A 243,793-nucleotide genomic window follows, 5' to 3' on the forward strand; every position below is an offset into this window, starting at 1 on the left:
ATCAGGCCTTCAGTTATCCCTGGCATGAGACTCTGTTTCCCTCCCCCTCTTCCTGCCTTTATTTTCTGCGGTCTATAAGATAATCTGCTAAAAATATTACAATGTGCTGTTTATTCTGGCTGCCTCTTCACCTCCTCCCCACCCCGCTCTGCGGGAATTTCACAAATCACTGCGGGTTACATTCACCTAATGTGGGGACATGCATCACCTCAATACCCTTTTCACAAACAGCCTTTCACCTCAAGGACAATAAGATGCTCCTGCTGGCTGGTCCGCTTCTTGCCTCGCAGAGGATGAGTGAGGAAAACTCCAGACACAGCAGTATATTGATCTAAATTAAACACGCACACACAATCTAATTGAACTGACAGGAAACTGGTGTTTAAAGGCAGAAAATTAAAGCTGTTAATATAATAATGAACAGTTGTGCTTACTGTCTGTGCCTCTGACATTTCATATTGTCATCCCACCAGCTAATCACCGCCTCTCCCCCTTTTGTGGGAGTTAATATGTTTTCATCCATTCGCCCAACAAGGTAGCTCTCCAATTGTTTGACAGTTACTAATATATCCTACCTGCTAATGAGCCACCGAGCTGGAGCTGCACAGGTGATGGAATAATAACCACCCACCGCCCTGCAGTAACCCTGGTCAGGCCAGGCACGGCACACGTCATGCCCACTTGCTGCTCGCCTCGGCCCTTCAGATGAGGGCAGCCCCTGGGTAGCCCCACTTGCCCCCTCGGTGCTGAGGGGGGACAGACATCAGGAGCGATTCCATCCCAGCAGTGATGCTACGCTGCTGCAGGAGGAGGGGAGAGCCACAGCTGCTGCCTTTGCCCAGGGAGGTTCCTCCCCAGCTCAGGGCTGGGATGTTGGACCCTGGCCATGGATGTGGACCCCAGCCCAAACTGCTGCACTGCCCATGGCTTTGCAGGGCACCCATCAGGTCTGCCCATGCAGCTGTTCCCAGAACAAGCCCTGGAGGTGATGGAGCCACTGCGCTAGACACTGGTCCTGGCTTTTACAGGAATACAACTCCTCTAGCCTCCAGCCGAGAGCTGTAAAGGCTTCAGCCTGCAGCCAGCCAGCCTTCCGGGCTGGGCCATTTCAAGTGGTCTCTGCGATTTTGCTGGCCAGCTGCCACCTGCCTGCTTCATCCAGAATCAGGGGCATGAGCACTGGTGGCTCAATGGCTTATTTCACCTGGGGAACTGCGCTCACTGGTGAGCAAATATCTCTGCTGTGCAGATGGGGAGACCGAGGAGAGGACAGGCTTGCTTGCAAGTCAGCAGCAAGACTGGGAAATGGACCCTTGCCCCGCCCCCAGTATTGCTGGTTTCCATCACCAACAGCAGAGGAGGGAAAAGGAGAATGAGGCTCATGCGCCTTTCAAGATGACCTGCAAGCTGATTTCCTCCACTGATTTTCCAATAAACTTGACACCATCGCTTGAGTGGATTCTTGACAGCCTCAGTGTAACAGAAAGGGCACTGCTCTCCCCTACGGTAGCCCCCACCAGGGCTGCACAGACTCAAAGCCTGTGAAATAAATGTTACATTACCCAGGCCAAATCCTGCTTTGCACTGCCCAGCAGTCATGTCCTAGGTGATGCCTTGTTAATGGTAGAAGGATGAGCTCGGAGTTGCCAAAGTGATCGCACCTATGGCTATTCATCATCATGACTGGGTTCCACTTGCACAACCAGTGTGTGCAGAGTCCCCCGTCCAGCTGGGAAAGAAGAAATTCAGAGGAAGGTAGGAAGAAAAAGCTACCATTCTCTGGATCTGTCACCATGGGCTCTGGAGACTCTCACACTGCATGAATCATGAATCCGGGGGATGAGCGGGACCTTGAACAGGTGCTGTGGTCATGTCCTTACCGAAACTTCCAGAGGACAATGAAAAAAACTCTGCAGCATAAATTTATAAAAGCATGTGTCCCTCGGGGAAGCTCCCTGCACCACCCATCTCATAGAAACTGTCTTCTTACTATGAAGCCTGAGGATTAATAGTTCATCTTACAAAATTAAGGGTATTTCCATAATCCATATTCATCCCTAATTTTTTATTTTGGTCCCATTCTGTTTTTTGGACACAATAATTTCTGACAGGCGAGGACTTCCATGGACCTGGAGCTATGTATTACACAAAAATAATTTTCTGGCTTTTTATGTGCAGTTTTTCAATGTAATGACTCATCTGAGAAAGAAAATAATTAGAAGCATCCAGTATACCTTCTCTAACCCATCTATTGTTTTACCCCTGTCTGCCACATCCCTTGTTATGTATCTCCTCTGTCTGATAAAAAGATCCAGTATTTTTCACCCCTTTCCCAATTTTTTTCTGTCTGATTGCCAATTCCTTTTACTTCTCTGCCACCTTCCACCTTTTCTGGACAGATGTCCAGGGCTGCTTACAGTATTGTAGGTCAAAGCAAGCCATCTAGCAATATCATGGCATTGCCACATAGTTGATCTCCTATTACATTTCCAGCTGTTCTTTGCTTTGCTTCACCACCTTCCCACATGCTGGAAGGGTTTCTTGGAGCGCTCTGTACCCGAAAGCTCACTTTTTTCCTTCTCTTAAGTGAAGACACAGCAATGTCACTGAATGGTTTAAATTCTTGCTCCCTCCTCCTCCTCCCTGCTCCTTGCCCATGATGGCACCACTTCAGGAAACAGATTATTGGCTTTGTTCAGGTTAGCAATTTCCCATCCTCTGCATCTCTGTCCCCCATCCCATTCTCTATTGACTGTCTCTGTTTATGGGCTGCATGAATTGCCCTCCAGTCCCCGACTCAGCCCCCCACACACAGACCCACACCAGCCACTGCAAGCAGCGCTGGATGGAGGTGGATGGAGAGCTCTTCCCCTGCACTTTGCCCTAAACCCTCCACTGAGGAGCTACAGGAAATCAGTCTCCAAGACCAGACTTCCCACTATCAGAGATGTGAAGTAGAAAATAAATCTTCATTCCCCCAAGAGGGGAGCAGTACTCCTAGGTGACATTCAGGTTCCTGCAGGGAACAGCAAGGCTGTCAGATAGCCCCCGCTGCTGTGCAGCTTTCTTGGGTTTGCTTCAGTGCTTGGGTTGATAAAATACATAGGACAGTCAGCAAAGGTTGCGGAACAAGCAGGGACAGCAGAAATCCCGTTTCAGAGGGAGAGAGAGGAGAGCAAGGCCAAGCGTCGGGGGTCTGTCCTGTGGAGCAGAGCCGGCCCCACAGCCTGGCACCACCATCCCGCACAGAATCAGTGCGCTAGTCCCTGAGGATCGCTGCCAGTGAGGGGGATGCGTGGTGGAGATGCCTCACTTCTGGGCAGCTGCGGCCGCTGGCACCACGTACCACATGGTAGTCAGCAGGGATGGGAGGTGGGGATGGGGGCGATCAGAAAAGCCAAGGTGTCATGAGTTGTAGCAGTGAGTCAGCTCTTTCCCTGGCCTGGTCTGTCCTTGCCCACATGGAACAGCTGGCGGACACAGGGTATGAATGACAGCTACTGCACCTTGCCTTTCCCATCGGCACTGAGCCCAGTAACATCCCCCTACAGATGGATCCCATCCTCTGACAGGTAGGTAGCATCCAGGCTTGCCCTGCAATTTGCTACTCAGAGGTGTCTTTTGGAGCGCTTTGCTCCTTACCTGGCCGACAGCACAACCAAGAGGAATGGAGGGAAAGATATAATTTCCCATTGCCCAGACAATAAAAGTATCTTTCCTGGTTTTATAGACACCTGCTGACAGGCTTTAAAAATAGGGGACCCAATTTCCATTTTCATGGTGTTCCCTTATATAATATAAAGGAGCTTTATATTGGAGTGATCTATATTCATCTCATGGTTTCTTTCCACTGCCAAAGTGCTGTAAAATCTGTTGTAGTGTAAATGAGAACCAGGTCCAAAATGTTCCTCTATAGCACAGAACAGCCCTGGCCCCTTCACGGTTTTGAGCAAGGTACCTGGGAAGGGGGAGAGAAGGAGAAATGCCATGGTCAAGGAGGGAGGGAAGTAGGAGGGCAGGGAGGGAAATGTGACCTTGACAGGTACATTTGAGAAATACCCCTCTACCAGCTCAGGGCTGGGGATAGCTCTCAGGGATGTGAATGCTCAAAGAGGTTGTGAGTGGGTGAATTAATGCAGGTTTAGGCTTGTGAGAAAAATAGGCACCGTGCAGGTAACACCTTCAGTGACACTGTGTATATGTATATATCTCTATGTGTATAAACATCGATATGCCTGTGTTCTGGCAAATCTTTTCAAATTTGTTTTGAGTACCACCAAGATCCAGTGGATTACTGATAATTTAGAGTTATCCTTCCTGTACAAGGTAACCAGTTTCATACGCAATGTAAGCAAATGTCAAGCAATTTCTTGGTTCACCAGTCTGTAGCTGCCAGTCATGCTAAGATTTATGTATTAACTGTGTTGGATCAAATGTCAGCTCAAATGTTGGATAATTTGGGGAGGGAGGCCAGTGTTTTTCCAACGGAAAAGAGAATGTGCTGTAAGATGAACAGGACTGTGAGCAATGGTATAGTTTTACTTTTTTAACCCCTGACAAATGCCACAGGCAGCAGGACTGATCACCTTCCCTTGTTAAAACTGGGAAATTGACTGTGGTTTTGGTGGATACCCAGCTTACCTGGAGGTAGCCACCGCCACGAGCAGTGCTGTCCTCTGGCCTCCTAAGCTATACCTATGGGTGCAGAGCCATAGTTGCAGCTCCTGGGCGAGGAGGAGGAGGAGGATGTAGCACAGCTGTCTAGAGTCAGAGAACAGCAACTGCTCAGCACCAGGTTTCCCTAACAACTGTCAGCCCCCACAAAAAAACATCTTTGTCTGTCAGGGTGCCTATGCAGCCTCTCCTTTTGCTGCTGACGGATAGGCCAGCACATCTAGGAGGCATTTTGGTTTTATGACCAAGATCCACAAAGGCTCCCAAGACACTCTATGCATTTATCCTCCAAAGAAATTGGTATGGATAGAGGAGGGTAGCAGTGTCCCATCCCTTAGACCCATACTGGGCTTCTGAGAAACTACCTAGCCTGAAGAAATTGTGCCGAATGAAACCCTGGGACCTGCACCAGACCGGCGGCTGAGTGGTGACATGTCCCAAGGATCCCCACAGAGGTACTTTGAGGACTGAAGAAGGGTAACCTCTCTGACCCCTGTGCCTTTGCTCTGGCTGTGTACCTCCTGCCCATCTAATTCCCTGTGGGTCTCTGAAACTGCTGGGAAAACCAGTAGATGGGCAAAGGGGAATCAGCTTTCACCTGACAGCGTCTCATCTGGAGCATCATGAAAAAGTCAGGTATGAGTTTCTGGGGTGTTGAAAGTCAGAAGAGGGAAGAAGGGACTTTCCCAATCCAGTAAGGGTGAAAGGACGTGAAGTTTGTAGAAGGCAGCTTCCAGCCAAAAAGGAGGCTTTGCCTGAGGTCTCTGGTTTATTACAGAGATGTGCAAAGCGCAAACACACTGGCCAATGCTTTGCACTAATGTCCTCTCACCACGGAGTTACTGTCACTGGGTGACAGAACGTTTAGGATGAAAGGCAGGACCATGTGAATGCCATCTACGGTGTGGGTAACAGAGCAGGAGACCCCATTAACTCTCTCCTCTCACGGACATCCGCTTCTGACAGTTGGATTCAGGCTCCCCCTACAGAAAGCAGCTTCCTGGTGTCCAACTGGTGGTCTTCTCGTTCTGCAAACATCCATTGCTCCTCACCATCACAAAATTCTCTTCAAACAGAGAGGTCAGAACAGTTCAACAGCTATTTGAGCACTGCACATTTTCCAGCCAGAAAATGTGAAACAGCTAAATGAAGTGAGTGGGTTTGAGTTGGTCCAGGATGCTGGTACTCTGTCCCAGGGAAAAAAGCTGTGGCATTTGCCAGGGATTAAAGATATCACTAGCTGTACAGCTCCTTCAGGTCTTGCTGACTCTTTTGTTGGGCATGGATTCAAAGGGCAGAGAGCAGCTGTTTCCTGCAAACACAGACACACCGAAATACCAGTGTCATTTTCCGAAGCAGCTAGGTTTCCCATAGCGGGGTACTAACGTAGATTAGTGCTGCTTACTTTGTAGGTCAGGCCAGAAGCAGAGCCCTGAATGATGCCATGTGCTTGTCTTCTTTCTGTAACTTCCTCTTGCTCAGACTGGTCACATCTTCCTCTGGCCACCTCGGCCATCATATCCCGAGCAGAGAGATTGCCGTCACCTTCTGAGGTAGACCTGACAAAAACCCAAACCCAAACCAAAAGAACCACAGCACTCGGTTCTTCTAGAGCACGACCTGCCCACAGCAAGCCAAAGGATGAGCAGGAGTCAAGAGTGACTCTTCTCAAGCTCCCAGGCAAGGACCTGCTCGTGCCAAATTGTGTTTCCCAGGAGACTTCTCTGGTTGGGATCGTTCCTCCAAGGCTTGGTTTGATTTTGCTATTTCCTAGCTCATATTTGACTAGCTAAAAGTTTTATCAGCCAGGGCCATAAATTACCATGACAGCTTCCAGGGAAACTCAGCCCTTTCGTCTCCTGCTCATTTCCTCTCTGTCCCTCGCCATTGATCAAACCAAAGAGTTTTAGACTTTTCAAAAGCAGAAACAAAGAGAACTCCAACCCTGTCTAATTGAGACGTGGGTAAAGTTGAAAAGCAGCCGCCACGCATGTATTTGCTTCAATTAAATTGCCTCCTTGATATTTCTTATAATTCCTTTTTCTTGTTTCCTTTTTTTTCTAATAGCAGCTTTATGATTAATGGCCACTGTGATGTGCTGACATTTCAGCTTTTCATGTATCCCACACCCCTGCTAAATGGCAGGGGCTCGAGCTCCTATTTGCAAGGAGCAAGAGGACCGCAAGTTGTACTATTAATCAATGGGGTAATTCAGCCAGGGTGTGGAGGGAGAGCTCAGAGCCTGGCCCCTGGCAAACACGATACCTCCCGGGAACCTCGAAAATGTTTGTATCCAATGCACTCTGCACCTGAGAGCAAAGTGGCTCGGTTGAGTAGAGGGCTCGAGGCGGTATCACTGCACTGCTTGAAGGTCATTAATTTGTGTCTGATGAGGAAGAAAAAAAAGCAATGAAAGCCAATGCTTTTCCAATGTGTGGATTGAGGGCTCTAACAGGCCCTGAAGAGCTGATGCTGGAGAGCAGGAGTTGTGTTTCAACCCATTAAGCCCTGGCCTGACTTCCAATGTCAAAAAGGAGACGGATGATGGTGCTGAGAGCGCAGTTTCTTCACGCAGGAGTTTGGAGGCCATACAGTAGACTCTGTACTGGAGGGAGTGTGAGGAATATGAGGCTTTGCTGGGGGCTGCCTCTATAATAACAAGAATTTCAGTCATTGTAAATATCTCTGATCCTAAAGGGACCTCAACAAACCCAGGTACAGGAATGGGTCATTGTGCTGAAAAGGGAAGGGCTTCTGGTCCTGGCGAGAAAGAGTCACAGCGGTGTAAGGCAGCACCGCATGCCAGGAAGGGGGGACTGATCCTTGCATTTAAAGGGAGTGTCACCAGTCCAAAAGCAATGATCTCAGTAATGTTTAACCATGCCCCTAAAAGCACATCCTAAGTTGCTTAAGCACTACAGTTGCTTGCCAAAAAGCCTAAAATTTCCATAGTCAGGTTTCTTGGTCAGGTCTCTGCTCGGTCAGTCGTTCTGCAGCTGGGGAGATGGGGTAAGGTCGTAGACCGTGGTGAACAACGAGCTTCATGCACACACAAGCAAGGGAAAGCATAGCTGAGGGATGGGAGATGAGGATTCTCTCCTTCTGCCCCTGGCACAGCATTTCTCAACAGCGGTGCCAGCCCAGCGTTTAGCATCTGAAGAAGAATCAAAGCACTGAACATCCTTTCATCTGAACAGAAGCAAAACTGACTCCCTTGCTGTTGAAGGGGTAGTTACACAATACGGTGTGTTCAGCAACAAACAAAAAGACACAGGTTAAAAATAATCCTTCCAGAAAAGGGCTGGAGAAGCTAACCTTGATCTTCTTATCAATGCACAGCACAGCCCTGCAATCAGTGGTATCAGGACAACTGAGTGGGCTGCAAAACATGGTAGGAGAGCAGGAATTTCTTAAGTCAGCTTTGTGAGCAAAGGAAACTTATGATGTAATTACACCCTGCCAGCAAGCACAGCAGCAGCAGGCCTCTGCTGTCTCTGGATTTCTGTTCCTCCCCAGATGGGTGTAGTTATAGTAAAAGTAATCCAGGCAATCCAAGCTACCCACATAAAGTAACAGCAGTGAAAACAACAGCTGAAAGCTTCGTCAGCCGTGGCTGTAGCAGGCTTGTAGATGACCCCAGACCTAGGAACAGGAAAGGCTTCTCTAGGTGATCAGGACACCTATAATGACCATGTTGCCTAACTAGTCTGGAGATGGAAGAAGTCGTGCTTACTCTTTGGGAAGACTCATAAAGCAACAGCCCTCAGAGAAAGCAGCAGTGCTGGTAATTAGCTATTGCAGAGAACACTCTGGTTCAACACCACAACAGTAATTATCTCACACTGGCTGGGAGGGGAGCAAAAAGCAGCAAAGCAAAGAGGAGAAACCCCTGGTCTGTTCCACATGACTGCCTCTCTTTCTGAAGCACCAGCAGAGACACAGAAGAAGAGATGCAAGAGCCCCTTCTTGGGCAAGTGCTGTCCCACCCCCCTGCCTTTCCTGCTGCCCTGCCAAACCCAGTTCTGAGAAGAACTGAACAAATAGCCTTCAACATAACTGGAGCAAGGGATGAGCAGCGAGTGTTTTCCCTGAATGGGAGCAGCTCCCAAAACAGGGTTTGGGAGGCTCAGGTGGTCCAACAGAGGAGGATTTAAGAAGGCTTTGATGTGGGGCTCAGGGCCACACACCTCAGAAGAGGAAACACTGGGGGATGTGTTGGTACAATCTACCTGGAGTGGGGAGTTTCTGGTGTGGGTAGGTGTCTGCCGGCAGAGACTCAGCTGTAATTAACCCTGCTGGGGTAGGAAAATGGACCAGCAGATCTTGTAAGGTTGTTTTTACTCCTATTTTCTGCAGCTGCTAGGAAAGGGGCCTCTTTGTAAATAAAATAAATCATTGTCTTAATTCTTCCACAACCAGAAAACAGGCTTAAGCAGAGCAAATAGGTTTACATATAAACCTCAAGGGACAGGCAGCTCCATCGGAGGCCATAGCTTTATCCAGTAACCCCAGCCACATCCTCCCTCCCCTGCTGAATAATTCAAAGATTCATTTTCTTATCTTCTCTAATCTGGGTTTGTACAAACCAGCTCTGCTGTTAAGTAACGCAAGTGAGATAAAGAACAACAAGACATCTTTGTGCAGAGGGAGCCTCAGTAGGCAACATACACCTCCTCTTTGTGCTGCCACGCTCTGTGAGAGAGGAACTGGCATCTTTCCTCCACTCTGGCACGTTCATTTCACTCCATTTTCTCTCCATGCTGCTTTCTGCACAAGGATTCGGTATGTGCCTAGGCTGGCCTCTACCTGGAGCAGGGAAAGTCAAGCAGCACTGGGGGGAAAAAAGGAAAAAAAAAAAGAGCCCCAAGCTCTGTAATAGACTTTTCATGACATTTACTAAATCTTTTAGAAGTTTTCCTTCTTTCTGCACTAAATATCGGTTGCTTAAGATAATCTGTGAACCTGTAGAATGACCATTAGGAGCTCCCTGGTGACTAGGTTAATTCACAGTAAATTACAGTCACTGCCAAGGAGATTGCAGGGAGGTTAGGAGGAGATTGGAAGCGGCAGGCAGCAAAGCACTGTAGCATTTACCAAAAAAAGAAAATAGAACAATAATCAAAACTCTCCCTTGTAAGGAACAAGGAGGCCAGGTATTGAATGCATGTTGGAATATGGTCATTTCCAAACTCTGACTGATGCTGGTAAACAGTGGGCAAGTTTTCTGAGTGTCAGGCCAGCAGTAGCAAGTGTTGGCATACCTAGGAAGCATGAGGAAGAGCCACAGAGAGACTACCCTTCTCCTGACTCTTTCTTGAGGGTAGAACCCAGGAGTGCCAGGCAAGAACCAAAACCTTGGCTGCACCAGGGTGGGAGGATGTTCTTCAGGCAAATAACAACCTTTTCCACTTTCCTTTCCCCCTTCCCTTTCTCCTCACCATCCTTCCATCCCCTCCCATTTTGCTTTAATGTGATGGCACTGAACTTGTCACCAGCCCCATCACTGGTGTTGCTGGGAGCACCTGGGCTCTTCAATAGCCCAAATGTTTGCTAGTGCACTGGGTACACCACGGCTCAGGGGCAGGCATTCTAGGTGTAGTCCTGGTGATGACCAGGTAATTTTGAGCATAAAATGGGGGACAAGTTCCCTGTGCAAGTCACACCTCACAGAGCACGCTTTGCCTCCTTTCTTCTGGCTCAGTTCAGAGCTTGAATCCCTCCCCTCTGTCCGGCCCCTCTGACGCTGAGAATAAGCGCATCTCCATAATCACACTTGAGAGGGGAAAAGGGGGAAAATGCCACGATCCAGGCAACCCCCATATTACTGAACAAGAATCTAAGTCACATGCAATGTCTAAGCTCTGTGAAAAAATTGTGCCTGGAGAGCTTTTTGGAAATGGCCAGAGAGCAGTGTCTACTGTAGGACTGTCCCTAGCTAACTGGGGACAGAGCTGCCCCACTGCAAACCTTCTCAGGGCTCCTAGAACAATTGCTTGCATAAAAAAACTGTGTGGATTTTTTCACCCCAGCTGCTAGACACAAAAGACTCCCTCGGCACTTTTGTACAGTGTCTGCATTGCTTCAAGAGACCAATGCAGTGAGGACCAACCTGGCCCACAACAGCAGGGTGGCCAAAAAGAAGACACGTGGCAAGTGTCACCATCCTGGTGTGGCTTCTCTCCAGCCTCCCACTCAAGACACGTTTCCTTTCTCTTGACATTTCCAAGGTCTCTTGCTCCAGCCGCTGCTCTGGCTACCAGCCAATATTCACGTCCCTCTGATATTCTGGCTGTGGCTTCTAAGTGTACAGAAGCCTGGTACTCAGCAGAGTCCCAGTAAGCTGGTAGCAGACCGTCCTGCAAAGTGCTGGGGTTTCTTGCACAGGTCAGCTCAATTCATTCTCCCACCTTTCTTTGAAATGGGTAACAGGCAACAAGGTATAGAAACCCCTGGAAATTCAGATATCACCTCATCCTCCCCTCCCTTCCTTTCCCTCCCTCCTTTCTCAGCAGCCTCTGGACTGCCAGTTCTTTTAATATGAACTTTAATTTCTGCCGCTAGTAAAATTTAACTGTACCAAAAAAAAAAATAATCTGTGCCTTTTTGTTTTCTTCCTGAAAATATACATATTAACCTGTCGGAGAGGCTCCCTTTCTTCTGCCAACCGGTATCAACAGTCAATCAGAATCTGTCAACATAGCAATTTTGTCATCTCTGGCTTGGGTAGCAATGCAGTTGTCATGGGAACTAAAATAGTAACTATGGTGTAGCTGCCTTAGTAACAACAACAACAAAAAATGTGTTGGCATAAAATTGCATTTGTAGTAAATTTCAGTTAACACTTGAGAAATTAAACAGTCGCTGTGTGAATCCTGGAGTTTGTAAATCCAAGGGCCCTCTCCAAGGAAACAGCGCCTTTTAAAGTTCCCTGAGATCTAACCTTGTTGCTGGCCCCTTACGCTACAAGTTGAAAGAGAAGGAACAGAGGGAAACACGTCTTTTTTTTTTTTTTTTTTGTATGGGCACCTGTGTAAGATGAGATTGAGGATGCAGCATCGTTATCCTGCTTGAAGAGGCAACCTGTGTGCCTTATGTATAGAGTAAAAATTGTGATGCTGGAGAGAACTACTAACTACAGAGACTTTAAAGGCAACTTGCTTTAGTCCATGTGAGGATCCAAAAGAACATAACCATGGGCAAACAGCAGGAAGGGAAACACAGAAACTGCTGTACCAGAACAGACCTGTGGCCCAGTACTCTGGGGCATATCCACATTTCAAAGGAAAATGCATATTCTCAAAACGCTTTTGGTCACATATGCACAGATATTCAGCTTTGCAGGATAGTGGGTCATTCCCTTAATCCATTTGATGCTTACACTATATTCCCAAAAGCAAGAGAACAGAAAGTCAGGCTACGTTTAAGAAGAGCGCTTGCTGGGTTTTTCTTTTCAGAGGGCAGGTTTAATACACTCAGTGCTTTTATCCCCTCCAGACCTCTGGGTTCTGTCCTGTAACACCTTCAGAAATGGAAAAAGTCAATCCTAGCTTTACTTTGTGCGTGACCTCTAAAGATTCTGCCAGATCTCCTTGCATTGCATAGATGAACATGACTCTCTTAACAGCAAAGATGAATAGCTAATTTCTAGGCCCGCTTTTTTTAATTTTCTGTCAAGAAGGTGACCTACTCAGCTGAGCACCAACACTACCCCCAGAAGCAGGTTCAAATCCCAGCACTGTCTTCTCTGCCCTGTGTCTGCTTATGGAAGATAAATCGTGTTCTCTACCATTGAAGTCAACAGGACACTCTGGACAGTTGAGAAGCGGGTTGTAAGAGTCCCCAAAAGAGTAATGAAGTCCCTTCTGAAATGCCTTAGGGCTCTTTTTGCAGTGACAGCACTATTTATTGCAGTTTGCCAACACTAACAAATATATAGAGACCTCATCTGGCACTAAAAAGGTTAAGCCACAGGAGCCACTAGCTGCTTACACTGATCTTATATTTTATATCTTATATTTTTCCTGAAAGGTCCATTTTTTGGCTCCTGACAGAGAAAAGATGCTGTGCTGTACAGATCTTTGACAGGCACAGTTTGGGTATTTTAATACTCTTCCATACACATGCCCAGTTTTTTATTGGCCAACATCCAAGGAATAGTTTTATTTAATCAGTGCTGTATTAAAATTGTGAAACCATTCTGATAAAAAAGGGCTGCATAGGTAGTTAATGTTTGTCTTTCTAGAGTAAGAGTGTCGTGGCTTAACCCCAGCCGGTAACCACGACCCATGCAGCCGCTTGCTCGCTCCCCCCGGGTAGGATGGGGGAGGCAATCAGAAAAGTAAAAGTGAGAAAACTCATGGATTGATAAAAAGACAGTTTAATAGGTAAAATAAAAGCAAAGCAAAACAAGGAATTCATTTACCACTTCCCATGGGCAGGCAGGTGCTCAGCTGTCCCAGGAAAGCAGGGCTCCAGCACGCGTAGCAGTGACTTGGGAAGACTAACTCCCTAATGCCAAATGTCCCCCCTTCCTTCCCCTTCCACTAGTCCATATATACTCAACATGATGTCACATGGTATGGAATATCCCTTTGGCCAGTTCGGGTCAGCTGTTCTGGCCGCATCCCTTCCCGATTTCCCATGCCCCTCCAGCCCTCTCACTGGCAGGGCTCAAAAACCTGAAAAGTCCTTGACTTTGTATAGACATCACCCAGCAGCAACCAAAGCCATCAGTGTGCTACCAACATTGTTCTCACACCAAATCCAAAACACAGCACTGCACCAGCTGCTAAGAGGAAAATTAACACTATCCCAGCTGAAACCAGGACAAAGAGGTAGTTTAAAAATTAGTGTAATTGCTGTGTCACAGGATCACGATCCATTCAGTTTAGCACCAAGACACCCTTTCTTGGAAACAAAGCCATTGACACTGCCAATTTGCCACAAAGACCAGTGACCTAACCTTCAACCTCCTGCTCCAGTGGATGATTTCCCCAAGTAAAACACAATCATTTAGAATAGTATAAGTGGTGCACACAACTAAGTGACCTATCCTTCAACCTCCTGCTCCAGTGGATGATTTCCCCAAGTAAAACACAATCATTTAGAATAGTATAAGTGGTGCACACAACTAAGTGACCTTTTATCCAGATGAGTTTGTCCTAGTGCCTAGTTACCTAGAAAGCGTGTGGTCAGAAAGGTCAAGAAAGCTTTCCACTCTTCCCCATTGTGAAATCTCTTTGTAAGAAGTGAGGATGCCTTGAGATGCTCCAGAGAAATCAATAGGAAAATTCTGCTTGAGTGGTAACAAAATCTGTGTCATGTAAAGTGAATTTAGACTTCAGGTTTAATGTCATTATCTTAAAAGGACATCTCTCTACATTCTTCCCAGCACTCTGACAATACAGTGGAGAATGACCAGTAAAGGTGTTTCTCAAGAGGAGATGTGAGCAGTGGAGGGTTTGGAGGATTAACCTTTCAGTTTTGGAGACCAGGGCTCAAACATAGAGTTTGGCATTAGAGCAGTGGCTATGCGCCAGGGAGGGCTGCAACGCTATCAGCAAGAGCAGAGCTGACAAGGTTACAAAACGGTCTGTGTGATTAGCCAGGAGCCACAGCTGAATCAGGGGCAGAAGTGAAAACAGATTAGAAATTGTGCAGCTTTGAAGACAGGAACCAGGACACTGGCTAGAGAACAAGGGTGGTTTGCTCAGAGGTGTTCCTGTGCTAATAAACAGGGGCAGGGGACTGGGGGGCACGGGGCTGTGAAGCTGATCCAGGGAGCAGAACGGCAGGTGGGAGAAGGACTGGCCTTGGAGGTGGTTGAGGGTGGCCCATGCACAAGGTTGGACACCCCACACTTTTACCAGTCTCTCTCTCTATCACTTGCCCCTTCTTTTCATCCTGACATATGCAACCACTTTTCCAGGCAAAGGTGGGGGTGAGATGAGAAACCTTTGCAGCTGTATTGCCGGGGGGAGCGGAGCACTAGCCAGGGTGTTCAGGCGAAGTCATAAAGGACTAATCAGCTTCAGTGACCATTCGCCAACTTCTGGTGCTTTCCCATGTCTGTGAACCACACCCCTTCAGCCTCTGGAAGATGATTGCTACCCTTCTAATTTCTATAACATACACAAGTGAATTACGACTCCTTTTTGCATCGGGGAGTTACAGGTTGACCCCAGCATTAACGATGCCGGGCTACTGCCTATAACATTCTCCTCTAAACCTCAAAAGGTTTCTGTATCCCACATACGCTACAATTCAAATTTTTTAGAGAGATTTAACCCCCAGAAGAAAGAAGCAGGAATATTCCATAAATCCGCTAAAATCTACTGGCATAAGGAAGATTTCAGGAAGGGCAAAGGGAGAAGATTAAGCTATTTCAAAAGACAAATGGGGTAAATCATGGCATGTGCATGAGAGCCAGTTTGTCACTGTCCCTCGGTGCCACCTCTGGCTCAGGAGGTGCCATAGCTGCAGACCACAGGCAGCTGAGGGGAGCGCAACAAGGAAGCCTAATGGTTTACTGCTGGTGCTCTTCTCTAGGCAGCAGCCGCTGCCAGAGACTGCGTCCTGCCTGATGCGGCTCTTGGGTCTCACCCAGAGCAGTTGTTTTGGATGGCTGTATCCCGCGTTCCTGGAAGGAGGCTCTGACTGCGTGAGCTGGAAAGGGAAGATCTCAGTCCAGGATGAAACAGTTCACAGCGGCTGTGCTCTAAAAGCATGTGTTTACCTTTGACACTTCCAAGAAGACGTTGCTGAAATCAGGTCTGCAACTACTGACCTATTTTTGCGGTTATAGAGTATATGATTTTTGAGGAAAAAAATGACCAAATGATGCCAGTTTTCCTTTATCTCAGAAAAAGGAGCCAAATGGGGAAGGTACCTCCAGGCCATAGTCCTGCATGGCTGTGAGCGATGCTCCTTGTAACGCCGCAGCACTCGGGTGGGGCGGAGGGGGGTGAAGCCCTGTCTCAGCCACACTCAGACCCCAGCAAAGGGAGAGAGCTCAGCTCCCCTCGGGTGAGAAGCTGTCGGAATGCCACAGCGAGAGGATACCCAGGCCTGCAACGGTCTCCCTGCCCAGCTTTGTGCAGCGCCATACTTATCATTTAATGCAATTATGTCATTAACTAATTTGCAAATTTGCATAGAACCATGAATTTAATCTTTAAATAAATAGTATGGATTTAGTGCTGGTGAAAGCACTGCAGATTAACTATTTGGTGAATGAAGCCATCCGCTTATCTGTGAGACAGCAGCAGGACAAGCTCTATCCACATGCTGACCTGCCAGCATGCTGCAGCCTCGATTGGACAGATAAGCGCAGTGCTTCGTCTGAGGCATCCAAGGAAGGAGCTCAGCTCCCTGGCTTGGCACATCTCTCCTGGGCCATTTAGTGCACACCAGGACAGAAAGTTGTTACAGAGGGAGCTGGCACTGAGACTCACCACAGTTCCTGTGCTTGAATCTCAGCATCCTTGGAACCAAAGTGACTAACGAGTTGTCACGGGGTGCCAGAAATGGCCCCTTTACAAAATGAGCGCTACACAGCTGTGAGCAGCTGCAGCAGGATAACACTTTCACACATTCTCCCGCTGTCTTATTGTCCTATGCACCCCCCTCGCTTCAGCTATATATACCGTGCTCTACGCAAGATGCTCACACCTCCTTAGAGACAGGGAAGACAGACAAGGCGTCTGATAGTAGCGTTATGACAGCTCAACTGATTGGATTACCTTGGCTGCTTGGAAGCTGCCCCCGCAACCGCTGCTCTCTTGCAAGTTGCAGAGAGAGGCGGCAGCTGGGTTGAGGAAGGGCAGAAGATCCTTACGTACCTGCTCGGTGGTGGATGGAGCTGGATTCCCTCATCTGCCTGTCACAGCTGGGTGGACTGACAGCTAACAGCCTTTCTCTCTTCAGCTGGAAAAAGCACCGGGCCTGCACCACTAGAGGAGGAGGAGGAGGATCCAGGCTCTTGCTCTTCTGCCTTTGTGAAATCCCAGGACCTCGACATAACCATGACAACTGCCGCTCTGCAATCATGGGAGTGAGTACTGAAAGGCAGTGGTGGCCAGCCATGAGGAATGGCAGGCAAAAGTCTGAGGTAGAAAATTACCAGGAAGGGGGTGGCTTGGCAGTGCGCGATGTGAAGCCAGACCCTGCCATGGTACCACTGCCAGGGAGGCAGGCTCAGCGCCGGGCACACCTGGACCAGCCAGTTGGCTCTCGGCTGCTCTTGTTATTCTCTGCAACTCTTCAGCATGACTCTTGACAGAAAAATTACCAAATGCACTGCACTTGTGACTTAGTTAATTTGCACCTGTATCTAATTTCAGACTTGCTAGAATAACAGAGAAGTTCTGTAATCAAAACAGGAGGGAAAAAAACCCAAGAAAAAAAGCCAGATCTGCCAGTCATGGGCTGCTGCAGGGGAAACTGGCCCCACTTCACACAAGGACCCTGTGCAAGGGCTTCCCACGAAGGCCGCAGGCAGGATGCAGAGGTTTCCCTGAGAAGGGACACAGCGTGACTCCACACGCGGGACTCGGAGCAAGCCTGCGGCAGTTCGCAGTGGCAGCTGGCAGCACCGTGCCTGTCCCTGCTTTCCCAGGCAGGAATTGCTTCAGTCTCCTAAATGCCTCTGTGTTTTCATTCTGGGAGATTGTTCTGAGAGTTTACAATTGTCTGCTCATGGCTAATAGCCATGACTTTCTGGATGCCAGAGGGTGCCACATTTCATCATCAGAGAAAGCACTAATGAGACAAAGTTCCTCTGGCCCACGGTTGTGGCTCATTAGGGTACTAGTCATGATGCCTCAGTTTCCCTTGCAGGCTCTGGGGAGCCACAGCAGAGTTCATGTGTCATTTTTAATCCTCTCCTCCAGTGTCTGCAAGGATCTAGGTCCTTTGGGGTATTGAAATCCCAAAACAAGTGATTTAAGAACGTTAAAAACACTTCGCTTTTAGCAAGTCTCCCAGGACCCTGACACCCCCCAGTGCCAGGGTGCTCAGGCTGGCCTGCTCAGCAGCTGGCCACTGTGCCATGTGGCCCACTGGCCCACAGACCTCATCTGGGCTGCCCCGTGTGACCTTGGGCTGGCCAGCAACCATGGACAGCAGCCAGCTCTCCATTGCCTGGCACAGAGCTGTGATGGGGAAAACGTTCTTTCTGAAGGAAACCAACAAGGAAGGCCTTTGGTTTTCTCCTTGGCCAACTTCTTTGTCCAGCCCTCCCCAAAGCGCTCCAATCAATCTGCCTCGCTGCTGTCCTCTCCCTGCATGGATCCCATTAGAGCATCTCCAGATACCCCTTGCATCCCGATATCCCTTCACCCATGTGCAACTCTACCCTGTCACATGAACCCCTGTTGCACTAAACCCTCTCAAGCCATACCCAGCCTTCCTCCTACACCTTCCCTCGATGGAGTCTGTGGCTCCTGTAGTACAGTCACCCAGCTCCTTCCCTGATTAAAGCAGTGACTAACCCCAGCCATCTCCTCCCTGAGGGGAGCTGGAGGCAATACAGACACATGTACAGCACAGAGCAGCCTGCACTTTTCCCCTTTGAAAGACCATCAGCCTACAGCAGAGCTGCACAGAGAAAGCAAATCGGGACATAAAACATTTTGAGATCTTCAGATGGAAAGGTGTTAGTACGTCATTAACATCAATTTCTTTGGCTGCAACACATGTTAAGCACAGGACTGGGAATATGTAAGCCTGATGTTTTAACCTTGGCTGTCTTAGTGACCCCACGTCTCTAACCCTAGTCATGCATTTTAATGCTTTTGCCTCAACGTCTTGCCTAAAAGGAGACTGATCCTAACTGCTCTGACCTGCCAGGCTGCTGCGGTTCTGTAGTTAGGTACAGCCTGCAGATCTTTGTACATGTAAAGAGCAGTATGTAAGCATTATCTATTTATAATAGCCTCAAAACTCAGCGTCTGAAGGTGGCAGGTGTACCACAGCAACGTTCTTGCTGAGGAAATTGGTCCTGCCACCTCACAGCCTTGCTTCCCTCCACGTGAAAGTGCTCTCCTGGGCAGCCTGTGCAGGGGACAGCCACCCACCACAGCTGAAGCTGAAGGTTGAATCAAGAGGAAGGAATTTCAGATGCTGTCTCAGGATGTCCTCACACCACAAAGGCACTTACCATGCTGTTATCCAAAAGGCCTGCTCTGCACTACAATACAATCCCAGGAGGTGGTTGCTCACTCACCAAGGGAGAACGGTGCAAAGTGCATCCATTAATCCATGCTGATCATCCCATCACTGCTGAGATTTCCTCCCAGTGATGCCCTGCGGCAACGGAGCCTGAGGGAAAGTCTGGGTGAAGGGTAATCCTCCTGTCTTCAAAGGGACAGCTGAAGCCACCGTTCCTGGCCTGCTACAGGACTACAAAGGCCATGAGCAGACCATGCCAGGATTCACTCCAGAACTACAAGAGAGAAAGACTACGGGGAGTGAGACAAACCTGATCAGGGTACTGGGTGGTGTTGGGGGCTTTCTTCATAATATAATTGGCTCCAGCAAACCCTCTGCTGAAGAACTGTTCCACTTTCACGGGGCAGAAATTCTTTCTTTTTGTCATTTCTATGCCAAATAGCCTTTGTGTGATACACTTTTCATATGCTTGGAACAAACAATTAGCACAGAGAACCCGGAGTCTTCTCAAGCCACTGTAACTCACGAGTAGGTAATTACTTACAGCCCTGCTCCTGCGAGGCAAGCACCTCCTTGTCGGCCAGCACTGATCAGTCCTCTCACTTCCATCCTAGCAGGGAAGCCAAGCCTGGAATACACCACGGAAGCCAAACATCTAATCCCTAGAGGCGGCACGGTTGAAGGTGTATTAGCGATACAGTGTGGGAGAGCTTTAGTTTATCTCAGGATCCAGAGCCATCAATCCAGTGCTGCAGTGGGGAGATGCAAAATCTTTAATTAACTTTTGCGCGCTTGCTCCCAGCCCTGGTGGAGGTGGGCGGCTGTGACTGTCGCTCAAGGGAGGATTCTTCCCTCCCCCTACTTTTGAATTCCCAGGTAATTAATGCTCTGTATAGCGCAACACAAATAGAGTTCCTCAAACCTGGAGGGGTTTGGTTTGGTTTTGTTTGGGATGGGTTTGCCCTCCTACCTGTTCTATCAAATATCGAGGAATTTATGGACTGCTTTGCATATGTTTGCACACACTTTTTGAATCTTAACTGACAACCTACACACTTTTTTTAATTAAAACCTTATTGGCTTTTCCATAAGTGATATACCTACTGTAAGTGAGCACAGTTCAGTACAGATAACGTGTGGTTTGTTTAGCTATCTTGCAGGAGATTATTTCTGTTATCGTTGTAAGTTGATTATTGTAATTATTGAAAGGGAGAGGGCTGAGAGAGAGAGAGCAGGCAGAAGGAAAATGGGGGGGGGGAATTAAAAGATAATAATAAAAGATAATAACAGTCTCCTTTGTTCTTATTTCTTTCTCTTGACAACCTACTGTACATGCTAAATTCCAGTTTCATGTTAGAGTCAATCCCTCCTGTTGCTAACACACCCCCATCAATAACACAAAGTCTTTAAACCCTAGATGCCTGCAATTAACTCCAGTACCAAAGAAAGCCAAGAATTGTCTCTCTTGTTAGTACTACCAGCCCTGTGAGTATCTCAGAATGCTTCTTTTCACCTCTTTATTCTGAATTCATTTGACATTCTTAACCCTCTTTAGAAAGTGTATGGCTTAAACATACGCAAAATTAAAGATAAGTATTATGTATGTGGGGGATGTGCATGTACATGAGCATAAAAAGACTGGGGAAAGAGAGATTATACGCTGCACTGCTAACCATGCTGTCCTGCCATCACCTTGAGGCTAACGTGTGGGACGGGAAGGTGGAAACCCCTGAAGGCTGGTCCCGATGCTGTTGGTGAAACACTGTGCTGCCTTGCCCTAGTCAGGAGGGACATACGCTCCAGAGGCAGCGAACGTTCCCTGCTCCTGTGAAGTACGAGGCAATCATGGATGCTGGGCATCTCTGTAAGGAAAGGGCTAACTGTCCCAGCTGAGGAGATTTTGTTTCACACTTCAGAGGGACAGTGACCAATGCTTAAAACAACTGGAGGAGCTATCAGAGAGCCACATCGTCCCCATCTCATTTTTGCTGCAGCGGGAAATAGCAAGGCTCTGTAATTCAAGTGGTGCTGATAAGGTGACATCTTTAGATACTTTGATGCAGGCTACTAAGGCTTTCAAGGACTGAGCTTTTGAACTTGACTACATATTCTCTTAAAATGTGAAAGGAGGGAATGGCACAACCAGCTTGAGCTCTTGAAATGTTCTGGGCTGCAACAATGTCTCCCATACCCTGATGACTTTGTGCTCAAGTGGGCCAGCAACAAAAGGGAAAAGCATAGGTCCCCGTGGGAGAGCACCACATCCAAGCATTAGCAGCAGAGGCGTATGTTCACATCTCTGCTAACTGGGTATGTCTCACTGAACCATTCCCAGCAGACTGCAACCCCCCTCCTCAGCAGGGGCCAGCAGGGTTTTGTGGTCAACAGAGTCAAACACTACAGAGAGATACAGCGGGAAATCTGTCCTCTGGCCATCAGAAGCAAGTGACACAAAAGCAGTTGCATCTAATGTCCTGGCCTGACTCCATCCAGAGCCCCTGTGTCATTCCAGGAATACTGTGAGCAGCAAACCTCCCTTGGGTCAGGGGGTCAGTGCTGAAGCTAGCCAGCTATCAGCTATTCAGACACTTCTCAGAAAGTCCTCCCAACAGACCGCCCTGAAAAATTAAAACCGAGAAATCAATGCTGTGCTCTTTACAGTTTCTTTGTGGTAAATAAATACTGCATTACCTACACTGTGCTCACATTAAAGGATTTTCTTCACTATGGGTAGTTCAGCATATTCGGCACTTGCTTCCCCTCTTTGCCAGAGGACCTGATTTGTGACGTCGCATGAAACTTCCCGATGAAGTGCAGCTCTCCCCTCCCTCTCATGGCAGAGGAGACCACCAAGCTGCACACCCCTGCCCACCCCTCCCAGGGAGGGAGAGCTACAACCTGCGCTAGTGCTTTACAATGACAAGTATTTATGGTTGCAAAAGTTCTTGCCAGGGTTCCTCTAGTGCAGAGGAGAAAGGCGAGAGTTAAGACTTTGAAGGTCAAAACAAAATGGACCAAGAAAGTTGTTTTTTTTTTGCTGGGGAGGAGGGGAAACAGGGAGAATAAGCCCTTTTGAGATCATCTGTGAACATAAAAAAGCAGTAGGAATCAAAACAGATGATTTTCATATGAGGGGTAGAAATCTGGAGATCAGACTGGAAATATATTAAAGAATAATCAGTTTTGCCATGCCTTCATTATACAGGAGTGCCCACCCTGACCTGCATGTGGGAAGCAAAGGAATGAAAGAAACTGGAAGGCAAATATTTTTAAATTAACCCAGCTTTCTCAAACCACCGCAAATAAGCAAACAAACAAATAAAAAACCTGAACCATCACTCACTTCTTGGATGCAAGCTCACGTCAACTTTTATTTTTCGGAATTGATTTGCTTGTTTGTATTGCTTGCCATTTTATATTTTTTTTTGTGTCCCTGAAAATATTGTAAAAAACAACTAATAGGGGTACAAAATTGTAAGTTTTATGTACATTGCAAAAACTTGTATATGATGCAGTTTGTTAAGATCTCTGCCATTCCCCCAGCAGCGTGTCAGCTTTGTCTAACACCTGGCCCTTGAGTTACAGTTTTATGGTGCCGATTTATAGTGTTATAATTTTAATATAGTGGTGCATTGTAAAAGGGCTTTTTTTCCCTTAATTAATATTTTAGACCCCAGGAAAGCACCACAAGGGCACACGGCGGGAGCAGGGGTGTAATTTACAGAGTGCCTGGAGCACAGCCTGGAAAATCGGTTCCTAGTGATGGACTGGGAAGAGCCCCAGGGCTCGGTGCGGCTCGGTTCGGCTCGGCGCGGCTCGGCGGTGTGCGGGGCTGCCCGGGGCAGTGCTGCCCCCTGCCGGCACGGCGCGGCGCCTGCAGGCGCGGCCGCGGGCATTGCCTCCAGCGCCCGCTGCCCCCCCGGCCCCGCCGCCGCCCCCCGGGGCAGCCGCCGGCCCCCCGCGGCCGGGAGCTGCCCGCCACAGGCCCAGGGCCCGCGGCAAATACACGTTGGGTGGGGGCTGGAGGGTCGTGGGGGGGTGTAACAGCGGCTTCAGTGAGTTTTAACTGAGCAAGCACCGTTAAAGAATAATAACGAGTACTGGTTAAAAAAACCCCCGACAACCACACCCAAGAATATGGCAACCACAAAATAACCAAAAATGAACAGACACAACCACTTAGTTCCCTTTCATTGCTAATGTTGGCATCAAACTGTAAATAAGTGGGACAAAAGTCAAAACGCGCCAGCCTTGTGCACTGGAAGTCAAACGTCAGCCATAGCCTCAAGATCTTGCTCCTGCACTTGTCTGATCCTTCTGGAAAGACCTTGCTGCAGCTGGGATCGCGCCACCTGCCTGGGCCTTCGCCTCCCTGGAGCTCAACTCCAGCCTGACAGGTCTCTGAGGTCCTTGGGGATGTCCGGGCAGCTCCAGGAAAGGCAGCAGCACTGCTGCTACTTTTTAAGCTGTTCTCCAGTTGTTTCCCCACAGACCAGTGGGATCTTGTAATCCCACCTGCGAAACCCAGCCATATGGTCTTACACCGGAGGTGGTGTGGCAGAAGCAAGCTGCAAAGTGAAGAAGCTTCAGGGACAGAGGAAAGAAGAGATGCTTCGCCTTTTGCTGCAGGTCCTTTTCCATTAAGCCCCCTTACTCCAAACAGCCACTTGCCATCACCCCTGTCCAGTGCTCAGGTCAGCTCCTGCTTTAGTCCCTGCTCCGCTCTGCCACTCTGCTCTCCTTCTCTAGAACACCAAGTTGTCTGAGTGTTTGCAATTAACTGCTGATTATTGTGCACAGAAGTCCAAAGAGGATAATTAAAAACAGCTCAGGCAGGAGCAGCAGGGAGAGCCTGCTGCTGGCGAGGAGGGAAGGGCGCACAGTGAGCATCCCTGCTTGCAGCAGGGCGACATGAGCTGGTGAGGACCAGCGCTGCCGTGTGTGTGGGCAGGGCAGGGCTGCTGGCGGTCTCAGGGAGCTGGGGCGAAGCTCTGCAGCTTGCTGCCCGTCTCCCAGGCACCCTCACACTGCAATAAGCACCCAGCGAGCCCTGGAAGATGGGTTTTCCTGGAAGATGGGAAGAGGGAAGAAGATCCATCCCGTTAACCAACGGGACCAGGAGCCCTGCAAACACAACGTGCATTAGGTCCATGGCAGCAGCCTCAAAGCCTTGGGTGATTTTCCTCATCCTTGGGGGATGTATTGAACAAACCCAGCTTTCTGCCTTCTCCAGCTCCATCTCTTTTTAGACGAATTGTGGGTGGAAAACCCTTCAAGAAATCACCTTGCTCTGAAATACGTTTTTGTTGCTTGAAATAGAGGACACGGGCAAATGCTGGAGCTGATATTACAAAGTGCCCACTCAGTCCTGTGTCAACACAGATCATTTTTGTACACAGCAATTGACAACACGGAGTGTTGAGGAGAAGCCTGAGCGGAAACAAAGTACACACGATAAATTTAAACCTGGGAGGACAAGGTGCAGGAAGCAGAGTTTTATTGAGGTAGAGGGGTTTGGCCTCCCCAGTTATACACAAAAAAGACTCACAGGTGGATTAGAATGAAGAGGAACCTGCCCAGCTGTATGTGCCAAGCTGGCTCTAAATGCAGACCTCAGAGCCTCTCTCAGATGCCACCTGCCAACAGCAACAGCCTGTGGCTGTGCAGAGGGATGTAGGGTGGATGAGAGAAGAGGGCCTGGAGGGAGGGAAGCTGTTTGTCTCTCATAGCATGTCAGAAATGCAGCAAATAGCTTTTCCACTTAAAAAATGAACCACATATCCAGAAGGGGCTACCGAACTTGCTCCCCATAGGTGAAACCAAGTCTTGGTCCATAGTCAGCTGAGGCAACCACCTGTTTCTCCTGAAAGGAAGGGACCTTCTTCCTTGCCCCGTCGCCTTTACCTCCCCACTTCTCCTGGTCCTGTAGGCCTGTCTTTTCCCTTGAGCCAATTCTTGTTGCTCACCAAACCCTGCAGTGATGTATGTGAATTGTTAGCCTGGCAGGAACAATCCTATTTTCTGGGGTGGTTTTCTGCTATCTTAGTGAGCTAAAGCCACTCAGGATATGAGACACGCAAGGCAAGAAGAGGACAGATGCTGATGGAAGAAATAATAAATCTTTCTTCAAAGGGAAACAGCAGGATGACAAAGCCTGGTGAAATCTTTCAACATTTTGTAAGAAATAAACCTCGAGTAAATCCTAACCTTGACCTGTATTTGGGTGAGTGTCTTGTACCCCAGATACAACCAGAAATGCAGAAATGGGTAAAAATTAAGAATAAAAAGAATAATTGACTAGCTTTGATTTTCAAAGAGAGGTTCAGGACAGCCCAACTGTGAATATAATGAGCATCTTTTGTTTCCTCTGTAGGAAATCTGTAGGGATACAGTTCCTATAAAGATATGGGCTCAGCAAACTGATAAGACATGATTACAAGAACTGTGCCATGCTGCTACAACAAAGTATACTTTAAGACACATATATAATATTTTCTCTGAAAAAGGTGGAGCTAACTGCAAATTCTCTTGGTTTCACTGAAATCTGCTTCTTGGCTTCATTTCATGAAGTCTGAGCCAAAGAAATGTGAACAGCTGGGATACCAGAGGCAGAAGGGAAGGAGCAGGAATTCCATGCAGTAGAAAATGCAAAAATCCAAACTGAATGGGGCTCAATACATCAGGGATGAACTCTCCTGTGACTTTTTTTTAATAATATCCCACAGCCTAAAGACCTGATGCTAGATGCTGTAAGAAAATACCTCTCCTCTGAAGCCTGATGCTTCAAAAGAATCAAGGCTTAAAATCCCATTATATGTTTGTTTAAGGACTAATACACTTAGCAGCTGTAAAACCTAACTATAATGTCCTACTGTTTGCCCACTAAATCACATTACACTCTAGCAGTGGGACGTATACTCTGGTTTGCTGTCCTGCCTGTCCCCAAAAGTAGGGTTTCCTCAGTGAGTGTGCCACTAGCATTGTATGGTTCCTGTTCTAGACCTTGTATTCAGGGCTGGTCAAGAGGGATGTGAGAAACACCTTTGAAAGATGCCAGGCAGCTTAGGAGCAAAATAGGCAAGACTTGAGCCGAGGTAAAAAAAAAGGAACAGCTTTTCTTTTGTAAGAATTCAAGAAGCAAAGGGTAACTCCTGAAACAGAGAGCTGTGGGACACCCATTGATTCCAGCGACACAGTGTCTTCCCCACAGGTTACTGCTGTCTGCACCATGCAGTGATGGACAGGTCTGAAGGAATGAGGGTTCCTTCATGGCAGGCACTGCCCTGAAACAAAGCAGGCTGCCCATGTTTCATTTACAATTTCAGCAGGAGCTTTGCTCTCTTGAACCCAGTCTGCTTTGGTCTGTGGATCCTTTCCAGTGAAGACTAATGCACGTTTCACTGATGCTCGGCTACTCAGGGAATCTGTGATGGGTGGACAGCTAAGTCCCAGCCTCCTGGCATTCGGGCTGCTAAAATGCAACACCCTGAAGCCTCAGATCTTCAGGTCAAGCTTCTCATTTATACCAGTCACTGATAGACTTCCATCCCGTTCAGAAAAGCTCCTCTCAGTGCTTAGAAAGTCATCCTTGCAGCCCAGTCTAGCTTCTCTGCCGGGCCTCACAGCCTGTTGACAATTTTATAGCTCTGTCCCCTGCTGTGGATGTGCCAGGTCCAGAACTGACAATCCTCAGTACTCAAATCAATAAATGGTGCCCCCAAGTCATGAGTTTTGTCCAAAAGCTGTAAGCTCAAATAGATCACTTAGGGAAAATTTCCCTTAGTCCATATTTCCCTTGGCTGGTGATTTGGGTTTTTAAGAAAGCAGGAGTGAACAAAGGCATTAATTCCTTGTAATCACCCAGCTGCAGGAGACAGACCTGCAAGACATCAGAGATCCAGTAAATCCTGAGCTGGCAACATCCCAGCAGCCCAGGGGCCTCTAAAGAGCTGCTGGGTGAAACCAGGCATCATAGCTCATCAGCACAGAGCAAATACAAACTTTATTGTGTAATCATTGTCGCTGGAAGAATTATCTATCCTTTATCTCTGTGAGAGCCGGAGAGATTAAGTCTGGAAGCCTATTAGCCACCACTGAAATGCCATTGTTATCATTCACCGTTAATCATCATGCCCGGCTCTAATGCACTTAATCAGAGCAGCTGACACTTGAGCTCCAAATGAAAGTCAGCCAAGCGGGAGAGAGCAGGAAAATGCCCATGGCTGTTGCACCTTCTGCTCATGGCAGCTTTTGAGTCAAATAAAGATCCCAGCAGCAGGGTGGGAAATCCTGGCAGATTTTTCCAGATTCCCTAACTGATTACAGCTGGTCTTGGCAGTACATTTAAGTGGCATGGGGAAGTGAGCAGAAAGGCTGTCTGTCAGGACACATCCAACACGGGACCGACAGACACGCTGAGGAAGCCAGCCCCTGGCCAGGGAAAATGCTTCTTGGGGTCTTTTTGGAAAGTCCTGCCTGCCAGCTGTTAATGGATGGGGCTGAACTGCAGTCTGCATGTTAATGAGCCTATTATGAACAGCACTTCATCTTGTGACAAAGGTGGATTTAATGGAGTTGAAAGGTTTCCCAGAGTAAATTTCAAAATGTCCTAATAATGCAATGAAGACTCCATTAGTGTATTTATTAATTACAATGCAGCCATGTTTCAGCAAGATTGTTTCGGCAACCCAGGGTGTGAATCTCCCAGCAGAGGAAGCTCATATGGATGTGTCCTGCAACCTGCACACCAGAACCTGTGGGTCCACGTCACAGCCCAAAGGATTTCCTCATGGTTCTGGGCTTTGTGGGTGGACTGCTATAGCAAAAGATAACCTCCAGTTTAGCCTGAAACGTTTTGCTAGAGCAGAGCAAACCAGAGGGTGGGAAAGCCTGCTCTATCCTGCACAGGCATGTGGAATGCCGAGCCAGAAGAGACCACTAAGTAGTGCAGTCTGACCTTGTAGAAGCCCTTAACATGATGTTCCTTATCTCATCTTGCACCTTTACTTCCACCCCACTTTATTTTGTGATAATTCTGGCTTTGATGTCTATCAGGAGCACCTGGTGCTTATCATCCAAATGCTTCAAAACACCTCCTCAGCTGATCTGTCACTGATACAGTTCTGGAGCAGGATGAGGCCTCATCTCATGCAGATTTGTAGGTTAGGGCCATATCTCACACCTCCCTAGGCATATCCCATAGCTTCTCAGAGCTATTTTGATGAGGCCTTTGCCTCTACCATGAATCCTCCAGCAAAAGTGACAGTCATGTCAGCTTCTACAGTGCCTGCTTTTACAGCCTACTGTGACATGCACCAATTCTTATTCTTGGCATGCCTGGGCTCAGATCCTTTAAAGTTCAGGTCATTCTCCAGACTAAGATGAATCCTTTTGTCTCAGGATTGATGCTCTCCTTTTGACCCTGCTCGATAGAGGCCTCTTCTATTCTGGATGCTCTTGCCAGGTTTCCATGAAGTTTGTCCAGAGGAGGTAGGGACCGTGATCACTGTTTTACAGCACTGTCAGATAGAGGATGTCTGCCTTTGTCTTTCAGTTTATGGTTTGGGTTGATAGTTAAAGGTGAATGACTGCAGACTTTCTGTGGGTCTGCTGGAGTCAAGATTTTGAACTCTTTCCTCTCCTAGGAACTAGCAAACTTGGAGGTGAGGAAAACAAGATGTGCAATTAACATAAAATTCTGGCACAATATCGTGATTCACAGTACCACCTGGGTTTTCTTTTCTGTGCTCATCACCTCTGTCTCTTACTGAACGCCCTCTGTGCACAGAATACCTATGATGCCAAGCTGTAATCCACATCACATTCAGCAACCGTACACATGGTTAAAAAACCCACGAAAACAACAGTTCACAACATTTCACTGACAAGGAGAATGTGATCTTTCCTACCTCCACCAAAACCTCCCGTTGAACAACTTGCTGTGAAAGGAGCTGCACAGGTCTATAGGAGGTGCTCTCCTTCGTGCCACTTGGCTCGTTAGTCATTTCAAAGTAAGGGTTGAAAAGTATGTTTCAGTTGGAAAAAAGGGACTAAACAGTCTCCTTCAACCTAGTTTCACTCCAAGCTCTCAGCTGCATTGTAGTTACCTTTACTATCTCCAGCAATCAAAGAGCATCTTCAGGCAAAATAAGCATTAATACTTCTATACTACTGTCTATCCAAACCCACTAATATCCCCGAATTATTATCATATCATCATACTGCCTACTGCCTTCCTTTTGCTGTTGGAAGAGCTGACTCAAGGCACTGTGAAGCAGCTTATCTCCACTGACAACAGTGGTGGGACACACAGACTCTGTCTCGCTGGCCCTGACTCATGTTCCTACACATTCGGGCTGTCTCGTTTGAAGGCACCATGAAAGGTGCCACACTGCATGAGCCCTGTTCAGTGGCAAGCATGTCTTGCTCAGTAATTCTGGATTTCATCAGAGGTCTAACAAGTATTAATGCTGTATCCAGAAGAAAAATGCCTGCATTTTGGTCATCTAACAGGAAGAAAGGTAGGATCATTCCATCCTTTCTTTACAGCAAAGAAATTGCTCTGAACATGGAAAGAGCCCTGTTCAGATCATTCGGACCACCCCCTGACTCAAATGCTGTCGTGCAGTCATATAACCATGAACTTCAACATCATTACAGAAGGCTATCATTAGAGAAAGAGGTCCCGGTTAGCACAGGTATCCACACACCTCTGAGAAACAAAAGGACTGTGGCAGATCTGGGAATCTCTCTTCTACACACTGCTCCAGGGGTAAATCGCAGGAGTCTTGGCAGGCATCATGAGGGAAACTATCAGCTTCCTGATGTTTGTTGTAAGTGACCAGAGAAGCTCAAAAACCCACAAATAAATTAATTTGTACTGCTAAATCAGTCCTGCACATGGTGTTTTTTCTAGAAAATACAAATAATAGAAATTAATTTGTCAGTCTGTATTTAGGCCCCAGCCTGTTCCACAACAAAATGTTGAGGAAAACTGGTTGAAATAATTATTCACAACTTATGCAATCATTCTTTTTACTCCTGAAGGCTAATGGAGTGAAAACACACTTTCCAGACCTTTGCTAATGACAAAGTCAGAAATAATGATCGGGGACCCTTATGTTCCTCTTATAATGAGGAAAGCAACACAAAATGATAGGGATGTGAGTCCTCAACAATCACTTGTTCTTTATTTAAAAGGCAAATGGAGCATTCAGATGAGTTCTTTAAGTTAATGGAGCCACAAATAAGGTTCTGGGGCAAGGGGTTTTCACAGATAATGAAACAACGGGCAATACCTTCTCTGGCGGACAGAAATATTTACAGATGTTGGGATTTCACTGACAGAGAGGCAATCTAAAACCCAGCTCTGTGAGGGTAAGCCAAATCCATCCTTTATTCCTCATCCCTGCCAAGCCTGCAGACACAGTCCCCCCGGGGTGCAGAGGCATCCGTGCCCAGCCTGGGTTTCAGGTGCTGGAGCGGTGCAGGAAGGTCACAGGCACTGTGAGCCCCAAACCAGATTCAGAGAAAGGGCCACAGTGCATTTGAAAATTAATCCTCACATGCCTGTCACCCAAAACTCATGTCCCCCCGCTGTGCACTTCCCTGCCCTTGACTCCATACCCTTGCCTGAAGCACAGATGCTGGCACCAAACCAGCTGCACAAGACACCCAGCAAGATGAAGTGACCCAGTGACTCCTGCTCAACTGCTCTTTGCTGGGGCTCGTGAGGTTGGACACACCGAGCCCAGGAGGTCCATCAGAGGAGCCCCAGGCAGCAGCTTGGATAGTTTTACTCCAAGGCTAGGAGAAGTCCGAGGGTGTCATCCACAAGATGCCCAGCTTGAGAGGGAAGTGGCAGAGTATGAGAAGTCCACCAGGCTCTTTGCTGATGGTCAGATGCTATTTCTTTGACATCTGGAAGAAGTGAGAGCCTAGAAAGACTTCTGCCCTGCAAGGTCCTTCTTGCTGAAGGAGACTTGTACCTGTTGCTTTCTCACAGGCTGGTGAAGGCAACAGCAGAGTGGAGACCCCATAACCTTGGGACAGCACTTCAGTTCCAGGTCTCTGGAGGGATCTATTTTTTCACCACATCACCACATGAAGCAGGTTCACATTTCCCTCCTGGTTCTTGTCGTACTCATCAGTTCTCCTGTAAATAGACCTGACACAACAGCCGTAGGCTGAGGACTTTTAGAAGGAGAGACTTTAACTCCTTGGTCGCTAGCACCACATACATTAATTTTACACTACTGCTTTTACCTCTACTGCAGCAAAAGGACAGCCAGGCTTAGGTGCGATCTCTGTCATACAGTCTTGAGTCACCGCTCTCTCTGTAGAAACACAGGAGGGGATACAAAGTCCCTCCTTCACTCTTAGCAAAGCCTACCCTGCAAAGGGAGGATCCTCAGTCCTTCTCAGGCTGCTGATTCAGATGGTTAAAAAAATCCAAATGCAGGTATATGCCCACATAACTGATTACTCAGAAGTAGGAGGCAGTACATAATTCACCAAATAAGTTCTGAAAGATGCATAATTAGTAGAATTACAGTCTCTTGTTCCTTTCAAAATGAGATCATCACTGGGGAAAAAATTCTGTAACAACCACCATGATATTTATAACTCGGTATGTATCATGAAGCAGTCTCCCAGAAAGAAAGAGATAATAGTTCACAGATATGTTGGGTTTTTATCAAAGCCTGCTCAGCATTTACACATTACAACATTAGAAAAAGAAATTTAAACCCACTGATCTCTCAGGGTTAATGACAAGAGAAACAAATTTTAGAAACTGGTTCAATTCTCAAGTCCCTATTTTAATAAAGCTAACTGTTTTCCTAAGCTATGATCTGATCAGCTCTCACAACAAAACACTTCGTGGCAGAAGCTTTGTGAGCGTGTTCAGTGGAAGCCCATGAGCTTGTGGAGAAGCACCCTGAAGTGATGGAGGACAGCTGCCTGGTCCTGCAGGTCAGGACTTGAGCCCAGCACCCTGGCTGACATCTGCCTGGTGTAGTCATCTGTGAAAACAGATGTGAAGACAATGTACTCAAAATATGTGACCATAAAAGACTGCACAGAATTTTGTGGGTTTACATTAAGGTTAGTGATGTTTGGTTTTGAGGGGCAAAAAAGCTACTAAAATAGAGCATCTGTCAATTATTCCATCTTTATATGTGCAACTTCTCCTTTAAGTTTTTGACTTTCACTTGAGATCCTGGATGGAATCAAGATTTTCTTAATATTTAATTGGAAATAGACTCTCCCTTTACTATCTTTACATCTTTCCATAGAAATATGAGTCTTTGACACTGCAGAGCAAACACCAGGTAGAGAAATTCTACTACAACTTTCTCTCCCTACTCTGACCAACACAGTATGAGATGCTAATCACCCTTCAAACCTTTCAGCATGAAGACTGACTCTTGAGACTCTATTAATGAAGACCCAGCTGCAGTAAGCTGGGCTCGTGGTTTGAACAGATGGTACAAGAATGCCCAAATAATGAACTGGGAAGGGCAGGTGTCCAAAAAAGTACTTCAAGTAACTTTAAATGCACATTAGACTGGGTGCAATTTGTCAGCCAATACATGAATCTTTAGTCACAAGCATAGCACCGAGCTCAGGGAAGACACAACCTGCTTTAATCAGCTTGCCCCTGAGCAGGAAAAGCATAGTAGCAGTGACACTTGCTGAGTGTAGATAGGTCTCAACAGTTACCTGTGCATCCACCGCATCTGATTCACTCATTGCTGGCACCACACTGTCACACTCACCTGTAAGAGACTAACTCTAACATACGCAACCAGCTAAAAACAGTCTGTGCTGGCAAGAACCATTGGCAAAACAGTCAGTGATAAGATCCAAACGCATTACCCTCATGTAACAGATATTTCAAGAGTTAAAAAAAATAAAATAAAAATCCTGTGTTAGGGCTGCCATGAATAAGAGTCGACCGGATCAAAAGAGTTCCTTGTTCCTGCAATCCAGATGAATGACTTGGCATTTGGCAACATTAAACCCCATTTTATTGAAACGGGCACTGCAGGCTGCACCATCCTATCTCTCTGTGTAACCACTCTGTCCCCATCATTATTGGCTACTCCGTCAGTTTGTGTGTCATCCTCAGATTCTATCAGCAGCAATTTTATATTTATTTCCAGATCACCGATAGAGAAATTGAAATAACACCGGACACAGACTATTATAAAAACCTCACTCCCATCAGTCAGCATTCCCTGCTTTTTTTTGACTCTAGTCAAAATATTGCGCTGGGCCATGTTGAACACATTACAAAAGCATATTATCTCTCTGCAGTCACTCTCAACAACTGAATTTGCAATCACGTAGAAAAATGAAAGTTGTTCTGCTTAGCAGGCTCTACCTCCTTGAAAGCTATGTTGCCTGATATTAATTATATTTCTAGTTAGCAATTGAATCTCATATTTCCCTGTGTGCTATTTTACCAGATATTGACTTCAGGTTGGTCAGTCTGTAATTACCTTCTCCACTCCTCACCACCCTCTAAAGTACTGGCAAAACCTAAGAACTTTGCAGTCATTTGTAACATTGCCAGCACTCCCAGGTTTATTAAAACCAGACGTTTCCTGAGCCAACTCTCTCAAGACTCCTAGGTATATGTTATCCTAACAAATGATGTTTAGCAGACTCTTCGGTTACTTCTTCTTGGAAGTAATCACCCTTATCTAAGCCCATATGCTGTGGCTTTTAAAATACAGAGTGGAAATCATGACATAATGCCTTTGACTCCCTGACTTCATTATCATCTCATTAATTATCTCTGCCTGATAATGCCAGCATTCCGCCTGTTCCCAAACCTGCAGAAGGTCCTCATAGCCTCTACCCCCTCTCGCTCATGTGGTGTGTTTAGCTGTCCCCTGCTCCAGTAACCCCTTTTCTGCTGCCCCTTTCTCCTCTCCAACACTGAAGGGGTGTTGTGGACAAGGAACAGCAAGCAAGTCCTGGAGGAAGGTCAGGAAGGATTCCCAATAACTGCCTAGGGATTCAGAGGCTTACTGCAATTCACCTAAAGGTTAATAGGGCCAAAAGCCCTGCCTGCAATTAGGGGAAAATTGCACAAGGAGAAAAATTTGCTCCTATCCTCAGAGTCACCATGCTGTTGTACAGGGCTTCTCTCCATCCAAAAAAGGTCAGGAAAGTAAGTTAACAGTTGGCACAGAGCCCATAACAAAGACAGGGACAGAAGTCACGGCTCTAAACTATTAATTTTGTGTCTTTTTCCCATTCCACTCCATCTTTTTTCCAAATTACCTGCTCTATCTTGTCTTCACTGCCACATGCACAACTGAACTAAAAGCTCTGCACTCAGAATAAATATCTACTACAAGGAGAAGCTTGTTATAGTAATAACACATTCACTGCACACACACTGCATTCTAATAACTATGGTCATGTAGAGAAATCCTCTTAGATCAAAGAAATACCGCAACGAATAATGAGAATGTTCAACAAAACTCTCTGAAGCAAACAGGGAAATGGAAAGATTGTTTGACCTTTTAATACTGTAAATACATCTGTAGTGCCCAAGGAATGGCTGCATCCCACAGCCTCCTGAAAAAACACCTGATGCCTCTAATAACACTGTCTTCCTGCATGTCTCTGTAACAGCTGCATGGCTCCTCTTAGTAGCAGGACAAGACAGCTAGGATTATGTGGAGCAGCATTTCCCAGGTATTTTAGGGTCTGGGTTAGGGTTTTTTCTTCCAGGAACTGTGTCCACTGAATAGGCTAGGTCATCAAATGCAGCATCCATTCCTTCTCAATAGTTAGGCAGTAGCAGAATATCGGGGATCTGTGGCTGCAGCCAACCAAGGGTTAATTTGTTAGTCATGACAGCCGCATGAAGAACCAGCTGCAACAACACACATGTCCCACTGGACAAGCCACACTTCACTGGGAGAAGGGCGAACAGCCTGATCTTAGAGGTCTCATAGTCCTGAAGAAGCTGTGAGGAGCAGAAGGGGGGTTTGACGAGTGCCCAAGGCAATGGCACCCGCACCTCCTCAGTATCTCCTCTGAGTGACGAAGGAAGCTGCCTCCATAATATCTCGGTTCACCCCATGCAGAAGTGTCTGCAGGAAGAAGGCTCTTCGGTGCCTGAGGTTGGGAGCGAGCCTGTACACTCGGCAAAGCACTTTCTGTGAGTGGCAGTGACGGGCACAAAGCATAAACTGGTCTGCTCCATGCACCTGTGCACAGGGCAAAGACCATCAAGTTAATTCTACTCTAATTATCTCCCAGACTGGGAGAAGAATAGCTGTGAAGCTGCTTTGCCTTACAGCAGGGCTGATGTGCTGGGCACTGAAAGGTCTGCTGGATCTCTGGAAGCCAAGCTGTTGTCTGCACAGAGCCACACTGTGCCGTTGGACTCAACAATCTTAAAGGTCTTTTCCAACCTAAATGATTCCATGATTCTATGAAGATTCACCAGCTTGTTAAGAGGTACCAAGGCACAGCCCTGGGTCAGGTCTCCGAAAGAGTTCAGTTTCCATTCTGTTAGGTCTGTGAAACTCCAGTCCCAGGGATGAGTACTGATCTGTTTGCAAAATCAGCCCTAAGCTCTTGAAATCCGCCCTTTCTTATGTTCTTCCAGTTACTACTGATCTCCTCATTTAAAAGCCTGTTAGTGCTGACGGGTGGTGTGATCTGCACGCTAATAGAAACAGGATTTTGGAGTCTGCAGAGCTACTTTTGGTTTGAATGTTTTAGCCACTCTTCCTTGAAAGTAGCATTAGAAAATAGTAACAGGGTGTTTAATATTACACTTAGAGAAAGCAGAACTGTTTCACTTATCTCTCACAATTCTCTGGTCATGTCAAAGGAAAGCCATGACTTACTCAGACTGCCAAAATACTTTTGAGCAAACATCACACACAAAAAAGAGAAACTGTAGGAATTAGACAGCATAGGGGAAGGGGGTAAAATATTATTTGGATGGAACTGTAACAAAGAGAAAAGTGATGAATCAACTGTCCTATTTTCACCCTGGCAAACACCATATGCCTCAAGGCTTCACCCTGGATCCCTCACTGTGTAATTTGCTTGTGTTTATGAACGATCTAGAAAGGGATGGAACTGAAATAGCAAAAATGCACTAGCCACAAATTTTTAGGTGGGTCAGTAGTAGGGAAAATTATGATGACATTCAGGAAGACCTTAGAGAAGCAACAGGCCCAAGTAAGAAAATTCCAGTGCTGAAACACCAAAGACCTGTAACATCGGAAAGGGGGAAAAGATTGCTTGCACAATTTAAAATCTAAATGGAGGTGGGCAACTTTTTCTTTAGTGAGAAAAAAAAAATTCTTTACACCCATCCCATGACCTGTACCCCAGAACTGCTGAGGCCCCTCGGTGCTGCACAGTGCATCCCCCCAGCAGGCGCGTGCCCAGCACCTCGGGCACAGAATGCCACTGCGACTGAGCAGTAATTGCCCCTGTCCCACCACAGGAGGGGACACGTCCCACAGCAGGGCAGCACCTCCCCTCCTGTCCCCCTCCCCCAGCTCACAGCATGGCAGGTCCTCCTCTGCCTCCTCCTGTCACACAAACATACGCCTGGGTCCCTCAGGTGCCCCTTAGCCACTGTCTCAGTGAGGAGCACTAAGCAGGAGAGCAAAGAGGGACAGAGGATGCAGCGGGAAAGAGAAAGAGGCTGTGGTGTTATAAGGTGGTGGAGCAGAAAAGACAGAGATAGAGCAGGGAGGAGGAATGGTCAAGAGAAGGGGCTAGGGAGAGGATGCTGCACTGTAGGTGGTACAAAAACATAATGAAGGTGACAAAATGAAGTAGCCCAATGCACCACTGTAGATATATTCATGTAGATTCCACATGTGCACAAATGCCAGCAGAGACCCAAAGTTAATTTGGAATGTAACACTTAAAAATGTTTGAGCAATTCTACATAAGCACTGCAGACCCAGCTGAAATCCTACACATAGCATCTCTTCCTAGGCTCTAAAAAGTTCCTTGGAGATACTGCACTGGTTAAATGGGGTCATGAGGTGCAACAGGGAGGAAAAAAATACAAAAATTCCTGTTAAAGCAAGATTTTAAGAAGACATCCTAGGGAAAGAGCAGAAGAAGGGGCTAATGGCTAGGGTTAGGGTTGAAAATTACAACAATATAAGATCTGCAGATGGAGCAAGGGGGAAAAGGGACACCAAAGGGACAGGGAGGCCGCAAAAGCATTCTGCGCTGACAGCTCTTCCACCTCCAGCGTGCCTGAGGGTCTTGGATAAGGCTGTGCTGATGAAAGGGCAAGTGAAAACATTAGGGTTAGCGTTGGGAGAGAGACAAAAACCACTACTCCAGCTGGAGTCGGGCAGGAAAGCGGCTGCCAAGGGATAGATTGTCTGCAAAAATAGCGCTCCTACGAGAGCTTGCACATCCTAGCCATGACTGGGGAAGCTGGGACAAAAGTCAGCCAAGGTCAACAATTTGGACTAAGGTGGGGATTGGGGTTTGTGTTGGTACAAAACCTCTCTATTTTTGAGGGGGGGGGGGGGGGGGCTGGAAACATGCTGCTAAACCAATGCTTAAGCTGCTGAAAGAATTGATCCCCTGAGAGCTTTTGTACAATAATGTGATGAAGGAATGTGTAATCTTTAGGGTATGCTCACTTTATCCCTACTTCTTACTTCATAATTTCAGGAAGAGACATGCAGTGAAAAAAATCACAGGGAAATCACCACAGGTAAAAAAAAAAATTAAATACTTTTTGCAAACAGGTGTTTAAGCCTATGTACTTGTTGCTATAGTAGACCAAGGACACGGGATGATTCAAAATGAAAATGTATTTGTCTATGGATGATATTAGTTTCCAGACTCATGGGAGTTAATGACAACAACAATTTTTAGAGTATATTAAATGCCATTCTTCAAAGCTTAATCCAACTATTTAGGGATAAGGATGAGACCTAATGGGGCTTGAGAACAAGGTTGAAAGGATTGATTATCCTGCATTTGCCTGCTGTGAGGCTCTTACATCTTCCTCTGAAGGAAGCATGTGGTGCTGGCCAGGGTCAGAGGCAGGATGCTGGATGGGAAGGCACCCTGGATTAGCTTGTTTGTGCTCCCTCTGCTCTGCCTTGGCTGCAAGCTATGCAAGGTTTTATGATTGTAATCCACAGCTCTCCTTGAGGAGCTCAGAGGGCCTCTGAAATGCTAAACAATCCAGGGAAAGAAGCTTACCTGAAGCCATGAGTAAACCCAGCAGTCAAACCTCTGGCATAGATTTTGGCTTCTTCCTCTTCTAAATGGCTCAAGGTTTGGATATCTTTGTTTTCAGCCCTGTATCAGAAAGATAAAGGAATTAGCAGGATTTCTTTAATCTTTGTGTTCTCCCAGATAAGTGTATTAGTGGAATTTTGTAGGTTATGGAAATATTTATTTTGAATTAAAATTAAAGCTGCACAATGCTGTGTGTTATTGTATCTTCGTGTAGGGCACAGCTGAGCCATGCAGTCTGCAGTACCTGACTAATGAAACATCATTCCTTTTGCCCAGACCTGGGCAAATGAAACAATGATGCTCTCTTTTCAGCAGAAGCCAGTTTACACCTGTTGTGACACAGAACACATGGAGTCCAAAAAGTCTCCTTAAATATTTTCGAAATTTAATAGGGAATTTGATTTTGGCTTTCAAACAGCAAAGACCTGGAAGTGTAACCTAGGGCACTATCGAGTCAGTGTTCCCAGTTATTGATGCAGGAGACCAATAATTGTATTTCTGCATAAACTTCTTTTAGTGAATATAAGAATATCTTGACTGGCTTTACCTGAGCTCTTTCCAGACAGTTTCCTCTGTTTTAACCAGAGGGAAGGTTGATGCTACTAAGATAAAGAAGAAACAGAAAAAGTGGTAGACAATTAACAGGCAGACGTGCTTCCTTACTGTGAGCAGAGTTGTTGCTGGTGTCCACAAAATTTCCTCTCCACCACCAAAGGAAATATGCCTTTCAGAAAAGATCAAGCCCAGAAAATACTAAAACTCTCAGTCAAAGATCTGTGAACATATATCTGGGGTGCCGTGCTCCTCTACCAAGACAGAGGGATATAGGGGAAAGTAGGAAGCACAATATGAACCCTTCCCATCTCAGCAGCTGTGGGTCCCTCTGACTCCTCCTCATGACCACATGGAGCCCTCCCTGAACACCACAGCCCACCAAGCAGCATAGCTCCAGCACAAGCTGAACTTTCTTACCTACCTCCTCGCAACCCTATCATAGTCTTCAGCTGGTCTCCTTCACGCTTAGCCCTGGCCCAGGCAACACGTGGGGAAATGCAGTTTCATTAACCCTTTCTTACAAGGACTGCATTCAAGTACATCATCCAGGTAAGTACTAATGTTGGCTCAGCTCCTATTGCCTCAGTTTCTCCTGCCACTCTTTTTTTCCCCCTTCTGCCTTCAGTAAGCTCTTTAGATTCAAGCACTATCCTCAGGCCAATTTTTTATTTCAAAGCTGGATTACTGCCTTAACTCCCTCTCCCCATTTTTCTACCACTTATCTCAATGCTCTCTGACTGTGAGGAAGTAACACAGCAACAAAGAACTAGGAAAAAGACAAGGGATTAAAGTATAAATGGATCTAAATACTTAATAGCTGGAAGGAAGACAAGTGTGACCTACATTAATCAGAGGTAAAATACTGACAATAGGCTTCAGCTGGCTGTATACCTATTTTTTTATTTATTTATTTTTAAGATACCAGGTAGCAAGAAAACATGCTTGAAAAGGTTTCATTCAAATGCAGCTTCAGACATGATTTGGAAGTTTTTTACACTTTGGAAACAATCAGACGTCTTTTGAGGGGAAAAAAATAGAACTCACCTTTATGAGGACTGGCACTCCAGACAAGAGACAGTCAGGAGTTGCAGATTGAGCCCTCCTGTGTGTAAATTACTAAGAATTTTGTTTTATTTCACCATGAGGATCTTTGTTGCCAGTACCTGAAACTCATTCACATGCCTTTCAAACTGCAGGTTGAAGCTCCAGGCCCTGAAGTCAAGAGATAATATGAGAGTCTTGGCTTCCATCACAAATAAAATTGAGGACTAACTTATGATTGTGAAGATAATGTTGAATAGCAACTAGTTTCAGATACCAAGAAAAAAAGAAAACAAACCCCTAACCCTCTTTGGCTGAAGATTTTTAAAGGCAAACTCATAAGCATGGTGTACCAACTTGACTTCTGAACGGCTGGACTGAGCAGTGCCGTAGACATGGAGCCGTTGTAAGTACGCAGATCCCTCAAGGCTGTTGGCTGCATCCTTCTTTTCTCACGCCAGCTGCAACTGGGAGAAAAGACAGAAGATGCAAACAGCCACATGTCCTTGTTTCAGCTGGGATAGAGTTAATTTTCTTCTCAGTAGCTAGTACAATGCTGTGTTTTGGATTTAGTATGAGAATAATGCTGAGAACACACTCTTTTTTTCAGTTGCTACTAAGTAATGCTTATACCAAGTCAAGGACTTTTCAGTTATATAGGAACTGCCAGTGAAAAAGCTGGAGAGGCACGAGAAACTGGGAGGCAACACAGCCAGGATGGCTGACCCGAACTAGCCAAAGGGATATTCCATACCATGGAACACCACGGTGAGTGTCTGTCAGCTGGGGGAGTTGGCCAGGGCCTGGAGATCGCTGCTGGGGGACTGGCTGGGCATCGCTCAGTGGGTGGTGAGCAACTGTACTGTGCATCACTTGGGGTTTTTTCCTCTTGGATTTTATTCCTCTTTCCCTCTCTCTCCTCATTACAACTGTTGTTGTTGTTATTATTATTATTATTTTATTTTAATTATTAAATTGTTCTTATCTCAATCCATGAGCTTTACCTGTTTCCCAAATCTCCCTCTCATCCCTCTGGTAGGGTGGGGGGAATGAGTGAGCGGCTGCCTGGTACTCAGCTGCCGCCTGGGGTTAAACCATGACACCAGTGCAAACAGCTAGGTTTGTGCCATCTGCTGCCCTGTGGGAAGTCTGGGAAGAAGGCTTGCTCTGCTGAGGCTCCTTGGACTGCCCAAACCAGGGTATGTCTTTGGGGTTCCCGATCCTGAAGCAATGAGCACCTGAGAGTGATGCATTCATTGCTTCAACCTATACCTTGTCCGCTACCCTTCTTTGAAACACTATAGCTTGACTTGTTGACTGTACTCTCGTCTCAGTAGCCTCTCGAGCTCTGAGCTGGATTAGGTTTCCTTAAACAAATCACCCTCCTAGCCCCCATTTTAACATTAATTGATTGGAGATGCTTTTAACTGTTCCTTCTGGGTGTATTAATTTTTTACAGATTGAATTTTGTCTGATGAGGCAGGAAACCTGAAACTATTCCTGGCATCTCCCGCATACTCAGAATAACCGCTCTAATGCATGCTGAGCAGCACACAGCAGCAGGGTGGTAACAGAGCAGTGCTGGGGAGGGGGAGGCAGAAGAAAGAGGATAGGGGGAGCATAGGCAGTCACCTCTCCAAAAGACATCAGTAAGTGATTGCTTACCTGTGTCATCTTTTATATTAAACATTTTTTCCAAGCAATGCAGGTATTTTGATCAGGCTGGGGCTGCTGACATTAACAGATATTAAATACACTCAGGAGAAATATGATCAAATGTTTGAAGTGTCTAGTAAATGTGCTGTTAGCCGCCCTCCCAGGGAGGCTTAGTGCAAGCTATTGTGTTTTGCTGAGTGAGAGAAAGGTTGGAATATTAGACAAGGAATCCAAAGGCAATTTTATCAGCAGTGTTATGCAGCTCTGGAACACATTGCTAAAGGATTGGAAGCTTTTCTATTACAGCCATCAAATTACTCGCTATTCTTAAACATTGAAATGCCATTTTGCATTTTAAACTCTCTGAGTTGGCACCTGTAAAGGATTGCTACACTCAGCAACAACACCTTATTCTGACACTGTGGCAAGGCTCTGGGCATGGCTGGGCTTTGACACCCTGCTAAACCACGCAAAGGTTTCCTCCTTCCTGCTCACACAGACAAGAGCGGGAGATGCACTTGGCCAAGCTCCTCTTTCACGTAACCCTGCTCAGCTCAGCACGTTTAACCCATAGATGAGGTTGACTGATTCCACTCCTAGTGAGATGCTCCGGATGATCAAATATGCCTTTTCCATCCCAGAGAGTGTTCATTTCTTCCTCCAACAAGATTTGCTATCTTTTTTACTTCCAAAGATGTAGTACCAGCAAACCCCATCATTACAGCTCAACTACTCTGCTCCTGCAGCAGAGGAAATAACAGATGAGAAGACAATTGGCAGAAGAGGAAGGGGTTCAGCCACACTGAAAGTTATGTGAAAGAACATCGTATCTCTGGAATTTCAGATGCCAGGAAAAGCATATCTCTGCACAGTGGCTATTTTTCCTTTGGTTTTCAGCTTTTGGTTTCATGAGAAGGAGCTTGAGGCTGCTTCTTCCTCTTGGCACATCTGGGATACTGTGCCTGAGCCTGTGAGACCTGTTAGGCTGGGCAATGTAAACACTCCCTCGCAGAGGTTTCCCCATCCTTAAAACGGGCTCTTAATCCTGCAGGACTCTTCCACAGAGTTATAAAAAAAGGAACCAACCGAAAATAAATGCTACTTTCTTTGGTAAAAGGCCAGGTCTCTCCCAGGGAAAAATGGTTGCAGATTACAGTAGACATCCCATTTATTGCTAAGAAATAAATTACATAGTTTAGTGATATGCATAGTATTTTTCTATCCTGGAAAGCATCCTCATTCCTTTAAAACTTCCCAATATAGCCAAATAATACAGCCATATCTGAACTAGATACAGCCCCTCAAAATACTCCTTTCCAGCCAAAAGTTCAGTTCAGTCAAACTGAAGGACTAGCTCTCTTTTTTATTAAAGAAATTAAATGTCATGTGTCTGGTGTACATCCACACCTTATCTGAGGTGGTCAGTCCAAGGGGCAGCCTGAAGCCTTGGACACTCCTGAGACCCAGAGCTATAGTTCCAAAGCACCCTTGTAAAGTACTTGAATTTAGTCTGAATTCAGTCCTGCCAGTCCTGCCCACCTTTCCAACAGGTATATTAGTGCCCTGCTAGGAAGGACCTGGACTGTCTCATCTGTCCAGTCAATTATGTGATGTGGCCACAGGGCAAATAAGATACATGAGGACAGCAAGGCATGCGTCACACTCTGGGGTCTCCAGGCACGTTCACCCTTTCCCACCTGTACAGCACAGTGTGCCCTTTGTCACTCCTCCCTATAACCCCGGGGTGAACAGCTGGGTTAACCCAGCAGTACCCCAAGGCAGTGATTCAACAGGCTAGACAGTCAGTGTGGTGAGCTCCATCCAAGGTGTCCTGGTTTAACCCCAGCTGGTAGCTCAACCCCCCACAGCCGCTCGCTCACCGCCCCCCCGGTGGGATAGGGGAGAGGGTCAGAACAGTGTAAGTGAGAAAACTTGGGGGTTAAGATAAAGACAATGTAATAGGTAAAGCAAAAGCCGTGCATGCAAGCAAAGCAAACCGAGGAATTCATTCACCATCTCCCATCGCAGGCAGGTGTTCGGCCATCCCCAGGAAAGCCGGGCTCCATCACCCGTAACGGTGACTCGGGAAGACAAATGCCATAACACCAAACGTGCCCCTCCTTCCTTCTTCCCCCAGCTTATATATAGTCAGTGTGATGTTCCATGGTATGGAATATCCCTTTGGCCAGTTCGAGTCAGCTGTCCTGCCTATGTCCTCTCCCTAATTCCCGTGCCCCTCCAGCCCTCTCGCTGGCAGGGCCCAAGAAACTGAAAAGTCCTTGACTTAGTATAAACATCACCTAGCAAAACCTACAAACAGTGTGTTATCAACATTGTTCTTACACCAAATCCAAAACACAGTGCTGCAGCAGCTACTAAGAAAAATATTAATTGTATTCCAGCTGAAACCAAGACAGAAAGCTTTGATACTTGTAATTAATCAATCATCGTGGTCAAAAACTAATTGGCCAATGCACTGCAGAGGACTTTAACCCACTGCTGAGGCTCTGGGTACCAACAGACATTGGCTTTGGTAAACCAGTGGTCTCCAGGCAAAGCAAGCCCTAGGCCCTCCTGTTTGCTAAAGTAGTATGCTTATTTTAAATTCAAACCTGCTGTCTTTTTCTACTCTTCTTTTTCTATTGCTAAAAATGGTTTTATGACAGATCTTGATGGATATGAATTGTCTGCCATATGTTGTTTCCTTTCCTGACTGTTATCTCCATATGTCAAATGTACTTGGATCTGATGATCTCTGTACAAACTATAACAAAACAAACAGACAAGGAGAGGCCAGACTACAGGGGAAAGAATCCCAATCAGACAACTGAAATACCAGCAGGCAGCCTTTCTACTGGAGACTGTACAATTTACGTGCTGTCACTCAGAAACGGTGACTAGTTACTCCTTCCAGGCACTCTCACACATTAGTTGCTCTCTGACTGCTAAGAAAGGATGTGTTCGAGGGGAAATTCCCTGGGGATCCACCACCCTGTTTAGAATGTACAGTCTAGCAAGAGACCTTGTGAGTAAAGGTTGTTTTGCCTCCAGCATAACCAGTGCCAAGCTTTTTATAACTTGTTTCTGCCTGGTAAATTGGGTAAATTATCAGAAGTGTCTCAAATGACTTAAATTTACAAGGGATTTGATCCCCGAAGTCCCTTAGACACTTATGAAAGTTGGGTCCCTTCTCTTTGCAGTTTTGCCTTTCATTTTCTTCTTATTGCATTGTGATTTTTTTTCTTTGAGACTTCTCCCACTCTCCAAGAGATCCAGCAGCAAGGAGTATTTAAAAAACAGAGGGTCATAAATACCTGATAATCCAAGGTCATATAAGGTGGAAATATTACTACATTGTCCCTAATCATGTTTTCCCTGTTGGTTCCAGTTTTGATTTCCTAAACCAGGTATGGGAATTACTGCTCGTCCTTCAGGCTGCTTCCTCTGCCACGAGCATCTGTGAACATGGGAGCACTCAGCTTGGCCAAAGTCTCTTTTTCACGTCTGTTGCAAAGAGGACAGGCCATTCCCAGGGAGCCAGTGACAGTGAGGACAGGTGAAGTCCCATGCCACAGCACTCTGATCTCTGGTGGGAGCTTTTTCTCTTAGGCGACACAGATCCAGAGTCACATTGCGCAGCCCCTGCAACCCCATTGCATCCCTGGAAAGGAATCATCATCTTTCCAATGAGAAGAAGATCTGCAGCCCTGCCCCCTTGCTTCTCTGCCCAATCTTTCCTCATGGAGACCAAGGCACAGTGCCTTTTTTCCTGGGTGAATCCAACAGGAATGCAATTCTTCCTTACAGGCCAAGGTAAATCTATGCAGCTCCTGAGAAAGAGCTCACCAGCAAGGCAGAAGTTAAAAAACACATTTTAGGTGTAGTAGTTTCTGGCTTCCTCGAGTTCTGCTTCTCTGAATCCTTCTTTTCTTCCTGCTCCTCACAGTTATTGCCCTGCTGAGCTGCTCAAGAAGGGAAGTGTCAGAACAGACATCTTTGCAAGGTTAAAGAAGACAGCTTTCGCTTTAACAAACGGCGATCTCCACCTGTTTAGCATCCCTCTCATGTGTCTGTAACAGATACAGGCAGAATTGATTATCTTTACTTCAGGCCTGCTAATTAAAGCCCTCCTCTGATGTAATGGTACCACTAAAATTTCCACCTGGGTCATCTGTGTTTTTCTGTGGATCCTATCTTTTTTTTCAAGACAGAGAAGATAATATTTAAGGGGGTACTTTTTTTAAGGGAGACCAGACAGAAGAAATGAAAGGAGCTGATTAGTCAAAACAATCAATGCAAAGGAGTTCTAAGATCTAGAATAATTCAGATGGGAAGGGATTTCAGGAGTCCATGTAATCCAAGCACAAGCTCAAAGTCAACTTCAAAGTAGATCAGGTTGCTGAAGGCCTTGCCCAGAAGTTGTGAAAATCTCCAGGGATGGTGATGCCACAGCCTCTCTGGAGGCTTGTTGCAGCACTTGACCGCTCACCTTGCAGGGTAAACCAGGAACCTAGCCAAGGGCCTTATGGCTGGTGTCTGTTTGAGCTATCCTTCCAAGGCAAAACACGGAAAGCAAGGCTGGCTGTGGCCAGGATTTGTTTGGGATTCAGCATCTACCCAAAAGAACTCTAACATCCCCAAGAGGAGCTGGTGAATTGGTGTTTCAAGCCATTGTTCAACTGTAAAACACATCAAGGATGCTGGTTCCTAGGGAAGCATAGGTCAGCCTGTACAGTCATTTGGTGAACACTGCAGTGAGAGAAAGGTCTGTAACAAAATTCGCCTTGAAGAGATGGTGGTCCCCTGGCCCTTTCCCGGTGAAGGAAAGGAGAGGGGCACGCAGACCTTTGAATGCCCAGGGAAAACTGAGGTGTTTCTAAGAAGCTGCGATACACATGTAGTTTATTTGTCAATATACTAATGCCTGAGATAATAAAAAGCTTGCTGCTTCTCTAATGAAATAAAATTTTAGTGGCTGGCTCAGGCCAATACTATAGCAGACTGGTTGGGTTGCCTCTGTGTTCTACATGGTGGTTGTTATTAAATGTGTATTTAGAATATTTTAAAAAATGAATGTGATTTTCACATGCTAAGACAGCTGAAACAGTAAGTTGATCCAGACAGTGAAGACAGTACAACATGCTTGCACACACGGGGGTCCTTCTTTGTTTGAGTAATTCTAGCACCAACCAAGCCTAAGATTTCAGTTTTTAGCAGTAAAGGTCACAATTGTTAATATTCAAATCTTCTAGGTCACTTGCTCATTAGCCACAAAAGTGCTCTGCTTGGAAGTGCAATATAAATAAAGAAAGGATAATGTATGTAATTCAATTTCAGTTCCAGAAAAAAAGAACCTGAAGAGTTTTTCTTAAAGTCATTCAGCTTTCCAGGACTCTGGTTTTCTGACTGTGCTTTAACAACTGCTGTTAAAGAAACAAGCAGTTTAGGGAGAGGCAGTGGGATATGGGAAGGGTTGAGGACCAGGAAGGGAGCACTTTGGGTGGACCACCCCAGCACTAGCACTGAAAGAAAGCAACTATTTCAGACCCTTCTCCACCACAGCTCATTACCAGAAGTCTGTCTGTAAGGATTTACGTAGTAAATAACTCCTAGTTTTGGCTTTTGTACATCTCTGACCGTCAAGTACCAGTGTTACTGCCCTTGGGGAGCATATCATGTCTCCATCTATTTTAATTTCATATCATTTTGCTCTGGTTCTTTAGAAATGTAATTGCTTGCATTGCTTTGTTTCAGTCAATACCACCTAGACAGCTTGAAGTCGGAACACAAACTCCTTAAAGGTAATAATGCCCTGATATGAAAAGAAAATATTTGACTGCTTCATGCACTTGAATAAGAAGGAATTGAAAGGACCAGTACCAACATCAGACAAGCTCACCATTTAATTTCATATTTCAAGAGCCTAATTATGTTTTGTTGTCAAACTCTTGCAGTTCAATTCAGTACAGTTTTTACCAACATACAGAGCACTTCAAAGCTGCTAGTGCAATTGTTTCTATTTAGGTGGTGCCCTTTAATCAACATAAGATCTAGCGTTGCAGACAGCATATATGTAGAACCAAATCAGAACTCATAAACCTTCACAAGCTCAGAAAAACAGGCCGGTCTATGACTGGAAAATAATAGAAATCATAAAGCTTCCCTAATTAGTGCATTCAGTTTTGGTGCCATCTAAAGACTGAAGCACGTAAGTCTCCATGCTTAAAATTAATTCTACAAGACAGAGAGGAATCACCATAGTGCACAAGCAGAGCCAGGAAAGGTGAGAGAGGAAGAACCGCAACAACAAAACGATCACGGCACTAATGATCATGGCTAATGACAAGATGTTGCAAGAGCTAAATCATCCAGAGCAAGTGAATAAGCGAGAGTATGTGTGTGTGTATGCATGGGGCTGGAATCAAAAGGGTGAACAGCTAAAACTCAGTGGAGTTGAGCAAATTATTTAATATAAATAACTTACTGAATGAAGTTTATCTTACAGTCTATTTACTTTGTACGAAGTGGCTGTTCACAGGTTTGAGATTTTTTCTGAAATTAATTCATCATTTGAAATTGTATCTGGAAAGCTGTTAATTAATTCAAATGATCTACAGCTCATTCGCAAACTGTTTGTTGCAAATATTCAGTAGCTGAAATTGTGCTGGTTTTGTCTCAGTTTCTAGAGGAGTTAATATACTTCTCTGTCCCTAACTGCTGCCCTTCATTAATTGCTTATACTGGTTTTCAAAAGCGGATTCTATTAAAGATTCAAAATCCACTGTCTGAAAAAAAAAATATCACACACCAGTTAATATTCCCAGTAAACTGCAAGCAAGGAAATTCTTCCTTTTTACAAAATGTCTGTGCGCATGTGCGCTCCTGAGACGTCTGGCCTCCAGCTCCCCTTTGGAGAATGTGGCAGGGATAACAACCAAGTCCCATAACGAGAGAGGGCTTGCAAACGTCACACCAAGGGACTGTGTGTCGACATGAAGGGTACGCTTGTGGGGAGAGCAGCAGTTTGACCTTACATCTCTTGACGTGGGAGGAATTGCAGATAGATGTTTTGGATAAGCTGAAGAGACATTCTAAGCAAGGACAATCCCAGCAAATGCATTTAAAACCACAAATATTGATAGCAAGTTGATTGAAGAGATCCCTTAAATGGTTGATACTGCTACAGTGTTAATGACTGCGGATATCTTGATGTTTTAGATGTTACATTTCTTTGTACAGAAGGATGTTCAGGTCCCATCCTGCTGAAGCAGTAAATCTCTACATGCCACCGTATTTGGGATAATGGCAACAATGCAGATATTGCAGCAAGTGGCTGCAGCTCTGCTGATGTTGAATTTTGTTAAGTGACATCAAAGGAGGACAAAATAACTTCCTGCACATAATTGAAGATCATACATAGCAGAGTGGAAAAAGGCCAGTGTAAATGGTGTCTAAATATAACAACATGTCTGTATTGTGCTAAGCTGAATAAAGCAGTGAATCCAGCTGTGACATAGTGAGGACTCGGGCATGCCATACATTTTAACTGCATTACAGGCGAGTTCCCTGATTCAGCTGCTTAGATGGGCTGTAAAAATAAACTACTAAAATCTTACAGAGGATATCTAATGTTGAGGTATCATGAAAAAAAGAGCTGGTGATAATGGGATCTGCCAAGCCAAGGGACACAATTGCAAAAGAAGGGGTAGGAGCCACATTTTTGAGACACAGACATTCAATTTGATAGCTGCTCTGCACAGAGGCAGCTAGAGGGATGCTGAGTTAGTATTTTCCACACATAGCTATGATTTTCTAGCAGTGAGTGCTAGGAAAAAAAGAAACTTCTGTTTTCCTGAGGGTAAAACAATCTACCATTTCGAATTCCCCTTCTATGGCAGCATTTATGACTCCCAGAGAATGGGGTGGCATGTTCCCCACTCCTCTTACTCCCTTCCACAGGCAACCTTTCCCATGCTCAGCACCTCTTTTTGGTAATTATTGCTCCCTTGTCAATGATAAACCTACATCCATGGCTGCAGCTGTAGGTTATGGCATCAGGTTGGACTTCTAAACCTATGGAGGCAGGACTGACAACAGGCAAAAATTTAAATTAATCAAGATTTCCCTTCTCATTTGGAAACAACTCAGGGAAAACAAAAACCTTGTCATATCTGAAGGACGGCTTAATACTAGGCTCCTAAATGAGACATGACTGAATCTTAATCCCTCTGAGTGAAACTTGACTAGTTCATATTAATACTTTATTATCATTATCTCTGATAGTTCCCCCCCTCCAAATCCTTTGTGCATCATTTACATGGGATTTTTAAATGGCAGAGCAAAATCCACTTGGAGAGACATTTTCCCATTTTAATAACATTTTTACACACATCAGCTAAGTCAGTCACTGTTGCAAGCTCAGCCTCCCTTTTCTGCAGTGATCAAAATTAAATGCCAGCTGATCTCCGGGGAGGCTGTAGACTGAGCCAAGCACAGCAAGCTCCTGTGGTAGATACTGATGCTCTCAGTGAATCCCATCACTACTTATTCATGTGTTTAGCAGCAATTCAACACCACTATTTTTGCTAAGGGACTTTCTCTATACCCTGAGTTTCATCTCCAAGCTGCCTCACTCCAGCCTCTCCATTTCTCAGTGCCAAGATAGAACCTGTCTCCGCATTTGATCAGGTGAAGAAGCAGCCCTGAAGTTAGCACAGGACCTTAGAGCTAAAGATGGGGGGCTCTTTCAGGTCAGGAACCTAAGAAGCAGGTGTCAGATTCAGCCTTTGCTGTTGTGTGAACAAACTCAATTATAAATCTTTTGTTTTTCAGGAAGGAGCAGAATATAACTCCCTTTATTTCTCCATCTCCCAGAAGGGGTGTCTGTCTCTGCTGTGAGGAGATGAAAGGAGAATTAGAAACACCAATGTGCAACCTCCCTAACAGTCATGTCCAGCACTGCTTGGGGTAGCCACAGCTGGCCAGGGTTCATCCAAAAAAAAAAAATGCTGGGAACTCTTAGCCCCAGCCATGCCTTTTTACAGGTAAGATCCTTCTTCCTAAATGCTGCGTTCACATAGATCACACTTTTTTCCTAGGGATAATAGCCCACAACACCAAACAATTCAAGAACCTGTGCCATCAAGACCTCCAGGTTTGGATGGGCAGACAGCATATACACGTCCTTCTGAGGACACCAGAGGGGGCAACCTCCCTTGCAGAAGCAGGAGACACACAGTTCAGGGGTTCTTCCACAACTGCTACCTCCTCCCGTGCCCCCCAGATATCTCTCTTCTTAATAACCTGAGCCCCAGCCCCTATGCTGCTATAACAAAGCAATCCATAAGGGAGGGCACGCTGCCGTTGGCACTACCTTTACCCAGAATATTTTGCAGGACTATAAAACATTTGGAAACCACCCCCACCACCCCACCACCCCAAATGTACAGGATCACTGTAAAATAGAACATCTTTCATTCTGTTTGAGGTATGAAATGGATCTGAGGTAGCAGGTGTTTTAATTGTAAATGTATACAGAATCCTTTGCCGTTCCTTCTGTGCTGCAGTTAAAGCTGATCGTAGGATATCTGAAAGTAATTGAGGGTACAAACCGGCAATGTTATCATTCCTATACAGGCTCAGAAAAATAAAATTTTAGTTGCAAATGAACAAGGCCATGGGAAGTGGTGTTTTATAACTAGTAGCTTTCTAAATTTATGGCAGGTTTGTAGGGTGAGGATTGTGCTCTGTCTCAGCAATCCTGTTTTCAGACAAACAGGCAGAAGAACTAAGGAAATGTGCTACCATGTTTTAGCATTTTCTAGTAACATTCTGTGATTTGGATTATTGTAGCATCTGAGCTAGTCTTGCTTTGCACCTTGCACAGGCATTCATGTCTGGACAAAGAACATACAAAATGCTACTCTTCGGATTTGGCAGCATGTTATAAGTGTTTGGCACAACCATACATTTCAGTGTAAAGTGCAAGGCAACAAAGAATCCAATCTCATTCACTTCACAAAGAAAAGAGAGGAAAAAAGAAGAAGAGTATTTTGCACTTACCTAATGGCAGAATTTGCCAGGTCTGAAGAGGTTTCTTTTTCTTTTTTTTTTTTAATGTTCCTATCAGCCTTGCTTTTAAAACAGAAAGAATGGTAGTTGAGGGCAACTAATAGCTTACAGGGTCAATCTCAGCATTAGGATTTGAATGAAGAGATGAAAGAGGTCTAAAGGGAATAAAATCCCTGGACACAGAGCTATGATCCTTTTGGGAATCGTTCCCATGGGGCCACTTAGCAACAGGCCACCATCCAAGCACAACACCCCTGAGAGCAGAAGAAAAACTTTCTTTATTGTATTTTGCCCTCTCTGTTGAAAATACTGTTTTCAGCTTATTCCCTGGGGAGTCAGTGCCTCATCAGGAAGAAATAAAGCTGGCCAGTCTGAGAATGATTGTCTCTCATGCTCTCCAAAGGCACACATTTCTCTTATCCCCAGGAAGAAAATTGCCTCATTTTATATTCAGAATCAAATGTACTGAAATTATAAGCAGTGGAATAATTACATTCAACATGACACACTAGATCTGACCTTAATAAGACAGCCTGGTGGCCTTAACTGTTACGGGACCGGCTCCTTCCATTTGTAGACCTGTGGATCATTTCCACATTCTCCCTCCAGTAAAAATAAGTTATATGTGTCTTGCATCATGTCCATGTGCTCTGTGTGATCCTGGGGGCTAAAGCAATAACTCATTCAGTTCTGCTGAATCTGAGCGCTGACTTGGCCAGTGCTACTAACATGGGAACAAAGAAAGTAAACATTTACTTAGAGAGACAAATAGACACAGCTGTGAAGTTATTTTTAACCTTTAATTGTTTGATATTGAATTTTAGCCATTCTAGAAGAAACTGTGGCTCCTCTGACACAATGAATTTGTGCTAAGTGCTGATGGCTTCGATGGAGTTAGAACGTACCTCTTTGATGAAGGTATTTGGTATCAAAAGCTGTCACACACCAGAATCTGCCGGCTTCTTCGTTTCTGACCTCCCGGTCACATTGGTATTCCAGTGCCACCCACACACATCTCTGCCAATGCTGCTCAGTCATGACCTACACCCACTACTATTACAGCACTGAGCACCCCATGCGATGTAGACCACACATTTTTCTGATGGGTAAGTATAACACAAAACCATCACACAAGTTGGAACTGTTTGCCTTTGTTCTGAAACCTCCCTGCACTTAAAGGATGGAAAGCTGCAGGATGGGAGGGAGGGGGAGGAACAGATCTGTCCAGAGATATCCTTTGGATCCTGCAGATGTGGGGTTTAGTCCCTCTTTTGCTTGGGGATCAGTTAATCAAAAGCAAGTAAGAGATGAAAATCAAGATCCCACCTTTCTGCTGACTAACAGCAGCAGCTGAGAAATGTGTGCATATAATTGAGATCTAACAACTACGTGCAAATTCTACTCTCCAGAGAAGTGCAAACATGAATTTGCTCCCTCCTCCCCCCCCCCCCCCCCGGCCCCGGCAGATTAAGTATTAAGGTTTCTGCAACTAAATGTCAAAAAACAGGTTATTGCAGTGCTTCCTTCTGAACTTTATGCCACCATTACTTATTACCAGTTCAGCTTTCTATATAATCTTGGATTTCTCCAAACCAAAGACATGAGACTTTAGACCCCCTGCATTGCTATTCCTTAGGTGTGGAAGAGACGCTCTAGTATTTCCTTTATAGGGATGCCGAAAGGATAATACTGCAAATGCTTGGGAAGTGTTCAGGGGCTGTGGTGTAGATGTTGTACATTATAAAGACATCAAAAAGAACTGACTCGTGTCTTTATCAAGAAATTGCATGTGTAGGGGTTAGACCAAGAGACTCGTAGAAAGGATATCTGCTGTTTTCTCAGGTCTGTCCTTGGTCTTTTAGCTGATGCTGGAAAAAGCACTGTTCTTCTCAGTACATCCATTTCCCCAGCCATAGTGCAGCAACAGTACTACTAACCTTGCAACTCACGAGATCAGGAAAGCTGAATTCACTCACCTGCAGAATACTTCATGATTTGCATTACAGGTTGTGGATGAGAATTATCAGCGTCATCATCCTGGTGCAACCTCAATGCAGATGATTTTGAGCCTCTCATATTCTAGTGCTAAAGCAAGGAAAGCAAAAGTCATTCTTGCTTTAACCAGCCTTGAGCAACCCCTGCCTGCACTTTCTGATACGCATCTTGGAAAACAACGACATGGCACGTTGTAGCCCATGTGTCAAGGAGAACTGCACAACATGCCTCTGCAACAGTGACAAGCCATAGCACCTCTTGCATGAAGCCCCATCCCTGTTCGATGAGCTCTGCGAAACAAACCATAAGCAAAACCAAAGGCTGCAAGAGAACCCCAAACCTCCATTTTACCTTTGTCCTCCAGAGATTCCCTAGCTTCTCTGGCAGAAGTCCCTCAGTGCCTATGATCTGCCTCGGAGAGCCTGGCAGAGCAGCAGAACACCTCGTGGCAGTTTGTCACTCAGCATCGCAGGCCAGGGGCTTGTGTTCCCTCGCCTGTAGAAAGTCTCTGGCAGGAACGTTTCAAGCTTCAGTGTATCCTTTGTCTCTGAGGAAGATCCATAATCTGAAGTCAGAGAGGGCCTCCTACACGACAGGAACTGGTCAATGCCCTGCTGCTTCCCAGTGACAGGGGTTTTGCTCCTTGTCATATTTTGCATGGCCTCAGCATTTATGGTCTGTAGCCTTCTATACACCCTGCTCTTTGCAGTGCCACCACATAAATGTATGTATAAACGTCAATTTGAATAGCCATTATAGTCCCAGTAGCAGCAATCTGCATTCAGTACCTCGGAGCCTGTTAATCTGTAGTAGTCATGAGGCTACTTATCTCCTGCTCCTTTCAAATGCCTCCGCAGTGGATACAAAAGGGAAATGGCAGGAGCTGTTCCTTTCTGGATTCTGAAAGGGTTTTTTTTCTCTTTTTCTTTCTATTTTTTATTTTATGCTGTACTGTTGCTACATTACCAAATGTCACATTCAAAACCGATGGCAATGTTTTCAAGAGAGGTAAGAGATGACAATCTCCCAAGTTTCTGCTTTTGTAAGACTCTTGGCCCAGGAAAGCAGTTAGTTGCAGGATGATATTCCAAGGGCCCAGAGTACTTAGGTATCTGTTAGCTAATTAAAGCACCATGATCTGAAAGCTTTGAAAGATATAGTTCAGATCTTCCTTGGGGTCATTTTTAGCTCTACTATCTATTTGCTGATGAATCCTCAGCTCCAGCCTACAGGTGTTGAGCTACAAAAGGATGTTTGGAGAGGTGCTTGTACGCCACGGATAGAGGTGGTGTTTAAAGATAAAGAGAGATGTGGCTCCAGAGAGACTTCCAGTGAGGGTAACGAGCTTAAAATGTGCAAAGGAAATAAATTATGAAAGAAAATTATAATTTGGATTGGATCTGGGCTGCTGCCTCTAGGGCTTTTATGGTGAAAAATTCAGGATGCTGATTCACTTAACCTCTACCACTGCTGACATCCGAAAGCTGAAGCCATTTCAGCAGCCAGACCCTGGACAAGAGCTCTCCCTGAGAGCCAGCCCTCATCCCTTTTTACCTCCCCAAGTGGAGTGTTGCTGAGCAATCGGCCACACTGCCCAGCCCTGGGAGGTCTCATTGTGTGGCCAAGTGTGACTAAAGCAAGGCCACAAAAAGAGCAGAGGCACAAGCTCCATGATTAACCAGCTAGGTAAGCTGGACACACTGTTTAATGAGGGACTGAAAAAAATTCGCTGTTGTGGGGTGAAGGGTCCCAGACAAGAACAGCGGTCTGCCAGATGCCAGCTAGGAAAATCCAGCTGTGGGGGCAGGTTTACAAAAACAAGGGGAGGAGCTGGACTTACATGTTCAAGCACTGCTGAGCAGAGCTGGGTCCTGCAAACGGGCAATGACTGTAACAACTAAGGCAGGACACAGAGTATTGCAGATGTGAGGGAATGAAGAAGATGCTTAGCAAAGAGGCCCAGAAGATGGGGGTGATCAGGTTCTTGTGAGGAGACACTAACCATAGAACTTTATTTTCTACATATAACAAACAAGATACTTAACAGTTCTTCCAGTTCAATTTAATTACTTTGTAAGCAAAAGACCTTCAGTCAAGATGTAAAAGGCAAAGAATGAAATCTTCATATTTACTGTCCATCACCCAGTCTTTGCTCTGCTTTTCTGGCTTATTTATCATCAGGTCTTGGTGAAAACAGCTGGCTCACTGGCCAACGGGAAAAGGTTCAGGGTCATGTGCCATGAACACCAGTACAAACAGGGATGTTTGCGATTTCCTGCTTGGATCTGCAGGAATGTTTCAGAACTGGCAGGCTACCTTCAAACTTCTTCTGCTCCTCCACCTTAGAAATAAACCCTTAGGTCTTTCTCTACCCACATGTTTTTTTCTAATCATCATGAAGGTAAATGTATATCCTATCACCACCAGCTAAGGAGATCAACCACTCATAGAGATGGGACTGGAAATCTCCTGGATCTAGAGGCTTGGAAGAGCTAATTTACTGAGGCAGAGGAAAATAAGGGGCCAGGGACAGTCATTTTGTAGTACAACAGTAGCCATCCTTCCTACACTGCCTGATATGAACAATGCTCCTGTTTTCTCTTGCTGTCACACCTTTACACATCCCTGAAAAACTTTCTTATTCTGGAACTTTCGCTGGAAGGTTCAGTCTTAGAAACAAAACCTAGATTATTGACAGCAGCCCTGAGGAGAAAGACTTGTGTGTGTCAGTGGAAAAGAAGCCCAACATGGCCCAACAATGTGCATTTCCAGCCCAGAAAGCCAACCATATCCTGGGCTGCATCAAAAGAAGCGCGACCAGCAGGTCGAGGGAGGTGATTTACCCTGAAGCATCCACCACTGCCACTCAGGCAGACTGCCGGGCTGAATGGGCTCTTGAACCAGTGCAGTGTGACTGTTCCCTTGGTTCCTCTTTATAGAAGTGGTCAATAGGTAAATTTATGTTTTAAGAGTTAATAGCTTGAAATTTCATTCAGACTTGCCTTGCTGAGGCAGCTAACGATAAACTTAGCTTTTAAGGAGAACAAGCTTGTGAGCCTCTCCTAACTAGAGGGAGCTTAAGGCACATTGTTGCTTCCAACTAATCCAGTCTGCAAATCTAAACAAAAACTCTGTCTTTTGTAAGTAGGAGTCCATATAGACCAATATATTCATAGAGCTTCACTCATCTTTAGTTTGTTAAAACCGTCCTTCACTGCTGCAACTTCTGCAGCTCTACCAACGGCAGAACAGTGGAGGGCTAGGACAGGCAGAGCGGCAGTGCTGCCTCTGTCATGTTATCACATCATTTGGGCCCTCAAAAACCAATTTTAGGTGATATTGCAGTGTAAATGTCAGCAGCCAGGGCTGTACTGTTGCAAAACAGTTGTGGTCTCTGCTCAGTCAGGCTGGCATTTTACACTAGAGATAAGGAACAAGGGGATAGCACAAGATTTTTCTCTTTTTCTGCTGCCTAGGGTCCAAGAAAATTCAGTAAAGGACAACAGTGAGCTCCTTGGAAGGGACCTTTAATTCCTATTGGATTTCTGCAGGCACAGCCATATATAACAATAATCAAGACAAGACAAAATAAAAGCAAAGAGCAAGGCCTTGCAACCTAAGATAAACTGAGCTCCTTTTGCTATTGATCACCTCAACTCCGTGCTTTTGTTCCTAGTCAAATCCAATCAAAACACTGGAGAGAGAAACAACTCAAGGATTCCTGAGAAAACAGGCCAAAAGCTGTATACCTTAAAAAAAAAAATAAATCTATGTGAAAAGCCATGGGCCAGAAGCAAAGAAATGAAGTCGAATTAAAATCTGGCTTTCTTCCCTCCGCACTTACCCCTCTTCCACTGCCCCACCGAGCTAATAAGCTTCTACCATCATCTGCTTGTGCAAAGGCTTCAGGCACCCTCCTTCTGCTGTGCCAGCACCATCGTAGTTACGTGAGCAACCACCGGTGTAGTAAAGGAGTCTTCTATTCTCTCCAGCGAGTCTGCCTGTTTGTCCAACCTGGATCGGTGTCTTTCCTTGTGCATCCAAATACACGGCCCACTGTGGCTTGGCTGTTATTTGCTTTTCTTGCCTCACGGCGATAGATATTCAGGAGGAAGAAAGTAAATGAGAGAGAGCCCAAGGTGCCTCACAACATGATTTGGTTTGCCTCCTGAATTATTGCTGCCAGAAGCTAATGAGCGTTTCTCCCCAGACTTTCTCTCACAAGGACAGAAAGCTCGCTTGGTTTAACAAGATTTTCCACATGCCTGTTGTTGTGGGTACAGGCTATGCAAGCCAGAAATGAGAAATATTTTCTTGGTTTGAGGCAGCCACACAAAAGCGAGAGAAGCTTTTATAGAAATCAGGAGATGCAATGAATGAGCTCAGATTTGCATTCAAACTAAACCTCAAATCCTGAAAAGCAGAGAAATTTGTGGTGATCTTTTGAGCAAGTTTCCTTGATGTCTGCTGCAGGTTCAAGTGCAGGAATACAATTTTTTGGTGTATGTACGGGTGTGCATCTACCTGCTGATTATTTATGTGAACTCTGGCATATGTATTTATACATATATTCAGAGCTTGCTCCAATGCATTTGGCAATACCAGTAAACCTATTTTCCAGCGTTTACCTAAACAAAGTCATAATCCAGTTGTACTCACAGCACTTTGCAGCCAGGACACTTGGGGCACTGCAGAACAACAATAGAAGCATTTTAGAACACAATACAAACACAGTATTAAAATCACCTTATAATTCAAACAAAACCTGCTGAGTTCCTGAGAGGTAGAGCAATGGAGATGTTAGAAAGGAATAAATATGTGGTTACAATGCTTTTGTTTCAGAGCATACTGTGAGAAAATGTGGTTTAGATGGATTTAGCAGGGAAGCGGCGGTGGGGTGAGTTCCTAGCGCTGGAGCCCTCTCTGACAAAGACTTACTGTAAAAGCTGAGCTGTGTCTGGCACTGACATACAGTCAAATTAAGCTTGAAGGAAGCAAGCCCGGGGTATGGCAAGGATCAGCACCGTAAAGGGCTTTCAGCCAGCAGTATCAGCGTGTGGCTGTCAGCCTGCCCCAGGGGAGGCAGCCCTCACACTGAACACAGGGCTTACGAACAGTAACCGGGGCTGTTTTCACCCACTAGTGGGGACTGAGGGAGTGACCTGCTAACCCATGCGGGAGCCATGCGAAGGGATGGGGAATGACGCCTGTGACCTCAAAAGTAAGTGTCGTGCCAGCAAAGAGCAAAACCTGTGTTTTGTACCTGTGGCCCATCCCAGGTACAAAACAGACATTCCCACCCTCCTCCTTTATTACACTTGGCCTTTACCTTCCCATAGATTAACCCAGAGAAACACAGATCAGCACACTGGGAGCACCAGCTCCCCAGCTTGCCTGTTCAGCCGTCGAGGGGCCCTGGCAAATGCTGTCGGAGCCGTTGTTATTTCCCCCACGCAATTCCCCTGAGCACAGCACAGAGATATAACGCCAGCAGTAGCCTCACAGACAAGATCCTCGTGATTTGTTGAGAGCCTTCTCCAAGGCTAGCACTACTTAAGGGGAGCTGCATCTGGTGATAAGCATGTAGCTCCAAGGCTACGGAAAGCTAAATAAACCGATGTTTATTTGTTGTGCAGCAAGCAGAACTCTAAGCTGGTTGTTCCCCGGTGCCTTCCCCATGTAAATCGGGGAGTTCCTGCTCAGATGCCAAATGTTAGAGCTGCCTTTGAGCGCCTGACATTGATTTCAATGGGACGCAATTGCTGGAGCTTGGTTCTCACTGAACAAAATGAAAGACCTTAAGCAAAGTCATGCCTGGTGGAGCTGAGTTTGGTATAGCAAGAGGAAGGCTGAACACTGCCCTCTGCCTTTTCAGCTCTATGCAATAGGCAACAGACTCCTGTAGTATTCCAGGAAAAATGCCAGGGAGCTTTCAAGAAGGAGTTTGGGGTCAGGGCTGAGCTCTGATGGTGGTGTGCACAGTGAACTAGAAATACTGGTGGGAGGGAAAAGTACTGGAGAGGGGAAAAGCAGTAACCAGAAAAGCACCAACGCTGCACTGGAACAAAATTGTTCAGTATCAGCTTGCTCGGGGAGGTACAAGGAGCCCATGGATTGCTCTGGCTGTCCTGTAGGAATCCTAGTGCCATTGCAGCAAAAGTCCCCACAGCAACCCAGCCTCTCTGATGGTCTTGACAACTGTGTGTCAGAGTCCCACAGTGTGTGAGACCCAATGCAGTGTAAAAATAAACCCAATACTTCAGTATAATCCCACTGACATAAAGACAATCACGAATTTCACATGCCAATTCAATCATGAATGTGATATCCATATTTTTTCTCTAATTTAAAGAACATCAGATGATCTTGGTCCAAACTTTAATTTAATATAACCAGGTAGGGAAAGAGCCTTCAGTCTATAAACAAAATTACTTGTTTGGTTTATCAGAATAGTATAGAATACAAATTAGTTGCCAATATTTGTACAGCACTTAGACAGTGACAGAGTGCTTGGGTTTTTGGAGTATTCTCTCAAGAAAAGGAGTCAAAAGACACTGTTCCACCATCTTTGCATTCCCTCCAGCAGCTGTCTCTGTGTGATGGGTAGGACGTGGGTCTGGATGGCAGGGGGTGTACTGAAATGTCTTCTCTTCCACATAAATGACTAATTGTTACATGAAGATGCAGGGTGCTGTATATCTTAGGTACAGCACTCAGGATCAGTACTCCCAGTGAACTCATCAGTGGGTCAGAGGATGACAGCTTAAGGTAGTATTGAATCAAGAACCAGAATACCTTAACAATTATACTATCAGAGTCATTACTGATCTTCTGCAGTCCATGCCTTAGCTGGAGAAGCTCCTGTGGCAATAAAGACACATCCCTGCAAGACTCCACCAGAGGCTGAGGCTCCAAGCTGACCCACCCTAGTCTTGATTTATTAGGCAGGACCATGCAAGAAGAGCTAAAGCAGCTCTGCCATTTCAAGGTTAAATGTTTGAAATGATCTAATATATCAAAGAAGGCGAAACATTAGGATATATTGGGCCAATTGGTGTAATTAACCCCTATAGGAGGACTGATTTCCACCTGTCCAGAATCCCTTAAGTGCTGCCTTTCTTTCCAAAGACCTCCCATTATGCTGCCTCAGGTATTATTAGTGACATTAGACCTATATCTATGGCCTCTCTCCCTGTCATAACCCCTCCACATCACACACTGACATTGTCCTTTCCTCCCAGCTTTCATAAGGAATGACACTTTTGACATCACCCTATGAGCAAGAAGTAAAGCAGCAGCAAAGCTGCAAGCTATTCCAGGATGAAAATGCACAGATCCACCTAGTTAGCGATCTGAGAGTTTTGCAGGCAGGTGATGTCTCCTGTAGGTTTCTTCCTCAGATGGAAGGAAAAAGGATACATGGAAGACAGAATGTCTCACAGCCCAGGACACCTGGTGAGAAAGCAACCGAGAGTGTTCAGAAACTTCCAAAGTTCGTTTCATTCTTTTAGGGCACACTTATACTTTTTGGGTATTTGAATTAAACGACCTCCTGGGGCTTCCTTGCTCATTTTGAGAAAAACCTTTCTTATGTGAATCACTTCCCCTGGGCATTTGGGCATGAGGAAGTGTAGAAAATGTGCAGCCTGGGAGAGAAGCCTGGAAAGGCCAGCTATTCTAGGAAGAGGTTTGAAGACACTGAAAGACTGCTTATGTCTCACTGTGGACATTTCTGCCTTCCTATTCTTTTACTCTCCTTTTTCCCCTCCATTTTTCCTGAAAAGAGCTTAAGGTTAATAATCAGCAGTAACACAAATAGCAGAAAATGGTGGATACCTAGAAACTAATAAAGGAGATGCTCTTCTGGGGCTGGTCTGGAGTCCATAACAGTGCTGGAAATCACTGCAGAGCCTGACTGCCACATTGCTCCAATCTCTCCATGTCAGTTTCTCACTATTTTTCCTTGGTGTCAGCACTATATCCATATGTCAGTCATATGTAAAGGAAGAAAAGAAGGACTCAATCTTTCCTCAAGCTCCTTCTGGAGAAAGAGCTGAATCATACTTAAATAAGGGATATGTAAATAGGAAACGGATAAATAAGTATGAAATGTTTCTCCTGGAATTTTGTTCATTCTTCAGCCCTCCATTTAGGTACAAACAGGTGAAAGAATGGGTACAAATATGTTCCAGACTAGACAAAGTAAAATTGATGGATACTACAGATGCCAGAGCAAATGAGATCTCTGAGGGCTTAGAAAGAAGCTCACTGACATACCCACTCAATATTCATCGAAATGAGCCCAGGGAACTTTGCTCAATCAAAGCCTGGTGGCAGGGGAAAGCAGATCCAAGCTGAACTCAGAAGTGGTTTTCTGGACCCATGAGATCCAGGTCAAAAGAGACATAATTGGCCAAGGGATCCCGTATGTTATAATGACATCTTCCAGAACTGGTGCTCTGGAGCGCTCTGGCTTACTGATGCTCATCTCTCACAGTTCTACCAGCGATGCATGTTAACGCCTCTATAGCTAGCTTAGTAGCATAGCTATAACTATAAATGCAGGCTCCTGCAAACAAAGGGGACTTTTGACCCTACTAGTCAGTGAATAACGATTAGGACAGATTCTGGTCCTAGTGATGGTAAACGCGCTGAATTCATTCAAACTTTGGCAGATTTACAGTAGAATAGACTGTTTTCACATATTCAGCTGTGGTATTGCAAACTTACATTGTGTCCATTTCATATGGAGAGGGGAAACTACAGACAACCAGGGTCAGTATCCCTCGTCACCTCCCCAGACTCCCTGTAAAAGCCCCCGAACAGACTTGACTTTACCAGTGAAGGTTAAGCAAACCTGCACTGCCATTCTAAACAATGCCTGGTGCTGAGCCATATCGATGCAGTCAACTGCAATAACATCTTACATTTCTGTAGTCATCCCAAAGGAGCCAGAGAGGCATCCAGTTCAGAGGTTTCAGTAGAATGCTTTGACTCTCCTTTGCCACATGAGAGCTTATTAATTAAAGATATTTTCAAAATCAGCACTTGCAGCCTTGTTCTGGCTTTCCTAGAGCCTGCGCAGCTCAGGCTGAAGCTCTGGACAACAGCATCGCCCGCTGACTGCCCAGCAAACACCTACAACTGAGGCTGTGAATGAATGTGGAAGGCTGTCAGAGAAAAGCAGCACTTTGCAGGTGAAGATCAGACCAATCTCATCGCTCGTGCTGTGCTGTGATGCATAAGGTGGGTCATGAGTCTCAAAGCAATGGATAAATGGCCTGACCTATCGAATATGAAATCGGAAGAAGCACATGCAGAAGGCCCAGCCTAAGAGAGAATCTAGGTCCGATGGCAGCCAGGCAGAAGCGGTGCATTTTCAGCATGTTGCATTCTCAGACTACACCATAAATATCTAACAGGGAGAAGAAAATCTTCTGTGTAGGAATCTCACTCTTCTCTGCCTCCACTTTTACTAATAGCTCTCATGACACAGAAAGCAGAATATAATTCAAGTGAATTTGATAACTAACTCTGGCAATAAGAGAATTAGAGCCATTAGTAAATCTTTTCACCCTAGAACCCAGACAAACAGGATCAAATTGCTATCTGGTGTGATCTAATTGAATTCCATGGATTTACAACCACAGATTTTAGCCATTAAAGAGAAGAATATAAATGTTTTATTCTGACATTTTTGACATCATAAAGTTAATATAGCTGTGCAATGAAGGGAAGATTTCTGAGCACATTTGTCTAATTTAACTCTCATTTATAATGGAAAGTAATTAAATACGTTCCGTGAAATTGCAGAAAGCAGAAGAGAATGCTGAAGAATGTCACTTCATTCATGGGACAGAGATGTACTTTGTTGTTTCCTGCTGTTTATCTTTTGCTCTGCAAGCAGGAGTTCCCATTTATGTTCAGCTATCATCTGCCAACCTAGAGCCCACTGGAAGATGCATGTCATTTCCAGAAGGATCTTAATAAACACCACCAGTGGAGAGACATTTCACACTTGGCAGTTCATCTGTCAGAGCAAGAGATAACTTCAAATTATTTCCATGACCGTTCTGCAACTATTTGTGGAAGGAGGCTAACACTAGGAAGGTAATATTTAGGGAAGATGCACATTAGGGAGGACTCACCGGATTCACTGGGGGAGAGCACAGTCCAGCAAGCTCAGGGGTGACATTTGTCTTACCATTGATTTGTTACACCAAGGTCATCAGGCCAGTTGAAGAAAATGGAAACAAAACTTCCTTGCAATGAATGCACAGTGCTATCAACAGCATCCCATGGCTCTGGAGTGCCACTGCCAAACATTTTCTAACCATGTCATGTGGGGAAGAGCATCTGCAGGGGGACATAGGACCAAGGCAAGCACTTGCATTGCACAAAGAAGTTAAGAGGGCATCCTTCAGCCTCCATAGGATCCTGCCTCTATAGGGGGGACAAGAGTTATAGTCTTCTGTTTCTCTCAGAAGCTCTGGAAGTTCTTGAAGATGCTGCAGCTTAAGAATAAGGCCATAAGGTTCATACATGAACCAAGTGGGGAAATGTGGTAGCACTCACCCAAGTGCTGCCCATGCCCCTTTGGACTGTGCTCCCACTGCCTTGTTTATCTGGCAGTGTTTGTCTCTCCTCATTTTCCCATCTCTCCACCACCTTCCTCCACTTCTTGGATAAAAGAGAGAAAGGGATGATAGTGAACTGGTAAAACAGGATGCCTGACTCACAAGCAGGAGGCAGAAACTGAGGTAAGTGCGTGTGTCTTGCAGTCCCTTTGGAGACGCAAAGGAACAAGGAAAGGCATGCACACACAGAGACTCAGGAAAGGTGTGTGTATAAGCAGTGTATCTAAGGAAAGGCGTGACCGAGAGGTTCTTTCTCCTGAAGCCATCTGGCAGAAGCTCCTGGCAGCTTTCCCTGCAGCATAGTACTCCTTCAGCAGCTTTCCCTGCAGCACGGCACTGCAACCTGCGCTGGGTCAGGCATGGCAGTAAGGCAGCCGCCTTCACTTGGCATCCTGCGCGGCAGCCCTAGGCAGAGGCTCTGAATTTTTGGTTCTGGTGCTGAGGAGTAGAGATGAGAGCAGGGAGAGGAGCAGAGCACTGGCTCAGCTTGGATCCTCTCCTGGAGTGGGTTTATTCCTGGCTTGTGTTCCTTGTATTTGGGGTTGTTTGCACGTGGAGCCTGGCGGTGCTGAGCAGAGTGTCAATGCATCTAATATTTTTACCCTGGTTTTAGCTAAACCAAATAAGCAGTCCTCTGTGCCAAGGGTTTGCCTTGATTTATGAAGGACTTAATGTTGAAAATGGGAGAAAGGAGTCCACTTTGATGCCCTGAGGCCACTTAATTTTGGTTTAGGAAGTAGGGTGGCTGGGATTTTTTTTCACACTTTATTCTTTGCTCACAGCCCTTGCCAGTGTAACTGCTCCAAGCACACCATGTCCACTCATCCAGCTTTCTCCTCAGTGCCTCCGCAGCACTGCAAGGCTGTAGCAGTTCTTTTGAAATAGGAGCTCCGTAATTCCGGACACGTATCTGGAAGGTTTATTGCTTCTCTGCTTGTGGTTGTGGATATCACTACATCATTACATTGCAAGTCCACCTCTCCCAGCTACTACCAGCAGGTAACTGCCTAGTAGGGGGTTACACACACACATACACACACACACTGAGAAATGTAGCTCTTCTCACTCCAGACACTTTGACAGCAAGGATGTTGTCACTTCTTTCTGTTCTAAGAAAACAAACTGCCCATCAGCTTCCCCAGCTCATGCAACTTTTTCCTGGGCACTTCTGTAAGACCTGCTTCATTCCACCAAGACTTAATGTGGAATGTGTAAGAAATATATATTTGGAAGTCTGACAAAGGTATGGCAAAGCTGGAGGTTACTGAGCAAAATCTGCCTGTGTGAAATGTGAACCTACTGTATATTTTTGCCCCATAGCTGAACGTAGCCCTGAGCCTCACTGGCTGGTAGAAAGGTGAAGTACAGGGTCTTTGTTAAGGTCAGCAGATGGCAACAAGTTATGGCTCAAGGGTGAGGGTGATTTTGCATTCCTTCTTTAAACCTAGGTGCTAACCATACTGAAATGCAACTTTATTATGCAGCTTGGCAAGATTTCAGCGATTTTATTGAAAGGGCATTTTGTTATGTTTATTAGATTTGTCAAAAAGGCATTTTATGGTGTTTATGAGATAGCATATAAATTTATGAAACATTAACATTTTTGTCAAAAATAGCCTTTACTGAAAATCAAATAATGCAAGTAGTAAAAACTCCCATCAGACAAATCCAGGCAAAATTTTCCATCAGGCAAGGGACAGACACATCCGCAGAACAATCTGTGAAATACGGTCAATGAAACCCGTGCCGTAAGGCAGTGGGAGAGCTGGTGAGGCTGCAGTGCTCCCGGCTGGGTATGGATGTGGCACTTCAGTCCGATGTCCTCACCCGACTACAAGTGTGGGAGTTGCAGGGCATCTGCTGGTTTTGTTGCCCTAGCTTTTGCAGTGGGAAGGAAAAAGCTTCTGGCTTGTGTTTCAGCAAGTGTATTGCTGTCCGTAATGAGCACTTGTCCCTCTGGGCTCCAGAGCACCACTGGCTGGGGTTGACATACTGTGCAGGAATGAGCCACAAACACATCCTCCACCAGCTCTCTGTTTCTGTCCCCACTCCAGAAGCCCCTTTTGCAGTTTTTTTTTTCTTTGCTGCTGTTGCTTTTCATTTTCTGCTGTTCATTTCTGTCTCCCCCTGCCCCTGCTTCAAGTAAAAAACTGCCCTGTATTTCTGCTCAGAGAGCTCCTTTCTGCTCCTCATTTTTTTCCCTTTGTTCATCCTCCACAATACCATCAAGGTGATGTGAAACACTTGATCTCTTCCCTTTTCTTTCTTACTTAGGAGGTCAATGTGGCACTCTGCAATTGATACTCTCCCCTTTCTTGGAGACTGTGATGTGGCAGCAAGACAGGCTGAGGAACTAAGTCATTACTGTGTCAGCTGGGATCTCTGTAGCAGCCATGACAACATTTCCAAAATGATGATTTTGGAATGCCATTCCCAAGTCTCTTCCCCAGGCAGGGGAAGGTTTAGTGACAATATAATGCTTCCTACACTGCTTCCCCTTTGCAAAGAAGCCCAAAAGTTGCAGAGGTGGTGGGGATGAGAGGCATTGGAAGGTTAGGCAGGACAAATCCACACAGCGAAGAGCTGGAGGAGCAGGAACTGGGAGGGAAAGCAGTCAGCCCTGCCTGTGTGTGGAGGCAGGCTGTCCTGCCGGAGGAGTTCACCCTCCAGGGCATGAATAAGGCCCTGAAGGGCAGAGGAGGGAGCTACTTGAAAAGCAGAGGACAAACAAGGGAGATGTGGTCATTTCATGTGGCAGAGCAGTCCCCTCACAGCTGTAGCATTGCTTCACCCACAACCTTTCTGGACCTGCTTTGTCTTGCACTCTTGGTGGGACACTGCAGCACTGCCTTTGCTTGCCATTCTCCCCGATTTCACTGGGGGACACATTCAAAGCACAATGCCGAGCAGGGTCCTGCAACAACCTGACCAGACCTAAACTCTGACACACACAAGAGTGTGACTGTAACTATGACCAGCCAAAGGGTATTTAATCTCCTTCCATTTCCACACATCTTGTTTTAGGAAATGTACCTTATAAAACACCACGGCAGCCGAGAGCCAATTGTGTCCGTCAAATAGCAAAGTGCCTTGTTTATTGTCCAAACTATCCCTAGCTGAAGTATCAGCAGACTTGGACGCCTCTCTTTACCTATCATTTATCTATCTGAAAGTGCTTCAGTGTCATTAGTTTGATTGGGGTGGAGGCATGTGCTGCAGTGATTGGCCTAGACAGTACGCAAAAAAAAAAGGTTGGGAGAATGGGATGGTGAGGAGGTGATGCTGTGCAATTACCATGTAAATTTTAGGGGAATAATCATCACCAAACAGAACTTCTCTGGTACGGATGCTGCTTTCAGCAAACATAGCATCAAAACAGAACTTAAAAGCCAAACAGATTGGAGAAACGGCCTGACACTTGCTGGCCCGAAAAACGTCAACTGCTGGGCTTGCAGAATACATATGTGTGCCTTCCCTCAGCCCTCTCTCTATAATCCCAAGATACACTTGAACATAAAGTCTGCTACCACTATCTTGAGAACCCTCTTACTGCAGTGGTACAGCAAGTTTATGCTGTCTTTAGAGAGTGTCTTTGTCTAGGTCTGCCCTGGCTTTTTGCACAGGGAAAACATACTGGATTTACAGGAATTTTCCATCCTCATAGCCCTGGCTAAGTTAGGACAAGTCTCCTCTGTGCCACCAGCACAGGCCACACCTGTACACCTCCTTCTGCACCAAATATCGGACCCAAAGCCTTGGAGAAGAAATAGGTACATGGAACACTGCCAGAGACCTTGTTTACATCCTTGGGGGTTCCCTCTCCCCCCCCCCCCATTTTTGCCAGAGTTTCATTCCTTCCTTGTTGCCATAAGCAATATCCTAAGCAGACCCTTCTCCATTCATTAATTTTAGTATATACTCCTCTATCTCCAGGTCACTCCATGCAAGTCTGAACAGCCTGCTTTCCTTGGGTGTAGGATGACCTATGACTTCTGGATGATCCCTCATGTATGCTGGGCAAGGAGGTGGTATATGAGATTTAGAGAGTATATATTCACAGGCTGTTTTGGGGTACACACACCATTAGCTGAATATCATTAACTTGACCCTTGATCCAGTGAGAGCCTACAGGTAAGCAGATTAATCAACACTGGCATGAAGCAATATCGTACGGGACATCAGCAAGAGGTCAGGCAGAAGAGTTCAAAGCATAGATGTGTCCACAAAAAATGTAATACACTGTGGCTCATCCAAAGATTTTCACACAAGCCATTTTTTAAATGAATCCAGTCTATGAAAAGTGAACACCAACTTGTGTTAGTTCACTGTGTGAATTCAGAGTGTTTCAGGTTTGTAAGAAGGGAGTAGTACAAAGCACAAATAGAATAAGCTGGCCATTAGGTAGCGTTTGTCATGTGGCTGTGATAACCAATGAAAGCATATGAGCAGCTCCTAAGAGAGAGCCACAAAAGAAAGGAGGATCAGAAGGGATGACAGAGCTTTTTCCTCTTCAGAATTTATTTAACCCACTGACCGCTTGTTTGTTTGATTCAAAATAAAAGATTATCAAAAAGCCTCCATGGTTCTCGGATGATATACTGAGGATACGTTAACTCAGCACTTTGGGCTGGTACCCTGTGGACTGAAGGTGGTCTTATGCTTGTCCCAGCACAGTCCCAGCGCCTTCCACCAAGGTTCACCCCATTACCACAACACTGATTCTGCCCTCTCTGGTTGAGGCCACGTAACCGTGCTTGGCAGTTACGAAAGCAATGTGTGAAATAGGTATGACTGCAGTTTCATTAATTTTACTCCAGTCTGAATGAACTTGGAAAGCTTTCTAGGCAAGGTTTTGAAGTGAGGCAATATTAAGCCACCAATTTTTAAAATCTTTCAGCACTGACCCTGATGTAGTATTTTCCGTATCGCTTCGAACACCAGGATTCATAGTCAATCCGACAGTACCTTCAGAGGAGGCTGTCTGAACACTTTGAGGTCACAGAGGTCTTGGAAACCAGATGTCCTTAATATCTAAATGTTGATAACAGTTCAGAAGAGTTTTTTGTCCACTGGCAACTTCACTTTGTCTGTGGTAACCTGACAGCTATTACCTTAGCAGAGAGAATTTGCTTCCGACACAGAGGTGGCTCTTGCCATAACTGGTGAAGACCTGAGATCCACCAACGTCTGAAGCTTTGTTTACTGTGTGAACAACTCTACTGCACTGTGCTTTAGGGCCTTTAGAGACTAATCAGCGGGGGGTGGTGATAAAGAAAGGCTCTGAGGGGGTTGGTCAGCCCTCCCCAGTGCAGCTTGCACGCTTTCTGATGGGATGGGATCTGTTGGCTCAGTCCCACTTTCCCCTTCCTTCCACCTGCGCTGCCCCAGGTACTTTTGCATCTTTCCCTGAATCTGTTGAACCCTCTGCTGCGTACTGTGAATCTCTTGATGCTCCTGTAAAACATGCGGAATGAGTATGTGAGAGACTGGATGGGGTCCTAACGACTCAGTGGGCCAGCAGCTCGAAGCAGAGCAGCTTGTAGCTGGACAGATGGCAGCATTCAAAATACCTGGGCTCCCCGGAGCCAGGGGCTTGAGTCCCAGCAGGGCCAGTTCAGCTAGCTATTCCCAGTTGCTTAGCTGCAGTCCACGTATCTTCCTGCCTCTAACGCTCTAGCTGAGACCTGTGCATCCTGAGGCTGTGCCTGGCTAGTACGCCTGCAGTATGTTTCGTAGCGCTCTAAGTGAAAACTGGGTTTCCCCCAGCAGTTTTGGGTAATGTTTGCACCAGGAATGATCCAAATATCTAACTGGCAGGATTCCTAGACCTTCTGCAGAGTAGATTTCTGCCATTAATATATCAATATTTACTATTCTTAGGACCAAGTTTGGAGTATCTTACTGAATAATTGAAAGAACTCACATATATGACAGTGCTAAGCAAGCGCTTTGGGCCTTGACCCTAACTTATAATGTGCTTTGGGATTAAAAGCACCCTATAAATATAAGATCATTATTAATATCAATATCATTGCATGTCCCAAAACAGCCAGCTAGGAACAGATACAGGGTATTCTGCATGTTTGTTAAATCAAACATAACCACTACAGGAGACTGAGTTATTCCTGCCTTTTATTAGAACGAAGCAGAGAAGTAGTATGAACAAATATGATTAAAAAGATCCTCTGGATTAAATGTACCCCTGATTGCTCTTGCAAGCCAAATATCAAATTTTGTGCTGTTTTTCTAGAGGTTGATTTTTACTCTACAGTCTTCATCTGATTTTACAGTCAGCATTATTTCAAGCTTATTACATTTGTAACAGGATACCAATACAGCACCATTAATTTAATTTTATTTACATTTCAGAGTTATTCAGCTGGAATAAATTGAAAACAATTTGATTGAAACTGTCCTGCAGGACTGACTTTAAGCGCATTAAACAAGAGTGCTTTATAAATAATGGCAGCATTTAGTACACAAAAGACACCCTCTTGGACTGGAGGATTTGCAGGAGTCATTAGTAGATAAGGGAAAAGCGACATTGCCAAGAACAGAGCTAGACTGAACACTTCTGCTCTGGAGCCCACTTTTCAGGGCACACACCTTCAGAACACACCCCAGCTGCAGAGCATTGATGACCTTCCATGTATATCTCCTACGGAAAGCAGTTACTAACAGGTGTTTCGCTAGCACACAAGCATCAGGACTCAGGTAAAGCATTAAGTGAACCTTGACAGGAAAGGAATGAGGAATATCCACATTTGTTTTGCAGTGGCCCTTAGAAATCCTAGTCAATGATGGAGAAACTGTTGTAAAGACACTTTGCAGAACCAAAAGATCATTCCTACCTTCAAGATCTGAGTATTTAAAAGGCAGTGGATGTATCTGGGCAGACAGGGCAGTGGATAGGATGAATGAACTCCCGTTTGTCAGTAGGAGCCAAGCTCTTCATAGGCAGCATAGGAAGAGAGGGTTTTCAGCAGGTTTGGAAAGATAATGAAGGCCTTTCACTGCTCTTTACCAAGATTCCTCCCAATAACTGCAAAGAAAAAAGCACAGAAGTGTTTCTATAAAAATGTTAACAAGTGAGAAATAGAGACTGACAGAATGATGAGAAGGGAAACGACATTGTCATAGCAAAGGAGAGCTCTTTGGCAGAGGGGGAAGGGCCTTGACAGGAAAGATAAATAGCTCGTGTTTGATGGAGTAAAGAAGAGGAATGTAGTAGAGAGGAGCAAAGAATGTGTAAAATCCTCAGACTGATGGATTAGGATGATCTTTACAGCAGTATTTTGTAGGGATGTGCACAGACTGAAATTACACTTGGCAAGACCAAAGATAAGGGTGTTTGAGTAATCAAAATGCAAGACAATTGAATTTTAGCTAGGTTAGATAAGGCCTTCTGATGCTTTTAAATGGGAAGGCTAGGCTACTAGCAGCATCTTTCCTATCTTGCCTGGAAGTGAAAGGAAGAGTTCTGAAGCAATTTTCCCTTCTGATTGTGATTGTTTCATTTTCGCCTGAACGTGTTTTGTTCCAGCTTTTGTCAGCCTGCAGCATCCGTGAGGCAATCCCATCCACATGTGTGAGAGAAGGACATGCTCTCAAAAGCTGTGGGTTGTGGGGTCTTTGGTGTCTTGCCACCCCTCCAACTGAATCTCATGTAAGCCCTGAAGGAGAGTTTGAAGGTGTCACTGCTAGGACAGGTAAGTGAGATTCGTTAGTGCTCATTTGGTGGTGCCTAATAGGTGGCTGCTCCAGGTCAACCCCCTTATGGAGCTAGCAGAAGAAAAAAGGGATTCTGTTTCAGACTGCTGGGATTTTTGTGATCTGTCACAGTGAGATGTCTGATTATTAAGAAGCAGAATTTCCATGCTGTACCAAACAAATGGACCATATAGTTTAATAATCCTGCTGTGATACTGCCCGGTGAAATGCTTTAGATTAAGTATAGGGAACCTAGCAGTAGACAAGTAGAGAAAGACTTGCCAACAGGGGAAGTTTCTTTTTAATTCTTATCAGTTAGCAACTAGCCTAGGCCCTGAAGAAATAGGGTTTATATCCTTTCATAACAAAAGAAAATATGTGTTCTATTTCATGAGAACATTCCCAATTACATTATCCATATAAATGTCTAATCCTTTTTTTAAATCCTACTAATCTCTTAGGCTTAATGTTATCTTATGGGAATGAGCTAATTAGGCATTGTATAATACGTATTTCCTTTTAACAGTTTTATATTTGGTGCCTTTTATTTCCATTGAACATCCCTTTGTCCTTGTATTCCAACAGGGTGAAGAACATCTATTTTTCCTCCTTCCTACCACCCACATTTTCCCCATCCCAGTCAGGGACCTCCTCCCTGATGTACAACTTTCAGTGTTTCCAGACCTTCCCCATTTGAACACCATATTCACATCATTTCGCAACTTCTGCCGCTTGTATCCGAGAGCCTTATTCAGTATTCTTACCAAAAGAGGAACATGGAGCAGGGCAAAAAGACTGTGCCATTGACTTAACCAAGGGCATTACCATGACTGCAGGCTGGTTTGCCCCATACTCTAGCTAGACTGACGTTATTTACATGTTTGATCACCCCGCTATGCCTTGAGCAAGAGAACCCACCGTGCAGTTCTTTGCAGCATCCCGGCTCCCTTCCCGAGGTGTTACAGCTCAAGTGAAGCCCATCAGGGTGCTGGTTGCTCCATCACCCCTTCTGGAGGTGCTGCCCTGCACCTGCGCCTGCCCCTGCCGGAGCGGGACCCCCACTGCTGCCTGCTCCCACCGGTTGCCTCTGCCATTGCTCCCGATGCGAGGAGACTCCGTGGCAGTGGCAGATCCCCCTCTTAGACCTTACTTTCCCTTTTCCGAACAGTTAAAGAGTGGCCATAGCAGGGATTAAGGAAGCACCTTGCTGCCAATCTTTATCAGTCTAAAACCTGATTGCTTATTCCTATGTTTTGTTTCCAGCCCCCACTCCAGAGGCTCCTCCTCTCACCTTTTACCCACGTTGTCTTTTTAACAGTATCTTGTTAGGGGGGTTGGATACGTGTTTTTAAATGACCAAATAAAATTTGACAATTTGTTCACATTCTATACAACCCTGCAATGGTACCGGGGTCATGATAGTAAAGCTTATTTCTTGCTAGAATATAAAGAACCTATATGGAGCAGAATATAGAAATTGTGATTTCTATATTCTGGATTCAGTACAGCATTTCTTCTGGCTCCCATCCAAGCTTCTCCACATTGATTTTTTTTTTTTCAGAGCTTATACAGGAGGCCAAACAACCTTTCCATTGGACGCAGAAGTAAACTGATCACAAGCCAAAGATGAGTCTTCTCTCTGCAGCTACCTGAACTATTACAGCAGCATTTGTTGATTGTGCCTTTATTTTTCTGGTTTTAATCTGCTGTGTACTGACAGCCCCAGACAGATTTTTCTTAATGGATTTTAATAGCAATGCAGCACTAAACTTATATAGCACCTGCCACACCAAGGCATCCCACTAGACTTCCCAAATAATAGAATTTAAAGCTTCTGCTTTCACAAACCAAAGGCAGGGCTCAAGAGAGCAAAATTAAGTTTTGGATTTAAAATATTGACAAGCTTGACATTATTAATTTCAAGAGGTGAATTCATCACTGCTGGAATGGGTTGCAGGGGAGAAGCCAGGGGAGGATCAGCAGAGACAGCACTGATCACCTTACAACCACACACCTGGATGGGAACCCAGGAACAAAATCTTTTTCTCAACATTCAACAATTGCATGTTTACAGCTGCTTAACCCACTGTAATTAAAATAAGTCATCCAGAAAAGCAACAGCAAGTCTGAAGTCGGGCTTGCTGTATGTAATTTTGAGCTTTCATGCGGTACCTTCTATACAATGGTCTCAAAGCATTCCACAGCTGTTAACAGGTTACACCTCCCTGGTAGCAAAAGCATTTATAGCTATTGCAAACCAAGACACATAAAGATCAAATGATCTGTGCAAATGAATTCGTAGTAGTACTAACAGCAGAAACCCAGGAGCTCTGGTTCTCAGATTCCTCATCTACCCCTTAGACAATGAAGGTTTCTGCAACTCCAAGAGGCCAATGTGTCACATGCACAACTTTCTCTTCTTTGGGCCTAATCGTAAGAATGATTATATATGTGCTATTAAGGACACTATAACATTAATAGTTGTAGCCTTTAACTGGTGTAAAGCAGATGTCACTTCCTTTCATTAATAGGATTTCATGCTTTTGAAGCCAAGGAAGCAGAAGAACCAAACCTTGTATTTCCTGAGCTGTCCAGTCTTTCAGCAATCAATTAAACAAGTTGGAAACACCCTGCAGACCACCGGAAACAAGAATACAAGGAAATGCTGAAATATTTAGAACATTTATGAACACAGTTGAACAGATCCTGGTAAGGGATTTTACCTTTGTTCACTGGAATAGGAAACTTATTTCTTAGCTATCCGTGCGAGATGAAAGCTGCTTCTGAGCTGTGGCTGTGGAGTTCAAGACAGGTCACACTTTCCAATATGAAACAGGGCACGTGCTTTCTGAACATTACAACCAATATACACTTTTTGGTTCTGTATTTTAAAAGTTAAATGCATCTTCAAATGATTACAGCTATCTTGTTATTCTCAAGTTACTTATCCCATGTCTAATAAATCTGTGAGCACCAATCAGTGCATCAAGATACAACTTCCCATTTGAAACTCCTAAAATATTTTTTTTATAATGGCAATAAATGATTTTGATTCAGACAGCATAAGTAACTGCAGCTTATAGATGATATGCAGAACTGAGCTTGGAAATAAGGCATTTTTATTTCTCTGCTGTAAGATTGCCCTCCTTGATTTTCAAACCATTCTCAGACATTTTGCTGCCAGGCAAAAGGTGACATGTAAAATAAGCTGTTAGAGGGAAAGGGTATGACTGAGCAAAAAGTATGAACAAAAAAGGCAAAAGACCCTCTCTTTGAAAGAGAAAGTTTATAACCAAAATCAAGCCATGGAAAAAAACCCCCTGGTCTGGAGATCAAAACTGTTATCATCCAATATATGAACTCCACCCTCCCCCAAGGTCATTCTCGCCTTCTGCCTGCTAAGAAGCCCATTTACAAACCTTTTTTGAGTGACTTTTGAAGGTGTGAGGAGGGATATAGCTCTGGACTGAGCTCAGTCTGCCTAGGAGCCTATTAGGGCCCTGCACCTAATCCAGATTTGCAGGATGACTTCTTTTCACCTACAGACAGACTCTGGAAACCAAAATGTTGAACCAGTGTCCTTGGGCTCTCAAAAAGTTTTTTGGTGTCAGAAGAATCAAGCTGGGTAAATCAGATAGCAGATATCAAAGGCCCAGTTCTGCACTTTAAGAAGAGGTAGGACCACTGTCAGTGCTATCAAATGAAGGTGGTACTTATTTGGGTTGAAGAGACCCAGCACATGAAGAATTAGTGCTAGTTCCTTCCAGCATTCATATGGGAAAATGATGAAGAGATGCATTATTGTAAATGCCCAAGCACCACAGAGGCACAGCATAAAACATGAGCACACTGCATGGCAGAGCTCCCCTCACCTTGTGCATCAGCCAGCCTGCGTGAGCTGGGAAATGGGCAGTAAAAAAAAGCCGCAGGATGTCTTTTCTGTCATCACGTCCAAAGCTGGGGCAAACAGTCATCAAGAAGAAGCTGATGCTGGTACTCAATAATGAAGGAAATCAGTCTAGGATGGGTCATGGACAGTCAAAAGGATCAGGCAGAAGAAGGGACACAGAAAACTCAGTATTTTACAGGACTGACGTGTCTAATTGGGTGGCCCTTCCTGAGAGAAGGTTTTGCCACCTGGACAGAGGTTTTGGTGGGGAACTGAGAAGCAGCTTTGGCACCTTGCAGCTTGTGCGAGGAGAATGGATGCTCACAGATTCCCTGGGAGAGAGCTAAGCTTTTTGTTAGGTTTTATCCAGGGTTGCCCAATCATGGGAGGGCAAGAGAGGGTAGAGGGAGTTTAATCAGTCAGTACTTTAGCCTGGTTTTTTTAGTGGGTTTATATGTGTAAAGGATTTCATGTGTTTCATTCTGGAGCCCAGTACTGCTGGGCACTGTCAAAACACAAACTACCACAGCAGTTCTGCCTTGATAAAGTTACCAGCCAGGAACAGGGAGCACAGGAGAGATCAATATATTATGTGGGAGTCATCGGCAAACCACCTGCTTAACCACCGTCTAACAGCCTGCCTCCAGAAATAGACTACATAAGACAAACACGGCTGTAAGGGATTCTGCGGTAAATAATTAAGGATTAAGCTACAGCTAACTATGGATAGTTTGTCTCTTATCCATTTTTGTACTGCCTCGCCTATGGCTGAAGTCTTCATGCATTTTACTTCGAATTTTATTTTCATCCTCCTGAAAAAAGCTACCCACAGACCTCTTGCAGGGGTATAAATTAGAGCCTAGGTTTCAGTGTAAGCTGAACCCAAACTGGACACAGCTGAAACCTAGAGAGCAGAGTTTAATTTTAGTAGTCCTTCAATGCCACTGCGCCTCCTAAGCCTGCATTTCCCAGCCTCTCGATCGCCCCTCCCTTTCCTCCAGCTTACTAGAAGCCACCTGCTTGTTTCTAGCAAAGCTGAAACCCAAAATATCACAACATGCTCCATTTCTTCACCGCTCAGCTCTTTTCAATGGCCCAAAAAGATACTGAGCGGGCTGCTTGCTGGGCTGGGTGCTCAGCCCTGGGTGCTCACTGGTGAGAGAAGGGCAAAGAACGTGGTCTGGGAGACACACTGACACCTGCATAAAAACAGCCACGGGAGGCTGGCAAACGAAAGGCTCAGGCAGATGGATGTCCTGCATCGGGACAGATTAAATTCCATTTGACCATCTCACTGTCTGCTTTACAAGACAAAGTGCTGCAACAGCAAGAGAGGCCGCGAGGTCGTCCCACAGCAGCGTGGCTGCCGGGGCACACGGTCAAGTGCTGATACAGAGTCAAAGAGAAGAGAGAACGGAGTCCTTGGGTGAGACCTTGGCGACAGGAGGACCAGAGAAGCAGGAACAGACCTTGGGACAGATTGTGTGATTAAATGGAGCTGGAGATAATTGTGTTTTAAAGATCTCCCTGGGAATAGGCTCAGAATAGATGCAGCAGCAGGGCTGGGTATTTAGCTATGTAGATAGCTATCACCGCACTGTCATCATGGAGAAGGAAATGAAGAACCGTGGTCTACGTGGGTAAATTTATTTTCAGTAGGTCAGTGCACTGTTAGAGAGATGTGCCAATACTAGTGGTGTAACACTGTCCTGCACAGGCTGTTGTAGGTCTCAGGGCTACACTAAATGAAACCTTTGACAGGAATACTGGTCTCCAGGCGTTATTTGTTCACGGCCTGATGTTTGGGAATAATGCAGGAAGCTGTAGAAGAGATGATTTTTTAACCATCTTCTGGTATCTCAGTTCAGCGCCACCTGGACATTCGCCCCAGTGGTTCCTTATTCCTGACTGGATGCTTCCCATTTATTTACAGAGGAGAGAGTTGCTGAAGGCTGTGATATTCAGAAGCAGGACAAATGTCCAACAGCTGCCAGCTAGCTCTCTGTATTAATACATATGATGATCAGTCAACAGGTGCTGAAATCTCCCTTCTGAATAAGTAGATGGGTTTCTATCAAAAGTCCAAGAAAAGTTACCTGCTCTCTTATTTAGAGGTCTCCAGGAAAATGCCTTGCCAGTTTTCCCTAGGCTGGAGAAGCAGTAGAGCAACCATGGCAATGGGCCCTACATCTGATTCCCTTAATGTTTCAAGCTACTCCCCTTGCCTTTTATTTCCTAGATTTGTTTACCTAAACTATTTGAAACCATGACAATAGTATAGGTGTGGCTGCTGCTGGTAACCAGGCTACTAAAATCCTTTGAACAGCCTAAGCAATTAACTGTAGGCATGCCTAGTAAGCAGAAATAGTAACTTGTGGCCATGCCATGCTGTAGGACCCAAAATAGGATTTTCTTTCTCTGCACAAAAAACAACATACCCTTTCACTGTTTTGATAGCACTTGTCACCTCTGCCTGGCTAAGGCAGACATTCTGACCTTTCTGCAAGAGATTTTTGGTGCAGGAAGAGCTGTGCAAATGAACTCAGAGGGAACAGAAGTGCAAGCAAAGTCCAGTGGCTTTGTACATGTGCCTGAGTACCGGGAGGGTGAGAGGCAAAGAGAGAGGGGATGGACAGGAGCAGGGAGTAGGTACAGGGAGAGAGGAGACAGGAGCAGGGCATGTAGGGCCAAGGAGGTACACAGTCCATGCGGTGTACTTAAAGAGAACAGGACAGCAGGAGCTTGAGTGGCTCATCGTTTAAATGGCCATCAGGTGAAAACCCCAGCTACAGCACTCGTCACAGTACCGACTCCCACTGTAGCAACCGAGCACATCCTGTGAAGTGCCTGTGAGTGGGTGATGCTGGTGGTGAATTCCCTTCCAACAGGCAAAAGTCCCTGTTCACTGCCCTGTCCCCTCTGTCACCGCAGGAGCAGACCAGGCATTATGCAGCCCCAGTGAAACACCTCTTGGTGTCTGTCGTGGGTCTGGCTGAGCCCCATAGCGCTGTGCTTGTATTGGTGGGCAGAAAGCTGGTGATAACACACCAGTGTTTTGGCTGCTGCTGAGCAGTGCTCACACAGCATCAAGGCTGCCTCTCCAACATTCCCCCCTCTGCCACCACTAGGCTGGGGGTGGGCAAGGTCCTGGGAGGGGACATAGTCAGGACAGCTGACCCAAAGTGACCAAAGGGATATACCATACCATATGCTGTCTGATCAGATATAAAAGCTAAGAGAAAGGAGGAGGAAGGGGAGGCATTGGCAATTTATGACGTTTGTTTTCTGAAGCAACCACTACGTGTACTGAAGCCCTGCTTCCTGGGAAGTGGCCAAATGTTGCCTGCTGATGGGAAGTAGAGAACAACATCCTTTGTTTTCCTTCGCTTCTGTGCATGCAACTTTTGCTATTGCTTCATTAAATTGCCTTTACCTTGACCCACAAGGGTTTTTTTCCATCTTGTTTCCCCCCCCATTCTGCTGAGGAGGGCAGTGATAGAGCAGCTTGGTGGGCATCTGGCATCCAGCCAGGGTCAACCCACAACAGTGTCACAGGTCCTTTCGCACCAGACGCACTTCTGTGCTTCATTCTTGGCATACTTGGCATACTGCTTACTGGCAGCTGTAAAGATTTTCAGTATCACATTTGTTATTTTAAAACTTCATTATGCCTAGATAAATTGCTTAGATTGGACAGTAGATCCATACATAAACACTGGAGAAAGATGCAAAAATAAGGAAGTTGTATCCAAAGCTTGTAATGAAACATCCAGCTCTTTTGTAAGTATAAAAAGAAGGATAATGTCTTCCTCTACTCTTGACAGCTGTATGCAGCCTCACATCCCCCTACCACAGCAACACAGAAGCCACCCTGAGATGTTGATCTTGAGAACACAGGTCACCACTTTGACACTTTGGTCCAGCCACAGCACGGATGTGCGCCTTTGCTGCTTGCCCATGCACACGTGCAAACTAGCAAGGCTTTGAACCCCTTGCTGGAGAACTCTCCTGACCTTCTCACAGATGTTGTGCAGATGCCCTGCTGCAGTAAAGATGAGCTGCATCCAGCAGGCTTTGCAGGCAGTGTGACCACGCCTTCAATGCACTAGATGCGTGCACTAGCACCAGCTCAGTGTGCATAAGCCGGCTGCTCCCAAGTGCTTTGATTTCAGCATTTAACTTCTTGAATCAGAGCAGTGCAGTCTGCTTTTCCTTAAAAAGGGATACTCAGCTTGCAGTATATGCAGTGCAGGGTCCCTTGCCTAGTTGCTGTTGCCTCTTTTCTCAATGCAGCTAAGAGCCAGGTGAAAGACCCTGGGTGTGAGAGTAGCTGTCTCCCTCTCTGCAATAAATCAGCATGGCCAGAAAGCACTGGGGTAGAAGTGAGAGGGTCACAGTGTGTGGCCTTCCCTTGGGACCCAAAGTAGGGAGGTGATGTGCCCATCCCAGAACTGCAGTGAGGCATGGCTGAGAATGAGAAATGGCTGTACGGAACACCTGCTCCCCATCATGCTGTCTGGAGGACTTGTGTCACCTCCTGATCACACATGTGAATGAGCTCGTGGTAAGAAGACCCTCCAACTAATTGCAGGTAGCAACAGTACTTCGCTAATAAGCACAGTCAGCTCACCTCAAAGCTGTTATCTATAAATTGCCTTCAAAAGCTGCTAGAAATTCCTGGATAGGCTTTTTAAAGCTTTTCTTTGAAACCAAGAAAGCAGAAATCTTTCTTCCCTGGAGAACTGATTAGAAATAGGCCTACACTGACATGGTCTTATTCCAGCCTTGACTATGAATAACAGAATAGGAAAACAAAGCAGTTTGTTACAGATCCCATTTCCAGGTGTTAAAGAGAAACTGTCACATTGCTTCAGAAATAGATGCTATTACAGAAAAAGCCACTGTGCCAGCTTTTCCCTTGGCATCCTTAAACCTCTCGTGTCCCTGTTAACCACTGCTGGAGAGGGTTAATAAAGGAATGAGTAAACTCAGCAGGCAACACAGTCCCAGCAACGCTGACCAGCCTCAGGAGGCTAATTGCAACAGTAAGGGCTTGAGGATCCCTGTTCAAAAGTCTTTTTTTGCACTGCTTTCCAAGAGCTTGCTTATGCCTTCCCTTTTCCTATCCTGTTACACTTTTCTCCAGTGCTATGGTTTCCACTTGTGGTATTTCACTGAATTATTTTTACCACTCCTCTTGCCTCCTCCTGTCAGCAGCCTTCAAGATGTACCCTGTAACCTGTTCCTCTGTTGAAAAGTTTTCTGTAAAATGTAATAATCATCCTGAAACCCATTTGCAAACCCAAATAGTGACCCATCCTCTCCTACAGGGGACAGGAGTGGTTAGACATACATGATTATCCAGTGTTTCATTCTTGTGCCAGCACTCAGCTCCAAACCTGAGCGTGGATATTCACACCGGTCTTCTGGCCAAACTCTCAGTCCACCCACATTCTCATTTGTCTTCTGAATCCCCACATTCATAGCCCATAGAGGCCAGACTCACTGCTGAAGTCAAGGATGAGGTTGGGAGGCTGGAGGGGTGAGTGCGCCTTCAGAAAGTGAAGTTAAGGAGCTGCAATGAGTCTGTTCCCATCTCCCCGCCCCACTCCGGGAGCTTCACATCCCTCACCCATACACAAACACTGATAGCCCCTTTCCCCTCCCACCAGCTCATAAGAAGTCCTTCCTCTCGCAGCAGCTGACTGTGACTCCTGGACCATCTATGTACATGGGGTGTGTCCTACACGCCATTCAATCTGGGATGCAGAATCCCAAAGGCTGAGACAAGGCTTGCCATGCCTGCTGCTGCAGGAAGAAAAAGGAGGGCTGCTCTTTGTGCTGTGGGGCGATAGCATCGCCCCAGCAGTGGCCCCACGCCGTACAACCTGCCCCTGGTAGTATCAACAGAGCTGTGCAGGAGCAAAGTGAAGATTGGCAGCTAGAGCCGCACTGCTGGCACTGAGGACTGTGGCCACGTAGCTCAGGCGCTGCAGCTTCTCCGATCCCATCTGCTCTCTGCTTCATGTCTCATCTACAACTACAACGCTGTTGTGCAGCACAATGTCTTTCTCTTGCAGCTGAGCCAAGGTGTCTCCCCATGGCTAGTATCTTGTCAGAAGCATCTCCCTAAGCACTGCCTCACTTCCAGCTTCCCCATTCTAACTCTCCCAGTACCCTGGAAACCATTCTTTCACAGTTTGCTGCTCTTGTTTCTTATCTGCTTCTTTGCTCTCTAGGTTCTTGTCAAGTTTCCTGCCTGACTCTGAAACAAGATGGAGTATCCTGGCTTCAGCAGTAGCCTGTTAAAGTAAAATGCTTTGCAGCTTGCCAGAGGAAGGTACAGAGATCCCCTGCTGTGTTTCTAAGGAAAATTCAAAACCTCAGCATTCTCCTTACTCATCTTTGAAGAGCACCATCTCCTCACCCTCTGGCACATACCCCAGCTCCTCCAAATTGGAGTTGCAGTTCTCTCCTCAGGGTGAAAGACACCTTTGAATCTCAACTTTTTCAGCCCGGGGAGAGGAGAGCAGAGCACACCGCAGCAGGTGTGTTAGTGCAGGAGGCAGGATGGGACCCTCCAGCCGCCGCTCACACACCCGCCCCTTCTGCCTCCCACCCCAGCCTCTGTCCAAGGCTGGTGGCTGCTGCCCTGACCTGGGAAGGACCAAACTGCTCAGGGCCACTACCTCCTCCAGCCTTTCCTGCTTGTATTCTGCCATCACCATGATGAAACAGTCAGCGTGGGTAACACCGGGGTTCTCTGGCAAGCTGGAGGTGTGACTCCCAGCCTGGAGTCAGAAGGAGGCATGGATGGGGAAGTAGGTTTGAGGACCACCACAAGCACTGGTCAGCCCAGCAGATGTTCCTGCGTGGTGTGACAGCTGTGGCTGACTGCACAGCATCCCTGCCTGCCAGCCTGCAAGGCCACCTGGAGTCTGCCCAGCCATTTGCAGCCAGCGGCTGGGGAAGTGCTTCTCAGAGAAGTTTATCTGAAAGGCAAAGGGACTGAGCAGAAGTGCGGCAGTTTGGTCGTACAGCATAAAGGAAAGCCGCCAGCACGCACACAGCAGAGGAAACTGTGCCATGGGTACAACTGTTAACACTTTAAACTTGTTTTATAACAGCGTCAGACAAATTTGAAACAGCTGCTCTGTATGCTCTTCATTTCCAGTGGCAATGTCTTTTTTTTTGTTTTACTTGCTGTAAAAGAAATTGGTGCTGCTGCTGTTTACAAAATTACCCAAGCTGCACTTGTGACTTCTAACTTCAGATCTTGCTGTGATCACATGGATACCATAAACAGCAACATCAAGGTTTGCTCTGCTAATATTGGTGCCACAGCCCTGAAAAAGCTACACGTCGGATATGTTATGGGGGGGAGCAGGCAGGGGCAGCAAGGGATAACTGCCGGCTCCCATTTCACATTCCATAAGACCTTTTGTCATTGAACTACTGAACACTTTCTCTTGCCACTGAGCAATTAAGCCTCCCTGATGCTGCCGTGCTTATGAGGGAATTACTGCTCGTCTCAGCCGTGCTCAGAAACACCAGGTCAGAAGTCAGAGAACTATTAAACCTATTGAGGTGCCTGGAAATATGTTCAGTGGCCGAGTTCCCAGTCTGACATCTTCAGAGCAGCAGAGGAAAGAACAGAAATAGCCTATATTTAAGCAGATTGTCAGGGGCAGGCACCTTCCAGTCTAATGAAGGCTGGACTATTTTATATTTATACAAGATGAGAGTCTTATTATGTTTGTTTATCTGTGCCACAGTAGGACCCAGAAGACCTAGATGCAGACAAGATCCCTGCATGCTAGGCTTTATGAAAATACCAAAGAGAAGCCAGGTAACGAAAACAGAAGAAATATATAAATATCACTGATCTTTTACCTTTCCATTCAACCATATACTTTTGGCCTAAGCTCCTTTTTCAAATGGAAGAACATGTATAGTGCTTTATTTATTTTTATCCGTTTCATTTATAAACCAAGGAGTTGTGGCAAAGATGATTTGGGACAACACTGTTAAGTGAACCTGGACCCTGGGGCAGAGGAGACAGGTCTTGAGGGTTGCTAAAGGAGCACCCAAGGCACAAGCTCTGCAAGCAGGCACAGACTCTGCATCGGTTACTATACTGGGAGTTGAACAACTTGAATGCTGTTACCAGATCTGCAGGTGCCTTCCTGTGTGACCCTGGGCAGCTTGTTTCACTTTCCAAGGCTGCTTTCTGCCTGGTAAAATTGCTGTAACAATGCTTACCTTTTTAAAAAAAGTGCTGGAGATCATTTGCTAAAAAAAGCTTTCAAAGGCTAAGAATTGTCTTTGCTGAGTCTGCTATCCAGCATCAGGAAATGCCTAGCACAATGTGATCATCATTACACATTCATAAGTCTCATGGTTTATAATAATAATAATAATTAAAGTGTCAGCTTATATAGAACACAGAATCATAGAATCATTTAGGTTGGAAAAGATCTTTAAGGTCATTGAGTCCAACCGTAAACCTAGCACTGCCAAGTCCACCGCTAAATCCTGTCCCTAAGTGCCACATCTACGTGTCTTTTAACATCTGCAGGTTTATTTTCCAGTGAGTGATTTCAGTATTAGTCACTGTCACATCTGTGTGGGATCACTACCCACTTTTGTTTTCTAGGCATCCTCTCTCCTTTTATTATATCATGCCTAATGTTTTGATTGTTTTAAAAAATATTTTATCTGGCATTTTTAGACTAGCCTAGAATGTTTGTTTGATTGCACTCCATTTTTTGCATTTGTGTTTTTCTCAAAGTGTCCTGGATTACGTGAGGACCAGGAAGGGGAAGTAATGCATGTGTGAAATAAATAAAAGTATTATTAATAATAATTGCCTCTGCGTTAGTCATATCCATGCAAATTGCAGCTGGCTGTGTTAAGGAGTTTTCTCTTTCAGCTTGGACCCTCCATCCAGCCATTAGTTGCAAAGAAATGGCACCCTCAGTCACAGTAATAATAACAGCAGCAATTCCTCATTTCTAAAAATGCCATCCAATAAAGATTCATTTGCTAGACCACCCATGAGATTATTATTGTTTCCATTTTAGAAAATGAAACTGAGGCAGACAGACTTAAAATAACCAGAAGAATGTCAAAGTCCTGACTCCAAGTCCTGTGCTGTAACTACTTAAACTTGTCCTTTAGTTTTCAAACATGTTTTATGTTTTAAAAAGACACAGCTATGAAAACCTTCTAATCTGCGTGACTCATAAGATGATAATTCACAGCTGATTACTTTTTTTTTTTTTTTGCTTTCAACACAGCCAGGTTGAGAGTTAAGATGAACTCAGCTTGCCTTCTTTAATCTGGAGACTTCCTTCAAGCAGTAAAGAAAAGCGGAGTCAGATTTTTTGAGGCCCAAGCCAGAGGCTAAGGTGCAGGCACTTCTCTCTTCAGACTGTTTGCACTGACACCTAGCTTAAAGCTAAATGAACAAGCAAATCTTGAGCCATTCAGTTGGATCACACCCTGCTATACCAGATGCATACAAAAACCAAGATACGCTTTTCAAATGTAGAAAATGAGAGGAGCTATGCATTGAAGAGCAGGCATTTGAAAGCCTGGCAGCTTTTGTCCTGATTCAGCCAGCCTTTGGCACAGTTTGGTCACCTTTTCTGGGGTCACATCTGCATGCTGACTTGCTGCAGGTTAATGTCTTCATGGTCTGTAGCCTATGCCCTGGGCTCTAGAGAATCATCAAAACTGTTCAACTTTATTGTTAGCTATGACTATAGCTCAGACATATCCTATCCACTGCCCTTTCCCACATGCTCATTTTATTTTTCAGCCTCAATACAGGGTTTAACAAGAATGGTCTTCCAAAAGAAAAGATTTCACTAAGAATATCTGTCTACTGGAGAGGAATAAAAAGTGGTGATTATTTCAATCAGTTCAAGAGTCTCTCTAACAGATTGGCACCACATGAGTCACTTTTATAATTTTATGGTAATTTAGATCTCAAGATGAGAAGAAGGATGTACAATACTTGTGACGTTCTCCACCTGCTCCACTTCACGGTTGTGCACATGTATCTCCATCGGGCAATCATGTTTATACTAAAATAAACAACCCCAAAATGTTCTGATTATATACAGGTACAACCTTTTCTAGTATATCTGAAAAGAAGTGCACTTGAGAAACAACGGTATTTAATTGTTGCTTCTAAATCTGGTGGAGTTTTTCCTCCTGATCCTGTGAGGTCTGTTACCTCATCTAATCCTGCAATGGAGCACCACTGAGAAGGAGCCAGAAGCACCTCAGTAAGAGGTAAAAATCAGACCTCACCATAAGAATATTTCTTGTGTATGTCCTAAGCATTTCTCCCCTCAAAGACATCTCTTTTACATCTTTTACTAAACTCCATGTGTCCTGCTGGCTAATACCTTCTATTTTTGTTTGTAATTTTAGATAAGAATGTATGGTTATGATCTCTCCCCAAATGCAATTGTTACCAGGCCAAATGGCAAACAGATTTTTCAAGTATTTCAGTGTCTGCAGGCTGTATTTTGGTTGCTCTTCTCTGCATTCTCTGATTCGTCTGCAAAAAAGATGCCTCGAGAAGAGCTGCAGGGCCACTAGTCTCATTAAGAAGGATTACCACCTTCCCCATCTCTTTCATACATTTGGATATGCAGAACTAAAATGACATCAGCTGTTTCTGTTGTCTTGTAGTTAAACTGTTGCTTGCTACTCTTCTGGCATCACTGTTCTTCAAGTTACTTTCCCATCACTAAATAGGTTTCCCCTCCCTCACCTGATACGTGTTTACAATGCGTATTTGCTTCCCAAAGTTGAAACACACTTTGCTCTATCTGGACCATATGATGAGTTTCTGCATATGAATATTCCCAGCCCTATCCAACTAATGTGCTGCATATCCCTGCAAATGCTTCCAAAGTGCTTTTTATCCATTTTTCTCTGAATGTGTGTACATTAGTTGAGAAAGCATCCAGGGCTTGGACTCTATGGATGAAAAAAAGCTGGTTAGCACTGAAACTCTTCAGGAAGCCCGAGGTCTGGCTCTACAAGAGATCTGTCCGAGGAAGAGCCCACAGCACTGAATGGAGGTTGCGATGCCTTGTTCATGACCAAGTTCATTTTAGATCAGCTGAACCAGTTTTCTCCCTGCCAGCCTCTGAAGAAGCATCGCACACCAGTACTTCCCCTTGCTGCTGCGTTGCACTGCAAAACCACACTTTCTGGTGGTTGCAAATGGATGGATATGATTAGTAGAAACGTGACACAAATCAAAACATTAAAGGGTTTAGAAAAGCAGGTACAGATTAACACACTAAATTTTCAGGAAACAATGCCAAATGGATACATCAGTAATTTAAATTTTGTGTTGTTTAAACAAAGTAGGAAATACCACAATTACACAAAACCAGTGTGGCAAAGTTGTACATAAAAAACCCAACAAAGACTAAATATATCATAAACATATGGCATGACAGCATCAAAGCACACATGCTCCCTCTTCTCTGTCCTATAGTATTTAACTGTACTATAATCCTACAGTTTTTGTCCCGCCACAATTATTGCTCCTTAGAGAATTAGTAGTGGACAGAGTTAGAGTTGTTCAGGTGTCTGCATTGTCATCATGCTTAATATGTGTTTTGTGCAATAACATTATCCCAAAACTCATGTTTTTCTTGTGTTTAACTCTGGAGGGAATTACCACACCACTGTAGGGTTTTTAAAAATCTGAGCTGCTTGGAAAACTAGAATTTTGATGTTACCCCAACACAACTTTACAAAATCAAGAAAGGTTTATTTGAAGTGACGCAAGACTACCAAGCAGAGAGAATGCTTCTCATTGACATTTGTAATACTTGAAAGTTAACCCAACATGAGCTCCCTTAAATAGCAAATAAGGACATACAAACTAACTATCAAATAATCTTTCAAAAGCCCACATGTAGTCCTTAACTGAGGGGAATGTACAGACTCTGGTAGTAGTACAGGTAGGCTGCACGTAAGAGACAATTTAAATTTTTCTGTTGACTTATTGGCATAAAGGGCTGCGTTAATGAGGCCAGGGCTATTTTGTTCAAGTACTCGCTTCTCTTGGTGCACTCAGCAGGTGCTGCCTCAGCAGCTAGGCTCCTTGGAAGGCTGTGCCAAGAGGAAGGTCTCATGCCTCGGTGCATGGGGTGGTTATGCAGCCACAGACACTTTAGAGAAGGCCAGCAGCTGGACCAGTTAACGTGTCAATGAAAACTCTCAACACACGTCCCATCTCCATCGTACCGCACTGGTCTCACACTCAAGTTAATGTTACTGCATTCAAAGCCTCTGCTGAGAAAGAGCAGCAACTGGTTGAGCTACCGAAGCATTAACAACCTGCTTGGTGCATCAACAGGAGTCAGGTAAGCCCAGACTCAATGGTTACATAAAACAACCTTTACTAGTAAACTCTGTCACAAACCAGTCTCTTCAAAAGGACTTTGTTTACATGACTTCAATTAAATTACAACTTTTTATTAAAAAGTTTTAAGCATGTATGTATTTAATTACCATTTTTCTCTGTCATGAATTAATTTGACATAAAATTCTTTAAGAAAGTTAATATTAAAGTCAAAAGGTCATTGGCAGAATTAATTAGCTCTTCACAAAGACCTACATACTCCAGACTTTGTTAAGGATGTTTATCATTTTCAATGTTAAGTTACCTTGGTTTTAAGTGCAAAGCAGAAATCAAAGTATAAGATGGGGAGCAGCACCTCAGAAATAGATCAAACTTCCACCTTCATTATTGCCACACCAGTATTTTTCCACATAGCACTTTCCACTTGGATCAAAAGGCAGTTTCTAGCACAGGGTCAGCAATATTTCCACTTCACAGCCAAAAAAACCAAGGCATGGTGAGTGCATGACTGTAACTTGCTCAAGGCCATTTGCTAAACCCATACCAGAAGTACAATCCCCATTACTCAGCCGTCAAATCCAGATGCTGGAAATTCCCGTTTCCTTTCCTGTCCATCAAAGGGCGGCAGCCGGTAATCACCTATGCACCGTGCCCGCTGTAACTTCGCTGCTTGCCATAGCTTACCTCTTGCAGGTCCCTGTCTCTGGGGCCAGAACACGAGGGCCAAAGTGGCCTGCCTTCCGCCGGCTTCAGCCAGCCCTCAGCTTAGCATCCTCAGGCAGTCAGTGTTGTTTACCACAGGCAAAAAAACCAGCAACCCACGTACGTCAGACACCGAACCAACCGATTTTATTTCGTACTGATGGAAACCCGAGGACGAACATCTACAGAGTGAGCCGGAACGAAAAGACAAGGCGTCACCACCTGGGCCTTCCCCGGCCTCCAGGCCTCCTGCCCAGCTCGAAGCAGAGCGGCCTGGCGGGAAAGCAAACGGAGCTCGTGGAGACCAAGGCCCGCTCCACCTCCCCCCGTACCGGGGTCCCTCAGAGGCGGCCACCGCCAGGAAGAGACCCAAGTGCGCACAGGCCGCTCGCCCCCCTGCACACCGGGCTGGCAACGACTAGCCCCTCTCGGGGAGGCGGCTCCCGGCCGTGGGCCTGCGCCTGAGCTCCGGCGGCTCGGACAGGTCCCAGCCCAGGGGGGTGGGGGATGCGGGCCCCCCCTGCCCCGGGCAGCGAGGAAGGCCCCCGGGGACCCGCCCGCCGCCGACCAACTTCCGCGTCGAAGTCCGTCTACGCATGCGCAACCAGCGCCGGCACCACCACCTCGCCGGGCTTCCCTGGCTGTACCACTCTGTGCCTAACGTGTGGGTAGAGGCGAAAGAAGGACGCGGCGCCAGGGAGCTCTGCAGGCCACAGTCCCCCCAGTCCTTTTCACAAAGAAGCGCGTTGCCTTCTCGAGTCTAGAGGGGCCTTCTCAACCTGCCTTTCTCCTAATTCCCGCCCCCGATCTAACCCGTCTCTCCCCCGGGATGGGCTATGGTATATGCCACTCCCAGCTGATCCGGCGGCTCGGCGAAACCATCCCGCTCAGGGCAGGGGGAGTCAAGGCGCCGGCGGGGGGGGCGCATTGTTGAGTCACAGGCCGAACGGCGGGGGAGGACGGGCGCGTCCCGCTGTGACAGCGGGGTCGTTACGGACACCGGTGGGCGGGAGGGGCCGCCGCAGAGAGCTCCGCGCCGCGTCCCCGTTACCCTGTGGGCCCTACCGGTAGGGCGCGGCCGGCCGCCTTCCGCGCTGTCCCCTCCGCTGCCTCCCCAGTGGTCGCGCCCGGCTCCAGCTGACCGGCCTGGAATCCCGGCTGGGAGCCCCGCGCCCCCCCGCCCGCCGCTGCCGCCGCCCCGCGCCCCGGCCCCACCATGGGAGACGCCGGCAGCGAGCGCAGCAAGGCGCCCAGCCTGCCACCGCGCTGCCCCTGCGGCTTCTGGGGGTAAGCGAGGCCCGAGGGTGAGGAGGGGGCTGGGCTGGAGCCGGCTCGGCCCGGCGCGGGGAGGGGGGCGGGCGGCGAGGCGAAGGGCGAGGCGGCGGGGGGCCGCGGGCGGCGGGGGCAGGGCCCGGGCCCGGGCCTGGCGGGCAGGGTGGCCGGGGCGCCGGGCCAGCTCGCAGCCCTGGGCTCGGGCCTGTCACGGGGGCCGAGCCCGCCGCTCGCCCCGGGGCGGGGGCGGCCGCAAGGAGTGCCCGCGGGGGGGAGAGGGGTGTCCCCCTGCCTCCCAGCGTGTGGCGGGGCGTGCCGGGACGCGGGCGGCGGCGGCTCCTGGTTCGGAGGCAGCGGGTGACCCGGGGGGGGGGGAGGCAGCCGCGTTGCCCCCGGGGGCGGGAGCGGCCCGGGCACCTCGGCGGCGGCCTTCCTGGCAGCCCGGCGGGGCAGGCCCGCTCGCCTCCCCAGACACGCAGGTCTCCTGGAGCGGCTGCCCCCCCGTGGGGCTGCGGGGTGGCGGGCTGCGCTGCGGGGCCTGCCTCGGGCTGCGGGTCAGTGAGGCGGCCCCTGGCTGCCCGGCCGGCCCGGAGCGCGGTGCCTGGCGCGTCCCTGCCCCGCCGCCGCCGCCGGCCGCTCGCTGCTGTGCGCGCAGGGCAGCGTAACTAATGAGGGGAAAGGGCTGAGGACAGAAACACACTTCTGTCTCCACCTTATGAGGGCAGGGAGGTTCACAATAGAGAAGGTCCTTGCTAGCTGTTGGCCGATTCCTCTTTTAGAAAGAGGGAAGTAGGGTCATTCCTGTTTGCCAAAGGTGAAAAAAAAGTAAGCCTGTTCCTTGCTAAACTCACCCCTAGGGTCATTGCTGTTGAAGATGTTTCCATTATTGATTTTTTTTTTTTTTTTTTTAAATCAGATCTGTCATGGCAGATGGTATACTGGCAGATACACAGGATCATAAAGTGTCTCTGATATATATCACAGGAATATTAGTCCCTAACATTCTTATTTATGGAAAGTTGAAAGAATATGTGACTAAATAGACTTTTGAGAGCCCACCTGAGATTTACACTTGTCTATGATTGTACCTTCTTGGGATCTATGTCATACAATTTAAGGTACTCTGGGGAAGTGGAGACTGATAGAGAAGAGATGCAATAAGAATGATTTAGTGATGTCACTGTGCATTTGTTTGGTTTATTGGAGTGGCAGGATTTTAGATTAAATACTTTTTTTGAGTTATGACAGAAGCCTGAACTGCAACAAATGCCATGGCCCTGCTGGGAGTGGTCTTGGGAGACAGGTTATAAACATACAGTAAATTATTTGGTTTATTTTTGTTTTGTTAGGTTCCTGTATTTAGGCCTGATGTTTTCTGTAATGTAGCGGAAAGCAAGTTGCTGCTATCTCTAATGGAGTGTACTGACTTCTGTAACATGATACTGATGTGAAAGGAGAGTTGCAGAAAGTTGCAAGTGAACTTTTTCTTTGGCCTGAACTTCTTGGCTAGTTCAGCACGTTGCGATAATGAGAGGAAAATCTGGTGCTTCCAGGATCTGCTTAATAGTGACAGGAGGCTTGCAAGAAAACCCGCTGCCTTTTAAAGCTGCTATTTTTTTCTTTTTTTTTTCTTTTTTCTTTTTTTCTTCTTTTTTTTCTTTTTTCTTTCTTTTTTTTTTTTCCTTTTTTTTCCTTTTAATGTACAGTTTCCCTTGCACAAGCAGCTATCCAAATGGTATTTTTTTGCTTCCCCTCCTTCCTTCAGGGTGTCATCTGTGCAGTAGTGTTTGTTGTAAGGTATTTTTGAAAGACAGCACTGTGGAAAAAAAGCTCACCTTCTCTACCAGTACAGTGAATAAACGAATGTTTTTCAGTGTAAGTGTCTTTTTGATACATTTTGATACAGAGTGGCAAACTAAGTACCTATTTTGCCCTTAAAAAAACCAAACAAAACCCAACATAAACCAAAACTCTGTCAGTTTCCAGATCTTGATGGATTGTTGTTTTTTCAGGACTGGAAAATACGTAAGTGTCTTCTTGTCCTTATTTACCTAGGCCTTGCTAGTGCTTGAAAGGGTCGGATGGTAAATCCGTGTAGACATGGCCTTCTAGTGAAGTTGCATTGGCAGGAGCGCTTAAGAGGGGTCACAGTTTTATGTCAGCTTTCTGAAGAAAGTAAATCGTGATAGCAAAACCACATATGCATCTGAAGTTGGAATTCCACTGCTCTAGATGTCAACTAGGGTTATTACTGGCAACATGTCTTAAGACAGAGTCTTATCTGTGACTTTCATGTCACTTATATGTCTGTCAAGTCACATTTTGGACTAACAGGGCCATATTTGCTCTTTAACAGCAGGACGTTGAAGGCTATGGAAAGTTCTGAAACTTGTAATTTAAATGTAGTATTTACCATGAAACTGGTAGATAAAGTAGCATAGAGGAATAGTGTTGCTTTATCTTTCCCTGTCCCCATCAGTCCAACGGTTGAGAATCCTTTCACAGTTCTTCTTGAGTAAGCCTGAACCATGGAAGTAGCAGGACAACTCAGTGTTGGGGTCAAACAGTAAGGTCTCAATTTTGTCAAGTATAAAAGATGGCATTTTAAAAATATTTTTTATTGAGTTTTATGTAATGCTTAGCCCGGACTGTTTGCAGTAAGATGCATGCTTTCTACAGTAATCCACAGAGATAGGAAACATTAAGGAAAATACTTAAAGCAGCATTAAAATTTAAGTAAGCTGTGGGTTTCTGGGCTAAAACTTGCCTGTTGGTGAACAGTGATAGAAATAGCTCCTGAGATACACATTGATAGTGGTGGCGTGTGAAGAGATTACTAAAGACGACTGGTATGTAGTATTGCATTAAAGTTGAAGGGATTCGATATTTCTTTTAAAAGGTTTGATTTTATATTAGAAATCAGATCTTGCAGGTTTCAAGAATCTCTAGTGAGTGGAGAACTACTAAACTTTTGATGTTTCAAGATCTAAGAGACTTAAAAATGAATAGCTGAAAGAAGACACTTGACGAGACTGCTCAGAACTTCTGAAACATCTGCTTAAGGTCAATGGCTAACGTTTGCTTACATTTTGTTGAAGATCATGGAATTCATCCTTAAATCTTCTGCAGACCTACTGTTCTTTTTAGAATGTCCAGCCTGTCGTTTCTGCTCAAGTAAAGTTCAAATGGAGCACTGAGATCTTTATATTTTACAAAACTATTTCAATTGGGAAACCTCATCTGTATTCATGTTATTTATGAAAAAGCCATACAAATTATTGTTTGGAAATATTTTGCTCCTCTTCCTATTTTTATATCTCAGACTTTAGTCAATGGCAACTATCTTGGTTTTTATTGGAATAGCCTTAGTATACAAAAATTGGAAAGGGTGAAGTATGCAAGTTGTTGCTTTAGCTTACTTCATCTAGAGTTTATGCTGTGCTTAACTTCTCATTCTTATCATCTCGAAAAATTCTTCTTTTCCTGATTAACAAACCATATAATGTTGGTTTTTTTTCTTAGACCAGTGCATTCCAGAAACCTGTTTCACTTTATGGCACATATAAAATCTTTAACTCTAAGTTAATAAATACATGAAAATATTACTATGTGTATATATTCCAGTTAAGCCATTTTGCTTATTAGAGATTAAGCATGATCCTTTGATGAGCTACATGTTGGCAATTCCTCTTTGGCCATTAAAGGACTCTATGAAGGTTTCATTTGTGTGTAGCTCATCAAAGGGCTGGGGCTTTTACTGTTAAATGGTTAGATGCATAGATGAGACTTGTAAGCTAAAATACTCCTTGGCTAGTAGAAGCATATACTGTGAAGGAGTATGTCAGAGAGGGTAATACTTTTATGATTTTATTTGTACTGTAGTGACTGCTGCTTATTTTTCTTATGATCCAGACTGACACCATACCATTGCATTCAGTGCCTTAGAACCAGAAAAGAAGGAAATGTGTTAATGGATGTAAAACAAATGAATTCCATTCTTGAAATGGTTGCAGCCAGCAGGAAGTTGATTGAAAACACAGTATGATTAGTTTCATCTCATCTTATTTCTGGCAACTATAAGGTACTGTAGTCAGCTAAAACTGATGGCAATATTGTTTGAGAACATGCCAGCAGGGGTTTTGCAGGATGTTACCATTTGTTCTGCCTTTCTCTGACACTGCATGCATCATATGTGTGATGAGACATTGTGCCCCAAGCATTCTGTGCAGGCCCAATCCAGACTTTCTTTCTGAGTCTGGATTTTCCAGTCACTTATGTATCATCAGGTCCCTGCCATGCTGATCTGGCTCTTTTCTCAATTTTGTTTACTAAAATTAAACGTTTGATCAAATGGTGAATCATTTAACATAAGCATGATTAGTTTGTGACTACGTATCACCAAAGTGTGCTTTTAGCTTCTAAACAAATAATGACTATATATATATATATATGTATGTATGTACGTGCTGTTAAGAAGCTTCTTCTCTGGCTAGCCTTTTCCTTTTTTTGGTGGTTACAGCTGTTCATTCCATATGACCTCTCTGTCACTGTCCTTTTAATAAGTACTTTCTAATCTCATAGGCTGCGTAGGTCATTGTGAATGCATAATGCCTTTGTAAACCTAATTTTGATTTACTCACTGTTGAAATCTCACATAGATGTTCCTAAATAAGGCTTGAGTAAACTGTTGAAATGGACCTTTCCTTCTGAAAATTAGTTTTCATTGGGCTTGTATCGTGCAGTTCCTTAGCCAGGTTTTCACTTAACAGGAGCTTTGGATCAGATGCTGGAATAAGCAATGAATTTGTCAGTTTATGAAAGGCAACATATGTGCTACCAGAGAGGTTATTTGTTATTGGAACTCAGTATTAACTGGCGTCTTTGAATAGTGAGCAGTGAGGATCAAATAAGTTGCTTTTGGATAGCGGTGTGTGGGTACTACTGTCTGAGGGGGAGGGCTTCTCTACAGGTATTGATGATCAGAATTGTCAGTTCTTCCCTCTAAAGTGAGAAATCAATTTAAATCAATAAATTAACGGCACTTATGTTTTAGAAAGGCTAATTGTACAAGACCTAACCATTTTTTTTTTTTAAGATAAAAGCTTATTTGTTTTTATTTATTACGAATGTTTATAGGCCATCTATCATAGGAAACTAGTTGGTTGGAACCAGGTAATTAATTTGCCTGCTGTGGTCCTCGTATCTGTTTTGTTCTTAGGTTAAGACTAAAAATACTTGAACATTGCATTTTTAGTTTTGTTTTTTTAATGTTATGCATGGACTTATTTAATGCTCTGTCAAATCCTTGGGTAAAAGAACTGGAATCAGTTTGTAGTTAAAGGCATCATTAACTGCTGTAGCACATCTACTGGTGTGTTGCACAAATAGAAGTGACAAATTATTTAACTGACAAAGAGACTGATGAGGAATTGATTTATTTACAGGTTTTCTAGGAAATGTTACAGAGGATCATAACGGGCATTGGAGAGACACCGAATGGAATTTTTTACTTGGATCTTAATTGTTGAAGATACTGAGAATTATGAGACATAGAGAAGCTTTTAGCTGAGGAGGGAGTGGTGGTTGGAAATTGAACTTTGTCATGTTCCCTGCTTGAATAAGAATATGCAGAATAACGAATGCTAATATTTGAGGTTCCTGTGATTGCCCTCAGTCATATACAACTAGAAGAGCATATAAACTAAAGCCAAAAGATAGATCCCCCCCCCTGCCCCCCCCCCACACTTTTTTGTACAGTGAGTAATTGCCTCTTGCAACCACAGTTGCAAGGTACCATATTCTGGATCAGGGCTGAGGTTTCTATTTGCTGCAGGAGCTTACCTTTAGGAATGGGGGTTATTGGCACTCAAAGTAAAAGCAGATGAACTGGATTTAATACTTTAACTGTAATAAGCTCTTTTCTAGGAATGCGAAAACAATGCTTTCTTTTGCGGTACTTAATACAATAGACAAAACAGAAAGGAGATTTTGTTGTTTAATGAAAACCAGCTGTACTGGATCAGACCAAAGATGCATCCAGCCCTGTTTCTGATTTGGGTGGTAAGTGATGCTGAGGGAATAAGCATAAAGACAGAGAAAGCATGCCGTGATGCTTACCTTGGTACACCTCCTTTGCTTCTGGCAGTCTGGCATAAGGTTGTCTTCTGTTTTATAGATTTATGGCTTAGTAGGTCTTACCTATTTTGTTACGAATCTGCGTAATGACTTTGTGGATGCACATGTACTCTTGACCCTGACAGTGTCCTGCAGCAAGTAGTTCCATAATTTAACTGTTTTCTTTATGGGGGTAAAAAAAAAAGTAATTGATCTTGTTTCCTTTACTCTTGCTGTGTGGTAATTCTAAGGAGTGAATAAATTCAGACAGCTGGTGTATGAGGGTGTTTCATTTAAGAAGATCCAAAAATAGGCCTGCTTGATTAAAAATGTCTGTTCACTCCTTCAGTAAACCAGAATTTGAGAAAACACACACTTGCTTAAACCATGAATTTATTCAAAATCTTTGTATAAAATGTTTTAGAAATACTTTCTCATTGTGGATGGATGCTGTGCTAATTATAGACAGATGTAACTAGCACCTTTTAATGTAACTGTAACTTCCTCATCAGTCAGAATGAAATTCAGTGTCATAGCTGCTGCTCCTACAAGTGGAATGAACAAGTAGATTGTGTGCTGCCTTTTGAAGCTTGGAGGAGTTAAAAGTTTGTGTCTAGGTCACCTTCCAGGTTTCTTTTTATCTTCCTGTCAGTCAGTACCTTCTTCGTGTCTTCTGTAAACTGTGATTAGTTGAAGGTATTATGATTTGGGCAGTGCTAATGATTATTCTACAGTTAGTGGTATGAAATATCTGTCTTAATGCTAATCAGTAAAATGTTCAGCTGTGGTATGGTCGCATAGATATGTTGTGTTTTGTATATTGCTCCATTTTGTTGAACATGCTTTAGGTTCTTGAAAGTTTCTAATGCTAAGTCCAGTCTGTAGACAGTTATATTATATATATCAGTTATAGGTATCAGTTTGAAGGAAATACTGTCGCTGTTTTTTATTGCATAAATGTTAACCAATTTAACATCAAATTTCCACAAAAGTGGTAATGTTCTTGCTGCATGTTTGGCTTGAAGAGGTACTGAAGCCTGGAATTGATGAAGCATCATGACCCAGTATTTTCTTTAAGGTTGAAATCAGTGGTGCAAAGCATTAATTCGAGAGAATGATCCCTGATGGATATATTCATAGGAGATGTTTGGTTTTGACTTGAGTACATGCTATGCTAATTATTATTATTGGATTTTAGAGTTATTTTAAGTTAGAAGTTGGTGCATATAAATAGATATAGGCTTTTTTCGAGGCAGTTGGTAGGAATTATGAACATAATATACTTCCTCAGCAAAATATTGCTTATATTCTTTCAAGTTTAAAATGTCACTGTGCTACTCTATCTCCTCAAATATGCAACCTTGGCTGACTACCTTTGTATCTTAAAATGTTATCACAAATGTCTTGTGAACGTTTTTGGATAGTATTTGGTGTTGGTTATGTTGAAACCCTTATTTAAATCTTGGAGATAAAACTTCTTACTCAGTTTATGCTGGTAAATTACACTGATCTGTTCTCTCCGCCCCCCCCCCCCCCCCCCCCTTTTTTTTTTTTCTTCATCTCTTTTGCTGAAATGGAGAAAAATCCTTCCTGTCTATTCAGTATAGACAGGGCTCACTGCCGTGGAGTCTCTTCTCTGGTTTTGGAAGAATTAAAAATCTGGCACTAGCTGCAGCATGAATTGACTTCTAGATGTCAGATTTGTGCTGGAACTTAAGTCAGAGTAGTTGCAGCTATTAGAAAGGCATCTTCTCAGGATACAGAAAAGGCCCTGTAAGAAAATACTGTTGAGGACACTATATGCAGCAAATGCAAAACGATTCTGAAAAATACTTTCTGAAAATGAAACCTTTGTGTGGATGACCAGCGGTTTCAGACCATGGAGGTGATGTTACATGCAGTAGAAGTGGGTTGGTATTTTTAGGTTCTGTGAAAATGCCCAACCATTATGTTCTAATTTAAGATGTGATTTATTTTTCTTTAATAATAGGGATTTTTATTTGAATTGGTGAGAATTGTATTTGCTTAAGGAGTGTGTGGTTTCAACTTAATTATTTTCTTTTAACAAATTTTTTGGGAGTCTTGCAACTTGGAAATCGAACAGTGTATTTCATATGTAGCTCCACTCACTAAATTATTTTTTACCTGTACTCAGGAGAATGTATTAGTTGAAGAGTTACAGTATTCCAGGAGTTGGAGAAGGAAGACATTTGTAGTGTTGTGTACCAATTTCTCTGTTAATGGTGTCTGAGCAGTAGCATTGTGGTAAGCGCAGTACTAGTCTGTACAGAGAAGCTGTAATAGGAAATTGTTGATAGATTTTTACATTTAATCTGTTCTCTGGAGTCTTCTCTACAGCCAGGAATAGTGCCCTGTGTTATTTATGAAAGACTTGTAGGTATCCTGTTCAATTCCTGCTGTTTAATCTGGCCACCGTGTGCATGCTCTGAACTTGAAGAATGTAGGTCAATGGGAGGAAGACAAATTTCAGTTTCTAAATGTTGTAGTATTTTTATTAGTGGTTTAAAGGAATTTATTTTTTAAATTACTTTCATTGGCATTATGTCCTCTAATAAATGTACTTCAGCTAGTGTTGGATTTCCAGTGTTTATTTGTTGTAATTAAAGAGACTAACTGGAAGTAATGAAGAATTTGGAATGGAGATAAAATCTGGTTTTCCTAAAATAATTTTAATAAGCAGTCAGACAAAGTAAGAGAAAAGGAGGTGGTTTGGTTATAACTGTCTTTAGTTTCTAGCTCTTTAGTCTGTATAGTGCCTGCTGCTGGGAGAGTTGTTTGAGGGCCTGTTTTAGTAATCTATATATTTAACTTCTGCTTGCTTGAAAGTCCTGTTTAATTCCTAAGCACCTAAGGAAGAGGGAGAAGAAATGAGCACAATGCTAGATTGGAAGTAGTGTTTAGGGAAAAAAAAAAAAAAAAAAGGCAGGCTGGTTCTATGATAACCCCTTAATTGTGCACTTAAGAAAGCAGAATCCAAAGTCATGTCCTCATTGACTTAATTGCTAAAAGACAACCGGCCTTCACAATATGACTATTACTGAGATCAACCCTGTCACCATAACAGCAGCATTTTGATCTCTAATTATATGTTGTTAGAGGTGTCTCAGAGGAAGTTGCATATAGAAAGTAGGCAAAACGCTGCCATTTACCAAGAGCCCCTCAGAAATGGAAATTGTATTGTCCTTCTAAGTGTTGATTAGATGCTTTTTTGGTCCAAAATAATGCCAATATTAAGGAATCTAGCTTTTGATAAATCAGTTAACTGTCTTTGAAACTTCTCTTCAACAAGTTTCCGACATGACTCAATGAAATGCATTTTTAGCTAGAGAAAGGTGACTCTTAGGTCGGGTATTGCTGACACCCGTTTTCAAGAGGAGGTATTCGTGTTGGATGTGGTAATGCTTGTTCGTTGTTTGATGTCCTAGTGTTACCTTTTTTTAGTAGTAGTCTTCAGTGAATTAATGGACAATAATGGTTTCTAAAATTGTGTTTTAACAAATGCTTGCTTATTTATGCAGACACGTTTCAAACATTCCCCTGAATCATTAATATATTAATAAGTTTAAAATCTAATAATTTCTATTTTTAGAATCGACTTTTGACTGTGTACTTCTTTGAAAGGGTGAAAGCATTTTTAACATGGTGTGTTTCCATAATTAATATTGTCTCCAATTTTAATTTGCAAGCATGTTAGTCTAATTATTTAGTTTTTATTAGGAAAAAAATATGGAAAGCATTATGACTTGATTTTTTAAAATTATCTTAATTTTGGAAGATTTAAAATACAGTAGTTCTTTGAAGCAGCTGAAATTTTGTTTTTTTGTTTTTACATAGAAGTGTGGATGAACCATCAGCTGTGCTATGACTGATACAGGGCTTTAAGGATGAATCCATGTATACTCAGTAACTTCCCTAGGTCTTAACTAATTTTGAGCTTTCAAAATAAAACAATTAATAATAATATTTGAACACTTCAGATATCTTTTGCTTGGCATTGGGGTTTTGTGCTTAATACTTCATGGCAAAGCAACTGAAATCAAACTTGCCTTGGAAATAATAGTTAACCTAAGATGGAGCAAATTGACTCCTCATTTTATTTAAGACAGTGGACTAACTCTGCTGCTCGTAACTCCTGGTGTTGTGAAATATGGGGTGTTTGTGATACTTCTAACATGCCTATTTTAGAATATATTTATTTTCCAGAATTAGTTAGATGTTAGAATGTCACTATATATTCTTGTCTTTTGTCTGTAGTTTGTTAGCATTGGTTTTATTTTGGACACAAGGCACGTTCCTGTTTTAACTTTCTCTTGGGTACTGCAATTCCAAGTGTATAGACGTTATGCTCTAATGCTGGTTATGGGTTTTTTTTATATACATCTTACATTTATTACAAGAGTTTAGAGACTATAAACCTATAAAAATGAGGGTAGTAGAATATTCCTTTTTTTTTTAATAAAGGTCCCCTTCTTGGCATTTAAGTTTGGAAAGGATTTACTACTATTTCTGCTGATGGTGCACTGTGTGACAGTCAGTCCATGCTTTTCCTTTTGGATGTTTTCCTTTGTTAGTGAATCATGTATCACTCAATTCAACTGTGCTTTAGGAGCCTTGGATGAAAGACTTGGTAGCAAGGAGTATTTACAGCTTCTCCAGCCCTGTCCTTTAAAGTGAGGTGTTTTTTTAAAATCAGAACTTGCTCTAGGACAATATTGACCGATTGACATGTTTGCAGGGATGTTCATGTGGAAGGAAGTGTTTGTGGTGGGTGGAGGAAGTCTCTTTCAATCAGAAGAGTTGCTATGCAATTAGAAGAGCAAGAACCGCCTGCATTACACATCTGCAAGTCTCAGGTGGTTTTGCAGCACTCTCTTGATGAAGATAGGACCCCATTATTATCCATTATTCTGTGATGCATTCTCTCCTTTGACTATTAATGTTCTCATGTGACTAATTCAGGAAAGACCAGAAATCTTTCTGGTGAATAATTAACACTTCCTGTCCTGCTCAAGTGGCTTGTAAAGACAGATTCAAAAGGGAAAAGAAAAACACAGTGATATATATCATTATATAGCAAACTAAACTGATGTGTTGCAAAGTAAACTAAAATACTGGACATTCCGTCACTTCCAGGTGTAATGAGAACTCTAGCATTACAGGTTTTTAGTATTCAGTTGCCTGAGCTGACATGTCTCCTGAAGCACATCCGAAATTCAGATAACTGAAATTACTGGTTGCTTTTGAAACTGCTCTAATTGGAAACCCAAACTAAACAAAACTAGACCAGGGCTTTGAGGAACTTAAGACTACAGCTTTCAGAGGTTGCTGTAATTTTAGTTTCTTTTTTTTTTTTTTTTTTCCTCTTCACATAAGGTTCCCAGCATAGTCCTAGATGCCATTGAGACAGAAAGTGATCTAGCTGCTTTCTTCTTAACATTCTGTCCTTATTTCAGTTTGCTGAATTAGTAGTTGGTTTCTGACTTCCATTAGCAACATGTTTGTGGCAAACTTGAATACAGAAGTGCTTTAAGTAGTCTTTATGTTGTAGTTGGAAATGTTGAAGTTGTGTGTGGATTTCTATTTTTTTATAGATTTTTTTATTTATAATTTTTTTTTTTAATTTCTTTGCAACTTTTAATACAGAATTATAAAAACCGAAATGGCTGCTTTTGCAGCAGTCATGTAGATGGATTGTGTAGCTAAAGACTTACTGTAGCACAAGAAGATACCAATTTCCAGGGTGAAAAAGCTGTAAAGAAACATTTTGTGTTTGAACATGACTTTGACTACTATTCTAGTAGTATTTTTCCTGGTATGTATGTCATAAAAATGAAATTGGAGATGATTTTGCTGCTTTTTTTTTTTTTTTAATTTTGTTTGAGGACTACTTAAGGCCACTCAACCAATAAATACTTCAGGCAATTTATGATCCAAATGCATTTGTACTCATTTTAAGGTTATGTAGTAGGATTGTGACACAAATGGGAGCTCTAAAGACTTGCATTCTTTGGGTGTCTTTGAAAGCAGTTAGAGAAGAGAGTAAGGGAAATGGTGTACCTGATCCTCATCTTGGGATTCGCTATTAGCTGGTTAATCAGTGGTGCTTTCCTTTCATCTGCTTAGCTTTCTTGTCCCTCATTATTATGCAGGACAAATTCTGAAGGTAGATGTTACATTTTTAGTAGCACAACTGAGTATACCTAGTTTGGAAAAATTAGACCAGCTTTTTGAGGCACAAACTTTTTCTTCAGTGTATGGGGAAGCTGGTCTGCTTTTTTGAAGTATATACCTAGATATTACCTCTGTCCCCCAAATCAATCTTGCTTATATCCTTAGGGCATCATGGCTGCAACAAAACTACTACTAGGACATGAAAGACAAGTGTCTTCTATGAGCTAGCTGGACAGATGGCCTGAATGAATGTTTCTGTATGTTTGTTTTCAGCTGTTTACTTGTGGATATTATTCAGAAACCACTGTTTCTCCTAAAATCATGTAGCACAATATGTAGCAAACATGGAATGTGGTGTTATCCTTACCACAAAAGATATAGGCTGATAGTTTAATTTGTACCATCTAAAGATAGCTGCAGATGTGTTTAATTCATTGCATAAACATTTTGTTTGGTGGGATATAGATAGTGTTTCACCTTCCCGTAACAGAACAAAAACATCTACATAAGTTGACTTGAGAAAAATGATGCTTAGAGAGCTAAAATTCCAAAACTTTAATTTGCCAGCCTACTGTTTACAGGGAGTAGGGTGTTAATTAAAAGTATTGGGATGGGGGCAAGAAACCAATGTACATGAAGTTCATAATTTATGTATTTGCTATTCATTAGTTTCATAGTTGGAGACACTTTTTTAAAAAAAAACAACCTCTGAAACCTTCCACTTAATTTCCTAGACTACTGTGGTGCTTTGATGAAAATGGAGGGTGAGAGAAGATGTGGAGTGTATCCCTGCCCATGGCAGGGGGGTTGGAACTATATAATATTTAAGGTCCCTTACAACCCACATCTTTCTGTGAAGATTAGTGTGGTCTCCTTTCAGAAGGGGCTTTCCATCAGTAAAGGATGCAGCTGAAGAAGGTACAGAGATGTATGATTAAAAGCTTAAAGTCAAGCAGAATCGTGGAAACATTCATTTTTCTTTCTTTTCCTTTTCTTGGAGCCTAGACATGACTGAAGAGTTATGGGCTGATCCTGCTGCTTGCTTAATTTTTAAAACTCCTTTTAACTCCTGCTTCTGTTCAGGATTCAACATTAATTTGACGTAGTTAATGAGGCACTAGAGTTGCAGTTTGCAGCTGCAGACTGTCACAGTGGTTAGGTAGTTAAAACTTCCTTGTTCTCATGTACTGAGAAGGTTACACATAGCTTGGATGAGAGTCCAGGATGAGGTAATGATACGGGGTTCATTTTTATTTTCTGCTGTTAATGATCACTCAGTGCTTGGTTACTGTGCCTTTGCCTAAGATTACCTTCAAAAACGCTTAAAAAGCTGATCTAACGAAACAGCCTTTGGTGTTTGCTCTGCGTGCAAGCGAATGAAATATTTAACTTGGCCCTGATTTCCCACTGTCTGAATTAGATGAAATAAGAGTACTGATTATGATTTATCCCTTCAGTCTTAATTTGTAGAGGAAAATAAAAAGTTGAGGCTTGTTCCCGCACTTTCTCCATGCTATTTCGAAATAGGAAAATGGTGAGGGTAATGTAATGGTTTCTGCAAGTACTGCAATACCCTTGTTTCTGTTCATGTAAATAAATCTAGGCTGTCTACTTTAAACACTTAAAATAGTAAAAGCTACCATGTGAAAATGACAGCTGTGAAGATTACAGTTTACATTTGCATTAATCTGGATCACTGAAGATGGAAAAGCCAAAATACCAGTCTGTGTAAAGGTTTCCTTCTCCTGTCACGGGATGAAGGATGTGAGATGAAGGATTGTTTTTTCACTGTATGTTTAAAACCCTTGAACTTTAAAGCAAAATGTGCATGCTGAATTCTTTCTACCCTGGTAATTGAAATGCAATTGCCTGAGACCTGGGAAGTGTGCTGTGTCAAATAGGACAAAGGCACAGCACATTGTGTAGGGGGTCTCATCCCAACTTTGCACCTGACTCCATTGCTGGAGAGTGCTATTCCCTGCCCAGCCTTCCCCTGAACGGCACGTGTAGCAGCTCACTTCCCATGGCCAGGTGACCAGTACTAACTTAGTGCAGAAAAGTAGTACCTGTGCAGCTGGTCCGCGCTGCTCTCTGCAGTAGTTGCGGTCTTGCTTGGGGGTCTTTCACCTGAACAGTGGTGGAATAAGCGCTCCTGACAGTGAGTTTTCAAAGTACAACATGAGAAAGGCTATCACAAACGTCTACACTCAGGAGTTTATTTAGACTGTGGCAAAGTTTTGAAGGAAGTGGGAAGCGGGGAGGGTAAAGCATGTTAACATTTAGATAACTCCTTTAGTTTCCTTTTACCTTTTCTTCTATGTCCTCACAAGAAGAAAAGAAAAACGAGGTATTTTTGTTTTTGTCAGAGAATAAAACTTGTTTTGGGTGACCTTGTTCTCTCTGTCCTCCAGCCATCAAATTTTAGATCTGCTGTACTTGCATAAAGGCTTAGTTATAAATTTATAAGGAAAATGTCAAGTGGCTAGACAAAAAATTTGAGCTAGCTTGATAATTAATTACATAGCCGCTGCAAACTTCTTCACATACTGATTAAAACTCTTTAGAAAAAAACCCTCGCTGCTTATGTGCAACTGTGTTGTAACAAAGCAAGGTACACATCATAGAATGGTAAATATCAATACTTTCTACAATTTTACTTTAGATGTTGAAGGAGTAAGTAGCATAATGGAGGGCAATATTTAAGCTGTTTGAGAGATCCTGGTAATTTATTTACTTAAAACAGGCTGCTAATGGACTTTATGTAGTTCAGGAGAATAAGCTAGTGCTTGTCTTGTGTTAATTGTATGAATTAACAGAACTTGCATGTTTAAAATGCAAAAGTGGACTAATGTAGAGCAAGCTAGTTAAATTTGGGAGTTTAGATTTGTGGGTCACTGATCAGCTCAACAGATTGCTTATGTCAAAGTTGTTTCCAAACAAGACTTACTGCTGTTGATAGCATGTTTGATTATTAAGCTAAACACTTAACCAACCCCCCTGTGATTTAGCATACATAGTGTTTACTTAAGTTGCATTTCTCATTAGTTAGATGCTGAGAGGAGATGAGATTAGCAGGTTTTATTTCTGTTTTGGCAGATTATTGTATAACACTTTCTTCTACTGCTGCACTGCTAAGATTATAAAATGAATAGGAAATGCCTTTTTGTTGTTGTAAAGAAAAGCTTTCTACTTGTTTCTTTCAGCTTTACATGATTTGTTATTATTTGTAAGTCCTAGCCATGTACACCTGGCTAGAGCTGCCACGGAAAGACTGAAATATAAGATAAATACATTTTTCGTTAAAACTTTAATTTTACTAAACCTGAATTTGGAGCAGCAATCATATGAAAATATTTATTTGTACTGTAGAGACACAGAGCCTTCTAAACTGGAAAAATAATATATCAAGTTGACATTTTACAAAATTGTCAACTGTTAATAAATCAGTGTTCTGCACTAGGATAGTACAAAATCCTAAAATGGAATTGCTTTCCAAAGTAATTGGGTAAAAGAGGAGAGAAGTGTGATACAACATAGACCAGGAAATACCTGAGGCTAGTAGAAATACAAATGAGTTCAGCTACAGAGGTGTAGTTACAAAGTTGGGGAAAATGCACAGGAGATTGAAAGCCAAGTTATTTGTTATCTTACTGCAAACATAATGGGAGATTTATGAATGGAAGGTGCATGTGGGGAATGCTGAATGCTGTCCACTGGTTATGGCACTCACTACTTAGAGGAGCAAAACTGGAGTGGTGACTGGGTGAGAGCAGAGGGCAGGGTTGCTCATACTCGGTACAACCTGTGGGTACTCATTGGACTATATTCCAGAGGAAGTACAGAACAGCTTTTTGTTGCAGTGGATGGGTACTATCAAACACCAGCTTTGGGTGACAAACTGTAAGAAAGGAATCAAAATTTATTTTACCTTTCATATGTCATTAAGAGGAGTGAGGATAATAATGGAATGCGTAAGGCTGAAAGATTTGTAAGGAAAAATAGCTAAAACTTGTTTCTACACCTTGGAACATGAAAAAAAATGAATAACATTGATGGAGATCAGGAATCAATGCACATTTTCAGCCTAGGGGGTGTCAGTCTCGACTTGCTGCGTTTCTCTTGCTGAGATTGTTCAGCCTTTTTGTACACATTCAAATATTGAAAAGCTTAAGACTGGAATAAGGCCACCTGAATTCTACTCATGTAACATAGGGTGTAATGCACTTTGCTGTTTTGTTTTTTTTTTTTTTTGTGAAGGTTGAGTTTTGATTTATTTACTGGGAGGGCCTAGTTATAGAAGCCCTGAAAATAACACGATTGGGTTCAAACCAAAAAGAACTCTTTATCTTTCATGGCTAACAAGGCAAACGTAGTTCTTGTAACTGAGTGTCCTTCACTGCAAGTCCAAATATAATGAATGATTTCAAGGCATTTAAATGACTTGTGTGTCAAATCCCATTGACACTCAGGAGCCTTTGAAAATGTTACGTTACCATCCGTGCTTATGTAATGTGATCAAACAGTGATTGTAGGTTCGTAGGACTGAATCCAAAGCCAAAAATGTGATTAATGTCTTAGTGAGATGATTTAGTTCAGTAGCAGAGTCAGCATTTGATAGTGTGTGACTTCACTTAAATGCATTTAACATGTAGTTGTGAAGTCCTTTTCTTTTATAAAGCATTTATATGTTTAATATTGCACCCGTTGTTAAAAACTTTGAAATCAGTTACTTGTTGGAATAAATAATATGCTGCAGCATTCTAATGTTTTCCCCAACTGGCAAGATAACAGAGAAAAAACTGTTGTATGTTTTAATCTGTAGTTTGCATTCAGTCTTGTAAAAATTCAGAACATTCAGTTAAAGCAATGCTATAAAACAGAATATCTAACCATAGCTCCATCCATAGTTTGACATTTAAAATACTAATAAGTCACTATGTATTTATGACTCATTTTCACATACACAATGTGAAATGTTTTTCTATGGCTGTGGACAGAAATTAATTATTTTCATTGTAGATGTACAATAATTATTTAATTTCATAAGGCAGTATTTTTTTTGGACTTCTTACTGGTTACTCTTTTGTGTGTTTAATTACTGGTAGAAATGATCTTGTGTATTTTAAAAATATATATGCATATTCCCCATTAATAGGATGCGTCACTCCACAGTTATCATTTCTGCTCACAAATTGTTTTGGGAGAGAGATGTTCTCAGCATTATGTTCACATTGTACTTATGACTTATTTCTTTGGCAGACTGTGTAGCAGTATACCTAATTTTTGTGTCATTTGACCTATTCCCAGACAATTGTGAGTTGGAGATGACTTCAGGTATTTGTTGTGCTTCAAAAAGACATAGTTGTTTTTCTCGTAAAAGTTACTGATTTGTTGCGTGAGTGTGTTTAGAGCCTGCGAAGTGGTTTACAAGTTTGAGGAAAAAAGTTGGAAACCCTAAATTTACTAGGTCTGCTCTCCTGTTGCATTTTAACTCCTATACAAGTTTTTCTGCAGCCTCATCGTGCAATATGTTTAAGTATCTTATGGAAACTTTTCTTCTATCCTTAACACTTTTCCTTGTGCCTTAGACTGTGTGCTGTAATGTGTGGGGAGCCCTGACAGCAACAGGATTTTTCCTGAACAGGCCAAGAAGTAAATTGCTTGAAGTAGGGAACAAGAAGGGGTTACTGAACACACTGACTAGCATAGGGGAAGAATTTAGATGATGGTAATGAGAAAAAAAAAGGTGTTTAAAATACAACTTAAGTTCCAGTATCCTGAATCAGCAGGTTTTCAAATTCACGTGTTTTCCTGTTAAATTCAGAGGAGAGGTGGCAGAGCAAGGGGGGAAGTGCAATAGCGCTGATTAGTATGGATGTTTAACATTCAATGCTATGAACTTAAAGTAGTTTGGAGTATTTTTACTTTTAGCACCAGTCTTTGCCATAATAAAATGGTTGATAACATGCACCCAAAAAAAGCCCCTTTAGTTTCAGTGAGATATGGATGCCCGCACTGCATAAGAGAAGAGTCCCTGCGTCCCAAGACAGGCTGTAAGCAGTGACATTCCAGGGTATGATGTTTGGTTCAGTACAGTTTTAAAAGCCTCTGTAACTTGGAAGATAAATCAGTAAAGGAAAACAAAATGCATTTTCCCATCCACACAGATTCTGCTTTCGTATTTCCATGCATTATCGATAGAATGTAAAGCTTTCCTACAACATAGCTTCTGCGGAGAAGGCTAATTTTTTAGAGGTGTTCTGCTTTCCCTTAACCAACATATGAATTAATTGACATACTTCTATAAAATCATGTAGCTTTTTTCATATTATATACTATAAATGCCAGAAGTACAGGTACAACCACTGACCTTCAGCTATATAATGGCAAGATAAAATTTTTCAAAATCTTTGGGCCTGATATGTAAAGGGCATTGCTTTGTACATCAGGAAAACTTCACTCAAGAGTGAAGACCAGAGTATTCCTCTGGTTAGTCCAATTCATAGGCTTTTTTTTTTTTTTATTCCTTATTTTTAATCATGTAATACTTCTGTTCCAACTAAAAGTGATGACTCAAAACAAGATGCTCCCCTTTAAGCAACAAAAAGTACAAGGAAAGACAGATATGATGATCTGTCCCATTGGCAGCTGAGAGGAAAGAAGCAGTTTGTTCAAAACCTCTTTTTCCCTTGGACCATTCTGTCACTATTATTGAGGAGGCTTCTGGACCTTCTTGTGTGCTCTGGGATGAAATGTTCATGGTGTATTACAGAAACAAACCCTGCCTGCATTGCGTGACTGGTTTTAGTATAGGTGTTATAAAGCAAAAATGAAAACTACTGCAGTGTAGTTATGGTTCTCTTGCACAGTAGCAAAACCACAAAAATGGATATAACTTTTGCTCCTCTGAAACAGCTAACGTAGTGATGGTTGTATTGCTGTAGCTGATGGGTAAACTATGACAGGTGAATTAGTTAAATTCAAGTTAGAATTTGCGTCTTAAAGCTTTAGGAAAGTGTTGGTCACTTATTTGCAAACTAGTAAGAAAATTTAATTTTAATAGCAAAAATATTATGAGATTGTCGGGGAGATGGGAGGATTTGTGGTTTTTTTTCTTTTTTTCCCTGAATGAGTATTGTAACAAGAACGAACTTGTTTTATAATGTTAAAGGATTTAATTTCAAATGGGAGGGTTTAAATCTTAAATATGTTTATAATGTTGACCAGAGAAAATGACTATTAAGCAATACATTTTTTCATATTATTTTGTACTCTTACGTTGCTAAAACCAAGAGCTGACTGCATGAGCTTGACTGTTGCAGCGTGTTATGTCTCTTGTGCTATTTCTAGTCAGTTTAGGGCTTCCAGACAGCATGTTTTACAAACCATAAACGGATGGTATTAACAGTATTCTTATACAAAAATAATTAAATAAATAAATAATAAACTTACATTGATGCCATGGGCCTTTTTTTCCTTTGGACATTCTGTCACTACTATTGAGGAGACTTCTTATTAACTCAGATGTTTAAACTCTATAGTTGACTTTAGCAAAGAAGCTGTTACCTTTTTTTAAACTTCAGGATATAGGGAAACAAAATGTGGTCATTTCTTGCGTGATGCATAGAAAATTAAAAGCTTTTTCAATGTTTAGCAATTCTGATAATTCTAATTCTCAGATGACTGATACATTAAACTTTGAGGAAGATTTAAGTCTGAAGCTTCAGCCAGTTGAAAAAGCCTGAGCCACTTAGGTTTTCACAAAGATACTACTAAAAGAAAGTGTCTCTCTTTTTTTCCTATTGTTGTTTGAACCTTTAGAGAAACACTTAAAGGCTTTGAAATTTATCAGTAGAACTGTTGGGACTGTCAAACCACTTCTCTGCTTCTGTTGAATTTAATAAACTCTCGAGCAGAAGTGGGAGCTCTCACAAAACTCTACTGAAGGGAGCAAGAAGTGAGTTGAAATATGCGGTATTTTTCACTTTAGCATTGCTCAAGCATTTTGTGAATGCCTCTCATTCTATTTAAATAGATTAAATATTCATGTTTGGTTTCACGGATTATTATTTATATTTTTTTGTGATAATACTTCCCAACGTGTTCATTTTCACACCTTCTGATTTGCTAGTCCTTATGCCGAAAAGAGAACCAGGAAAAAATTAGCCCAGAAGTCTTGTAATGTAGTGTAAAAAGGAGGCAAATAAATACATTTTTGTGTAGATTACTTCTGTTTTCTTCTGTTTACTGGGGAAATTTCCTGGATTATTTTTGCATATATGATACTGAATCCTATAATAAGTTATAAGATTTATCCAGTTTCTCTTAGTATAATATTCAGCATTTCCCCTTCTATGAATAATGTACAAGACCACCACATCAGTAGGTGTATTTGTTTGCTGTGTACTACTGCGAGGCTCTTAATAGGGCAGTCCAATTTTTGTGAGTAGTTTTTGTTCCCTATAGATTTATTTGCAGCCATTGCAGGCTGGATTATCATATAGTAGTGCCCATTGCAGTTGGCATTCACTGCAGTCGTGCAATACAAATAGGAGCAGGCTGTCATTTAACTTGGGTTTCGTAGAGCTGAGAGATGATCTTCTGAACTTGGTGTAAGTCCTACTGTGACTCATCCATTGGTACTGAAGCGTGGTAACCTGTTTCTGTAACACCTATCTTTTATGCAGGAAACTCTTATTACTGTTTCTGGTAGTTCAGCTGATTCGGTGTTTTCAACAGCAGGAACCCTTGTGTGTTGATAGTTTTAGTTCCAAAATGTTTCACAGATGTTAAGAGTACCTAGAGATTATAAATGTTCAGTGCAAACTGGCAGAAACCCATGGAGATTTTGTAACACAGCAGAAAGGCAGTATGATAACTTCTGTCCTTGGTGGGTACTTCTCTGTGATGCCAGTCATCTTAGGGGTCGTGGGTACAACCTGGTAAGTGGTAATGCCTATGGTATATTTGAAAGTATATAGGATCATCAGAGTTTTATTGAATAAAAAGTCCATTTAATTTTGTGACTTTGGCTGTGTGTCAAGGCTGAGGGGAAGTAAGCACCACCTAGTATAAGATGAGCAGTCTCTGCCCAGCTTCCTTTGCCATTTTTGTATTGTTGTGTCTGATATTTTTGTGGTTAAGAGTTCTGCAGACTTTTTAAGCCAAGAGCTAAACTGAGATTTGGAGTCTAGACCACTTTCTTGACTAGGTCAGTTAAACACTGGAACAATTTGCCAGTTCTTCATAGGATGTGCTCAAGAAAAGACAGGTGGAATATTTACTATTAAATAACCTCCTGTATTAGTGGAGACACTGAGACACAGCTGGTCTTTCTTAGAAACTTTTGGTTTAACCTATACCTAATTCATACCAGAAACTTCTCTCAGGAAAATAAGTGATTTTAGGAATGCTGAAGAATTATTTTTAAAAGATACTTTTAAATTTGCTATAGTTTCATATATATCACACATCTGCATTATTTCTTTTGCTGTCTGTCACTCTCATGCCTTTAAGAAAATAAAAATTTGAGTTCTGATTAGAGAATGTTGTTGTTGTAGACCTAATTGCCTTTTCAGCTGGTAATCAAGTAAATAAGCAATAGGGTTTGATCTTCATGCTTCTGGTTATAATTTAACAAATTCTGAGCATCTGCAGGTTTGATGGGTGGTAGCTGGAGGTATGCCTGTGGGTAAGTGATTTGAATACGTTAGATAGATTGGGAGCAGTACTGATTGAGAGCGTAAGGAATGATGTACACTGTTTTGTTCCTTGTCAGGAATAATAGTAGCAGTGTAGAAACTTTTACAGTGATGAGTGTGAGTTAAAAGTCTTTTCAAATAGTGAGTCCTTTAAGCCAACGAGGTAAGTACACGCAAAATGTCAGCTCGTCAGTCCTGTAGTTTTTAATGTCCACACTTTATAACTTTAATTTCCTATGCTCTGTTTAGAAGATAACACCTGAAATTTGAATGCAAAAGCATGTAGCCTGGTGTTAGTCAAGACCTATTACATGCTTTAGTTTCTATGGTCTCCTATGACAGTAAAGAACCTGAGAGCTATGCAGTCTGGCATGGTAGTAGACTGAGTATTGTTGTGATTACTTGTTTTTCAGTCCCTTATATTTCAGCTGGTAGAATGGAGTTTGCCTTGCCTCAGTTTGTCTTCTACTTATGCAGGCAGGTTACGTAGGTGACGTTTTGAACAATTTCATGTCTCAGAGCAGCATGTTTTAAGTTTAATAAGAGTCAAATTTAGACTGAAGACTAAATCCTTCCAATAGTTATGAAGAGTGTGTTAAAAGCAAAATCAGAGTGTTTACCTATAATGGTCTGTGTTTCATTTTGGCTTTTACAATTTTTATTTTTTAAAAAATTATTTTTTCCTCCCCTCTGTCATTCATTTTAGTAATAGTCCAGAACTGATGGACCAGATTAGATTGTTTGCTAACGTTTTCCTTCTGTATCCAGTTCAGTATTTTGCCTTGTTTATCTTGTTCTCTGATAATGAGGAGATTTGTGAGCATGGGAGTGATAAATGAAGAGCACTGGAGAAGGAGAACTTCCCTGATTATTTCCTTATTTTTTTATTTATTTTTTTAAATTTCCTTTTATTGCTATGCAGAAGGCAAGCTGTATGGGGAAAGACATCTGAAAGGCTTCTGTGGATCTGTTTTTTTCCCCTGATCCTTTCTGCTCTTCCCTGGGTACAGATGCTTATACTGGAGTGGAAGGGATTAATTTTCAGGCATGCTGCAGTTGAACATGCAGAAGAGAACAACTCTTGATTACCATTAAAAACAAAACAATTGAGGCCTCTGACAAGGCCCCCAGCACTTTGGCTATTTTAACTAAGAGTGTTTTATTGGGATAACTAGATACATTAACTACCCAATCTTGAGTATTTGGGACTGAATTGCTGTTGTTTCCTTTTGGAATTCTGAGAAATATGGGTTTTATATATATTTTGAAGAGTTATAGAGAGATGAAAGATTAAAAATAAGATAAACTCAGAATAATCTAGCATAAAAATGCCAGTGGAGCTCCATAAGGAGCAAACTCTTAGAGTTTTCCTATTCAGCACTGGTACTGGTGGTGTGGGTTGGTTTTTGTGTACCACGCTCATTCTGTTTCAGTGCTAATGGAAGATACCTCATGCTGTTGACTTCTTGTTCAATGCAGTGACTGTGGTAGTGACCATATAGCTGCCACAGAGAAGGGAAAGATGTTATTTGCCTATGTGAAAGAAAAAAGGAAAAGTATCTGTATAGTTATTAACAACACTTACATTTGATGACTCAAAATAGTTTTTAATTGTATCCTTTTGTTTTGATTGTTTCATTATTTACATAGAAATATGTAAATATGCAGACATACATAGTCAACTTCGCCATTGCAGGATGTTACACTTTCATTAGGTGTTTATTTTCAAGAGATTGTTTTCTCTGTGGAAGAAATGAATAAACATGAACTTGTAGTATGCCAGTTTTATTCAGATGCATGTTGTTTTGGATTAACATGGGATAAAAGAAAATGCCAAAGACCAGAATACTGTCCACTACAGGAATGCACAGGGTGCTCTTCATCCTGTTTTTGAAGCAGCTTTAGTATCCTTAGATGTTCTGTATTTGAACCAAATTGTATTGTTAGAATTACAGCAAGACAGGTCGCTAGACCCATGAGCTAACTGTAGTTAATGAGAAGCTTGAAAGTAGTAATTTACTATTTGCTGTTAGATCAGAGATGAACAAGTTTAAAATCTGTATTTTGCAAGTAAATTACACACACACATACCCCCCCCACCCCCCATGAAATTGTGGTGGAGTATTTGAAGTGCTTTTTCTTCCTGAATAAACTCGTGCACTATTACTTCTGTTGTATTTGCACTTGGAGATCAGGCATTTGCATTTAGAATGCTTAAAAAAAGCAAGACATTGACACCATGGAGCATTAGATTATTTTAAAGGTGTTTCCTGTTTTACGCCACAAATTCTGGATGCTATGGCTGAAGCAGTTTGGGCTTGGGATGTTTATTACAGGGATCCTGTATTTTAATGTGTAGTTCTTTAGTCCAGTTAAATGCATTTTGAAGCATTTTTCTATTTAAAGTAAAATTGAGAAGAGTTTTGAAATAATGTAGCTGGATAAAGTGCAAAGTTGAGGCAGCTGTTCCTCCTGGGCACATGAGTCATAGGATCGGAGGGAAGTAGCACATTTACTTGCAGCCCAGTTGCTGAACTCTACCACATTGTTGAGTCATTAACTTCCCAGCATCGTTAACTTGGAACAAGAATGGAGTTGACCAGTATGCCCCAGGTCAAGCTCAGGCCTCAGAAATGACATGGAAAATGTAGGGGGCAGTTGAAGTTTTTAGACATTAAAACATTAAGCATATGAAGGATATTTTAATCCCAGCTTTAAGAAAAAAAAAGAAACCCCAAACCAACAAAAAAACCAAACAAACCCCCAACCCCCCCAAAAGAACCAAGCACAAAACATGTCCCTCCTCGCATCAAAAAAACCCAAACGCCAACCCCCCCAAAAAGCCCAAAGCAACCCTAAAGAGAAATGTCATTTAGGTATCATGAATTGTATGTTGAATGTATGGATCATAAGTGGTGGGGGAGGCAGTGATTCTTCTTGGTGCTTTCAGGAAGAAACACAAGCATAATGATGTACTGCATGCTGTCTTGTGTAAAGGGTTCAAAACTTCCATTGTTTGCAGTGTTCCCTCTGCTACTCAGTCTTCCAAGCACTTTCATTTCATTCTGCATTTCCTGACGTAACTGTGGAGATTTCTGGCCCCCATCCTTGAGGTTTATCTTTTAATTGGATGATTTGGGATGGTTTATAGAGCACATCTTTTGTAACACGTGAAGGGTGTGAGGGCTGAAGGCTTTTCATGGCCAGCATCCTCTGGTCTTAGAAGCTCATGAGAAGACAGTTTTGTACTGAACACTTATCTGAAAAGAAGATGCTGCTTGTATATAATCAATGGAGCCGTAGGTAACAACTTCTCATGTCATCTTTCACTGAACTAATGATGCTTAGTGTACAGATTCTTTTGTATTTCTTGTGTTTGTGCCTGGACACACATGTATGGGGAAAAAAAACCACTTCACCTATGTTCAGATTAATGTCTTGCTTTGTTTTAATTTTTCTGTTTGTCATTATCAGCCTAATTCTTGATTATAGTATTTTTGGTTGTTTTTTTTCTGAGGGCTTGTTGGCTTTTTAAAGTGATGTTGCCAAATATTTATGTTTATATTGGTTTGTTCCTTGAACTGTTTGTTGTAAATTTTACCTGATTTATTTAGTTTTTTCCAGACACCTCAGGAGCTGAACTTGCAACACAGAAACATCTTGAAGGAATTGTTTTATAAGCAGTTTTATGCTGGTTAGAAATGCTACATTCTTTGGAATTATGCTGAACTCTGGCTTTGTGGTAGAAAAAACAGAAGTTTGAGTATGAGAGGACGTCTTTTCTAAGTTTAAATATCCAAAGTGTTATTCTGGGCCAAGACTGAGTGAAGTGTTAGGGCAGATATAATTTTATAACATTTCTGCAGTATAGCAAGTGAGCGGCACTCAGTTTCTTTACTGTGGGATGTTTTTTGAGGCTTGGACTCTCTGTTCATTACCTGAGAGATCCAAAATCTGGTACAGACTTTGCACCTGAGAGCTATTAGAAACTTGAACAAAATTTCTAAGTGACTTAAGATAAGCATTCAAGCCTGCTTGTGCTACCAGCAAGGTAGTTCTGGGTGGCTGAAATACAACTGAGTCTCCAGAAAGGACCCGAGTGCTTTTTTTGTGCTTGTTATGAGTTACCAGTGGTTTATTTCACTTTAGAAGTGACTTTTTATGTGGGTTTTTTCCCCTATTTTTATTTCTCTTTTTTATTTTTCTTCTATTGTACCAGCAGGGCAGAATTGTCTTCTGCCAGTATAGAGGCAGCACTGACCAATGTAAGAGCCATGTTGCTTCCTGATTGTACAGTTGGGTACAAGGCTAGCTAGGATGGAAGAAAGTGAACTTCCTTCAGTGAACATCTAGCTAACCTTTTGAATACCTTACGGAAACCTGTTTTAAATGGGGGGGAGGAAAAATGCCTGCTAACTTAGATACTGGTAGCTTCTTTTAGACGTGTTTATGAAGAGTGTAACAAGATAGGATTGCAGACACCTTGTCAAAATTCTTCAACAGCTTTTCAAAAAGTGTTAAAATTCTGCTGTAGTGTGCAGTTCCAGAAAGGTTCGATAAGCAAGGAGTGCAAAGAACTGTAAAAGTGAGTGTCACTCATTCACCACAATATGCTGTTACATTGCTGCTTTTTGAGACGGTTTGGGGAGGTCTAGGCAAGTGAGGTGTCATAGTCAACCTGCTTGCTGCTGAAGAGGGTGTATCTCCTTACCAGTCCTGGAACAGCAATGCTTTCTTGCTTTGCCCAAGGGTTACTCTTTCTTCTTCCTGGCTGCTTTATTTCTGAACCTCGCTTCCTGTGCTTCGACTCCTAGAAACGAATAGGCAAATGAATTCTTCAGGTTCTCATTCACCCTGTCACGTCTTTTGTATATAGTGCACCTTCAAGTGCTTTCTTTTGCCATATTTGGGATGCTCAACATTTTTGCTTGTGTAATGTTTGGTTTGTTAGACTTTAAAAGTAGATCTCCGCAACAAAGGCGTTTATCTTCGAATTTTGATACTCTGCTAGCTTTTGAGAGAATACTTATGGCACAGTACTTAAACCAGACTTTGTTAGTGTGTTTTGTTAATACTGTGCAACAGCCCTTTTTAATGGGTTTACATAAGTTGTCCTTGTAAATTATATTTAACATGCATATAACAGACAAGGCCTTTGAAATACTTTGCAAGGCACTTTTTTTTTTTTTTTTTTTTTTGTCTGTCATGTCAAAGTTCTGACCATACTGTGCTAGGCATTTTAAAGTATTGTTTTGCCACAGAAAAATAACTTTGATTAAAAAAAATAAAATACTTCTCTATGTTTTTGCAGAGAGAGGAGATATGGTAGGCTTCAACTGACCAGTTTTAAACTGAGAATTTTACCTATTTTGTAAGCTAAAACTAGTTGTTTAGGTCAGGACGTTTTCCAGGACATTTCCTAGGGAGGTTTGATACATAATTAGCTGTTCTTTTAAGACAGATACTTTCTTGAGGTTTCTTTCAGCTTTTCTTTTTCAAGAATGTTTTATTATTTGGTATCTGTTACTGACCGTGTGATAAAAGGAATAACACAAATGGAATAGGTTTTTGAATGCCACTGATCAGTGGAGTATTGGAGTGTGATTTGAAGAAAAATATAAACTTGGTATGATTTCATATTGTAAATCTGAAGATGATGATTATGTTGTCATAGGGCAAAGTTAGTTATTACTTGCAGTGCACGTAAACAATAATGTCCTTGAGGAATTTGTGGTAGGTGGGTAGATGAGACATTTCAAATTTTGTTCCTACTTTACTGAAGGACTCTGGAAATTACTCTTGGACTCTGCTAATACTTAGTATTTCAACCTTTTTACTGTCCTTTAAATAGTAGGCTACACAACTTTGTTAAAAATACTTGCAGAGGAATGTTTGGTATTGCATTTTGCTGCTGAGATATTTTTTTTTAAAGAAAGTGTAGAGACATGTATTCATGGGACTGTGAAGCATTTAGCTTTGACTGGTGGGCAGCAACTTCGTAAGCCCAGCTTGAAACCCAGTTGAATCAGATCTAACAACCTGTCTTACCTAGTTTAGGTGCATTGGATTATTTGCAGTTTGTTGTGTGAATTGTTGGAGAACGCCTTAAATTGAAATGCTATCAGTGCTTTTGTGTCAGAGCCCATGGTACGTTTTTTAAGAGTAAGGAGCAACTTTTCTGTGTGTTTTCCTCATTTTCTTCTCTTAGTCTTGTGTATTTGTGCTCTTCTCTGGCATTACTGTCAACAAAACACTTGAGTGTCTTTGTATATTTAAAACATAAAAAGTGCTTCAGCCATAGAGCTTTAAAAGAATGCTTTACTGTAGCCACTGAAAAAAAATAATAAATCAGGATACTGCTACTTCATTGGGATGCGTCAGCATATCTTTTGAGTGTGGAAAGCTGCCAGAAGGGCATTGCACTAGTACACTGTGCTGTGCATAAAGTTTACCCTCCATTTCATTTCAAGTTGAGGTCAGGATGATGAAGTCCTTCATGAACGTGTGGCTCACTGAGGCATCCTTTTCAGCAGCTTAACAGAAATCTTGAAATGATATGTAACACTTAAATTGTTCATGGTGAAAATGAGGAGTCCAAAACCAGAATACTTGTATATTTTCCAAACAAAACCCCCTATAGTAGTAGTAATAATAAAATCTACTGATAACATTTTTCTAATTGCACTAGAATTCTTACCACTGAGTGTATGGGTATAGAACAGCTGATGAAGTAGAGGACATTGACTGCACTTGCAGAATGTTTAATTTCAGATTTTGGTTCACTTAAAAATCTTTCTTGAGTGTTTTTGAATATTTCTCGTTGCCAAGTTCTCTACAGGTCCATGTGCATTTGACATGCTCCACTTCTTTGTGGCAACTGTAAGGTTCTTGTTTTATATCCCCTTAGCAAGATCATAAATTAAGGATGATCTATAAATATCACATTTGCAGCACATATGAAATCAGTGAGGTGACTTCTGATTTAGAAAGTAAAATGGCTGTCTTCAGAAGCTAGTGTATGGCATATACAGAACTTTCAAAAGGCTATTGAGGGTCTCATTAACACAGTCTAATTAACCTCCTTCCTATACAAGGTGAAGTGTTATATGCTCTAAGCGAATGATGAAAAGTCTAAGGGAAATACAGAATTGGATCAATTTTCTTTTAATGATAAATAATCCTTCTAGTCTGGTTGGGTGAAAGTAAACATGTGGGCTATGAATTTGCTTTGGTTGTGTGCCAGGACTCAGCTCAGAATGAATTCTTCAGCACAGTTAGAAACCTTTGAAAATTGCTTTATAATGGAAATGGTGACAGACCATAAACTACAGTAGTATAAATGCATTGATTTAACATATGTACAGTTGACCTAAGTGGCCAAATACCTGAAACAGTGTGTGCTGAATGTATAGGGAGGAGGCTTCTCTGTAGTTTTAACTAATTAATGACACGATACATATTATGTTAATGTTTCTCAAACATATGACCCCTGACAATATTGGACAGGTATCATTCAAGTGCTAAGATATATTTCTACTGTAGTGATGCTGCGCTCCCACTCTTAATTGCTATACTGGAAGGTGACCAAGAAGCATTTAAGATGATGCGTTTAATCACCAATGCAATTACAGTGCCACTGAAGCAGATAAGTTTTCTTACTACGAAGTCATAGGAACTCTGAGTCATAAAGAATCATGCCCAGGTATGCTGGAAAAATTTGTTCCCAATAAAAATGCAGAATCTGGGATTTCACATACTTAATTAGCATCTGTGGTTTTAATATCTTAATATAGCATGCATGCATTAAGTATTTAAAAGCATTTTTTCTCCAAACTCCTTATTCTTCCATCCCCAAAAGAAAACTGAACAAAAATTATTTTCAAGAATGACTGTTATTCTGGTGGTGTTTCTCAAGCACTGAAATACATACCTGTACTAGAATCTTTACTTATTTTCACTCTGGTGCGGCTGTATGATTCTTGCTATTGGTGAGCATCTGCATTAATAATTCCAGGTCACTATTATCTTAAAAAGTGTGTGAGACATCCTAATATAGATGCGACTGGGCATTTTCTGTTGCCCTTTGGCATGTGTGTGGAGGTAAGCTAGTATTAGTTTTTAGAGTTTGTGGGTGTTTTTGTTGTTTTTTTTTTTTTTTTCTTTCCTCTTAAAAATGGGATGGGGAAGCTAGAAAGTGCCTGCTTGACAGTCTGCTGGAAAATGTAGAGTTCTTTTACAAAGTGTTTACTAGGTGTGCCTACCTATTACGGAGACTGAGTGTTCTGAGATCAGACTAATTTCTCTATACTACTTTTTAACTCTCTTTGCACAAAATTTCCACATGCAGTTTGTTCTTGAACCTTCAGATTGAGATTGTCTTTTTTAGATTCTGGCTATTCTGACCAACTGCTGTACATCAGAGTGGGGAAAGAAAAGCAAACTTCCAGTGAAGACAGAGTAGAATGTGTATTGATTTGGATGGTACGTCGCAATGGTATACTGCCAAATGGCAAGAAAGGAAAGGAATAATTAGTAGTGTAGAGCATAAATTTGAGTAAATAACTTTAAGTGCTTTTAGTGGAGTCGATAAGACCACACCTTTGTAAGAATGTAGTGAAATTACCTTATGAAAATGGAATCGGGCAAGCAATCTTTTCAGTTCTATTAATCAGTTATATAACATACTTCAATATGTATTGATATTTTTGATATTTAAGGCCTCTGGCTGGCTTTAACTCTGCATTATGCACCTTTAACCAGAGATGCAGATGTTGATCTCACTGAAGTGAGCACCTTATGGTGGTCTGCATGTGCATCTGTCTGAAGGCTCAGTTTCTTTTGCTGTGGAAATTTGTAGGCACTGCAATGCAAGTTAAGGGGTGTGGTTTTTATTTTTATTCTTACATGTCATTTATTTATTGCTTAAAGTATAATTAACTTCCAGGATTTCCCATTTCTGTAAATTTCTTCCTCTTTCAAAGTCACTGTGTCGTTGCCATGACTTTCATGGATGTGTTGTTAAGTGAGTGTTTTTGTTTGTTTTGTTTTTCTTTTGGCAGTGGAAGCTCTTCTAATGTCTACACTTGTTTCAGACTGAGCCTAGTGGAACTGTTGCATGCAGTGTTTTCATAGCCTCTGGGGTTTTCCGGCTGGCTTGGAGTATCTTCTGCTTCTAAATTGCACTGCCACTTGACCTTCTGAGTTATGCTTCACCTTGTGCCTTCCAATCTACATAATAATTTTTTGTCACCCTTGAGTTAAATGGTTTCTTTTTGACAGGTGGAAGTACCTTCAAATAGGGTTTAACTTTATATTCTGTCTCAGTGACAATACCATTCTATTTGGCTTGGTTTATGCATAAATATGAATGTCGTTCTGAATACCAGCTTAAATTAGGTACAAATGAAGATTGTAAATTATCAAGTATAAAACTTGCTTTCTAGGTATATTGTACATATAAAACGTATACTGTAGTAATTCTGGATTAGGTGCTGTTAAGCATGAAGCTGAATTTTGAGGGAAACCTGGGAATTACCTTAATAAAGTCGAGTTAAAGACTGTGGTGATTTGGTATCTGTTTCAGAAGCATGTTGAATATCCCCAACCAAACTGTGACAGAAAGGTGTAGAAATGTTGGGTGTCAGCCTAAAGACTTGTAGTCTAAGACATACAGTTCTCATTGCCAGGACTGACTTTGAATTCTAGCTTCACTGTGCCTTATTCATCTTTACACTCATGACTTTACTGCATATTCCTAGAAATCAGAACTGTATTGCTTTCCCTAGAAGTCACCTGCTTGAAGTAGAGTTGGCTGCTGTGACCTTCTCTGTCCTATGAAGTGGAAACTGAGCTGTATCGTGACCAGGACTGTTTGATGGTTTAGAACTTTTGCATGTTTCAAATAAAATTACCTCTAGAAATAACAGATACTACGAATGTATAATACATTTGAAAACGCTACTAGGAGCAAAGATATTTTGTATTTTGGTGTTCCTGCCTAGCAGTATGAGCTTTTGGTGAATGTTGGAGTTGGTAGGAAATAATCAATGTAAACCAGTGATGTGGTTCACATCTCTGTGGTTCACAGAGAAGACGGAAATATGCAGCTTTGGTCAGTGTCGAGTCAGATGAGAGAGCCCTTGTTTGCTGTAAAGAGAAGAGCCTAGCAATGAGAGAAGGGATTTGCAGGGTAACAGAGCTGTGAAACATATTTTACTTGACAGGCATTGACATGACTCTCAGATAACGCCTAGTAAGTTTGACATGTAAACTGTTTAATGCATTTTTGTTGTAAAGCTTTTGCTCTAATTAAATATTGCACTTTCAAAAAGGGGCCAATTGGTTGATCAACACTATTACTCTGTTTCTAATGAAAATGCCATTTTCTTAGTTGTAGTGTTGTGCTGATGGATCTGCATTGACATAAGTAACTGTGTAAAAGAAACTAAGAAAAAAAACGCTCTGAAAGTTTACATCCTCATCTTGCATAGCAGTATGAGACTGACTTGGATGTCTTGAAAAAGCATATAAAGGGATTGGAGAGAAAGTGATCCTTGAAACTCTTAACAGAGAGCTGAAGTTACGTTGCTCACAGGGTCACTTGTCCAATAGCACTGTCCTTTCAGAAAATCTGTTTTTTTGTGTGTTATGAGTAAATGGCAGCCTCTTTTCTTTTTTCACATAGCTGTATGTTTTGTGTGTGGTGTTTTCCATTGTTGGTGTGCTGATAAGTAAATATATCATATGAGGCTTTGGACTGATATTTTAGATATGATTGAGATGGTTGATTATACCACTGAAAACATTTGTCATTGCCCGTTCCAATGTCATCAATATGAACCATCTGAACTCTGCCTTTCTTTTTCTTTGCTGCCCCTGGGGTTTAATGGCTTTGCAGAGAAGCTCCTGCCTGGCATATTGAGCTGCTCCAGAAGGTCTAACCCATAAGCAGTGAGTACTGAGCTGCAGCACACTAATGCTGTAGGTGTTGACTCACCATGCTGTTTTTAATTGCAGATCTTTTGAAGGTAGATAATTTGTGCAACTGTCAACATAGATACTGAATTTTTGGGTATATACCAATTTGATGATGTATTTGTATGGCTACAAATGTTCTGCTTTTCTTTTCCTGGGAATTAACTTTTTCTCCTGTGCACATACTGTTTGCATTTAAAACTAGCTTTCATGTGTCTGTGGCTCTTGCTATAGCTGGCAAATGCTTATGTCTCTCATCTGCAGTCAACTGTGTTCTAGAATTCCTGAGCCTGATGTAAACCAGCTCTCAAATTTGCATGAATTGAAAAGCATCTGTAATGTTTCGATATGATTAATACTAAGATATGATTGACCAAGTCTGTATTTGCTTAGTTACTGGAAAGTCATTCAAAATATCCATTTGCAAACTTGTGGGGTGGGGGGGAGACTTCTCTAATTCTGGTAGGTGTGTTCATTTGTGATGTAATTGCTTTGGAAAAAAATGTCAAAACTTTTGTCTGGAGATAATAAAGTTTTGATTTTTATAATTTGTATATTGTAAGATGCAGAACTCATCTCAAAATTCCATCCACGTTTGACTGGAAATAGAAAACAACTCTTATGGTAGTCTCAATTGATTTTGTGTATGCATATTTCAAAAGATAAAGTTGCAATTAATTTGGCTAAATGATATGCTTCAGCTAAGGCTGCCCTGAGGAGACAAAAAAAGGTCTTGTGGGCATGGACAGTTTTGGTACAATCTTCCCTGTCAATATGTACTTTCAGACTTGCTCAGGATGGTGTTAATACTCATACATAACAGAGCTGATTTAGGAATGCTGAACAAATCAAATATTGGTCAGTGTGCACAGAAACTGGATTGCTTTTACTGAAAGACATCTCAGAGAGCTTGTGAGAACATTCTGCAGCTCACTTTGTTAAGGAGATGTGATGTTAGAAGAGAACTTTCCGTAAATGGGAGAACCTTTTTCTCCCATAGTATATTGCTTTGGGTAGTTTCATGGTAGCCCTAGAGAAAAGGCCTATCGCCCTAATTTTTTTTTTTTTTTTTTTTTTTTTTTTTGTGAGCCTGCTGATTTTGTGAGGGAGAACACTTGTGGCATAATTGCACAAACACTTTGGAGATATCTGGGAGGCTTAAGATATTCCTGTCGTTCTCCAGCTGTTTTTCTGTCAGCTGAAGGTTGCTGCCCTCAAAGTTGAGCCACACTAATGGATCATATGAACTGTCCTAGTCCATGTCAGTGCAGTCAGCCAAGTTATTTTAAATTACTGCTGGACTCAGCTGAGGGTAGTAATGAACAGCTTGAGGTAATAACTTCTTAAGCCATTCCAGCTAGACTTCCAAGAGCACATCTGTCTGTGTCTTTATAAGTGCAATACTTTAATCTCTCTATTGCTGTACCGTATTCAGGATTTGCCAGGACTGCAGAGCGGTTGCCAAGGGGAGTCTAATATTCAAGTCAATGTATTGGCTCTTCTTGTCTGTCATTGTTATCATATTGTGATAGAAAGATCCAAATGACAAGTATGTAACAAATACATAGAATGGTTAAGTAAGCTTATTTTCTTATATGAGGTAAATGTGTGGAAGTCATGTCTTGGAAGCTCTTTAAATTGGAAAGAGATTGCCATATGAAGTCTCTTTCCTCTATCCCTATTCTTAGTTCAGCCACTTCTAGCCACTTACTTTTGATTCCTAGCCGTTTAAGTTCTTACCCTCTCTGTACCCTTGCTTCATTCCCAAAAAAACTTCCATGTATTGATTAGAAGTATAATGAATTTTTTAGCTCTATTTTTTTTTTTTATTTTTGCCCCAGGTCCAGCAAGACTATGAATCTCTGTTCCAAATGCTTTGCTGGTAAGTGCAGTAAAAGGTTTTGTGTTTTTGTTAGATTATTGAAACCACATTGTTGGCATCTCCTTTAGGATTTGTGCATGGGTTTCTCTTCCTTCAGTGTGTATATGTAATCAGATTTTCCTCACTTTGGTGCTTCATTTGTTTACTAATCAAAAACGTCTTGTGTAAATGCACCAGTTGAATCTTGTTCTTGTTCTGGAATACCCTTGAAGTACAGAGCTCTGCTGTCAGCACAGCTCCTGTGCAGATGGTCTGGCTTTCAGAATGCATAAGTCTGAATTGTAATTTGGAGTTCTGTAGGATTTATTTTGTGATAAACTCTGAAATATATTATGGATAAAAAATGAAAAGTTGTTATAGAACATCCCTTGTTCCATTTCTTTTTAACTTGCAGCCCTTGAACATTAAATCAGCTGTAGTTCATCAGTAGGCTAATTCTAATTGCTACATATTATTTTCTTATTGCAAGGTGATTGCTACTGTTTAAAATGTTAGGAATAGCTATTGACCTTTTCCTGTTAGCATCTTCTATCTTTGAATTTCTGAAAAATTTTGTTTGTATTAGTATTGTAAACTTATTTTTAATTGTAATTAAAGTGCTGTCATAGATCCATAGATCATGATTGTTATTTTATCTTGGGGGAAACAGGTGCAATAGTAAAAAAATCAGATTTTTTTTTTAAGACTTCAAAGATTTTTCTGCGTGTTTTTTTGTTTTTTTTTTTTTTTTTTTTACAAAAATAAATTTTGACTTAGATTTCAGATCTTGGGTTCAGCATGACTTCATTAAACAAACACATGGGAAATAAAGATTGTCAAAGGCTGTTCAGAAAAATGATGCATGTATTTCTCTGGCTGTTTTCCAAAACAATGGATCACTGGAAAAGGGTATACTGAAGAAAGTTCAAGTCCTTTCTTGTACTCTTTCCCTACTGATCACAGAAACAAGATACTAGGTTTTTGATTTGACTCAGTACAGCTGTTATGTTCATATCAGCACTGTAAACAACTTCTGTGTACCTCAGAAATGTGGTTTTTCTGATCCTGAGATATCAGAATGGCCCATCCCTCATATTCTGAATTTAACAGAGTACCCAAAACTTCACTGCCAGTAGATGAGGCATTAAGCAAAGCATCTTTTATTTTGGTTTTACTGGGCATTTTTTGTTGCTTTGTTTGTTTTTAACATGAAGAAAAATTCTTGGCTGCTATTCTGTAATTCTCCTGACATGCCATTACCTCTGATCAAGTTCATTTTTTCTATTGTACAAAATGATATCTAAATATTTATGGGATTTTGGGCGTGGGGGTGGGGTAGGGAAGCTTGATTATTTAAAATTCTCAAGAATTTCCTTGCAGCCTGTTTATTTTAATGAAATAAGACTTTTAAAGAGTTTGAGTAACTTAAAAAGCTGCTGCTAGTTGGAACAAAACCAAGTATTGTAGGAAAAGGCAAATTTAATTTATGGTTTTTTAGATCTTAACTATGGTTCCTTTAACAAGTAGCACTCAAATAACCAGTTCTGTTTGAGTAGTAACTCAAAACCTCTCAATGTCATCGTTACAACATAAGTATCTTTTTTGTTTTTTTTCCTTTTTTTTTTGTGTGTAATATTACTCAAATATCTTTGTATATTTTTTTTATACTGGGCTTGCAGCCACAGTATTGAAATAGAAAGATTTAGACTCTTGTTTCTGTAAATTTAACCCCCACAGATAGCAAGATTTTAGGAAAGTAAGCTGTTGAAAGATGCTTTTCACTATTCCAGGCACTCCCAAAATACGATATGAAGGAATTTCCTCTTGTTTCTCTTTTAATATGGCAAGTTATTAATTCAAATGTATTGAAACAGATTTGTATGTAAGGGAAAATTGGGAATTATTATTTCTCTTGACCATCGTTTCCTTTCTCTTTTATTTTAGAAAAAAGAAATCCACACAACGAAAAAGGTTAGTGACTTTGTTAAATGACTGGTTTGATTTTTTTTTTTTCAGAGGGAAGGGATAGAATCTAGTCTTCTGTTGGTTTGTTTTTTTTTTTTTTTTTTAATTCATTTCAGACCCACAGCAGCAAAGCCCCTTACATTTGTGCAAGCATTACCTTTTTATATAGATCAAGGGAGAAGGGCAACAAGTCGGCAATAGATGAAAACGTTGTTGGGTTTACATTGCAATATGAGTTATGTGGAACCTTCCCATCTTTACTGTTTTTCCAGACTTTGAACTATGTACAATTTTGTAAATACGTGATCGTGAGCTCTTCCTTGCTTCTGCCCTTCCTCTCTTTCCCATTCCCTGGGAAAAACGGTCATAGTCTGATGTCTGTGATGTTAATTAGCACAGAAACGAAACAAAGGGCAATGGTCAGGGGCTGTCAGTTTGCCACCCTGTTTGACCAAACGCTTGTGGTTTCTAAATTTATTGTCAAGATAAATTCACTGAATTTTCACTCCCATTGTTGAAAGATGAAACAAACAGCAAAAGCAACCAGATTATGTAGCAGGGAGACTGGAATTCCTTGTTTTGACTATCTTTGTACTTTTTCTACAGAAATACTTTTCACAGGTTATAATAGAGACTAAGTTGTTCAGCTTTCTACGGTAAGAATGAGCTGAATACTGCACAGATACATGCAACCCTTTGCCTAGAAAAGCCCAATAATTCGACCTAGATCTAGGAGGTTCACTGAGCTCTTCTCTACAGCCACAAATCTGTTCATTTGCCACAGAGTAGTTCTTGGCTTGCACATGAAGGTTGATAAATACTGGAGAGGAACTTGAAGTTAGCAGTCGTCTTCGGCCTGCTTTGCCTCCCCTTTGCCCCATCTGCCTATTCCAAGAAGGAATACCCACTTTGTTTCATTTAAGACCTGTAGAATCAGTGAACTCTGAAAAGTTCAAGAGCCTCTCTGAAATAATTCCAAGTTAATTGTACTTCACAACATTGTCTCCAGTGCTGACCATGTGCTATCAATGCCTCAGTCTCCTGATACAGTACAAGTATAATCAATCCTACATATTAAATTGCTTCAAATAAATTTTCTCTTCAGATAGTTAAGGCATAGTTGCTTCAGACTTCCTGCACATCCAGAATACAAATGCAATAAAGTGTCGGTATTTTTTAAAAAAATCAGAGCATAGGCTGGTAAATGCAAAAAGGCAAATTACAGCCAGAGTATCTCCCTTGGTGACACCACATCTTTTCCTAATACTGCAACCTCTCGTTCAATATGGTGAACTGTGAAATCTGAATGATTAAAATGCAGGACAGTGGTAAGTGAAATTTTTCAAAAGTACTCTTTATTAATCTGTCTTTGCTGCTGTTAGGTTTATGGAAGCTTTAATATCATCTTCAGGTAGGGACATTGAGTACTTTGAAAAGCCACTTTTACAAAGTAGGCTCTTTCAGGCAGGAATTCTACATTCACAGAAACAACAGTTGGTACTTCAAAAACTCAATTTTAATTGGAACCTTTGTCACAGAACAAACTAATACAGAGTAAGAACAATTACTTAAATACAGAAAATAGTAAAACTAGACTTTCTATTTAAATCACCCAAAAAATGCTGTCTGCCTTTAATCCGTTTGATTCTTAGACTAGAAAGTTTAATTTGTGTTACTGTGCTATCAGCATTGGAAAGAGAGGTGCGGGAAGTGGATTTCAGCTTGTTTGGTAGTATGTGAAGCTGAAGGTAAGTGCCGTACTAGATGGTTTGGTGGAGAGGTGCACTTGGAAAACTGGAAAAAGACAAAATGCGTATTCATGGTTTTGTGAATCAATTTTATAGCCCTTCTGTCTGAAGGTGTAATTGAAACTTCTAGAGGTAGATGTCCATTTCTTTTCTTAATCCAGATATGCAATATTTACGATGATGTTCTGTGAAGTGCTAGATTAGCATCACTTGAGAAAATACTTAAACCATTTAACCCAATAATTCTCTGAGTTTTAGGGGCCTTGACTTTTAGTTTATTTTTATTTTTAGTTTGAAATCAAACACATTTTTTTTACATACTGGTATCTTGATGGGTAAAAAATATGGATTTTTTAATCTTCATCTATCAAGTAGGAAATCAGTATTGCTGGAACCATGTATGTATTTTCAATATTTACACTCAGCTCTATGCCAGATTATGAAATTTTAGAACTTCAATAGTATCTTTTATTCTCCTGAATTTGAAAGATCTCATAAGAGGGAGAAAAATAGACAGTCTTCTACATAACATCTGATTATAGAATTACTCGCTATTCTTTCTGTTTCTTGAATTTACTCAGATGTCTGACTGTAGAGTTATTTCATGTTTTTGTGCATCTTAACGCTTCTGCTTTGTTGCACAGACCTTTATTTTGTCATGCCTAAGCCATGCACAGTTTTTGGAATTCACAGAATTGGGGGTTTTATGTGACTCAGAGTCACTTGAGTAACACAATTTCCCCTTCTCTCAGGCTTTGTAAATCCTAGGAGCTATTTAGAATGCTGACTTCAGTGGCAGTAATAACACCTACTGTAAGCATGAGGTGGCAAAAATCAGCATTCCTGCCTAAATAGATTTTGCTGTTAATCAACTGTTAACTTGATCTTCAGGCAAGCTTTCAGCTTGCTTACTGGAAACCTTTTCAACAGGTCCATCTTGCATGTTGCTAGTTCATATTTTGTTGTCTTTGCTGTATCCTGTTGTATGACACATGACAAATTATGCTTTATTCAGCCCTGCTTCATAAAGTTTTCATTCCTAAAGGAATGATTAAATATGTTATGCTTGCATTTTCCATATCCTTGTAATTTCTTGTGTGGATCCACGTCTTAGTACTTTGCTGAAAAAGCAGCAGGCATTTTCAGAAGTTTGAAAACAGTACTAAGGACTAATCTGTACACAAAATGTTTCTTTTTCAGTATAGTATTCCCTTTGTTGGCTCCTGATGGAAACTGGTGCCTCAATTTGTTGCTTCATTAAGCTAGAATTTGTTGCTGTATTCATGTCTGTCTTTGTATTTTGAAGTACATGGACTGCTTGGTACAAAGACCAGGACTGACTGGCTAGCACTTGAAAGTAGGGAAGCTTCTTCTTCAACTTCTAATACACAGTCAGGCTTGCAGATAAATAATTCTTGGAAAATTGTATAGCTGGTTACAGTGGTAACAAAGATATTTCTAATTTCTAGAGTAATTACTAATAAAGAACTATAACATTCCAGATATAAACACAGATATTGTTCGGTATACGTTTAATTTCTTCAACTCTATGCCTAAATAATTTTTGTAAGTGGAAGGCTGGCAGGGAAAGGATGTCTTATCATAATTGATAAACTTGAGATGTATGCTAAGTTGGAGAAAGACAATCACCATGAAATGGAATCAAGAAAAATAATTGGATAAATTACTTTAGTTTGACTTATCTTACTTATCTGTAAGCTTGATTTGCACTGCTGACCCCAAAGATTCTCTTTACTCTGTTAGTATGCATTATTCTGTGGCTTTAAAGAAAAATGTAAAGAGCTGAGTAATAGCTCTGTTTGGGTTGTTAGAAGAGGGCAATATTTTATGGAAGGATTGGAAAAGGATTTATATGTATTTAGTTGACTCCTTTTCCCCTAACGTGCCTTAAAGGTTTGGAGAGGAAATACAAATTAATAGAAAATGAGTTTATTCAAGCATAGTTGTATTATCTAAGCTTAGGACTAATTGTTTTTCTTCTGTCAAAAATAGTACCATCAACGAAATTATGCAGCATAGTTACGGTACATGTTGCAAGTACTCAGTATATACAGAACTGGAAATATGGGAGAGAAGGACACCTGAAGCTTTCTAGGTTTGCTGGAGTGTGCAGAATTTTAGAGATCAATTGTAAAGGAGGCTAGTATAATACTGAGGGGTCCACTTTTCTTCTGTCTATACTATCGTGGCATGGAAGTTGTGGAGTGCTTTGTGGCAACACCAATATGATTTTGCTATGCGTTATGTAGAAAGACGTTCCAGATGCTGTATAGAAGACACAACCCTCACCTGCCTGGGACCTGGCTGTGTAAAGGCGTTGTATGCACAGCAGAGCAATGTAGAGTGTGGACAGGGCCAATTGCTCAGCTGCTGGTTTGATCTGCTCAATTATTTTCTTCTTTATCTCCTCCTTTGTCTTCCCCCTTATAAAATAGTGGGAAGGGGCAAGCACTGGTGGAGGACAGACCCATGAAGTATTTTTATTTTTGTACAGTTGTTAGTGGAAGAAAGAGAATTTCTTTCACAGCTGGCACTCAAATGTTGTATATTGAGGTAGGACAGTTTTTTGTTTCTGACTACTACTAACTTCAACTTAGTAGGGCTTTTTCCAGTCACATTTGAAAATGTCTTTTCACCAACAGAGTCTAGGAGAATGGAATGCCTTCTTAATTAAGAACTTTAACATTTTACAGTCAAACCTATCAACAAACTACCCTGTGGGGCATTAATGGCAGTTTCATTGGATTGCATCTTGCTAAATTCATAGTCTAGTGGTCTGGGGCTCATTTGTTAAAAATATGAATTACACTCAAACAAAAATAAGACTGCTTCTCCATACTGGGTACCTGAAAAGATTGCCAAAAAGTCCTGATGTACTTTTTTCCTCTGTCTTAACAAGACAACACTGATGTTTTCCATGTGTTTTCTTTTTCTTATCTCAGGGGACTGCCAGTCCCATTTTACAGACTGATCCACACACAAAGAGCTCAGCCCTTTTTTGTCTCAGACTTGATTATTTTTAGTTTTTCATTGCTCTGTTTTCTTCTTTATGGTAAAGCCAGTTTCTTTCTATTTTGTTACTATCTTGTTCACCTTCTAACTCATAACCTTTCCAAATGACTCGTTGAAACACCAGCTGTAATTTAGTCTCTTGTGTATAGGTTCTCTGATGATGTAAAAAAAAATGTTTATAAATATGACTTGATTACCATGATGTTTGCACATTGCCAGCATGAAAGCATAGTTACCTATTTGAAATGTGCAACCCATAGGCTTCATTTATTAAATTTTTTTGTAACTCCATTCTCCTATAAATGTGTGCATAAGATAGGAGAAGGAATGTTTTTCTTTTTTCCCCATTTAGCCATTTGCTTGATTTATAGAAAAGTCTGTGTTCTGTGTATTTGCTTGTTTGGAAACCTTCTGTAGTTTATGGAGACACTAGTGATTTGTTCCTTAGCCTCCCTGTGGAGTTTGTTCCATATTACAATCTAATTCCATGTCCGTGTCGTGCACTCCTGAGTTGTTAATTTGTACATTTCAATGCAGTTTGTTTCATCGTGTTTTTGTAATCCAAACTGAATGTAACGAGCTGTGTGCTTTGGGGACCCAGCCTTGCCTTGCCAATTAGAACAAGTGGTTACTGAGAGAGAGCATGTTTTAAATAAAACATGGCACCTCTGTGTGGGACCGGCAGCCTTTGGGGAATAAAAGAGGATGTTTTAACTCTTTCTCTCTGAGAAGAGAGGTCAGTATCAGTGAGCACATTTTAGAAACATTGAACTCATTCCTTTGAGATACATGATGCAGGTTCGTATTTCATCTTGCAAATAAAATTTAGTTTGTCATTGGAGATGTATTATGCAGTACTGCATGCAGAGTATTTAGGAATGCACAAGGATCTCTCTTGAGCTGACCGCATGTTTTCTAGGATTCTAATCGCTAACACCACAATGAAAATTGTGCAGGACTAGCAGCTAACCTTTTTCTTTTCCCCTTGTACTGCTACCCAGGAGGCTGAGGTAGGACAGTAAGAGTGCCGGGTGGTAGAAGAACTAGTGGCAAAATGTATTTTACATGGGAAGCATCTAGAAGCAACACTTATTAAATAAAAGCATGAAGTTTATGTGCTAGGTGACCGTGAGGAAGGGCTCATTGTTATTCTACCATTTTTAGTTAGCTGTGGAAGTGTGCCTCTGTGACCATCAATATTTGTGATTGTTACAGAAATTATCCAGCATTCTGCTGATCTTTATGCTAACTAAATTTCCTGGTGAATTCAAGCAAGACACAGCAATAATTTTAGAAGAAGCTAACTCTACTTTAGCATTTTCCTTCTATTCCAGCCCCAACAATGCCTTTCCTCTCTCCACACTCTCACTTGGATGTTTTACATGCTTGTTCATCTTCAAAGGGAAGAAGTTACTGTCCACCATCACCTTTCAGCTAAGGACACTGAGAAAGAATTTAGGCAAACAGTTGTGGTGACTGACTCGGAGAACATTTCAACAGTCCTTGCACACACAACCAAGGCAAGACCAAGAGAAACCTCCCTTGGGAAAACCTTTTAGTTCAGCAGCGGGATGTAAGGGAAGAATAACTGCTAAGGTGATATAAGCTGTTAGGTAAGCAGGTGAATACGACAAATGTGATCTGATAATAGAAAAAAAATGTAACTAATGACTTTTCAATTGTCTATCGATTTTATATGAAAGGAATGTGATCTAGCAGCTAGACAGCTAGCTAGGAACTCGAGACTCAATTTTGTTTTCACAGTCAATGAGCATTTCTTTGTGATGCTAGATAAGTCACTTTTTTTGTCTTCCATTTCTGTTCCTCATCAGTTACTCGGAGATGGTATTTCCCTGCTTCACTGGAATGTTTGTAAAGGTAAAATATGTATGATGTTCAGTACAGTAGCAATGGTCATCTAAGGAGCTGAGGTAAATCTAGAGCCCTTTCTTGGGAAACAAAAGATCATTTTGAGAAACAACATCTGTATTTTCCAAGTCAGCTTGAAGTAAGCATGCCATTAGCACATATTGGAGTAAATTACAATTTGTCTGTCTTCAATGGCAGTCAAGGCTCTCGGGCTGAGTAAATTGCCCAGACTCTGGGATAGAAGCTTGATCCTCTGGTTATATGTATAGGAGATTGATACCCTACCCTCACCCCCCAACACTAGCATAGTGTTAGTGCAGGAAATTAGAGTAACAAATTAGTGTCAGATCTTATGGAGGAAGAAGACAGTTTTATTTCACAAAATCTGTATTTAAGTTGATTTTGTCTATTTTTATTTTCACACCCATATAGTCACAAGCCCCAAGATGCACGTCCAAGTAGTCTGGCCAGCATAACCTTTGTGCAACACAGACAACAAGGAGCTCTGGCTATCGAGCCCTCGCTATGGTGAAAAGCTGATTTTGGACTTGCCTTTTATAGCCTTCAGTAGTGGATGCTGTGAGGGACCTTTTGCTTCTTTCTTTTGTCTTAGCCCTCATACGTTTTAGGCAAAATTCTGGTATTTCAGTTCTCTTCTTTCCCATATGTGGCTGTTCTACAGTTGCAGTTCGGTTCTTCATTTTCTTCACACTTATCTTTTGTTCAGTTTGTTTTTCTTAATTTGAATGAAACCACACTGCACTATTGAAATTAATACATACCATGTCTTTTAAATCCCTTAATGCTGTTTTTGGGGGAATCTGCAAACATTCCAGTCATTCTTTATTCTTACCAGTCTTCATAGATCTATTACAAATCCTATATGTTCTCACAAAGTTAGTCACCAGAGGGCAAACTGCTCATGCAGATTTAGTCAATACAACTATAACTTTAGCTTTTTAAAAAAAAATCATCCCAAACTATTGCCTATGAATGAGTTTACATGTAGTATTAATTAGATGGAAAGTGAAAAGTATAATGACTCTCTTCAGATAAGATACAGAAGTTAGTATTTTACATTGAATGAGAGGGAATTTTTATGTTAACATTTAAACTGTTTGACTAATTTGCACACTTCGGGGGTGGGGTGGGTGGGGGGACAGAAATTCCCCTTTAGATAAAATTTGCTATTGTGTTCACATTAAAATATCACTTAATTATTAGTCAGGGAGAATACTAGTAGCTTAGAATAGTTTCCAGCAGGAATCTGTCTTTAATCTTAATTGTGAGTAGATGAATCTCTGTAATCGAGGGGGTTGGGGGTGGGGGGGAGAGGGGACAAATCTTATGCTGGAGATCACAAAGCCTGCAGTACTGTAGATAAGGCCTGCCTTGAAAAGTTAACCAAAGTAACTGCATGTCTAGTAACAGAGTGTGCAAGATTTTGTTCCCTTCCTTTGCAGGAAGCATAGATTGTTGACTGAAGATTTAGGAAATGACTAGACAGGTTACAGTGCCATAATAATTAATCCATTCTGTGTGTATGCATTATAACTGTCTTTTAATTAAAGTAAAAGGAGCAAAGGGTACAGGAAAGTGTAAGATTACTGGCCTGATCTGGTTTAGATCACAGGTCATTAAATATCATCTAGGTAAGCTATGTTTGCTGAAAATGTCTCCTTTAAACAGATACCCTGTCCTGATATGAAGACACTGCGGGTTCTGTGTGCACCATGGGTGCTAGTATTTCTAATGAATAACTGCTCTTGCAATTAAGTAAGAAATAAAGTACATATTTTTAATTGCAACACTATAAAGATGTTTCCACAGAATCGTACTCTCATTTATTGTACTGAATAGGAAGCAATATAAGACATTGTCATGACCTATATCGTTTTCCTACAGCATTTGCACATTGACCTGAACAGACAATAATTATTTTCTTTATAGAATTTCTTTAGAGAACTAATTAGCCCCCCAGTACGTTAAGAAAATAATTTACCATCTTGATATTTCTGTGAATCAAGGTGGTGATATTCTTGTTCACTATACATTGACATCTGTGCTTTAGATTCTTATCTAACATTCGCAGATACTGGATATCAACTTTGCAAAGCCTTGGGACGATAGTTCTTTCTTAATCTCTCTCCCCCAATGCATATAATTTTATGATGCTTTAAATGATGAATTCACAGGTCTCCCTACCTTTATGGAACTGCAGGGGTATTGAACACTTCTGCTAGTGGGAACCCAAGATTACCTATTTGAACATCCTGAAAATAAATAGTAGTAGTAGGAACTTAGAGAAGTCATGTAGGAATTCTGTGGCAAAGACAGTGGGTAAAGTTCTCGTCATATGTTTTGAACATCTTTCATTCTACTCAATTAGCAAGTTAAGGGTCCTCTAAAGGTGAATTTCTATGATTGTTTGCATGCATTATGAAAATAATTTTAAATCAGATAAAGAGGTGAGATCACAAGTGTAAAAAATAAAAATACTAGTACAGACACTGGTTTCAGACTGCTTGACATTTTGAGCTTAGTGTAGGACCTGGCCATCCTGCGATGCCATCTCCCCATCCCTCTGGTATAAATAAATTCTGCTGTGTGGAACTGTGACTGTTACTCAGCCAAAGAATTTGAAAACCATGAGTCAGGAGTGTTGACTCTGAGCTGCTGGGCTGTAATCAGGTCACAGATTGGACCCAAATGCTCTTGTCTCACTTTGGATCAGAAGTGCTGAAGCTGAACAAGCAGTCTAGTCATAGTCTTCTACAGAGTCCACCTTCAGAGGCTGCTCTTTTCTTGTTGCAGCAAGAGGAGAGCAAAATAGCTCTGGTAATGGTCTTCAGAGCATACTGCAACATTTTTTTCTCTCCTTTGCATTAAGACTTCTCATGGGGTGAATTTGGAAGGAGACTGCTTTGTGTATTTTTAAATGCTAATGTTACCCACAGCACTGAATAAGTGAACACATAAATTTCATGATGAACAAGGTTAATGAACTCAGTGTGTAAGGAAGAAACAGTGGAACTTTCTAAACTTTGTTTCGTATTTATATATATTTATATACATTAGCAATTCAACAAAATTGGTAGCATTTTTATTTGATCTCAGTTCCTAAATAACAGGAGCTTTTCTATTTTGGGATTGGGGCGTTTCTGCCCAGCTTTGTGGGAAAGTTCCCATATAAATGGAGAGTAAGTACAAACAGCCAATAGGTGCCTCTGGAGAGGGGGTTATAAGCATTAGAAATGACCAAAAGTGTTGTGTATATCAAATGCGTCTAGGTTGCTCAAAGTGGACTTGGTATTCATTTGCTTCCAGTTAATTTATCTGAGATGAAGTTTGCAGTGAGTGAAATCAGCAATAAGAGACGCATTTCTTAATTGGTAATTGTACAAGTTACAGGCTTCGCCCTCTTAACTAAGCACAGTGATTTTTTCCCTTCTGTCCGTTTTTTTTCTTCAGAGTAGGAAAAAAGACTCCTCCAATGCTTTAGATAGTGTCAGTGGAGGTAAATACCAGAGTCTGGCTCATTTCTAGACTGAAAATGAAATATATTGTGCTGTCTGCCATTGTGTTTTAGCAATGTTTAGTATAGTGTTACTGCCCTTAATAGATGAGCTTTCATTCACCTCTGACATATCCTGCCCTGCAATATGTGAAGACATAGAAAGCTGGTCCTACTGTGGGTGAGTGCAGTCTTTCACCATGGCATTTTCTGTGCCTCAGCAAAGTCCATGCACCTCTTCAAGTCCTCAGCGGAACTGCTGTCTGCTGAAGAGCTTTGAGCAGCAATTTAAAAGCTAGATTTTACAATGCTGGCTTTTTTTTTTTTTTTTTTTTTTTTTTTTTTTTTTTTGAGACTCACTAGTATTTAGAGAAAATTGTGATAGATATAAATAATCCTAGAAATGCAGAAGCATTTAAGGGATGTGGATGTCTCCCCAGTTGACAAAGGTAAGTTAATGTTTAGAAATACCTCAAATATTAGTCTTTATTCTGCACCATTGCTGTTAGTGTCTGTAATTATTATTTTAAAAGAGTTAAAATAATTCTGTAAGTGAAAACTTTTAACTGTAAGGGTTTAATTTAATATAGATGTGGCAGTCGCTTCTTTTGATAAGCAGCACATGAAAGTTATAGTTATAGCTGCTGCATGACTGCTGCTAGTCAGAGGAAACTGGATGGGTTCCAATGTGGATATCTTTTTTTCAATTCTTCTAATTGGGCTCTTGAATCTGTGAACAACTGAACTGAAAAGTGTGTCTCTGAAACCAAATTCAAGATGGCTGGCTGTGTTCCCTGAGTCAATGTATATGGTAGCTGTGGGGAGCAGTAGGTCCTCCAGTGCATTTCAGTCCATTTTCTTTTTTCTTTTCTTTTCTTTCTCTCTTTCTTTCTTTCTTTCTTTCTTTGAAAGGGTCTTGGTGTGTGTGCCTCAGTTGGGATAAATATATAGGAATATTCATCAAACAGCCTTAGAAATGAAGAGCACTGGAAGCTTTTGTAACACAACCTGTTTTTCTTGGTGGTAACCAAAAGAGCTTTTTTGATGTAAAGGTCAGGTTGCGTGTATTTGTTCTCACTTGAACTCTTTTTGACAGAACGAAAGCTATTTTGCTCTTGATCTATAAGATATTTACTGTGAGTTAGTACTGCATAAATATCGGACATTGTGAGCAGCTCTGTGTTCTGCTGACCATGCCCTAGTAAATGGTGAAAGGAATTCTAAGATTTTTTTATTGGGGCTTTTATGTAGGTATGATAACAAAGTACAGAATGTCCATTTACAGGAGAGTAGAAGTAATTGTTTTGTTTTTAACTTGAAACTGTTTTCTCTTCCACACAGCCAGGTCCAATAACTCCCTGTAGAGAGAGAATGAATAGTCAGTTGTGATGCTTTCCATACACACACCTGAGCCTGAGAAATTAAACCATGCTTTAACTGACAGGGAAGGGAAACTTGCGGCTCACTCGCTTTTGACTTCTGAAGATGTTGTCAGGACTTGAGAGTATCTCCTTTTAGGAGACTGCAGAAAATGAAGTACTAAACCACATATACTATTATGGCATCTTGTTCTATAGTTAGGCTTACCAAGGTACTCAAATGAGAGTCTGGCTGCTTTAAAAAAAACACGTTAAGCAGATAATCTTGCTGATACGTGGACACATAATTTCTATAAATTCAAATTGAAGATTATTTCTGTGAAGAACAAGAACAGTTTGTAACCCTTTCTGCAGTTTAGTAAAATTGATCAGAATCAATTTCACGGATTTTATGTAAGAGTTTAGTTACGAAAAAAAGTGATTCTAAATGTTTCAAAATTTGGAACAGATTTTTAATATATTTACCCATATAAAGGGTACTTTATATTACCCATATAAAGGGGTGTGATGGTGGCATTTCAAGGCTTCTGTTATCAAGCAGAAGTCTTACATCTTCTTAGACTATACTTGAGTTGTGCCAGATTAAACACTCTTGTCTACATAGGTTTCTAAATGATTTTCTTTTGTGTATAGAAAAATACTGAAGTTCTTTATCAGTTTCTCTTCCCTATGGTGGTGTTCTGTGAGTGTCAGGAATAAAGTAAAGATCTCTTAATCTGGACCATATTTCTTGTGTGCATACATATTTAGTGGGGAACCAAGCTAAAATGTTGGTCTATGTTTATATAAATGTAAGCACACAACCTGTATTTTTATAAGTATATACATTCTCTTAAGATATATGCTGTATATTTCATGTAAACATTCTGAAGTAACTTTTTACTCTGAATTGTATGTTAAATATTTCCCATTGTAAAGTTACTTCACTTAGAACTCTTTTTAACTTGTCACATTCCTAATCAAAATAATCCTTTAGAAACTGAAAGACCTCAGATGTGCCTAACCCCACGTACATTTGTTTGGATCAGCTAGCTTTTATCTGCTAGGTGCTGCAAAGGAGCAGATGAGGCATGAAGTCATAGAAGTCACTGGCTAAGCACTTGTATGGAAATACTAAACTGTCTCTAGTTAGAATAACCTCTTCTGGAAGTGCAGAGGAACAGTTTTTTAAATTTTGGTTTCTTTTAATTATTTTAGTGATTAACATAGAATTGTGAAACAGTAGGAATGACAGTTATCTTCCTGACCTTTTTGCTTTAATCTGTAAACAGAGGCATTGGGAAGGAATATCCTGCTGGATGTGACAGTCTGAAGCAGTCATTTTTACTAACAGTAGCAGCACCTCTAAATAAATACCAAGCATGTCTTAAATTTAAAAACAAAATAAACAAAACAAAACCAACAAAAAACCAAAAAAAACCCACGCAACAAAAAACCCAAATCCAAATCATTTGAGGTAACTTCATATTTCACCACATAATAAATTTTAAGTTCCTGTATTTGTGAACTTTCTATTAAATTCCAGGTGGCATTCAGATGTATTCCTACACTATGAATGGACAAATAAGCTAGCAAACAAGAAATGTCCAACAAGACAGGACAAATACTAAGCTTAATTATATTGTAAATGCATGTGGATGTTCTTTAGGTTTTTTTAGTTAACAAAAAGTGCTAAATTTCATGTTTAAACGTGAACAGGACTGAGAATCAGTCTTTAAACTTGATCACAGATTCATAAAACATTTTGGTTTAAATCAGTCTTTTGTGAAACAGGGTTAGCTTAACATTTACTAAGTTTTAAATCTGACAATTCATTCTAGAGCTGCCAGGTTAGAACCAATTTTTTCCATTTCTCCTTTGCTACTGAAATTCTAAGGAAATCAGGACCTGAAAATTGCAGAAAGGTGTAAGCGAGTGTGGGATGGTGTTACTGAGCACGTGAAGAAATCCTGTGTTCTGTTCTGCATTTTCCACTAAGTCTGAGGCAGAGTAGCTGTAGAACCCGTATAAGCATCTGACTGCAAGAGCTGAGATGTTTGCTGGTTTCTACCCAGCCTTCCTTTTTGCTTAGCCAAAAGGAATTTGATGTTCTTCAGCTTTTAGACTGTCAGTAGAAGCCCTTTAGCATGCAGCTTAGTGTATGTCTGGGTCACCTTCTGCCCTCCCTGATTCCGCGTTCTGTGTAAGGCTAAGGGGTGGTTGGGGGGAGAAGTTACAGTAGCATTTGCTGTGTCCAAAACTTTTTTTTTTTTTCCCCTCTCCCTTGTATTAGAAAACATTTGCCTTTTTGAACTGTGCCTCATATTGCATACAGCAAAAGGCTGTGTTCTATTAAGGATGTGGGCACCGTTACAAAACACTGATTCCTGCATAAGTGGGTTATCGAAGGGAAAGTTTCCTGTGTTTTGACTGCACTGCAGCTTCCAGATGGAGCAAGGTTGAGTGAAACTAGTAGCAAATTACTGTTGTGACTTTTTTTGACCTGTGCTGTTCTGGCTTTCTAGGTACAACTTTATTTGCTAAAGCCTTTCTATGGTAATATTTAGTATCATTTATTAAATAGAGAATTAACCACGAAATTCAACTCTATATTAACTGCAGCTCATTTTCTGCCTTTTGCTCAAGGGAAAGCGAGTAGGAGGCTTCCTGCCTCTCTTCCCAGTTTTACTGCTGATTAGGGAAACTGAGACTATAAGAGTTAGGGTTTTTTCTGCTATATAAGTTTGTGCAGCAAGGTATTAACAATCTTTCAGTTGGGCCCAGGTCTATTAGTGGGAATATACAGTGGTATGAGAATGAAATTGTTGAAAATTTTATGCCTCCATGACCTACTGTAGAACATTATCCTGCTGTAATGTTATTAAGTCATTTTTCATCTCCTTTTAAATTAACATTGACGTTCTATTACTGGATTTGTTCTTCTCTTCAGATTGGAACATAAAGGAAAAAAAATCTTATTGCTGGAATGTTAAAATTAATTGTTTGATAAGGTGTACCTTGCTTGAAGTGGAATTCTAGAAGGATTATAATGTAAGATCAATCTCTGCTTTAGGTTTACTTTTATGTTGGAAAAAGTCCTTTTGGAGCATTCAGGGCATCAGGAGAATGCAGGAAGTAGGGATGCATTGAAGTCATAGTGAGAAAGGGCAAACTGCAGAAGAAGAGAGACCCATGCCCATCCATGCTGATATTACAAGGGATAGTAACTCTGCCTTTAGTAAGCATTATGTCTTTTCAGTAACTGCCTTGTGACACTGTCTGCTGTTTGGTGATGTGAAATTCATGTGATGTACAGAGAGGTGGGAAAGCTGTTTGCAATTGTCAGTCCTGGTAGTTGGGGTATTTTTGTTTGCTTGAAAAGAGCCTTTTTTGCAAAACTGGATACAGGTTTGGAGCTGGTATTTTACAAATGCTTTCACTATAGATTTTCACTCTGATTCAACTTGGGTCAACCCTAACTAGAAGTTATTGATAAGGAATTTATGTTTGTCTATGGAAGCCAAATTGGCTTTATAATCCAGTTTCTTTTTAATACTTTAATCAAAATTTCAGAATACTCTAGGTGAAGCATGTGTTCTTAACTTTAGGAAAGATATAGATCTATAGACAGAGCTGGAGTGTTCAACATAACCAGTAAGAGTTTGGGGTTGGGGAAGTGGAAGGAAGTTCTTTGTTCTGCTTTTAAGATATCACCACCCTACTTGGAAATTTACAGTTCTTCAGATGAAGCTTAGGCATAAATGCAGGTCAGCTGGTATTTGACAGAAGTGGTGGAACACAGACTTCTACCAAGAGGGATGATGTGTGCAAGGAAAAGAACACTTCCACAAAAGGGGGTGGGTGGGTGGGGGAAGGTCAATGGCAGATAATTCACTATTCAACAGCCTTGGACAGAAGTACTCAATTTTCTGAGAGTTTTTAAATTTCAGAACCTGTTATTATATTCATTTGGCAAGTGATGATATGCTTTTACTGTTTTGTATTTGTTTTGGTTTTTTCTCCTGGTCAGCAACACATGATAGCTGAGGAGGAGGAAAATTATCTTCAGTTTGTTTTGTGGGACAGTTGTGTTTTTCCAGGAGTTTTTCTAGTGTCTTGTCTTCTGCTTGCTGTCTTCTAGAGTGACAGCAGCATCACATAGGGTTTATATTTTTAACACATTTGGTTAAAGTTAATGTCTTCAAATTATGTTTGTCTGGCTCAGATATAAAAATAAACCCAATGTGAAGTAAATTTTGATAATTTTCTGCCTAAAACATTTTAAATTGGTACAAATTGGTGGTTAAAGTAGTCATGATTGGCCAGAGAGGTAAGTTGAGATTTGAAAGTTAGGGTTAGAGTTAGCTTCTTTCTTCTGACCCATATTGCTGAAATTTAGATGACGAAAAGGATAGTTGGAAACTTTTCTGCCAAAAGTCTGTGTGTTTCACCTGTCTGGCTGTAATGGCATTTATGAAGAAGAAAGCTTTGGTTTGTTGGAAGCCATAAACTAGTGAAGTAAAACCAGTTTGATCACCTAGTCCATCTGCAGGTGATACAAGATTTCTGATTACTTTTGGTATATCATATGGGCTATAGAAATTGCTTTGAGGGTAAAAGGCGAGTAAGTTAATGGAATTGCTTCATCTTTACAAAGAACAAAGGGAAAATGCTCATTTTCCTGATGTCTACCAAATGAAGTGCCAAGAGGAAGTGAAATACATACACTTAAAATCTGATTATCGCTCTGCATGAAAATAGCCTTTTCTTCCTATATTTTCATGTCAGACACCGTGATATTTTTGCACCTGAGCTAGATTTGGTCCTAGAGGCATTTAGAGAGTTTGTAAAATAAAGGCATCGGTTTGTGCATATGTTAGCTTACCAAAAAGAGCTTTCTTAGGGTTCTTTAAAAAATTTTTTTAATCTTCCTCCTTCTGAGAAGTGAGACCTTCACAGGACATCAAGTATAGCATGGCTACCAATAGATGCAAAGAATCTGTGGTGTGTACCTTTGGAGCTGGTTTTTTTTCAAGTTTTCTTACAGTGGTGTCAGTCTAACGTAGCTTTCTAACTTGTGCCTTAGGCAGCATGTACTCATGATCAATCCTAACTCAGAATGGATCATTTTTATTATTTTTTTTAAGATTTGTGTGAAAGTTCAAATTATTCAGTTTGATCTACAGAAATTCTCAGAAGAAAATGGGGGATCTGTTTGAACAGAAAAAAACTTCTTTAAATGAGGGTCTGAGTTTGGGATCTCTGTGTTCCAGGTGGCAATGGTTTGTGCTGCCAGGTCTGCAGGTGTCTGCTGGAAAGAGTTCCCTTACACCAGACAGTTCTTTGTCATGTCCTTGTCCCCCCCACTGTTGTTTTTTTGGGGGGTGGGGTGTGGGGGGGGGTGTTTTGGTTTTGTTTTCTGGTTTGATCCAGAAATTGTGATAGATGCTTACCTGTCAGTGTGGTGATACTGTACAGAATGCAGTACAAGAAGGTTAAAGGAAAGCATCTGTATCTCTGATAGCTTTCTGAGAAGCAGTTTTAGTCCCTGGGGTGTGATACATTGCCTGTCTCGTATGATCAGTAGTAAGTGTTCCTTACAAATCAGGCATTCTGTGATAACCTCTTTACATTCTTGAAATCCAACCCACAGTATTCAAGAACTGTAAAAGCAGTATTATAAGGCTACTTACTCTAAGAAGCAGATGTGCATTAAAATGTTAAGCGGCATGCTTCTAGTGTTTTCACTAAGAGAAAATAAGTGAAACATTAACAGTTTTTATACTTCGTTAATATGGTAAGTCATTTGTGATAACACTTCTTCCTTCCCCCTGTCATCTTCTTCTATGTAGGTTTAAGTGGGAAATGTGAGTTGCATTTTTGAAGGAGTTTTGTGCATCTGTGCTGTCTGGTGTTTAAATTGATTGGGCCTTTTCTTTCAAAGCTTTTAATGAGGTTTCAAAACTGTTTTAGTTTCTGATCAAGGCTTTCAGATATGTTCACTCTTGAAATGTATTGGGCTATGAGTAGAGTAAGTATTTTTTCTCTATATGTATGTTTTATTACTTTTCCAAAGGAACTGAAAATTGAAATTAACTCTAACCTGGCAATATTGTATGTGTGTGATACTGGACTCTCCCATGATTAAAAATTTAGGATAAGGTGAAATTACTAGGTGTTGACAGACAAATTATGAAAGGTGTCATTGCTAACTGGAAGACCATCTGTAGAGAAACTGCTCAGTTTTAAAAATTCTTCATATTTAATCTTTCTTTGTTCAGTAGCTTGTATCTGGCTCCCCTGTACAGTTGGGGGAATCACAGCTGTAGCTTCTCTTCTGCCAGTAGCTAGTGAAGGGGTATGTAGAGCTCATCCCTAGAGGAGAAGAGATGAGAAAAGTGTGTTAAACAAAGAGAAAAGTTTGAGGATTCATATTGAATCTTAGGATACAGTCTAAACTTAACAGACATCTGAGTTGTTCTTTTTTTTTTTACAGTATTCCAGCATGTCATGCCATACCACTCCTGTCAAATTTCTTGAAAGCACTGAACAATAGTGCTGCAGTCACTTATGTAGGGTTGGCAGCTGTGTTGGAAAATGACACTACTCTTTTGGAACCCATCAAAGCTGTGCAGTAATTAGCAAATTTAAAAATAATTGAGTCTGCATGAGTTGGTGGTACCATGTGATACCACTGGTAATGAAAAGTTATTAGCAAGCCTGAAAAACTTCTTTACGCCCTAGTACTGTAGTCACCATAATAAATCTAGATGATCTTCAGTAAAAACAATGATAAAAACTGGATGCTAATTTCAATGTCATTTTACAATGACAGTAGTGTTTATGGAACTTTGTGTATTTTCTATTGTTTAGGCAATTTGCTTTGTAATTTCCATGTACTTCAGTCAAAAATAGAGCTGTGTACTATACAAATAAAAGTGATGATTCACAGTCTGAGCCCAGGTGTGACAGCTAGGAGATGGGCAGTGTGCTTGGGAGGCAGAGGCCACTGGTAGGAGGGACATACATTAATGGGTTCTTGCGTTGGGAAAAGTCCTGCATTCCTTGAAATTTTCCATTGCATGTCAGTAGCAAAAACTTCCACACGTAATACAATTCTGAAAGTTGCTTTTCCAGTGTTTTTTATATAATTTATTTGTAAAAAAAAAAAAAAAAAAAAGTATATTATTTAATGGATTAAAGCTACATTTGCATTTTTAGTGGAAAACATTCATATAAGGAAGTTTTGCCTAGCTGTTGTCTGCTGTGGAACATAAATAACTGAATTATGTTTACTTTTGGGGTTCAGAGGCAAAGAGTAGATTTCTATAAGATTGAAAAGAAAGAGAGGATAGTTGCTTCATCAGACCTCAGTTTGTGGAATCACCTTGCTTATGGATTGTTCTTTTCATGGGCATAGTTCAGTGACCATTGATCTTACCTTAGGTTGTGAGCCTGAACAAAAAGCATGGAGAAGGGACTGAACAGACTGCATGGAAAAAGAGATTTCTTTTTGAAAGGATGATTTGTGTTTCCTCCTGTCAAGGTGGAGCTTATGTGGGCTTTTGAGGGAAGTTTTCTGCATGGTGCAGGAGAGCAAGATGAGTTTTGATCACAAATGTGTGCTTGGTTTGAAATATCACCTTACAAAAACTGCCTCTTTATAAACGGAGGTAGCATTTTCTCTCTTTTTTAATTCTCCTGTCATACAGAGGAACACTTTATGAAAAATTTTAGGGCAGGTTAAGGCAAGACACAAAACTCCTTGAAGACACCAAGTGATGCAGGATTTTTACTCGTGAGGTAAAACCTGGAATGTTGTGAGCAAAAGTAGCTAGCTGATGCTCCTGAAGTATATAAGCAAGGTACCATCAGGTTTTTTTCTTTTTCTTGATCAGATGGCCCCATTTATAGCCTATTTTGGATTCATTAAAGTAAGCTGCTTTAAAAAGAAATGTTCCTTTATTGGCTTTCTTAACAGAGGTCCTTTAGTAAGTTCAAATTTTCTTGCATTCGCCAAAGCAAGGAATTTTCAGAAAAGTGGAAGTGCAGGACTCAGTATTGGGGAAGGGTGGTCTGCCTGGGGCTGTAAAAGGCATATTTATCCTGTGAAACTATGTAGGATGTAATAGCGTATGAAAACACTGAAGGTGGAGAACCATTGAAACTAGTTCCGTCCCTCCCGTCCCTCCGTGTCTCCCGCTCTTTTTTTTTTTTTTTTTCCTTAGGGCATGATGTATTGTTTTGAAACTCTGAGAGTAACTTCTTTCCAGAGTGTTCATTTGGCATGATTTGCTGAAATAATTTCTTTTCTGGTTTTCAAATTGTATTAGACTATTTTGGCTGACTTGAGAGATAAGAGTGTGTGCATGTGTGTATGCAGATTTATTTATATTTGCTTCCATCACAGTTCTATAGAGACGTTTCTCAGACCCTTTTCCCCACCTCTGTTTTGGCTGTTTCCATATAAATAAGTGACAATTATTCCAATTTCAGTAGAAAGAGGAATTTTTCCTCGTTTCAAGTGTAATGCCTTGACTGGAGGTACTGTCCTTTCTAGGAGTAAGTACTGGAACATTTTCTTGTTACCTATCATTGTGCTTTGCAGTAATGAGAATGTTTTATCAATAAACTACCTTTTCATCTGCTTTCTAACTTATTTCTAACAACATATATGAAACACTTAACAGAATAACAGAATGTATTTGTAGTTCAGCTCTTACTGGAATTCTGGATGGACATTTGCAAAGGGACATTCTCTACTTTATGCATATTCTGTCATGTGTAAATACCTATTTTTTTCCCCTGTCAAAAGGCTTATCAAATTCCATACCATTTATGTCATGACACATTTTCCAATACAACCTCATTAACCACCATCACCCTTCCCATCCTCTGATGTAATACACAGATATCATTCCCCTAGTCTATAGACCACCCCTTTAAAAATGTCTATAAGATGTCTACAGATTGTCCGTTGAGTTCATTTAGTCCATGAACACAGTCTCTTATAGTGGTCAGTCAGGAGAAGAGAGGTTGTGTGTTTTATGGACTTATCGGGCACCAAAGCCAGCTCAGGTTGGGTCACTGTTGCACTTGCCCTGCTTCTTGTAAGGCTTGTCCTCCAATGGTTCAGGTGGTTCCTGCTGTAGTCATTTCTGTAACATGAAACTCAGATCATGGGTTACAACAGTTTAGAGGTATATCCATTACAATCTCCAGCCCTTGTCCCTTTGGACCAGCCTGTGGGGTTTAACATTGCAATGAACTCCTCCCCTTGCCCCTGCTCCAGCTTGTCTGCAGTCTTAAGGTTGTACCTGCTCCAGGTGGAGCCTCAGCTATGAACCACAGTCTCTCCAGGGGTGTACCTGCTGCATCCTACTCATCCACAGTCACTTCGAGGTGCACCTGTTCCAACATGGCCTTATCCATGGGGCATGACCATCGACCTGCACCAGTGTGGCCTTACCCACAGCCGCAGTCCCTTCAGAAGTAAATCAGCTCCAGCATGGCCTTACCTCTGGGTGCAACCCCTCCTGGGCTGTACTTGCTCTGTTGTGGGCTTATCTGTTGACCACACGCTTTGAGGTGCTCCAGCATGACCTCATGCACAGCCACTGATGCTTCAAGCTGTACCTGCTGTAGCTTGGGCTTATCCACAGCAGCAGATGCTTTGAGGTGTAACTCCTCCAGCATGGGCTTGTCCTTGGGCCACAATTCTTTCAGAGGCATACCTGCTGCAGCACAGGCATAACCATGGCCACAGGCACTCTGAGAGATGCCTGCTCTGGCATGAACTTACTCATGGCCACAGATGCTTTGGGGTATACTGCTCCCGTGTGGACTCATCCACAGGTCACAGTTCTTCTGGCTCGAGTTCACACTGGAGCTCCAGCCTGTCCGGTGCAGCAGCACAGAAACAGCAGCGATGCCCTGGCTATCTGCCAGCCCAGGCGTATTACCACTGCTGTTATCGGAATGTTCCTGGGCACAGCACGGTGAGACGATCAGCAGTGCAGCAAGCGGCAAAAGCAAGAAGCAGCCACTAACGAGCACTAGACTCTAATACACAGTAAGGCAAGCAAGCCTCATGGTAAGCACAGAAACCTGCCCCTTAATAGCTAAACAGCAATAACAGCTATAAATTTGATCTAGCACATTCCAGTGTAATCTGTTGTTATCTCCAACCCTTCGAACCCCACATTGGGTGCCAAAAAGGACTGTTGTGGTTTAACCCTGGCCAGTGACCAAGCACCACGCAGCTGCCTGCTCACTCCCCCTCACCCAGAGGGACGGGGAGGAGAATTGGAAAGAAACGTAAAACTTGAGAGTTGAGATAAGAACAATTTAATAAGTAAAGCAAACAAGGAATTCATTTACTACATTCCATTGGCAGGCAGGTGTTCAGCCATGCCCAGGAAAGCTGGGCTCCAGCACGTGTAACGGTGACTTGGGAAGACAAATGCCGTAATGCCGGATGTTGCCCCTTCCTCCTTCTTCCCCCAATTTATATACTCAGCATGACGTCCCATGGTATGGAATATCGGTTTGGCTAGTTTGCGTCAGCTGTCCTGGCTGTGTCCCCTCCCAGTTTCCTGTGTCCTTCTAGCCTTCTTGCTGGCAGGGCCCAAGAAACTGAAAAGTTCTTGACTTAGTATAAACGTTAGCTAGCAAAAACTAAAAACCGTGTGTTATCAACATTGTTCCCACACCAAATGCAAAACCAAGCGCTGCACCAGCTAAGAAGAAAATTAACTGTATCCCAGCTGAAACCAAGACAGTATCAGATGCTTTAATCAGAGTTTTAGTTCAAGTTTTTGGAAATCTCTATTTCAGTTGCCTTAGGCAAATCAAACTAAAAATTTCTGCAGTGAATTCAGCTTGGTGCTGTCTCTAGCATGTGTTTGTTCTGCTGTGTGTGAATGTACATCCTAGTGCTAAGAGGTTTTCTCTGCTGGAAGGTACAGTTCAGATGTGGAATGTAGAAAATGTACCTTAAAGAATTGTTTAGTGAAACAGTAAAGAGCAGAAAAAAATCAATTACTATTTGCATAAGAACCTCAACATGCAATATTCTGTTGGACTTAAATTCTCCTTTGTAAAAACCTCCTTTCTGCAGACATAAATAGGCATAGTTCAAAGCAGTTTTCCCGTTGATGATGATCTTGTAATGAAAACTGTACATTTTACTTTTTTAGCAGCAGATTAAAAGATAAACTTACACTACTTTTCTGGCATTTAGATCTGTTACATATTACTTAGATATTCTCATATACACAGTATCCATTTGGTTTTTGCATCCTTTTATTCTGCTGTGATTTTTCTCATTTAAATCCTCTATCATTTTTTCTTCGGTTCATATATGGCACTTGTCTTTGCTATACTGATTGCACAATACAAAAACTCTAAGCATAAGAATTGCTAGAAGAAGCTAAGAAGTATTAAAGCTGTACAGTTATGAAGTGTTGTTCCAAAAGAGAAATTTTCATTAGCTGAAAGAATAAAATAGTGGTAGAGAAGGTGGTATCAGTCATTGTCATCACAGATGCAATAAATCCCGAAGCAAGACGGTAGCTCCAAAGAGTAATAATGCAATTGAGTCTTGCTCTTAACTGTGGTAAACAAAATGAATGTGTGGTTAATATTTTAAAGTGTATCTATAAAATATTTTCTATGGGAAGAGAAGAAAACAAATGCTTTTGCCGATTTTGAAGATCAGAGATTCTTATACATATATTTGCTTTAATTTATCTGTTGCCATACCCTAGTATTGAATATAAAAGATGGGATAGAATACCTTTGATGTGAAGTGTAACCATGCAAATAATTTGTTTTGGTGAAAGCCTTCAAATCTTAACACTTATACTCCATATAATTTTAGTGCTTGTCAATATTACAAGATGAAAATGAGCGTTAGTTTCCAGTGTAATGGATGTGAAATAAAAATACATAAAATCCTGTTTTTAACAGGAAAGTGTTTGTAAACAAAAGGGAAACAAGTTAAAATTCATGAGAGAAATTAAACGATATTACATGGTGTGTCTGAGAAAAATCCAGAGACATTCTTTAAAATGAACTCTTTGTCAATACCAAGTATTTGGATTCTTTTTTATTTGATACTATTGTTTTTTATTATGGAATGTTATAAGAATTACAAGTACTCATGCCTGAAGTTTTTAAAGTGTGTTTATCTGTATTTAAATATCTACAGAAGAGTGCTTCCAAGCTGTTGGCAGCTCTTCATGTTAATGTTCTACTCAGCAAGAGCACGTGGCGCTCTCTTAATTCTCTGTGGCATTGCATGATCTTCTGGAGGATATTGTGTTCCAGCATAGCTACTTGTCTGCCTCAAACATAATGTTTTCATAGTATCCCAGAATGCTAATTGTGTTAGCTCAAATGTGGCATTTTCTAATGAATTTACCTCCTTGGTATGGGGTTTTGTTTAATATATAGTTCTCCTTATTGTAATGCCTGAAATTAATTAAGCAGTGTGATTAACATCTGTTATGGTTGGTTTGTTCTTTCTTTCCCTGAGGTAAATCCTGTTAGGGCTGTTATTAAATACGTTATTTTATTCTCTACTCTGTGTTTGTGTTAGTGACAGCCAGATCACTAAAGTATACCTTGCCTTTAAAAAGGATACTGATAATATTTGCAGTTGTTTTAGTTTCTGTAGGAATTTGTTATGCAGACTTGAATTGACTGTGGGGAAGGAAGAGTCTGTGCTATGAAGGTGAACATCACCCTTGCTTTAGGCAAGTTGTGGTGTGTTGGTTCACTGCATGGTTCTCCTCAGATGCCTTCTACTACCGTATTGGCAGATAACTGGGTTTCACAAAGGTAAGATCTGAGATTTCAACTGAATTTCCTGTCTGAGAAGCCAGTGAAGAGGTATGGACAGGTTTTACGTGCTACTCGCAGTATGACGACTGGAATATTCAGCAGTATTTGTAGTTCCATAAGGGTTTGGACTGTCAGCGTTGCTGCAGAGATCCAGGGTATGACAGAGCTGAATGTACTTGGGGCCAGGTTATCACCATCAGATGGAATGCAGCCCTCCCCTAGGGCAGCCGTTTATCAGAGATCGTATTTACCTGTAGGTGTTGATATATAGATCATTGTATCCTGTAAGTTGACAGTAAGACATCATCCATGATTTCTGTGGATGCTGTTGATTGGATATTTCATATGCTGTCCAAATCTTTTGTTTCTGTTCTCAAACAGCAGCACCAGGAATACAGCCTTAGTAATGGTGGGTAACTATCAGCAGGTAATAAGAGCAGCTTTACACAGTGAGGGATTCTTCATCATTGTTCAGCCTGCTGCATATTTCACAGAATCATAGAAGGCTGAGGTGGGAACGGATATCCAGAAGTCAGCCGATTCAGCCCCTCCTCCTCAAGCAGGGCCACCTAGAGCTAGTTGCCCAGGACTATGAATGGTGGCTTTTCAGTATCTTGAAGGATGGAGATTTTGCAACCTGCCTGGGCAGTCTGTGCCAGTGCTCAGGCACCATCACAATGGGAAAGGTGTTTCCTGATACTCATAGAGCCTTCTGTGTTTCATTTTGTGCCCGTTGCCCATATTTTAAGGAATGTGGTTGTGAAGGAGCAGGGTGAGAAAGTGGTCTAAATAAGTAACCTTGCCATTCCAAAATAAGTATTTGTGAAGAGGAAAAATACAGTTAGTCTTAGTTGTTCAAGTTGCTTCAAGGAGTATTTATTGCTTCCTTGGGCTGTTGTGTGTTGAAGCCATTATGTGGAAAGAACAGTATTTTCGAAGTTCTGTTTGCTTTGGCATGATCGTGTATCTAAATGCATAATGGTATACCAGCCAAATATATCCATGAATCTTCTTTCTATGCTGCACAGCAGTATTCAGTTTCACCTAACTTTCTGTGTCTTAGAGCTCAAACAAGCAAAAATATAGTTCCTGGTTGATGACAAGTTTGTCGTTCCTTGAGAGTTCAGGTGTTAAAGGTCATGTGATAGGAAGCACAGGAGAATTTGTCTTCATGGCTCCGAAAATGCAGTCATATGAAGCAGGTAGAGTTTTACTTGAGGTTTTAACAATAATGAACAGCTTTTCATCCTCTGTACTATTTATGGGGATCTGAATACATCAAATCACATAATTAGGCTAGCTGTAATGATGGATTTCAGGCGTCATCTTAATTTACATACAATTATTGTGATATACATAGTTTAGTAGCTTGCCATAAGGCAAGCGATTACTGTGGGCAAAATCAGTATTTGATCAAGTTCTTAGTATGTTAATTTTCCAGGCAGAGGATTCAAAACAGTGGCCCACTATTGTGTATTGTCACTTCCAGGAGCTATTGAAGCATGTTTATAGGAACAGGCAAAAGTTTCTGTGTAGATTACACGTAACGGGCAGAGAGAGCACCAGTGTAAAACAGTACTTCAGCCTTCTGTGCTGACCAGGATTTTCAGTTCCTGGGTTCACACCAGTGTTTTACAATACCTTGTGTTGTCACTGTGCTTTTTTCTAGTACCTGTTAACTCAATGGTGTTTGTCATAAAGAAACAATAGATTAGATGACTGATGCTCTCCAGCTCACCTACTAAAGATGTAGCTGTAAAATTTGACACTGGAACAGCTAATATCATTTGAGGTTTGTATTTGAATGGCTTTGAGCAGGAATGTATTGTGCCCTAGAGAAAGGTCAAGTTAATCCTCTGCATTGTGGATACTAAGTAATTTATACAGTGTTTCCAGTAGAAAAGAGTTTAATGGACCTGTAGGTAATGTTTAATAACTGAAAATGTAAGTTAAATTGACCATCTGTTACATGTCTCTGCACTTGCTGCTGTGGCATGTGGGATGGTAGGGAAATTTCACACTCATTTTGTTTCAGATTGTTCTAATTGTTTCTTTTTCATGCAAAGCATGAAAAGGCTTTTGCAATTAGGAGAATGCCCTCTCTAAATTAAATGTAAACCCAGACACTTAATCGAACTACTTTCCAAAGTACATTCACTCCTCTTCAGTGATGTGCCTTGAAGGGATGGTATGTAACTTCGTGAGTTGAAATAGGACTTCATTGCAAATGATGCCCCTGAGGTGCCAGCTGAGTTGCCTCTGTCGCATTCCTTGACTGATTTGCATTGGTTAGAAGATTACAGTTTGTCCTGGATGGTTTTATTTTGGGTAGTTGCAAAATAACTTGCACAGTTTTTCAGAATTCTGGTAATTTTCCTTTAGATGTTAATTTTGGACCTGTGTTTGAGGTCACAGGGCTAACTAGAGATTGTCAGGACAAAATCAACAGGAAATGGAATTCAGAAGAATTTAGTCCATATACAAAGTAACAGTAATGAATATGTTAATTTTAGAGACTCTAATTAATTAGGAAGTGGTACCATCCCTTGATAACTCTTGTATTCCTTGATGGACAGTGGAAAGGTTGCACCATATGCTAATGGAATGAATAGTACTTCCTCATTAGGAGAAGCTGTAGCATCTCAGTGTCAGCTAATTTAAAGAATGTCCAGAATGAAGTCATGCAACATAAGTGAGAGCTCTCTTGAGAAGGTGATTGTGAACTGTAATACAAGAGCACTTCTTAAAAATCAAAGTTACTTCAGGGATCAACATGTTAGTTGAAAAGTGCCCTCAAGCTGACAGGTATTGGAGGGGAAATCAATGTTTTAGCTACAAAGTCTCTTTGGAAGTGTTACAGTTGAAATAGTGTTTATTTCTCCAATGTCCCTAGAATTAAATGGAAACTTGTCCATACATATATATACTGTGAGCACAGTTTAACTTATACAGTGTTGGACCTGAGCTAATAATGTTTCAAACGCATGTAAGTGGACTGTATAAGGGATTGGTATGTACAGAAGCTAGCCTTGGCATAAATATGAATTGAATTTTCAGTAATGTTTCTCTTTTTTAACTGCATGATTTTAAGTGCTTTGTAACGGTTCTATATCAAGGAATTAGAAGGGGGGGAAACCAACAAAAAAATCTAAAGCCTACATTCTTGGTTGAAGTATTAAATAATTATTAGGAACTTTTTTTAACCTAGTTGGTCAGGTGAGTGAACTGGCAGTACGATAGAAAACAGCTCCCAAATCAATTAAATGTTGTCAGTATTTGGTTTAGAAACACTGAAACTGCAAGACGGAAACAGTTTTTAAAGCATGCTCCTGGTTTTAGGTAGGCAAAATAAAGATACCCTTCATTTAAGGATTTAAATTACTATATGTATTTATATAAACATGATTTTATTCCTGTTACCCCTTCCCTGACCCCCAGCAAGCAGCCCGTCCACATGACAAATGGCAAAAGTAATATTTTGCTATCTTGAAATACAGCTTTAAAAACATTAAAATCTGGGTCCTGTGCCTTATGTACTGGAAGGTACTTCAAGCCGTGCAGGGTAGCTGTGCCACTAAACAACCACTGATCACAGGTGGTGTGAAGCGTTAGCCATCTCTGTTTCTAATGGAAAGCTGATGTGGCCTTGGCTATTTTCCAGAGAGGCTGATGATTGTATGAGGCGTAATAAAATCACCATCCTCCTGAAGGATGAATAGGAAATGTTTCTGCTGGTTCAAAGCATGCACCGAGTTCTGTGAGTGGGGAAGTCTGCACTGCACTTCTTAAGCTAGATGCTGATGGTGTACTTGTTCAGTTACCAGTTACTTGTCTTCTGACTGAACCGAATTACAGTAAAACCGAAAAGCATCTTCTTGAATGTATTGGACTTTAAATATTTTAAAAACATGAATACTTATCAAGAAGCTTAGATAGCATCTGGCAATCCTTTGTTTTAAGTTCTTTTTGTGTGGAAAGTGATAGGAACAAATTCTCAGGTGTGTCTGCCTTATTTTTTTCCCCTTTATAGAAGGTATTTAAGTGCTCCAAGGGCTGCCTTTTAGAGGTTTCTATAAGAATGAAGCATTGCTTATGCTACTTGATTTACTAGAGCAAAGATTGTCAACCCCTTAAGGTAAATTGCTATTGATTGTTTCACACTTGTTATCGCAAGTTTCCTTTACTGTACGTTAATGTTATACTAAACAGAAATGAGTGGGAAAGTAGCTGCATCTCTGCCTTCCAATGTACAACCATCACTGGTATGACAATTCTTACTGTTTATTTGAATTTCTTTTATGTAAATGACACGGAGAAAATATTTGCTAATGTCCAGTGGGAAATGACAGCAGCAGTGTCCTATATAATCTCTCATGCATACGTTAGTATTTGTTAGTTACAGACGATATTTCACAATCCATATTCGTGGAGCAGTATCCTTTCCAAAACGCAGCCATTAATCTGTTGAGAACAGGATTTATCTCCCAGTTCACCAAATGCAACTCATACTCGCTGCTATTTGTAACAACAGGTGAAACAATGTAACATTTTAAAATCTGCATTTTACATCTGTTGCTTTTGCAGCTTCCTGCCAAAGTAGGTTTCTGTGGTTTGAGACCTCTGTCGTGGTCTTCTAAACTCTTTAATTCCATTTAGGAGACCCCAGCTTTCTCATCTGTCACCATACTTCTTACTACTAATGTGATAAATATTTGGGTGCTTAACAAAAGCTTGTAAGCCCCACTGCTTTCCTTACCTGAATTCTTAGTTTTGCATTATGCTGGTTGCCAATATATTTCACCAACTATGAATAATAGCAAATCCTAAAATCCCTGTTGCTGCTAAAGAACGTGTGTCCTGTACACTTTCTATCCCAAAATTTTCTCCAGGAAAACATAGTTTATAACTTGAGTGACAGCCAGCACTGGACTTTGTTCTAGTATGCTAGTGAATATGCTTATGTTCAAGAGATTATCCTATTGTTTTCACTACTATCTGGTAATTCTCTTGCTTCTTATACCTACTCCTGGCTTGGACAGTATGGGAGTTTTTCAAGAGCAGGAATTACTTTCAGGTTAGAGAGCTGAGACATGTATCTTGGGTTCTGCTGTAATCTACAGTGTTGCATCTCTTAATTCCCACTTCTCTGCCATAATTGCTTAAAAATGCTTTTTTTTGACAATATCTGTTTGACTTTGCATTGATACCTGCGATGGTTGGATTCTTTCTATTCTGACTTCTACTGTGTAACATAGTCAGAACTATGTGTTAAGCTCAGATAAAAAAATAGTTGTAATAACAGAAGTACTGCACCATACCTGCTGAGAACATGCTTGGGTATCCCAGGCTGAAAACTAAATGTGGACTGCAGCTGTGGTTTGTAACTCATGTGGATATGGAAAAAAATAGAGGAATTTCATTTTCACTCTTCTGGATATAAGGAAAATAAAAAGCAAGCATGTACTATAGTGCTCCTAAATCTAAAGAAATATGTTTTACCCAGATTCAGAATAGTTCAATAATTGTGATTTTATTTTTAGAATAGTGGGTAACACTTTCTAAAGCAACCAAGACAACAGGGTACTTTCAAGAAATATAACACAGGTCGTCATTTTTTTTATGCAAAACAGCTCAGAAGTTCCTTTTACACAGGTTTGTGTATGTTAGTTTTCAATATGATTCGTTAGATAGAGGGCAAATAGTAGAGACTTCTTTGTGGGTTTTGTGGACAAGCAAATAGGAGTAATGGAAAAATAAGCTGGTTTTCCTGCTTGGGATTGATTTAGTTAGGCTGTCTTTCCATTATAGAGCTACTTCAGCTGGTATTTGAGGTCGGTTATTAGTGTGCCCAGCCAGCCATGTATCCAGTGCTTTTAAAATACAGTCTGCAAGCTTGATCTGCTTAGTTCCACTATATCAGTGTTCCTGTTTTTGAAAACACCTAACTGCCGCTCTTCACTTCACGCATACAGGGATGCAAGATAAATTCCGAAATGTATATTTATTCTTAAAGCTTTTTCTATTGTCTCTCAACAATGTGGAAGCAATAGGAGGAAAATAAAATTCCACATCTTTGTAGCTGTTGCTTAACTTGAAAGGAAGAACAGAAAATCACATAACCTCTCAGAAGCTGTGGAGCTCACTGCTCAGATTTCTCCTAGTGTCATTCTTTGAGTTGGACAGATAATGGGATGGATACGAGTTTCTCAGCAGACATCAAACTGACATTACGATGTGTTCAATTTTTTAATCTCAAGGATAAGACTATCCCCTAAAGACATAGTTACATTTCAGGCTAGTACTTTTTCTGTAAATTACTTTTAGAAGGCCTATACTGTCTGCTAATTTAGTAGCTTCTTTTATCTAGTACCTTTCTGATCTAAAACTTAATTTTCCTGATTTTGTTTTAATTTTTGACATCTTATATGACATGTAGAATTAGACAACTGGTGGTATGTAGGTTGCTTTGTTAGACTTTAGGTATTGCTCTTTCCCATTCTTACCTGCTGAACAGTAACTGTGCCTCAAAGTACTTAAGCTATTGAGTTGTCCAGTTTGCTTTTTAGATTTCTCAGCCTTTTTCTTGTTTTGTTTTGTTTGTCTATAATTGGACCAGTCTTGCTCCCCCTCTCAGTAGCTGGTTCCAGGCTCAGTGTTGGGAAGTTTCATCTGAAGCTGCACATGATTAAGCTTTCTGTATTTAGATGATTGAAATCAAGCTAGCTCAAATTTAACTTAATTTTAAGTTACACTTCATTGAGTTCCATCAGTAATATGAACTGTTATAGGTAAACTGACTTAGAAAGACTTTCTTGCTATTTCCATCTGCTGGCATAGCTGTTTTGGCCACACAGCAGACTGACCTGGGAGAAAAATAACCCATCAAAATGCAAACACCTGGCTGAGTTCTGTATTCCAGTGTATTTTACCACTGCACAAGTAGCTTTGAGACCACAAGCTAGGGGACAGTTACACATTCGCCAGAAGGGTTGGGTAGTGGAAATTAATAAGCTAATTACAAACTAAAGATATATTGTCTAATTGTCTGAAAATCTATTTAGGAATAACTAGATATTCTTGATTTTTTTTTTTTTTAATCTCTGCAACTTGGGGGGGAAAAAAAACGCTAATGACATATTCTAACATGTTTTGGACAGGGCAATGCTTAGAGGTAACTTCCAACCAAAGTAATACAGTGGTGAAAGCCAGAAGATAAAAATAAATTTATGAACTCACTTCATTATTGCTGAGAGAAATTCAGGAATATTATGGAAATTATTACACTGAGTCAGATTGCATTCAGAACCTTGTCTGGAGTGGGAGGTATCCAGGACTTCTAAGAAAAGGAGCAAAAAAATTATGTAGAGCACAAAATGCACAACAGTCTAAGAACAGATAGCAAAGGGAGACTTATTTTTGACACCTGTTGGCAACCGATTTCCCTCTGGCACAGGAGGGTTTCATTTATAGTATATTTATTCTTTTATATAGAAGCATTGTCAACGTTGCCTCTTCTAAATCTTTCTAAAATGCTGGCTCCCATGATACCTCTGCCAAAGACATGCGTGGTTACAAAGAAAGGAATTTTGTTCTTTAGCTAAAAAAATCGAAGGGGTATTTGTGGAAGATGTGTGGCTGATTTTAGAACATTTGTTACAAAAACTGTGTCAGAGAGACAGTAATATTTGCTTATGATTTGTAGAGTTACTTCTAAGTGTAAAGTATATTGAAAGTCTTATTTGAGACCATCATACTAAAAGATAAAGGTATTCTTAAGTTTTGCTGTTAGGAAGGTGAGCTGCGTGGAGGGGAAGGGGAAAAGTGAAGTGTGTTGACATACTGTCTCCAAGTATAGCACCATTCATGGATATTAAAATATGTATGCCTGTATAGGAAGAGGGTGTAATTTAAGAAAACTTTCCATTTAATTGCTGAAGCAACAATAACTACGTTACTGCATTTTGCAAACAGCTTCAGTCACTAAGAACATGACTGCTCTGCAAATTGGGTCACTGCTACTCTACAGATGTACTTGAAACCCGGCTGTAGTTTCAGATGTTTCTTCTGCGATTGATACAGTTTCAGGGATTCCCTGTTGTTTGTTTCCCCCTCTGTGTTGCCCCCCCCCCCCTTCCCCCCAGCCCTGAGTTCTGTTGTGTAACTGGTCTGGGAACTACGTGATGCTGGGCAGAGTAAAAAAAGATTTGACAACAAAAATGTGCTTGTTCTGTTGTGTGAGGCACTTTGGGATGAGAAGAGGTGTTGCATTTTTTCCAAATTCAGATCGGTTTTCTGGTGTGGTTCATCATACTGTAGTATCGGCTGAAGGCACAGTGTAGGAAGGTCGATGAGGAACATGTAGGGAGAGCTGCTTAAACTGCTGCAGCTGTTAGAAGAGATGTTTTCTGAACTGTAGCATGTTTCTCTCCTCAAGATGAGATTTTTAAATGATGCAGTCATCTTGGTTTGGATACGTTTTGGTTGGAAAGTGAGTAGGGTATTTTTGCATTGGAAGGAGTTTCGGACTTTTGCTTCTTGCAGATAATTGGGTGGGATAAGTTTAGGTTTAAGGTTTTTTTCCGGTTTGAGGAATAAAATCATCTTCAACTGGAGATTAGATGAACTGTATTTGAAAAGTGACTTTTTAAAAGTGAAGAAAGTCTTGTTTTTGCTAAGGGTGAAAATTTTCTTTTAGTATTGCAGCATGTAAAACTTTTTCTTTCTTTCTTTCTTAGTGTTGCCTAAGAAGTGAGGATGGCAAGGCTTACCATTAGCTGCATAATTCTAAAACATCAGGGAATGCTGGATATTTAGGGGTTTATAGACATTTCCCCTAGTTCTTGGTATACAGATTTTTCAAAGAGAAGGTCTGGAGGAAGAGAGTGAGTAGTGGATTTACAGGTCACGTCAGGATTGTGTGTTCTGTGTTGGGAAATATCAGATCCCAGAAAACAGACAGCCTGACATTTTCATCGTTTTAATTGTTGCAGAGGATTCATGGACTTGAAATTTCATTACTCTGCAACAAGAAGCATGCTCTCAGTGCTACAGAAAGTTGCTTAAAAATTCTAATTAACAGGACGATTACCCTTTATACTAGATCATAAAGCAGTATAGTTTGATCTTTTATCTTAGTCACCACAAAGACAGGATCCCACGGAAATGTTATGGAATACTTTGAACTTAAGATTTCATTACAATACTTGAAGTACACTGTAATATCCCAAATATACTTTCTGCAGTCTTGCCTCTGCATGTTCTCTTTTTTTTTACACAGTACATTGTATGGTAGAACAGGAGCCCTACCCTGTTTGGGCTGCTGGTTACTACTGCAGCATGAATAGGTGAAGCATTGGGTTTTTTTCTTGTTTAAGCATGTAGTAAGGTTTTGTGGTGATGTTGGGTTTGGTTTTTTTAAAAATCATTGTTGGTATGTCTTGCTCTTTATTTCCCAGTGCCAAGAGTTGGTGTAAGTCAATATACTGGTTTGCTTTTCTGTTAGTAATTGCAATAGGTCTGACAGTGGTTGAGGTTTGCACTTTGAAATGGTCATAATGTAAGAGAGAGACTATCATTTCTATTACAGCCACGTTCTGAAGTGTCAAGAAAACATGATACGGTGGCAGTGTTATTAACATGAAAATCTGCTTTTAACTCAAGCAAGTCTGTGACATGCTCTATCCAGGGAGCTTACAGATCTGTACAAAAGCATTTGTTTTGCAAAGTGAAGGCAGTGGTTTGTGCACTGAAGCAACAAGGCTAAATAAAATGACTTGTGAAATTAAAGACTGCCATCTCCTTGAAGAAATGCATCTTCTCATTTTCCCTCTCTCAACCTTTACACAGTCTTATGTTGTTCAGATTGCTGTGGGCCTCTTTGTTAAATGAGGTTTGTATCACTCAGTTAATTTTCTGCCAGTATTGCTTTAGGCTGACGACTGTGGGTGTTTGTGTATCCATTAAGCACACTGCCAGGACATGTCCACCACTTGCCACCTTTCCCATTAAATGGCTGTCAGCAGGCTTACAGACCTGCTTTCTTGCTCTGCATTAATTGCTGCAACTCACTAGATGCAGTGAAAAGCACCTAGAAAGAGAGAACACGGAGTTAGCCTTGAAATTTCTAAAGGTAAATAGAAATGCCACAAGCAGTTAAGTTGGATTTCATAGATAGTCATATCAATATGATTAGCAGGAAGGAAGTGTCACTTCCTTTTAAATTTTCTTTTTTCAACTAACCTTTCTCCTTGAACTTCCACCCCCATAAGGAAAAAATACTGCAAATGTAAACAAGTGAATGTCAGCAGATTCTTGCATGAGACTGTCTCATTGAAGTTGTATATAATCCCATGCTGAGATTTACAATTGGTTCTGAAATGAAAATCTGTTAGAATTAGATCAAACATTATCCTAGCTGAGTTAAATCATTAATCTTCCCCACACTGCTTGTCCGTGGAAGTCGGTGTGTAGTAGGGTTATTGGTGTAAGGCTTTCCAAGAGATGTACTAAATGTGAGAGGGAGTGCTAGGTTAGCTTCATGGGCTGAGCAGGTGTGCTGCATATTAGTATGATGTATTGTTGTAGAATAAGAAATTCTGATTCTAGTTCTTAAGACAAAGGATCTTTCGGGGGGGGGGGGGGATTTCTTTCTACTACTCAAAGCACTAAAAGCAATAATGAATAATTAAGTAACGAAACAGTAATTTTGTATATCCAGACTTCTAATAAAATATTACTTTGGAAATCTACTGGTGAGCATGCATAGAAGGCCAGCACAAGACATGGGAAAACTTAAGTGTCCTGACTGGAGGTGTAAAGTTGAATCTAAAAATTTGTATCTCTGAGAAGCACCTGTGCAGCTTTACTGTGCTTAACCTTATGCTCACGACTTTGGACTATCTCATTTTCAATTTAGTTAACGTTCCTGAGTATCCCTTGTAGGTGAATTCTGAGAGCAAATCATTGTACTGATGAGTTTGTAAGCTAATTTGAGATGACCAGCATATGGAAAAAGTGGCAAGAAACTTACTTGGAGCTGACTTGTGCAACATCACCCGGAAAGCTGGTATTGGAGAGCAGAATAACTCCTAAGTGCTTTGATACAAATATGTATCCTCTGCGCTGGAGGGTGCAGTCTTCTGAAAATGGCTGCAGTAAAAGTTCTTCTATTCATTCAGCTTGCTCTACATTTCCACACTCTGCAAGACTGTGAATTTTTCAACCAGAGGTGTTCTTTTCAGAATCTGTGTTCTTTTTACTCCTTTCTGTATCGTTGAATTGGCCTTTTGGGGGCAGTTCAGTGTTGCTTTTCAAGCAGCCAGCTAAGCGTACTACTTACCTCTCCTGCCAAACCTGCTGGGCATAAACTTTCTACTTCCACTGGTGATAGCGTATTGGTGAAATAAGCGATTTTTAAAGATGATTAAGACCTTTAATACCTTCTTGCAGTAATTTGTGTGTTCTGTGTTTTATCCGTATGCAGTATTTCTTTCTACCCATCATCTCTGTTGCGTACAAATACATATATATAAACTAATCCTGGTGCAATCAGAAAATCAGCTTTGTCACCAGGCATGTTCTATTCTTAATAGTTCCTAGGCCTCTTGAAGATGTCAGTATAAAACAATGTTCATCATCAGACTTAAATATTTTGAGTTCCTTTCTGCTCTTTAGTAATCATTGCATTGTTGCTCATAAAAATTTTTGGTGAAAATTCACGATTGCATTAAATTTCCAGGGTCATTGTCTCTTTCATAGAGAAAAAAACACCCCTACCTCATACACGTATAATTGCGCCTAAAAAAACCCTGGCATCTCCTTTTTCCATCTACTCCTCCCATTGCAGTAGGACTTGCTCTTTTGACAGAAAATACTGACTCTTGGGTTTTCTGTAGCTTTAATAGTTATTCTTGGTGCTCTTATCCATTAAACATGGCTGGTGATTTGTTTCTAGCCCCTGAGGAAGCTCATAGTTTAATGAGTGAAACATGATAGGTAATGAAGAAAAATGTTTCTCTGCGTGCACCAGTTTAGAGAAATGAATCTTGTGAATGTTATGTACTCAGATTTTGATAATAACAATAAAGGTCCGCTCAAGTTTCTAAATTTTGTTGAACACTTAAAAATCTATTGTGCTCTACTCCCATATAAATTAAAACCAACCAACCAACCCCCCCCAAACCTTTTAAAAATGCTGATATTCAACTTCCCCATTTTCTGCTTCATATTTTCCCGTAAACTGATAGTGCATAAACTTTTTCATCGTTTATATTGCTTTTCAAAATCTTTGGGATGCCTATTACTCCATCTTGCCCAGCATTAGAAGTAAATTATCTTTAAGGCGCATTTACATGACATTTTATCTTATACAGGCTTCTTCACCATGAGTCACTATATTTTGAGCAGTTTCCAACAGTGCTGAAAAAGTGTGATGTCACATTTTCAGAAGTGACTTAAGTGACTTAAAGACGGTAGGATGCAGGTTTGCTAGGACTACTAGGTTTGTAGTCATTTAGGGTCTCTAATTTTTATTTTTATTATTTTACTTTTAATGTGGAGATAGATAGATAGATATGTGCACTCACTGATTAGGGTATTACCTAGGCACCTAAGTCTATAAAGTGATGTTACACAGTATAATAGAAGAAAGAAATGCAAATAGGAAAATAAAATGATCCAAAGATGTAGGCTTTGTTTGGAATTTCTTACAAATGACTTTATTGCTCTGAACAAAATTACTTATTTTTCCTACTTATGTCCTGTTCGTAAAAGGTGCATCATGAGGAATCAGTGCCATTTAAGTATCTGAGATAGAAATTCAGGTCTGAGTACCATGTAAATAAATGTGGTCCTAAAAAATAAAGTGGTCCTTGCGCTAAATAGTGTACCATCCCAACAAGCAGGAAAAAATAGCTTTAATATTTTCCTTTATTCCAAACCTGTATTTCTGGCCCTGTGAACTGAGGATTGTTATATATTCAGCTGTATGGAGATTACATCATATGTTCAGAATGTCACTGTGGCTTGAGGAAAATTTTGAACTCTGGATGCTTTAAGCAAGCGAGTTTAAGACTTTAACACTTACATAGAAATAGCAAACCATCAAATTTCAAATATATTAATCAAAGATCTTTGAGATTTTGGCACTGGGAAGCAAGATACTTCACAAGTACAAGGACTTGTTCCATGGTTGAAAAGTACTAATTCAAGTTAAAGCTGTCGTTGCTTAGGTGATTGTAACTGAAATCTGATGAGTGTTTAACGGGTGTCTGACACAGATCCATGCGGTTACTGATTGTAACTTTGAAACTGATGGTCAGATCTTAAAGCAAAGTACTGACTCCAGATGTCAGATACATTCAGTTACTTGTCAGTTCTGAGGATTTTACCAGTGTAATGACAATACTTGCATGTTTTCCAAATTACTTTTCTTCCCCTTTCCTCCTTTTTCGTCAGACCATAACTCACCAAGTGCTGCAAATGTGTTCTGGCTATGTTAAATGAAAATGTCAGAAGATATTTTGAATAATCAAATTGCTGTCAAATTCGAAAAACCTGCAGGTGAACAAGGAGTTACTTCATTATTTTGAATCTGATGCAATAAAGAGGAAAAAAAATAATATTCACTTTGGAGGCATGTTTTTCCTCAACATCTTAGTGTCATTGCAGAGTTCTTTGCCACGCAGTATCTCCTTTGCCACAGGATTTCTCCTATCTGCCTTAGCATGTTTTTTGTATACAGAAACATTTTGAAAGCATTTTATCCTAATAATGAAGTATACAAAGAATCAATGAACATTTAGAAGATTAAAATCCCAGTGGAATCTTGTAGCTAATTCAATTTATGCATTATTGGGTGAAGCCACAAAAAAATCAAAATAAAGTTTCAAAGAAAAAATATTCTTCACAGCTGGGCTGCCTTTGTAGGTATAAAACATAACAATTTATGCAAAAGTCTCCTTTTTCATTGGAGACCATAGAACCAATATGGATACCAGGGGGGAAAGGTTCTTAGTCAGTAAAAGAAAGATGTCATGAAGTCAGCAAAAACAAATCAAGTAGAAGTTTCTGAAGCCAAATGTAAGTTGCTACTCTTTTGCACTTCACTGCTCTAGCTTCTTTCAGCTTCTGTGTGAAAATTCAAGTTTTGCATTTCAGTATGGACTTGGATTTTAAAAAGGGCAGAGTAGCAGGTCTTGCAATTCTAGCTCATGTATTTACTAAGAATACGGTTTGAGAGTATACCGTGTATCACAGTCTCTGGTAATAACTGCCTGTCATGGTACTGAATTAAAATGACTTGATAGTTTTCGGTTTTTCAGGGGCGTTTATTGTCACTTTTTTGTCTTGTCTTTTTGCGACATGTTAACCAGAAGAAGCGATGTTACACTGCCTAGAGAACCCAGTAATTGTTACCTTCTTTGCTCAGTAAAGCCCTAATTAGGGTGAATAAGCATGGAAAATAGATACTGAAATACACTAGATAAAGGTAATACATTGCCACAAGAGAAAAGCTTTCTTCATTGTGACCAAATTCTGGCATATTTAAAATATTAAAAGGATTAAATGCATGAATTAAATAGGTCTGCTGTCACACACCATTTACATTTGAAAAGGAGGACTATGGTAGAGCTTAGACAAGGAGACCTGTCCCAGCCTGCTCAAAGTCTCTGCAGGGACAACAGAGATGGGAGTGAACCTACTGGATTTCCTCACAAAAATTTTGCTTGCCAAATCGTTTTTAGGAGAGCAGAAGAAATGCATAAACATTATTAAATTCAAGATAGATTTATTGATATATCTTGCTGTAAACTAACCAAGCCAAATGGCTTTTTTAATAGTCTAGCGAGTGCTTGTTATATACTTCTCTAATAATTTTGAATCTTTGTTAACCACGGACTATTTATTGCTTTCTTAAATATGACAAATAATTATTTTTTTTTAAATAAAAGCAATATGTAAATTGCGTGCTGTTATTCCAATGTCTCAGTCCAAGGCCCATTCTGATTTTTATTTTCTGGTAAAATTACTTTCAGGTGCATGATACCGAGGGAGCATCGTTTCTCCATTAGTATATCTAATTATGCTCTATTCATTCTTTTTTTTTCTCATTATGTTTAGTTGTTGAACAGAATTTTAAATAAATATAATACTTAGGTTGCACTTACAGTTTCAGTTGGAAAAAACACTTGAAGCTGCTATCATATGGCTGCTTTTCCATTTATATCTACAGATTTCTAACAGATGAGTAATTGAATTACGGAGTAATCTCGTATTTTTTTTAAAGAAACTACATGAGGTATTGGCACATACTCTGGACCTTTTGAAGAAAGAGCTACTGTTCTTAAGTGGATACATATATATCCTAGTGTTTGTTACTTTTTTGATGTGACTTCTAGTTCTTTAGCTTAGACAGTATTTCCAAAAATCTGTTGTTTGCAGCTTTATACAGAATAGATGTTATCTTTTGCCTAAACAAGGCATGTAACCTCTGCAAAAAATTTCAGAAATTCCCAGTTATGGACTTTCTGCTTCTCACTCCTGGAAAACTGACCAGGTGTGGGTCCTGAGAAACTTCTAGGCATCAATGACAGGTCCATGACATACCACACTGTAGACAATTCTTATCTTGTGAAAAATTACAATGTAAAAATAACTTGTAACTTTGTCAGTAAGACAAAAATTTGCAAAGCAGCTGTAGCTTGGTGGTTTTGGATCAGTTTCATTTAAACTTCAGTTAGACAGTCATTTTGTATTAACATAGAGCTGTACTTCCAACTTCTATTTTTAAAAGCAGATGTTTTTAAAGATATTTTAGTACTCATCAGGCATCCAGGTGGAAAGCTACAGCTTTCTGTTCTTCACCACGTGAAATTTGATGAAAGCTTTTCAGTCTGCTGTCATTGAACAGGTAATGAAGATAATAGAAACTCTGCTTTCTCAGCATCAGAATAGCAAGCTAAGATTTGTTTCCTTAAAGAAACTGTGAAGAAGAGTTCAGAATAGTGGAAGGATAGCTCTATACCTTTACTGAACATCCAGGTCTTTCTAAAGGTGATACTGTCAGAGCCTCTGCTTTTGACAGGATTCAGGTGCATTGGGACTGCTTTGCCTTTGCCTAGCAATAGCATGTTTTGCTAACACAGCATGTTAAAAATAAAGTTGCTCTTACTGACTTCAAGCCTTTTTTTTTCCTTGTGCTTGATAGCAGAAGAGAATAACTAAAGAGAAAGAAAGTAGAATTATACTCAAGTGAGAAGACAATACAAATATGATTAACAATAGTGTTAATTTCCTTTTTGTAGAATATCTTTAAGATGTCATTTGTTTGGCGGTATTATCAAACAGGAGAGGGGAAAAAAAAAAGTTGCAGGAAATGTCCATCAGTGTAAGATCTGATACTGCTCCCTAAAAATAAGTGATTAAAAGAAGAAGTCTGTTGCTAAGAGGAAATACCTTTTATAGCACTGAAGGAAGCCTGGCAGGCAGTTAATGCAGAAAATCGTAAACATGAGTCTTGAATGTAGAAGCTGGTGACACATCATTTATGGGTGTGCACAACTGTCACTCTCCACTGAGCAATGTCTGCCTCAATTTAGCACGAATTAAGCAGAAAGCTCGAGAATCTAGCATTGCAGTGAATTTGACAGAGAAGCCTGTTCCTAGCAGTCTTTGTGACCAACACTTTTTAAAAAATCATTACTTTTCTGCTATTTAATGACCAGAGAACATAAGTTTCATGCTTCTAAAACTACTTTGTTTTGAGGGAGTGTGAAAAAGGGAAGAGATTTCAGGTTTTATGAGCAAGAATAAGAGAAAGAAGCTCTAGAATCAGAAAGTGGTAATTTTTCCATACATCATGATGAGCTACTTTAGGGTCCTCTGGAAAAGGAGAGAAAAAGTCAGGCACTGAAAAGCTCATGCTGTCAGCCATGGTATTACTTTATTTGAATTTACACTAGTAATTTACTTGCAAAATAACAGGCTACTTAGGCATTGTTTAACATTTATAAAGGTATTATAAGAGCTGTTTCTTTTCAGAAGGACCAGGTGAACTCTTTTTCAGAAATAATTAAAAAAAAAACAAGTTTTGTTTGGCTAGAAGGGTCAGTATGATTAAGCAAGATACAAATGGCAAACCATACCATTTGCAAGAAAAATGGCTAATACCAGAATTTTTCATATTAATTGATTTGTGGCATTGAATTCTTCACACACTATACTCTTGTCTTGTTTCTTTGCTGATTTCTGTTCTTCTTTCCTTAGCTTCATTCTCTTTACAGTGTCGCTTGCTCTCTTCAAACCATTTCTTGTGCAGAATTGAACAATTCCTAAATAATTTATGAAACTGAGTAAAAGAATGTTTGTACAGGGCCAGCCAAAGCTATCAATAGCCAGCACCCTGTCATCAGTAGTGGCCAAGAGCACCAGACTAAGAAAACAGGGCAAACTGTTCTCAAGACTTTTAAGAATACTCACCAAAAAGACCCTTCCTAAATCTGAAATGAATGTAGGCTTCCTGACTTTGTTATGCATTTCCAGCATGAAATTGGGCAAGTGGCTTAACTTTCTTCATACACAGCTTTTCCCTATCTCTAAAGGCAGTTGGATACCCTTGCAAAATGGTTATAAAAAGGTAACTAACAGCACTGAAAGTGTATTTACAAATACTGAAAAGATCACTTAACAATAAACACAAACTTTACTTTCAGACATATAACATGGGATGTTTTTTATTCTAAATGATGTACAATTCAATATAAAGCAGCTGGAAATAATCCAGTTGAATGTACTATGGAAGCTTGGATTTTATCTGTCACCTCTGCCACCACAGTCTCTTTTGGGGCACTGATTTATTTGTCTTGGTTTTTCAAAAATTCTTTTAAATGTGCAGATTTAAATCTACTATGCCAAGCAGCATCACAGACAGAACTCAGTTTGGTGGTAATTTAATAAAGCAGAATTCGACTCAGGACAGACTAGGCAAAGAAGTAGTAGCACAGCTGTTAGTATAAATGTCTGCTAAATACAAAAAGAGCGTTCTTCCTAAAATTAAATATGAGGTATTGAAATCTTGTAATTGAAAGTTGAGCTTCTGTAATCACACTGTTCATCCCAGATGCAGCTGACACGTTCTAATATAGCCTGGGGAACTTAAAAATGAAGGAATAAGCAGGAAGCCAGACCAGTGTTGCAGTCAAGATTGAATTACCTTCTGAACTGGGAACTGGAGGAGATTGTAGATTGAGGTCCCAGTGTGTTGTAGAGGTCACAAATTCATTAACAAGGGAGTATGTTGATGGAATTGAGTATTTGTAGTGCTAATGTGTTCTTAGTCGTTGCTGAATTTGGCAGGAAGAAGATAGGGCATAACCAGAAACACTCTTGAGGCTGTGAAATCAAGTGCAGATTTGCAGGCTTGTCTTTGTGAAGCAAGATTTATGATTCAAAGTTTGAGTTCCTGCAGAATATCAGTGTAGTTAGCATACAAGCCTACAAATTAATTTCTAAGTTAAAATCTTGGTGAAAACATGAATCAACTTGGAATTTAGTGCTAGGAAAAAAACCCTCAAACATTAAGCTGTAGATTGATTTAACCATCTGAAATACTTTCATTTTAACTCTGTTCTCAGTTGAGCTGCCACTGTTATTTGCCAGAAATCTTAATGTATTAACGTTTACAGAATCCTTGGACAAGTAAGGGGAAGATAAATATTCTCTAAAGTTGAATTCTAGAATATCAGCTGCAGCCCATTTTTTATTTAAATAAACATATAAAACATCTTTGTATGTGTGTAAGTAGATCCTAGAAATAATCCAAGTCCATAACAGTGTTTCTAGTGTTCCTTTCCCATATAGAAAAAAAATATTCCATTTTCTTCCATTTTAACCTGCACTAAATACATTTCTTTTGTTGAGGTTTATTTTATATATAGGCATAAAAATGTATCTGGTGTCATATCTTTCACTGTGGTCCTACTATATGATTATGAGAGTAAAATCCATCCTTCAGAAAGATTCTGAAGTTGTTTGCCTCAGACATATTTTACTGTACAGACAATTAGGCAGCATTAAAATGTTACCTTGAAGCATTTTAGATGAGGAAGAACAGTGGGAAGTCAGCCACAGAGTGTTGTTACCTGTTAGATTTACTGCTGCTGTTTCCAAGCAAACCCCATTTAATAAGGAAAACTTTACTCCTTTTTTTTTATTAAATACATTTATGCTTCTTCAGCAAGATCAGATTTAACATTGGAGAAGTCTCCTGATAAAAGCTACCATCTGATGCTCATATATCGAAGAAGGTGCAGACTTGAATTAGAAGTAGCCAGTGCAGTGTATGACAGGTTTCTTTTTCTGAAGACTGAAGTTGTGTAACCTGTATTTGAAGTGATATACACAGGAAAACCTAGTGCTGTCTTTTTCATCAGTGTTTCTTTTTGCTGTTAGTTTGAGTCTTGTAGGTATTAGCTGTTCAAACACAAGGGGGTTGGTTTTATTCCTTATTTGTGCAGAACAGGTGGAACCATTGTAAAGCATGATGGCTGAGGTTGTGGGATAATTTATTTTTTTTTCCCCATGTATAGCTGGGTTGCCCACCACGGTCAATACAGGCAAGTGTTTCAAGAGAGTGGTGTAGGCACTTAATATTGTGCTGGTTTTTCTCCTTCTGTAGGCATTCCGAATCTTTTTTGAGTTCCATCTGCCTTTGTCCACTCACACTTGTGCACAAATGAAATGCACTTAAACATTGTTGGCACCATTCCTTTGTCCTTTAGGAAAATGTTCTTCTGGTTATTCCCACAAATTTATACAACAGAATTTACTGAAGATGAAATCACATCAGTCCTGCTTCTGCAACTCTCTCTTTCTTCTATTTGATTTATCCATGTTTCAGGTTTGATTTGCTGAACTGATTCATGCAAGATAGCAAGGTTATGCCACTTCACAGTTCTGTGCTTTTCTCCCTGCTGAAGAAAGTAGAAGTTTCTGTTTTGGAAAAAAAAATCTGTAGTGGTCCCTGATCATATGGAAGATGAACATTTCTTTTGGCTTTGTGTTACGGGTCTGAACGAGAGGATAAAGGGCAGGGGGGTTTGTTGATTGTTGGAGGTGGAAATGATGGGTTAGTTGCCAAGTTGCTTCTGTTAAATAGATAATCGAATTTGTCGTAGCAGTAATTAGTCTAAAGTGGATATACATAACAAGATACTTCAGAGTGTCTTTACAGAAAATAGGAAGCTGGTTCCTACTGATGATGATCAAACAGAATGGAAATCGATGTGCAGGGAAGGAAGTTTTTGGGAAATGCAATTTAATAGAACACTTCCCTCTGGTGGCAGGCGTTACATAGTCTGTTGTATCACACACTGAACTGGGAACTTCATGGGGGGGGATGCCTCTGACTGCTCGTGAAGAACTAGTAGAACATTTTTTAAAGATAATTGAATGCATATAGGGTTTCCTGCCACTCAGCTCTTTGAGTATAATGGGGGAGGGTTGAGCTGCTTGACCCAATTTGTTCCAAGTTTGTCAGTTAATTACATTTTTCTGTTACCCTCCTGTCTTGCTGCTGGGTTTGGTTGCCTTTTGCCATTTTTGCTGGGCTGTAAGGATAGGCTCTATGGATGTTTGTGCTTTAAGAAGGTAATCAGAACAGCATGTGTGAAACAGCTAATAGCTTCTAGCAATCATTTGGCTCCTTCTGAAAATTTATTCATCCTTTAATTCATTCATATTTAGCTGTTTGATCTGAATTTTATGTGCCTGTCCTCACTTAGTTTCCAAAGTAGTGCCTGTAATTACTTGTACTTGGAACGCAATTAGCCACCCTAACTGGAGGAGAAAGGCTGTTTTTAGCTGTTTATCTTGTAGTTTATTAATGCCAAGAAGCAGATAATTTCTAATATTTTCTCTATAAGCTTTTCAGAAGATGGGTTCAACCTATCAATCGATACAATGTGAGCCCCTGAAGAGCCTGTATAATTGTTATTTCTAGCTCTGTTTAGGCATAACAAAAAATGCTTCAAAGAATGCTTTCGAATGCTTCTTGAAAGCATATTTGAGTTCATTGCTTTTCATGGCCATTGCACTTCGGAAAGTGTAACAAACTAGCTGAATGTGTGAGAATAACATTTTTTTGTCCTTTTTTTCTTTTTCTGTTTAGTAAGCATTTCAGGATGATTTTTACTGTTGTTCTTTCAGAGCGTAATGAAAACTGTTCTTCCCCTGCCGCCAGGTTGAACATTCAACATATTTTTTTGCTGGTTTCGTATATCATTAATAAAGAACCTGTGAAACCTTGTAAATCTCCTCTGAGGCTCTAGATGAAAAACAAAAAAACCAGGGCCTTTCTGTGAGTAGGAGTTCTAATTCCATGGCCGTGACACTGCTAAACTTGTAGAAACGGAACTTGGAACATGGAGCTTGGTCACATGAATCTGTTTACATGTGCAGAATCCCAACGTTACCAGCATTTAATTAATTGTTGTTCAAGGTCAGCACTTCACTGCTTTTGATTTAGAGATATATGCTTTCCAACTGAAGACTCCTATTGAAGGGATTCCAGATCTACTGTGCCCAGTAACAACCATTTCCAATCCAGAGCTCTGGAAAGGTCACTGGTGAAAGGCTAGTTTTCTCATATCCAGTAACTTGCAAGTGGTAGCATTTGAAGAAATGAGATTATATCAAATCACAAATCATGGACATGAGAAGCAAAAGGATCATTTTCTTATGCTTTTTTTGTTTATTGCACTTTCCCTCTATTTCCATATTAAAACATAGACAAGAGTATGTTTTTTTAGCCAGTTTCAGCAGTGATCCTCCAGCACTGTGCTTTAAATTCACATGTATTTCCTATATAAAAAAAGTGAATTCAGGAGTGTTTTTATCCTTCTTTTCCACTGGGGGGACAGGAATGTGTCATTCTGAGAAGAGTAGTTTTTCCATTCCTTTTCCTTTTCTACACTTCTTTTAATGTAAAGAAAGCAGAGAAGCATCTAAATATTGAAATAGTCAGCATTTGTAAGAGAAAAAAAGTTAAAAAATCCATAAGCTTTAGATATGTACTCACTAAATTACTTATTTTGCAGCCATTTTATCCTGATTTCAAATTCTGAGATGTGCTACAACTATTTTCTTTGGGATTAATTGGCTAATAATGAGAATGTGTGTTGTCATTGACTTGAATTTAACATTTCTACTACCTTCTTCTAGATGACAATTTTATTGAATGAAATAATAAAAAAAAAGTTGTTTTTATTAACTCAAAACTTCAGCATGTTTTGTTGCTCACAGAGAGGCATAAGCAATGTTTATTTTATTTAGGCAGTTCTTTGATATCTGCACATACTCATATTTTTGTTCCTAAAAGACTGGAAAAGAAATACATATATTTCAAGTTTTGCTGGAAATAAGCGAGGGGTGCTTCAGGTGGGGTTGGGTTTCTGAGCTATAGTTTTCCATAGTGAGTATTTAATGTAAAACAGTGGTTTGCAGCAGCTGCATCCAGTCAGAGGTTGCTGTGTTTGACCTTTTGGATTCATAAATCTAGATCGGCTTTCTTCTCCTTGGTCCTTGAACTTCAGCAGATTTTGTCAGCAGGTTGAACACCACTTTTGTGCATTTCTGTATGATTACAGAATAGGATGGAGGGGATAGTAAGTGGGAGACTGTAGCTACTTCTTAAGCTCCTGGACTCCTTTGGGAAGTCAGTAAAATGTGGAGCTTGAAGCTAAAGTAAGAAAGTGTCTGATGAGTTTCCAGTGAGCTTTCTCACTTGTGTGAGATTAAAACATGACCTGTTGGGGTTTTTTTTCCCCTTCATATTATTGTAGACTATTGCAGCCACGAACTGTTCTCATGAACTGCAACAATGGCAAAGTTTTTTCCCCCACAACTCTGAAGACTGACAGACTTGGGAGATTACTTTCCACACTTTTCTGTAGCTATTGCATACGAAAGGCAGGTATTTATTGCAACAAGTAGCATCACATTCCACTAATGTTGAGAAGGGTGGGAAGAAGCTCACCCTTATACTTCACCTCGCCATTCATTGCGCACAGGCGCACATTTCAAAGGCTTGGGTTGGCTGTGGGGAAATGAGTGCCTGCTCTCCCTTCTCTTCCAGAATGGTCTTTAGCTCGACCTTTGGGCTATTCAAAGGAGATTGGGGAAAAGAATCTGATAAATGAGGAATTCAGAGGGATGTTTTGAGAGTTTCGGTAATGGTAGTTATTAAGGTGCCTTAACTGGAGGTGAGGGAGAGGGAATTGATGAGGGGTTTGTAGGTTAGTACTAAAAAGGTTTAATTTACTGTAGAGGCCTTTCATCCCTTGTGAAAATCCTGATGGTTTATAGTACAGTCAAATATTTGGAAATGCTTGAACTACAAATGTGACTATTATTGGCAGAAAATGAGGCAAACGTTCACTTTAATTGAAACCACATAAATTAGACTGGAGGAATTAATTAAAAAATAATAGACATGCCTTTTCAAATTGGAGGGTTCTCTCTAGGTATTGGAAAGGGCATGATAAGGTGACTTAAAAGATAGCTCCAGTACAAGAAAAGCTAATTGAAACATTTCTTTTAATAAAACAATATTATTTCCTACGTGCCTGGTGAATGAAGTGTCCAGAATAAATATGAATGGTAATTAAATTCTATCAGTTAACAGTCCCACTTTCAAGATCTGTCATTTATTACAAAAGCACCTCAAGAAGTTCACTTCATTAGTTTATTTCATATGACTGTTGCAAAGTGCTTTGGTTGTGGGTTTATGAATCAGATCCTTCTAATAAAAGTGAATTATTCTTCCCCTTTAGGAGCATAGATATAGATGTATTGTCACACTGTGAATTTAATTTGAAATGGGACATTTCTTACTAATTTGTTTGGTTTCATAAAGGGATACTAGTACTAAAGGAATTCTAGAGGTAAAGATACAGATGTTTAGGGGAGTGGTAGAGCTGCAGTTATTTGTAGGTTGTGTGCTGCTCTTAGTCAATTTTAAACTTAGACTTTTGAGTATTTTCTAGAATTTTGTCTTGTCTGGTTGTAAATGCTCATGTTACTCGTTTTCCAAGTTGTATTTGAGAATAAATTCTGTAGATCACAGCTGCTTAGATGTTTTCCCTGGGTACTTTTTTTTTTCTTTAACTCTCCTACATGTAATTCTATTATATCTTCACTGTTGTATTACCTTCAGATCATGTTAAATGATTGCTCTTCTTAAGTGCAAATGGATCCTTCAAATGGCAGCAGCCAGTTAGATTTACAGACTAATTCCGTGACCTTGTATCAGCTTACTTTTGTTGGCTGTTGGGTACCAGTTTCTTTTCTTGTTTCTTGCTGGAGTTGGTCAAGTTATTGTCATGGCTATCTTTTGCAGCGGCACTATGTAAAAGTCCATGGCAAGTTGCCCACTTAGTTGGTGTTTTACTAGTAGTCTGTTTTGGTAAATGTTCTTCCTAAAGAATTCCCACTCTACATATCGTTGCAAAATAAAGTATTTCTTGCAGTCATGACTGAGGAGTGGTCACTTTGTTTAAAGTTGATGCTTTCACCTTGGATTATTGCCAGTATCCTTTGATACAGGTTCAAGGATCCGTACAGTGTCAATTAGTTGAGGTATAAATAAATTGTCTTAGTATCCTAGTTCCACTGTCAGATGCAGGTGCTGTATAGCTAGCCCCTCACTGGTTTTGCAATGTCATAGTACCTTTATGTAGTACTTTCTCACCGTATGTGCTCTGTAATGAATTAAAGTATGATTCCTAACTGTGGACCTGAGGGATTCTGTAACAGGAAATTTAAAGTGGATTGTTAGAATAGTAGTTTACTCTTCATAGCTTCACTACTTTGGATCCTGTGATGACAGGCAATATGTATTCTTCTTTAAGTTGGTGAGTTTTATGGAATAACGGAAGTTCAGTTGCAATAATGTAAGCATGCTACTTCAAGTAACAATAGGAAATGTGACCAAGGGTTTTTAAAATGTTATGTACAGGGATTTTCAGTGACCTTGTAGTGGTTTGACCCTGGCTGGATGCCAGGTGCCCACCAAAGCTGCTCTATCACTCACCTCCTCAATTGGACAGGGGAGAGAAAATATAACGAATGGCTCATGGGTCGAGATAAAGACAGGGAGAGATCACTCAGCAATTACCATCACAGGCAAAACAGACTCAATTTGGGGAAATTATTTTATTTTTTATTCATTCATTTATTCAAATCAGAGTAGGTTAATGAGAACTAAAAATAAAAACTTAAAAACGCCTTCCCCCCACCCCTTCTTCCTTCTTGAGGTCAACTTCACTCCCGATTTCTCTGCCTTCTCCCCCCAAGCAGCACAGGGGAATGGGAATAGGGGTTATGGTTGGTTCATCACACGTTGTCTCTGCTGCTCCTTCCTCCTCACACTCATTCCCTGCTCCAGTGTGGGGTCCCTCCCACAGGGTGCAGTGCTTCAGGAGCAGCCGGCTCCAGCACGAGTCCCCCGCAGGGTCACAAGTCCTGCCAGCAGACCTGTTTCAGCATGGGCTCTTCTCTCCGTGGGTCCACAAGTCCTGACAGTGAACCTGCTTCAGCGTGGGCTTCCAGCAGGTCACAGCCTGCTTCAGGCACATCCACCTGCTCCAGCGTGGGGTCCTGCATGGGCTGTGGGTGGATCTGCTACACGGCTCATCTGCATGGGCTGAGGGGGACAGCATGTCTCAACATGGGCTTCACCACGGGCTGCAGGGGTGTCTCTGCTCCAGCACCTGGAGCACCTCCTGCACTGACCTTGGTGTCTGCAGAGTTGTTTCCCTCACATAGTCTCACTCCTCTCTCTGGCTGCCATTCTGTTGCACATTCCCCTGCCCCATCTTAAATACATTTATCCCAGAGGCTCTGCCACTGTACCTGATTAGCTCATCCTTGGCCAGCAGCGGGTCTGTCTTGGAGCCGGCTGGCATATTGCCTCCATTGAGCTTGGGGGAAGCTTCTGAAGCTTCTAGCAGCTTCTCGCAGAAGCCACCCGTGTAGCCCCTCTGCTACCAAACCTTGCCACGCAAACCCACTACAGCTTGTTCCTGGTCAGTACTGAAATAGCTACAGTAAACAAGTTGTTAACAGGCAGAGCAAGGAGTGTTTGTTTTGTGGGGAAGCTGCTCTCAGAGGATACTTTTGCAGGTGATAACAAAATTCCTTTCATCAATTCAGGATTTCACAACTACTTTGAAGGTGGTGGGATCTTGTGCTGTAAAAATGGCAATTTTTTCCATTGCAGTCATGTAAGGTGTTATAAGCCTGGTTAATACAGTCACTGTAAATTCTTCTCACTTTTTAAGGAAGAGAAATGCAGTTTTGTATAAAAGATGTCTGCATATTTATTAATGACCTGAATCTTAAGTTGAAGGTCATCTGTAATAATGTTATGCTTGTTGTCTTGCTAGCCTTTGTTTATTAAATATTCATGAATTTTCTTGCTAAATAATAGGCAAAATCTGGTAGTCAGATCTGATGCTCCTCTGTCGCTTTAAGAGAGAGTTATTTTATAGTGTCAGAAGAAAGAAGGCCTATTACAGAATGTCATCTTTAAGCAAGAGTTGTGGGGTTTTTTGTTTGTTGGGTTTTGGTGTGGTGGGGTTTTTTTTTTTGGTTTTTTTTTTTTTTTTTTTAGAGAAAAACACTTCAAAACAAAGTATCATCAGATTTCCGGGGGGGGCATGGACATAAAAAAAAAAAGAAAAGAAAACCTCCAAACAAACAAAACCCCCCAAAAACTTGATCATGTTAAATATCCCAGTAATTTTACAAGTGTGGCAGTCTTATTAGATAGCTTGATCCTAATTCCTGAATGATAAGTACGTGTAATTGCAGCTGCGTTCTCACTGTTTGCCACCCTTGGAGATCCATCTTTTTTTTATTATTTATTTTTTCCCTTTTCCTAGTATTTTTTCTACTTATTTGAAAAGGAAATAAAATGCATATGGAAAAACTCAATATATGCAACATACAAATCACAATATTATTTAAAACTATCAATAATATGTTGCTATCTAAAGAGGTACAGTGTGAAGGGTAACTAAGCATAAAGAACTCCTGAAGAAAAACTGGAAAAAATGAAAAGGTTTTATTTATGAGTAAAAACCTTAAGAGCTGAGGGGCTTTCTTGTACCACATGCTCACAATTCTAAATAAACTTCAGTTGTACAGAAAACCCATCTTTCTTTTATTTTTGCTTGTTTGTTAATTCTCTTTGTACTTTGTGCTTATCTGTGGTAGTGGCGAGCTCTGCCGATACCCCCTACAAGAATATACTGCAATAGTTATTTCACACTCTCTGGTCTAATTTTCAATTCATCCACCTATAGTTCCTATTATTATTGTAGATGTATTAAGAAATATCTTTTTATATATGTGTATATGTTATATAATGTTTATGTATTTATAAACATAATTTTGTACAGTACTTACCTCTGATTCTGTTTTATGATCTTAGTTGTCTTTTAATTCAAATGCTTGTGCAAATTCTGTGGTGCATTTCCCCTAAGGGCAGGATATCTGTGTTTATTCTGCAAGTGGGCTTGTGCATCTTTCTCCCTGTGTGTTATTTAAAAAGAAAAAAACTGAAGCAGTCTTCCCAAGTGGAGTTTTATTGCTAGTCCATTATTGGAGTTTTAGATTGCATTCAGATATAAAGGAAAAGTTTTATTTATTTCAGTCTAATTTATTATGCAAAATTTAGTTATATATGAATGGCATTTGAAATGTGTTCATAAGCTATGAACCAGAAAAGTCCAGTGAAGAGTTCTCAGTAAATTAGTAAGTGAAATCTTTAGAACTTATAGTACTATACCATGGTCATATATGAACAGCTTTTCCAGAGACCTGAAGGAAAAAAAAATACGATGCAATAACTTAAAATAAACATTTCACTGTAGCAGTTTCAGTGTCGAAATATTTGTGTTACTTCCCATAGAGTACATTCAAAATGCAATTTCTTTTAAGTGTGGAACTGTTTTCTGAATAGAATAAGGTAGAAGTGTGTATGTTTTGTATGTTGGGATTCTAATGGACTAGCAGACGTTTGCTGTGACACTAACACATTAATTTATGCTCTGTAAAGGAACAAGATGCACTGGTAATAAAATGTGCAGATTGCACATTTAATGTAGTATAAGAAGCAAACACTCTCCAAATAACTTTTTTTGCTAGTTCACACTGTGAAGTTATGGGAGCTGTAGGACTGAAGAATAAAAAAGAAGTGGTGTAATACTGCCTATCAACAAAAATAATTACTTTAAAGGCTCTAATTTTCTCTTCTTAGTATACTCTTTACTCTGACACTTCTCACAACATCCGTAATTTATTTGAATGAACCCATTTCTTATTAATGAAAACATCTGTTTCAAACCAGAGAATGGGGAAATATTTGTAACCTTGGCTCTCAAAATAAACCAGAAGGATAGCTTAAGTTTAAGACCCTTTGGGAGTTTCATACATCTTATGATTTCTTATACCATAGCATGAGTGCAAATGAGAAAAAGCTCTGGCTTAGTATTAAGTCATTTCATGTAATAGTTTGACATGCCCCTCTTTTTCAGAATAAAATGCTTTATGACACACTGATACTGCTTTTATTTGCCTTTACCGCAAGTTTCAACTGATTGTAATCACAGAAATTACTTACCAGAAGCTGAAGGGTTGTTCCCTGCTTAGTTACAGACCCCATAGAGTTAAGCAAAAGTGTGGACTCACTATTTCCTTAGGTGTTTTGTTGGATATTGATGGCTAAAGTAAACTAAATACTGGAATTGTGATGGATTTTTTGTGTCACTGCATCAGGAGTATTTTGGGTGATGGAAGAGGCTGGATGTTGTAAATATTTGTTAGTTGGATGAATATGTTGGGAAGGCTCTTTCTGATTGCTTACCCTAACCTGGTAACAGTAACTGCACAAATGTACCAGGGAGTTTTAGTCCTGTGCAGAAGATGTGATTTTGCATTGCACCTCTGGTTTTATGGGTTAGAATCAGAAGCTGTAAAGGCAGTGGCTTTCGTTATCAATGCTACTTTACGAGTACAAATGGACAAAAGATTGTCTTGCAGAAGATCTTGTCTTCTGAAGTCTGGAAACAAATCTGGCTTCTTGCCTTTCTTTTAGTCTAAACTATTCGAATTTACTGTCTATATGTAGTGTATGAAATGTTTGTCTATATATGCACATTTTCATTGTTTTGCTTACGAAGAACTCTTAAGTAAAAAAAACAAAACCAGCACTCTTACTGTTCACATCCCGTGCATGAAAGCCCTGCCTGAGATTTTCTTCTCCTGCTGAGACACTGGGTGCAGCCCCTTAAACTCAACAAAGCAAAAGGGTTTGGGGGCTAGGAGACTGGCAGTGTTGCTGCTTACTACTAGCAGCTTCTTTACTGTGCAGTAGTGGTTTGTTGGATGTATTTCACATATTTTACTGATAGATCTTGCGTCTGTCGGTATTCCCAGGCAGGAAATGGCTCATTTTCACGTTATTTTGGTGCTGACTCCATCTTGTACCTAACATCAGGATATCTTGCACTTAAAAAAAAAATAAATAATTACCCACTAAAAAAAAACAAAACCCAAACCTGAAGGCAGTGGAGAAAGGGAGATAATGTTGACAAAGCGTTTCCTGGAAAAATTGAGAAAGTTTGTTTGCAATAAACTGTGTACCTGCGAAGTTTCTGTAAAAAGTTACAAAGTTGCATTGCACTAAGTAGGAAAGGGTAACGTGGGTTTGATGGGTTTTTGCTCAGGCATTGTGCATTTTCACACAGATTTTGCTAGCACACTGAAAGTCTCAGTAAAAATGAAGGAAAAAATTAAATGAAAGTATTTTGCATGCATCTCTAGTTAAATAGAAATTTATGGAAATTATGATTAATGTCTTGCCAACTCTGGTTCTGTTTTTCCTTCGTTTGAGACTATTAGGAGAGGTCATTGTTCTGTCAACAGAATTACATTCTGATTTTAGTCAGAATAAAGCCTCTCTTTCAAAACTTGCCAGGGTCCTGTGTGTGTATTTTTGTTTTGTTTTATTTGTTAAGCAGTTAAGGCTTAACTGGATTTATTCAGACACAGGTCTCCTGTAATCGTTGCCAGCTTTAAGTGTGCTTGGGGGGAGATCAAGGTGATCTGCAAGTTATTTGTGTTAACAAGAAGCCTGGTTAACAGAAGCCAAATGCTGTCCACCGATACACAGAGCAAATATAATAAAGCTCATCCAGTATGTCGTTAGAAACATATTTGTACCAGGTAAATACTGGACCACAAATGATAAAGTGGTATTTCAGAAATCTGTTCATAATTTAGGTCAAGTTTATTGTATCAACTATGTTACTGAATAGGTCTTGTGTTGCTGTTGACACCACATTACTAAAGCAACTGTTAACAATTTGCTGTAGTGTAAGTAAGTAGTACAACTTAGTTAGGGTTAGTATCTCTTGAGTGCTTGAGATCAGCAGACTCAACACTTCCCTCAAGTACCCTTGACTGCAGTGAAAAAGTGGTTAAAAAGGGGGGATTGGAGACATTCTGAGGTGCCACATAACTGAGCAGGCTAAGACTTTCTGGAAAGTTAATTTTTGCAATCTGAGTAAAAGTTTGTTCTGAACACGTGCTCCTGGATTCGTGGAGGCAAAGAGCATTTAACTGCCATGGCAGGCTTTACTGCCGTGTGACAGCTCTGAACGGTTTCACTAGTATGCTTGTTGGGAAATGCTGTCACTGAGTGACCATTTTTGACAGGCTTTTATGGTCTCTTTGAAGTTGGAGAATTTATTGATAGGTTGCAAAAGTGAATAGTTTTTCACAAAAAAAAAAAAAAAAAAAAAAAAGAAAAAGAAAAAAGCCCACCTTGGTCAATGTGCTCTTAAACTTGCAGCTTTGAGAGACACAATGCAGCAGTAGTACTTACCATACTATCACTAAGGGAGTGTCAGGACTTTTATCTACATAATTTTGAAAAAATGTTGTTTCTTTGGAAATGCTTTTTGTGGGTGACACTGAGCTAATGCAGTCTAAGTATTTGCAGCTATCTAGCAAAAAAACCCAAAACAAAACAGTGTCTGAGAATTTTTAACTTGCTGGATTTAAATATATATCATAGTATCGCTGTTTTGTAACTCTGCGCTTCCTTTTTAAATGCATTTTATAGATTGCTCACTGTGTATAATATTGAGCCTAACCATTATTTTTGCTCTGCTCCTTGAAGATGGAGTTGCTTCTACTTCTGGTACATGTGCACAGCACTGCCTTGGATGCAATCTCATGTAAAACACAATCATTGTAGCCACTTGACATTTGCAGGCAATGTGAAATTTTAATTTATTTTCTGTACTGGTTATTTATCGGCTGTTGGTTCCCAAAACACCTCCAGCTGTGAGCTCCCCTTCTGTTAGGACTGTGGCATCAGTAGAGGCGTGAAGAGCTGGGTGTTTTCTGGGGTGGTGGCTCCAGTTATAATCGCTGCAGCTGTCTGATTGTGGCTGGTGCAGAATCCCAAGTGCTTGAAGCTTTCTTGACTGCACAAACACACTAATAATATCCAGGAGCCCAACTTGGGTGCAACTATGTGCATGATAACTAGTGAGGCCTGAGTAGGACATCTTCCTGAGTCCAGTAAACCCATCCCTGACAAAAAGCATCCCACCAGTTTCTCAGAGCTGTGTTATGGAGGTTGATGACTTCTTGTCTGCTGCCTCTCTCCTCCTCCTTGGCTTTCAGCTTGTTCTTCTCCGAGCTGGACTTCTGGCTGACTCTTCCACAGCAGAAGTTACAGCTTAATTTGTCTGGCAAATCACTTAAATCCTAAATCAGCATTTAGGGACTGTTTGACTACAGTGCTTCCCAATCCCAGTGAGTCATGTTGGCAACCTGTGTTTCTAACACATCATCATCCACAAATTTTTATGGACTGCTGTGTTTTCTTCTCTGTCATGACATAATAATGAGCAACCGAATACAGATCTATTTATGTGTTTGCCTAATGAATAAATTCTGCCTATGTAATATTTTTTTAGATGTATTTAGAAATACCAAAAAGTGATGTGCTTAATCTTCAGATGTCTCTTTAAAGGGAAGAGGTGCCTTTGCATCGTGAGAGTAACTGGTTGTTAAGCAAAGCAAAATCCACTTGGCTGGGAGGGGTGTTCCCCAGGGGCATCCAGTGGCAGAATTGCTGGATTGAAACCCATTGGTGTAGCTGGTAGGAACTGAGATTAATGCTCTAATCTGTGGGGTATCAGGAAGTGTGGTTTTGGGGAAAAAACCCTCAAGGAAGGATTTGCACTTAAAAAAGAAAAGAGTATTTCCCCTCAGACCTGATTGTGCTTTGGAGGCAAGGTGAGCCTGAGGATGGCATCTCTCAAAGACGTGGTATTTGGACTGTGGGGGCATTTTGGAGACTTAGTATAACTTGGGACTTGCTGACCAAAACAAGGGGGTGGGGGGTGGAGAATGGGGGGAGAATGAGAACTTTGAAGCCAGATCATTTGTGCGAAGCTTTAATGTAATGTACCAGTTTACTTCCCATATCTATCTCAATGGTCATAAATCAGTGAGCAACTTTTAATATCAATGTTGGAGTAAGTGAAGGAAGGAGGAACCTGCCCCCGCCTCGCCCCCCCCTCCCCCCAAACCCCCATCAGGCAAGTGATGCAAAGGCAATCCCTCACCAGCTCCCCACTGCTAACATGGAACCATAGCTGTCTGCACTAGGTTCCCAAAACCTACTAGTGGGTTTTTACAAAACAGCAGCGAGAAGTGTAACATTTCCTTATACTTGTAGTACATGCCTTGGTTCTTCCCTCATTGGAAGTTTGTTCGTTTATGCATTTGTATGTGCTTTGTGTGAACTATTTTTAAAATTATGCTGTGTGCTGTGTACTGATAGATGCAGTGGTAAACTGTGGGTGCTCTTGAATGGCGGGGGAAACAAGACCTTTGTGTAGTTCTGAAAAATGTTTATTGTTCTTCAACACATAACTTCTAAGGCATTGTAAATCTGAAGTAAAAACGTGAAGGCTACTCTTTGTGCTGTATGAGATGTACAAATAATCAGAATGATGATACCTCTGGCAGTGGTTTTTGGGTTACTTTTCTTATGCTGAGGGGGAGGTTTTGTATAAAATTGGATGATTAGCTTGAGCAAATGGGTGATGTATGAAATCTTGGTTTTGATAGATTTCCAGAAGAAGCAGCCAGATGATGACTCTACTCCCAGCACAAGCAACAGCCAGTCAGATTTGTTCTCTGGAGAAACGAACAGTGACAACAGCAATACCTCTCTAACCACGCAGGCCGCTAACTCCAACCAGCAACTTTTGACAGAACTGAATGTAACTTCACCGAGCAATGAGGAATGTAAGTGCACAAGTCCTAAGTGACAGCAAAGGAGGCTTAAACATTTTGCTTTGTTCTCAGGCTTGTGTTTCCCTGACTCCCTTTGGAAGTAAATGGCCTGGTATTTGGGGTGAAGGGAAGGGTTAGAAATTATTCACAAAATAGGCGTTGATGGCTTTAACCAAAGGACAAATTGAAAGGGGTTGCAGGAGTTTCTAACTATACAGCTGTTTGAACTGCAGTACACGATTTAATAACGATTTTGTGGCATGCTCATTTTGAGAAACTCCTCACTTTACTGGTAAATAAATACATATATTCTAGGATAAACACCAGTATCTTGTGAAATTTGACTTTAAAACCTTTTTTTTTTAATTATTGCAATTGCACATAGCAGTGACTGTAATGCATGTTTGTCTAGACTGCTGCTAGGTTGCTTGCATAAAACCCAAGTTTCATGTGGTAATCCATCTCTTCTTTCATGACCCATCTTTCTTCTTTATTGAACTCTGTCAGGCAAATATTCTCCCTGAAGGTAAGCTAAGATGTTAAAGACTGGCAAACGCGGCGAGATAAAGTTGTCTTTTAAATTATTCTAAACTGCTATGTAAGTTTATCCTATGTGTAATATATTGAATTTTAAAATCTGCATTCTACAACTTAAGCTCAAATGTGTAATTTGTCGTTTCATTTTCCACCAACTGTAGTTTTATTTTTAGAAGGTGGTCTATGGAGAGAATCCCTCTTGAGCTGAGTTTACGTTGTGGTTGGTAAATAGATGTACACACTGCAAGAAAAACATGCTTATTTTTTAGTGGGAAATCTGCAAGAGCTACTCTGGTTCTTCAGCCTTGAGGCAACTGCTGGAAATAGCAATGCTGACAAAGCACTAGAACTAAAAAAACCTTTAGTGTGCTGCACTTGTTTTCAGTTGCGTTAACTGTTTGCTTAGGATGCTTTGGCTGAATTACTGAAGTATTTATTCTGTTTACAGGTATGTAGACTTCGCATATATATTCTTTTTACTTACCTAGATTGGCTGTGGACAAAGACAGAGTGTTGTTTTGGGATTGTGGTAGTCTGTTAGGCTACTAATATAAAATTTTTAAATGAAGTTATTGTTTTCTATCTCTCTGTGAGAATATTGTCAGAAATACAGCAGGGTTCAAATGTGAATGTTCTGATAAGAGTTCTTCTAACAATAGTAAATGTGCCATATAATCCTCGTCTCTCCTTAGCATACACGGCTGCTGCTGACCACCCATCATCTCTTCCTTCTGTCCAGCGCTTCTTCAGGGGAAGCCTGTAGTTTGCTGTAAAAACAAGGCCTTAAAACAACCTTCTTAGAGAATTCAGCAAAACATTATACTTCAGCAATACATGTGAGCATTTACGGGGGCTTCAGCACCTCTGCTGGCCTATTAGCCAGGATCTAGAGCGTTACCGGTGCTTTCTGCAGTGCTTACTGGGTCAGGTTATCTGAAAATTTGTTCAGTTAAGAATTAAATTGTGTTAACAACAAAGTGTTTCTGCTGTGACTGAGAAGGACTTGGGGGTAAGTGAGGTGGTGATTACAGGGATGGGAAGGAGGGAAGGAAATTAAATAGTGTCCTTCATCCTGAATTGCTGTGAGCTTGTGAACGTATACTGAAGGTGATGGATATTAAGGCAGCACAGCTTGCAGAGCATTTGAAAATATTACCTATAAAAAAAATTCTTTATGACTTCCTGCTGGGGTGATTTTAAGTGAAATACAGTGGAGAGAATTGTTTACAGCTTGAACACTCTCTGTCTTCTCTCACATCCCCACTATCTCTTTAATGAAGCTTAATATCTTTTATCAGAAAATTATACACAGATGGAGATTTTCTGATTGTAATGGCCTTAGTGTGGAAGATTCTTTCCTGTAATGAAGAGTTCCCAAACTTTCAATGTCTTTCTGATTTGGAGGGTGTCTTTTTTTCTGTGCAATGTTTATTTTGCAGCAAGTTCCATAAAGCGTGCACTGCTCTCATTACAACTGTATTCTTCAAAGACTGATATTGTGCAGTGCCATGCGATGATGTACAGATGTGCTGTTCTGAATAGGACTGTGGTAATTCACCAGAAATCAATATATGGGACCCTATCAAAGTACAGAAAAACTGGGGTATGCGGGAAGGATTCTTATGGTGGATTCCACTCCCCTCTCTTTCTTTTCAAGCTTTTGAGGACAGTCTCACCTCAAGGTATCTGCCCTAGTACTTGAGTCCATAGGGTAAGCGGATTGGACAGAATTGCAGCAAGTCATTTAGGCAATTAACAAATTCCATTCTTGTTATGACAACTGAAGAGAACCATAGAAAGCCCGTGTGGTAAGATTCATATTCTATGTCAAAGAAAGGGAGGGTGTGCTTTGTATTTGATTTTAAGTAGCCGTTTCCTTTTTTTAACACAGAATAAATGATACATGAGAAAAGTTCCTTGGACTGGATTTTTCAAGAGTTCAGTTTGGCAATGCGCAAGTATTTCTGCCTTTTTTGTTAACTGTTTTGATTTTATTTGCATTTGCATTCCTGTCTTGTATACACAACTAGGTTGTAGTGACTTTCCATCTCCCGCCACCCTCAGACCTGAACGATCACCAACCCCAGTGGCTTCTTTGCTGATTAATAACTCTCCCCCTAGTAGAAGAAAGTTAGTTCTCAGTCTTACAGTTAAAATGAGCAAAAATGTGTTAAAGATTTATGCCCAGGGATAGTGACTCAAGCTTCATGACTTTTTTTTTTTCCCCTCCTTCACTTGTGTTTTGTTTTTATGAAGTATGACTTGTCACCAATTTCAAAAAAATGCTGTTGCAATTTAGAGGGGCATTAACATTCTAAAGAATTCTATTACTTTTTTCCTCCACATATGCTTTTTGAGTTGCCGTTTTCTATCCAGAGCCTTCAGGTCTCATCAGTTGCAGTAAGTGTTCTGAAATAAACTTTTGCAGACAAGGAGTACGTTGATATTAGTATAGCTTTTCTAGATCTAGATTTGCATGAATTTTAATGATCTGTTTCTTAACAGACGGTTAGATCAGTCCAACTTTTGTTCTGCTGCTGCTTTATGTGCAGATGTTTCTCTTTTCAAGTTCTTGTATAGTTTGCATCTATTATCATTTTTCCTTTTCATCTTCTCTCTTCATTTCGGAGGTCCTACTGGTAGTTTTTTCAGTGTCAGTCACCATAGGAGCTGGTTGCTCTGTCAAAGATTTCTTTTTCTTATTGAGTGGGCAGGGGGTTTGTGTATTTTTAACAGACAGGAAAAAACAGATTTGACAATGGCCTTCACTTCTTTCTTTCCCTACCTCCAGCCACTAGCACTCTTTAAAAAAACTATCTTGTTAAGGAAGGTTCTGTGTATTTTGGTAAAGAAAAGGTCACGCTGCGCATGGAATAATTTTGCTTAGTTTCAGGCCTTCATTGCTTTCTTTGGGGCTGTCACATTTTTTTCTGTGTGAGTGGACCTAAAGCTGGCGCTGTGCAGGTTTAAAACTAACTGTGTTGTTATGCGACAGGAGAAATGTCAATGTGAACAACTCTGATGCTGGCAGCTGGATCAGATTTGATATTTCAGTAGTTCTTAGCTTTGCTTGGCATGATTTTATTTTAATTATGTGCTTAACTCTTACTGGCCTCCTTGAGATAGCAACAATCACAATTGAAGAAGGACAAAAGGAATATCTGATGTTTCTAGAAGAGTTGAGCGCTCTACATTTCTACGTGGAAGACTTTATAAGAAGAAACATAAAGATCTGAGATATTGCTGTAAATGTCAAAAAAAAATACTGGCAATTTCAGCCCAGAAAGACGAGGATGATTACTGACCATACCTTACCTCTACATATGCTGAATTTTAAATGCCCAAATATGAATTTTTAGGACTGAATGTCTGTAAGTTTTGGCTAGTTACTGCATACCCTCCAGAATTTGAACAACTGCATGTCAAGCTAAGTGCTTAAAACATCATTAGTTCATCTCAAACACTTAAATTTGCAAGACAGGTTTGAAAAATTCTTTAAAACATTATTTTATTAAGTATTTGCCTGCATTGCAAGCCCTGAAATACCCCTGATTGTGAAGGTATTTTGGTGAAATTACTTTATGTTCATGAAATGTGCTGTATCTGAGACACACGCACCAGGCCTCTGTAAAGGGTCTCTGGCAGAAAGGTGAGAGACTGTTTTTTCTACTGCACCTATTGGATATTTATACTCTGAATTCCATGGCTTGATGAAGCATGACTGTGTAAAAAGCTACATAGGCTATAGTACTAGAAACATAATTGTATTTTTTCTATTTTGGGGATTTAAAAAAATAATTACAGTTTTTTCAACATAACCTTATGAAAATTGGATAAACAAGGGCACTTTTCTTTCTGCTTTTGTTGAACGGCCTTCTCTCTGACACTATGCAAAAGCTTTCTACCAATATAGAAAGACTTCACAGTTTTTGCATTTTGCCTGGGTTTGTCAGCAGGGTCAGAGATGACAGCTTTCTTATGTATGCTCTGAAAATATTTTGTATTTTGGATTATTATTGTGATATCCTTAATTGCATTTTGTGCCTTTTAAGTAAGGACAGTGATTTTTAAAATGACAATTGCTCTTGGATGCTATCCATTTCAAAATGTCCTGGCTTTGAGAATTCAGTTGCTCATTGCCGTAGGAGTCAGTTTTGTACATCCTGTCTTTTTTTCTTTTTTCCTAATTCTGGCTATGGTGAACTTTGTTTTCTGACTCATCTCTGACTAAAAGTTATATGCATACCCACTTCTATAAAGTATTACATTTTCAAAAAGACCTAGCTACTTGCCTGTTTTTGTCTTGCTTGTAACAGATGGCTGTAGAAAATAATTTGCTTTGTTGCTGACCTGAGCTATTCTGATACTGAATTGTACATTTTTCTCTGATCCAAAAGAATACGGTAACTTTTCAAATTATGGTGAGCTACAGAACTAGCCTAGCTGACCTGCGTGATTTAATACTGCAATTAAACTTGTACCCAAACATAGCTGGTAAAGCTGCAGCTAGGTCATGGTGATGATGAATAACTAATTATCCTTATCAACTCACAAGACTGTCATGTGTTCTTTCTTCTTGTACTCAATTTTTTAAGTCTTGTATCAGAGCAAGAGGGGACACACCTCTAGTCTAGTATAGAACATACACCTGGCTGGTTTTTGATATTACAGGCATCTCTGGAATTCTGTGCCACAGAATAATAACTAGTTATTTTCTCAGGCTTTTAATTTTATTGAGTTAGGTAATAGCAAAAGGTGTTTTAAATTGTAATGAATTTTTTTTTAGTCTTGTTTTCATTAGATGATATGTACAAATAGGCTTTTGGTACTGTTTTTAATGTTAAAATTAATAGTGATTCAGTTTTTCGTTTGGATTATCATCAAAATTGGATTTTCTTGAATATTAATCACAAAATATGCATTTATTTTTTAGTATTGATGCAAACACTTTTTATCTGGGAATTTGAAAGAATGCTTTCAAATATCAAACCATATTGAATTGTGGGCTATTTGAGTTGTCACTTGAGGAGTGCCTCTAGAATTAGATGCCAGTACAAAACATAGGCAGTTAGGAATTTGAACAACAGTGACTGGTAGAAGTGTTGCCTTCCTTGTCTTATGATGGCGTGAGGATCTTTCTGTAAGTTTCAATCTAATCCCTAAAGTCCCAGTTTCATTAAAGAACATTTCTGGTTCTTGTAACATCTTAAGCAAAGATCCGGCACATAGATTTATTAAATGAACACTTCTTTCCACGTCTGTGGCATGGTAATTTTGAAACATAATAAAGACCAGCAGAATAGTACCACTGTTAATTGTTCCCTCTGATTTATAGTCACTTCACACTGCAGAGTAGACAGTGTATCCTAGGGTCCCGTTTATTAAAGTGAAAGGACCCCATGGAACATGAAACAGAAACACAGTCACATTAGAAAAATGTGAGTTAAAGCTGCACAGCTATCAAGGTTACATAAAAATTATTTATAAAAATATAATTTAGCTGCTGGTTTCAAAAGCAGATTTTTACACTTCAACTTACATCTAGAAAGCAGGAAAGTATCATGTCAATTTTACAAATAAGGAAATATAAGTGAGATGATAGCATGGAAAAAAAGTGGAATCTGATTCCTGTTTCAGTTTACTTCATTACAGTTGTTAAATTTACCAGCCATTCAGCAGCAGCAAAGTAGTCCAGGTTTCACTTCTTTCTCCAAAAGCTTGATGTAGGTAAAGTACCACAAAAGTAAATAATGGCAGATTTGTAAAACTAGATTGTAAAAAGTATGCAATGGTGTGTGCTATAATCCTCTTATCTTTTTAGTAATTACATCACTTAAATTATCATGCAGCTTACCAATTCTGCGGCAAATAAGCAGTTCTTAAGTGCTGTAAAGTTCTTTTTTTCTTTTTTCCTTAAAGAGATTGTATCCTGTCTGTGCAGACTGAATGTAAAGATTTATGTTCCTCTCTGTTTATGTATTGGTGTTTGTAATCAATGACTGTTTTCAAACTCAGTTGTGTAGATTAATTAGATTATGTCTCTACCAATTCAAGAAATGCATAACTAGATTACTGGTTTGGACAGGTTTCCAAAGGTGAGTTCTTTCCTGTATTGCAAATAGCCCTGAAATTCTCCCTGTCTTGGCTACAACACTGCTGTCCAAGGAAATTCAGCTCTTACTTGTTACCCCTCTTCCAGCCTGTTGCATGTGGGGAGTTGGTGTGCTTTTGCTGGGAAGGAACCATCACAGTACTGAAAGCTCAAAGTGGTGTTTGGGTGTGCTTATGTCATCGTGAGCGAGTGTTATTGAGCGTCAGGCTCCTTCACTTACTTTTCGTGTTTGTTCATTATCTGGTTAGCAGTTTTTGTGTTAACTGTAATTGCTTCAGTGTGTTATTTTAATCTTAGGCTTTGTACACTTGTGCCGAGCTTTGTTTCACTCCATTCTATCTCTTTCACTGCTCAGTAAGTGCTTCCAAGCACTGTTCAAGTATACCTGACACATGTTCTCTGAACTTTGCATGTCCTTGAACAGCAAGGAGAGGGGGTTACCCTAGTGTTGTCCTGCACAGGGCGTTCTGACTGAGTCACTTCACTTTACAAAGACTTCAGGAAGGGGAAACGAGAAGTTACCCTGGCTCAGGGTATGTCCTGCAGGACAGGTGGTGCTTGGCAATTGTTCCCGTCTTTCAGGAGGGGAGGCGGGCAATGCAGAAAGGCATTCTAAAAGTCAATTTAAACATATGGAAGTTATAGTAGTAAATAATAACAATATTAACCTATCTAGAAAGGTAATACATAAAATTTTACTACTTTGGAGACTTAGCAGAGAAACTGGTTTTGAACCTGTTTTTCCAAATTGATATATTTAGAGTACAGTTAACAGTAAGTTCCAGAAAGCTAGGCATATCAGAGGCCAGAAACATAGCAGCTACATTAACAAGACATTTTGCTTTAATATATGATAATTTTTGAGTTAAAGGATCTTGTTTTGCCCTTTATTAATTCTGTGTTTGCGTTTGCAAACTTGGTGATTCTCACAATTCTCCTAATTTTTTCAGTAGCTTTCAGTATTTTTGTGTTTTTAATCATCTTCTCTTGCAACTACATTATTGCTGAGCAGTGTCTATGTTCATTTGGAGGAGAGAGCAGTTCCAAATGCCAGGAACCATGCACTGGAAAAAAAAATAGGAGCAGAAGCTATTGTTTAATCTGTTAAAGGGATGGAGGGTAGAAAGATACCTGTATTCTTCCATGTTAATCTCTTGTTTGCGCTGAGAAAAAAAAATAGCAGTCTACAGCCCTGTGGGTTGTGTTAGAAGCTAGACATGTGGCCTTTCACTGTGCATGGAAGTGTTTTATGTACCACAGTTAAATTCCCTTTAAACACTTATTTTTGGGGGAATGAAGATACAGATGTATCCCAAATCATGCTAAATTATAAGCCTACTTATGTGTATAGCTAAGAAGGACTGGTGCTGTACTGTTATCTGACTTTTCTTTCATGCAGAAATTTTATAAAAACTGTGGGAAATATACTGCCCTGTTTCAAATAATACAAGGATGCCTGTATTAGCCGTTATATATACCAAAAGATTCAACATAATAACTTCCAAGTAGAATTGCACAGTCAAACCTGTACTACCTAGTATTGAATTATGTATGACATTTTTAACGGAGGAAGAAAAACAGTAGCAGAAGGAAGTGCTGCAGAGGGTGTGCTGCCTTTGCTGGTTGTTAGGCACAGGTATACATGCATGCAAGTACCAAGATACTGTGGAACTCTGGTGCTGTGCTATACAAATGAAAGCTATATGAAAGTAATACCTAATGAGGGAAGATTAAATAAAAGAAAAACTCTGACACAGGGCAGTTCAGAATACATACCAATGTCCTGTATTTTAGAGTGGGAAATAAAGATCTCATATTAAATTGGATGCTGGAAGTAACAGGATGCTGGAAGTACCAACTAGTGTAAATATTTACAGTACAATAATTGCAAGGATTACTCTTGTTTGATAGTCCATGGTGATGATGCCTGTCAATGTCTATTCAGTGAAAACTGGGAGAATGTAACTACAATTATTTAAAGAAGAGCCGCTGCATCTTCGGAGTAAGCTGTGGTCTAAAGTCAGTTCAATGAAATTCCATACTCTGTTGTATATCTCCTGATATATTCCATGTCCTTTTGTATATATTGTTTACACAAAGTCTTTATTGAAATCAAATACTATATACTTGGTCTTTGAAAACTGAGACTGACTTAACAGACCTGCTGTGTAATTTTTTGAATATCCAAAAGGTTTCAATAGAAAACTTGGTGAGGGTTCTGTTGTAATACTGATTTTCTTCCCAAATGTGCCAAACTCTGGACTAGGCATTTTTTGAGCCCTTTACAATAGTGTTACTGACATAGATCAAGAGGATATTTTCATTTTTTATATTTGAGCTTAGAAAAAGGTTGTAAAAGATGATTTGAGCTTACTTGACCATTCCTGGTTATTGCAAAATATTTTTTGCTTGCTAGTGCTCTCAAGCCTGGACCAGCACAAACATGGTGATACTGGGATGCTTGATCTGTCCATCCAGTGTGCTTTCCTGTTGGCGCAGAGAAGGCACCCACCCCAGCTGCCCTGTCCCCCTTGCTGCAAAAGCAAGCTTGGCTCTTCTCATGTGCAGACTTGACTCTGCAGCAAGGCCCACCAGTCCCCTCCACTTAGCTGTGGAGTTCAGCCATTTCTCACCAGCTCCCTCCTTACAGCCTGCAAAATCCATCCCTTGCAGCAACTGTAACTTCTGCCCTGCTGAGTGGCCCAAATACCAGCTCGTTGGCCTTTCTGACTACCCCTCTACAGATTACCTGTTCCATGGTTACAAACTAGTGTATGTTGCCTGAGGGACTTTTTAGAACAGGAAAACTCAGGAAGTTTATCAGGCCTTCTCTGGAAAACTGAAAACACTTGCTCCCAAGTGCATTTCATTGAAATCAAAAGCACCAAAATAATTCCCTCACATCATTCCTTTCCAATTGCAGAAGCTTCTTTTCTTTTTTCATAGTGTTACAATGCTATGAGTTTTACAGGGTAGACAAATTTACCCAAGACCTGATACTTATTAAAGAAAGAAATGAAAGAACAACTTGAAGGGGGAGCATCTCAGAGAGAAGCAAAGGGGTACAGTTTAATAGCAGAGCAGACTTGAAAATATTTGAGAAGAGAAAAACATTGCCAAAGCCACAATGCTGCTTTCCAGACTGGAAAGGCTGAAAAAGAATTAAGGGAAAAAATATTTTTCAGGGCATAAGACTTACGTTTAAGGTTACCTTGTCATACTAAGCTCTGTTGCATTGCCAGAATAGTACTAGTATATCACCAGCAGTCCAGTGCAAACTTCATTATTGGTATTTTGATAGCCAAGCTCTACTAGATCTAACTTAATTTCAGACTCTCTAGCATCATCCAATTTATAATATCCAATTAGCAAAGCTATGATGTGTTGTTACCACTGGTAATGCTACTATCAATTTGGTTTGGCATCACTGTATGGAGTTTATTTTTATTTATTTATTTTTACTGCAAGTTGCTGAGTACACTCAATTGGTTGCTATTTTAACAAGATCTCTGGAGAACTCTTCAATGATGATGCATGTTAAGAAAAAAGCCAGAAAGCCATTTACTACCAAGCAGATACCAGATGAGTGGGCAAGAGTCCAGAGTTCAACAAAAAAAAACTTCACCATGGAAAGAGTTTGTTAGCATGTGCTTGTGCCACACTTTGAAAACATAATGAGAACAAGATAAGAGGCAAAGTCGTTATCTCACTGGAGTCAGTGACAAGGTTTCTGCTGACATCAGGGAAGCAATCACTTCATCCCTTGCGTTCCTTGATAGGTTTCTAGTTTTGTTCTGACATAAACAGTACCTTTGTCAACGTTGGAAAAATTGCAATTACAGTGCGTATTTGCCTAAAACTGCCTCTTGAAATATTTATAAAGTATAACATAACTTGTCTTTTTGTCCCAACTTGTCATCTATTTTTTCAGTGCAAGACATATTCGGATTTGACTGGGAAAGAAATACTGAGAATAGTAGACTGCTTCCATATGCGCTTTCCAAAGACAAGTGCTGCTCAGCGTTTTACATTCCTAAGTATAATCTTCATGTGGTTGTAAATGTTAAATGTAAGTGGTATTTTGAGACATATGATCTTCTCTGTTTCCAGGTGGGCCATGCACAGGTACAGCTCATGCCTCGTTAACCACACCAACCAAAAGATCTTGTGACTCAGGTATGTGTTTTGTGGGGGTCAAGGGATTAGATTTTGTATGATACGTAGCTGTATGGTTGTAGTTTAATAGTCAAGGGTAGTATATCTGGTGAATGTCCGTATATCAGTATATCACTAAATCTGGTGAATGCCAAATGAAAGTATTGTTGTAGTGCTGTCAGAAATGTATATATTTCTGTGTATATATATGTATACAAATATATACAAAAGGATTTGTATGGCAACTAGTTCATTTCAGAGTCCTGTTAAACGTAATTCCATAAATATACTATGGTTTCAGTTAAGCTTTGTAAACATCAGGCATACAGGAGCAATTGGTTTGATTTAAGTCTAATGATTGTGAATAGTGTTCTGGAAATCCCCCCTTTAAACGCAAAGTATTGAGCAGAAAGAAACCTGGAGTAAATAGGCTTTCCTCAGTTGAAGATGCAGTATAGACAGCTGATGTCTGCATTGAGACTAAATTTTACCTGCTCTGGGTCCTTTCGATGACTTTATTTCTAGATGGAGGGTACATGGATAATCTCTCACAGAGCCAGCATTAGTAGTGATGTGTTAGGTCATTGCCAGGCTGAAGTTGCTGCTTCTGCAGCAGATCTGTCGCAAAGAATCATGTGAGCAGTCATTCAGGCAGGCAGCCAGGTTACCCACATTGACTTAGAGCTTATTCAGACTTTGGTTTTGCATGGATTAAGGAGAGTTCATACAATCCTTTCCACCAGCACCACTGTGGGAAGGCATAACCTCATGTGGAGTGGCAGTGGCAGGCATCTAGGTAGCAGTAATGCTTTAGCCGGCTGTGTTTCCAAAATAATTTTTGCCTGTATTTTCATTTTATGTGCCAGTTGAGCTGTATTGAGCGTGCAGAAAGCAAGGGTACTCCTATTTGATTAAGGGCTCTTATTCTTTCAGGAGTTCAAGGTAAATTTACTTTGAAGTCATTCTTTCAAAAAGTGTTTCAAGTTACTGTATGTTTAGCTGAACTGTAGTTATTCTACATATGCGTGTTGTTAGCTTGCAGCAAATGTGTGATGATGCAAGTTGGCTTCGTCTGCACTGAAGGAAGGTTAAAGAGAAGGTACGTTGCCTTGCGCTTGGTGCAAGTGCAGACCTCTCAAGTAATGCATGGTAATCTGTGACAATGCTGTGAGTGTTGTTTGCCAAAGAACTCTGTTTGGCACTGGAAGATACAGGATTCAGCTTCTCCAGAGTAGGAAGACTGTGGGTTTTCTTTTCTATGTAGCCATGGAGGTGTGCCTAAACAAGACAGAATATTTGCCACTGTATCCCTAGAAAACTAATCTGCTTTGCTCATGGTATTACTAAATTGTATTTTCATCATACGTTAGCTGTTGTAATGTTTAACTCTGGTTTTCATTGCAGCGTTATTTAAAAGTTTTCTGTGGTGCTATAGATACTGAAAACTGAGAGAACTACTATGAATATTTTTAAAAATGTGCTTGTGATTAGCAAAAAGGCAAGTAAGTCCACTATTTGGGGTGTCAAATGGTAACAGTAAAAGCTCCTTTAGTATAAAGCAGATGAAGCTACTAGACATGTTGAAATATATCCACAATATGGTTGGCTAACTTTGCTCAGTAGGTTTGTGCTCATGTTTGGTTCCCTACATGCTTTATGTCAATCATGTGGTGTGTCTAGAAAGAAAATAAGGAGATCATCTTAATTTGATGTCACAAATCTCATCTTCACTCAACTAAACCTAATGATTTTATATTACCTCAATTTTTCCCAGTCTTTCAAATTTTTTTTAATGTTATTTGCTCAGTGATCTGCATATTTTGTCCCCAGTAAACCTGTTACTAGGAGTTACAGTTTTCTGCAGAGCTTGACATTTCGGCAAACTTCCATTTTTAAAATAAATTGCCATGTTTTCAAAGTCTGCATTTTGGAATCCAGACAAATATGGGAATTGACAGGAAAACATTGGCTACAAAATATTACTGAGAAATGGTGTGGCATCTTCAGGCATAAGCAGCAGACTATGTAGGTAAATAATTGTTGTGGTTTAACCAGAAATCTAAAGCATACGCCTATACTAGCTACAGTGAAGGAAAATGAATCTATCCCAGCCAAACCCAGCACATTCTTTCACACTACATTCACTTCAGCTTAGTGTCCTTTCTTAGGAAGCTATTTAAGTGATCAAAGCAATAGTTGTCAATACTACGAATTGTATATAAGCTTCTTTTCTGTAAGTATTCTACATTTCTTCTGCTTTGAAGACCTTTGAAGGAAGAATTTTTGGTGTTGGTGGAATTCATCTGTGTAATTTCCCCCCACCCCTTCAAGTGTAGTTTTCTCCTGACGTCTGCCATGTATCAGCACTTGAGACAGAAAATCAGAAATTTGACCTACTTATCTTGTGTGCAGGTTCCTATCGGGAGGATGTTACAGAAGACATAAACCTTTCCTATTTTATTAGCATTAATGTAACCATTGAAGAAAGATCAAAACAATAGATCTGCCAAGACACAGGAAAAGTTCTCTTACAAAAAAAACCCCAGTTTTTACCTCATGCCCTTGTCAACTTGTGTGCTGGAGGAGCTGTTCAGATAAAACATTGTATTATGACACCATATAGCAGGTTTTTCCCTCTTCCCATTCACCACGATCATCGCTGTGGTAAAAAGTATTTCTATTCCAAAGTGTGCCCATAGGACAAGGATTATAAAGAAAACAATGAACAAAGCCTTGCGATCATTAGTTTGGGTGATGCACCAAAGGTTTTTGAGAGCCAGCAGTCTAAATATTTTGTAGGAAAGAAGATGGGACTGTGTGGCCTACTGTATAGCTTCTTAGGTATTTTGATTTGTTTCTTCATGGTTAGGTAATCTTAGGGTTGATGGCAGATACTACTGTGAGGCTCACTCTAGTCAGCAGGGCATCCAGATCCCGTTTATGTTGGGTGCCTGTGTCATGAAAGTGCAGTACTAAGTGGCGTATTACTCTTCTTACTCTGCTGTACAACTTTAATGATGATTTAATATGCAATTCTAAACAGCCAGATTTGAAAATATTTTCATGCAGTTTAAAGAAGCCCAGAAAAAATTGGTGGAACTGTGTGAGTGCGCTCAGTTAACTTTTAATTGTGCAGTAGAGAAAGTAGTAGAAACAGGCAGATAAAATACAGTAATGATGCAATCAATTCATTCATCATATTCGTAAAGTCAGTGAGTTTTTAAGTACTTTATTTCTCAGTAGCAGTTCATCAGATATGTGCATCTTTAATATTTTGTGTAGGTATATGTGCAGATAGCTCACATTTTATGAGGATATCTGTTCTAGGTGGGTGTGGTAGTATTTATATTGTACAAGATTACGGTATCTGTCTCATTACTCTTCTGCTTTTTCTGGTTTAAAATTTGAGTGTAGAAGATGCAAGTAAAGTTCCACTGCTTGAGCAAAGCAGTTAAGCAGGTGTATGGTCCTTTCTAAGTTTCGGGTTTATTGATGTCCTTCTATGAAGGTGTGGCTTGATCATAGCAGTGCCAGAAATCTCAATGCGTTGAGGCTGAACCTGTACAGTCACGAGGGCAGCCTTTGGAGAGTTATAGAAAGGGCAAGTTGTGGAAACAGAAGTACACAAATTTTCAGCCGCAGCCAAAACCAAGAAATCATTTCTTTTGTATGATCATTTTTATTCAATCTTTGTGTTGAGTAAGGACAAAAAGACCTGGTATACCACTAATTAGATTTTTTTGTTTGTTTGTTTTTATATTGCTTTGAAGTGTTAAGCTCCTGAGCAAAATACGTACAACAGATTGTTGAATGAGGTTTATAACATTAAAAAAACTGAGGTATGTTTTTCATTGGTGTTTCAAGGGATTTTTAAGGTGTTCTTTAGTGTTTGACTTCTGGAGGGCATTGTGTTAGGAATCCAGCCTCCTTGGAGCTCTCTCACCAACAGGAAACAGACTTTGAGCAGCAGAATAAATCACCCAGCCTTGGCAATAACAGTGCCCATTAGGGACACTTTTTTTTTTCCCACTTTTTTCCTCCCCCCCCCCGCTCAGTTTCCAGCTGTACTAATAGAACAGTACATCAAGCAAGGCTGTAAATAAAAGTTATAACCTAATAGGTGGGCGGTGAAGTGGAACGGACAGGAGCTGAGGCATGGAGGCCTTATTACTGCTCATCAGCAATTATAAACAGGATGAAGTGCCTGGGATTTGTACTGATGTGGCAAGAGCTAATAGAGGCTGGAAGATGACATCTTACCATGATCAGATGATGTGTGTTGATGGGTTTTTACTATCTCGTCTTATTGCCTATTTCTGTGATGTGTTGTATTATCTGTTCTGTGCTTTCATATCTATCTGGATGGACAGATTGGTTTCCTCTCCTGCTCAAAGGAGCTTGAGTATATCTCTCACTTGCTTTTTTTCCACATATACTTTGCCTTAGTTGCCAGTACTGGTTATCTAAGAGCCTTCTCAAAATATTACGATCATTGTAGGTTAAAGTCCTCCTAATGGTAAGGATCATAATAGTCATATCTGTAAACAAATCTAAGGACTTGCTGCAATTGTAGGATTTATTTTCACTATCACCTTGTTCAACTTTGCAAAATCACCCTCATTCATTAAAAATAGTGGATATGGTCACCTGAATGATCTTTTACACTAAATGCATCCCGTGCATTTTAGACTAAGTGTGTTATAACCAGTGTGGTTGGTGAATCCAAAGAGATGGGTTTGGGGTCAGTATATCAAAAAGTTTGTTAAAAGTCAGCTACAGCTGTGATGATCCTTGCCTCTGAGTTATAAAAACTTCAGCTGTTCCTGGGAAGGTTTTTAAGAGCTTGTTAGCACACAATAATTGGTAATATTCACAAAAAAAAGTCTTTCTTGATCTTTTATCTATCACAGTCTAGCACATTTCTGTGCTAGACATCTAAATCATCTCTTTACTAAATGATAAAGTGGAAAGAAAAGCCTTGAAATTTAGCCTGTACTTGCTTTAATCTAAAGAGAAGTTTTGCAAGCATCTTCATAGTTCATACATTAATCACTCATGCTGTTCACTTCTGAAGAGAATTTTCTTCTGAGTAGTGGAAAAAATACAACATCAAGAAATGAAAAGGTGTGCAACAGCATGACAGCATGTGAAAACAGTGACTCCTATCCTTGTCTATTCAGTACAGCCGAGATAAAATAAATAGATTATTTTTCTATCATCTTATGGTATTAGGACAGGAATACTTAGATCTGCCTGTGTTAAAGTACACTAAACTGAGATGAATGAAAACTCATCCTTTTCATAGTCGGCGTTTCTTTGAAATTAACTTTCACACTGGTTCCCAGGTGTTCTTTTTCCTTTGCATTGTTCATGAAGTGAGGAAGCTGGGTAGTTGAAGTGGCTAAAGGCACAAAAAATGTGATGTGACTGTAGAAGCCCTATTTCACATGCTATATAGATAAATTAGAAATACTTACAATATTTTGAAGATGTTTATAAAATGTGCTAGTAATTCCTACTTAGGAATAACTCCTTTTTTCTAATCAGTCTGTTGAAGTCATTCATGAAAGGATTGCTGGCGTTAAGAAATGAAACAAAATTACTGTTATGGAATAGGATAAATAGACGAATACTATAATTTACATGCTTATTAATGTTTCCCATTTTATAACATTGTCTTCCGCAAAACTGTTCTCAGATTAATTCTCTTAAAAGCAAGTAAGGCAGTCATATATGATCTCTGTGTTAGTAGTGCATCCTTTCTAAAGATGACAGGAAGACCTTGTAACAGAGGATTGTGTGGTGTACCAGTGTGTCTCTGTAATTAGCTACCTGTTGCGGTTTAACCCCAGCCGGCAGCTCAGCCCCACGCAGCCACTCGCTCACTCCCCCACCCTGGTGGGATGGGGGAGAGAATCGGAAGGTTAAAAGTAAGAAAACTTGGGGGTTGAGATAACAACACTTTAATAATTGAAATATTATAATAATAAAAACTTGTAATAAAAAAAGAAAAAAAAAAAAAAACAAACAGAGAGAGAGAGAGTAATAAAACCCAAGACAAACAATTGCTTGCCACCACTCAACCAATGCCCAGCCCATTCCCGAGCAGCCTTCCCCCTGCCAGCTTTCCCCCTAGTTTTGTATGCTGAGTGTGATGCCATACAGTATGGAATATTCCTTTGCCCGGTTGGGGTCAGCTGTCTTGCCTGTGTCCCCTCTCCACTTCTTGTGTCCCCCAGCCTCCTCGCTGGCATGAAATGCTGAAAAGTCCTTGACTTACTGTAAGCACTGCTCAGCAACAACTAAACCGTCAGTGTGTTAACATGATTCTCATCCTAAAGCCAAAATACCAGCTACTAGGAAGAAAATTAACTCTACCCCAGCTGAAAACAGTACAGTACCTCATGCAGAAAGTGGGATTTGACATATGCTAGTGTGAATGGCAGAAATATGTACTAATTTAAGTAGATTTTGGTTATACAGGGGTGCATAGGTTATGAGAAGCTTTTCCTTCCTTGTGGGGAGAAAAAAAAACACCCCAGTACAACAGAATTTAAAAATAGTAATCAAAATGTATATGTGGATGGGGAATAAGGGTCTCCTGGCCTGTATTAACCTCCCAGCAGGTGCTGAGGCACACATCTCTGTGTACCTCATAATGCTGCCAGCTATCTGAGATCACTGGCATGTTGTCAATTCATTCAGTGCCAAAATTTTCAAGTCCAACATCCTAATAGAGAACATCCTCCAGGTACTTAAAACCCTGCTACCTTTAGTTATCCTCTTAAATCACCCAAATTCTTCTCTCTTATCCTTTGTGCTGTTCAGATATGCCCTTGAACCTTCCTTTTTCATTCTTACATCACCAAATAACCGGTCTACGACTGTTTTGATTACTTGTAAGTCCATTCCTCAGCTTTGACTTGTCTTTATTTATTTTTGCTCTCTTGATTCAAATTTTTCGTCTGTTTTCATTTCCATATCCTGAATCCTATTATGGAAAAGTCCACATTCGAAGTAGAACAACTTTGAGGAAATTGTGCTTAAGTGAAGAGGACAGGATGATCTTTTGGAGGAGTTCACATTGAATTGCAAGCCAGTAGGAAAATTATTTTGCATGTTGAATTAAAGGCACCACCAGATGGTAGGAGAATAGTAAATGCTCTCTCTGGATTAGCTGTGCTGGGAAGAGTATAGCCAGAAGATCAAAGGAAGACATTTTTCCCATCTAGCTGGCACTGGAACAGGTACCAACAGAGGCTGCAAAATCTTAGGCTTTGAAAATTCTTGAACATTTTGAACCAGACCCTGAGCAACATAATCCAGCTCTGATGTTTACTCTGTATCAAGCAGGAGGCTGGACCTAGGTGACCCCCAGAAATCACTTCCAACTTAATTTTTTCAATGACACTAACAGAAAACTAATATGATCTGAGTGATTAAAGGTATTTAGTCTAACCTCAGTATCGTTCATGGCACTTAATGAGAGCTGGGGCAGGCAGGCTCTAGAAGTACAGGCCAGCGTTTAGTGCCTCAGGCGTTGCAGAGAAGAGCCAGCAGAGGGATTCTTGGAAAGGTGGGAGAGTTGCCAATGCAAAGTGAAGAGCTGTGACAACAGCCTTTGCAGCAGGGTTCTTGGTGGCCATGAGCAGGATAAGCAAAGTGTGCTTCAGTAAAGAAGATACTCTCCAGTTCTGAAAAAATGTGTGCTGCTGTCCTTATCACTTTCTCACCGCTTTTTCTGTATGGTCTGATAGGTGGTTTTCAGTCTAGTCTGGGAATTTCTTGCCAAATACAAAATTGTATGTTTTCTAAGATCATTATCTTTTAAAATTCAGATATGACATCTTTGTATTGAAGTCTTAGGGAATTACAACAAAGGATTTATCTTCAAATTTGTTGAAACAGAGGAGTAAATATTTTATTCTTTATCTGTATTTTGCTTAAAATGAAACAACTTTACCTTTAATTTATTTTTTTTTGGTGGTTTCATGCCACGTTTAGTTTTCAGAACTATCAGGATCTCTGTGATCAGTTAACTGAGCTTTGACAGTAGGTACCTAGTTACTGTTAGAGAATATACATCTATTAAGCTTACTTGGCAGTATGCTCCCAGCAGCTCTGAATTCCTTGTTTTCATTACTGGCATTCGCCCACAGACTGCTGGAAAGCCATTCCCAAGTAACAAGATTGCAGCTCATTGCAGCTTTAATAAACCACATCTCTATTAATTTCAAGGGCAAGGAAATCAGGGTTACGCATCTTACATTTCCCACCTACAACCCCTTCTTCCTAAAATGTAATAAAACTATATATTGGAACAGGATTGGGAAAGTTCAGGATTTGCTTTAATCTTGATTGGGCTTTCCCAATGGCAAGACAATATGGAGAATGCCATAAAGAACAGCTGAGATCATTAACTTCAGATCTGTGAGGAACTCTGCCTCCTGGCAGCTGAAGAATTGAATTGGTTTTAGCTCAGTGTGTTGCAGTCAGCACCTTGATCTGATCTGTAAAGATCAGACAACTTTCTTACCAATGTGTTTCAGCCAATGATGCACAGCCTTTTATAGTTTTAAATTTGTTAACTTCATTGCACTGAAGGTTTTTTTAACAAGTTCAGCATTAAATAACTGGCCTGAAATATATTTAAAAACACATAGCCACTTAATTTGCTTTTTTTTTTTTTAAAATACATGTAATGTGCAGGGAGCTAATGCATGATCCTGTTGCTGCTGTACTTTTTGATGTGAGGTTTCATCTGACTCTTGGTGAAGGCCTCTATTCTGACTAATGAGTTCCGACAGCATCAGACAGCTTTTAAGTACAAGTTTTCACTATTTTCCATTTAGCTATTAATTTTCATAAGGGCCTTAAAAATATATGGCAGTAATTTTGGAGTCTCTTGGAAGTATGCTGAAGTCTGCTGAGCATACGCAGGGGGAGGTGTATCATCTTACAAAGTGAGGGGTTTCATTTGTATGTTCACTGACTTGTCTTGCAAACAAGTTACCTCTTTTTCCAAGTTATTTTCCGTAACATAAACTACAGGGAATAACTAATGAGACCAACATCTTGGAGCAAGGAGGGTTGAAAAAGAGCTGGATATAAGATAGAAGACAGTGCATGTACTGTTGCATCCTCTGAGTTTCATTGATCTGTTCTAGCTCTCCCTCTGTGTAAATCTGGTCTTTGGTTCAGGTTCATGTCGATGCTTCCCAGATATCTCCGTTCAAAGCAGTAGGAGCTGCCCAGTAAACCAGCCTGACTTCTGATGTACTGTAGGCAGCAATCAGGTGTACAGAAACTGTCTTCTATGCCAGGGCTGGTTGATTTTTCCCCACAAAAATTGCTAGAAAAGGTAACACAATCAAAATACAAACTGAATTTTAAGCTTTCTTTAAAATAACTGAATCACAACCAAGTGTATTTTAAAGATGGATTAGCTGTACATTTTAGAACCTACTCTTAATGCATTCAGTAAAATTTTTATCAAAATACAAGAGTTCTTAGGTTTTTTCCTTAAAATAAATCACTCACAGTCCTTGGAATTACAGTCTCTTATTGCAAGATTTCTGTTGCTAATGGCATCACTGAGGTTCTACAGTTAATGACAAATAAGTTTTTTGAAAGATAAATACTGGAAAAAAATTTTTTTCACTGCTAGCAGGCAAGAGTTCTTTACAATTCCTCTTCTGAATCTGTGTCTTAGCCTTGGAAAACCCTCATTACAGCAATGGGGGGAAGGATGTACTAGAAGAAACTTGGTATGTGAATGAAAAATAACAGAGCAAGTAGTTTCTGTATAGAAGTGGTTTTAGGCTATTAGTTTGAAGAATTACCTTCCTGAATACTGTATACCATCTGATCGATGAGAACATAGCTGGAGTATACTACTAGGATTTTGAAGCAGAGCAACACTGCTTATTTATGCACTCTTGAGCTGACTAGCGCATATGCAATATTTATGGCATTATCTACTCTTGTTAATCCAATATTAGAGAATTTCACAAAGCATAAGAGGGCTGTCATTAAAGTCAGCAAAAACAAAACTACGATACTGCTGAATGCTTTAGAATTTTCCATTTTATCAGAACCAGTGTAAGCTTATTTTTAATGTTTGTACATACATATTCATATATGTAAATATGTAGTTGAATAGTAACAAGCAGTCTTCAGGTGCTGTGGAATGGCCAGGATGTCCATGATTTGCCCTCATAACTTTTTCATCGCGTATATTTCCATGTTACAGCTTTTTTTTGTCCTCCTTGTGTTTCTTTTCTTCCATTTAGCTATCTGTATTTGTGCGTTGTTCCTTCACTTATTAATCTTGTTCTGATTATTCAGGCCATTTAGGATATCGTTTGTTCTCTGGGTTTCACTGTCACCAGAATCTGCCTTTATCCCTCTCCCAACCCTAACCACATGCCGCGAAGATACATGGTTTAATAATGAGAAAACAAGTTCAAATTGACACCTGTAAAATATCTTTTTGAAAACTAGTGAGTTTAGTGCTGTGGTCTTTTTTTGTCTCCTGGCCCTTTCAAGGTTCATTCTTTATAATAGCCTGAATATATGAAGGGCTCGAGATGCTGTTTGTCAGCTATTTAAAAAAACTTAACCATTCAAACCAGCTTCCCTTAATATCCTTAGAATAGAACAGAATCAGGCTTCTATAGTGCATAAATTGCCCCCAGTAATCAAGACAACGGGAGTTCAGTCTTGTGCCTGCAGACACTTGCAGTTGCTACCTGTGTATGATTTTGCTGTCAGCTGCTGTTTTTAAACGTGTTCTTCGGCTGTTTACCCTTGTAGCAAGAGATGGACAGCAAGCACCAGGCCAAGTGCTCCACAGGGTGGTCCAGCCTCTTCTCTCTTCACAAACTCATCTGTTGTTGTGGGCTCCGGGGGTTTACAGACTTGGCCCATTGGTGTAATTCAGGAAAGGAACCCCATTCGCCTAGTTTTCTTAAATAGACAAGGTTCTTCTTTCAGTCAGCAGCAATAGGAGTGGCCAGTGCCCCAGGAAGTGTTTCAACTAATTGAAGTGCCCTAAGTTAATCCATCAAAGGAACCGTACAGTACAGGTGCCTGAATACATTTAAATATGTACTTGTTTGCATCAATTTGGTATATAAATAAAAATGTTTGAGAAACAAATGAACATTTTTATTAACTCAAAGACTTGCAGATATCAGAAAATATAGGGGGGAGTAATTAAAGAATTTTAACTATAAAACATATGTAGTATAGGAGCCTAAATATGAGATGAAAACCAATTAGCTTTTCACTTAATTTAGCAATTGTAAAATGTATTGACAAGAAAGGATCATAGGCATTCTCACACTTCTCACTCTTCTCACACTTAGCTAAAATGCATGCAGTAGCCTATATAGTTCCCTGTTTGTTGTACAATTTTCAATGTATGTTTCATTCATCTGTGTTCCTGGCACTAGATTCATCCCTTTGTTTCATTAGAGCTGGTAGTTAAGAGCCTCATTAAGTTATGCTGCAGTACAGTATACTTCCTGATGGATGGTGACACCAACAATACAGGTTCAGGGGAAAACAAAAATTATGAGTGGTAGGAAGGAGTTAGTGTATAAATTTTTTTATTATTATTTTTTATTTTCCCACCCATAAATCTCAGCATTACGGAGTGGCTGAGGGTGGAAGGGACCTCTGGAGACCGTCTGGTCCAACCTGCTTGCCCAGAGCAGGGTCACCTAGAGGAGCAGGCTGGGGGCCGTGTCCAGTCAGGTTTTCAGCACCCCTGAGGATGGAGCCTCCACAAACTGCCCTGGGCAACCTGTGACAGTGTCAGGTCTCCCCAACAGTAAAAGAAGTGTTTTCTTATGTGTAAGTGGAATGTTACTAAAATTATATGTTTATGTGTGGTTATGCTCCCGCATTTTTATGTTTTTCTGAAATAATATGTTAGCAGTAATATATGCATTAATACTTATTCACACATACATGCATACATATATATGTATATAGATATTTTAAAAATTTTAACTAGAGAGTGTTAAGTTTTGAAGTTTGGTGGTAAGAAACACAAATGAGGTGGATGAACATAAACCACTGGAGATGGAGGGCAGCTGCTGGCTTTCCTAAGGAAATAAAGCCCCCATAGTTTGTCCTGCAATAATTTATGAGTCTCTTGGATTATTTTAATCAAATTTCAAAAAGGTATCATGGTTTTGAACACACTAATCTCACACACAGGTTTTATGAAAACGGGCAGGTGAATACTTGGAGGGGGTCGGTGTGTGCCACAGTGCAGATCAGTGTCCCAGTTTGAAGTGACCTGCAGCTGTGGCTGGCAGCCCCTACGCCTCAGGTTGCTCTGGGGGGTGACTGGTGGCCAGGGGACCCACCTTGCCCTGTCAGTGTTTCGGGTTGTCCGGATTCGAGTCAGCTGGAGCCCCTAGGCTGGTGAGCCCCTGGGCTCAGCCACAGTCCTGTGCTGTTATGCAGTGTATTTGCTTAAGTATAGCACTGGACTTGTGTGCTCTAAGACATGCTGTCAGTTAGCTGGGTACACAAGTTTTGTGATGCTCTGGAGTGTTCATCTTTGTGTTTTACAAATGCCTGTTATTGCTGTGCTAGAAAAGGGCTTGGTACTACACGAGTCTGATGTTCCTTTGCTTTCCTCACAATGCATGCATCATGTGCCAACTCTCATTTGGGGAAATTAAGCTATGCTATTATTGAGCTCAAAAATTCTGCTTACACTCAAAGCAATATGAACGCTAAATTTCATTTCTTTAGGGATTCTTTTAGTGTTCATTAAAAATAAAAAAAGCCCAACACTTTAAGTCACTGTAGCACAAGCCTTTTCCTTAATCTCAATTGCAAAGCAGGAAGGTGAATTTTTGGCAGATTTTGAAGCACATCAGTAATGTCTTGCATTTGGAATGTCTTGCAGCAACGCCTTCAATTAAGTATCTAAAACAGGCTAAGAGTTGTGGGGTTTTTTGGTTTTTTGTTTTTTGGGTTTTTTTTGTTGGTTAGTTGTTTTTACTCATTAGAGTTGGAAACAACTGCTATTGAATGGTTTTGGTAATTGATGAGAAATAATAACTTCCATAATGCAACTTCTGGGGCTTATTTGTAGTCTCCAGAATTATATCACAGGGAGCCTCCTGAGACAAAGCAGTGTCTGACGGGACTTGAGTTCTGTAGGAACTATTCCTGTGTGGTCTCCCTACTCCACATGGTATAGGGACTATGAGTGTTAGTGCAGTTACTTTTAAACTCTGTGGAGGGGAAAAAATAAATTAGTGAAATGGTGATGCTAAAGGCACTGCGATGATCCTAGAAAAGAGATTGCATGTTAATTGTTACAAAAGGGTTTATGCAAGAATTTGAGACATCTATCTGTAGCGTTTTAAGAAAAATTGAGGTGAATTCACAAAAGAAATTAATTTCTTATGAGCATGAGTGCTTCCAAAAGTGATGTGTGCTTAGGTTTCTGATGCAGCTTTGAGATGCAGTCAGGATTGTGTGAGAGGGCAAGATGATTGTCTCAGTGTACATATCAGTTTCAAAATAACTGTTTCCACAACATTACACAGCAACAGGGAGGAACTGAGGTGGTCACAATTGTCAAACTTGGCTCATAAGATGTTAATCTTGACTTTCTGTCTCTTCATTAATAGTCAACAAGCAGATGGGTTTTGGAACAGCTACGTTAATTTTAGGTTCATTTGAAGTAGAGGAGACAATTTTAAATGATGACTTTGGTAAATGTGATATGAAAGATTTGTAACAAGGCAGTTTCCTGTAGATGAAATTTCTAATGCATAGTCAACATGGAGGGAATTAGGTAATGCCTCAGCTAAAAATGGAATAATGAAGGGAATAAAAAAGATCAACTAGAAACTGGCAACAAGATATTGCTCATCCTCAGTTCATCCCTGTTATGTAGTTATTGTCTGTGACTGAGCAAGTTTCTTCATGGACAGAGGTTTTAACAAGCTTAAGCTTCCCTTAAAATAGTTTCAGAGGAGATGGCAGTGATGTTTGAGGGTTCATTAATTATTGCTCTTACTGGTGTTTTCACAGGCAGCTGAGATCATAAATGTCAGCCTGCCAGCGTGAGGGGCTCTTTATGAAATGAAAAAAAAAAACCAAAAAACCCTGAGAGCCTCAAGAGCTGTCACCAAACCAGAGATTAAACAGATTCCTCTCAATCTTGAAGCAAGTGGCAGTAGAGGAGAGCTCCTCTTTCTCTTACTACTCTCCCATCTCTTCCTTCCTTCTTCCTTCCCTGTTAAATTTTCTCAGCCCATGTCTCTTCAGGGCTTAGAGTGTCCCACCCCCTCCCCAAAATACCGCAGAGGAGCCATCATGATTGTTAGTGAAGCCATGTACATGCAGCCTGCAAACTCCTCCATGGCAGGAGAGTTAAGAGTGGGATTCAGCTCTGACATCATTTATTTGGCAAATTTTGAGGGGAGAGCATGAGTAATGAAGACGAGAACAGTGACAGTGAGGAACAAATGTGAGTTTCTGTCCGAGACAACAGAATTTTTAAGAACACTACTCTGCTTGTTGTTTCCAGACAAGCCTCCAGTTTGTGTCTTGCTCAGCTGAATTGCTTCTATTTCAAATGGGAGTTTGACAGAGTCACCACAATTAGAAGAATCTATCATCAGATATAGAAGTATCCTTATTTCATAACTCCAGAATAAAACTGCAGTGGGATTGTGGCAGTTGCAGTTACTCTGCTGAGCAATTTCTTTGTGAAATTTTGGGGATATCTCATCTCTATTGTTGGGGGTTTTTTTTCATTTCTACAGAAAGGTTTTATGATTTTTGACATCTGCAAGCACAAGGAAAGCATTCTTTATTCTTCCTTTTTTCTTTCCTCAGACTGGGTATTTGTTGGTTTAGGTGTAATGCTAATATGCAAGTTGACTGTGGAAAATGTTTCTTAAAGACAGAGCAAGAAGTAATTCTTGTTGCACGAATCATCCTTCTAAGGAAAGCCACTGTCAGTTACTGAAACAATCCTCTTATCTGTAGCCATTTTTGATTGTTTAATAGTTGACACTGAGAATTTGCTCATGTGTCTAGTTGCAGCACTTCATCCTGTTCCTAGGGTGTTGAGGTTTTTTTTCTGCAATGCAGGTAGTAAAGCTATGCATGACAATTTCCTTTTGCTATCAGATCTCTGATTTAATGTTGCAAGATTCCAGGTGCTGGAAGACTTATTTTGTGTTCTGTATCGCTTGTGTCAGTATTGCGGAAGGCAACGCGATCTGGAAGACATGCATTGCAGGACTGAATCTGAAAGTTCTGAGTTCTGATCTATGCTTTCTCACCCCTTTGTACTTGCCCACGAGAAGATGTAAGCATGTGTACTGTTGGTCTGGTTTGTAATGCATATTAGCTTGGGTTTGCGTGTTCAAGGTGCTGTGTGGCCAGGCATCAGATAGCTGGTATTGTCCCCGAGGGGCTTCTTACCTCGGTGTTAACATTGTTTAAATTACGGCAAAAAGATACGCATGTTAAAAAATGAGATACCTAAATTTTAATTTCTATCATATTAACCAACTTATGTTAATATTCAATTAGTCATTACCAATTAACAGGAAATGTAAAATTAAATATTTTAATTATAGGACTACTAGCCTGACTAAGGGTAGCTATTTTTCTCATTAAAGCACATGGCTTCATTAACTGATTAGACACTGGGTGACTCATACACATGAATCCCTTATTTGGACTTTATTATAAGCAGACCACTATGGTTTCCATTGACTTAATTCAGAATGCCAGATTTGCTTCTGACAACTACCAGAGTGGCGTATGTTTCCAGAAGGAAAGATGTGTGGGAGGTAGCTATTTCAACACAGCACTGCGTCTGTCTCTGAGTAATGAATAAACTACAAACCATGTCGTTCCCCACCTTTGGCAGCAAGGTGGGCTGGCATAGGTTTTTGCTGGGTTACAGTACACAAGCTGCCTGTTGAAGGTGCACCCTACCACATTCAAGGCTAGCCTGCTCTTCAGGCACTCTGAAAACCAGAATCTGGGGGATAGGACCATAAGATATCCCTTGTTGCATGAGTTGGGATCTCGGTTCAGAGAGTTGGGCAGTTTTTTCAGAGGATCTTTCTCTTGGATCATCTTCTGCAGAGATTTAATTTAAGACAGGACTAGTTGCTCTATAACTGTAATAATTCATTATGTACTACTTACTTTTCCTTGTCAAGGCTCCTGCACAGCCAAGCGTGTAGAGGTGGAGTATGTTACCTACCAAATGTTTAGGCCTAATAGATGTATTTTGTAAGGTGAAAGGCACACATCAGATAAAATTATTGTAGATTAATAAAAACATCACCCATATACTCTGCAGAAACCAGTTCACTTCTCTGTGAAATGTGAGATTCCAAGACTTTGTTCTCATGGTAAAGTGAGGAGGGCATTTTCAGCATATCTTAAGAGCACTATGACAGAATAGAGTAGACCCAAGTAAGGCAAGTTGTATATTTGTAATGGCTGTAGTAGTGGGAGTTCAACAACTGGGAAAACACTGTGAGACAAGGTCTGAAACACAGGTAAGAAAAGTGGGTTAGTTTATACTGTGTATGAGGAACCAGGGAAAGCTAATAGTGTCCCCTGGAGGGAGAGGCTAGCAGGTATTCCTGGTCTGACTTCATTAGCTGTTTGCTCAAGGAAAGTCATGGTGTTGATAAGCAGTGGATCAGATGAGATCATATAACTAATAAGGAGATGGGCAATGTTTTAACCACAGCAGTTATCTTTTCCTGGCTAACTCAGGACAACTAACATAGACTTGTTTTCCATAAGCACAGGACACCACACAATGAAAACTTAAAATAAAGGTAAAAGCACAACCAATAGTCTACTGCCTTGCCAAAAGGATATAGTTCTCTTGGTACTTGCTGGATTGATGTCCTTTCAAAGTGGATTTAACTGAACTAATGCTTTTATTTTTCCTTGATCACCATTTTGCACTGGAACTGGCTGATTGCAGTAATGGCTTTCAGCAGTTCCCTTGCAACAGTACCACAAACAGTTTAATTTGTAGTACGGTTTGGGTAAAATGTATTTGCAGCTTCTATTAAAAAGAAATGGAGAACTGATTCTGCTATGCCCAGGTTTAGGAAGAGAAAATGTTTTTGCTAGCCTGACCTGACTCAGATTGCAGAGTGGCAGATCTGCTGAAATCCATTGCCTCTGACGTGCTGCAAAAATAAGGTTTGGGCGTCCCACATTCCAGTCAGTAATGTAATGTGCATTTCATGAGCTACTCTTGAGCCCTGTCCATTATACTGTCCAGTGTAAAAGGAAAAGAAAAAAAGGAAGCAGGGAAGGTACTATGCTACATGAAGTAACATTATCCTGAACATATCCTGAACTTCTTAAGGCTTTCCACATGCTATTTTCTTATAAGTTGAAATTTATTAAGCTATTAATGCAGGTAGTATTCTGACTAATTCTTTAAAAATGGCTGAGCACTTTGAATTTATAGCCTGCGTGTACAAGTTGGGCTTATTTTGTTTAGGTTTGTATTGGTGTATACTAATTTAATTTAAATCATTATCCATGTGGAAAGAGAGGGAAGCACAGTATGGTGCTTTTGTGTATTGCCTTCAGTCATAAGAGATATAATTTACATGCTGTGCCTTAAAAATCTCCCTCCTGCCCAGGGAGGAAATAGTTTGAACCTGCTTTCAGCTGCTTTTCATCAGCAGCCTACTTGTGCAGGGAGAACAAAGGAGGTGCACAGGAGAAACTAAATGAGATGACAGATGAAGTCTGTAATTGTTAGGGTGGTGCGTACTCTACATGTATCTCTATATGACCCAGCCATGGCTGGAAGGAAGCTAATCACTTCATTTTACATTCAGTAATTGCCAGCAGGAGGGGTTCTTCTAGGGAACAATGGTAATTTGTCCTTTACTTGATGCTCATTTTGATTGTTAAGAAAATGTGTATATGCAATAGAACGGGGAGTATCATGCTGCTTGGTGGTGACCCCAGCTGAAAGCAATATACCTTCAGTCTGCCCAAAGGGATGCCTCACCAAGGAAGTTCTAATATGTTTCCTAAAATATTTGTTGTGAATACAACAGATTCACAGTCGGAGAGTGAGGCTTCTCCTGTGAAACGGCCACGGCTACTGGATGACAGTAATGACAGGCCTGAAGAAACCAGTCGATCCAAACAGAAGAGTAGACGCCGATGCTTCCAGTGCCAAACAAAACTGGAGCTAGTACAGCAGGAACTGGGATCATGTCGCTGTGGTGAGTACTGAGTAGTGTCCTAATGCAGCCGTGCTCGGTTCCCTAACAGACAGAGGTGGAAATACAAAGAACACTTGAGTTTTTTTGTCTTTCAAAAATACTTTTAAACAGAAGCTATAGCTTCCACCGGTAGCAAAAAGTTATAGTTAGTTCCTGTCTAATTTCCCCTTTAAAATGTTGGCCTTGATGTACTGCCTTGTCTCAAGAGATCTCAGATGTTAATGAATTTAGCTTCAGAAGTCCCTGTAAGGCGGGAGAGCATCATACCCACTTGACAGGAGGAGAAACACAAAGCACATCAGTAAATATGCAAAGATGACAGGGTTTTTACAGAGCTTAAAGGAACATAGGTTAGCATCTACATTCTGATTTTATAATTCTATTATTATTAAAAAGGTAAAACCCAAAAAAACCTCTAATTTGAAAATGTTTTCATTCTTACAGTTAGCTGTTGAGGGGAAGACTTCTTGTTCACCATAAACTTAAAATCATCCAACCTGGCTTTTCCAGAGTTGATGACACTGTTCAACTGATTGAGCTGAGGATGATAATCTCATGCAGGCAGCTAATTTGGGGTTTCATATTACATGCAAATAATCTTTCTGAAACAATAATTAATAGGACTAGATTCCAGAGGAGATGCTTTTTCATCGTTCATCACTGGTTCAAATGTGCTCATCAGACCCAGTGATAACGCACATGGTAGTTTTACCTGCTGATTATTTTTTCATATAAGCATGTGTTGAAACCTTGCACTTGTGCTCTCTGACCATGCTTGTATTGATATGTTTGCAGAAGTTTGTTCAGTTACTTCATTGTGTCTCAGCAGGGGCATAATTTCCAAAATATTTGCATAGATGATAGATGCAATTCACATTGCACCTGTGAAACGTAGAATATTCTATTAAAATGTTTTCTGGATAGAAGGCACACCCTTGTGAGCAGCAGTGGAGAGAGGAAGGGTTGGCTAAGCTGGTTAGAAAGACCCAGTGAGTGAATTCTATACCAAATACCAAATATCAAGCGAAGAGAAGCAATAGAAAGTTGCAAAGATTCCATGTTATACTTGTGTTTTTTTCTTCAGCACCTGTCTGTCTTCAGCCTTTAGAGATCAATGTTGTGTTGGGCTCTTTTGAATGTGAGGCAGGCTTTGTTTCAGATATCGGAGCCCTGCCATAGAACTAACATACGTTATCTGTGAAGCCACCAAACATGAAATCAAAAGCTGTAATGTTAAAATTCTTGTTACAGAAATCACATGTCTGGATACTTTGAAGTATCCAGTAACATTATTATCAAACTGAAGGAATTCAGCACTATCAATGACACAGTTTGGTATGGCTCTTTCTGCTCAGCATGGTAGAATCAGGAGTTTCTGCTTTTAGTCTGCTGCTGTCACATATCAAATGACGGAGGCTGCTCACAGGTACCTGACTTGAAATAGAAGAATCCTCCCTAATATTGGGAGCAAGAGTTTTATAATCTTGGGGAGAACTGGAGAAAAGATGCCTTAGCAATTTGTTACATCATTAATCTTTGCTACATTCTGCAAAGTTAGAGCTATGTAAGAGCAATGAAATTTTATTAGCAACTTTTTAAAGTCCTTCCATTGATAATTAATGTTTTTTAAATTATAAAATAAGACCTGCCCTCCCCCCCTCCTTTTTAAAAAAAAAAAAATGAATGGCAAATATATCTAGTTGGTTCCTCTCAAGTTTTCATGAGGTAATTCCACAATTCAACACTGTTGCAATATAAATGTTGTAGGAATTATTCTTTAAATTATTTCTACTGGATATATACAGCTTTATGGAAATAGCCCTGTTAAAGTTCATAAAATTTGTTAATAAAAGATCAATATGAAACCAAAAAAAAATATCGGAGTTCCTCAGCAATAAGTGAGGAAATGAAAATTTGCACTCCTACAGTGCGTAGTACATCCTATATAGTTTAAAATATGTGTAATAAACATTTCTGTTCCACGCACTTAATGACAGAAATTAGAGGCAGGAGTCTATTTCCATGTTCACAACAGGGCTGAAAAGACTGGAGATCTTTGGTTTATCAGTGCAGCTGTAATTTTTCATTAATGCTGTATTCAGTGTGTATGTGTTATCTGTAACAAAATGTTCTCATGTGATGTCAAAGTAGGCATACCCTGCACTACTTACTTTTAATAATCATATTAATAAAAGCAACCAAAACCGTACCACTGAGCAAGACAGGTGATCTTGGCTTCACATCACCTGAACTGCTTTACCAGTGCTCATCAGCATGTAGCCTTTGTCATTTTAAAGCAGATGCCTTTGCAACCATTCTCACTAACCTTGCCCTGCTATCTGTAACTGGGTTGCTTTAGGTCATGTATGACAAGCCAGATCACAAACCCTGGTGAGAGGGTGATGGGAAATGGGACAGAATAAATAAAATCTTTTTCATTTAGAAGTTTTCTAAATCCATATGTGATCAGGCTATCCTTTTTGTCATAATGTGAAGCACAGGTAATGATGCATGTTTAACTGGAAGTGTTGGAAATACAATGAACTGGTGTAAAATAGGCATGTATATTCTTCAAAAGTAATGGTCAAGGTAGAACATTGTTTGATCTGGACTTTGGACCACTGCTATTAAATTCTTGGCATCTTATTCCTTAACTGAAACAGTGGGGAAAAAACCCCAAGATGGAAAACCCCTCAACTTTAAACACTAAAAGAAATTCTGTTAGTCAGAATCAACAAAAAGGCAGTCACAATCTTTAGAAGGACAAATGTATGTGTTTGCTTGGATGTAAGGAAAGAGGATTAACCACATAAATACCATGTTGTTCCAAAGCTGTGTTTGAAACACTGTTGTTAAAATCCAAATTAACTCCACAGAGCAGCCATTTTATTGTTTGCTGTTACACGTGATCTTGTCTTAAAGTTCAAAGTAGTGGAAATTATCTCCTTTTTTGGTGATGTGTCCTGGTGACTCTTCCAGTGAGATTTTTAGTGAGACATAGTGGGAAGAAAAATCTATACATACTGGACAATGTTTTAATATAGACATACCTGCAAATATTAATCCGGCATAACTGGGACTTGTGCGGCAGGGAACAACCTTTTTTAAAAGGGGACAGAGAGAGTGGGCTGCTGCTTTACACCAGATTCAGAGATCTTTGGGAGGTAATGCATTGGCTCTACTGTCTCTATAAGACCTGTGCAGAGGGAGGGGATGCGGCTGAGCTCGTTCCCTTGACACTGCATGGAACTGGAGACGTATTTGACAGTGCTGCAGGGCTTTGCCATGACAAAAAACAATTCACTACTGAGAAGGGAGTTCCAGCAAGTTCTTCAAATTCAAACACAACATTTTTCAGATGTAGAAAGATCTGTTTATTTTCATACATGCATACTCTCAAGACCTTTTTTCATTCTGCTTCCCCTCTGTACAAGTTTTTAACTGCTGACAAGAAATTCACATCTCATAAATAATGCTTAAGAGCCATTGCTATATAAATTGAATGTGTTATGAATTGTGATGGGTCTTTTTGTAGTGTTCTGTGCCTGGAGCAGGAAGAACAGAGGATGTCATTTTCATTAATTTCTAATGAGGTGCCAATTAAAGCCAAGGAAGGAACTCAGAAGAGTCACAGAGCTCCCCTGAATCCTGTACCCTGGGGCTGTCAAACGAGCGTGCTGCCAAGCCTCCTCTGAAAGTTCCAGTAAATTACAAACTCATCCAGAGCGCACACAGACAAATTCAGCTTCCCTTTGATCTTCAAAAGAGCAATTTGTAAAACGAGTTCTGAGCCTTTTCACATGGTGAACTGGGAGAAGTGATAGGAATTGTTAATTGCTGATGCACTTTGCAAGCTTCAGCGAGAGAGAAATTTTAAAACGAATTCTCATTTTGTGCCTCTCTGATTGGATAACCTTTAAATCAACACTACTAGAACAAAACTACCTTCCTGTGAAACACTTCTAGGTGACAGTTACACTAGGCATGTTTTCCAGACAGCAGTGTTCTCTAGTTTTGGGTGGGCCTTTCAATAGCTTAGTGTCTTATGATAGATAATAATTGTATTGAAATACTGTATTTATTTAATATTAGATTTAACAGGCAATTATACTGTCAAGGAGTTACAGGAATCATATTCTTCAAGTTACATTCTATTACAGCATTTCTGCTGGGAGTGTAAGAGGTCTGAAGTCAATCACCTATGATCCTTGATCTGAAAATTGTCGATTCAGTGATGTTATAAGCAGGCATTTACCACAGACTGGCTTTAAAGCTAGGGGCAGCGAAGTTGTGAGTGAAAGCAGCTAGAGAACACAGACTTCTGGAAATGTATTTTAAAAAAGGCAGATTGATTATTTGCAAATTACACTATAAATTTATGGGCCTTGTCTTAGTTGCTTGACTAGATTTATGTTGCTACTAAATAGCGGTGTACATTTTTAAAAGATCTGAGTTGTAAGCTTCTAAGCCATAGAAATTATTTGCACAGAAAGCACAGCTTAGTTTTATGGCAGAGGCTTAGAAGTATTTTACAGCAAAAAGTAGTTCTGGTATCACTTACTGCGTAAAGCCAACATGCAGAAGTCTGCAGCGGTCTTTAATATTGTTGGAATTGCTTAAGATGTATGAGGATAGTCTAGATGGTATTTCACATCTGTCATGTTAGATCCAGCCCTAGTCAGCAATTAAAGAAAAATTACTGCAGCATGCCAGCCCTTCAGCAGGTTTTGTGCAGAATGGTTTGCAATTTCTAGGCCACGTCCTAATGGACACGTCTGTAGCTCAGGCTCCAGCTGTCCAGAACTCTTGGCAATCAGTGGGGTGGCCCTGGAGAGTAAGCCTAGCTTTAGCTCCCAGTAGCAGTGCCTTAGAGAGATGTTGCTGACTTGTTTGTGTGCTTCTCAGATAGGAATCTCAGGGGTTTTGTGTTCTTTGGCCAGAGTAGGTGCTTAATAGCACGGGAGGATGTTGAAACCTCCCAGTTTGATCAGACTTAAAAACATCTGCTCAGTTGTGGTGCAATCTGATCCAACAGTTGTTAGCAGTATTTCTTGTCTGTGTGGATGGGAAAGATTTTCTTGAAGTGTTACTGGCTTAGGTTGTGTTTTGACAAGGTATAATTTCCCAGAATGGAGAGAGACTTGAACAGTTGCATACTCCCCGCTGCTCAGGGTGCAGACACGGCAGTAACTACTAACCTCGGACACGGTGAAGGCAAAACACGTGGCTTTGCAATTTTTATTTCTGAGATGTTGGTAAATATTAATGTTTGTTTGTTTCTTGGTTTGAAGGGATGCATGTTCACAAGTGGCCTCTACAGCAGCAAGACTCTTGAGTCAGGAAATGCAAGTTTAACTTTGCCGGTTAGCCAGAGCGCTGCCGCGCTGTGCTGAACGCGTGCCATGAGGGTGTAGCACGTTGTTGGGGCACACCACGGACTGCTTCTTTATCAGGGCATAACTTTCCTTCCTAATTAGTTAGGAGCTTTATGTGGCTATAACTTTGTCCACGTAGCTGACTGTCCACTGCTTATTGTAATTGAGATCTAACTACTGAAGCACGTCTCTAGAAAAAGGACACAGGTTTTAGCCTTTGCAGTATACAGTGTGCTGGGCATCTCAGAGATGGTGCTGAATGTGACTTTAATGCAAACTGGATAGATGCCATGTTAAATTTTTATTAGAAGTTGGTGGGTGAAATATCTCATCAAAATGTGAGCAGAGTGGGTAAGATTATCTTGATAAAATGGCTTCTAGTTCTAAGAAGTTTAATAGCAAGCTGCTTGCTACAGCTTAGCAACACAGAAAAATTAATATGTCTGAATAGTTGATAACTCAATTTCTACCCAACTACTTTGTTGCTTTTTTTCTTGTAAGGTTAATGCATAAAACCACTTAAGGTTCTTCATTCTTTGCTTAGATTAGAGGAGGGGACAGGAAGAACAGAAAGTAAAGAGGCCATAGTAGTACAAGACGTACACGTTGCATAGTACAGTTGGCTTGGATGCCAAATTCGTTCATGTAGGAAAATGAAAAAAAGATAAAGGAGAAGCTGAACTGTGAAGGAGTATAAAACAGGGAGGTAAAGCAACAAGCTGGGTAATCTTAAGATTACTTGTCTAGAGGGAGGAAAAAACATGTAAATGAATGTTTAAGTACTTTGATTAAAAACAAACAAAAAATAGGGGCAGTGGGACAGACTATTATAAATGCCTATTAAGTAGATGAAAGGAATCATTGACAGAAACAGAGGTACTTCGGTTGATTGTTAAAATAAGAGAAAAAAACTTATTTGAAACAGCTCATCAAAAAACATATGTCTAAAGAGGTATGTGAAGTCTTTGGATTAATTTATATACAGGTATCAGTGCACCACACTCCTTTCTGTGTGAACAGTGATCATGAGGGAAGTTAATCATGGGAACAAAATCACAAATTTCAGAAGTTACTTGAAAAAAGTAGCTCAAAGGAAAGCTGACCTTAAGGTGATGAGGGAATAAGCCTGTGAAGAGCACATTTATCTTGCACTAGAACAATGTTAAAACTAACTGGCATTATATCTCTTACAAAATATCCTACATCCCAAACCAACTCCTGATTTAAGTCTGCTGCATTCTAAAGATAGTTTAGTGCTTGCCAAATTATAAATAAATACTTACATATCTATATATATATATTTAAAAACTTAACAGTGGAAAGGACTTTGAAACATTGATGAGCAGATGCAAAATTAAAGGAGATTCAACCACCATGAGAAGGCCTTATAGCAAGTTGTAAAAATCTGTAATGTTGGCAGGGACAGGAACAAAACTTTTAAAAAATAATTGGCAAACATACCTTCTAAACCATTTGGAAACTTGTCTTTTGTATATATGTACACACATACACATAAGCATAGTTAGTAAGTGTAAGAGAGCTCTGGTATGTTACTATGCTTATTTTCTCACATCGCTGTTTTTAATTTAGTTCTATATAAATCTGTAATAACCTGGTGGAATTATTTTCTTGGGATTATTTAAAAGTGTCCATTGCTTTACTTCTGTTTTGGACTCCCACTAAGCAGAGGGGTAAGGAAAGAACAGACTCTTATCGAGCACTGAGCCATCAGAAACAAAATGTGTCCACACAGAAGAGACGGTACCTTTTTTTACTGTAGCAGCAGGTCTCGCTGTGATTCAGTGATAGAGCAAGTGGAAGAAAAACAGCTGCAGATTCTTAACTTGTATACTGCTCATTCATAAACACAGGAGATGAGGCACTTGTTTGAATTGTGCCAGAGTAAATTTGGAATGATTTGATTTACTCAGTTAATTTAAAAATTATCTTCAAAAGGACAGGAAGAAACAAACAAACATGAATAGATAAGCAAAAAAAAAAAAAAAAAAAAGCAGCTGACAACTGCTTCATCATTGTACAAAGTAGTCCGACATGTATTGAAACTAATGTTTCTCTTAAAACTCAGTAAAATATTAAATCATGGTTCCATTTCCATTGAACCTTTTTCTGTGGAGGAGAATTTATAATGGTGCTAGTAAATTCACTTTCTAGATGGGTAAGGTTTATCTGGTACAATGGCTTCAGGACATGATTATGTATTGGTATAATGGATGTACTTCCATTGATTAAAATTAAGTATGTGCACTGCTTCTGGAGGTTGAGTCAACCACTTCAATAAGAAGTATTAAAGGAAAAATAAATCTTATTAGTAACTGGTTACATACTATAATTCTGGTGAGTCTTCCTGCCAGGCCTTAAGATGTACCCTCTTCAGCTGTCTTGTGTTGGCTGTTCTCCTAAGATAGCTGCTCCCAGAATAGTCCTTCTACTTCAGCCATTCCGGTAATGCTTAGCATCTTAGCTTACATTGCTGCAAGCATTTAAAAAAAAACCCAACAAAATCAAAACCAAACAAAATCCCAGCAAGCAAACACTTACCCATTGTAGCTTGAATTCAGACTCTAAGAGGGTTTTTTATTTTGTTTTATTTTAAAAACATATTATCCCAAGATGCTAATTAAATTGATAGGGAATAGGAGCTGTTAACTAAAGTTGGTCTCTCTGAGTAATATGTATTCTGAAAATACTAGAAATTAAACAGTTAAAAGCAGTTGACTAATTGGTGTATCATGGGTTGTAAGGGTAGGACCCAGAGAAAGATTTTAGTGTCTAGGCTTTAGAAAAACTATTTACAGCTTTAAAAGTGTAAATGGAGTTCATGGTCTGCTTATAATTAGTCATCATGAAATACAGTTTGAAGAGGCTCTAGTATATTCCCCCAGCTTGTTCAAGTAATGTGGGTTTCTTACAGCATGTGCTGGTTTGGATTTCTTCCACCCTGCTACCTACAGTTCCACAACAGGTGACTCTTAATTTATAACGTATACTGACCCTGTTAACAGTCCCAGTCGATACAGGTAATGAAAATAGGTCAGTCAGTCTCTTAGGTCCTCGAGTTCTTCTTAAATAAAACAAGGTAACATGTTCCTTTTAAAAACAAAACAAATAAAAAGTGGTTTTATTTTGATAGTACTGATGTGGTAATGGTGAGGGGGGGAAAATAAGGATTTTGTTGGTTGCTGCATTAGGTCTCTTCTTTCATACATGCTTGTGCTGTGGTTACAGAAGAAAGAAGCACATGCATAAAGTGAAAGGAGATGCAATTTTAATTGTCTTGTATGCATGAGACACAACGCCTAGTGAACTTGAACATAAAAATCTAGCTGAGACTAGCTGATTTCTAATTCCATCTCCTGCAGAACCTTTAGAGAATCAATTTGCTCAGTCTTTGCGTCATTTTTTTATCAGAAAAAAATGAAGGTAATAGCCACCTACTTGCCAGATGTTAAAGGAAACATTTTTGAAGGTTAAAGTGCTCTACCTTTCTAATCAAAATTCTTTCTTCACAGTGTTCTTATTTATCCAGAGTCCCACAGGCACATGTTATAGCTTCACCAGAACTGTGCACCTTGAAAACTTCTGCCAGTTGGCAGGAGGCTGCAGCAGTCTGTTCTCAAGAGGAAAGATACGGCCTAGAAAGCATCCCCCTCAAAGTGAATCAGACATATCTGCCCATATGTTAATGAATAGCTATACACCTATGTACTGATTTTACTAATGTGCTTGATATTTCAAGTAAACGTAGCAGGCTCAAAAAATATGCCATAATCTGACAAATCCTGAAGGAACATTACCAGCTAGTTCAACAACTATGAAGTAAGGTTTAGGAAGGGAAGAAAGATGAGTGAATTTTGTTGGTGGAAGTCTTAATTCTTCATAGGAAGAAGTGGGGAAAAAACATCACACCATTTGCTGCATCAGAACTGGGAGGAGAAAGGATATTGAAAGAATTGTTAAAAGTTTGCCTTGAAAAGTCAGGGTTTTTTCCTTACAAACCAAATAACTAAAATATTACCTAAAGGAAAATGCCACCCGTGGCCTTGAATTCCATATCTAAGGTATAAGACAGCGTTGAAACTGGGACTGGAGTGAGACTACATGGTTCTGTGCTAGAGTTCTCTACTAGGTTGCTGTGGACCTTCTAAGGAAATGGCATAAAGATTAGTGTGCACCTGTTCTCACAGGAATAAAAAGAATAATGTTAGTGTCAGAGGCTTTTGCTATTAAGTATTTCTTGCCTCGGAGAAAAGTTTCAAGAGCTGAAAAACTGTATTTATGGATATTCTAATCACTAAGCTACAGCATTTTCTTCAGTAAGGTTTTAAAAGTGATACATTTATTTAATTGTATCATTTTATGTATTGAAGTGAAAATGTTTACCTACAGAGGTGTTCACAGCTGTTAAATGTTCCTGAGTTGCTGAAGGCTGCTCAGATATATGCATAAGCGTTGTACAGGGTGTCCTGCTGTATTCGGAACAAGCAGGAGTAGGGGATGTTGTGTAAATCTTCGCATCCCCCAAAAAAGGGGAAGGGTGGAATTGTACGTCGCTCTAAGCATTTATTTTCCTTTATGGTATAAATAGAGCTTCTGAATGGAGCTCTGTTTCTCTTTGGTTAGAAGAATTACTCCTGACAGATGGCAAGAGGCTACAGCAATAGAAGATTTGCGTGGAGCAGAATGTGTAATCTAAGGGACCTTGGACATAAGGTGTAAATAGGGGATAAAGATGTAAAATAAATTTCATTTAGGTTTAAAAGAAAGAGAGCTACTTCTCTCCAGTGATTTGGCCAGCAAGCCTAGCTGTTGCCAGACTGTGGACCGATACAGTGCAACCTGTAGAAAGCTATTTAAACCTAAGGCATTAATAACACAATTCAGGAAATATATTGAAAATCAAACCTGGAATCATATTCAGCATGTGATGATTTGCTCATAAAATATATGCAGGATCCAGGAGAACAGTTAGAATTAATACAACACGTACGGTATGTGCATATAGACCCTTTCGTTATTCATTCCAGTTCTTCATTAGTAGCCTTATCCTTCCTGCATTTTCATTGGGCTAAACAAAATGATACACATACATTATTGAATCACTTGGTATTGCTTGCAATTTTAATTAAGTTTCTGGGTACGCTTTGGCTTTTAATTAAATCCTCAGCTTCTGGAAGAAAAGTATTGGCTCAGGTGTGCTTAGTGTAGAGAGAATTCTAGAAGTATTAATACTTATCCAGCTCTTTTGAAAAGGTCAAACACTCTGTGCAAGGCTCTGCATTGATGCTAGCATAGTTCTGTCACCCACCTGCCCTTTCTCGGGAGACTTTTTTGTAAGATTTCACTGCTCTCAAATCTAAATATTCTGGGTGAGAAACAAGTACTTCTTTACATCCTGGTATAGCCTATGGAAAATCTGATTTTATAAGAGTACTACAATTGACAACAGTGTTACCTATTATTATGGTTTACCTCTACTTTATTAGGCATCTACTCTGTGACACTAGGATGACTTTTTGGTGTAATTCTGCTTTTTTACTGCATATCCTGTTCTTTGGATTCATTGTCCCACATCCTATGGGATATAACCTTGTGAAACTAGGAGTGATACGGGACGTGCAGTGTTGTTTCAGTGTGTTCTCAGCCCTGCACACATGGCAGTGAGTGTTTCTTTTACAAGTGTAGTGGTGATACTAATTTCTCCTGAATATATCATTGCAAGATCGTATGATAATTCAAAAACGCAAACTCTCTTCACCTATTTAAAGTCCAAAATTTTAATTTGGAACCTAGCTTTTCCTCTCCCTCAAGTTAGTCGTACATTGTTTACTGTCTGGCACCACTGTTGGATGCTGCAAGTCGTTGGGAGCAAAATGTTTCTTTGAAAATTCTCCTGTTAACAATCCAGGTAAATGTTTAGTTTTTTGCAGTTGTGCAAGTCTTTTGGAAAAAATGTTTCTTTTGGTTATATTGAGAATGTATGTGACAAATTAAGATGCCAAATTCTGCAAAGTTGCATCCATCACCATAGATTAACTGGGGTCATACCCCAGTTCTACAGACACTTCACAACAGTGGTAACCCACCATTTGTGCTAGCTGGTAAGTCAAGTTGTAGTGTCACAACTACTGCTTGAGCGTGACTGCTGTGGGTTGCAACTTAGACCGAAAATTAAGGACAGCGTGTAAGGTTGGAAGGGGAGCCTACAGATTAAATGTGTAGGTCAGTGACTTCTGAGGTACAAAGTAGTTTAGAAGCGAGTATTGATTGCGTGCGGTACCTGTGGGAGTAATCATGCACCTAAGTTGCTCCATCAGACTGTCTCTGATAGATGTTGGCCTTAACATAGTGAGTGAAGAAGTTGTGTTGTAGTAGTTACTCTTACGTGCATGTGTTCTGTAGAACAGGAAGAATATTTGGTCCAAACCAAAAGATTTAACCACTCTTACTTTGTGGTACATGGCAGAGTTGAGATATGATTCTGATTGACACCTGTGGTATTTAGTAAGACCTGACCCACAGCAAACTTTTTTAATTTCAGTTTGCTATTACAAAGCAGGTATGCTGTATTTATCACTTTGATTCATTGTGGATACTTTGAAGTTCAGAAATAATTTACTGAAAACCTCAGTTCTGTTCCTGAAGATGCTCCCTACATCTGTGTAGGTGGTGTCCGCTAGAGCAAAAGCAGGGCTGGAATCTAGGAGAGTGCCATATCTTAATTTTTCCCACTCCAAATACACTGTCTTCAAAGAAATAGGAAGAAACTTTCTTTTGAGAAGTTCTTAGTTCCAAAGTCAAGGAGTAGAATAGTGTCTTATGTTGAACTTCCTTAAGAATCGTGGATTCAAACAAAACCCTAAAAAATGAGCATGTGCTCTGTCCTCAAGTGGTATAAATTCTCTGCTCAATATTTGTGTCACATTCAATGTAGGAAAAAATGGTTTGACAGCTTTTTGCGCAAGTAGGAAGATAAATAGGAAAGTGAATTTGAAATTAGCACAAATTGGGATAAAACACAGTTTGTTTGCAGAGTCTCCACAGTGCAAAACCACATCTCTTGCGTGCTCCCTAAAGCGGCTTCCCAGGCTTATGATCTTCAAGAAAACAGGCAGAAGACACTTTCAAACACAAATTAGACGTGACTAAACTTGGAAATACAAAGTCTTTGCCTTGCAGTCTGAAGAATTCTTGCAGAATCTTTAACCATACCTGTCCAGTGGCTGTTACAGGATTAAGATGGTGTCATCTTTCTTTTGTATACAATTTCATCCATTCCTTTCCTGAGCATTTTCTTTTACTAATACCCTTTTTTGTGCATGCTCCATACATACCGCTTTACCCTCTTTGTGGTACATAGCAAAGTAGAGCAAGAAAGGAAAAAAAGACCCCTGTTCCCTTATTTTCTCCTAAGCATAAACCCAGTAGTAGAGATAAAAAATGAATCTGCAGCATCTCGTAAGCATCCTGAGTCTCAGACATTAAATTTTATGTAGCATCACAGATGCCACAGGGCTGTGTGCTTCTAGCATGAAGCTGAGATTATGACTGATTTAAGAGAAGATGGAAGTCCCAAGTGCATGTCCAGTCTCAGGGACAGATTGGCAGATTAAAAGAAACATTCTAAGATGTCTCATACCACCTTTTTTCTTTTCCACTTTTTGATTCCATTATTGATCATTTTGGTTGTCATGAGTGAGTATAGATGATCTATATAAAGAATAAAATATTGCAAGGTGTTGCAGTGACCATAGCAAAAGGTTAGAAAAATAAGTTAATAAGAAAAGTGCACTTCTTCCTACTGTATGTTTCATGAATCTTTTGCAGCTGTGCTGTTTGTGAAGGAACATGGAACTGAAATGCCTTGAGAGGGCAATTTTTAAGATACTGTGCATTAATATTTGGAGACTTTTAACTCTGAGCCCTTCAGAGGTTAACATTCCCTATCCACTTTTCTTGGGGTGGAAATGATAGAAAGGACTGCCTCAAGCTATGTTTTGTGGAATTTTAGTAAATACATCTATTTGGTTGAAAAGCTTCACCATAATGTGGCTTACTCCTCTTTCCCCTTGAGAATGAATGACAAGATTCCTAGCCAAGTTATTCTGAACTACTTAGCACTTAAACAAAGTCCACAACATCTTGTAAATCTGGGAGCAGAACAGTTTAGCTGACTTCTTTCCAAATGCATGTCGTTTAGTGTGTTGAGATTTGGGTTGGTTTGGTTTTATAGAAAATGTCAGTAAAACTGAGGGTTCCTTGAGTTCTATAGTGAAAGCTGACCGTACCAATGCAGAGCATTCCCCACAGATGAGAGAGAAGAGGTAATTAAGAGTATGTGCAAGAATGGAGCCATCTAGAAGGAAAATAGTACAAGATATCAGCGGACTGGAATATTTTTGTACTGTAAAATAGCAGTGCGTGTAGGCTACACTGGACATTTTGCTAGGCTGGACTATAGCGCACTTTTACAGCCTTCTGTAATAAGGTTGAAAAATCTCCAAAATACTAAGGTTAGCAAGCTGGGTTATATTCAAATCCAGAAAACAAATGTTTTCTGAGGTACTGCATGTACAAGTCCTTAGGATCTTGCTTTGTATCTTGGCAGCTATTTGTTCTACTCTTACATTCATTTCTTACCTATTTCAGGTCTTGAAAAAAGGAAAAAAATATTTCCTCCCACATTTTTTTTAATAGCATGTACAGGATGTTAAATCATTTTTCCAGTTGGAAGGATGGGGAAGATGCGTTAAGTGTTGTTTGGGGATTACTAGACACTTTTGGAGAATGATGTCCAATTATTCTGAACAGTGCTGCGGCAGCACGATCTAATCTTCTCTGCTGGCTAATCTGCCTGCTTTTGCTGTGGTGTATGATATCTTGTAGGTACGTTCACCTTTTAAAGATCCATTAAAATCTGTTCTTGGACAGGAATCTGCATATGAACTCACACATGCCTTGTTAGATAATACACCTTTGATAGAGAATTTTTGCAGCACCTTCATCTCTCAAGGTTACAAGGTACTTGTAAATTGTTTGAACCTCTTGATTAGAATCTCAAATTAGCAAGAAAGGTAAAATTTCTTGTGAAGCATGTGAAGAACCAAAGCATACAGCACAGAATTCTGCACAGGAATAAGTCTATGACATTGTTAAGACTGCTTTTGACTAGGCTTTGTATAGAGGAGCTATACAAACACAAGTGGTTTACTAAATAAAATTTGCAAGTGGCGTAAGCTGCAAATACTGGCAGTTTTGAACTGCCTTTTGACTTGGGAATGATAAATAGCAGTACTAGTGGGCAGGTGAGATGATTTAAAACTGTCAGAAGCTCTGATTTTGTACGGTAATACTGACTTCAGTTTCTTTTACCTACCAATGGGAGCTTCTTTGGATGAATCAGAAGGGGTCACTGTAGTATATAAGGCTAAACTTCCAGAGTGGTTACTATATGCCATGAAAACATCAATGTTTAGCTTGAACAATTAAGGTGATCAATGGTACTTGGTAATGGCTCTGTCTTTTAACGTCAGCAATGATATTAGAATGGTTTAGCTTTTAGAAATGTAAAAATGTATCTCTACTTAAGCGAAGTTCAGTTTTCTTCAGTAGATAGAACGACTGTATTAACCATGTGACACATCCGCTGTATGGCAAAGTCCAAATATGCTCTCTGTCCTTAAAAAACAAAGTATGAATATACTGAATATCAGGGTAATTGTGGCAGCATGCAACTGCTTTTTAGATAATATACATCAAGGTGTTTCAAACAGGAACACTTTTAAATGTTTTTAAGTCACTTTGTAAATGACTAAGTTGTATAAATATTTAATAAGCTTGTTTGGAGCTTCCACCACTTTTCAAAGCATGCTCACAAACAAAACAAATCTGTCATCTTGTAGCAGCATTCTGACTGTCTCGTCAGTGAGATCAGGACCACAGTCTCTGGGTGGGAGAAAAAGGAGTTTCCTTTCTCTTACAATGCTCTTCATGTAACAGGGATCATTACATTTATTATGTATTTTATGTAACAGTGTGGTGTTTCTCTAGCAGTACATAGGAAGAGTCTGGGACTCCATGCCTGGCCTGGGACATCCACCACAGTAGTCCCACCAGTGTACTGTGCTTCTCCATTGGCAGTCTGCAGTAATCCAATTATTGGGTATTTCTGCCATGTTTCCAGAAAGTCTGACCACATTCTGTTGGGTTAAAAAAGAGGGGAAAAAAAGAAATTCAACAAAATCAGGGACCTCCAAAATTACAGTTTGTTTTTTGTGTTGTGGATAATTATGCCATTTAGTTGAATTGTTTCTGATGCTTTGCATATGATTTTATTGGTATTTTAGCAGCTTACTCTCTTCAGAATTTGAAGACAGAAAGTTAAGATTTGAATGTAGGTTTTAGATGAAGTACTTGCTTGTTGTCATGCCATAGTTCCATCTAGCCAGTGCTCTTGAATGTGACAATGAGGAAAATGCAGTCATTTTTCATCATCACTCACACATAGCAAACTGTAGTCTGTATTGTCTGGTCTTGAATATGGAAGATTATTTTGTTTTCTGTCCTCTCCAGTTGCCTTTTCCCAGCAGATTCCTCAGGAATAATGAAAGCAACTTTACAGTTGCTTGTGTGCAATCTTAAACTTCCTAAACACAAAATATTACATTTTTTGTATATGTCCTATGCAAAAGACTCATACACCTGTTTGGGCACAAGTAAGGCAGAGATGGTACAATGCTTTAGGGTTTAGCCATGTATGCTCTGGTGATGAAATGGAAATAAGGGTTTGATGATACATTGTGAAGTAGTTTCTGGGGTGCTTACAGGAGCTCAAAGGTTTTGAGGCACTACATAATGTTTTTTTCAAAATGTTTGCATTAGAGGCCTGAGGAGTAGGTGATTCATGGTTTACTTCTAAGATCAGAAAACAACCATTGCAATGCTGTGAGATGTATTGTTACATTTACTAGATGGAAATCCTCTATGCTTGGAGTGGAACTCTAGCATATTTTTGGTTGATGACTAGGGTAAACTAACTTTAGTTGGCAGATGGATTCCTTTTTCCAGTGCTCTTTCCCCTAGCAGAAAGTGATTTATTTTGCCTTTAAGTTCTAGTGTGGTAAAGGAAGCATTTCTGCAGTAAAATCCTTTAGGGGAGACAATCTGTATTTGATACATTCCCATAATGAACTTAACAATAAATACACCGCAAGGGTTCATTTATCTAACTTGCTTTATAACCATAAAAGCAGAGTTCTCGGGAGAAAAGGTTTCACCTCTAAATACGGATTGGTTTTAAGGATCAAAATAGAAGAACATATATTGGCCTTCTGCCCCAGTGCACATAACTTAATAATGGAACTGTTGTAAAAACTGATGGTCTTGATAAAACAGCAGGCACCTGTGCACATGAAGACCACAGAATGTCCACTCTAATTTCCAGACCAGTGAAGAAGCAAGTAGTGAATTTTTGTATATATTCACTCTGAATTAATGAAAAATTGTTCAGAACTACTGTTACTCAACTTGATACTATATAACAGTATTCAAGTCCTTTAAATTTTAAATAAAATACACAAAGATGGTGACTTAGGCATTTGGAGTAAGGGACTAAAGATCTGAAGTCTCTTTTTGGAAATGAGACTTCCAGAAGATCCCCATTACTAATTCAACAATCATAAACCCCCTCCGTAAGAACAGCCAATATAGCAAAACCATTTTAATAGTGTTCAAAATGTGCTTGGGTGTCCTTTCATTAGGTATTATCAGTTCTAATTAGCAGTACGTACTTAAATAGATACGTGAATGACAAGTTTAGATCGTTTAGTTGCTGAAATTAGAAATACTTTTCCCATAGTCTGGGAATATGAAAATCACCTGCCATTCTTTGTGGACAGTTATTGAAATGCTGTTCAAGAATGCATAAGGAAACTTGACAAACAGAAAAAGAAATAATCTGTTTCATCTGGAATAAATATAGCATGCAGTACGGATCTTCCTACATGAAAACAGGTGATATAAAAAAAACTAAAAGGTGTTCAAAAAAGAAATAAAGGTAGGGCAAAGCACAGAACAGAATGTATTGGGGGTGGCAAATTAGAAAAGAACATCATGAAGTTATACTCATCCACAAAAGGCAGGATGCTTTGTAGACCGTAAGGAGATGGGGCAATTGAAAGGTCATGTTCAAAAGTGATAGGTCATGTTGCATATCTATTCTAGAGTTGTCAAAAGGGTCTTGTTGAAGCTGCATAGAAGGTTGCAAACCTGTTCAAGATCTCTTCTAAATAATGTTAAGTAGAAATGCTATTTAAGTTAATCATGTGCAGACATCTGTATAACTATCAGGATTTAAAACCAGTTTTTACCTACAAGGGACTGAAATTACTTCAGCCCAATCCATATATGCAGGGGTTCTTGCATGTGTTTGTTACACATCCGTTGCAGATAAGATGATGAACTTGATTTTTTGAGCTCATCTAGTTGGGTATTTATGTATTCTTGTGCCTGCACTGGATGTTGGTTCAGTAATTTGAAGTCTTGCTTGAAGAAATAAGGGAAGCCTTCAGACCATGTTTTCTGTAAGAGAGAATTGAGTGAAGTGCCTGTTCAGTATTGAGATGATGGTCCAAGAGTGTTTTTATTTTAACATTCAGAAACCTTGAATTTTTGGCACCTCAAGAAAGGTATTTGGAGTGTGGTATGACCCAGATTGAGATGGAAGTGAAGGCAATGATCACAAGGGGCAAGATACGTATCAATTCAATCTGCATCTTTCTGTCCGTATTTCTGAATTGCACGTACCAAATACAGAAAACTTGTCTTTTTTGCTTTGTTCCTAGAATTGTGTTTCAATGCCAGGCACAGGTAATAGACATGAATTTTCATAGCTGGTGCTTTTGAAACAAAGAGCAAAGATAAATCGGATTTTTTTCCCCACTTTTTTTTTTTTAATCAGTGTATGTGCGATACTTTTTCCCTTTCTGTTTTCTTAACAATTACACTAACATAAAGGTAGCCTGTTCTCTCCTACAGTTGATGTTTTTATAGTCCAGGATCTTGAAATACTTTACACATGTATTTTTATATATGTTTGTGTGTATGTGTGTATATATATATATATGCACAAACACATGATCTCTCAATCAGTCACTCATTTTTATCCTTTTTTGTCTCAATTATCATCATTTTATGGTTTTAATATTTTTTTGAGCATTCAAGGAGCAGCAGTAATGTAAAGCATTCAGTGAGAGGCAGTGATGCTCTTTGCACCATCAGACATGAAAAATATTACAGCATGGGTGATTTCATACTTTGTTTCCTATATGGTGGAGTACCACGAGCCCTGTAACTGTGTAACTCTTTTCCATACTGTATCATCTTAATACTGCTTATCACTGTGTAACATCCATTTTAGAGGTAGAAAGTTTGAGGCAGTTTCTTTACTGTTATAAAATGTTAGGGCTAAATAAGAAAGAAGCCAAATTTCTTTGTAGACTAGAAAGAGGTGGCTACTGAAGATGCCCTCCTCACCCACAGGAAAAATATTGACATGTGTTCCTGAATCACATGCTGCCTGGAAAACTGAGTAACATTGACTGCCTTCAGACAAAGAGACAATAGCCCTCATCTTTTCCATTACAGACAAGGTTATGTGGTTTGACATATCCCTATGTCAAATGCCTGTTCACCCCCCGCAGTTAGTGTCAGAACAGTTCACAAAGCGAACCTTCTGCAAACTGGAATAGCAGCAGAGCAGTGAGCTCTCCTGCAGTCGCTGTGAACTTGGGGTGCTGGTAGTAAGGAGGAAGCAAGGTGCTTAGATGTAACAGTCCTGACTTGAATGCCTGCTTGGGAGCTCAGCCTGAAGTACCATAGGCATGAATCCCAGCAACAAGAACCAACTCCACATAAAGTAGGGAAGATTTCAGTGAAGGTGATCAGCACCTTTTTTAAAAAAAAAATTAGCTTTGTTACTGTCTGGGCATAGCTAGTTTAGATTATTTTGGGGGGTTCCTCTATAAGGTGAGAGGATGGCAAATAAAGCCCCAAACCTCATTGATAAATACTTTTAAAAATGCAATAAATAACCCAGTATTTATTAATAACCCGTAGGGAAGATCAGTAAAAACTTAAAGCTGGTGTTAATTTTTGAGAACAGTCATCTGCCAGTAGATGATCCTTTACCTGTGATTCAGGTAAGAATCTGCCACTATAACCAAGTCCCTAACTGTTGTGTTTTTTTCTCCCTTTCCATGGTAGGTTATGTGTTCTGTATGTTACATCGCCTGCCCGAACAACATGACTGCACGTTTGACCACATGGGACGTGGACGTGAGGAAGCCATTATGAAAATGGTGAAACTGGATCGGAAAGTAGGGAGATCTTGCCAACGCATTGGCGAAGGATGTTCCTGAGTGCAAGACTGCAACCAAATGCTGTTCTCTTAGTTCACTAATGTTAGCCTTATTTAGGACAAAGTCAGCCAGACACCTTGTACTAGGCAAGTTTCAGACTACAGCCAATCAGTTTCCTTTCTTTAGCCAACCGTCCTGGTACTGTAGTTTAGGGTTGATGGTGGTTGAAATTGATTTCTGGCTGGTTACTAAGGTGCCTGCTAGCCTCCCTATAAAAATAAACCATGAAGAAATATTATTTTTGAGCATGGCTAGTGGATTTAAACAAAACAAGAAAAATCCAAAGGCTTCTGTTATTGCTGGAGTCACTCTAAAAGCCTTATGCTGGAAACATTCCAGCTGCAGAGTTAAAACAAATAGTTGTATAGACGCTGGTGTAAAAGTTTGCTATGCACATGGCTTTCGGACAAACTGTTTAATGTGCAGCCTTTCACCTCTTCACTGCTAGTGAATCTTGAGGAGGTGAAATACTACTAAGAGCAGCAACTGTAGCTGCTTAAGCCCAGAAGACCTGACTGGTCACTCGTGCCTTCATCGCGTGTGGCTTTTGAGTTAGGCAGTGTCACCAGCATCAGGGATTCTTTTGGGGTAGGAACATCTTTCTGGTTCTTCCCAGGAAGCCAAAAAGAAAGGGGGACAGAGATTCTTATGAAAAATTTTTATATCTATCTTACTATAAAGAACCTATCAGGGTTTTGGTTTTGTTTTGTTTTGTTTTTTTTTTTTTTTTGTTTTGGGGTGGTTTGGTTTTGTTTTTCTTTTTTTTTTTTTTTCTCCGTTAAATTATGATCTCACTTTAAAGCCAACTCCATCCCAGAGCAGTAAATGGTGCATATTTTTACATGGCATCCACAGAGATTCTATGAGTTGTGTGAACAGATTCCACATACCTTGAGCAGTGCAGCCATTCCCACCGGCCGAAACCTGATTGGCTCTTGTTTGCCTTTTGCTAAGTGCAGGTATCTGATAATTGATCAAATAAGGCTAATTCACAGCACAGTAGCCATGGCTGGATTCTACAGACTGACTTTCTGTAGCTAGACTTATATATTGGGGGAAAAAAAAAGGACATTTTGTAGCAAACGGAATTCAGTAACAGTATTGGGGAACAACCGGTAAAACACCCTTTATCAGATTGAGTTTGTGTTCCTCGCTTCCAGAGTGTCAATGAGATAATCAAACGGGCGATGCCCGCCCGCTTTCTATGCAGCTGAACGCTCTCATGAAAATCTCTGCCCGCATCTATTGCAAAGCAAGTATAGCAAGCGAATGTGAAAAGCATTACATGGAGTAGAATGTTTTTGGATCTGTTTAGACCTATGGTTCTGTATTATGGTATGTCACACCGAGCTGAGCTGAGCTGAATTGCACCAGTCTTGTCAGTTTGGAAACAAAAAAGCAACCACAATAGCCAGTATGTCTCCTGCTGCCTAACAGGGTTTATGCAGGTAAAAAGGTTGTGTACCGATGTGGCCCAGCTTAATCCCGAGTGAATTTAGCTTCTCAGTCTATTAGTGTGGTATTAACAATCAGGTAAATTTGTAAGCAAACCTGAGGGAAGGAAGGATTTTGTCTTATCTTCAAATACTGGGCAGGTACAAAACATCAGAGGGGTGAAGTAACGTGTCACTTGAAAAACCCCAGCGTTTTGGGACTAAGCTTGTATGAGTCATCCTCCATTTCACTTGTTGCAGGTAACTAACTCCTTATAGGCCAAATTATATTGTTACTTCGGTAGCCAGCTAGGAGCATTTTAACAAGGAGACAACTCATTTAAAAAAAAAAAAGAAGAGTATATATATACGTCTTTCCACACACACTCAGCATCTGACTGTATTAGCGTTAATTAACCATGAAGCAAATCAGAAGTGTCCCATCATTATAAAATGCAAGCTATCCAAAAGGCAAGCTGTTTTTGTTTTTTTTTTTTTTTAATTCTTGTTATTATTCAAGAATATGAAACCAGCAGCAAAATCTTCTGTAATGTGCTGCATTTTCAGGAAGTGGTCCTGGTGAGAGGGACTGTCCAAGGATGTGATTTACATTTGCTGTGAGGAGTTTAAAAAAAACATGGATTTTGGCGGCTGCTGTGATACGCACTTTCTTTTCCTACAAAATCCTGTCATAGCATTTGATGGGCATTCTGATTGATACACAAGACTTTTCTGCATTAATACTGAAGATGCTATTTTGTTCCTTCTTAATATTCTCTTTAATCTCGTTACAAGTGCACAGATGGTTTCAAGGTGGCTCTTGAGAGAACACTACTTAAAGTTCATGTGAATTATGGACAATGTTCACTTTAAAGAAAAAGTTGGGGAGGGGGTTGTTCCTTTGCAGTATCTGTTCTGTGAAGTTTGTTAAACGTAAAGAAAGCTTAAGTTCTTGTATCTTAAAAGAAGATCTTATTTAACCCTTTTGTGTTCTAGATTTACTTACACATGTAGCCTAGAGCTCAGTTTTAGTTTAACATTGTGAAAATATTAAAAGAATCTTGTAACTTTATTCTTTTTCCTCATGCTAAAAAAAATTAAACCAATCAGATTAAAGTTTGAATTCCTTTCTGCCTATTCCAACAGATTTTGCTATTTTGCACCATTTCTGCTGTAATTTCATGTAAGAAATATGAATGGGGAAAATACCAATTTTAGGTCAGTAACGTTAAGCTGAATTTACAGTTGGTGGAAGGTGGACAGTATTTTCTGCTGGTTTGGAAGGGGAGGATAATATTTCTGCCAGCTTCAAGTTTAGTGATTTATTTTGTAAGCAGATCTGGCTAAATCTACTGTAGCCAATTTGCTTAATTTAATTTTGAGGTTAGGTACAGTAATCAAATGAACCAGTTGTTCATACTCTTAAGTCAAATGCATTCTGTACACTGTATCATTGGCATCAATATTTTTTAATGTCTTAAATGTTCTTTCATGCATTTTGACAACTTTTGCACCTTGAGTACCTATATTCCAAGTCATAATGGCCTCTATTCCTAATGGATAAGTAGAAGAATAACTATTGTTTCTTAATGATTTAGATGCTAGAAAGACAAGGCTAGTAAAAAAAGCAGTGGACTGTTAGAGAGAGAATATCAAGGTGATTATTGAAAAACAATTTTGTTGTTTGGAATTGTTTTGGAATTGAAATTGTGTCTGATCCATGGGACGTGCACCCATTTTTTTCCTCAAATTCATGTGGTACTCTCAATTATAAAACTGTCTGTGATTCTTGAACAAGATGGCTATGTTGTAGTAAAGGTAAGTTACATAAAACAGTTCTGCATTTTCGTTGTTTCAAACCTGTCAGTGGGTGTAAGCCAAGGCTTCAAGGAAAAGTAAGAATTGCCCCTGAAGGTTGCTATGCCAGAGCTTGTCCTTAACTGCACCAGTTTCTGTTTTGAAGCAATTTAGTGTCTTGAATGAGAAACAATGTAACTGTAAATGAGATACCTGAGAACATGAACTACTCTTCAGCAGTACACAGGCAACACCTGAAAAGAGTCCTGGTGCAATTATAGCAGTCCAAAAGGAATATTATCTGCTTTTTTCTGCTCCATGGAAGATGACAAATACATCCAAAACCTGAATTTTGCATGACTTTCTCCTTTTGGACAAACTATAATCCCCTGGCCTTGTGAACACAATGTCCTGTTTGTATTTGACTTTGTACTCATTGTGGTGTTCAGTTCATTCTACAGTCATAGCTGTTTCTTCTGTGACTATGCTACAACTTAGATATAAATCTCTAAGGGTTAAAAGCACTTTTTTAAAATCTTACAATAACTATTCCAGTACAAAGACTCACTAGGAAAGAAGACATACTAATGGTGCCATAAAAATACAGATTTTATAATAGATTCCAATAAAGGCACCAGAGGAGTAATTGACAACACCTATGCTTACAGTTGATGTGTACATAGTTAAGTGCCCAGACAAATGAATTAATGTTCTCTTTGTTGCAGTGTGGTTACTGAAATTCAGCCATCAGTGGAACGGCAAAGAGAAGGTCTAATCAAAGTAATCCCTTAATGTCACAATGAGATTGTAGCCAATTCACACTGGAAATAAATATATAGGCTCCTGGGAACTTTTATCCCTAGAAAACAAATGGAAATATTTAAGACAACACTACTTAAAATGAACTATTTCATCATGCAAATACCTGATTAGAATTCTGCACAATTCTGTAGTAAATTGTGGGTCAAGCCAAAAGCCGATGTGGTAGGAGCTGCTGCATGAGGATACACTTCTAGTGCAATCAGTCCGTAGTCTTATGCTTAGCTGTGGCTGGCTGTACATACCTGCTACATAAAGGACCACGCTGGAAACACGGTGCGTAACATTAAACTGTTAAAGTACTCACAGTGCACATTTTACATGGTGAGCTTGGGCAATAGTAGGCTTTATCTCTATCAGCAGCTTTTTCAGGAGAACAAACTTAAGACTGGCTCTTTCCAGCAGCATTAATGTAACAGTTCCCAAAGACATCAGTGAGAAGGACATACTTTTCTTTCTCTTCCTAGTCTTCATTCATTTTTCCTTTTTGTTGGGGCAGGCAGAATGTGCAGCTGAGCATTTGAAAGTAGTTCTGCTTGAATGTTGCTCTTTTTAGCTTTTCAGTACTTGGCACAGGAAAAAAAAAAGCATTAACTTTGTTCTTGCAAGCCCCTGCACATTAGTTCAAGCACGTTGGTCTATAGAAGTGATAGCTTCCTTGTGTATTTTACTACAGTGATAGGCTGTTTCTTCAATTAACTGAAACTTAATGCAGACATGATGTCCTTGTTTGGATGTTAGGCTGTGGGGGTTTTGAATTTCAGTTCTGTGATATTGTTCATCTGCACCTTCCCGGAAACTCTGCATGCCTCATCTTCCAGTTGGAAGTTGAGTCAGGAGGAAAGAAGGCATGAAAGCAGGAGGCGGAGGATGCAAATTGGCAAGTGCTCAGTGATCATATCCACCTTCATCTTCAAGTCAGCTCAGATCATGCAACAGTAAGATGCAAATGATTACTTGCCAAGCAGCACCAGCTTTCTGGATTTGGTGTTACAGAAAACTGTTTTGCTCTATCTTTGTGAATATACCTGTCTAGAGTTTGTCTGAGTCAGTTCTGCAACATACGTTATATGCAAAGAAATGAAACAGGACTGTCATAATTGGAAAACATTTTTGATGGATTATTTAGTAATAACTACGTATTTTGCTACAGGACCTTCCTATTTTGCAATATGTTGCTGTTTTCTTTGGAAGAAAAACAAGCAGAACTTTATAAGACTAACTGTAAATTATTTCAAATTCAATATATCTGCAGCATTAGGAAAAGATTACTGAAATTATATATAGTTTTTAAAGATGACTGCATCCTTTAACAGAAGGGGTTTGTTCTTCAGAGAGTAGCAAGTGTTGATGGCAATGGTTTGACCATAAGCAGAACGTTCCTTTCTGCTAAGTTTGTGCAAAGCTAATAACATGCAGTAGGGTGCTGTGAGTTAAGAACTTGTAGCATGGTGCAGTGACTGTGTAAGTGATGAGAATAAAATTACAGAGACCTACTCTGTCTGTCGGCAGAAGATGGCACCCACTATTTCCTTGTTGCTTAGTCCCTTTTATTCTTTTCTGAGTTGCAGAAGACTCTTTCTCTCTACCAAGCATGCTCAGGGAGGATAGAAAACCACATTCTAACTAGAGTTTAGACACTTCGGGGTTGGTTATGGGGTTTCGGTTGTTCTTGTTTTTTTTAAAAAAAAAAAATTAGGCAAAAAGTTGAAATCTCTGAAAGCAAAGTGTTGAAATAATCCTTTGTATCAGAGATGCAACACCAGAAGGAGCTCTCTTTAGGGTTCTCAGAACACTTAAAAATGTTGGGGTTTTTTCCTCCTCTTAGATTGTTCAGAGTCTCTTTGAAGCAAAGTAGCAATCCTTTAAGAAAAAAAAAAGTGTGGCACTGTATCATCCTTTGAAGGAAGGTGTGCACGATCAGCACTTGTGCATTAAGCAAGCTAAACAAAAGTTTTAAAAGTAAAAAAAGCTCCTGAAATGCTTAGTCTCATCGCTCTGCTTTTCAAAGCAGCAAATAAATGCAAGACTCTTAGAGAAGGGAGAAGAGAATCTAAGCCCTCTGCTAGTCCTTCTTCATTCTATTAATAATTTGTCTCTTCCCCCTGCCTTCCTCCTTCTTCTGCAGTGTTTAAAGTATACTATATTTGCTTTAGGTTCCCGAAAGCTTTATCTGGAGCAGTTTCTGGAGATGTCTTCTAACATACTACGTTTAGCAGCAGCATGAGGAAGATGATGAGCTCCAAGAATAAGCTGAAATTTTGAGTTAACTACTGTTTGCCAGCACAATTGTTCTTGCCTGTACTAGGGTTTTAAGACAACAGTGGCTAGCTAAAAATGTTTTAACTGATCCTCCCATCTCAGCTTTGCATGAATCCTGCTCCTTTGGATAGTCTGTCACTTGCACAGCAGCCAGAGATGTTACCCAATGTACTGTCTGTGTGCAGACTTTCCCCTCCATTACCCACCATGTTTATATAGATTAAAACGCTAATCAGTTAAACAGCAGTTAGTTACAAATTCTATTACTATCTTCAAGTCACACTTCACCCTTGTTTTCTGTTTTTGTCTGTTTGGTCTCAGGTCTTCTCAAAAATAATAGTTCCAAATGGATCTTTCCGTACATGTGCATGTATACAAATCTCCTGGGATGTCACATGGCTGAGGCAGAATTACTCTGCTGGGCTAAAAACAACTTTCATTTTCTGCACACCCACATACATATAATCAGTCCTTGTCTGGCTTGTCTTCCAGGGAAATGCAGCATGTCCCAGTATCTCAGTTTGCTTGTTTAATAGTAGCTGTAGTTTAATCATTATCAACTACTATAGACTTAGTCCTGGAAGCACCATTATGCTCATTTGCAGTTCCATTAAAAATGCTGCCCCTTAAGAACTGAGAAGTTTGAGCAAATGCTACCGGTTGGGTTACTGATATTTTTCCATAGTGTGTGTCAGGCTGTTCCTGGGCGCATGGGAGTCTGAAGGATGCAGGTGTTAAGTGTAGGATCAGCTAGGTGATGCTGGCTGTATCCCAGCTGCTACCTTAACAGCAATACTTTGCCTCTGTTTGAGGCAGCAACTCCTGCTAAATTAGTGGGAGCAGGGAAATACGTGCTATTCCAATACCTCTGTCAGCCTATGGGCTAACATCCGTGCAGGCCTTCATTTCTCTACTTCCAGGCGTCTCCGTTTGCTGTAGGCCTTCTCCAGCATCCCTTCTGCAAATTCTCTCATCAACTGCAACACCCCCCACAAACTGTCATGTTCAAAGACAGAGTCTATATGAAGACAACGTAATAGCAGAGATGATCACACCTAAAGGTATTGAGGCTTGTATTGGCAGTAGCTATTTCCAACTGTAATGAAAATGTTATTTTTAAGTGTTAAATGACTGCTTCTGTATAGTATATGAAATTCTTAGAGTTGTTAATACAGTGTAGCGCGCACCATCAAGGCTGAGTTGCACTCCCAGTTTAAACTCCTTCTTCATTGCTCTTAACTTTCTCAATACAAGGAACCTTAAGGCTAGCTTGATACTACAGCTGCAAGAGGTATGCAAGCAGTGTTTAATACCAAGTACCCATCCAAACCAAGAATACAAATATCTTTGTTCTGCCTTTAATTCTTTCTTTCTGTTATTAACCCAATGTTGTTATTCTGTGGGTAAAATACAAAGCTATCACTCATTTGCCAAGTAATGCTAAATGTTATCAGTCACACTGATTGATTTAAAATTATTAGCATGTGGTTGATGCTATGGGTTTGTTTGGTTTCTTTTACATCGAACTTCATGAAGACGATTCCTAACTGTTACAACTACTAAACCAGGCAGATTTGATTGACATAGAAACCACGGGTCAGGCAGACCCAAGTCAAACTCCTTATGTAAATCAGAACCAGTTCCTTGCCTTTGCTGTTCTCAGCTTGGATAATAAAGGTAAAGCCAATGATGCTGTCTCAGCTACGTGCATGTGCAAGGTGTCCACTGGGTCGGCGGCTGCAGTGGTACTCGGCACTGTTTCCCAAGCCCTGGAAGATCTCAGGATTCACAGAACCTATCATCCATGAAACCCTGAAGGCAATCAAGTTGTATACTGTACCTGCTCTTTCTAACCACGTTTGTTGTGTGAAACAATAAAATTGTTTATAAAGTGATATAATGTATTAACAAGTTGGTGCTGATCTGTGATTGAATTGTGCTTTCTGGGGTGGCTTTCTTTGATCAGCCTTTGGCTGATCGCAGAAAGGTAGGGAAAGAAATTCAACAGCCTGTGGAAATTAAATCACTCCACAGGAACTGAAACAAGGGTAAAGCCCTACGCGGTATGCAGACATCCCGTAAGGCAGAAACAGAAATGCAGCCTGCAACCACGTATTGCACACCAGCCCTGATTCAGCCAGCCAGCGTTCAGCATCTTTCTAGAGTAAATGCAAGGTGGAGCAATTATTCTGAGAGCATTCTGAAGGGAAAACATATCAGATAGAGCTAAATATCTACTAGAAGGATTACACAGTTTTGAGTAAAATCTACCATAATAGAATTCTAATACTGAAATGGGTTTCGAATACAACAATACATTTCTGATTTCTCAAAAAGCACCATGGGAGCTGAGATTGGGGTATTAATAGCAGAAAGAACAAAAGGCGGTAGGCTTCCCACACCATATAATTCTTCACGGTAAGACAGTCTGACCCTTGCTGTGCTTACTGTTTATGGATTTCTTGGTGTAATTTTCTGTTTGAGAGAGCTTAACGGTGATCTACACTTTGTGGACACTGTGTAATTCCATAACTAGATAACTGCTACTCCAAAACATATGAGAAGAATAAAAGCATTAAGTCTTAGAATAGCTAATTTTTATCCTTTATTTTAGAGCATATGGCTAAGGGGTTGATCCCCTAAATACAAAAAAAAAAAGCAGAAAAATGTAAAGTAGTAAATTCTTCCAAGGAACCTGTGTAAACTCTTCCCGCACAGAATTCATCAGTGTGTTAATTCAGAACTGCCAGGTAAATAGCCTTCAGATTAAAAAAACCCAACCAACCATGATGGTGATTTGCTCGCTTCAGCCAGAAGCACGTTCTTCATGCCACGCTGCTACTGCGTACAAATTACCCAGTCTGCTGTCCAAGACTACCAGGGCCCCATCTGTGCCAGCATAACCAGACAAATAAGTACAAGCATTTCACCCCAACGCCAATGAAGGCAGCTGAACTCCAAAGGTTCACAACAGGTAAAGGGTTTACACAATGCTCTTCTAACCAGTCTTTTGTATTACGTCGCTGCCAGTATGTAGGCCTTACGGAGCAACTGTAACAACTTCTTTTGTATTGGTGAAGTGCTGAGCGAACTAAGACTTAGTCAAATGCTGAAAAAAAAACCCCAAAATAATAATAATAAAAAAGATCTTTCTTTCTTTCAGGATATGGAACCTGGTCATATTGCTTAAGTTGCAACAGGCCCAGGACACTCGGGACAGTCTCTCACAAGGGCATTAATTGACCAGAGATGACAGACTGTGCAGCCTTCACCCGCAAGCAGTTCAGCAATTTGTTCATGTAATTTAGCAAGGATAGAGAAGTAATACTTGGCTTTTAAGTATCTACTTATTCCAAATGTATTTGGATGTTGTAGCCAGCTCTGATACAGAGTTACAGTCCAAACCCACTCACGTACAAGAATCAAGCTCTATTTCTGTATTTGTCCATGCTGACTGTGCCAAATCAGTAAAAGAAATATCATCCCCCGTGTGATTGGCATACAAGTTCCTCATCACTCCAAAGTCATAGCTAGTATCAAGAAATTCAGAATCACTGGGCCAGGCTGAGAACTGTGCACCAACCTCTGCAGAGAAAAGAGTGCAAAGCCCTGCTATGGTGGAGAGAAGTCACTGGGAACTTTTCAGTGCTGTTTTTGGTAGACAGGAGAAAAGGGTAGTGATGTGTAAGATACAGTACAGTGTTTGTGCAGCACTGGAGCTAGTGAGGCATCTCCTGTTTTGGTTTCATGCTCTGCCCCTACATTACTTGGCCATGATGCAGACTCTGCAGACCCTCTCCTCCAGCAGTAAGCTTAAGACCTCCTCTGCAATAACATCCACCCATTTCCCCTCCTCAGACAAGCAGCAGATCAACACTGTGATAAATGCTAGATCAAAAGCTCTAGAACAGAAGGGAAAAGAGCAGAACAGCCATGCCACCTTGGACTGCTGAACTCCATGATGAAGCCTTCCCTCCCTCCC

General features: G+C 40.7%; 1 protein-coding gene and 1 long non-coding RNA gene across 4 annotated transcripts; one reads left to right on the forward strand and one right to left on the reverse strand.

Annotated features, from left to right (window-relative positions):
- The first annotated feature begins 89,798 nt into the window (after positions 1-89,798).
- On the forward strand, positions 89,799-236,064 carry ZFAND3 (zinc finger AN1-type containing 3). Of its 3 annotated transcripts, XM_080407884.1 has the most exons (8): positions 89,950-90,061; positions 122,951-123,003; positions 124,869-124,909; positions 126,833-126,859; positions 184,435-184,614; positions 195,362-195,427; positions 213,520-213,690; positions 233,346-236,064. In XM_080407884.1, the coding sequence occupies exons 3-8, from the start codon at positions 124,882-124,884 to the stop codon at positions 233,498-233,500; spliced, it is 627 nt and encodes a 208-aa protein (XP_080264010.1). In that variant the 5' UTR covers positions 89,950-90,061; positions 122,951-123,003; positions 124,869-124,881; the 3' UTR covers positions 233,501-236,064. The 3 variants fall into 3 exon arrangements, with proteins under 3 accessions (XP_080264008.1, XP_080264010.1, XP_080264009.1); XM_080407882.1 differs by lacking the exon at positions 122,951-123,003 and having other exon boundaries at positions 89,799-90,061; XM_080407883.1 differs by lacking the exon at positions 122,951-123,003 and having other exon boundaries at positions 89,954-90,078.
- Positions 215,362-233,330, reverse strand: LOC308071851. Its single transcript, XR_013931342.1, has 2 exons — positions 220,547-233,330; positions 215,362-220,294 (listed from the first exon to the last, which is right to left on the reverse strand). It is a non-coding gene; the product is annotated as an uncharacterized lncRNA (long non-coding RNA).
- Positions 236,065-243,793: the final 7,729 nt, after the last annotated feature.

Source organism: Falco punctatus, assembly GCF_963210335.1.
Source record: "Falco punctatus genome assembly, chromosome: 12".
In the NCBI taxonomy this organism is placed as follows: domain Eukaryota; kingdom Metazoa; phylum Chordata; class Aves; order Falconiformes; family Falconidae; genus Falco; species Falco punctatus.

Bases quoted from the DNA above. Each gene is read 5' to 3' on its own strand.
- ZFAND3 (XM_080407882.1), top strand. From the start codon at position 89,991: ATGGGAGACGCCGGCAGCGAGCGCAGCAAGGCGCCCAGCCTGCCACCG. The intron at 184,615-195,361 runs GTAAGTGCACAA...CTCTGTTTCCAG, and splicing joins TTCACCGAGCAATGAGGAAT to GTGGGCCATGCACAGGTACA. The intron at 213,691-233,345 runs GTGAGTACTGAG...TTTCCATGGTAG, and splicing joins ACTGGGATCATGTCGCTGTG to GTTATGTGTTCTGTATGTTA.